The sequence below is a fragment of the Cavia porcellus genome, unplaced genomic scaffold (genome assembly GCF_034190915.1).
Source record: "Cavia porcellus strain 051 isolate PalLab524CR breed Dunkin Hartley unplaced genomic scaffold, mCavPor4.1 scaffold_11, whole genome shotgun sequence".
Lineage (NCBI taxonomy): Eukaryota > Metazoa > Chordata > Mammalia > Rodentia > Caviidae > Cavia > Cavia porcellus.
The window spans coordinates 57,004,129-57,292,486 of record NW_026947494.1 but is presented as its reverse complement, the minus strand read 5'-3'; the positions used below and the strand labels follow the sequence as shown (position 1 = coordinate 57,292,486).

At 38.2% G+C, this 288,358-nt stretch overlaps 1 long non-coding RNA gene across 1 annotated transcript; it reads left to right on the top strand.

Annotated features, from left to right (window-relative positions):
- Positions 1-50,335: 50,335 nt before the first annotated feature.
- Positions 50,336-220,936, top strand: LOC106025926 (uncharacterized). The gene is made up of 7 exons (XR_001199519.2): positions 50,336-50,386; positions 85,864-88,613; positions 90,962-91,075; positions 92,254-92,432; positions 98,584-98,814; positions 207,258-207,393; positions 218,435-220,936. It is a non-coding gene; the product is annotated as an uncharacterized LOC106025926 (long non-coding RNA).
- Positions 220,937-288,358: the final 67,422 nt, after the last annotated feature.

Genomic DNA, 288,358 nt, shown 5'->3' with positions numbered 1-288,358 from the left:
GAGACAATGCACATGTGTGTTCAATTTATTTCATTGAAGAGTATGGTGTCAAGGTCCATCCATTTACCTTGAAATGCCTCGTTTATACTTCTTTATAGCAGAGAAATACTCCATTATATTAAAAAAAACCCACATCTTTTTTGTCCTTTCATCAGTTGATGGGAATTTGGGGTGTTTCCAAGATTTAGCTATTACAAACTGTGCTGCTATTAAAATGAGGGCACATATATCACTATGCTATAATGCTTTGAATTATTTTGGGAGAGATATCAAGTAGGAATATATAGCTTATTCAAATGGGACCTCTAATCCTAGTTATTTGAAGATCCTCCACACTGATCTCCACAGTGATTATACCAGTCTATACTTCCACCAACAATGGAGAAGGGCTCCTTTTTCCCTGTGACCCCAGCATTTATGATTGGTTGATTTCTTGAAAATAACCATTCTTTCTGTAGTGAGATGGAATCTTAGTGTTGTTTTAATTTGCATGTCTTGAAAGACCTGCGATGCTGAACATTTTTTCATATATTTATTTGCTATTTCTCCTTTATCTGAGAGGTATGTATTAGTTTCAGATGCCCATTTTTGGATTGGGTCTTTAAATTTGGGGAAATCTGATTTTTTCAAATCTTTATATGGTCTAGATATTGGTACTTTGTCTGAGAAACACCTGACAAAAGTTTTTTCCCATTCTGTGGGTTGTCTCTTCAGTCTGTTGGTGATTTTTTCTGCTGTGCAAAAGCTTTTTGATAAACAAGTTCCCAGTTATTGATTCCTTGCAATATTTCCTGTGCAACTGGGATTTTGTTCATAAAGTCTGCCTTGGAAAGACTGAAGTCTATGTCTTCAAGAGTTCTACCTGTTTTCTCTTTCAGCAGATTTAATGTTTGTGTTTTAATATTTAGATGAAGGCCTCTTTCTTAGCATAAAGGAAAAGAGGAATTGAAAAATACACATATACAGTTCACTTAGGAAGATTCTTCATTAATCAGATACATTTTCCTTTTGGCCTTTATACTTATTCATCTTGCTTTACTAAATTCAGAAAGTTCTGTGGTTTTTGATCAAAGAAATGGCTGCGACATTCAAAGAACCATCAGGAATTCACTGGAGTGGTGCTATAATACTAAGAACTTTGTTGCTCCATGTGAACAAAATGATCTGCTTCATTTGTTCATTCATTCATTTATCTGTTCACTCACTCTGTCAACATTTATGGAGTGCCTGTAAAGCACCAGATACTGTGCTCTGTGGCAGAGAATGGAGATTAATGATACTAACTCTTTCTTGATGATGTTATAGTATACCCAGAAAACTAGATACTAATAAAAATTTATAAGAATTAATACAATGTTTGTAAAAATTACTGGGTCAATAATAATTTAAAGTAAAAAGGTTTTGCATCTGTACTCATCATGTAACTTAGAAATCAGAGTGAGAAAAATGTTGCATTCAAAATAATGACATATGCTGGGTGGAGTGGCACAGCTACTGAGAAGTCTCAGCTACTCAGAGGTCTAAGACAGGAGGATTGTTTGAGCCTAGGAATTCAAGATGAGCCTGAGCAGCTTAGTTACACCCTATCTTAAAATAGGGCATAAATTATAATAGATTTTTTGAAATTACAAAATATTTATTAACAAATTTAGCAAAAAAGTTAAACCCCTATGCAAAGAAACATAAAATAGATTTGAGCAAATAGAAGGATGTACCCTCAAAATCACTCAAAAATATTATATTGATTTAGTGTACTATCAATGGATTTTCAGGTCATTTTAATTGAATAAAATCATGTCAAATTTCATATAGAAAAATAAGTGCCTCTTTGAAATGACAAGGAAAGAAGAATGTAGAATCAAGATTCTATGTTACCGTATGTAAAAAATTACCATGTAATAAAAGCAGTACCTCAGTGCAACAGGATAGGAATGACTAATGCCAATATAACCATCCTTCTGGAAAAAATACACTTGGACCATTTCACTAAATATTAAAATGTAGATTCCAAGTTGCCTGGACACGTAAATGTAAACAATAAAATAAATATTGGAGAGGAAAGTGTAAGAGATCATATGCAAACAAAAATTAGGAGAAAATAGACCATTATAATCAACTGAAGTAATCCTGGCAACACTACCATTCCCCCCCGATACATACATTTGTGATACTGGGGATTGAACCTAGGGTCTTTCAACTAAGCTGCATCCGCTTTCTATTTTTTATTTTGGGATAAGGTTTGCTAAATTTTCCAGACTGGAATTTTCCTGCCTCAGCTTCTCAGTGTGTTGGATCACAGGTGCGTACAAATCCACCTAGTGACATTACTGTATATTATTAGATGATTTAAATATGATAAATCCATAAATTTATATAGAAATCTCAAAAAGTATTTGCCACAGCATATCATAGGGTAATTATTTTTATTATATAAGCAGGGTTAAGGATCAGTGATCCCAGAACTTGGGAGGCTGGGCAGGAGGATTACCATGAGTTTGAGGCAAGCTACCTTGTGAGTATAAGGCTAGCTTGAACCACATAGCAAGACCTCATCTCTAACAAACAAATAAACAAGCCAAACAACCAACAAACAAAAAAGTCAATGAGAAAAAGAAGAAATATCCCCTAACATTTGGCCAAGAATATAACTAAGAAACTTACAGAAGAGTGAAATCTTAAATTTATTATTAGAAAATGAAATTGAAGCAATGAGGTGTCATATATTTAAAGTAGGCTAGGAAAAAGAATTTCTTATTTCACTCTATTGTGAAAATGTAGAAATGTGAATTAGTAATACTATATTTATTTATTTAGTTGCACTAGACATTTGGACCGAGGGCCTTGCACATGGTAGGCAAGCTTTCTACTACTGATCTATGTCCCCAGTTCTTGTTAATTTGGCAGCATCTATAGAAATATAGTAAACAAAACAAGTACCTTCTAAAGCATCAGTCCAAGTACTGGAAATCCAAAAGATGTAGTAGCTTCAAGATGTAGGTAAAAGTGTGTTTATTGTGCTGTTGCTCACATTACAATAAAGAAGTAAATGAAACAAGAAACAATTGGGTGGATATTGGAAGGAAAAGGTTGAATTCATAATGAAATATCTCTGCCATGAATTATTACACAGTTATTAAAATAACTAGAGCAAACTGGATTGTTTTGTGGGGATGATTGCCAGTAAGTATGACTTTGGAAAAACATGATTCAGAGTAGACATAATATGGGAAATTTGGAGTGAGTAAGGGGGATTAGAATGGCAATGGAGAAGAAAAGAGTCAGGCAAAAAAGAGCACAATGCACTGAAGTAATCCATACTAAGTCTGTAGTGTGTGCGTGTGTGTGCGCATGTGCACTCTTAAGGATGGAATCTAGGGTCTCACTCGTGTTGTTCAAACACTGTACCCAAGAGCCCTAGCCCTAGCCCAGATGTAGGTATATGTGAAAAGAAATCGAACACAAACACAGTTTGATTTTAGTTAGTCTTTTTTTAAACCTTTGTATGGAGCAAATTCCACAGGAAGATAAGGAACAAGTTGTGGCAGTGGTCAAGTTGTGGCAGTAGTAGACTAAAACGACCCAACAGTGAGAGCTTGCAGGTCCAGCAGGTGAGGGATGAGTGTAGATGTGCTGGGAGCTGCTCGGGCAGAGGCCTGACCTGAGAGCTAGAGATGAGACTATGAGTTGAATGAAGGGCAATACAGGTTTTGAAGGGCCTGGAGATTTTACAGTGCTTCAAGAGAATACAAGACCCACATGCTAGGTTAGTTAAAATATTTATTTAGAATTAGAAAAGAATTGCAATCAGGTACACATTGGAGAAAGCTGACAATTACCACAAACATAAAAAAATCCACATATTCTTGGATTTCATATTCTTGGATTGCCTTTTCATAAGATAGTTTTATAATATCCTCTTCTTCAGAGTATAGAAAGAGAGTAGAAAGATAACTCAGAGAATAGAAAGATAACTCAATTGTTCTAGTGTGATTGATTGAAGTTTTTAAACAATTATTGATAGTTTAGGAACATGTTTATAAGTGTCACAACTTGTTAGGTTAATATTATATATATTTTTAGAATTGTCAAATTTGGAAAAACCTCTACTGAGGAGAAAACTTACTTTGCTGAGGAATTGCTGAATCCAGATCTTCTGGTTGTCTCTTAGTTAGTCTGATGACTAGAAGGATTTCCTAGAGTCTATTTCCTCATTCTATAGATTTCATACCTTGTTTCTCCTCTACTACCAAGTATCTGCTGCACCACGCACTGAGGTTCATGGTCATACTGATGTGTTATGTCTGGCCTTGCACCCTGTCACTTAAGAGCCATAAGAATTTGTTTGTAAGCCACTGCTCTACCAGGACACTGGGAGTTGTATACTTGACATGGAAGCAGCTAGGAACCATCTAGATGTATTCTGTCCTACTAATCCCAAGTGAAATACACTGCATCTCAGCTTTCCCCTGAGCACTTGGATCTCCTAAGTGCTCATGCCTGTCCAATGCCACTTAATAGGGAAGTTAAATTGTAGTAAAGAGACCAGAAATCTTAAATGCTTAGTTCAAAATATTTTACTTTTGCAAAATTTAAAACACTATTGCTAGGTCTTCTCTCAGGGCCTTGCAACACAAGCCTCTTAGTTTACTATTGTATTGTATTTTCTCTGTTATTGGCAACCTGCTTGGTATTCTGTTGGACAGAGTATTAAGCTTGTTGTTAGTCCACCCCACACCCTGCCTCTCATTTTTTATTTCCTTGGAAATTTTTTGTCATACTATAGCATGAGTCCAAATAAGTCAGCCTTGCTTTTCTGCCTTCAAATCATTTTTTAAACCCTGGAATCCCAATACAGGAACATTAAACACTATGACTGCAGTAATTTTGGAGTCAATGTCCTGAAAATGAGAAATTCTGATGAGATGATGTACTGCACAGCATCGTTTCTAGCCTTCTGAGCCACCACTGAAGCTTTGCATACACTTCCCCCCTTCATTTTCATATATATTATATTCACCATCAATCTTGTGGCAAGTTACAGAGCAGGGAGATTGGGTGACATGGCTGTCTAAAGAGGAGATCAATCCACAAATGGTCCTTTCCAGCTCAGGGTTGAAAAATCCAAGAACACAGAATAGCTACTCATGGTTCTTTCTTTTAACCCTGGTAGAAACTTCAGTCCTGGTAACAAAACGGTCAGCCAAAGGTCTGAAGAGAAAAACTAATCAAGAGGAAGGAAGAAAGACCACAAAAAATGATTGCATTGTTATTTGGGTCCAATTTTTGATGAGTTTGAATATAAATGCAAGAATCCCAGACATGTCAAAAGAAGATCTTAGATAAAGAATTCAAAGCCCAATGTATCTTTGAGAAAAATGTTTTTATTTATTAATGGACTATTTAAAAGCATTTCATGTCTCTCCTAAGAATTTGGTCTCCTGCAAATAAAGACTTAGTTGCAATCAGTGTTGAAATATTTCCCATTTTTAAATTAGATGGCTTATACCTCAGATGGAGGCTTTTCTTCTTCATTCCTTCTTTCCCAGAGATCTAATCATGTCTCTGCACAAGCACTGAAGAGAAAAATCCCAGAACACATGTGTGTTTCTGTGTTGTGAGCCCACTCTTATCAAACTTTGAAGTAGGCTGTATTGCAGACACACACAGTTTTGACATCACTGGTTTGACCACACTGCAATTGTAATAATGAGAAGCAGAAGAGGCAGAAGCCCATGAGCTTCGGGTGTGTTTTCCAGAATGAATTATAAAAATTGGTGGGAAAGAAATAACATCATATACAGAGAAGAGTTTGGAAAGAAGGGCATCACAAGAGCCTTCTCTGAACAAATGTAAACCAGATGGAGAAATACAGGATTAAGGAGGATGAAGAAAGGAAAAAAGTAGCTGTTTCTCAGAAGCAGTGTGTGTGTGTGTGTGTGTGTGTGTGTGTGTGTGTGTGTGTGAATTCTCTGTTACCTAGTTGTTAAAAACATAAAGTGTTAGGAAAGAAGTTAGGTGCAGTTCTGGTTAATGTGCATCTCCAGATTGCTTGGGTTCATCTGCCTCTGAGCTCAGGCCACTTACTTAATAGAGAACCCTTGGCTTCCATCTTTCCCCTGTCTCTTAACTCTCAGTGGTACCAGCCCGCTTGAAGCAAGGTCCCTGCTTCTGCATGGCTCTCTAATGCCTACTGGCAGGGACTTCAGCAAACTCACTATTTGCCCTTTCTATCATGTCTAGCCTCTAGTGGTGGGAAGAGACACAGGATCTGACTGGAGAGAGTAGGTAATGCTAACGCATCAGACAGTGACAGGGAATTAACATTCCCAGAGATTCAGTGTGTCCTTCACCTAGTAGAATGAAGGAGACCTGGTAGATAAATTCTGCTCCCTTTCTTCCTGCAGGAAACTATGCCAGGATGCAAGTGTTCACTACGTCCTCTCTGGAGATGTCCTTCATGACAAAGCACCTAGCTGTGTTTTCTTGTGGAGCTGTACCTGGATCAGCAATGTATCTATTGCTTCATGTTTGCTTTTTTTTTTTCCTGCCTCCTTCCACTTGCCCCTCACTCTTGCTGGCTTGGAACTTCACTCCTAAAATAAGCATTTGACCTCACAAGTTTCACTTCAGTGGCTCTGTTTTCTTTTTCTTTTTTTTTTTTAATTTTATTTAAAGAAGGACTAAAAAAAACCAACAAAAAATAGGTAGAAATAATACATATGTTAAGAGAAAAAATAAACAGTAAGAAATCACTAGTTGATGTTTACATATTGTCATTTTACAAATAGTTGTTCAAGGTACAAAAATGGAACATGTAAAGTGGGAATTCAAACAGTGAGACTGCAAACAGTTCTGTTTAGCAGTCCAACAAAAAGGTAGTAACATGGTTGTCAATCCTATACACTTAAACATACATGTAGTTATCCATATCTTCATTTATGTTTAGATTAAACAAACTAAAGAAGGTTAAATCATTCTGAACAAAGAATAATAGTATTTCTGGATTTCACTCTGTGATCAACATTGGGTACTGCAGTGTCTTTTAAAAAAATTTAATTTAAAGAAAGACTAAACAAAACAGAAAATGGGTAGAAATAATACATAATTTCAAAGAAAAAAATAGGGCTGGGGATTTAGCTCAGCAGCATAAGCGCCTGCCTTACAAGTGTGTGGTCGTGAGTTCGACCCCTGGTACCGGTAAAAATGAAAAAGACAAAAAAAAAAAAAAAAAAAAAAAGACCTTATCTAAAAGAAAAAAATAAACAGTAAGAAATCACTAGTTGATGATTACAGACTGTCTTCTTACAAATAGTTATTCAAGATACTAAAGTGGAGCATATAAAGTGGGGATTCAAACAGTGAGATTGCAACCAGTTCTGTTCAACTATCCAACAAAAACTTAGAAATATGATTATCAATCCTATACACTTAAACATACATGCAGTTATCCACATCTTCAATTATGTTGAGACTGAATAAACTCAGGCTAATATCATTTGGAACAAAGAATAATAAACTGCTGAGTTTCACATTATGACACTCCAGGATCAGCACTGGGTATTTTAGTGTCTCTTTTTCTTCAAAGTATCTGTTCATTTCATCATGTGTCATAAGATCAGTTCTCATAAACTGTTTATAGATTCTACACATGCATGAGTCTTAACATGTATTTCTATCCTTTCTATATTAGAGGAAGAAACAAAACAAGGCAAGGCAAAACACAACATATTTCGATAAACACATGAAATGAAATAAACATATAGGACCCTTGTACAAAGATTTCTACCATGGTTCCTGTGTTGTCTCTTGTTATCTCCAATAGAATTGGCTATATCATCAAACATATTATAATTGAATATATCAGTACATAACAGTATTAATAAAAACACAGCTTCGTATATAGTATAGAACTTCAAAAACCGGCAGTTATCAAAACTAGAATGTGTATCGTAGAGCCTTGTCATCTTCAGTGTAGTTGCCTGTACTCTTAGACTTGATACTATCAATCAATCAGTTTTGAATAAAATCTTCTCTGCCTCATTTCTGTTATGCTCTTTTTTTGCCATCAGTTGTCTGCTCATCTTATTCATTCTGTTTTCTGCTCCATTCATTGAGGCCTCTCTGCCACTGTTCCTGGAATCCTAGTACTTTTCTCTCTTTCTAGAATACCCTGCAGTATTCTCTGCAGACTTGAATTGGTGGTTGCAAATTTCCCAAGTTCCTCTTTGTCTTGGAAGCATCTTGTTTCTCCATTAATTTCTAGAGACACTTTAGCAGAGTATATCAATCTGGGTTGGAGGTTATTTTCTTTCAGGGCTTGGAATATTTCGCTCCAGGCTCTTCTTGACTCGATGGTTTGTGTCAAGAAGTCTGCCGTTATTCTGATGAGCCTTCCTCTATAGGTTATCTGTTTCTTGTCTCTAACAGCTTTTAATATTCTGTTCTTATATTGAATTTCTGGGATCTTGATTATTGTATGCCTGCGTGTAGCTCTGTTTTGGTTGTAGGTAGTTGGAGCTCTGTATGCCTCATATATCAGAATATCTTTTCCTTTTCCTATGCTTTGGAAGCGTTCCTTAATTATTTCTGTGAATAACCTTTATAGTTCCTTTGTACCCCAGCTCCTTCATTCACATTCTTTATTCTCAAGTTATAGATCCTTTTGTCATCCTCTAGTCTTTGTATTGTTACTGCTTGTTTCCTTACTATTTTTAAAAAGTTTTCCCTTTCATTCTCCCACATTGCAAAATTGTCCTCCAGTTTGGATAATCTATCCTTAGTTTCAAGCTGATTTACCATCTCTCCATAGAGTTTTTAATTTCCTGGTGATCTCTTTGAATCTGCTTCATGTATTTTATATTTTTTGTATTCTTCATCAAATGGTTCTCTCCTTTGTTTGGGTTCCTCCCTCCTTCCTGTGTGTCTGCTTGAGTGGTGCTTAGTAATCTCTTTTATTAATCTTCTATATCTTGCTTTACTTGGCTAAATATTTCACTTTTGAACTTGTCTATGAGGTCCTGAATATATCTCTTTATGTCCACTGGTGCCATGTCTGATACTGCATGTTTTGTGTTCTCATTCTCCTTTGTATTTACCTGTCCTGGGTCAATGTTCTCAGGGTTGGGACCCGGGGACTTTTTGTTGTTGCTTCTTCTTCCTCTCTTTTTTGCTTCTTCCAGGAGGCCCCAGTTTCTTTCTTTATTGGTTACAATTCTTCTGAAGCACACTGGCTAGATGACCCTTCCCACTGCCATGTGCTAGTGAGTTGCAGACACGGACAGCTTATACTGGCCCCTTCCCTCTAGATCAGTCAAGCTGCTGTGGCCTGCACTGTATTACTCTGAGCTGCCTCCCCTCCAGATCAGTCAAATTTCTGAGGCTTCACTGGTTAGTGTGGTTAGTGTGCGCCACTGCTATAGGGACTTGATTTTGGATAATCTATTGGGGTCTAAGCCAGGTCATGTGACCCAGGCCTAGCTCACTCCACCAATCCTGTTCAGGAAGGGAACAATTGACTGAAGTCACTGCTGCCCCTTGTACTTGCCAGTCCTGCCCAGTCCCAGAATGTCCTCCGCTGGAGCCCCCCTATTTATGAAATGGCTCCACTTCTGTCACTCACCACAGGTCAATGTAGGCATTCTGCCAACTCAGCTCTCTTTTTGGCTCACCGACCCCTGAGCTCAATGTAACCGTACCTCCAGTGAGTCTAAGTGGCAGGACATCCGACGGCTTGGCAAGTCGCAGTGGGACCTCAGCAAGTCGCGGTGGGACCTCGGCAAGTTGCAGCAGAACCTCAGATGTTCGGCAAGTTGCCTTAATTTCTTCTTGGGACGAGAGAATTCGTCTCCCTCTGTTTGGGGCTCCCCACTCTGTATTATGTTGAATTCTAAGTTGACTATCTCGGGGAGACTCTGTAGCCAGAGTCTTGTTATCTATCTGCCATCTTTGCTCCTCCTCCAGTGGCTCTGTTTTCTAGGAAACACTGAATAAGGCAGTAATTTTTTTCAGCTCTGTAGATGTCACAGTGAAACTATTAACCCTGTTTTCTTATTCATGGAAATAGGTATGTAGTAAATGAGCAAGGTTCTATAATATCTCAAGCCACACTGAGATATTGACACAGATTTCAGGCTCAATATTATGGAGATTGTTGGTTATTTTAAATATTTTGCCTATCACCATGTATATGAGTTTAAAAAAAACATAAAAAATAGTCAAGTTGCTTCTAGACAATTATGATATGAGGAAATAAATCACTTGAACTTTAAGCCATTTTATTACACAATGTTTATATTATTTATGAACACTTGAATATATTTAGCAATACAAGGCAAGCTTAGTAATAAAAACTTTATCCATTGGTAATGAAAACATTTAACTATTCAGATCTTGGTGAATGACTTCCTTTTCTCCAATTACTGCTATCAAATGTGTACTGTTAAACTTCTTGTATGTTTTCTATTGCTGCATTACAAATTATCACAATTTCTTGGTTTAAAACAATACCTTTTTATTATATCACAGTTTCTATAAGTTAGAAATCATAACTGACTTAAACAGGTAGTCTGTTGAGGGTCTCACACTGAAGGAGTCAGTAAACATTTGTCTGGAAGTTTTGGAATAGCCAGCTTCTGAGAATGCAGGCTATTGGCAGTATAGCCTTTTGGTTGTAGGACTGAGGTTCTGGTTTTCTGGCTGTCATCAGGGGCTGCTGTCATCTCCTAGGGTTGTTCACAGTTCTTGCCAGAAGCCTTCCTTAGGTGGTCCAGTATCTTCTCACAAGATTGCAAAGTGATGGCAGGATTTTTTAATTTGACTCCCCTAAATGCCTCAGATCTGACTTTCTCTTCTGCCACCACCAGAGCAAACAGCCTGCTTTTAAAAGGCTCCTGTGAATAAAACAGGCTCACCCAGATAGTTCAGGACAATCCTTTTATTTTAAGGTTAACTAACTAGTGGTTTTAATTACACTTGCAAAATCTCTTTTGTCAGGTAATATAACATTTCAAATGTGTGATATCTCACCATACATAGTTTCCACTCACACTCCAGGGAGAAGAGTCCCATAAAATCTCAGAGGACCAACTAGTTTCTCTGATTACTTTCAGGTAATCATGAGAATGACATATTAACCATTAATTTAGGTTTATCTTTGATTCAGGCCTGATTGATTTTTAGGTTGGGGAGTAGGACAGAGGCAGAAAAGTTTTTTCTTTCCATTCTCTCCTTTTTCTCAATGTCTTTTTCCTCTAGTTTTGTTTGGAAAAAGGTTTAGATAAAAGGGGCTAGAATCTTCTATTCCCAGGTTATGGTTCTATAACTAGTAACTTTCTGGTTAATATCTGGTGGCAGGTGTTCACATGCTGGCTTCCTCCTAGGGTACAAGTGGAGCTCAGGTTTCTATTTTGCAGAATTCCTTGATTTATGAAATCTCCTCTGACATGACCTCTCTCAAACCCCTGCCTTAGTTTCTGCTAAAAGACCTGTGGTATTCCACCAGTGGCTTGTATCTGGTGTGTGGGTACAAGCAATGTCATATAAATTCATTTATGTGCTATAGCAGTGATGGTGAACCTGTGGCATGTGTGCTGCAACCAGATGATTGTCACTATTGAAAGCTCTAAAAGGTTGAGAGATATCTGGCCAGCCATGTAGGACCAGTGAAGACCTATCCAGCCCAGCACGAGGCCCTGCTGCCATTAGGGGAGCCCTGAACAGCCATATAAGGCTGGGGAAGTCCTTCTCAGCCCAGTATAACACCTGTCTGACATCAGGGGAGCCCTAGTGAGCTTCTGGAGAGCAGAAGTCCCACTTACTGCTTCTTCATCACCCTGGGAACCTTGCTTTGGAGAAACCAAGGTGTCTTCCCATTCCCCTACACATGAGACAGGCAGACAGCATGAGAAGTGCCTGGGACCCAGGTCTAGCTCATTTTCCTGAGGACCTCAGCTGACAAGACAAAGGAGCAGAATGCAATCTCAGATGTCCTACCTGCCCACAACCAGTCCAGAAGACACAGATATAGAAGAATTTGAAGATACACACCTGAAATTTCTGAAAAGATAGCAACTGAAATAAACAAACAACTCCACAAGGCATAGAGGAAATCAGATCAGAAATAATATATCAGGTAAAGAAAAAAAAATGACAACCATAATGAAAGAATTGCTGAACATATCTAAAGAAGACAGATAAAAAAATAGAGGAACGTAGGAAAATGAGGGAAATCTTGTATTAATAATATAGAAAAGAATTAGAATGCATGAAATGGATTCAAATGGATATCCAAGAAATTAAAAATTCCTTTGAAAGCTGGCAAAACAATTTGAATAAAACTGAAGATAGACTTTCAGACCTTGAAGACAGGATTGGAGCTAGTGGTCATGAAAGGAAAGATTTAAAAAAAAATAACAAAGAAACCAGGAAATGACAACTCAACAGATGCAGGATGATGCAAAGAAAAGCAATATAATGTTGATAGGTATCAACAAAAGAGCAGGAGTCAACACAAATGGCATAAAAAGACTATTTGAAGAAGTAATAACAGAAAATTTCTCAAACATTGAAAAAGAATCTGACATAGAGATAAGTAAGGCATATAGAACACCAGTTAGCCATAACCAAAACAAGTCTTTACCCAGAAATATAATAATTGAGATCCCAGAAATTCAGCACAAAAACAATACTAAAAGCTGTTAGAGAAAAGAAATAGATCACCTATAAAGGAAAGCCATCAGAGTCACAGCAGAATTCTCAACACAAACCATCAAATCAAGAAGAGCTTGGAGTGAATTATTTCAAGTCCTAAAAGAAAACAACTTTCAACCCAGATTGATGTACTCTGCAAAAACTCTTTCAAAATTAATAGAGAAATAAGACTTCTGTGACAAAGAACAACAGAAGAAATTCATGACCACCAGAGTACTGAAAGATATTCTGGAAAGATACAAATAACCATAATTCCAAGAACAACAACAGAAAAGAACCACAACCAAAAAATTCAATAAAGAAATAACAGAACTGAATCAAACATGTAAACAAATGGACTTAGTAGTCATTTACAGAGTTTCCTACCCAGTAACAGCAGAATACACATTTTCCTCAGCAGTATATGGGACATTCTCTAAAATAGACCATACACTAGTCTATAGAATATGCTTATGTAAATTCAAAGAAACTGAGATTATCCCATGCACATTACCTGACCATAGTGCCCTGAAATTAGAAATTAATGACAAAAGAAACTTCAAAAAGTCCATAAAAACATAGGAATTAAATAACACCCTCTTCGACAATGAGTAAGTCACAGATAAAATTAAAGAAGAAATTATACAATATCTGCAATGGGACAAAAATGCAAATACAACGTATTGGAACCTGTGACTGCAATGAAAGCAATTCTCAGAGAGAATTTTATAGTGGTAAATTTTTACATCAGGAAAATGGATTGAGTACAAATAAACAGCCTAATGCTGTGCCTCAAGCTTCTAGAAAAAGAATAGCAAATCAAGCCCAAAGCCCAAAAAAGGCAAAAGATTATAAAGATCAGAGAACAAACTAATGCAATTGACACTAAGAAAACACTACAAAGAATTATTGAATCAGAGAGCTGGTTCTTTGAAAGATTAAATAAAATTGATAAACCCCTATTCAATCTTTTCAAAAAAAAATGAAAGAATAAACTCAATTTCATGAAATGAAGAATGAAAAGGGTGAAATCACTGCAGATCCTGTGGAAATACAGATCATCAATACCTGCTTTGAAAACATTTATTTTCATAGGATCAAAAAACAGAAGAAATGGACAGATTCCTAGAAACATATGAATTACCAAAGCTGGATCAAGAAGATATAAAACTTCTGAATAACCAAATGTCAGTGAATGAAATTGAAAACATCATTAAAAACTTACCAACAAATAAAAGCCTAGGTTCTAATGGATTCACAACTGAATTCTGCAAGAAATTTAGAGAAGATTTAATGCCATATTCCTCAAATTCTTTAATGAAATTGAAAGTAAAGCAATTTTCCCTAACTCATTGCTGAAGTCAAGTATTACTCTGATACGAAAGCCAGAGAAATACCCAACAGAAAAGAGAACTACAGGTTAATCATCATAATGAACACAGATGCAAAAATCCTTATTAAAATACTAGCAAAAAGAATGCAGCAAATCATCAAACAGTTTATACACAAAAACTAAGTGGAATTTGTCCTTGGAATGCAGTTGGTTCAGCATACATAAATCAATAAACATACCACATCAATAGAAACAGATAAAAATCATGTGATCATCTCAATAGAGGCACAAAAACTTTTGATAAAGTCTAACACTTGTTCATGATAAAAGCTCTTCATAAAATCAGAATAGGTAGGGTTTACTTTAATTTGATAAAAGCCATCTATGACAAACCAACAGTCAACATCATAATAAATAGTCAAGAACTGAAAACTCTTACTCTAAAATCAGGAACAAGACAAGGATGCCCCCTATCACTACTCCTACTCAATATAGTTATGGAGACATTAGCCAGAGCAATTAGACAAGAGAGAGAAATGAAAGTATAAGGAGAGGAAAGAAAGAAGTAAAATTATCATTATTCACAGATGATGTGATACTCTACATAGAAGTCCCCAAAAACTCCACCGAAAAACTTCTAGACTCAATAAGCAAAATCAGCAGTGTAACTGGATACAAAATCAACACTCAAAAATCAAAAGCATTCCTGTACACAAATAACAAACTCAATGAGAGGGAAATTAGGGTAACCCCCCTCTTCACAATAGCATTCAAATAAATGAAGTACTTAAGAATCAGTCTAACAAAGGAAGTCAAAGATTTATACACTGAAAAAATTACAGTATACTGAAAAAAGAAACAGAAGAGGATTTCAGAGAATGGAACAATATCCCTTGCTCATGGATAGGAAGAATTAACATTGTGAAAATGGCCATACCCCCCAAACTCTAATACAGATTTAATGCAATCCTGATCAAAGTACCATTAACATACCTCATAGATCTAGAGAAAACATTCCTAAAATTCATCTGCAAACAGGAGAGACAGAATAGCAAAGGCAAGGCAGGAGGCATCACAATCCCTGACTTGAAATTATACTATAAAGCTACTGTGATAACATCAGCATGGTACTGGAAAAAGCAGCAGCAGCAGCAAAAACAACTACAAACAGACCTGAGGATCAGAAGAAAAGATACAGACACAACTACAAACACCCTCAGCCACCTTATCTTTGACAAAGGGGCCAAATATGTTCACTGGAAGAAATATAGGCACTTTAATAAATGGTGCTAGAAAAACTGGCTTTCCACAAGCTGAAGACTTAAACTAAACCCTTGCCTATCACCATGCAATAAAAGTAAAAATGGATCAAAGATCTAAATATTAAAACAAAAACTAAGTGTACTGGAAGACAAAGTAAGTAGAAATCTTGAAGATATGGAATAGGAAAAGAGCTCATCAAAAAATGCAAACTGCATAGTAAATACATCAAAGAATCAACAACTGGGATCTCATTTTATTAAAAAGTTTTTGCATGTCAAAAGAAATCACCAACACACTGAAAAGACAACCCACAGAATGGAAAAAATTATTAGCTTACTGTCCCTCAGACAAAGGACTTCTAGCTAGAACCTATAAAGAACTGAAAACATCAGGCCCCCAAATTCAAAGACCCAACCCAAAAATGGGTATCTGAGATGAATACACACATCTCAGTTGAAGAACTACAAATGGCAAATATTATATGGAAACATATTCAACCTCACTAGTCCCTCGAGAAATGCAAATTAAAACAACAATGAGAGTTCATTTAATTCCAGAAAGAATGACTATCATCAAGAAATCAAGCATTAACAAATGCTGGAAGGGCTGGGAGGAAAAAGGAACCCTTTTCCACTGTTGTGCAACCGCAGTGGAAATCAGTGTGAAGATTCCTCAAAAAACTTGGATTGGAGGTTCCATATGATCCAGCTGTTCTGCTTCTGGGTAGTTTCTAGAAGAACTGAAAACATCATACCACAATGATATATGTAAACCCATGTTTAGGGCAGCACAATTTGTAGTAATTAAATCTTGAAAACAACTCAAATGTCCATTGACTGCAGAATGGATGAAAAGGATACAGTATTTTTTATACAATAAAGCACTACTCTGCCATAAAGAAGGATAAACTTGAAGTTTTTATAGGTAAATGGATGCAACTTGAGACCATACTCATAAGTGAAATCAGACTCATCATGTGTAAACATTGTATTGTATGTGTAATATAAAAAATTGAAAGAGTAAATAGATCCAAAATATGCAATAGATATTGTGAAAGTAGAACAACTAGAATGGAAGAAAGGAGAAAAAAAGAAGGAAAAGATTATATATATATATGTGATATGCATATATGATAGATAATTATACTACTAATTTCTGTTAGCTTATCAAAAAGAACAGTTTGTGCTTCCATTGTTTGATCATTTTTTTCATGCCTATATCTTGTAGTATGAGCAACAACTCTGAAGATAACCAATATGCAATGTATTAGCCATTGTTAATCTCCTTTTTGTTTTGAAGTTCTGTATCATTGTTTTAATTCTCTTTTCATTTTAAAATAAAAATTTTAAAAATGAAATCTCTAAAATGTTCACTGCCACTGTGCAATAGCATCCATTTGGCTTATGGGAATCTCACACCAACTACACCAACTACTGTTGTATCACTCTCCATTTTTATGTCTTTCTGAATTTTTCTTCTTTTGATGCTAAATCAGTAGTGAAGTATAATCAGTAAGTCTATTGCATAAACAGACCTTCATCTGGGGAATGAGGTGCCAATCAACTCCCTTTTGTTATTGACCTAAATGTCTCTGAATGACTGAATGATTCCATGAGTGGGTTCTATGGGTGAGAAGATGGAGTAACCCTGTGTTAGTTCAGGTCCTATGAAACGCAGATGTCACAAGGACATTAGATGTGAAAGGGATTAGTTTTTTGGTGTGGAGAGGATACTTGAAAAGGAAAAGGGCTGAGAGTTGGAGAGCCACCCAGTGTGAGCCCAATGCGTGACCCATGTGAGGAAGAAAGGTAGAAAAGAAGGAGAGTATTGATGCTATGGCTGGATTTGAACTGTTTCCTCATAATCCATGTGTGGAAGGCTAGGCCTCCAGGGCAGTAGTGTCCAGTGGTTGGGACTTTGGAAAAGTGACTGCATCATGATCTCATCAATGGATTAACATTTTGGTGGACTGATGATCTTTTTTTTTTTTTTTTGAGGAGAGCTTTTCTACTTTATTACAAAGAGAGGAAACATTTATGTAGTCAGAAAATACAAGACTGATCTTTTTCTCTTCCTATGAAATGTTGCTGTTCAAACATCCAGAGTGAATTGCCCCATGACTCTAAATCTCACGACTTTTACTTGAGTATGAATGTCTTTGGCTGTTGAGAATCTGCCCTTTTAGTGGACAAAGTCCACTAAAAGTCCCCTGACCAGAAGTTCCAGAATGTCTCATTTTCACATACTGCATCCATGCACATCTCCTAAAAATGAGGTACAGTGGGGCAAATATTTTCCAAAATAGATGTCATATATATAATATATACACATTTGTACATACATATCTTTATTCATGTGATGTCCAAAAATTTTTTTAGTGTGATGGTTTGATGGCATTATTGGAAGGTGGTGAAAACTTTAGGAGATGGGGCCTGGTTGGAAGAAATAAGAGTTTGGTTGACAAATACTACGAATGTTTAAATGAAAAACACTTATTACAGTAAATGACACATTGCCATTAATCCCTTTCAAAATACCCTAGATTAAAACACATTTATCTCATTGTTCTTGCCACTTTCTGAAGCAGTTCTGGAAATCCTTTCTCATTAGTATCTTTATTTGCATTTTGGTGACTGCCTTGATGTCCTGATTTGATTCAAAATGTTTACCTTTTATAATCATTTTGAATTTGTGGAAGAGCCAGAAATCAGCACACCAGATCCAGTGAATAAGGTAGATGAAGACACATGGTGATGTTTTACAAGCCTGCCTTTCTGGTGAGTGGTGCTCAGCAGCAGCATTCATTATACTTTTTTAAATCATCCCTTGTAAAAGCACTCACAAAAGACTTGCAGAAGTGCTTCAGAAAGTGATAAGAATGATGGTGTCTTAGCTAATTTTCTTGCTTCTGAGACAAAATATTAATACCCCAAGTTAAAGAAGGAAAGTTTTATTTAGCTCTTAGTTTATAGAGGTTTCAGTTCACAGTTGGCTGGCTCCAAGGCAGGGTGACTGCAGAGGAGTAATAGTTTGTGATGGTCAAAAAGAAGCAAATCAGCAATCAGCCAGTGATGACTGACAAGCAATGACTTTCTTTTTGTCCTTTATATTCTATTCAGGCTACCCACTTTTAGGCAGGTAACACTCATATCCAGGACTCATATCCAGACTTAGTCCTGTCATCGCATCATGAATCAATGCCAGCATCACATTCTTGATCCCAGTATCACACACTCTAGATTCAGTTAACTCTGAAAAGCCCTGCCTATGACCACATGAGTTTTGAGGGGGACATCTAGATACAAGCCATAACAGATAGAATAAGTGTTTTTGAAGAAAGGTGGATTAATGGTAATATATTTTTTCTGTAATAACTTTTAAAATTTAAGCATTCTGTGTATGTTTTGATTATACTTTGTATGTGATGTGTGTGTCTCTCTGTGTCTTTCTTTCTTTCTTGTATTGGGAATTGAACCTAGGATCTCATGCTTGTCAGACAGGTGCTGTTCCACTGAGCTATATCCCCAGCTTTTTTCTTTTTCTTTATCTCTCTGTCCTCTTTTCCTGCTTCTTGGCTACCATAACATGAGCAGCTTTGTTCTTCCATGCCTTCCCTGCCATGGCATTTAGTATCACTTCATATCCAGAGCAGTGGGATGAAAAAAACATGGACCAAAAACTGAAACTGTCAGCCAAAATAAATCTTTATGCTTTTAAGTTGTTTATCTCAGGTGTTTTGTTACAGAAATGGGAAGATGACTAATGCTGACATTGGACTACAGTGCAGTGCTAATAGAGTTCTACCAAGGCTCTCAGGAGTGAGACTAAACTAGGTTTCCATGCTATGCTGGACCGCTGAGAGCAGCCAGTGGGAGAGCATTCTTTTGGCTTGGATAGGGCAGTCAGTTCAGTGCAAAGCAGCCAGGTCTCTGGGATGTTCTTCCTGCAGTGGAAAACCTGAGAGGTACATTTTCATGGCCAGCACAATCACAGCTGTGTCACTCATCCTTGGGTGAGAGCAGTGACTCATGTTTACAGACCCTCCCACAGCTGTCCGAGGCGATACCATAAGGTATAGAGAGCAGAGCTGGTCAATCTCTCATAAGAGGCTTCCCGCTCCCCCATTGTTTAGTTTTCTTTAAAAGGTGCTGTCTTTATGGCTTCTTGTCACTGGCTTTGGGTTTGATAGCCAATAATAAGATCAACATGGAAAGCCCTTCCTATGCTATTACATCTTTAATTCTATAAATGAGTGTATTAGAAAGAAATTTCATATATAGTTCGTAGATGGTTTCATTCTTTTAAATGAAAATCTCTAGCATGCTTGTTTTCCTTTAAAGACATTTCTTCCCATATAAAAAAGGATACATTTTTCTTCAAGGAAAATGTAAAAATTTCCAAAAGTGGAAGGCAAAAATTTACACATTGACCTGGAATTCTAAAATAACAACTATTATTTTAACATTTTGAGTACTTCTTTTAGCTCTTTTTCCTATAGAAATTTATTTTCTGCTGCTTCATCGATCCTAAAACTTTACTGATAAACTTTTATGTTTTGTTTAGAAAACAATTTTTAATGGTTACAAAATATTGATTTGATATAGCAAAATCCCATAACATGAATTCTGGTTGCACTAATTAGTGATAAATATTACTAATAGTGTATTTCATTCCAGGTGTATATAATAACCAATCTAGGATAATTCTATTTGTATCATTTTGTATTTATTCCCTTTTCACTTAACATATCATGAGCATGTCCTTTTACTAGTGACAAACCTCAAAAATGGCAATTTAAAAAACTACAACTTTTCTATGGTATGGTTTCTCCAATTGTATGTTTAGATGTCTCTACTGTTTCACCATTAAGAGTGATGTTTATGACATGCATATTTATCTTTCTCATTATTTTCTTGGTTCAGATGCCTAGAAATAAGCAAAGTAACTCAAACTGAATACATATTTTGAAGGTTTTTAATAAATATGTTACCAAAATGCTTTCCAGAAATGTCCCAATTTACAATCCCATCCACAGGGAATGAGGTAATTTCCTGTTCTGAAACTGCCCCCTTTGGGTCTTGATTGCCATTCACTGGTAGTTTTTCTTAGACGCCCTTCCTTCTCTGTCAGTGAACATGTCCTGAACTTGTGGAGGACACAGTTCTCAGTAGGAAGAGATGATGTTTGACTTCTCTTATCATCTGTAGTGTGACCTCAAGCACTAACCTTTGATATTTTTCTAATCCAGTTTCTTATCCCTGAATTTAGAAGTTATTAACAAGCACATACGTTTCCTTAGCATCCGTAGAATAGAGACTTGTGTACACTTGTGTACTGAGTTTGTTCCAAACTTAGGGGACTTTCCTTATTTCATTACTTTTCATTTTTCTCAGCTTTCTCAATGTTTTTTCATCTTGTCCTTTATCTATAGCCTCTGGCTACTTTGTTCCTGCAACTGACTTCTTTACAGTTCGTGTCTGACACAGGATTTGAGGTGACACTGTGCCTTCTAACACAGTAGGAAATTGAGCAGAAAATTAAATGGCTAATGAGTTCATGGTTGAAGAATGTCTGGCTAGGCTTTCAGTTTTCATCTCCCATAATGGAGTACGATTTTCCCCTATGGGAAATGGTCTCATGCGTTGCTCAAGTCTTGGCCTTATTGGCATCTGCGGTAACCAACAGGAAACTAGCACTTCCTGGAAAAGACTTTGAATTTCATCCATGGGTTTTTTGTGTGTGTGTGTGAGATTTAGTCCTGTACCTGGTATTTCCAGATTTGGGTCAGTGAATCATTGCAGGGGTGGTGGTATGACTAGGAGACAGACTTTGTGTGCAACCATTTAATCCAACCTACCCTGAAGGCTGGTGCTGCAGAGACCGAGGCTATGTTTCCAGTCAGGGCTCTCTTGAGTGTGCCAGGCACGCATCACTAGGGCTCTTTTGTCTGGACCCAAATTCTCTTTGATGTCAAGCTGCTGTTTTTCCCAGAAGCCTTTTAAGCCTCCACAAGAAATGAGACAAATGTTTGTTGGAGATTTAATTCCAAATTTGCTGTTAGTCTGATTGTTGAAGAAGAGAATGCATTTTACTACATTCAACTTAGATGGGAGAGGTGTTAACACTGCAGTCTTTATAATAGGCCTCAAATTGCATTTTGGGGGTAGAGTCATTTCTAGTGATAGTCATGTGGCCCTGACATCTGGAGGGTAGCCAAAGAACACCACTGTGGTCACAGCCTCTACAGAAAGCCCGTCCCTCTCACATCCTCATCTGTTCTCTGTGAGCAGGCTCACACAGCTTATCTCAGACATGTGCATATCTGTATCTATATCAGAATATGTTCAAATAAAACAATCAGTATTTTGGAGACTTAGTTTATCCCACATCACACCCATCCTGTACTATCTGCACGACAGATTTTTAATCAGTCAAATAGGCCCAGACCTTGGATCTGTGCGACAACAGAAAGTGCATGTTCAAAAATTCCAGGGACCAGATAGACCATATTCTCTTGCTTACATCAATGAAACTAGAGAGAAAGAAAGTGAAAGGAACAAGTGTAGATTTGGATTTAATGTTTGCTAAATGAGGCTGGCAGTAAAGGACCATGACAAGGGGCCAGAAACCTTGAGTCAGGCCTCTATGTTTTCTGTTTTTATTCTGAACCTACAATATGTACCATGAGAGGAGAAATCAGGAGCCCAGAGAACCAGTGCTGTCCCCAGACTGAAACAGTGATTATTTTCAGTTTCTCTGTTCCCATCTTCTCTCCTGTTTCCTAGTAAATGCAGGATAAAACTCACTTCAAAATTACCTGAATAAACACCAGTGTTATATCCTCTGGTGAATAAACCTGGTGGGTGGGTAGCTGGATTATAAAAGAAAGGAAGTAATCCAATAAGAAGAAAGAAAAATAAAACAAACAAAATCAACAAACAAAAAAAAAAGGAGAAGAAAAAAGTTGAAATTTGGAACTGCAAGATTTCGATTAGAGTATAGTGTTTTAGTGGATATCAGATTGGCTAATATAGAGAACTAGACATAGGAAAGGAAGAAAATATTTAAAAATAAATTAATCACAGCCACATACAAATCCTTCATCAAAATTAGAATAGCCTGAACTAACACAGCATACAACTGTAAATGAATAGACTGTCTTCAGCTTAACATCTGTGCAAACCAGAGAAACAAGACAATGGTGAGCCACTTAAAATGATTCTCTCTCACTCTCTCTCTCTGAAACAAAGCAAAAAGATTTAAATACTAAAATAGAGGTAAAAGTTTAAAATGGAGATCCAATGTCTTGAAGAGACCAGAGGTATTCCAAAACAAAGGAACGTAAAAGAGAAGTACCAGGTAAAGATGTGATTCTGGGGATGAAAAAAAGATGGAAACCAATGTAAACCAGATGAGAAGAAATGAAGATAAAGATCATTTTTTAAACAATACTTTTACATAGTGGCAGGGAAATGCGGGAAGAAACAAAAATTGTTATTGCCAAGAGATTTAAAACATGTACTTAGGCAGTGATCATTTACTTTTAAATATGCAACTACCTCACAAATACTTTTTGTTTTAGCACTTGGTATGACACAAAGAAAATGTTCCTCTTTGGTACTACCCAATCCTATTTTCCTGTCTGAAGAGTTTATAAAAAATATAATAGAAAGAATAAGTCTGATTGTCATCATTTCTCAATTGAAAATAGATGCTAGCTACTACTTGTGACTTATGCTTACTTTTGATCATCAGACAACTTTGCTTTGAGTATACAATTTCTAGTATTGCTATTTCCCTTTTTTCTGTGGTGTTAAAATGTTCTTGAAATTAAAACATTCTATCCCTCCTACTCTTCAAATCCCCATCTGTTCTCTTGTGAGCATAAAACCCACACAGCTGTCTCAGATATGGGCACATCCATGTTGATGCAAGAATATGTACAAATAAGCAGCCCGTAAATGGAGATTTAATTAATTCTACAAAACATCTAAAAAGTGCCATGTAGTATTCTAGGAGTTGGAAGGACATAGATAAACAAGACAAGGTCTCAGGCTTTAAGGAAATCTTGACATAACACTACAGAAAACTCAGGAGCTGGAATGGAAGCAGTTAGTGCTCAGGCACTGAAGTGCTGCAGGTCTGGGTTTGAATCCCAGCTCTGCCATCTACAATGTATATTACCTTTAGAAGATGGTGCTATTAATATTTTTTAATGTTTTTGTCCCCAATGTCCTTTCATGGCCTTCCATGGCATCCCACACTTTCTGGCAACAGATTCTGTTCCTTTGTTTGAAGTAGAATTAAGAGATCAGCTATTGTGTTTATTGCTCCTGGCTACAGTGACTTGGTTCAGGGATGGACACAGTGTTGTAGTCAGAATTTTCAAAGGAATAGATGTAATAGAAATAGAGGATCTATAGTTTATAGGATGATTGTGCAATATTCACCCAAAAAGCCAGATGCAGAAGAGTGTTAGGAATCTGTCCGCACACCAACGACATTGCCTGGATCCCATAGCAATGTCCTCCGCAAGTCGACAATGTTTCATACAATGTATCAAGGATCTGCACTGGGAAGGTCCAAAGGTCGGTGGTGGAAGCTAGAAAGTCTGTGCCAGTGGGATGAAGGCTCTGTGCCAGCAGGCTGAGGGATCTGCACTGGAGCCAGGAAGCGACACTCAAGTAAGAAACAGAGCTCCCCTGAAGAGAAGCACAGTCCTCCTCAAAGAAATGAAGATGTAAGTTCCTTCCAGTTCTCTTTTTATGCTGTTGGCAACAATCCACAGGTGGGCCTTCCACACCCAGCACCAACTGATTCAGTTCACCATTGGATAATCTACCACATGCAGGATCTCTTCTGATCCAATCAGAGTCCTTCTCTGAGAAAAATCTTTTTTTTTTTTGTTTTTTTAATAATCTGGAGCTAGAGTAAGAATTTTTTTTTTTCTTTTTGATGATTAGGTATTAAGTATATAATTTCCAGGGAGCATGCAGCCACTGTTTTGTGATGTAGGAATAAAGAATTAGTTGATTTAAAAATGTTATTATTCATTGTATGAACTAATATGAAACATTATATGAACAATGTATATGCATATGTACATATAAGAATAATAATCCCATTCCCTTTCTCCACTTTTAGAGGTATTTTCCTAAATTTTACACTTACCATTCCCTTGCTTTATAAATAATATCCATGAGTACAGGTATATCTAAATTTTTGTTCACTGTTTTTTTTAAACCTTAAAAATAGTATTCTGTATATTGCTACCTTCATTTCACTAGATGGTAAAAAATTCAGAACTTTGACAACTTTAAATTGTTGGTGAGATTTCAAGTAGTGGGAACTCATGTGTCTTCTATGGGAACATAAATTAGAAAAATCTGCTGGAGGACCAAGGATTTAGCCCAGCTGCACAAGTGCCTTCCTGGAAAGTGCAGGATTGTGAGTTCAATCCCTGGTACAAAAAAAGAAAGAAAGAAACAAACAAATATCTCCTGGATAAATAATCAGACACTGTTTTGTGTAGGTGAATATAGTAACCTAAGATCCTGCATTTCACCAGGTCTGTGCTCTGGGTATACCTTTACACAATGATTCCTGCAGATACATAAAATGACACAGATTTTCTGGTTATAAGAGTAAAAAGGGGGAAAAATTGTTTTAAGGAACAGTTGGGCTTTGTGGAGAGTTCTACATGCGATCCTGTCTATGCTTCCTTCAATAACTGGCCTTGATAACAGCGCATTTTCAGGCCATGCCAGAAGTGGAGCAGCAGAGGTGGAGATGAATAGTAATGGCGAGGTAGCGCTCAGCACATGAGCTTGGACAGTAGCGAGGAGTAATGCAGGGTTAAAAATGTCCATCCTAAAAGTGGCCCTGAGAGTTGCCCTCTGCCTTAACATCTCAACTCTAAGAGCTGAATGGGTTTGGGGCCCAGGGAGGAGACAGTAAGAAGTCTTTTTTCTGTTTCAGGCCTAGCTCTTTGCAAAGCTTTTAATTACTGATTTATTATAATTGATGGCATGTCTGAGGAGTTGATATAATTTCTGATAGCTTCTGATTAAGCTCCAGCTACTAGGTCCTCCAACTGGGGGGTCTATGCGAAAGGTAGGTGAGTCATTTGGGGCTTCTCTGTTAAAATGGTTGAAAAAAAAAACATTCTTTTTGAGATCTTCAGGACTATACAAAGCCAAGTTTAGAATTTTCTCTATATAATATTTTATTCAGAATCACACAATTATATTTTTTAACATTTCTAAAAACGATGTATCTGACAGTTGACAGCTTAACAATTATCAAGGTAGGATTTTGTTCTTTCTTGGTGATATATAAAATAGAGTTGACCTTACACTCAGTAGAGTTTTAGTGTATATTTACCTACCATATAATCTACTTTTGTTCTTTTCTCAGTTATCACATTTATATGTAATAATGTGCACATATAAGCCATACTCACTCAATACTAAAGTAGAAGTCAAGGCATATGGTTTTAGTGGTAGGTGAGAGGAGGGAAGGTCTTTACAGCAGCTCTACGGTACTATCCAATAACTAGGAAGAGGCGCTGCTGAACTAGAACACAGAGAGGAGAGCAGGAGGAAGGGAGAGGAGAAGACAAGAGGAGAGAATTCCTTGATGTCTGATCAATTCCCAGTTCCTCTAGAAGTCCAGTGATATATTTTGCTATGGATTCCTTGAAGTATAATAATAAATCCCCTGTTGCTTGGTCCTTTCAGTATCTGTTTTCCCACCAAAAGATTTCTAATTAAGACAAGTACTATTTTGTACCCTATCCCACATTTAGTGAGTGCTCCATAAGTACTTTGGTTTATCATTATGTGAAAGAATTGAGGTTCACCAAAAATCTTAGAAAATAGAAAAGACAAAGTTATGAATGATGTAGTTCCTCCAACTGGGGGTCTATGCAAAAGGTAGGTGAGTCATTTGGGACAATTGGGGAGGGTCTGAAAGGAGGAGCAACACATGGGTAGGTGGAGGTGGGATGCTAAAGACTCAAAAGACATGGTCAGCAAGGGCAAGAGAGGCTTCTTGAAAAAGAGAATGTGAGGGCTGTGGTGATGTGAGTCTTGCATAGATTCTTGACCTGGCTTTGGAGGAACCTCATTTGCCATGTGATGGGATTTTTGCTGTAGGGCCAAAAATAGACAATTTTTTTTTAAATCAAAAATGTTACAACCTAAGAGCTTTCTTTAAGCCTATCACTCTGACAGTGATGTATAAGATGAATTGGAGAGGAATGGAGCTGTATTGGGAGACTGTGATAGTTTAGGTGAGAAGAAATGAAGGGGAAGTGAGATATCAACATTCCTGTGTGACATTCAGTGGCAGATGCTGAAGGCTGAACACATAAGTGATCGGGAAGCCTCAGAGTGACGACAGAGTGGCGAGTAGCCTTCCCTTCCTGTCCAGGTGCAGCTGTTGCATCGACTGCTTGATGACCAGCTGAGTTGTGCCCTTCAGATCCTTCCCTCAAGCCCATGGATATCTGTTTTCTTTCCTCCCCACTTTCAGGGCTCCTTTATCCAGATACATGTAGTAGATTTCCCTTTCCTTCCTGGTGATGTTGTGCATCTTCTCAGACCATTTCAGACATCTGTGTGTGTGCATGCAGAGTGATTTCAGAACAGCCTAAAACGAACAATTTACACAAACTGAATTTGGATGTTTTTCCCCTTTGCTGTGGCATTTTGACAGCAAGAAGAATGAGATGAGCATAGCACTTATTGATTCACTGTGGCCCTTTCTTGTGAATTTGGATACAGATCCATCTGTACAGTCTAGACAAATCTATGTCTATTTGGGAGGTTAAAAGCTATCCTATTATAGATTCTGTCACGGAAATTGATTTTAAAGAGAGATCCTGCTTTCCCAGTGGACAACTCAGAAGTAATCCATAGACATAGTTGACAAAATAAATATTCCTCTAACTAATATTGAGGATGATATTTACATTTGGGGGAATAATTCTTACATGGTGTAAGATACAGAAAAATAAATTGGGAACATTTTGCTCAATTTTGGCCAAGTGGTCATTAAAAATAAGGATGGAGAAAATGAGTGCTTTTTTTTTTTTATTTAAGAGGAAAAAGAGAAAAACACAAAACAAACCAAAGCGGCGTAAGGGTACACGCAATACAGAACTACAAAACAAAACAAAACAAAACAAAACAAAACATAAAACCATAACAGTAAGAAATTACCTGCTAGTAGATTACACACTATTTTCTTGAAAATAGTTCCTCAAATCACAGTATCAAAGAACACAAGGTGGACATTCAAACAGGGAGACTGCAAACAGCTGTGTTCAATGTTCCAAAAACATTGATAAAGTCAGCTATTTAACACCCCCAAACACACTTGCTGTTATATCCGTTAGAGCTCCTTTTCTTTTTTTTTTCCCTCTCTTTTTTACAACAAAATTTACACATCTTGGATTTTATTACTCCTTAGTGCTTATTACTTTCTTTGGGGGGGGGGGAAGAATACAGTCAAATATGGCAAAACAAAGCTGTCAGTCAATACCAAGGATAGACGTAGCACATGGTGTAGAACAGAGTACAAGTTTATCAACAATGGTTATCAACGTTGTCCCTTGTTTCCTTAAAAAGAATTGTCTATCTTATTAGATATTATAAAGTTGGACAAAACAGTAGAGAACAAGACCAATAAAACTTAGGCGTTGTAAACATTACAGGACTTCCAAAGAAGACAATAGTCAAACCAGAATGGGTATCTTAGTGAATCTTATTGTCTTCAAAGTAGTTGCCTATGTCTTCAAACTTGATACTATCATATAGAATGGAACAGAGTCTAATCAGTCAAAACAAGATCGTGGGAGTACTACAGGACTTCAAAACAAGTTAATAGGAAATCGAAAAGAGTTACTATTTATATATCCTAATTTTTTTGAATTTTTTCTTTAATTAAGACAAACATAAGAAATGACTAAATAATTTTTTTTGAAACAATAAGGGGGAGATTGAGATAAAACAGGACATAACAATATAACAATAGAGGTCACAGCATGACTGTTTCAATAACCTAGTACTTCACCACCTTATAACCTGACTTAATAGTAGTTACCATAGTGTCTTTTTCCTTGAAATATTTGGGTAAAACTTCATATACTCTAGCTTCAAATATTTTCATATCAAGAAGCCCAGAATAAAGCCTTTCTAATTAATGAGTGAAAACTCTATAAGGCTTCAAGGCCACCTAATGGGGAATCATGATTACCACATATTTTTATATATTTGAATCATTACTTACATTAGGGAAACTATTCGGTATTCACACATGCGAGATTGATTTATTTCACTTATGAGTATGGTCTCAAGCTGTGCCCATTTATTGATAAATATCTCAATGTGATCCTTCTTTATAGCTGAATAATACTCCATTGTATAGAAATACCACAACTTTTTTATCCATTCCTCAGTTGATGGGCACTTGGGTTGTTTCCAAGATCTGGCGATTACAAATTGTGCTGCTATAAACATAGGTGCACATATATCACTGTGGTATGATGCTTTCAGTTCTTCTGGGAATATGCCTAGAAGTGGAATAGCTGGAATAAATGGGATTTCCAGTCCCAACTTTTTGAGAAATCTCCAGACAGATCTCCACAAAGGCTGTACCAGTCTACACTCCCACCAGCAGTGCAGGAGAGTTCCTTTTTCCCCACAGCCTCTCCAGCATTTGTTGTCGGTTTTCTTGATCCTGGCCATTCTTTCAGGAGTGAGATGGTATCTCAGTGTGGTTTTAATTTGCATTTCTCTAATGACCAATGATGATGAGCATTTTTTCATGTATTTATTTGCCATTTGCATTTCTTCATCTGAGAATTGCATATTCATCTCAGATGCCCATTTTTGGATTGGATCTTTGAATTTCGGAGGTCTGAGTTTCTTTAATTCTTTATATGTTTTAGACAAGAGGCCCTTGTCTGAGAGAGAGTTCACTAAAATCTTTTCCCAGTTTGTGGGTTTTCTTTTCACTATGCTGGAGATTTCTTTTGACATGCAGAAACTTTTTAATAAGAAGTGGTCCCAGTTATTGATTCTGGGAAGTATTTCCCGTGCGGTTTGAGTCCTGTTCATGAATTCTTTACCTACTCCTATGTCTCCAAGGTTTCTACCTATTTTGTCTTCCAATAGATTTAGTGTTTCTGTTTTAATATTCAGATCTTTGACCCATTTACATTTTAATTTAGTACATGGTGATAGACATGGGTCTAGCTTTAGTTTTCGGCAAATGGAGAGCCAGTTTTTCCAGCACCATTTATTAAAGAGACTGTCGTTCTTCCAGTGAACCTGCTTGGCTCCTTTATCAAAAATAAGGTGGTTGAGTGTGTTCGTAGTTGTGGTTGTATCTTCTAATCTATTCCATTGATCTTCAGCTCTGTTTTGATTCCAATACCATGTTGATTTTACTACTGTTGCTTTGTAGTATAACTTCAAGTCAGGGATTGTGATGCCTCCTGCTTTGTCTTTGCTGCTTAGAATTGCCTTTGCGATTCTAGGTCTCTTCTGGTTCCAGATGAAATTTAGGAGTGATTTCTCTAGATCTATAAGGTATGTTGATGGTATTTCTATTGGGATTGCATTGAATCTGTATAACAGTTTTGGGAGAATGGCCATTTTCACAATGTTTGTTCTTCCTATCCATGAGCAAGGGATGTCTTTCCATTTTCTGAGATCATCTTCAATTTCCTTTTTCAGTGTATTATAATTTTCACTGTATAAGTCTTTCACTTCTTTCGTAAGAGTAATTCCTAAATATTTCATTTTTTTGCTTGCTAATGTGAATAGTCCAGTTTCTCTTATTTCCCTCTCTGTAATTTTGTTGTTCGTGTATAGGAATGCTATTGATTTCTGAGTATTGATTTTGTATCCAGCCACATTACTGAATTTATTTATTGTATCTAAGAGTATTTCAATGGAGTTTAGGGGGTCTTCTATGTAGAGTATCATGTCATCTGCAAACAATGATAATTTAACTTCTTCTTTTCCTATCTTTACCCCTTTCACTTCTCTTTCTTGCCTAATTGCTCTGGCTAGTACTTCCAGTACTATATTAAATAGGAGTGGTGATAAAGGACATCCTTGTCTTGTACCCGATTTTAAAGTAAAGGCTTTCAATTTTTGGCCATTTAGTATGATGCTGGCTGTTGGTTTGTCATAAATGGCCTTTATTATATTGAGGTAAAGACCATTTATTCCAATTTTCTGTAAAGTTCTTATCATGAATAAGTGTTGGACCTTATCGAAGGCTTTTTCTGCATCTATAGAGATGATCATGTGATTCTTATTTTTGGCTTTATTGATATGGTGGATTACATTTATTGATTTGCGTATGTTGAACCATCCTTGCATTCCTGGGATGAATCCCACCTGGTCATGGTGTATAATCTTCTTGATGATTTGCTGGATCCTATTTGCCAATATTTTATTGAGGATTTTTGCATCTGTGTTCATTAGGGAGATCGGTCTATAGTTCTCTTTTATAGTTGGGTCTTTCTCAGGTTTTGGTACTAGAGTAATATTTGCTTCCAGGAATGACTTAGGAAGGATTGCTTCCCTTTCAATTTCATTGAATAGTTTGAGGAGTGTCGGCATTAGGTCTTCTTTATATTTCTTGTAGAATTCTGCAGTGAATCCATCTGGGCCTGGGCTCTTCTTGGTGGGCAAGGACCCAATTACATTCTCAATTTCATTAGCAGAGATTGGGTTATTCAACAGTTTTATATCCTCTTGATCTAGCTTTGGTACTTCATATGCTTCTAAGAATCTGTCTATTTCTTCTGTGTTATCAAACTTTTGAGAGTAGAGGTTTTCGAAATAGGTGTTGATGATCCTCTGTATTTCTATTGGGTCTGTAGTGATTTCTCCTTTTTCATTTCTTATTGCATGAATTTGAGCTTTTTCTTTCCTTTTTTTAATAAGGTTGGCTAGGGGCTTATCGATTTTATTTATTCTTTCAAAGAACCAACTCTTTGATTCGTTGATTCTTTGGATTGTTTTCTTAGTCTCTATTGCATTGATTTCTGCTCTGATTCTTATAATTTCCTCTCTTCCTTTGGCTTTGGGCTTGACTTTCTCTTCTTTTTCTAGCTGTTTGAGGTGTAGCATCAAGTTATTTACTTGTATTCGTTCTGTTTTCCTGATGTGGGAACTCAGTGCAATAAATTTTCCTCTCAGAACGGCTTTCATTGCATCCCACAGATTCCGGTAAGTTGTATCTGCATTTTCATTTTCTTTTAGGTATTGTTTAATTTCTTCTTTAATTTCTTCTGTGACCCACTGATTACTCAAGAGTGTGTTATTTAGTTTCCATGTGTTTGCGGAATTTTTGCAGTATCCTTTGTCATTAATTTCTAATTTCAGAGCGCTATGATCCGATAATATGCAAGGGATGATTTCAACTCTTTTGCATTTGCTTAAATATGTTCTGTGAGCTAATATATGGTCTATTTTAGAAAATGATCCATGTACTGCTGAGAAGAATGTGTATTCTGATGTTGTTGGGTGGAACATTCTGTATATGTCTATCAAACCCATTTGTTCACAGGTGTGATTCAGTTCTGTTATTTCTTTGCTCATTTTCTGTCTGGTTGATCTGTCCCTTGGTGTCAGTGGTGTATTAAGGTCTCCTGTTACAATTGTGTTACTGATAATTTGAGTTTTCATTTCTGTTAATAATTGTTTTATATAACTGGGTGCTCTGGAGTTTGGTGCGTATATATTTAAGATAGTTATCTCTTCCTCTTGGAGTTTTCCCCTTACGAGTATGTAGTGACCTTCTTTGTCCTTTATGGTCATTGTTGGTTTAAAGTTCACGTTGTCTGCAAACAGAATGGCTACTCCTGCCTTTTTTTGGATTCCTGCTGCATGAAGAATTGTTTTCCATCCTTTGACTTTCAGTCTGTGAGTATCTTTCTGGGTTAGATGGGTTTCCTGTAAACAGCATATGGTTGGATTTTGTTTCTTGATCCATTCTGCTAGTCTGTTTCTTTTGATTGGTGCATTGAGACCATTTACATTAATGGTTATTACTGTTAAATGCTGGTTAATTGTAGGAATGTTATCTCTCTGCTGTTGCATCTTTATCTTTCGGTTCTGTTTAATTATTTGCTTTGCTTAGTGGTTTTTTCCTTTGTGTATCTAAACTGTCTTTCAATATTTTTTGCAGGGTTGGTTTGGTGTTCATGAAGTTCTTCAGCTGTTCTTTGTCATGGAAGTATCGTATTGCACCATCTATTTTGAATGATAGTTTTGCAGGATATATCAGTCTTGGTTGGAAATCATTTTGCTTTAGGATCTGGAATACTTCACTCCATGCTCTTCTTGACTTTATCGTTTGTGCTGAGAAGTCTGCTGTGATTCTGATAGGTTTTCCTTTATAAGTGATTTGTCTTTTCTCTCTGACAGCTTTTAATAATCTATTCTTGTGTTGGATTTCTGGGATGGTGACTATTATATGTCTGGGTGTAGTTTTATTTTGGTTATGACTGTTTGGAGTTCTATATGCTTCACTGATCCTGATGTCAGTTTCTGATCTCATGCTTGGGAAATTTTCAGCTATTACTTCTCTAAATATCCTCCTGACATCCTTCATGTTGTCTCCCTCTCTTTCATTAATCCCTATCATTCTTATGTTATTCTTCTTTGCATCGTCTTGCAGTTGTTGAATTGTTGTTTCCTGGTTCCTTGTTATTTTCAAAAGATCTTTCCTTTCCTGTTCACTAGCTGCAATCCTGTCTTCAAGGTCTGAAATTCTATCTTCACTTTCATTAAGGCGGTTTTTACAACTTTCAGTGGAGTTTTTTATTTCCTGTATATCTCTGTGCATCTGCATTATGTATTCTGTTTGTTTCTTATATTGCTCGTCTAGGGATTCTATCTTTTTGTTTAGTTCCTCCAATTTTTTATCTGTGTTTTCTTTAGATATATTTAGAATCTCTTTCATTTCTTTTATCATTTCTTCTTTTATCTGGGATATTATTTCGAGTTTGAATTTCTTTAAAGCTTCCTGGAGTTGCTTGTCAATTTCAGTGGCTATTGTGTCCGATATATGAGGTGGATGGGATATATTTTCTTCTATATACATCGCTCCTAGGGTTTCTTGAGATGGGCTGGAGGTTTGAGGTTGTAATTTGGTCTTTTGTTTTGTCATTTTCCTATATTTCTGTGTTTCAAGTGTTACTTGAAAGCTTCCTCAGGATCTGTTGAAAATCCCCTTCTATGTTTGGAGCTACTGAGACTCTGGCGCCGCGCTACTCCAAGCCATTAGGCCTACAGAACCAGTGGCCCTCCTCTGCCTGCTCAGAACTCCGCAGTTCCAGACAAGCTGGGCCTCAGGGACACTGTGCGCCCACCTGCCCCTTGGAAGCTCCACAGTTCTTCAATCGCAGCCGGGTTAGGGTACTCACCACAGGCCGCAGTGCTTCAGGAACCTGTGGACCCTCCCTGGTTGCAGAGATATCCACAGTCCTCCAGACACGCAGAGAGGCCAGTGAGGGCACCCCAGATCTGCCCAGCTCCTCCTCTGCAGACCTGTGGCCAGGCGCGGCAGCTAAACAGGCTGGGCTAGGCTGGTAGTGTGGGCCAGCCCACCTATCGGGAGCTCAGCAGGTCTCCAAATGAAGCCGGGAATGGGGAGGCTGATGTGGAAGCCTTAAACCCACCTCTCTCCTTCACTGCACCTGGAAGCCTGAGGGAACTCCAGCAGTCTGGGCGCAGAAATCCAGAGTCCTCCAGACACGCAGAGAGGCCAGTGAGGGCACCCCAGATCTGCCCAGCTCCTCCTCTGCAGACCTATGGCCAGGCGCGGCTGCTAAACAGGCTGGGCTGGGCTGGTTGTGTGGGCCAGCCCACCTATCGGGAGCTCAGCAGGTCTCCAAATGAAGCCTGGAATGGGGAGGCTAATGTGGAAGCCTCAAACCCACCTCTCGCCTTCACTGCACCTGGAAGCCTGAGGGAACTCCAGCAGTCTGGGCGCAGAAATCCAGAGTCCTCCAGACACGCAGAGAGGCCAGTGAGGGCACCCCAGATCTGCCCAGCTCCTCCTCTGCAGACCTGTGGCCAGGCGCAGCAGCTAAACAGGCTGGGCTAGGCTGGTAGTGTGGGCCAGCCCACCTATTGGGAGCTCAGCAGGTCTCCAAATGAAGCCGGGAATGGGGAGGCTGATGTGGAAGCCTTAAACCCACCTCTCTCCTTCACTGCACCTGGAAGCCTGAGGGAACTCCAGCAGTCTGGGCGCAGAAATCCAGAGTCCTCCAGACACGCAGAGAGGCCAGTGAGGGCACCCCAGATCTGCCCAGCTCCTCCTCTCAATGAGTGCTTTTTTTAAAAATGAAGTTGGGCTGAGTGCTTAATGCTCTCAATTGGGATGATGACGGTGAGTTGGGATGTGATAAAAAATTTAGTGTTGTGAAGGGAATGAGTCAGGTGAGAACTCAAAAATAAAAGCAAGGCATACATGCTGATGGTAGTTTCAGGACATAAAAGGAAGTACAGCTTTACATGTTTATAGTAAAATTATGAAATTACTTTAAGAGATAGTTCAGAATATGATGTAATTTAAGAATTTAGACAAATTCAAGAGCATAAAATCTGTAATGGTTATGTTTACCAATGTGCTCATACCTCTTGCTTTAAATTACAAAGATAATCCACGTTCTTTGTAGACAAATTAGAAAAAATTCATATATATAAGAAAAATATTCAAAAATCTAAGAAGCCCAACTTTGAGGTAACTATTGACATTTTTTTGTGCATAATTTCAAAACTTTCCTATTTTACATATTTAATTTATCCAAATGGGCTAACACAAAACACAACTATTTTGTGATCACTTTTCAATTTAATTTTTTTATCATCTTTCCCTGTCAATAACATTAGAACTACAAACTTTTTAAAGTAACACTTAAAGTGTTGCTTTAAAAAAAAAATAAAGTGTTGCTTTCTATACATGCATTGTAATTTCTTTCACCAATTCCATATTGCTGCAAGTTTTTTTGGATCTCTTTCTTGTTTGTCTTGTAGGTTTATTAAACTTTTGCCAACTTAAACAATGTCTCACTGGATTTTTTTGTTCATTTGTTTGTTTTTGTTTTTTGAGACAGGATCTCATTATGTAGTTCTGCCTATGTCTCAGTGGATTTTAGATACAGTTGAAGGGAGGGGAGGGAACAGGGGCAAATAAACAAACAAAAGAATTAAGATGTGCTATGTACATGTATATATTTCCCATAACGAATGAATTTATTATATCATGCAAACATGTGCTAAGAAAAAATATGGAAAAAATGCAATTGCCTGAAGTTTGCAGATAAATTTTTTATTTTACAGAGAAGAAAGCAAAACAGAACAAAGCATATCAGAACAAGACAATGCAAGCAACACAGGATTGCAAAAACAGGACAACAGGAAATAAAGAATGGCTACCATAATGTCTCTTGTCTCCTTTGAAATAATTGTCCATATCTTCACACACAATGAATTCAAACAAGACAAAAATAGTATAAAATCATTCAAGACAAAAGAATGAAAGCATTATAGGCCACCAAAGCCAGACAATAGGAAAATCAGCAGTGGCTACCATAATGTTCAAAATAGCTGTCCATATCTTCACACATATTGAAATCAAATAATAGAAAACAGACTAAAACCAATCAAAAAAAGAATAAAAGCATTATTGGACTTCAAAACATGGTTACCATAATGTCTCATTTTCTTCAAAATAGCTGTTCATACCATCACATATAATAAATTCTTTAGGAGATGTTCTAGGCATGTATAAGCCTACACATGTACATATATCCTTTCTGAATTAGAGGAAAAAACAAAACAAAACAAAAGAAAATACAAGAATAACAAGAAACAAAAGAGACAAATAGCAATAGCAAAATCACAAAACAATAACAATATAGGCTTTTGAAACAAGGTGGCAGGCATATAACTAAGGTTGTTAATTTGCATAGTTATCTTCAAATAGTTACTAAATATGCAAAATTGATCCAATCCTATGAATGAACTGTTTTGTCCCAAGAACTAATAGAATTAGTAATATAATCACCTTAGCTATCTTAAGTGTATATATACAAATTTATATCTTTTTCCCTTTCCTTCTTATCTCCTTTTCCCTATTGGTGTTATTTTTTCCCTTTAAGCAGTTTCTTACCGTTTCACAATATTTATTGAAGACTTTGTATCTTATTTACTCTTTCAGTTTCTTGTACTAGGGAGACAATACTTATGAGTATGGTCTCAAGTCACATCCATTTACCTATAAAAGCCTCAATGTGATCATTCTTTATAGCTAAATAGTGCTCTATTGAATAAAAATACCAATCTTCTTTATCCATTCCTCAGTTAATGGGCATTTATGCTGTTTCCAAGATTTAGCTATTACAAATTGTGCTGCTATAAACATTGGTGCACTTATATCAATGTGGAAAGATGTTTTCTGTTCTTCTGGGAATATGCCTGGAAGTGGAATAGCTGGGTCAAATGGGGCCACCAATCCCAGCTTTTTGAGGAAACTTCACGCTGATTTTCATAGTGATTATACCAATCTACACTCCCACCAACAGAGCAGGAGAGTTCCTTTTTCCCTACAGCCTCTCCAGCATTTGTTATTGGTGGTGTTCTTGATCCTGGCCATTCTTTCTGGAGTGAGCTGAAATATCAATGCTGTTTTAATTTGCATTTATCTAATGACAAAGGATGCTGAACATTTTTTCATATATTTATTTGCCATTAGTATTTCTTCAGCTAAGAAGTGTGTATTCATCTCAGATGCCCGTCTTTGAATTTGGGGGTTTGATTTTTTAAAAATTCTTTATATGTTCTAGATAGAAGTCCTTTGTCTGAGGGACGGTTTACTAATATTTTTTTCCCAATTCATGGGTTTTCTTTTCACTATGTGATGATTTCTTTTGTCGTGCAAAAGCTTTTTAATAAGACAAGATTCCAGTTGTTGATTCTGGGAAATATTTCCCGTGCAGTTTGATTTTTGTTCATGAATTCTCTGCCTACTCTTATGCCTTCAAGATTTCTACTTACTTTGTCTTCCAGTAGATTTAGTGTTTATATTTTAATGTTTAGATCTTTGAACCATTTTGGCTTTAGTTTAGTTCATGGTGATAGGCACGTAGGTTCTAGTTTTAGTTTTTGGCATATGGAAACCATTTATTAAAGAGGCTATCTTTCTTCCAGTAAACCTGTTTGGCTCCTTTGTCATGATAAGGTGGCTGAGTGTGTTTGTAGTTATGGTCAGATCTTTTTATCTATACCATTGATCTTCATGTATTTTTTTATTCCAGTACCATACTGATTTATCACAATAGCTTTGTAGTATAACTTCAAGTCAGAGACTATGAGACCTTCTGCTTTGCCTTTGTTGCCCAGAATTGCCTGTACTATTCTAGGTTTCTTCTGGTTCCAGATGAATTTTAGGAATGATTTTTCTAGATATATGAGGTATGTTAATGGTATTTTGATTGGAATTGCATTAAATCTGTATAACAATTTTGGCACAAGGGCCATTTTTACTGTGTTTATTCTTCCCACCCATGAACAAGGAGTATCTTTCCATTTTTGAGATCCTCTTTGATTTCTTTTTTCAGAGAGTTGTAATTTTCACTGAATAGATCTTTCACTTCCTTTGTTAGATTGATTCCTCAATATTTCATTTTTTTGGATGTTATTGTGAAGGGTGTGATTTCTCATTTCTTTCTCAGTAAGTTTGTTGTTTGTGTATTGGAATGCTATTGATTTTTGAGTGCTGACTTTGTATCCAGCTACATTACTGAATTTGGTTATTATATCTAGAAGCCTTCCGATGGAGTTTTTGGGCTCTTCTATGTAGAGTATCATGTTATCGTTTGCAGATAAATTTGAAGGAAAATTTCATACTACTGAGTAATTTTACCTGATAATAGTGTATTCTTTGGTTTATTCAAGACTTTTATGTGTCTCATTAAAATTTTACAGTTTTCTTTGTATTTATCCCATAGATGCTTATTATTATTATTACTTTTCACTCAGATTGTGAATGGCTTATCCTCACTTATTGTTTATTTAGAAAGAATTTAGAAGAAAATTATTGCTCTTAAAATACTTTGTTTCAAATGGTCTTCTTATCAAATGATCTTACTAGATCTAGCTGTTTTTCAGTTTTTCCTCATAGGTTTTGCAATTTAACCAACCAAGTAATGATTTTTACTTCTTCATTTTCAATATTTATATTTCATTTTTGTATACATTTTAATTGCCATATCCAGAATGATGTTAAATAGTACATGTGTGTATGTTAGAGTTTGGGTAAGTGTCCCCAAACACCCTGGATTAAAGGCTTAGTCTTTTTTTTTTTTGTCTTTTTCCTTTTTATCAGTACCGGGGATCGAACTCACAACTGCCTGCTTGGAAGACAGGTGCTTACGCTGCTGAGCTAAATCCCCAGCCCCTAAAGGCTTAGTCTTGTCTTTAGTGCTACTGGGAGGTGATAGCCCCATTAGAGGCAGATTCCAGTGGAAGGAAGTTAGGTCACTAAGCGTGTACCTTTTAAAGGAGCAGTGGGACTCCAGCCCCTTCCTTTTCTTCTCTTTGCTTCTGGGTGACTGTGAGATGAGTAACTTCTCCTGCTGTCTGTTTTCACCATGATGTACTACCTCAGCACAGCCATCAAGACCATAGACCAACAACCATGGCCTCAAACTTCCAAAATTGTAAACCAAAGTAAATCTTTCCTCCTCATAAGGTGATTTTTCAGATATTTTGTCATAGCAATAGAAAACTGACCAGCACATATAACAAAAGTAACTGGATTAAAATTTATTCAATCACTTTTATATTTTCCTAATAAAAAGATCAATTGTATCAAGATTTCAAAGGCTTTTTTTGGTACTGGGGATTGAACTCATGACCTAGCACTTGCCAGGCAGGGCTATGCCACTGAGCTAAATCCCTGGCAACTCAAAGGCTTTTAATATTCTAATTTTAATGCTTAACTAGCTACTTTTTTATTGTCTAATAATACAATATTGAATTTACAGGTTTTCTACAGAGTGTATTTGGCCAAACATAATGTAAGTCAAGTAGATACGTTATGGTGCTAATATTTTCTTTATATGTTTTATTTTGCTTTGACTAAAGAGTTTAAAGGGTTGTTTTAGTTTTTAAACATTTAAAAATTTTCATTATTGTGCTTTTAATTTCTGGTATTGTAATTGTATTATTTAATTTAGAATATTTATTTTATTTTTTACTATTTGATCTATCAAAATGTGAAATATTCTATTATAGATTATTAAATAATCCTGTTATTATTTTGCTTTTAAAAACAACTGTAAAATATTGTTTCAGTACTATATTTAATCTTTATAGATTCATTGGGGATATTACTTTTTTGTTTGATAAATTTGTCTAATATATTAATTTTTTGCCTTTAATGCCTGTAGAAGACCAATTGGATGGCTCTCCTTGTATGCAAAACTATTACTTCTACATTAATTAAACTGGGCCCTGTCTCCATGTACTGATATGTACAGAGCTGGCTAAGTTATTTTCTTCTCCCTTCAATTGGCTTTAAGCAGTGCAAATAAGGATAGCAGAGGTACTGATGCATAATCTTTGAGACCAATCAACAGTTTCCTGTTTCCTTGCATCATATTCCCCATAAATGGTTGAAGCCATATGGCAAAGCCATATGGCTCCAGGAATGTCAACTGGGTATGAGTCTCCATTTAAGAGGCTATGACTTCCCAGGGCACAAAAGTTTACATACCAGAAACTGAAGCAATGACTCCCTAAAGCTATTCAAATTAGGTTATGCAGACTGGTCTTTCTGCATTTCTTTCTCCCAGCATATTATGGAGGTGCTTGCTTTCCATCTGGCCAGCTCAGCTCACCTTGCTCACATAATTCCCATGTTACTCACTGGCACTCATCCTCAAGCCACTCCCCTTTTCATGAGATAATAAATTCCTGGTAAGGCCTTGGATCAAGGCCTTTGTCCATATATCCTTACTTGGATTGGATTTAGGACCCCTTGGCTACTCATAATTTTGAATATGTCTTGGTGTCTTTATTCTTGCTATGGGTTACATTGGAGGTGGTAGATTGGAATTAACTCACTGGAATTCCAGTAACATTTCTATGAGATTACCAATGTAACTTGTCAAATTGTGAAGAAAAGAGATTACAATATTTGAATTACTGTATACAATGTTTGTAATAAATGCTGTTTTGTCATTTAACATTATTCCTGTTCTCTTTTTGTTTTCATTTCCTTGGCACATCCTTGATCATCTTTATATTTTTAAACTGTTCTGCATCATTTTCCTTCGGAGATATACCTTTTAAACAGGACATACTTGGATTTTGATTGTCCAGTGTATATTTATTGTATATCATCACACTTTCATTCATCCTTGTTAGCATCTCTCTCACTTTTTAGATTCAGAGTATTTTTATAACCTTGTTTCCTACATTAGCAAATATATGTGAAAGAATTATTTTTGACATTTTATCATTTCAAAATCTCTTACAAATTGATTACATAAGCATTAATGAATGATACACTAATGGAAGTTGGTTTTATTGTTCAGTGTCATAATTTTCATACTGGAACATACATATATTGGAGTTCTATTTGTGAATTTATGTCTCCACATGTTGGAACATTCTTCTAAATAATTTTTTCAAGAGGTATGTAGTTAACTTTCTTTTTGAATTCTTATATATTGTTAAACTAGCTGCTTATATAGTACTAGTATTCAGTATTTAAATTATCCTCAAAATCTTATGGGCATTAGTTCATTATGTTTTATGTTTAAGGTATACATATCTATACCTTATGCATATCTATGTTTGCATTACCCACCACCACTCCCTTCCTTCTACCAAATTTCCTGACTCCCTGAGCTTATTCATTTATCTGGAAGATAAGGCAATGGTTTCCTCCAAAAACTGTGTTTATGGATTGCCAGAGGAGCTTTTTTGTCTTTTTTGTTAATTGAGGCACAGAAATATTAGTACTTTTCTCAATTCTTTTAATCCAACTTTTAATGTTGAAAAATTTCACATGCAGAGGAAAGCAGGCAGGACCATGTGGTCAATTTAGTTCTTGGAAAGATGCATTTCCTCAAAGGTAATGTCAGGATGTTCCAGGAAGAGATAATAAGGCTCAACACATGCTCTAGTTTAAATTATTTGCAATTAAGCCCAAAATTCAGAGGTGCTCAAGGTGTAAAGAGATGAAACTAGGACACTGATTCTGCAAAGCACATGGAACATCTAAAAAAGAAATGAATTTGCCTTTATATTATGAAACAACTATCAAATCTCATTTAATCCTCTCAGTCTTCTGCTTTCTACCACAAGATTTACTGGAAAACCCCCAAGCCATTTTGCAAAAATGTTTTCTATGTTAACACAGTAACTAGTGTAGACAAAAAAGAAACAGCTCAGACTTATAGTTTTAAATATAGTGTGAGGAGACATTCTTTTCTTGATTTTGCTTTGCGTATTTCCATTCTTTAGGTCATATGTCTAATTGTTGTGTTGTATGTTCAAGTGCCTCTGAATACAATATGTTACCTTCTCTTGAAACCCACATTTTTCTCCCTGTTGGTTGTTTCCTTGTTTCCCCACTCTCTATCACTAGCCCAGCGGTGGTCAGGTTACTTTCATTCTGGTGGGAAACATACCCCAAATTCCATTCAGAGTGCTTATTTGCCTGGCTTTTCTGGCCTCCTCATGTGCGTCTGCATTCCTGTAGGGTAACAACTTCATCCCTCTCCATTTCCCTGCTATTACATTTCCTATGGTTTTGTCTGTTCTGTTCTTTGGCCAACTCTCCCTGAAGCTACATGTGTTTTTGAATCTTTCCTGTATTTTAAAATTAACTTGGTATTCTTAGCCTTTTGGCTTCCGGGACTTATTTAAACTCTCTCATTTTTCCTCTGCTGCTTTTTCTATTATTTCTGGGTCTTAGTTTGTATGTCTTCCCCATAGCATTTCCTTAAGTAAAATTTCCATTCTAAACAGTGAAATGTTTTACCCTAGTGGCTGGTTTTTGTAACTTCTCCTGGCACACAAATTCGGGCTTCAAGATGAGTAACTAACTTCCTTCTTGTTTCCAGTCTCAGTTGCCTAGAGTTCTAGTTTCTCCTCCTCTTGGTGATATAGATCATATCCTGCTATTATGAATCATTTTCTGCCAGAATATGGGAGCATGCTGAGTGAGACAGTACTGACAAAAAGTGACTTGCATCTTTTCTCCCAGCATCCTCCACTGAAGGTCTTCCACATAATCTCATCTCTCTTTCACAAAGGAACGGCCAGGTCTTGCACCAAGCAAGTACACATAGTACACAAGTTGACAATGGAAATCTGTTGATGAAAATTAACCGGTATTGTTCTGCAGTTCACATATTTCTCATTGTCTTCTTATAGAACATGATGATAACTAGCAATGGGAGCTCACTTATTTAGCATTTATCTTTCTTTCCTCCTTTTCTGGGTGACACACCTCAATGAAGAGCCTTATTTGGAAGAGACCTTCTGCATATCTCTCAGAGTATGCAGAGAGTAAGATTATATTCAGCTTTCCCATTAGTTTTACACAATTTCTAAATGTTGCAAAAAGCAGATGTATTGATTGTTCTGCCTAATATTTTACTTATAATAATGAACTACAGACATATTCTACCTTAAAAAAAGATTGCAATATAAAGACATTAGTGTAAGACTGCAATTTGAACCCATACATTCAGTTGTCTTCCTCTCATATTCCACTGGAATGGCTAGAAACACTGAAACAAGGAAGGAAACATCTATATCATCCATAAGAAACAGAGAAGTTGCCACAAACAGTTCAAAATCAGAAAAGGAAAAATTTCAAGACATAGTATGGGTGGTCTGAAATTAAATAATAGTATATCATTATGGTTAGTATTCTGGATGGATAGTGGTATTAAGACTATGTTGGACAATATGCTTTTACTTAGGAGATAGACATAAGGAACAGCATTATTTTCAGAGTAAAGTGTTTAGGGGTAAAGTATCATTACATCCTAAGTATACTCACATAGTTCAGGGAGGAAATTTAATAGTATGGTGGTACCTCGGTTCATGAACTTGATTCTTTCTATGATTCTGGTTACAAACAGAATTGGAAAACCAAGTAAAATTCAGTGGTTAGGTTCAGTGTTGATCTTACGAGGAAATTTGATTCAGTTCTTTTCCAATGTGGTTTGTAACCAGAATCATGGAAAGAATTAAATTCATGAATGGAGGCATACACACCTTGGTTCACAAACTTAATCTACTTGTGGGGGAAGGAGGAGAAGGATGTCGGGAAGGGAGGGAAGGAGAGAGAGAGACAAACAGAGAGAGAGGGAGGGAGAGAGAGAGGGAAAGAGGCATAGTGTTGAGTTTTGAAACTTGGGGCAAGCCTCATAGATATTTAATATACTACTCTAATTTTGTGTAAATTGAACATAATTTATGCTCTGTGAAATATTTGTTAAATAACTAAGAATATTGTCTTTTATCATTTTTATTTCCCATCTCTTCTCACTTCTCTTTTTTCCCCTTTCTAGGGAATTGCTTTTGGTAAGTAGTTGCTACAAAAATCCATATTTTAATTTATGAGTTTCTCTAACTTAAAGATATTTTCTTTTCTTTAGGTTAGTTTGGATCTTCTACCATATTAAGTGGTAGTTTTTATTCTATTTTATTTTAAAATATCTATTCCACCAAAGAAAGTGAATGGATTGGAGACAGAAAGAAGAGTTATGAGTACTTATATCCTATTTCTGAACATTTAAGGTGTCATCTAATTTTCCAGTTGGTAAATGGTATTTTCTCCTTTCAAGTCAGATTCTAAATGGGAGAAGAACACAAATACTGTGTGTGGCTTTAAAACAAAAATTTTCAGTAACATTTTGGGTCCCTCAATTACAGTGAAAATATTATGAAAAAAAGAACTATGTCTTTATAGATTTTATAACATGAACCACAAAGTCAAACAGTTAAGTTCAAAGAAATCTCACTAATACTGATTCTCTTAAACTTTTCCATAGCATTTGACTATGTTGAAAGACTTTCTTCTTCAATACCCGGTTTTCATCTCCTTCACTACTACCATTTTATTAGTGGGGCCCGAATGAACATTCTCTTATATGGTGTCCTTTCCTGCAGTTTCATCTTCTATCTATTTTACTTTCATCTCTCCATCAAAGCTATCTTTGATTAATTCACATCCCTTCTTAAAAACCTGTGACACCTTTCTGCTGTCTACAAGGAAGGTTAGAATGTCTTTGGTCTTATTCCATCATGAACCCAGTGGAAGGAGAATGATCAGTTAGTTCTTTCTCTCAGTGGGGCTTAGTCTTATTTCTCCTTCCAGAACCTACTCTACAGCCAGAGGAGGCAACAGGTGATTCTCCAAGTACCTCCTACTACTCACTTGGGTCTTAGAGGGAGACTAGCTCTGAAGACTTATATCTCAATTATAGAGGCACAGACATGTAAGATGAAAAACAATGGGCCTTCCTGAACAATTGTGGTCTCAGCTGTCTGGGCTAAGTGTTTCATCACACTGAGAATAATCCTACTCACTGTGAACAGTGACCAGAGTGGAGAAATTCCTTGGGTCAAAGCAGAGTGGCTTGTTCTCATCACGTTTGTTATGTAGTTTCTGGGGTAGGTTGGGGGTGGCTGTTAGCTATGGAGAGGCAGATGAATAAGAGGGAGGTGACAAATGGCTCCATTTGTCTGAACTTACTCCAAGCCACTGTGATCACAAGAGTCAAGTTTCCTTGAGAACAGGTTCATGGTTGAAAGAGAGGCTTCAGAGAGGCTATTTTTGGTTATTATTATAGTTGCTGTTATCCCTGGTTTGCCACTGTATGTATCATGACCATGGTGACCATATGTTTTCCAGGTCAGCATGGGTCAAGGTGGTAATTTTTAATATTTACTTGGGAAAATATTTAATATTTACTTCAGAAAATATTTACACTGTCACCATAGCTATGGACTCCAGGAAAGAATGAGTCTCAGATGACCAGTGCATGGGCAGCTTTATTAAGCAAACAGGAAAAATTTAATATACTTAATAACAACAGTACAAAGCATGCAGATATTATATTAATTCTATTACCCCAATTTTCTTCCTTTGAGTTCTTTGGTAAGTCGTATATCTTTTTTCAATAACTTTGTAGGGTAACAATTCTAGAGTGGAGCTGGATAAAGATAGGTCTTTGGGCCAGTGTTGAAATACAAAGAAAGAGACTTCAAATTTTTTATGAATAAATTTCAGTAAAGAAAGAGCATCAAGTTTGCATGTGATTTTGAATTAAGACAAAGTTCTACTTCCCACCATAGACATTAAGATTTGGTCAGACTAACTTTATTTTGAAAGTCATATGTAGTACTTATTCTTTAGGTTCCTTGTAAAAGAAGCAGAAGCCCAACGATAGAATGTGTGAGAGTCTCCTAAAATAGATCAGATGATATCAAGCCTTATTGCCTCTCCGTCACCACTGCCACACAAAAGCAGCAGAGGAGCATCTTGCTGTTATCTTACCTGTCCTTCTGTACCTCCAAGTTCAAATGTCTGATCTTCTCCCAACTCCACCACAATACGGACAACTAATCCTGCTGTCTTTCCATAGAAACTGGACTTACAGAAATTAGTATCTTCTTGTCAGACTCTTAAAATATGTTTAATTTTAATGCTTCATGTCCTCAGCACCAGAGGCTTTCCTTTATATTTGTCTTTCCAGGCAGCCTGCTCATGAAAAGTGGGGATATTATGTGCACCCAGTGCGTTGGCATCCGTGATTTCCTCAGGTGCATGGCCTCCTTTGGAGCAGGAGAAGCAGTGTGACTCATGCCTGTGAGGTACCACTGAATTAGCACTGGGATGCTTATGTCTCTGTTCTCACTATCACCTCTAGGTACTTATACTTGGGTAAGTCATGCTTTCCCTTGCCTTATCTGAGGTTGGATAGGGTCCGCTTCTAGCCTCTGGACAATGCTGTCCTGAGATGTGATGGCTGTGGAAGGGCTCTGGCAACAACAGAACAAAGGTAGCCCCAAGATATAAGAAGGGGTCTGAATGTCTTTATTTGTTCTCAGACATTCCTTCTTCCCAGGTTTTTTATGTTGCTTTGGGCCTTTTCCAGAAGGCTGACCTTTGGAGGATGTGCCAGTGGGCTGCCCCACTCTCAGCTTCTTGTTGGGTTTGGCAATGGAGGTAAAGGATGGAAGGCAGTGAGGTCTGGGTATTTTTTTCCTTGGCTCTTTCTCTCCCTGTGTGGTCATGGTGTTCTGGCTCCACCACAAGGGTCTCACCTGGTGTTGGCTCCACCCTGCTTTGTCTCTAAATTCTGCTGTCCTAGTCTAGGCAGGGAGCAATTTTCTGCTATTGCTAGCTCTGAGGTAATACACCAACTCTTGTTTTCCCTACAACTGTCCTGTACCTGTGCAGAGTCCCTGAATTAAGCATTTTTCCTTTACCTTTCTGTCCCTTGCTGGAAGACTACCCAACAGAAGGGGTTTTTCTTGAAAAAGTGGTGTTTGTAGAAGGATCCTGAAGAACTTTACCTGTGACCTCCAGAACCAGGCACTAATCAATGCAATAGATGCCCATAAATTGCATCTATTGGGAATGGGATGGGAAGTTTGGATGTGTGTTGTTTTGTTCTTGCATTCTGAGATGTTGCCAGGGTCACCAGTCCTTGCCCTGGGGACCACTGAAGCACAGCTCCGGCTTTTACTTGAAGCTTGAGAGAGGAGAGAGAAATAAGTCCTTTCCATTAGCACTACTGGCATGGAAGCAGGCTCCTCAGTTAGCAGCTGAGAACAGATGATTTGGAAGTGTCACCCTGTCTCTTGTGCCTCAGTTTCCTGGCACTAGTGATCCATGTCCATCTTGGCATCAGGCACCAGCAAGGAGGGATGCCCTGGAGCTTCAAGCCTGGTGCCTCCCTTCTACAGTTTTCTTTGGCTTCCCTGTCCCCCTGCAAAGCAGAGCTCCATTAGCAAGTGAAATTCATAGTTTCAAACAAACAAACAAATGAGCCCTAAACTCTGTCAAGTTATCTGGTGGGAATAACAATGAAATCTCAGTGTCCTGTGCCTGCTTCTGGCCTCCTTTCTGGTCCTTCAGTAGTCCTTTCATGGCTGAAGTAGGATTCATTTTCTTGCCACTTCCTGGTGGGTCACCATCTCCAAAGCCATTATGTTCTTCTAACTAGTGATGCTGCTTGGTCAGATGTAGTTAGGTGACAGAGAACTGAGTTCTGAGTTGTCCCTTGTTTACTGTTGATTTAGGTGAATTGGCCACTGTTTGGAACTTGATCAAGTCCTTTCCTTGTATTCTTTCTCAGTCACAGGTTCCCTGAAGAAAATCTTCATCTCTATTTGCCTTTTCTTGGCCAGATTGTTAGAAAAAACTCAGGGTCTGTCTCACATTGAAAAAAAAAAGTGTTCAAACTCACTATCTCTGCCCAGACCAGTGAAGCTCACTTGATCAAATTTGGGTTGCACAGGAGCAGCAGAGGCAACGAGAGCTCTGTTCTCTGGCAAAGAAATAGTAAACAGCAAAACAGTATTTCAGAGGGCAAACTGTTTGCCTCACTAATAAAGCATGGCTTATGATGGAAAATAACTTGAAGAAAGTAGGGAGCAAATGGATGGAGTTGCTATGGGAACGCAGTTGAAAAAAACATGAAATATGTAAATACTGTAATTTGGTATTTTAATGCACTTCTTTTCCATGAAGAAAATTCCCTGACAACTAAAACTAACAACTTGTTCCTCTGCTACACACAGCCCTGATTGACAGAGGCTGGGCGAGTAGGTTTCTGAATTCAATTTCCCCTGTAGGAGCAAATACATCTTTATTCTCAGGCATAAAAATCAAACATCTGGAGTAGAGGCTGTCGGTTCTGGCTGCACATTAGAACTACTCAGGGAATTTTTGGAAATTCAGCCACATCCCAGGTCAATTAAGTCAGATTCTCTGAGTGTGAGGTTTGGGCTTTGGCACTTTTGAAAAGGTCCCTTGTCCTTGTCTTGGGCAGTCACTGGCCCAATACTGATTTGATAGGCTTGGTGAATATAGATTATGTATTTTACCACACATAGTTCCTGCATTTTATTCACAGAATTTTGATGATTTTGACATTTTAATACCAAGAATGGGAAATGATTAGCAATCATTTTTCCATTATTAGTGTCATTACCTTCACCATAATAGTGCCTCTCTTATGTGGAGAAAACCTGTGCTACCATATCACAATCATTACCATTTAGCCATCAAAATAAAGATGATTAATTGCTATTATCTTTAAAGTTATAGATTGATGGTCATATTTTGGGAAGTTTAGATGTTGTTTTAAATGTTGATATTAGCTATATTTTGATAATTACCATCATTAATTACCATTAGTTATGTGGTAAGTCAATATTAAGCATTTATAGATAATTATTTTACTTGCTTAATAGTGGTCTATATTAGAGTTGGTAAGTGACATCATTTCTGTTTTCCTAATTAGATAGATATTTCACACAAGCATCAAGAAACTTGTGTTAGCTTGTATGTTGAAATCATGTTGTACATGAATGCAGAACTCCAGAACTGTGATTTTTTTTCTTACTGTCTAGCTTTTCTTTACCTTTCTTTTCCTTTCTCTTTCTCCCTCCCTCTTTCTTTCTTTCTTTCTTTCTTTCTTTCTTTCTTTCTTTCTTTCTTAGTACTAGGGATTGAACTCATGACCTTGCACCTGATAGGCAGACGCTGTGCCATTGAGCTATGTCCCCAGCCCAAGCTCCTGTTTCTTTAGCTCTGTCCAGTGTGATGAACTCTCAGTCTTTCTGTAGCATCACTCCAGGAACAAAACTATAAGTTTACTGATATCTAAAGAGAATTTGAATGGACAAAGAAGAAGGGTTGATGAAAAATTTCAATATTTTAGAAAGTAAGAGTAATTTGTGAAACTTCCATTTATTTGTCTAGCCCAGATTCAGGTAGTGGGGGCCCTTTAAGATATTACTGGAAATTCCAACTTATGGAAGGTTTACTTTCTTCTGAAATATTCCTATTCTTCTTGCCTTTAATATCACTGGTGTTATGTGGAACCTTTGGAAGTTATCCCCTGGGATCCCGCTTGTTGGTTCCCTATGATGGCATGGCATGACTTCTCTATTCTCTCCCCTGTGGCTTTTGAGATGATCTCCTCCAATTCCCTGGAACAGGTTAGATTCCCTATTGCCTGCTTCTACAGTGCCTTTCTTGTTTTCTTTGCAGCTCCTAGTTGGTTCAAAATTATATACTTTATGTGAATCTTTCTGCAAATGCAGATAGCTCTAATGAGTCAGGACATAATATTAAACCTGAATTATTTTGGTACAGTCACTGGTATATATTAGATAATGATATTGGGACTAATTTTTTTCTCTGCTCTTCCTATTATTTAAGCTAGCCCATTTTAGATCCTCAGCAACACTATTTAAATAAACTTGAATATAGAAAATTTCAAATATATATATACCTAAAACTAAGGATTGTGTAAAGAACCCTTATATATCTGTTACTTAGTTTTAACAATGATGATATTTTGCCTATCTTGCTTTAAAATTTTTCTATTAAGAAAGTTAATTTTTGGACTTTTGATTTCTTCTCTGAAACCTATTTAGATTGGGAATTATAATTCTCATTCCTGTAAGGAGAAAAACCTTAAAAAACCTGCAAATCAGTATCTTCTCATAGATTCATCAAGGAAATAAACTTATAGGTCAAATTACTGTTCTAAAATCTGGAGTGATGAATCAATCCAAAGGGCCAGGGCTATGACATGCCTAATCAAAATGGAAGCTACTTGTTTTTTCTCTGAGTAATAATTGTGACAAACTGCTAAAGGCATGGTGTGGGCTAGCCTGAGAGTGAGGAACACCTGGGCTATAGTCTTGTGCATTCTTATAGGATCTTTTGTGATTTTTTCTCCTAGGAAATCCACCAAATTCTCAAGATGAAGAGCCAGGAATCCTTCATGGCCTTGTAGGTACCAGGGAATGCTATAGTGTATGCCAAGCAATCTTCCTAACAAGGGCCTACTGTCCAGGGAAGATCACTCGCACAGCCTCACCTTATCAGGGAAAGGGCATTTCTCCCACTCTACCTCTCGTAGGTCACTTTCTCACAAAGGGACAGAGAGGGAAGCTATATCACTGGAGAACCACTGGTGAAGGTCACAGCTAAAGACAATGGACCACTAAAATATTGAGATTTAGTCATGATTACCTCCCTTTCTTCATTATTTTGCCATCACACCCATAGGATCCCACTATGATAGCAACAGATTATAGCTGAAAAAGCTTCTAGATCTACCTGCTCTTCAAGGAGGAACTTAAGGAAGCCCAACTCTAGAGGACAGACAGAAAATAAAAACAAAAATCCAACAACAGCAACAGAAACAACATTGGGAAAATTTAAAGCCGTAGGCTCCTGCATCTGTAGAAAACATTAAACATCCCAACTCCCAGACATACTAGCATAAGTCCTCCCACAAAAGGCATATTGCTGGTATAACAGGTACAGCTTTAAATAAAAAATTACAAGACTTGCCAAAGAATAAAGTAATGTGAAGAGATAAAGCAAGAATAAAGACTAGACTCAGATATCATACAGATGTTAGCATTCAGTTAATGGATTAAAAGAATGATTGATGGCTTGAGTGCTCTAATGAAAAAAGTGGATCACATACAAGAACATGAGTGGTATCAGAAGAGATGTGGAAATTCTAAACAAAGAATCAAAGGAGATGCTAGAAACCAAAAACATCGCAAGAGAGATGAAGAAAGCTTTTGATGCATTTATCTAGAGTGTGGACATGACCAAGGAAAGAATCACTGACAATAGATCAATGGAAGCTTTCCAACTGAAATGCAAAGTGAATAAAGTGGGATCTTTGCCACCTAGAAAAACCCAAACTGATTACTGGAGGCCTGCAAGCATAATTTCAAAACGGGTAGCCATGCATCCTTGGGATATCAGAAGGAGAACAAAGAAAAAATAGAACGGAAAAAGTAATAATGGATAAGAATTTTCCAAAATTAATGACAAATACCAAAAAACAGATATAAGAAACTCAGTAGTAGCAAGCAAGATAAGTGTCAGCTTGACATATCATCTTAAATGGCAGAACATCTATAATCTCAGCTATTTGGGAAGCCAAGTCAGGAGGTCTAAAAGTTTGAACCTGACCCTGTTTTAAGATAAAAAAAATTTTAAAAAACGTGTAATTCAGTTCAAAGACCTTGAGTTCAACTCTCATTAAAAGAAAAAAAGGAAAAGTAATGTGCTATCAACTCACAAAATGTCATACATGAATCTTAAATGCATTATTGTTATAAAGAGGCCAGTCTGAAAGGTTATATATTAGATTCACTCTCTTACCTTCCTTTAACTATAACTTACTGTTACCATATGTGAGTTCCATATTGATGTTATAGCCCCTTAAATTACTAGCTATTCAATATTGTAGCTCTTTAAGTTACTAGCTATTCTATATAGTCCATTTTGTTTAAGTTTACCCTCATGTTTACCATTTCATTGTTCACTGTTTCTACATTTCAAACCTACTTTTTAGATCACTTTCTTTTGGTACCTGTCTTAGTTACTTTTATGTTGCCGAGACACAATATCTGACACCTACAGCCTAAAGAAGGAGCAGTTTATTTTGGCTCATGCTTAACTTGATACATGTTTGACTTGCTCCAAAGCAGAAATGGTGTGGTAGAGGGGTCTGATAGAAAAAGCTGCTCATGTCATGGTGACCAGGAAGCAGAGAGAGATGGTAGGAGCCAGGGAGGAAGATACACCTTTTCAGGTCATGCTCCCATGCCTCTTCCAATCAGAATTCACTTGCTAACAACACATTGAGCTCTGAATTCTTCAGTGGGTTAATCCATTGGGGACAATACTGCCTGTTATGATCTAATCACCTTTCAAAAGCCTAACATCTTGAACACATGATGTTTTGGGGGGACATTTTAGATCTAACGTAACAGTATCATCAATTCAAAATATTTATCTATTTGTTTTTTGAGACAGGGTCTCCTTAGGTTGTATGGACTAAGATTGTACTTGTGATCCCCCTGCCTCATCTTCTCAGAATGTTGGAATTAGAATTACATGTTACTAACACCTAACTTTAAATACCATCTTTAGAAAAATTCTCAGAGTTTCTACATGTAACATATTCTCTTTAGTTTTGCCTTATTGGAAAATATCTTTATTTCACCACTATTATTTAAAGTAAATTTTCTTTGAGAGAGAATTCTAAGTTGACATTTGTTTTCTTTTGGTACGTTGATATATCAGTCATTTTACTGGCTTCTGAGAAATCAGTTGCCACTTAGAAATCAGCTAAGAGTCTGATGTATGTTAAGTATTGGTAATTTGGTTTTTTTCTTCTTTTAATTGGCTTAAATAACTCTTTGTTTTTGATGTTCTACAGTTTTGTGATAAGCACTTGATAGATCTCTCCTTTCTTACCTTTGTTGAATCAGTGGATTCCTCTGAAAAATTCTCAGTTGCTTTAATTCTACCTTATTTTTTGTTATCTCTTTATAGATTTCAGATTGGATATAAGGTGGACCTTTTGTATCTGTATCTCCTAACATCTTTTGCAAGTTTTTCTCTGCACTGTACTTTTCTGCTACATTTAATGCATTTCAAGATTTATTTATTAAAAAAATTAAAAGAAAGGAGATTAAGATAAAAGAGGACATAACAACATAATAACACAAGTCAGAACAGAACAATTTAAACAACATAAGTTTCACCACAAAATAACCTGACATAACAGTATCTACCATAGTGTCTCTTTCCTTGAAATATTTGAGTATAATTTTGTATATTATAGCATCAAGCACAATATGATAGTGTAAAACCATTCAAGAGAATGAAAGTATTACAAGGTATTTAGAACCAACTAACAGAAAATGAACAATGTTTTCTATATTATCTCCTTGTTTATAAAAATTTTTGTTTATACTATCACATATAATAAAATCCAATAAGATATAACATGATAAACTGATGGAGACAGAAGAACAAAAGCTTCATGGGACTTCAAAATAAGATGATATTATATCAGCACTAGCTATTTGTTGTAGTCAGGGGTTGTACACAGAGAACAATTCAGGTCAGGACATGGAGTTTATAATATTTTTATAATGGTCACTGAAAGTTAACACAGGAAAATACAGGAAATCTATCTGCAACACCAACGACATAGATTATTTAAGTCAAGAGCCTAAACCCACGGCAATGTCCCACATGAGTCCAGATAAAAACCCAGAGCTCAGGACAATGCCTCCATGAGTCCAACTGGAAGTCCAGGGCCCACAAGGACTCACGCCAGTCTCTTTTACGGATTCATGCCGGGAAGACCCAAGGGTCAGCGGTGGAAGCCAGAAAGTCCATGCCAGCAGGATGAAGGAGCTGTGCTAGTGGGATGAGGGCTCTACACTGGAGCCGAGAAGTCACACTCACAACAAAGAGCGGGGCTGTCCTGAAAGGAACCACAGCTGTCCTCAGCGACACGGAGGCCCCGAGCTCCTCCGACGACAAGCACAGTCGGGAACGTGCCAGGAAGCAGCGTGAGGAGTTCATCCTGGAGACCAGGCAGCACATGTCTTCCCCTCCAGAGCCAGGAAGCAATGCTCGATGTGAAGACCAAAGCTTCTCCAGGAGAACCAATAGCTCAGACAGCAACTTGTAGGAGAACTAACAATGCCTCCATAACGCCTCAATCCCTCTCATACCTCTCTTCTTCTCCACCTATTTATCCTGGCAACCCTCCTCAGGTGGAGCATCTTCTCTCAATACATGCTGATGTAATCCAGCTGGCGTTAAGTTGACCACTAGTTATCGAACCATAACACTATTATATTGTCTTGTTTTCTTCAAAATAACTATTCATACCATCACAGACAATAAAATGAAACAACCAAGAATAGGACCATTCCAATTAATGAAAACATTATAAGCCTTCAAAGCAATATAATAGGGAATCATGTTTACCACATATTTTTATGTATTCTCACCATTTGTTACACTAGAGAAAGTATTCGGTATTTATACATGTGACTTTGATTTATTTTGCTTATGAGTATGGTCTCAAGCTGAGCCCATTTATTTATAAATATCTCAATGTGATCATTCTTTATAGCTGAGTAGTACTCCATTGTATAAAAATACCACAACTTTTTTATCCATTCCTCAGTTGATGGACACTTACGTTGTTTCCAAGATCTGGCTGTTACAAATTATGCTGCTATAAAGATTGGTGCACATATATCACCATGGCATGATGTTTTCAATTTTTCTGGAAGTATGCCTAAAAGTGGAATGGCTGGAACAAATGGAACTTCCAATCCCAGCTTTTTGAGAAATCTCCAGACTGACCTCCACAAAGGTTGTACCAGTCTACACTCCCAACAGTGTAGGAGAGTTCCTTTTTCCCCACAGCCTCCCTAGCATTTGTTGTTGGTAGTTTTCTTGATCCTGGCCATTCTTTCAGGAGTGAGATAGAATCTCAATGTGGTTTTAATTTACATTTCTCTAAAGAGTAACGATGAACATTTTTTCATGCATTTATTTGCTGTTTGTATTTCTTCATCTGTGTATTCATCTCAGATGCCCATTTTTGGAACTGAAGTGTGTATTCATCTCAGATGCCCATTTTTGGATTGGATCTTTGAATTTTGGGGGTCTGGTTTTTTTTAATTCTTTATGTTTTAGACAGAAGTCCTTTGTCTGAGGGACAGTTCATTAGTTTTTCCCAGTTTGTGGGTTTTCTTTTCTCTATGCTGGAGATTTCTTTTGACATGCATAAACTTTTTAATAAGAGGTGGTCCCAGTTATTGATTCTGGGAAGTATTTCCTGTGCGGTTTGAGTTCTGTTCATGAATTCTCTACCTACCACTATGTCTTCAAGGTTTTTACCCAATTTGTCTTCCATTAGATTTAGTGTTTCTGTTTTAATGTTCAGATCTTTGATCCATTTAGATTTTAATTTAATATGGTGACAGGCATGGGTCTAGTTTTAGTTGTCGGCATGTGAGGATCCAGGATTTCCAACACCATTTATTAAAGATGCTGTTGTTCTTCCAGTGAACATGTTTGGCCCCTTTATCAAAAATAAGGTGGTTGAGTGTGTTTGTAATTGTGGTTGTATCTTCTAATCTATTCCATTGATCTTCGGCTCTGTTTTGATTCCAGTACCATGTTGATTTTACTACAGTTGCTTTATAGTATAACTTCACGTCAGGGATTGTGATGCCTCCTGCCTTGCCTTTGCTGCTTAGAACAGTCTTTGCTATTTTAGTCTCTTCTGGTTTCAGAGGGGTTTGAGGAGTGATTTCTCTAGATCCATAAGGTATGTTAGTGGTATTTTTATTGGGATTGTATTGAATCTCTATGGCAGTTTTGGGAGAACAGCCATTTTCACAGTATTGATTCTTCCTACCCATGGGCAAGGGATGTCTTTCCATTTTCTGAGATCATCTTCAATTTCTTTTTTCAGCATATTATAATTTTCCCTGTATAGGTATTTCACTTCTTTTGTGAGAATAATTCCTAAATGTTTCATTTTTTTCGATACTAGCATGAAAGCTATGGCTTCTCTTATTTCTCTCTCTGTGATTTTGTTGTCAGTATATAGAAATGCTATTGATTTTTGAGTATTGATTTTGTATCCAGCTACATTGCTGAATTTATTTATTATATCTAGGAGTCTTTCAGTGGAGATTTGGGGGTCTTCTATATAAAGTATCATGTCATCTGCAAATAATAATTTAACTTCTTCTCTTTCTACCTTTACCCCTTTTATTTCTCCCTCTATTGTCTAATTGCTCTGGCTAGTATTTCCAGTACTATATTAAATAGGAGTGGTGATAAGGAACATCCTTGTCTTGTGCCTGATTTTAAAGTAAAGGCCTTCAGTTTTTGGCCATTTAGTATGATACTGGCTGTTGGTATGTCATAGATGGCCTTTGTTATATTGAGGTGAAGACAATCTATTCCAATTTTCTGTAAGGTTCTTATCATAAATGAATGTTGGACCTTATCAAAAGCTTTTTCTGCATCTATGGAAATGATCATGTGACTCTTACTTTTGGCTTTATTGATATGTGGGACTACATTTATTGATTTACGTATGTTGAACCATCCCTGCATGCATGGGATGAATTTCACTTGGTCATGGTGTATAAGCTTCTTGATGATTTGCAGCATCCTATTTGCCAATATTTTATTGAGGATTTTTGCATCTGTGTTCTTTAGGGAGATTGACCTCTAGTTCTCTTTTTTAGTTGGGTCTTTCTCAGGTTTTGGTACTAGAGTAATATTTGCTTCCAGGAATGACTTAAGAAGGATTGCTTCCCTTCAAATTTCATTGAAGAGCTTGAGGAGTGTCAGCAGTAAGTCTTTGTATTTCTTGTAGAATTCTGCAGTGAATCCGTCTGGGCCTCCGCTCTTCTTTATAGGAAAGGACTTAAGTACATTATCGATTTCATTAATAGATATTGAGTTATTCAGCAGTTTTACACCTTCTTCTTTTTTAAAAATTTTTTAAAATTTTATTTAAAGAAAGACTAAACAAAACAGAAAATAGGTAGAAATAATACATGCATTCAGAGAAAAAATAAACAGTAAGAAATCACTGGTTGATGTTTACATATTGTCATTTTACAAATAGTTATTCAAGATACAAAAATGGAACATGTAAAGTGAGAATTCAAACAGCGAGACTGCAAACAGTTCTGTTCAACTGTCCAATAAAAACTTAGAAATATGGTTATCAATCCTATACACTTAAACATACATGCAGTTATCCATATCTTCAATTGTGTTGAGATAGAAAAAACCCAAGCAGGCTAATATCACTCTGAACAGAGAATAATACTATTGCTGGGTTTCACATTATGACACACCAGAATCAGCACTGGGTTCTTTAATGACTCTTTTTCCTCAAAGTATCTGTTCATTTCATCATGTGTCATAAGATCAGCTCTCATAAACTGTTTATAGATTCTACACATGCATGAGTCTTAACATGTATTTCTGTTCTTTCTATATTAGAGGTAGAAATGAAACAAAGCAAGACAGAACAAAACATATTCCTATAAACACATGAAACAAAAAAGACATATAAGACCATTGTGCAAGGACTTCTACCATAGTTCCTGTGTTGTCTCTTGTTATCTTCAATAGAACTGGCTATATCATCAGACATAGTATAACTGAATATATCAGGATATAACAGTATTAATAAAAACACAACTTTGTATATAGTATAGAACTTCAAAAACTGGCAGTTATCAAACCAGAATGTATATCGTAGGGTCTTGTCTTCTTCAGTGTAGTTGCCTATAATCCCAAACTTGATACTATAATCATATTAGTTTTTTTTATTTTATAGAATCTGAAAATGATTTTATAAGTTCATGTAAATTGCACAGAATAGTGGATTACATTTTGGTGTACTGCAACTTACATATAATTTACATGGATTTTTTTTTTTTCGGAGGTATTGGCTTGGCTTCCCAGAGTCCTAAGCTCCAACATGGCGTGGATCTCAGGAGACACTGCTAGTTCTCCCCCTGGAAGGGCTGCAGGCTGCCACCCTGCCTCCGCTTACCAGGGAAGGGAGGTGCTGGCTTGGCTTCCCAGAGTCCTAAGCTCCAACATGGCGTGGATCTCAGGAGACACTGCTAGTTCTCCCCCTGGAAGGGCTGCAGTGGGCCACACTACCACCACTTACCAGGGAAGGGAGGTGCTGGCTTGGCTTCCCAGAGTCCTAAGCTCCAACATGGCGTGGATCTCAGGAGACACTGCTAGTTCTCCCCCTGGAAGGGCTGCAGTGGGCCACACTACCACCACTTACCAGGGAAGGGAGCTTCTGGCTTGGCTTCCCAGAGTCCTAAGCTTCAACATGGCGTGGATCTCAGGAGACACTGCTAGTTCTCCCCCTGGAAGGGCTGCAGGCTGCCACCCTGCCTCCGCTTACAGGGAGGGGAGATGCTGACTTGGCTTCCCAGAGTCCTAAGCTCCAACATCAGTTTTACATCTTCTTGACCTAGCTTTGGTACTTCATATGTTTCTAGGAGTCTATTTCTTCTATGTTATGAAACCTATGAGTGTAGAGGTTTTCAAAATAGGTGCTGATGATCTGTATTTCTACAGAGTCTGTAGTGATTTCACCTTTTTCATTCCTTATTGCATGAATTTGAGCTTTTTCTTCCCTTTTTAAAATAAGGTTGGTTAGGGGCTTATCAATTTTATTTATTCTTTCAAAGAGCCAACTCTTTGATTCATTGTTTCTTTGGATTGTTTTCTTAGTCTCTATTGCATGTATTTCTGCTCTGATCCTTATAATTTCTTCCCTTCTTTTGGCTTTAGACTTGATTTGCTCTTCTTTTTCTAGATGTTTGAGGTGTAGCATCAGGTTATTTATTTGTATTCATCCTGTTTTCCTGATGTGGGAACTCAGTGCAATAAATTTTCCTCTGAGGACAGCTTTCATTGCATCCCACAGATTCTGGTAAGTTGTACTTGTATTTTTGTTTGCTTGTAGGTATTGCTTAATTTCTTCTTTAGTTTCCCCTGTGACCCACTGATTGCTCAAGAGTGTGTTATTCACTTTCCATGTGTTTGTGGGATTTTGCAGTATCTCTTATGATTAATTTCTAATTTTATAGTTCTATGATCTGATAACATGCAAGGGATAATTTCAACTCTTTTGCATTTATTTAAATATGTTCTTAGAGCTAATATATGGTCTATTTTAGAGAATGTCCCATGTACTACTGAGAAGAATGTGTATTCTGATGTTGTTGGATGAAACACTCTGTATATATCTATCAAGTCCATTTGTTCACATGTGTGATTCAGTTCTATTATTTCTTTGTTGATTTTCTGTCTGGTTGATCTGTCCCTTGGTGTCAGTGGTGTATTAAGGTCTCCTGTTATAATTGTGTTACTGGTAATTTAGTTTTTCATTTCTATTAATACTTGCTTTATATAACTGGGTGCTCTGTAATTTGGTTCATATATATTTGATTGTTATCTCTTCCTCTTGAAGTTTTCCCCTAATCTGTATGTAATGACTTTCTTTATCTCCTCTGATCATTATTGACTTGAAGTTCATATTGTCTGAAAACAGAATAGCTACCACTGCTTTTTTTTGGGTTCCTGTTGCATGAAGTATTGTTTTCTATCCTTTGACTTTCAGTCTGTGAGTATCCTTTTGGGTTAGATGGATTTTTTGTAGACAGCATATGGTTGAATGTTGTTTCTTGACCCATTCTATCAGTTTGTTTCTTTTTATTGGTGAATTGAGAACATTTACATTAATGATTATAACTGTTGTATGTTGGTTTGTCATTGACGTGTTACCTTTCTGCTGTTGAATCTTTTTCTTTCTGTTCTCTTTAATTGTCTGCTTTCCTTAGTGTTTTTTTTCCTAAGTGTATCTAAACTGTCTTTCAGTATTCTTTGCAGGGTTGACTTGGTGATCATGAAGTTCTTCAGTTGTTCCTTGTCATGGAAGTATCTTATTTCTCCATTGATTTTGAAGGACAGTTTTTTAGGGTACATCAGTCTAGGTTGGAAATCATTTTCCTTTAGGAGCTGAAATACTTCCCTCCATGCTCTTCTTGACTTTATTGTTTGTGCTGAGAAGTCTTCTGTGATTCTGATAGGTTTTCCTTTATAGGTGATCTGTATTTTCTCTCTGACAGCTTTTAATATTGTTTTCTTATGTTGGATTTCTGGGATGGTGATTATTATATGTCTGGGTATAGTATTATTTTGGTTATGGCTATTTGGAGTTCTTTATGCTTCACTGATCCTTATGCCAGTTTCCATTCTCATGTTTGGAAAATTTTCAGCTATTACTTCTCTAAATATCCTCTTGACATCTTTTATGTTGTTCCCTTCTTTTTCATTTATCTCTATCAATCGTATGTTGCTTTTATTTGCATCATCTTTCAGCTGTTGAATTGCTATTTCCTGATTCCTTGTTATTTTTAAAAGATCTTTCCTTTCCTGTTCACTAGCTGCAATCCTGTCTTTGAGGTCTGAAATTCTATCTTCACTTTCATTGAGGCAGTTTTTACAGCTTTCACCGGAATTTTTGATTTCCTGTATATCTCTTTGCATCTGCTTTATGTATTCTGTTTGTTTCTTATACTGTTCCTCCAGGGATTCTACCTTTTGTTTAGTTCCTCCAGTTTTTTAACTGTGTCTTCTCTTTCATTACTTTTATCATTTTTTCTTTTACCTGGGAGATTATTTCTAGTTTGAATTCCTCTAAAGCTTCCCAGAGTTGCTTCTTTATTTCAGTTGCTATTATTTCAGATATTTCAGGTGTTTGGCATATATTTTCTTCTATGTACATAGCTCCTAAGGTTTCTTGGGATGGGCTGGAGGTTTGAGATTCATTTTGGTCTTTTGCTTTGTCATTTTCCTGTATTTCTATGCTTCAATGTGTTGTTCCAAGGCTTCCCCTGGATGTGTTGGATATCGTCTCCTGTGCCCTAGGCTCCTGGTACTGAATGGAAGTTGCTGAGCCTGGTTCAGTTAGGCCCTCAGGCCCTCCTGTGCCACCTTCAGTGTTTCAGATAGCTGGGCAGGCACCTAACCACTGTGGATGATGGGTTGAAGCTCTCCCTGGGTGAAGACCAATGCCCTGGAACTCACTTCATCTACTCTCAAATCCTGTAATTGAAGAAGGTCACTGGGTGTAATATAGTCAGTCCACAAAACCTCTCAAGGCTAGTCTAGTGTGTCTGGGCTCTGGATGGGTCCTTGAGCTCTGGAAGAGATGACCTTAAAGTCTCCCAGAGCTCAGGGTCATGCAAATTTACCTCTGCTGCCACTGAGTTTCCTGGTTTGGGAGAAGGTCACTGGGCATGTCCTGAGCAGGCCTGAAACTTCCCAAGCATAGCCCAGTGTGGCTGGGCTCTGGGCCGGTCCTTGAGCTCTGGAAGAGATGATCTTAAAGTCTCCCCAGGGTTTAGGATGGCACGTGTGGACTTACCCCAGCCAGCTGTTTCCCAGTTTGGAAGGTAACTGCGTGTGTCCTGGACAGGCCTGAAACCTGCTAAGCACAGCCTAGTGTGGCTGGGCTCTGGGCGGATCCTTGAGCTCCAGAAGAGATGTTCTTAAAGTCTACCCAGTGCTCAGGATGGTGCAGATTCACTCCAACCACCAGCTGAGTTCCCCAGTTTGGAGAAGATCACTGAGCCTGTCCTGGGCAGGCCTGAAACCTGCCAAGTGCAGCCCAGACAAGATTTATTTTTCCAGTTTGATATTTTTATTTAGTTTCATAGTCTAAATCATCAAGTGAATTTATAATTTTATTTCTTGCAACCTTTTATCTATAGTTGTCATTTTTTCAATCTGAACTATTAACTTTCTTTAAATGGAATGTTGTCAATTTTTCCTTTGCTGTATTTTCAAAACTTATTAAAAACTTTTAGACACATTTATCTTATATTTTAGTTGATAATTGTATTATCTGAAATCCATGAGATGGTAATTCCACAGATTTTTCTTTCCTCTGATTCTTGATTATCAAGATAGCTTGCTTCTTTGTAGGTTTGGTAATCTTTGATTTTGAGCTGATGTTGCTTGAAACTTTAATAATTCTTTCCAGCTTGAGTTTAAAGAGTGTTTCTCGAGAAACGATTTTCTTTGCTTTGTGTGACTGATTTGGGACCACCTTAAATGAAGATTCAACTCAGTTGTTTAGGTTATATCTATAGTGTGAGCTCTTGCTTTGAAGACTGTGAACTTTAGAAATGTTTTTGAACTTGCATTTAGAAATATCTTTTCTTACAGCTAAAATGTACATTAATGCAGACAGTATGTTTTCAAACCTTTGTAGAGAACTGTTTTTCTTTGAGGACATTTTGGAAGCTGGCACTGGGCAGTGGTCTTAGATCTGACCTCCAAAACTGCTCAAGCCTAGTCTTAGTTTCTTATCTCTAGGCCTGGTTAAAGTACAAGAACAGATTCACCCAGGGGTCTCATATTTAGCCCCGTGGATCTGACCTGTTTTATATGCTAGCACAAAAACATATGTTGAATTGCATAAGAGAGATACATGATTCATTCTCCATAACTTTCTGAAGTGTAAGGAGGGCAGTAGAGATCACAACAAGGAATCTAGCTCTGTATGGAAAGAGTACTTCCAAATAAATAGAACTGTTTCATGAGGTAGCAAGCTTCCTGGTTACCAGAAAGTTTCAAGGACAACTATCTCCTTGAATATGGTAAAAAGGGAACTTAGGTATGGCAAGCTTGTTTGAATTAGAATACTGCCATCTTCTTCTGCTTGCTTGATGACAATTTGTGTGGCAGAACCAAAACTATGATGCACTGAAGAAGTCTATCCCTAGCCAAGCTGAAAGTTGAAAAATATTGCCCTGCCAGGTCTGCTGTCTGCCAGAAAATAGCTCTCTGACACCTGGCAGTGACCAGAACATGTGATGCCTGGGCTGCCTGGCTCTGCTGTTCATGTGGCCACATCTCCAGGCCCTGTCAGGGACCCATGGTTTATCTTGGCTGCATTGCTGTTGAGGGGGAGGTGCAGTGGGAGAGGACAAGTGAGCAACAGGTGTTACTAGGAGTCTAGACAGAAAAGGATCCTTATACTCACAAGAGCATTTGTTTAACATAGCTTACTCCCCAAGTATTCTGGTGGTGCTTGGGTGTCTGGGACGTGGTTGAAGATCATTTGGCAACTCTCATTCTTGCAATCAGAGGATGGCTTCAGGAGCTGTAAAATCATCAGTAAGCCAAAACAATTAGCTCAGCCAGGAAAGGATTATGCACCCCAGCTTTGGTACCAGGCAGTTTATGCAAGGTGATTTTATAGAGCTTGCATACTCTGTTTTCCATCAGGGCAGTCACAGTTTAACTTGGGCTGTTCCTGGCAGGTGACATCTTTGGGTGCTTTTTATTTTGCAGGTAATACTGGGTGAAAATCATTGACACTCTCACACTTGGTGTAGTAAGTTCAACTGCAAACACAAGCAGTTTTTTATAGTAAGAGAGTAGTAAAATGTCCCTTTCCTCTTTGGAAGGAATTGAATGGTTTTGCAAAATGCAGTAATGAGGGGGCTAGAATATAAACCTAGCCTAGTAATGATGTTAAAGCCAAAAGGCCCATCCAGATGTAGGCTATAGAGACTCTGAACCATGTGAGTACAAATTAGTGTTTTGGGTTGCATGTGGAGTTATAGATAAATCAAGGAATTTTATTCTGTCACACAAAAGATAGTAAATTCATAGATGACCTTGAGAAGCAAGCACTAAGTTTATAATGTAGTATTTTATCCTCCAAATAATAGTTTCTTTTGTGTTTTGTACCTTATTACAGGAGAATCTTTTACTGCTCACAGGAAAGAAAAGACAGAAAGAAAGAGGAAATGGGACAGAAGGAGAGAAAGAGGGAGACAGGTGGAGGGAGGAAGGGTAGGGGACAGAAGAGGAGAGAAAGAGGGAGAGAGACAGAGAGACATAAAAGAGCCTACCCAAAGTAAACTACTGGTAACACTGTGATGAATATCTTTCTAGATCCTTCACTTTCTATATCTTTAGCTTTGTCTCTCTCTTTGTCCCTTTCTCTGTCTCTCTTTTACATTTGCCAGTTCTTATATTAGTTCAATCAGCAGGTGTTTAATTAATGCCTCTGTGTACTGGTCCTATTCTCAGCATGGTGGGTACATTAATGAATGAAACAAAACCCTTCTGCTTATACAGCTGTACTTGAGTGATCATTGTGTAGTAAGCACATTTTCCCTATCAACAGACTCGTGTAAGGAGAAGAATGTTTAGGAGTTACATACTATTCCTTAGATGAGTTTTAATTTAATTGTATCATATTGTCAGAAATTCAAATGATTTTTTTAGTTACTTTTTTTGTTGCTGAGACACAGTTTCTGACACTTACAACTTAAAGGAAGAAAAGTTTATTCTGGCTTATGTTTTCAGTCCACCATTGTTAAGCTCCAAGTGAAAACAACATTATAGAAAAGCCTGGCCAGAGAAAAGTTGCTCATATAGTGGTGGCCAGAAGGCAGAGAGACAAGGGAGTTGGACTGGAAAATACGTTCTTCCAACTCATGCCCCTAGGCCCTACCTTCTAATATCCTGTCATCTGTAGGCCCCTATAATTCTATGGTCTTTCAAAAGCCTTGGCTGAGTGCATGTGGCTCTTGAGGGAACATCTTGATATAAACTATAACATTCCATTTCTGGCCTCTGGAAAACTCAATAGGCATCTCTTTATGCAAAATGCATTTAGTTCATCTCTAAGAGTTACCAAAGTCTTAACAATTCTTGCTCAAAATCCAAGTCCAGACTCCTCTAAGATTCAAAGCAAACTTTTAGCTGTAAGCCCCCGTAAAAATCAAAAAGAAGGTTAAATATTACTGACATATGATGGTACAAGGTAACATTCCCATCCTAAAAGTAAAAAATGGGTAAGAAAGAAATGGGACCAAAGAAAGACCAAAAACCTAACAGGCAAACATGAAATCCTGAGGTGATGTGTCCAGCATCTGGAGCAAAGATGTCTCTTCCTCTGTGGTATAGATTATAGCCCTCTTGAATTCTTTCTTGGGGTGAGTTTTTTGCTGATAGCCTATAGCAATTCTTAGTGGACATTCTATGTTCCTGGCTTCTCCAACTTCTTGGGGTCTCTATTGTACCTTTGGCTTTATTCTCACCATCTTGAACACAGTTCTCAGATTACATTGCCTGGCCCTTCCTTTCTAGGTCATTCTCTGAAATTTGAGTGTATTCTTCCTGACTCTAGAACTCTTGCATCCTGCATATCTAAAAAGTCAGCACCATATGGATGATGCCAAGGTCTACTGCCAACTTGAGCTGTAATGAAGGCCCCTTGAATCATAGTTTCAGAGGCCTCTGAATGCCTGGATGGCTGAACTCTGGGAAACATTTGCTTCTCCAGCCTAGAGACAGAAGAGCCCAGTGGAGCTGTCTTCTCTAAGCAAAATCTTTCACTTTTGCCTGTGAAGGGCAGAGTTTTGTTGGATCCCAGTGTGTCCTCAAGACATCCTTTCCATAGTCCTGATGCAAAATGCTTGGCTTCTTTTTCATCTTTTCAGCAACCTTGCTCTTAAAGTCACTAACTTTGCAGGCCCTTCCTTTCTGGGAAAACGGAAACCTTTTAAAATGAGCTTTTCCCTCCTGTTTCTCAGTATAAATTTCACTAAAAGCAGCAAGTAAAACCAATACTAAGCCTGAACATTGGCTGCCTTCAAATTTCTCCCAACAGATTAATTATTTGGCTGTTCTAATATCAGGCTCCTGAAAATTCTCAGAACATGAGCAAAATGTTGACAGATTTTTCTGTCACAGCATAACACATATGGCCTAGAGTCCAATGACCAATGGAAGTTTTATTCTCAACTCGAATTTACTGAGCTTGGTCTTAACTCTTCCTTTTTAATTGCATTCTGGTCCTGTTAAGCTTGGATCAGAATCGCTTATAAAGCTCAGTTTATAGCATTCTAGGGCTTATGTAGATGGCATCTCCAAGCCATTCTAGACTCCTTCTGCAAGCCTGTTCCACGGGTTTTAAATCACTTTTCAGGTAACAGTCACAGCAATAACCATACTCCCCTGGTGCCAAAATCTGTCCTAATCATATTCTCATTGCTGGGACATAATACACAATACCTGTAATTTTAAATAAAGAGAATTTATTTTGGTTCATCTTTTTAGTTCATAGTTGGATGGTTCCAAGGTGTGGTGGAAGGATCTATGGGGGGGGGGGAAGTTGCACAATGGTGGCCAGGAATCAGAGAGAGGAGGGAGTTTTGGGAAGACAGATATGTCCTTCCAGGTCATGTACCTAGTGACTCATCTCTTCTGGACAGATCTGTCTCCTGAAAAGTCAGCTATATTGCCCTGTGATTCTACCTTCCAAAACCCCTGCTTAAGAGAGCAGGAAGGGGGAACATCTGGATATAAACCATAATAGATGAGTTGCAACTTTGTTATTACAAATTGTTTTAATCACTTTTCTCATTGCTGAAACAAAATACCTGATACCCAAAGCTAAAGGAGGAAAGGTTTATTTAGCTCAAAGTTCATAGAGGTTTCAATCCATAATCTTCTGACGCCAAGATGGAGTGGCAAATGGCAGAGAGGCAACAGTTCATGGTGGTAGAAGACAGCAAAAATGAGAGAGAGGAGGCTGGAGAGAGAGATGCCTCTTTTGGTCTCATATTGTATGTAGTCTACTGGGCTTATATTAGGGTGGGGCCAATCCAATCAGTGGACTGATCCAGCAATTACCCACCCTTAATCCTAGCATTGCACTACAAATCAATCACAAACTCTAGAGTCAGCCACCTCCCAAAGAAACTATGACTGAATGAGACTTTGGGGGCCAACTAAACACAAATCATAACACATACCAATATTTTGATAGCTAGTATTCATATATATCTTTATTAGAGATAGAGGCTATAATGGGAAATTCATAAAACTGAAGGTTTCCAAAGGAGGGGAGAATAAATGTGATCTCTCTGTTTGTGACCTGTGGGTAATTAGTCCCAAAGGCCCTTAAGCTCACAGGATATCATTGACAACCTTGGCTAGCTGCTAACTTGGAGCAGACAGGCCACATGTGGGTAGTTTCAGCTGACACAGTGGATGCCTGGCAGTACTTGACCTACAGATCAATTAGGGACATTTATGGGTTTCAGGAATAGAGGTTCTGTTCCTGTCACTGTAATTTTTAAAAATAAAGATGTATCACTCTACAATGACAACCTATTTGAAACAATATTTTAGCAGTCCAAAGTAATGATTTGACATATGTAAGTTGGGCACAGCTTGTATTTGTGCATTGAAGGTTGGCAAGGACATCAGGGTAAGGGTAGAAGGACTGGCTTTCAAATGGCTTTTCTATATACTGACTTCTGTGAGCAGGATGTGAGAGGAATCAGTGACAGGGAGCAGACCCGGGGACTACACATAGCTCCTAACCTTGTAGATAGAATTTGTGGGCGTTAGATTTTTTGTGTTTTTACCTAGTGCTCACTGGAAGAAGTGCATCTTTGTCTGCTAGAGAGCTGCCTGATGTATGAACCCTTTATATTGGTATTATTTAATGTGTTCTTACCTTCTAATTACTCTTCAACAAATTCTGTTGTTTATGTCCCAAGCTCATGTCCCAGGCTCTGTCACTTAAACCACTATAGAAGCTTTAATAGGTTCCCTTATCCCCACTTTTTTCCAGACCAGTTCCACATAACAGTGACCCAAGTTGTCTTTGGCATGTGGATATTGCATTAAATTACCTCTGGGTTGAAAGTTTTCAGTGGCTTCTTGTGGCACATGGGATGAATTCCACTCTTCACAGACTGACAAAGCCCTCCATGCTGTCCTGGCCTCCCAGACCAGCCCTGGGTCCTTCCACAGCCCTCTTCTGTTTTCCAGCTATGAACCACTTGCTGTACTTAGGGATTGATCTATGTTTTCAGGCTTCTATATACCTGAGGATTCTTTTTCTCTTGCTTGGAATATTCTCTCCTTCTTTGTCTCTTGGCAGGTTTTGACCCATCAAAGTGGCCTTCTTTAGGGCCAAGTCAGACTGTGTCCATCTCTGCATTATAACTTATCATGCTACTCCTGTATATGTCTATATCATTATTGTACTTGAAGTATACTTGAAGAATGAGGGTTGAATCTTAGTAATTATTGTGTTTATTTTTCCATCAGTGCCTAACATACATTTGTTATTGAAATGTACATTGGTTTACTGGATCATAAATATTGGAGGGATAAATAAAATTTGGATTATAAAAATATTTTCTTTGATGCAGACTTACTCAGATAGTATGTTTTTGTAATTATTAGTTCTGATTTATATCTTTAGATGTCTTTTTACAAATTTTTATTCTAAAGATGACCAAATTTATTATATAAGGGATGTTTATCAGATGCATCTTTGTCAGGATGCATCTTCTTTCAGACTTTCAGATTTGATGTTGAAAACACATGTGTATGTGTGCATGTATTATTCAACTAGGAGGTGGTGAATTTTGCACCAGGCCATTTGACTCTAAACTGTGTTCTTGACTTTCATATTTTCCTGTCTGTGAGTACTGGTATTTTTTGTACCTGGAATTGAACTCATGACCTTGTGATTACCAGACTAGTACTTGTGCCACTGAGCTAAACCCCTAGCCAATGCTGGTATTTTGAATGCAAGAGAGGAAACTGGAAATGAGAGAAAAAGAAATGGGAAAATTAAAACTAAAACAAGAAATAAAAATGAGAGCCAACAGCTTCAAGAGTATCCATGCATTTATATAAACATTAAAAATCAGGCAATTGCTTTTTCTTTCAAATACATGTTTCCACATTTGCCAAATGTGAATAATAATATTTTTCCTTATAAGATATGGGAAGGACAAAAAGGAATAATGTATTCTAAATAGCAAATGTAAAAAGATATCTATTGTATTTATTTTTTTCCAGAATCCTTGGCCTTTTCTCATTGCTTATGCTTAAAAATTTGTGAGTGGGCCTGTATTTGGTGAGACATGAAGGCTATTAAATACTCCTGGAGTTTCTGAAGAGCTTCTTTCACCTCCTACCTTACTCCTCACCCCTTCTTATTTACTCTGTGAAATCCTGCACTTAGAATTTTTCTCAAGCCAAGTTCACAGACAAAATAGATGAGAGAATATACTTGCTAGATTTGACAAATTAAAACTTTTATTTCCCAATGGCAATGAGTTTTGGGATTTTTTTCCAAAATAAATTTGCCTTGAGCAGGAAACCTGAGGTCACATTTGAGGAAAAAATATCTAGAGAGAAAAACACTAAAAAAAAAAGGCAGTGGATCAGAGGATCCCGAGAAGGTGTCACTGCATATGCCATTCGGGGCTGGCCACCGGCCCTCCTTTCTCGTTTCATCTTGTTAAGACTGTCTCTTAGGACAATTTAACATTTTGATTGAGTCTATTAATATAGTTATTCTATGGCCCGGTTGAGTGTCTTAATAGATGTGTGGTGAGTTGAAGAAATGCCAGTGTGTTAGTCAGTTTTCCAGGTGGTAACAAAATACCTGAGAGAATCAACTTACAGGGAGGAAAGACATGTTTTGGCTTGTGGTTCAGGCGTTTTAGTCCATGGTCACTTGGCCCCGTTGCTGTGGGCCTATAGTGATGCAGAAACAATACGGTAGAAAGAAATTGTTGAGGAAAGCTGCTTACCTCATAGCAGCTAGGAAGGGATGAGGGAAAGTGGGATAGAGAAAGGCAGGAAGAGCTAGAGAGGAAGATGCTGTGGACAAAATATGGTCCCAAGAGCATATGCCCAACCTCCTAATTTTCTATCGCTTCCTAATAATGCCATTTAATTGTAAGTCCATTGATAGATTAATTCACTGATTAGACCACTCTATGTATCTCATAAAAAGTTCTGTGTTTGTACTTTTGCACTGCCCTATTTAACTTACCTTAACGTTTTCATGGACTTCATGGGTATGTTATATTCTTAAGCTGCTTTTAGAAATTGCTTTGGAAGCAGCAGGATGAGCAGGTACATTGGCCAGGAGACGCCTAGTCATGAGGTTAGGAAGTGGGTATCTGGGTGGTTATTTGCCTTCCAAGGAGACTGGTAATGGCACTGTTAGTGTTCCCTGACACCTAAGGAAAAACCTGCCAACCATTCTGTTTGTCCACTGCCTTCCCTTTCTCTGGAGCCATTAAAACCCAAAGCAGCAGGTTCTTCTCATTGAAAACCTTGGCAAAAAAGCAGAGAGACTGGGCACCATTGGTGGCCAGGAAAAATTCTGCTCCCACTTAGAAACTGGGCCACAGTTTACCGTGGTTGCAATGGCTTCTCTTGCTTCTTGCAACTCCTGTCCCACTCTGTGACATGTTACTTCTATGGTGTGTTTAGAACACATTGTGCTAGACATGCTGACAGCAGTATGGCATGTTGACAGAGCTGGCCAGTGGCTACCAGTCTCCTGGATGGTTGCCTGTCCTCTGCCTGGAAGCCTTGTCATGTGTGATATGGCAGAGTCCAGTTTCTAGAGGAAAAGTCCTTAGGGATTTAGATGAAATCTTGTCTTATTCCCCAACGCATCTGAGCAGGCAGCAATTGTAATTAATACTTGATGAATCATGCCCACTGGAGAGGTAAATCTGGCAGCCCAAGGTTCTGAAGGGGTGGAACACATGGTGTCAGTTGGGTGCTAGCCGTGCTTGCTGGTGGAGAATTTGCTTTACTTATTTTGGCCTTGCGGTAGTCAAGGATAGAAGCCCAGAAATAAAACAGTACCCTAAAAGTTGCCTCACACATCTCTGAACACTTTTCTTTCTCCTATAGGGGACTCATCTCAATTCAGAGTTGATCCAATGTATTTTAGCAGCTGAATAAGATGTTTTAAAATTTTTCATTTAGTTGAAGTATAGTATGTGTATTAACTGTTGTTACTTTTATTATTTTGTTATGAAATTTATACTTTTTCATAAAATTAAAAAAGCTAAAAACATATGAACCATATTTTGACGAATTCTCTGGCTCGTGTGTAACATGCACATCAACAAATGAAGTGTTTCTAGCATTCTAGAAATTCTATTAAGCTACAGAGGGCACTGTCCTGATGCCTAATACCCTAGGTTAGTTTTGTCTGTTTTTGAACTTGATGTTAATAGAATCGTCAAGACCTACACTTTTGAGCACAGCTCTTTTTTTTTTTTTTTTGGCTGAGCACCATATCCATGAAACTTGTCTGTATTATTTGTGTGTGGTTGTAATCCTTTCATTCTTTTTTGCTCGATGGCATACCATGTGTACCATAATTTATTTGCCTGCTTATCAGTTCCATGCTGAACCATGAGACAGAAAGAAAAATTGGTACTACTGACTCTATCATTATTTGAAAATTTGATATTTTTTTCCTGAGCTTTTGCACTGATCTTTTATTTTAAAAATACTACTCTGCCATAAAGAAAGTAAACTTGAGTCGCTTGTGGGAAAATGGAAACACCTTGAAATCATAATGTTAAGTGAAATAAGTCAGATACAGAAGTTTAGTTTCTTTTATATGAGAAACCAAAGTATAAATAAGGAGCAAAATAAAAGATAATACGAAGTAGGAAGCCAGATCATTCTCAGTGGGAAGGAGACCGGGAGATTGAGGGAGGAGGAGGACAAGGGGTTGTGAAAAGCGATGAAGAAATGTTAGGTTCTTGTACCAGCTCCTCAAGAAATGTGGGTTCTGCAAGCATGTACTAATGAAGAAATAAATGTGAATTTCTGTGTAAAAAACCACATTAAAATATCATTTATCCTGGCTATGCAGTATTTTTGAGACTTTAATTTCATTCAGAGGAGTCTTTCACTTATTTACTCTGGTCCCATCTCTGTCTGACTTCTCTGGATGGACATGTGGATTGTCTATAGTTTTTGGCAATTATGCTGCTATGAACATTTCTGAACATGTCCCATGGTATACGTATGGATGTATGAGTATATGCATGTGTGTGTGTTTCAGTAATTAGATACCAACAAGTATAATTTCTGCCATCAACTTTTTCATGAAAGGATGGAGTATAGGACTATAGGGTTTTATTTTCCCTCCCACGTACCACCCTTTCCCTTCAGAATGCTCTGAGAATTCATCTGGCCCTAATTTGGCTGGAGAGACTTGGGGGAGTTGAACCACTGCACTCACTGGTATCGTCCCTTGAACTTGGGGAAGCCGGGGGACCAGTGATAGGTAAGGTAAGTGGACACCTGACTGGAGAGAGTCCTTCAGACTCCCTATTTACTTATGTATAATTACGTGATTTTCACATATCTATATATAGATATATATGTATAATTTTACTCAATGTTATGATTGTTTTCTAAAATATTTTCTAAAAGGTTCATTTTATTGAAGGCTTGGTTGTCAGATAATGGGCTTTTGAAGTAATGACTCATGAGGCATCATAGCTATATGTATCATCAAAATATATGGTATTATTCAAAGGAGATGGCAATTGGAGGTGGGGCCTAGTTGAAAGGAGTCGATTATGAGTATGTGACCTTAGGTACTCTGTTTTGTCTTTAACCTCTTCCTTTCTGGCTCTTTCTATCTTTCCCTACTTCCTCACTGCCATGAGGTGAGCAGCTTTCTTTCTCCACTCTACTCCACTAGATATTTATGTCTCACCACAGACCTAAAAGCAATGAATCTAGATGACCATTAACTGAAACCTCTTACACTATAAGGCAAAATGCATCTTTCTTCCCCTTAAGTTGTTAGGTATTTTGTCACAGTGATGAAAGGTTTATTAACACTCAGATTTCCCTAATGTTTTCAACTTTTTCCAACTTGAAACAAAAGGAAATGTGTTAAAATGTCTCATTATAGTTATGATTTTGTAACTCCTCCTTTATTTAGCTTAGAACTTTGGTCTTGATAGCTTAGGATTCTGCAGCAAAGTTTACTTTGAAATGGCATTTTTTCTCTTTGAGGTTAACAACAAGGAAACAAATATCTTTTACTACCATTTTTATTCAATGGAATACTAAAAGTTCTAGCCAGCAATAAGGCAAAAGAAAAGGGGACATACAGTTTGTAAATGAAGAAATAAAGCTGTCTTTGTTTGTAGATTATATGATAGTCCATGTAAAAAAATCCCAAAGGATCACTAAAGGGATTTTAGAATTAATAAGTGAGTTTAGCAATATCATAGAATACTAGGCCAATTATCAAAAGTCAAATATAACTGGGCATGGTGGCCCACACCTGTAATCCCAGCACACAGAAGGCTGAGGCTGGAGGATTGCTGTGAGTTTGAGACCTGGGCTACACAGTGAATTCAAGGCCAGCCTGAACTGCATAGTGAAACCCTGTCTCAAAAAGAGGGGGAAAAAGTCAATTATATTTTGTATATTAGCAATGAACATTTAGAATTAGAAAATTTAAAACACAATGCTATTTTCAATAGGACTAAAAATATTTAGATGTAAATCATATAAAATCTGCATGGGATCTCTGTGTTGGAAACTACATAACAATGATAAAAAAAGAAAAAAAACCCCGACAAGTTCTAAACCCCGACAAGTTGGAGGGCTATGCCATGTTCATAAATTGGAAAAAATATTATGTAATCAATTTTTCAGCCTGGCATGCTGGCTTATGCCCTTAATCTCAGGACTCAAGTGTGGGAGCCGCTGAAACTGGAAATTGGTCACATGTGCTGATCACCTGAGGCAGCCATGTGGACAGACTGACTTTTCCGATCCAAGAACGTGAGATGCCCTGAGGAAGGCTAAGCAATCAAGTTATTAGGCAGAGGGGTTTCAACTAACAAGAGCCTCCTCAGTGCATAGATAAAATGCACTGCAGTCATTGAGCAGTTCCTTTTCTTCCATCTGCAGTGAGTGCTCCTGCTGACCTCAGCTATCTGAATTCTGACCCATCTTCATTTCTTCATCCTCTGCCATCCTTCACCCTGGGGATTTTGAGAGCTGTACTGGACACAGTCCTCAGGGAGGCTGAACAGGAGGGTTGCACAGTTGAGTTTAGTGACTGAGTGAAGCCCTGTCTCAAAATAAAGAATAAAAAAGAGCTGGGATATAGCTTGGTGCAAAGGCCCTGAATCCAATCTCTAGCATTACACATATACACAAAGTTATCAGTTTTGCCTAATTTGATCATTTAAAATTTTTTTAAAATTTTATTTTATAGAGAATAAAACCAAGCAAAACAAAACAGAATAAAGCCAATCAAAACAAGACAATGTAAGTGACACAAGATTTCAAAATAAGACAATAGGAAATCAACAATACCATAATGCCTTGTTATCTTCAAAAAGCTGCCCTTACCTTTAAACATAGTACAATCAATCAAAACAGAAACAGAATAAAACCGATAAAAACAAAACAATGAATGCAATACAGGACTTCAAAACAAATAATAATAAATCCAAAATGGCTACCATAATGTATCTTGTTAGCTTCAAAATAGCATGCCATAATATACCACAAAATCAAACAAGATAAAACAAAATAAAACCTAACCAAATGAAACAATGAGAATGATAAAGGATTTCAAAACAAGATAATAGGGAATTAACACCTTCAGAAGGAGACTCCATATATACATTGCTATTGTTACCCTCTGACTAAATGATCAGAGGATCATATTTTAGACCTGCAAAGTCAATGAAACACTAAACACTGCAAGGATTAAATTATCTTTTCCCTCATTAAGCATCATCACAGCCTGTGTTTCTCTAGATCAGCTGGTTACTTACCAGGGTGGGACACTGGCTCTTCTTGTGTCCCTGCCCGTATGCCAGAAGGGGCGGGCATGTGGTTCTCCCTTAGTAAGCCTGCACATGGTACCAACTCACAGGGTGGTCTTAGCTTCTTGTTAACTTCTTGTTCCCCTGCCCTGCCTCAATCTTTGTATTTACACAATTCCACTCAAAATTTCAGTGACACTTTTATAATATGTATGGATAGGCAAATAAATATAGTAGACAAATGAATTTGGAAAAAGAACAAAGACGACACACATTACCTGATTTCAAAACATATTGCAAAGTTACAGTAGCCAAAAAGTTAGAGTTAGTGAAATGATAGACATATAGAGTAAAGCAACAGAATTGGGAATACAGAAGTATACCCACAAGTACACAATCAATTGAGTTAGGACAAAATTACGTAGCCATTAAAGACAGTCTTTTCAACAAGTACAGGAAAAGGTAGATGTACATAATTGAAACAAAACAAAATGAAATAATATTTGGCACATGTATTACACAAAACTATAAAACTGTTAACTTGTAAGCTTCTAGAAGAAAATAGGAGAAAATCTGTATGACTTGTGGTTTGACAAAGCTTTTAAAAAATTTTTACATTTATTTTTTATTAGTACATGTTTGTGATACATGAAGATTACATCCATCATGGATAGTAGATACATGTACATGACACATCTTAATTCTTTTCACTTCTCCTTCTCCTCTTTTTACCTCCCATCCCCTCACCCTTCATCTCTTAATCCCCTTCCTATTTATAAAAGATCTGCATCTCTGGTTGCTTTTAATTATCATTTATTTTGATGGTTAATTTATTTATACTTTGGATTTCTTGTGTAAGAGAAACCATATAATATTTAAAGTTGTGTTTCTGATTTACTTCACTTAAAATTACCTGGTTTCAATGCATATCAATTTTGCCTCAAATGACTCAAATTTACCATTCTTTGTAGCCAGGTAGTATTCCATTGTGTATAAATACCACACTTTACCTGTGCATCAGTTGATGGGCTTCTTCCAAGAGGTAGCTATCATAAATTGTGTGACTGTAAGCATGGATGTGCTTATATCACTGTAATATGATGTCTTTAACTCTCCACACTGATTTCCAGTGGTTGTACTAGTTTAGATTCTTATCAACAATGAAGAAAGATTCCTTGTTTACCTTGCAGCCTTGATAGTATTTGTTATTATTTGTTTTCTTAATGAAAGTGTGGTTCAGCTTTGATAATCCTGAGTTCATTTTTTGTTTAGTTAATCTATTTGTGAAAGGCAGATATTGAACTAACCTACTACTATTCTTCATGTATATTTGATGTTTTATGTCCAGTAGAGTTTGTTTTATGAAGTTAAATGCACCGATATGTGATGAATCTATATTTACAGTTTTTCTCTCTCTGCTGAGTTGTTCCCTTAGGTAACATGTAATGACCTTTTTCGCATCTTCTGATCAGTTGTAGCTTTCAGTCTACTTTGAGAATAAAATTGTTCTTTTGTGCTTGCTTTCAGGATGTTGGTAGATGAAACATTGTTTTCTATGTTTTAAATTTTGGTCTATAAGTTTCTTTTTAATTAGATGAATTTCTTGAATGCAACATACTGTTGCATTTTGCTTTTTGATTTAACCTGCCAATTTGTGCCTTCCAATGGTGGAAGTGAGGCCATTTGTACTGAGTTATTTTCCAAAGGTATTGGCTTGTTCTTGTTGTTGCATTCTTTCCCTGTTGTTGACTATTTTATTTTTTTCTTTTTGCTTAACTGCTTGCCTTGCTTCATGTATTCCTTTTATCTGACCTTTTTACTTTTTTGGCTTTGTTGTCTGTCTATGATATTCTTGAGAACTTTTTAGAGTGCTGGTTTAGCTTTCCCTTGTCTCTTAGATTGTGTTTTTGTGAAATGACTCTATTTCTCCTTTAATTTTGATAGTTTTGCAGGACATATTAGTCTAGTTTGCAAGTTTTTTTCATTTCTTTTTGGGCTTGAAATACTTTATTCTAAGCTCTCCCAGTATTTTAAAGTTTGTGTTGAGAAATCTGCTGTAATCCTAATGAGTTTGCCTTTAGAGGTGATTTTTTTTTTAACCTTTTTGGACAGCTTTCCCAATTCTGTCATTATGCAGGACTTCTGGAATTTTGAGTGTGGTGTGTTGTGCTTCTTTCATCGTAGTTATTTGATATTCTGTAAGCCTTGCTTACCTGTATGTTGAGTTTTTTCACCATATTTAGAAAGTTTTCTGCTATGACTTCTCTAAACAGATTTTCTGCTTTCTTATTTCTCTCGGACACAGTTAGCATTAGAAGTCTTCTTCACTTCATCTAGTAGCTGTTTGAATTTGTTTTTCTACTCTCCTCTCATTTTTTAAGGCTTCTCTGTGTAAATAATCATGTACTTTCATTTTATCCTTGAAACCCTGTCTTCATGTTCGTCATATCTGCTCTTTATATCTGCTCAGTAGAATTCCTTATTTCCAGGATAATTGTTTAGCACCTTTTGCTGAGTCTCTTTCTTTTATAAATTTGTCACTCATGTTTTGAATCATTTTGCTCAGTTCTACAAATTTTTTCTCCCCAAATCCCATTGGTCAGTTTGTTAGTTTCTCTGTCTTTTTAAAATATCTTTTTTGAACTTATTTCTTTGCTTCTTCTTTAATCATTTAGTACAACTCAGCGATTTGGTGCTGGCTTTTCTCTCTGTTGATGCCCTATGGATCTGCTTTGAGAGACTTGGGGGTCTTTGGAGGAACTGTTGTTTAAGAACAGGAAGAATTTATTGAGAGAAAGAAAGCTTCTGTCTGAGAGAGACAGAAGAGGGCCCCAAAAGTAGGTTGACAACTAGCCCTACTTCTGAAGGTGTTTTATTGAGCAAAGTCACAAAGTGAGGTAGGATTAAAATAGGACAAGAACTATAATTGATCAATAAGATTACAAGTATAACCACTTAGGTAATATTGATCTAATGGAAAAATCATAAGATGAATGTGAGGTGAGACAAAATTATGGTCATCTAATAAGTACACAACAAGTATGGTCTCTGGAATATTGATTAAATGAGCATCACATGGGGAAACAAGTCACTTAGCAAGTGTGTGTGGGCCAGACAAGGACTTTCCTGGAAGGAGTGGGTTAAAAGAGGTCCTCTACCCCAAGATGACTGATGCCTACTTGGAATATCAATCACTGATCTTCATCCCTAGGGGAAGTACATGCGTGAGTAGTTCTTTTTCTTGAAGTCTGGCCTTAAATGAATAGCCGTTAGAGGCATTTTGTTCCTTTGATTTTTTTATGTTCCTATATTTTTGGGAGGAACTGAGGTTTGAGGGTAAACAGAATGAAAGAGTGTATTGTTCATAAGAATGTCTATTTAGTAAAGTTCTGTTTTCTATTGATGTGTTCTTGGCTTTATTTATCAAGAGGCATTGTTTTCCATTTCATTATGTTAAATTTAATTGGGTTGGACGCTTTACTGTATGTAAGAAGAGAATGTCTACTGGATTTAACAGCCTCAACTAATAAAATCATGCATTAATCAGAAGCATTAAAACTTGATTTGATAACTTCTCCCTTTGTTATTGCTCCCTACAGAATGTATTATTTGCTAGTTGTGGTTCATCAGTGATGTAAAGGATAGGAAGAAGGAGAGAGGAAGGGGGAAACAAAGGAACTATGTCAGTGGGAAGAAAGGGAGCTATGAAAAGTGTCAGTGAGTAAGGAATAGACAGGAGGCTGGACTCTTTTGGAATTATTTTTATAACTAGGGTAAAGGGCTAGTGTTAAGAGTACTTGTGTAGGCAGGGGGAGGTATGTAGATGGGTGGGGTTGTGAGATTGTCAGAACTTTGTGATATATCTGTAGATATTTTGTCTGAATCCTTTATACCCAATTACTCTGGGTTATTCTGAGCACCCTTGAAAGGCACCATTTAATTTGTAGCATTGGTTAATTTTTGTTCTCTACTATGGTTATATAGACTCCTGTTGTATTGTGCCACTAGATAGATGAATAGGAGGAGTGGGGAGATCATGAACAAAAGAGGAGAAAAAATAATGGGGAGATCAGTGGGTAAAAAAGTATAAGAGAAGAAGCACTAAAAGAGGGAGCAGGTCAAAGGGGAAGCATTGAAGAATAAAGTGCAGTATCTTAACAGTACCAATAAAAAAGCAAGAACCAAAGGAAAAGAAAAAACAAAAATGAAAATAGAAGAAGAAAAAAAACCCAAACAAACAGACAAAAACAACCAAGATGACCTAAATCAAACAAAGAAGAAAGAAAAGCATAACTACACCAACCAAAACAAAAACTGAAATAAGAATAAACATCTGCATACAGTTGTTACGGAATTAACTGAGTGTCCATACAACTCCCTCTACACCGGGAGCTGTAATCTAATTGTAGGCAGCCAAGTGGTGTCCCCTAGGGGCCAGACAGTTGCTTGCTGGAGACTGCGAGGGCTGTTGCCCTCTGAGCATGGCTGCAAGCTGTGCTATGGGCACAACCCACTGCAGGCCTTCATGGATTCAACTACCTTAATCTTTCCTTGCCTAACACAGTGGTGCCTTGATTTGAGGACAGAGCAAAGTTTTCTGTACATACCTGGCATCTGTTCGCAAACTGAGGTATTACTATATATGGCCAAAGACACTGACCCAGGTATTCACCCTATCTCTGGCTGCAGACATCTGTCTCAGTCCTTGCCACAGAACCTAATACCCTCAGCTGAGGATCCCCTTTGCCACTGTAAGGTGCTGGTCAGGAGCTCACAATGTCTCAGGCCCTTCTTGTGTTTGGGAGACAACTAGAGAGCACTCATTCTGTGCTGGCTTTGCCAATTGCCATCTGATCTTGGTGCCATACTGTCTCTCCTCTCACGGATCCCTGTGCCTCTCACTACTTCATGTTCTTGCCATCTTGTGTCTCTCTGCCTTCGGCAGCCCCAGCCAGGATATGCTGGAGATTCTTGCTGGCAATCGTGGGTCAATGTTCCTGTTGTGTGTGGGGAGAATGGGCAATGTATTTTGTTTTTTCTTTCTGTTGGGCAACCTTTTCCCCTCCCCACAGTCCTGTTGTTTGCTGGTGCTGGAGCACTATTATTGACAGAGTGTGGGTGTACAGTGATTCATCCTGCCCCATTCTGTTGTCAGCTTCTCTGTTTATGGTGCACCCGCCATGCTAGTAGGGAGATGAGAGTGGCTGTGAGTCCATTCAGTCAGCCAGACCGGCACTGAAGGGTCGGTCTCTCCCTCAGTCCAATCCCTTCCCAAGATCCAGCATCAAAGAATAAGGCAAATATTCGTCAGTTCATGGTGATATAGATGACTGAACAAATAAATCCATATAGGAGAAAGGATAACTCTTTCATACAGAAGACTTCCTTTGAATAAATATAGAAGGACTGAAGGAAATAGAATTACTGGGATACGGCAGTGATAAATGCCGCTAGTAAGACCTATGATGAATACTAAAATTAGTGGGTGAAATTTTAAGGAGAAATAGATACTTGTGTAGTGTGAGTAATATCTCCCTCAATATTTAATAATTATCATGGTTTTAATACATGTCCACAAATTCTTCAGTATTCCAATGGGATGCAGTTTAATTCCTCTTGGATTTAATGACTAATTTTTAACAATAGGGCTCGAAGAAGGACAAGTATTAACTTTATAGTGGAACACATTTGCACACACTACCTTATTCAAGTGAACAAAGTTAGCATCATCAGACATGTGAAGTCATGAGAAAGGTACATTATTCCATGGTGTTCTTTCCCCAGAATCCACAACCTCAAGCTAATCGTGAGGAAATAATAGGTAAACTTGGAAGAAGAAGCATTCTATAAAGTACCTGACCATACTTTTCAGAATTCTCAAGGTTGTGAAAGATAAGAAAAGTAGCCATTTTACATTGAAGGAGAAAAGGAGACTGAGATGTGGCATCTTGAATTGAATCCTGGAACTCAGAAAGGGCATTAGTAACAATATCAATGAATTCTGCATAAGACCTGTGTTTAACTTAGCAATGTCTTACTTTTGGTAACTGTACTACAATGATTATGTAAGATATTGATGTTAGCAGAAACTGGATGATAAAACCTCAATGCACTCCCCATGTGAAGGTTGCAACTGTTCTCTTCATTTAAAATTATTGCAATATAAAAAATAAAAGTGTAGCCAACAATAGTTACCTTTGTGAGGAACCACAGAGATGATTCTCCTTGACAAGAGCAACTATCTTCGTTTTGGATAAACTTGGTTCTATCTCCATGTATTGATATGTATAGAGCTGGCTGGATTGTTTGTCCCTTCAATTGGCTTTAAAGCAATGTAAATTGGGCTGGCTGAGGAACTGATGTGTAATCTGTGAGGCAGTCACAGGTCAGTGTTACCCCATCCAGTGACTCCCCAAATGTGTGATTGAGCCAGGGCTAGATGGACAGCTGTGCTCCATGCTGTTAGCTGGGACTGAGCCTCGAGAATGAGGCTATGACTTCCCAGGGCAAAAAGGATTGTACATCAGAACTGAAGCACCGACCCCAAATTATCAGTTTTGTTATGCAGACTGCTCTCTCTGCATTTCTTGCCCTCTGTTTATTGCAGAGGTGATCTCAGATGTCCTACCTAGCCCAGCTCACAGTAGTTATGGCAGTCATGTATTTCTCACCACTTTTACTGTCACTCATCCCTGAAGCACTCCCGTTATGGAGAATTAATAAAACCTAGGTTGGGCTTTGGGCGAGGCCTTTGTTCTGATGAACCACCATCTTGGCTGGACTTAAAACTCCTTGGCTCCCAACTGTATATGTATCTTAATGTCTTTCTTCTCCCAGTGGGTTGCACTGAACGTGGTAGATTTGAATTAACTCATTTAGAATTCCAATAACTTTTCTTTGGGATTACAGTTATAAACCTTCCTGCACCACAACAAGGACAGAAAAGGGTTCTCTATAACCTTTTCCCTATAAATAACAGAACTGTGGTAGTATGCTCCCTTTGCTGGTTTTATTATTAACAATACCTCCCTCTAATATCCTCTGGCTCTTTCTAAGAGTTTCTCTTGTTTTCTTTCACATATGCTTGCCACTATTGTTCCCTTGACTGCAAATCATTCCTGCTGTTGTAGCTTCATTTTGTTGGACATGGCTACCAATTATTATGGTCTAGCCTTGAATGGGGGAAGCTTGTTCATCTCCAGAATGCTCTGGGATTGTTTCTTAACCTATCACATCAAATTAGAATGTACACTGTAGTTTTTAATGGTATGACTGAGGTATTAATGAGATATAACAGAATAGAGAATGCAAAACTAGACCCATACATTTAGAGTCAATTGTCTTCTAATCTAGTCAATTCATTAGGCACCCAAAGTCTTTTCAACAGTGTTTCTTTTCTTCCTGGAAATATTGGATATCCATAGTGGTAAAATATAAAACAAGTTTTAACCTCACAGATAAGAAATGGTTTTTCAATATTTCTTAGACCTAAATATAAAATCCAGACTATCGCTGTTCTACAAGAAAAGATAAGAAAATATCTTTGTGACTTCTGCCTTGGCAAGGCTGCTTGGACAGGGCACAAAGAGCCCTAAAAGAAAAAAAATGTTGATAAATTGGATTTCACCAGAATTGAAAATTTCAAATACACTGTTAAGAAAATGAGCACATAAATCATAGACTGAGAAAAACATTTGTAACACAAATATGTGTTAAAGTCTTCATAGACAGATTATATTTAAGACATGCTATAAATCAACAAGAAAAGATATACAATCCAATACAAAACTGGCAAAAGTCATGAGTAGATATTTTATAAAAGATCGTTGATGGCTGATAAGCATGTTAAAAGGTACTCAACATCATTAGTCATCAGATAAATACAAATTAAAATACTATACAAAGATACTGCTAGAATGACTGAAAAAAAAACACAAAATAAAAAACAGAACACACTAAACATTCATGAAGATTTGTTGCAACTGGAACTCATATGCAAGGGTAGAGTGGTCCAACAACGCTGGATAACTATTTGGAGGTCTCTAATAAAGTTAAGTACATGTGGTCCAACAATTCCATTCCTAGGCATTTACTTCAGAGGAAAATCAACACGTCCCGAAAGACTTGTAGCAACTGAATGTCTATCAAAAGAAGAATAAATAAATGAATAGTCTCATGTTCTACTAGAGAATGAACTACTTATTCATCCAACAGTATGGATGAATCTCAAGTATATTGTGCTAAATGATAAAATTATACACAATAGGGTATACAGATAGTTAATGATTCCATTTATAGTAAGCCCAGTAAGATGTACAATAAATCTAGCATGAGAGAAATCATCATTGGATGATTTGAATGTTCCTTTTGGATTGAAATTTTCTGTCCTGTCTGGATAGTGGTTATGTGGATGAATGCAGTTTCCAAAGCACATCGAACAGAACACTTATTTCCTATGTATTTTATTGTTTTTGATCATATTACAATTTTAAAAAGTCCTAAATATATATTCCTACATCCTGTCCTTGGAACTTAAATTCAACTGGTTTGGAACTAGGAGATGTTGATAACAGCCAAATTTGAGAATCATTGGTCAAGAGAATCATAAAATTATTGGCAATTACTATTTTAATGTGCCTTAGTATTTATTTAGCAAAGTTACCTAGCTTGTCATGACTTTAAGAAACCAAAGAGAACTCATAAACTACTTAGTCGAAGTATGAAATTGGTAATACAAGTAGAGCACAGGTTTTCCTGACTCTGAAAACAGTTTTCTTTTTCTTTTCTTTTCATTTATCAGTTGAGTGACTTGGGTAATAAGAAATGAAAAATAAGAAGGCCAGGTGAGATCTAATTACTTCACTAAGTGATATATATCTGTTGTGTAATAGTCACGGTGGTACCCCATTGTATGGGTGCTGGGAAAACGGAGATAACAAATCTGACTTCAAGGCATTTTCTGTTCAAAGAAATACCTAAACCAGCAAATCAGTATGAATATTGCCTTGAATGCTATGAAATCCAGACCTAACCTCAAAGAAATTAAAGGAATCTTTTTTTGGGGGGGGGGTTCCCCAAAAGCAGGGTTTGTGACAAAGACATAGGTGAGAAGAGTTTATCTGAGAGCAAATCTCAAGCAGTGTGATAAGTGAATGGGACAGTGAGAGAGGGAAAGGAGAGAAGCCAAGGCTAGGAGAGTTTGTGAGCAGGCTTCTGTTGTGGGGAGAGAGCACGCAGTTCCACCAAGCACTATAGACAGAGTGGAGCTCAGCTGGAGTCCATTGGGCAAGCAAGACAGGTGAAAAAAATAAATCCAGTAATTCCTAACCCTGGGAAGTCCCTGCCAAGTGGGCGGAGCAGTGAGATGTGGAGTGTCATTTGTGTGTAGGGGGGCAGTCTGTGGAAATCTGAGGGATGTGGGGCAGGGAGGAAGGACATCCACAAGATCTGCTAGGATCCCCATGGATCTACATTTCCAGTACCAGTGAAATTATTGCATGGGTTACCAAAGAGAAGGGCTTTCCACATAAAAGAAGCAGAATGTACAAAGGTGAAGAACTTTAAAAAGAATATTTTTCTCTTTCATTATTGAAAATCTATTTTACATTTTGGATCTTATTACTCTTTCTGCATTTTATTATTATTATTATTTTCACACTAGGGAGACAATATGATATTTATAAATGAGAGTTTGATTTATTTCACTTATAAATACAGGCTCAAGTTGCCTCCATTTACCACAGGATTATCCTTTTTTTGTAGCTGAGGAATATTCCATTGTATAGAAATATCACTAAGATAACATTGTGCAATATATTAACTAGTGTTGATTTCTTACTTTTTAAAAAAATTATGTATTATTCCTATTTTTTTTCTGTTTGCTTTTTAAAATAAAAAAGAATATGTTAAATTCTGTGACTTACGATGGAGGCTTTTGCATGTAAAGGTGTCTGTGTGTGTGTGTGTGTGTGTGTGTGTGTGCGCGCGTGTGCACGTGTGTGTAGGAGTCTAGTTGGAGAGAGTCTGGGGAAGAGGCATATACTGAAATGTAAGGTTTTCTATTCTGTATTCATGACTTTTAAGTTCATCCTGATGGCAAAGAGATTTTTTTGAAGGGTTTTTAATTGTCGAGTAAGATCAGGTTTACAGTTTTAGAATGATTAGTCTGAACGTTTGTGTGGAAAGCAGATTAGAGAGTGTGAGATTAAAATCATTAAAACCAGTTGGGATCTTGTTAGAATAAGCAAGAGAGGGGTGGTTGGTGGCAGCACTAAGATGGTGCTAGGCAGGGTGGTAAGAACTGCCTGGGAGATGCAATGACCAGGACTTGCCTGGGGATAGGGATGGGGAAGGGAAGGTGAGAGAGGCAGAGTAAAAATGGCTGATGAAGAGAGGAAAATAAGGTGTGATTGTTAATTCTGGCATGTCAACTTCATGGGGTTAAGAAATGCTCAGCTGGATTAGTGGCGCATGCTCCTACGTATGGCTGAGTAAGTCATGGGGAGGCCAATGGTACTATATGTGGTTTCTGGCTCCTTCTTCCCTATCACTGTTCCCCATTCTGTTCCCCATCATAAACTAAATAGTTCTGTTGCTCTTCTGCTACGATGGTTCTGCAGGGACAATCATAAGGAGAGTAGGCAGGGATGTAGGATGTAAAGTGACTGAAATGGCATGGCTGATGACTGTAGAAATGATCACCTGCTTACTAGAAATTGCCCTTTGTGAAACCTTTGCAGATGTAGAAAGATTATTCTTAGAGACCCACTCATGAATTCACTGGAAAGCCCCTAGACCTCATGCACCTTAGCTCACCCTAACAGCAGCTCACTTCAGAAACAGGTCACTCCAGCAACAAAGGAAAAGGTCTTGACTGGCATAAAGTGCACCAATCAGGGAAGACCCCATAATTTGTAACTCATCCCAGACCAGTTTACCCTATAAGAATGGGCAAATCAAAGACCCCTTTTGAGAAGCTCTTTCAAGCTCTCTCTGCCTTACCTGTCGTTTATCAGTCGGCAGCTTTATCTCTGCCTTTTCCATCTTATAAGCAAATGTCTGCTTCGCACTGGTTTCATTTCCATGGTCCTCATCCTGTGATGGCTGTGGGATCTGTGGCTTGAGTCAGCCTTGTTTCAATCCTGCATTCCTTTGCAGAGGGAAGACATGGACCAGAGGAAAGGCAGTTGTGCCACAGGAGACCCCTAGGTCCCCAGACCCTCACCTGGTGCAGCATTTCTCTCTTGGAGCCAGTTGATTATGGACTAAATCACCCCACACTATCAGCTAAAGTTAAGTATCTCTTTTTCAGTAGTAGATGTTGAATATTTTGTGTCAGAAACAGAAAAGCCGACTAACACATAAAGAATAAACAAAATAAGGAGTCAGACTTCTGGATTTTGGACTTGAGCATTTATTGTTTGCTGAGATGGGAATGTTTGGACATTTTAAACTAAGAGTCAGGAGGAGACTCAGGGTTAATTATTTAATAAGCAATAGGATATAGAGTCTTTAATTCCTTTGGGGGATCTGATGGGCAGATTTAGATTTAGAAATGGTGAGCCAAAAGACGATGGTTAGTTAGAACCATAAAACCAAGAGAGATGGCCCCAGGAGAAAATACAGGGTGAGATTTATAAGAGGAAGAGGAGAAAACCTTAGAAATGTGAATACGACTGGGGCTGCCATTTAAAGTGTATATTGCTTTTTAATCTGGTCATGAAGGAAGCCCTTGTCTTCTAACTTTTCAGAAAATGACATGCTAAAGGTGAGGAGGAAGCTGCTCGCGTGTGTGCCTGGAGCCAGCATTTCCTGATTAAAGAAAGCTCTCCTTGGGCTTGTGATGATGCATCTGAGGCTATCCTTTGCTTGATCTTTTATTTGGAGAGAACCTTTTGGGAAAAATTGATCTTTTCTTCTCATTTCTCTTCTGGCTCAGTCTCATCTTATAATATTTATATTGGCCACTTGATTTTCTTTTACCAGTTGGGACAAGTTGTATTTTCATAGCCTTATTTCCCCTCACCCCACTCTGTTGTAGAGAAATAAAAAACAGAAATGTCAGGTTTAAAGCAGACAGTTTGCCAAAGATGTGTTTTTCTTTTGCTGACATAGGAAAGAAAGCTCTCTCATCACAAAACAGACCATTTCTCATTCTAAATCCACACTGGCTGTCCAGCTTGTGGGGGAATGAGCCTGGTTGCCCCTTTGTGGTAGTAGAATCTATTTCAATAATACTAGTTTTACACTTATTGATAAGTGGAATTTATTTTCCAACAAGAATTGCCAATTGTGAATTATAAATCATCTCCCTGAGCATCCCACTAGATTAAAGCCAGTCTTGCCCTCTGTAAATTGGTTTTGATTCTCCACATTCAGAAGTGACTCTGTCATCATTGGGACTGACTCCTATTTGTATTCATACTTGGATCTGCTCCCCAGCACATCCTAATCATCCCAATCAATTTAAGGGGTGGGAATTTATTGAAAAATCCCCATTTTCCCACTCCCCATTTCTTTGCTTTGCATGTCAAAGTCTTGCAGAATAATTCTAACGTTTATTCTAGAAGATAGACTTTTCAAATATTTAAATTGAAGTATTTAAACTTGTCTATGGTGTTGGTCTCCTGATTTTCCTTTCCCTAGGTTTTGCTACCGTCCTCTCCTACAAACTTTACAGGTGTCTGATGCAAAGTAATCACTGTTATTTTGGAGTTAAACTAAACCCAAAAGTCTTTGAGTTAAGATATACACTTTTAGACCTAATAAATTCAAGTATCTTCACTATTGTGAAGATATTTGAAGCTACATGGGACATTGCATTTCACTTTGGGCAGGGAAACCATTTCTTTATATTCTTTCTTTATCTTTGGTTCATGACTTTTAGGAGAACTACTATCTTCTGTATCCTATATTGTGTTAAGGAATTTATTTTTCCTAGTTAAGTGACATCTTCTCTTTTTAGGTCTTGAGTCTGTCATGTAAACTTTAGCTGTTAACCTCAGGACTTTGTCACATATACACTTTTGCACTATTTCCTCCTGCAAATAATTTATTGAAAGAAAAGTTTTTTAAAAAAATTATACCAAATTTGTCAGGCACCTCTGTCTATATTAACATTACTCTATTAGATGATTCAATTTAGCTAATATTCAGTTTATCAAAAGCTAACCTATGTCATGTAGAGTAACAATAACCAAACCTGGCCATTTGTGGTCTGTAAAGGGAGGTAACAAGGGTTCACCAAGAAGCAAGCCCTCCCTGGGAACCAGCGCCTTGTGTGGGCTACCACCAGCAGAAGGACAGCCTGATTCAAATCTTTCCCCATGAGTCAGCGCCATTTGTGCAGTGTGGCGGGAGAGAACTCATCAAGAAGTAAGCTCTCCCTGCGAACCAGCACCTGCACCGTGTGTGGGCTGCTGCTGGCAGGGAGATAGACAGACCTCAACCCCTTCTGGTGTGTAGGCTGACAAACAAGAAGACCCAATCCCCTCCCAGCTCCATAAGCAACAGAGTGATCCAGAGAAACACAGGCTGCCCTGATAGCTATTGAGAGGACAGCAGTGTGAAGGGTGGCATCTAGGGGGATTGCCTTCTGAAGGTGGTAGCCATTGTTAATTCCCTATCATCTTGTTTTGAAGTCCTGTATCATTTTCATTCTTTTGTTGTGTTGGTTTTTTTCTGTTTTGTTTTGTTTGATCTTGTTATATCTGATGGTGTAAGCAGCCATTTCAAAGATAGCAAGATATATTATGGTAGCCATTTTGGATTTACTGTTGTCATGTTTTAAAGTCCTTCATTGCATTCATTGTTTTATTTTTATTGGTTCTATTCTGTTCCATTCTGTTTGCTTTTCAGTATGTCTGAAGGTATGGGCAGCTATTTTGAAGACAACAAGAGTCATTATGGTAACTATTGTTGACTTCATATTGTTTCAAAGTCCTGTATCATACTGGTTTGTTTTGATTGGTTTTATTCTGTTTTATCCTCCTTAAACTTAAAAAAAAACCCAATAACCAAGTCTTAGTGCTTCCAGTAAGAGGTTATTGCAATCTGTGCTGACTATAGTCCTGCTGTTGCTCTGCTCTACTTGTCTTTGTGGAGCAGAAATGATGCTGACCCTTTTCCTTCTATCAGAAGGGCTCATGGCTGAAATCTCTGTAACAAAAGGTAGTGTAACAAGAGAAAAAAGCATGGCACATCTTTCTGAACAAGTTTTATATGACCTGGGAATCTTGTAGGTTAAATATTCAGAAACAGGGTGAACAATTCATTTTTATACCAAATATTTGATGAAGCATGGACAGCCATGTAGAACTATGATGAGAAATATGATGTGATGTAATACTAATGGACTGAATGGCCAGGCCTATCTGTTTGTATTCCTCTTGGCTTCTCTGTACAGCCTTTCTTCTTCCTGAGTATAGCACATGACCCCTTTTGAAATGGGGTTTTATAATCTACTCTCAGACAAGGTAGGTCAAAAATTTCTCTGTGGCCAGCTCCAAATAGAAAGGTGGGGGAAGATTAGAGTAATACTTTTAGGTTTTGTAGCTGGATTTAGGAAAAAGGGGATTCTAGTTTCTATGATTGCCTTAGGGAAAAGAAAGTCTGTTTTCTGTGGCTTGCCTTAGGAGAGGACAGGAAACAGAAATTTTGCTTCTGAGTCGACTTGTAAGGCCTTCACTTTAGGATATTGTTTCCTTAGTCTTAGCACCTTTATTGTAGGCCAGAAGGAAGGAGAAGTCCCAATTTGGAAGGAGAAGATATGGTTTTCTTTTGTCAAAGAGATGTTACTAATTTACACATAATAGTTCTTAAAGCTCCTGCTGGAATGCAAATATTGCACCTCTGCTCACATACTATTGGCTGAAGCAAGTCACATGACCCGCCCTGCCAGGATGGGATGGGGTGTGTGCTCCTAAAAGGATGCTCTGGTAGAAGCATGGTAGTGAGTAGTAGTGAGTGCCTAGAAATGATGCAACAGTCATTGGTAAAAATATTTGACGTTTGTGTACCGCTTCCTAAAATATTTTTATAACTCTGTGTTAATCCTCACAAGCGTCTTAGAGGCAAACATTTTCTCTGTTTATCAAATGAGGTCTTAAGAGATAAAATGTCTTCTTACCACTAGTATGCAGCAATTTAGGACTTATTCCAAATTCTCTGAAGCCTAAACGTTCTTTCCAACAAGGTTGATGATGGCAAATATTATCTTCATTTATTGAGTGTACTTTATATGGCAGATAAGTTTCATTGTTTTCCCATCTGTCCTGTAAGACAGGTTCATCTGCCTCAAAAGATAAACCTCAAAGTCTCAGCAGCTTAGCACAAGGAATGCTAACTTCTCATCTGCATCATATCCCAATGGGGACTGAGTGACTTCCCAAAGTAGCAAAATCCAGGCTCTCCTTACTTCCATCCACATCTCAGTGTGACCTACCTTATTTATTGGTAATGTGACCTACCTTAGATGCTGACAGATATAGCAGAGCACCAGATATTTGGTGAAAACTAATCATCCCATCACTATGTTGAAATTGCTATTATTCGCATTTTTATAACTGAGGTAGAGAAAGCTAATGTACTTTTTCTTGGGCTCATTTAGAAGTGAAATAGAGGAGATTTAAACCTAGACAAACAGGCTGCAGAATCTGTGCTCTTAGCAACTGTGTTAGACTGCCTCTCATCTTTTATCATGATGAACTAGATTATGAATATATTGACTGTGCTGGCATCCAGACCACATTTATCTACTTTGTCAGAAACATCATAAAAGCCTTGTAAATTATTCCATTGAAATCTTGATACACTGGAGATACTAAGATTGTATTACTATTAAAACTATGCAATAAAACGTGTCTAGCAGGATTAATTATCAGTGAACAGTGTTGCTTTATTTTTTTCCTCTCTCTTAAAATATTATCATTTTTGAACCAATCAGAGACAATGAATTTCTGAGAGGAAACTGGGGAGCCTATTCCCTACCCACCCCACTACCTTGCCCCATACCTTGGTCTTTCTCCCCTACTGTGGCTGTATAGACAATTCAGGGATCATAAAACAGTCCCAGGACTGAGGATAAATTTTCCCATTGGCTTGGAAATTAGGGCTTAAATCGAGAAATTATGTTATTAAAAAGCCAAGAAAATATTTTGTATGCTTTTTAGTCTGTGAGATGAATAGCTATTGTATTAAGAAAAAATCTGGACTATTGCCAGTATAATGTTCACATTTGCCATTTTGTTGCTTGTAGATTCCTTCTCCTGGTTAAAGATGGGGCTGGCTGCTTCCAATGCCTCTTTCGGTTCTCTGAGGCTAGTCACTGATTGCGGGCCATGCTCATTTCATCTGAAGAGTGTCACAAAAGGTATATATGGCATGTCAGAGCCAGAATATGTAGTGATTATGAACAGTTAAGCACTATCTCATGATCTCTTCACTGATCTTAGACTTTAACATCCTCTTAGTTGAATTTATTCCACCAATTTCAGAAGATATATACTACATATATATATGGTCTCTTTTATTATGACTCTATTCCATGTAACCCTTAGCTTTGGCCCTTCCTGTTGCTGAATTTTACCTTTTATATTCTTGTCTGGGTGTGTCTTCTTTTCCGTCATTTGAATCCGTTTTATAGGCCTGAGTGTGTTCACAAAGTTCCTTTGCATATGTATTGTTCTTTGCAGATATTTTTTCCTCCTATCTTTTTTCCTAGGGCTGTGAATTTGCCTTTCTTTTTAAAGAATCAACTTTAAACATATTTTCTTCTGAACACAGAAGTTAAACTTTACAGAAAATTTGAAAGTAGAGTCAAGAAGAAAAATTACTGTAACTCTATGACTCAAAGATAATAAATACAAACACTTTGCTTCATGCCTTCCCAGTCATTTTCTATGAATAGTTACACAAATATTATGTGTATATGGGTGTATATAATTAGACATCTGTTATCACAAAATTGGGATTATATACACACAGGAAATTTTTCAAACTTTATTACCTATTAATATGCCATGATTTTTCCCATGTCGATCATTCTTCCAAAACATTATTTTTACTGATTAGAAAATATTTTAAAGTTTTGACACATTTTGTTAATTTTCTTTCCAAAAAAGAGATGACAGTGTTCTCCCCAGCAGCATTTAAGAATATCACTGCTGATTTTCTTGCATTTTTAAAATTTCTGCCAATTGTCTAGGTAAAAAGTAGTCTAATTATTGTAATTTGCATTTCTTTGATTGCTAATAATATCAAATATTTTTCATGCTTATGGTTATTTGTAGTTTTCTTTCATGAGTTACTTATTTGTGCATTGATGTGCATTTGTAATTGTCTGGTTGAAATTTAGTTTTTTAGAAGTTTCCTAATTTTTCTCCTTCTTCTCTATGAAGAGTCTTAGACAATGTGATCATTCTGATTTGAAAGCATGTTTCCCTAAAGCTTATCTGATTATACTCAGCCATTACCTTTTCCACAATCACACAATTAAATCTCCTGGTTACTTCCCTTAAATTTCATTTTGTACTTGATTGATCTTAACAGAGTGGCTTACCGGTACTCCTTCAATTTCATAATCAGTATGAAGGTGAAATCTTCACTCCATTGGTGCCAGAAGACCAAATAAAAGAGAGAAAGGCAAAATATTTGAAGGAAGTTGGATGTGCAGCAAAGAACTCCATCTCATCAGGCTCAGCAAGAGCATACTTTGAGCCTTTTTGAAGGTGTGTAAAGTCATGAAAAGACTCATAAAGATGTGTTTGTAGGAAGCCAGGCTGAGGCAGGCCTCTGATAGTTGGAAGTGGTATCATGTTTCAGAGGAATCTGATCAGAGACCGGGATCATACTCTAGGGAAGAGGTAGGAGATATAGTCAGGGGTTTAGACCGTGGTGCACAGGTTAAGGAAGTCTGGCAGGTGAAGAGTGGGACTCAGCATTTGAGAATGTCAGAAATGATGTCCTGGTGCACAAAGGCTGGGCTGGGTCTGCACTACTGAGTGGCTGGGAAGCCACAGTGGATTGTGTTACAGGGCAACAGTGGGGTAAAGCTGGGAGGTCACCACAGGTGGAAAGTTGGCAAGAATCAAATGAATTGGGACTAAGAACAAGGGCAACATTTGAACTCCCATACTCACTTGCATAGGCTCCCTCTTCCTGGACCCATTTCCCATGGTTTAATCACTTCTTAACCGGCTGAGTTCATTTTATTTTAATTTTCATATATTAATTCATTTTAATTTAATTTTCTCTTTACTTGGCATTCTCTTTTACTTTTTGCTTTAAATGAAACATGCTCCTGTGCAGAAGCTGTCTCCCCAGGAGCTGTGTGGAGGAGAATGATGTCATTCCTTAAGATACCATGCAGCCTAGAGCCAAGGAGAGCTTTCCATGTCCTTATGTCACACTATGCCATTTCTCATGAAAGCCCATTTAGAAGTCCTTTTTTCTTTGGGTTGTATGCAATCTATCTATTTTTCTTTCCTCACTTTTTTTTTGTTTTGTCATAAATGTTAGCTTCACCTGGTTTACAGGTTATTTTTATTCCAAATTTTGGTTACCTTCAAATTCAATTTAATATTTTCATTTAAAATTATACAACTTTCTTGTTTGCCATAGCCTTCACTTCTATTCAACTTCAGGTGCCCAGTGAGATGACCTTCTCTACTTGCATTCACTAAGCTGCTAGAAGAAACTGCAGAACCTTGTCATCTAGTCCACTGATGGAGTGTAGAGTTGGTTCCAAACTTTAACAGGGACTCGATTCACCAGCCTGTTCATTTCCTTTATCTGTGGTCAGTTTTTCTTCCCATGTGCTGTATGAGCCATTCCTCATCTTCTGGTCTTTTCAAGCTCTCCTAATCCCATCATCTTCCATTTCAACAGATACCCTTTGTATTTCATAGGGAAAACTGAGGTTATTTGGTGTGAGCTTATCTATTTCTCTCCTTTCCTCCTCATCTGCAAATTTATCTGAATCTGTTTTCCTATGTCCTTAACCCTAATGTGACAGTAAAATGTTCCTTTCCTGTTTAAATGCCATTCTTTCTCCTTTGTTTTATATCACAAACCCTTCTCATTCCAGACTAATTTTGAATCCCTCAAAATTTGTATGTCAAATGAAGCTCTAATCCCCAGTGTGATGGTATTTGGAGTAAAAGTCTCTGAGAGGTGATTATATTTAGATGAGCTCATAATTTTAGTAGCTACATTTTAGACTTGTATTATGTCCTCACTCTTTTTTTATATTTGACAATAATGATCTTCCTTTTGGGGGGCAATTTTTCCTTGGTTTCCATCATGTAATTCTGTCATCTCTTCTTCCTGGAGATCATTATCCATTACTTAACTCTAAGAAATTTTCTTTTTGATGTCCCCAAAAGTTCAGTGCTTACTCTTTCTTTGCCATTCTAGTCTCTATACTGAAGGCTTCTAGTATCATTATATATTGTTTCCAGATCTCTTCTTGATCTTGAGACTGTTCACAGGAAAATTCTAGTTAAGAATCCTATACTGCTCAGACTGAAGTGCTACATAATAATACATACATAAATCTATGTCCAGAACTCAATTCAGTTTCCTTATGTCTCCAAATTTGCTTTTCTTTAAATGTGCTAGCTTTTCTAAGTGAAATGAATATATGTGTATTCCTTTCAGTAGAAGGAAATCATATTTCATCTTTTCTTCTTCTTTCCTCAAAGAAGCTTGAAAAATCTCCTCTTTACCTTGAGGAAAGAAGATTAAAAAACAGTGAAACAATATGTCTGTAGGATATATTTCTGACTACTTTACCCAGTGTTTCCCTTTTTGCTTTCATCAAATTGGAAATAATATCCATTATTTGTCCATATCTGGACCTGCCCCCATTTCTTACCCCAATTTGCTGCTGTCTCTGTCAGATTCTACACTGTGTAGGGTGAGAAGCCTTGGTCTTATTCAGGTCCTCCTTTGTATAATCTAGTGGTTCTTGAACTTTAGAATGCAAAATCATGGGAGGAAGGATTGTCTTTGTGCCATAGTAATGGCTGCTCTCCATGTAATTCTAGAACTCCATCTATAAAGTGAGGCTTACAGATTTGTACATCCTCTCTGAGGCCTCAGCTTCAAATACCAAAATACTGGGGATTAGGGCTTAGTTTGACATGCAAATTTTGAGGGATTCAAAATTAGTTTGTAATCAGGAAGATTTGTGATATACAAAATAGGAGAAAGAATAGCATTTAAATAGGAAAGGAGCAGTTTACTATGACATTAAGGTTAATGATATAGGAAAGTCAGACTCAGATAAATTTGCAGATGAGAAGGGAAGGAGGGAAATAGTATGCTTCCGGGTATTGGTGATAAAAGTGACTCAAAGATCACATTTTGAAAAACACTGTTAGAGCATACTGGAGTTGATATTTGCCATTTTTTTTCAACTGGTCTTGGTTACTTTTCTCTCATTGCTGGAACAGAATACCTGACACCCAAAGTTAAGGAAGGAAGGGTTTATTTAGCACACATTTTGTGGAGGTTTCAGTCCATAATCAGCCAGCTCCAAGGCTGGGTGGCATGGTGCCAGGGCAACACTTCAAGTGGTAGAAGACAGCAAAGCAACAAGAACAAAACAGGGAGGGGGAAAGGAGGAGTAAGCCTTTTTCTCTCTGTTATACTGTGTGTAAGATACCCCTTCTCCAGTGAGTGTGTCGCACTCACATTCATAATCCCAGCATTGGACTGTGAATCAATCACAGACTCTAGAAGCCTGCACCCATAACTGCATGAGGCTTTGGGGGGACATTCAGATACAAAACATAATATTCCACTCCTGGCCCCCCCAAAAACTCAAGCATATGCTTTATGTACAAAACATTTAGTCCATCTTCAAGAGTTGCCAAAGTCCTAACAGTTTCAACATTACTGAAAGTCCAAGTCCTAAGTCTCCTCTGAGATGTAAGGCAAACTCTTAGTTGCAAGTCCGTGTACAAATGAAAACAAATTTAAACATTTTGAACATTTAATGATACAAGATAAACATTTTCATTCCAAAAATTACAAATGGTATGATACAAAGGATTGGGACAAAAGCAAGTCCTAAGTCTAACAAGGCAAACTTTAAGTCTATAGTTGTATATCCAGTATCTGAAACAATCTGTGGCAGATTGTGAGCTCGAAAGGGCTTATGTAACTCCACCCCTACAGTACTTGTAGTGGTTGTAGCTCCCACAGCTTCTCTCTTAGGCCCATTTTGTTCTCTTCTTGCAGCTTTTCTTAGTCAACCCATGCTCTGGCTTTTCCAAACTTCTGGGTTTTCCACTGCACCTTTGGCTTCACACACAGTGTCACACACTGCCCTCCCAGGGGTACCCTGCCTGGCCTCCCAGGCCTTATGAAATCAGAGTGGAAACCTTTTAACCACAGAAGGCTTGCATTCTGTACGCACCTAAAACCAGCCTCACATGAATGATGCTGAGGTCTGCTGCCAGTTGGAGTAGTAGCCAGGATTTTCTCTCTCTTGGATGTAGGAGCCTAGTTCCTGGATTTTTGAGCACTCAGAACCTGATTATGAGGAAAAAAATCTTCTATGCCACCATTTTGGAACCCAGTGCAACCACTGCCATTTTGGAACCTTGTGTGTGGCTACTGCTGCCATTCTAGAACACAGTGCTTTTTTGTGGCTTTCCCTATAAGCAGTCTTTCATTTCTTCAGTTTTGAGGCTGTGAAGGGTAGAAACCCGTTGCTTCCTGTGATGTATCCAGGCCATCTTTTTTATATTTTTGTTCCTTTTCAGAAGTCAAGATCTCAGCTCTATCTTTACAGTCCATAGCTTTTTTTCTGACCAAACTTGAAACATTTTAAATCATTTTGTTGGGTTCTTTGTTTTTGATTTGCAATCAAAAGTTAAATTTGACTAAAAGCCCCCAACAACAGCCATGTCACTGCCTCAACATTTGACTGCCTTGAAATTTCTTTTGTCAGATAAATTAGTCCACTTCCCTTTATCTCAGTCTCAGGCAATGTCTCTGAACATGAGCAAAATGTAGACAAACTTTTTGCCAAGCCATAACAGACATCACCTGGAGTACAGTATCCAGTGAAGTTCTTCCCAACAGAAACCTCCTGAGTCTGGTCTTTACTGGCAGGATTTCTGTCAGCTTTCTGGTCTTTTAAGCTATTACCATAATCTCCCATGTGGAGTAGCCTAAGGTATTCCAGTGCAACTCTTTCAGGTGACATCTGTGAACCTTTCCAAACTCTTCCCACAAGCCATTCCCAAAGGTACAGTCAAAGCAACAATCCCACTCTTGGTACCAAATTCTGTCTTAGTTACTTTTCTCTTGTTGCTGGGACAAAATATCTGATATATATAAAAAAGTTTTTTAGCTCACAATTTATGGAAGTTCCAGTCCATAATCAGCCAATGCAGTATGGTGTGGCACTAGGGCAACCCTTCAAGTGGCAGAAGACAACAAAGTAACAGGAGCAAAAAGGGGAAGAACAAGCCTCTTTCCCTCCCTTATATTTTATACAAGCTACCTGCCCCATGGCAAGTATAACACTCATAATCCTAGCATTGGACCATAAACCAGTCGTGAACTTTAAAAGCCTTCCCCCGTGACTGATGAGGCTTTTGGTGGGGGGCATCCAGACACAAACAATAACACCCATTTAATTGAGATGGTAGTGTATTTTGTGGTGGGATCTATAGGATATGCATATGTGAAGCCTACTTGTGACCATATTTGTACAAAATTGTTTCCCATTGGACTGTGTGTGTTTATTTTCTTTAAAATGCCCAGTTTGACTTCTTTCAACATGGAATTAAATATAGATTTTGAAGGAATTCAGAAAGATAAAGATACTATTTTTCACTGGAAGAATGAGATTTTATTTACTTTTTAAACAGTGACTAAGTATGCCTTTTGGATTTTGAGCACAAACAGATTTTTATTTTACCCTTCCATAGTAAAAGAGTAATGTGGAAGCTTTCTCTAGTTAAATGTTTTCCACCTAGGTATCAGAGCTGCCCTCTTCCCAACATGCATATGATTGATTAATCAGTAACAGCTGCTTATTTTGTGATTTGCTCTTTTAAGGGCAAGGCTCCCTATTACTGGTGCCCTGACCAGGGCAATAGTGTTTACAACCTGGTCCCACCAATGGTCTGTGTTTAAAAAGTTTCTATTCCTTGTCAGTGGTAGAACATAGATCCAAAAAATGAAGAAATTATTTATGGTTACTTATATTTTGGTGGGCCTGATGGCTAAGAACCTTACAAATACTAAAGTGCTCAATTACTAACAGCACTAAAGCAAGCAGTACTCATAAACGTTACATAATCTCAAAAATGACATCACAGTGAGCCATTAATCAGTCTCTAAGGTTTTAATGTTTCTTTTCAGTTTCTTCTGTTTTCTTCTCCAAATATAATAACATTTTCCATGTGAGCACTTCTTATGGGTTTGGTGATATTCAAATGACCACTAGTCATTTTGCTATTTGGTAATCGTAAATAATTCTCTTTGGATTTTTCAAAGTGTTATTTGATGACACAAGAATATCTTCTGTGTTCTGCCTCCAGCAAAGACCCTTAAAGGGTCAGCAGGAGGGGACTGCAGGGGATAAATGTGCTGTGACATTCATAGATTAGTGAGTTTTCCTATTCATTACAGGATTTTCCATTAGTGCTGTTTAGGCAATGTAGAATTGAAGGCTGAACATGACTGTTGCTGTGTCCAGTGCAGCTCTTGAAGTTGGAGGGGAGTGGTCATGGGAGGATGAAGAAGTAAAGATAAGAGTCAGAATACAGAAAGCTGCGGTCAGTCGGAGCCCTTTCTCTGGCTGGGAGGTAAAGAACTGCTCAATCACCACAGTGCTTTTATTTATATGTTCAACAGGTTGATGTCATGTGACACCCCTCTGCCTAGCGACCTGCCTGCATGATAACCCTGGGGAACCTCAAGTTCTGGGAGATGGAGCAGCTGTTCCTGTGGCTCGCCTCAGGGGCTCTTTGTTCTCCTGACTGGCCTTGCTTCAGCCCCCACCCTACATGTGTGATCGATCTCCAGCTTCAGCTGCTCCCCACAGATTGCTGTCTGAGACATGCAATTAGGAGCCAGGCAGGAGTTGTGAGTGAATATGAAACTTCAGGCAAGGGAATTCTGTCTTAGAATAATCTAGTATTTGAGAGAAGAGAATTTGGAGGAGAAAAATCGGTTTCTATCTTGGTTCTGCTTTAGTAACTAGATAACGTTGGGCATATTCTTTAACTGTTTTGAAGCTCTATAAATTGGGATTAGCAGTCCTCATGCTTTTCTATGAAAGAAATAATATTCTTTTTTTGGCTCTGAGTTGTTGTGAGGATCAGCAGCAATTAGCTGGTAATACTTTTATTGATTTATTAATTCAAAAGATTTGTATGAACTAATTATTGTGTTGAACTTGAGTATCAAAAATAACCACTGATCTCATGGAGTTTATAGTGTAGATGGGGGTAGGTGGACAATACACAGATTAATATTTGAGATAATTAAAAATTATGATTCATAAAGGAATAAAACAAGGTGATATGCTAGAGAGTACCTAGGGCAGGGCGATCCTAGTAAACCTGGTGGTCACACAAGGTGACGTTTGTGCTATGAAGGCAGTTGAGCTTCTGTGGCAGGAGCCTGCCAGGGGGAGTGAGCTTCTGCAGAAGTGCTTCAGGACAGAATCCTGGCCTGGTTCAGCAGAACCCGGTGAAGCAGATAGGATCATTATCTATGGCTTCCAAATAAGGAGACTGAATTTTAGGAGGCTGAATACATTACCCAAGATCACATAAATAACAGGTTGCACAGAGTTGGAAACAGAACTCCAAAGCCGAAGTTCATGACCAGAACATGCCAGATACTGCACACCATCCTTTCTCCTGTGAAACCAGGGGTGACGGGCAGGGGTGTTTTCAGGGGTGCATTTCTCTGCTCTGCACTCCCGCAGGCACCCACCTCTCTTCCCAGCACACTCACACCTGCGTATGTGGCACCCAAAATTGTGAGCTCCCTCCTGGTTTGTCCTCTGTGCTTGGTTTAAAGACTGCTTGCTTCCTTTGGTTTCAGCTACTGACCATGCCTTCCTTCCTGTATCCAGTGGGTTATCACATCAGATCTCTGAGTGCGCTGGGCCTTGATTGCAGAGTGTGAGGAAGATGGTATGGGGGAAGGAAGGAGGGGAGGACTTAGAATGTCAACTTTCTCACTGCTGTCATCATAGCGATCTATCCTGGATTTATTTTCTTTAGATTTTGAACCTTAGTAGAAACAGACCATGGAGTCCTCAGTCTTTGTAATCTGTTGCTTGTCACAGTCTTGAGAACTGACCCTGTCACTGCTGCCCAGCTTGTTTCTTCACTTGCTGCCACTTAAATTCATAAAGAATCAGAATGAAAAAAGACCTGAGACAGTATGAAATCCAGAGTCTTTCAGAATCTTCTTGGAGAGGGCTGGTGCCCACTGAGATGCCTTAGTGGTCTCTGAGGAAGACTGGGCTCAGGACTTCAGCTGGCGGGGTAGCAGGCAAGGTTCTGGGCCACTTAGGGATGCCTTAATCAGAAAGTTTATGATTTTCTCTGATTTATTGTTATAATATACGTATGAATGTTCCCCCAAACCTCATGTGGTCATGGGGGTGGGTTTTTTAGAGGTGGCTGAATATATAGTTTGTGATTGATTCATGGTTCAATGCTAAGATTAAGGGTGTAAGTGCTATACCAGCCCTAAGGCAGATATCCTGCACACAGTGTAACAGACAGAGAGGTTTTTCTCTTGATCTCTATTGCTTGTTGCTTTTGCTGTTTTCAGATGTGCTGTCATGAACTCTTCCCCATCTGCCATCCACCCTGCCTTGGAGCCAGCTGATTATGGGCTGAAACTTTTACAAATTGCGAGCTAAATAAACCTTTCCCCCTTTAACTTTGGGTGTCAGATATTTTGTCTCAGCAATGAAAAAAATAACTAAGCTGCATACATTACTGTACATTTTTGTATTTGTCATATAGTTTAATGATGAAGAGGATTTGACTTCTGCTGACTTCCACTTTGGTTCTTCTGCATATAATACAAATTGGGTAAGACCTTGTAGTTCTTATGGAAAGTTTCTTATAAACCTGTCAAGTAACAGAGAGTCCTATATCTCAGTTTAAATTCAAGCCAGTCCTTAGTTGAAATTTCTTCACTCCTTAAAAATACATAATTTTCACTTTTGCACTGAACCCATCTGGGATTAAAAGTGTCGAAAGACTCTGAGCAAAGCTGTTCTCACTATATACATTTTTTTTCCATCTAGAAATTCCAGAATGACTTGCCATGCAGCATGTCTCAGGAGAGAACTGCTACATGTATTTTTGGATGGTATTCAGCTGACCCCATCTATCTTCCCCCCAAGAGAATGTCGAGAAGACCAAGAAGCATCATACCTTATTTCTAACATCATTACTAAACTCATTTGTTTGTTCTCAAAAAATGATGCATACCTGCTTCCCTGTTAGGCTACTAGACCAGGTCATTGCCACACCACACTGTAGGGAGTTTGCGTAGAAAACAAGACACAGAGGCAACAAAATGCATCTTGAAAACACAGAGCAAGTACAGGCACAAAGGACAACACTCAGCCATGTATTTCTAAGCCCAGCTAAGAAATGAACTGGACATGGGAGTCCTGAACAAATTCAGCCTAGGGCTGTGTTGGCAGCAGCTCTCTAGAGTAGCCCTTGCCCAGGAAGTTTCCTTTCCTTTCCCTCAGTCTCCCCCACTTACAGCCACTTGAAACATCATTTCAGAAGTCCTTTTTGGGGTGTTTTGTTACACCCTCCAAGTGCTTGTGGGTATTTATATCTCCCGTCAGGCGTCATTTGGCCAAGTTCTACATATTTAGTTCTTTTGCTTTTCCCTTATAAATGAGTATTTTTGGTGTTTGATCCTCCCTCACCACCAGGAGCAAACTGAACTGAGCCATTGATGGGTCCAGGCCTCCTCCTTGCCACATGATGGGGAGAGGGTGTGTCCTTAGCACACTGTTATCCCAGTACAAGTGCACAGACTTTTCTCAGTGGACACAGAGGAAGCTGTGGTTTTGAAAGTTATTTGGATGGAGTGATGAGATATTTGCATGGGGAAGTGAGGAGTGACAGAAATTTATATCAAAGGCTTGGCTCCTCAGATGGGGCCTTCTGGAATTTCCTTGCCTTGGAATCTCTCCCTATTCCAAATAGGTCTGGATAAATAGATCTGGAAAATCACATAGCCCATGGCTGTTTATCCTGGCTGCCTTCATTTGATACCTTGGATATTAGAAGTTCGGTGGGACTAAGGTTAGGTCACTGCTTGGAACTTAGTTTGATCTTTTTCCTTCAGGAGAATCAGGAGGCCTAGGGGATCTGTTCTGGTTAAGTGCATTTGAAGTCTACCTTGATGGTTCTCATTTGGATTTGGTCTTTCAGATGTCTACAACACATTTGCTTGGGATATATCTTCACACAGCCAGTGTGAGTCACTCCTCAGTCTCTCTACTCTTCTGACTCCAGGGGATATAGGGCAAGCTCCCAAATGGTCCCCTTGAAGCTTCTTCCATAGAGGCTGAGTGAGGATGGGAGTACACAGTGTATGGTAGCTATTCTGACCAGCTTGACCTTCCTATATGAGCTAGATGTGGGTTTAGGGTCCTGTTTCCACCTACTCCACAGGTCTTGCAATGATTGCCTAGGATTATTAGAGCTATGATTTTAATCATTTGGTGTTCTCTGCTAAAAGTCTGAGATAATAGGAAGACAGGAAAAGTTACATTTCACATCTAGGCACATTAATTTGAGTATGTCATGCTGAGAGACTGGTTTATCTGAGCAAAGAAGGAAGGGAAGGAGTGTGAGAGAGAAATAGACAGACAGAGACAGACAGAGAGAATTATATGAGACCAAATAGGCAAAAAAAGTGACTCAGTCAAAAATGCCAGCAAGCCCTGAGTAAAGGCAGAAGTTCTTTTCTATTGCCTGCCCCTCTCCTCTCCTTGTCTTGCCCTTTGCTCACCCTCCTCCATATGAGCCTTGCCATTCGCTTCCTTGTCTTGCTTCATCCTGCTGAGTCCCTCACATGACCCCAGGTATGGGGCCCTCCTCCTCTCCCTCTGGTGTGTGTTCAGGGGTAGCCTGGCATCTGTGAAGCCCGAGCACTGTCCTTTGTTCACTAGGGCACCTCAGGCAAATGACTGACTATATCTGCTCCTCAGTTTTCTCATCTGATACAACAGAGATGATAAAAAGGCCTACTGAGCATGCTGGCTAGGAGAAATAAATACAAAAACCAAGAGGGAGGGCTGGGCTGCTTTACATATCATGGTAATTTAAAAAAATTCTATTGTGTCACTCCCAGTGTAATTTATGTGTGTTAGTATGGATTTACCTTACTGTGCAGGGGTGAGTGACTTACCATTACATCCAAGATTTGATTTCCTTTTCATTTTCTCAAAGCACGGCTCCTTCTTCCTCTCTCTTAGCATCTGAAAACACGCACATGCGTTGGTTGATTCTTCACCTATACCTCATGGGCAGGCCCTTTGCTATTTTCTGCTGAGTACTTTGACAGCTTTTGGGATTAACCTCTCCCTTCCCAAAATCCTGCTAATCACCTGTGCAAAAAGGAAGTGACAGATTGATCTCGGGCCTCTACAGGACACTCTAATGATTTTGGTGAAGTCTGTGACTGGAGAACCTATAAGATAATACTTTCTTTCCCAGATCATTTGAATTTGACTTTTGTCCTAAGCCCTTCTGTCATCAGGAGCCAAAGGGTGCACAAGAAGGTACCAGTGAGGGACAAGAAAAGGGTACCGTCTTGGGCGTCACAGAGGCTGTGTTCTCAGTGGGCACTGGGGTAAAACACAAAACACAACCGGAGTTCTCTAAAGGGCCACAGCTACTTTGGATGGAAAAAACACTCTGTGTGTGTGTGTGTGTGTGTGTGTGTGTGTGTGTGTGTACGTGCACATGCACGCAATGGATCATTGCTCACTAGAAAAAGAGAACACCCTGCCATGCTGTCTTGGTGATCACCATTATCAGCGCTGCCTAAATTCTGGATACTCAAGGAAGTCAACAGTCAGGTGAGAGGCACTTGAAGACCGCCTGGAAAATGAGATTAATTGGAGAATTTTGGCAAGTTGATCAGTAGATGGCAAGCAGGCTGTGTATGGTGAGGGTCCCTGACCACACCAACCCTTGCCCTACCAGCCAGAGTGCTTTTTCCCACTAAGGGTAAGGTCAGTGCTTTTTACTTTGATGCTTGATCTCTCAGTGCCTAGAATGGTACCAGATTTGTCGTAGTTTCTCATTAAATATTTCTGGATTCAAGTATGTATGGAAAAGAAGTATTAATAATTATAATTGAAGAGGTCAAGAAAAGAAAAATTTCAGAATGGTATTGATTGACTGATTGCTCTTTCATATTAGATTAGTGCTACTGGGAAAATTTTACCAAAGTTCTTTCTGTCTAGTGACCTGGAAAAACAGATGAAATTTTATTCAACCAAAAGGAATAGGCATTTTCTCTTTGAAGTGGAGCTGGGTAAACACACAGCAAAAGGTGAGCTCCTGAGGCAGCAGCTGGGAGACAAGGCACGTTAGTTAAGATGAGGCCAGGAGGGGTGCGTTTCTTTTGACCTGACTGCAGTGCCAAAATGGTCTCAGCAGGATGGCTCATTTCCACGGGTGTGGTTGGCAAGTTTCCTTCCCAGCTGCAGCTTGTGGTCTGTCTCTGTTCATTGCAGGTAGAAGGGAAAAACAAAAGACGGTTAAATGGAGGGGGAGGGAAGAACTGGGAACCGGGATAACTGTGGCACCTGTCTTTGAATTTTCTTTGTCCCATTGTTATTTAGATGTGGATTGTGGGGGAGAGTGGAATACACTAACCCATATAGTAAACCTCTTTTCCAAGGTTACAGATTGCAAGGAATCTGAGAAAGCTCTAATCTGTTTGCTAATGCAGCCCAGGTTTGAGGGAATTAAACTCAAATAACACTGTTGCCTATTAAAAATATCAAGACCCAAAAGATAACAAACTAATAAATGAGTGTGTGAGTGAGGGAACAACACACACACATACACGTATGTGCACACTCATTCTCCCCTTAAAAGCACACCAAATTTCAGACATTTTATCCCAACTTTTCATCTCTACTTCTCCAAGGAAACACACAGATTCCCACAGAGCTCATGGGCTGAGAGGAAGAAGGGCATCTGTGCTGAGGCTGGCGTCTGGTTGAGGAATAAAGGGCTCTCTCTCAGCCCTCAGTGTGCATCTCCCTAGTCCAGTTTTGATTTCTGTGCCGAAGTGCGTTGGTCTATATGGATCATATTTCATTGCTGAGATCCAAATGGTACATTTAAAATTTAGGCATCACTGTCAAAGTACTGCTCCAGCTAAAATGAGGAGAAGATATCTGGTACATCTGTTGGGAAGTGTTTAGACTTTTCTTACTGAATAGCAAAATTTCTAGGAGACATCCTGCCAAGGATTAGAGTATCCTGCTAAGTATTAGGAAGGGCCTTCAGTGGTGGTGGGGAATTTATTGGAAAAGCATATGGGAAAGAGTGTGGACTGTGAAGTCAAACAGGCCTCTATTCAAATCCCAGATTTTTCCTTAATTAGGGTGGGATCACAGACAAGTTGTTTGCTTTATTGTGGCCTGAATTCCTTCATCTGTAAAATGGGCAATAATAGCTACCTTATGGGTTGTGGTGAGGATGAATGCAAGTAAGCATGTAAAACACTACCTGTAAAACCTATCAGCAAGTTTAGACTTATCTTGTTCTCAGTATTTTGACTGTTAAAAAACAGACATACTGACCTATAGCAGGGAGGGAGGGGCCACACACTTTGCAAGCGGCAGCCTGGGGAAGGGTTTAGGAATCTTTTGAGAATCTTTGAATCTTTGTCTGCCAAGTGCTTCTCTTTCCCCAAATCTAACTTTCTGTCCTTAAGGTTAACCAAAGACATACCTACCTCCTACCAGCGGAGTCATGGCCCAAGGCTTCTGCCTCGGGTAGGGTAGAAGCAAATGGGTTTTTTTTTGTCATCTTGGTACAGGACCTTAGAGAGGCTGCTTGCCTTCTGGAGGCTGAAGGAGTGTGTGTTGCTTTTTGCCCTCAGCCCAGAGGAGGCTATGACAGAGAAATTACTGTCAGTCAGCCCAGCCTTCTCTCTCCTGCATGTGTGACAGGGATAGAAACCCAAGGTTACCCTTCTAGATGGGTCAGAGACCATCATCCACCGCACGGGGTTTTGTGGTCCTTGAGCCACCTCCACCTTCTTACTATTTCCCCCTCTCATCTCTGTTTCTCTCAACTGCTAAGCAGTGAATTTCAAAAAGTAAAATTCCATGAAACCATGTTGGGCGCCATGAGAAAGTGTGAGAACTGGGGTGAATGCTCCTTTCGTGGCCAACCTTGGAGAAGGAGTGAGGAACCCTCAGCAGCAGGGTGAGCAGTGGAGGCTTTGAAAGGAAGTGGAAAGGATGTGGCAAGTGGAGGCTGAGGCTTTGGACCTGCTTCAAAAAGCTGCAGAGAAGGCCGGAGCCTGCTGGAGTCTGAGAGGACATGACCTTTTTCACATCAGGCTCAAAAACAAACAAAAAACTTCCACTGCCCCATCACTGTCTTCCAGGGCATTATGACATTAGCTCTCAACCTTAGAAAGGCTGTGTGAGGTCAGTATCCCTACTGTGCAGTTGAAGAAATGAAAGCTTGGAGATGTTGCGTTACACTGTCACACTGGTACTCAGGTTCATGAACTTAATCCTTTCCACAATTCTGATTCTGGGACCTGATTCTATGACCATGAAAATAATTAAATTTGTGAATGACTGTACTTGCCTTCATCTTAAACTACACACTGTTAAATCCAGAATTTATGCTCAGTAGCATCAAATGTGTATTGCATGCCTTTATCTTACTGAGTGCTCCAGAATTATCCTTCTGCATTTTTTTTGGGTGGGACACATTTCCATTTTTCTCTGAGCTCTTATCTCAGCAGCAGTCCTGCAAAGAGGGCTACAGATAGGGTAATGCTCACGAGAGTGGTGTGGAGTGAAAATCTCCTACTAATTCAGTCCCTCACTGCAGTTCTAGAGGAGAAACTTGAAGAACACTATAGCAAGGTAAACCAAGAAACTGAATTTCCAGAGATGGGATTCTGTAGCCTGTTGAGGCGAATGCATAGGTAGAGAAAAATACTGGGTAGCTGTTTTGCCGTGTTGTCCAATAGTGATGTCTATTTGTCATTCCAAGTCCCTGGAATTATTCCAGTGTGACTGCTGCTCACTAGCTTCAGTGCCGCTCTTCCAAGTGTGCTATCAAGAAATAATTTTTCCTGCTTTTACCTTAAAGCAGGTTAATGGGAAGTTTACTCTTACTTGACTTCCCTGTGCTCCATTTTGTAAGTTAGCCCATTAGGAATTTATGTTCTAACACTGCTTCTAATTTAAGGGTACTGCATCCTGGATGTCATATCTTCTTTGCCCCTTTTTACTAACGTTAATTACCACCCAGGCATTAGAATATGGGACCGAGAAAACATAGTAGTTAGATAATAAGTATTGCAAGAATAAAATGAGTAGGGTGAGAGGATCAGGCAGGGAATTGGGTATGGATAAAACAGGGAGGACCGACTGGTGAAGTCAGAGAAACAGAAACCACGTAGGTCTTTCCACAGAGAAGACTGACTATAGGGAATTTTACTTAGGCACCTCTGAGAGAAAGCCAAAGGGAGGCCCAGGGTAACAGTTACATGAAGCAGCTCCCATTTCCAGGTCTGAGGAACACAAGAAAGAGAGCAGAACTTAGACGCTAGAGAAGGGCCTCCCACAGGGCACCCAGACCTCTGAGCAGAGGACACCACCCAGCTGGTGCAGATCCCTCAGCAGCCGAGGTAGGGTGCTATGAAGCTGGTTCTGAAGGAACAGCAAGGAGCAAGAGACTGGACCCAACCATCACATCTGTGCAGTGTAATCAAAATATATGGTGAATGTTTAAGTTTTATTACAGTAAAAAAACCATATTGCTATTAATCTCCCTCAAAATACTTCTCTACTTTATGCATATTTTCCCCATCTTTCTTGTCATTTTTCTGAAGCAGTTCTGAAAGTCCCCTTCCATGAGTGTCTTCATAAGATATGATTAAAAACGCAGTGAATGTGTCAAGGGACATCCAATGGAAAGGCAGGCTCATAAGAATATTATTGTATGTTCTTGTCTGGGACAACAACACTGACACAACACCTGACACCCACAGTGTAAAGAAGGAGGGATATACTTTGACACACAATTAAAAATATATATGCACATATTTGCCATACACAGTTACCACATTCACCACATTATACCTGTACATAATATATCTTAACTCTTTTTTTTTTATTTAAGAGGAAAAAGAGAAAAACACAAAACAAAACAAAGCAGTGTAAGGTTACACATAATACAGAACTACAAAAAAAAAAAAACATAACAGTAAGAAATCACCTGTTAATAGATTACATAATATCATCTTGGAAATAGTTGCTCAAATCACAGTATCAAAGAATACAAAGTAGACATTCAAAGGAGAGACTGCAAACAGCTGTGTTCAATGATCCAAAAACATTAATATAGTCAGCTATTTAACATCCCTAAACACACTTGTTGTTATATCTGTTAGAGCTCTTTTTTTTTCCCCTCCCTCTCTTTTTTATAACAAATTTACACATTTTGGATTTTATTACTCCTTAGTTCTTATTACTTTTTTGGGGGGGAGAGAATAAAGTCAAATATGGCAAAACAAAGCTGTAAGTCAAAACCAAGGATAGACATAGCACATGATGTAGAACAGAGTACAAGGTCATCAACAATGGTTATCAACATTGTCTCTTGTTTCCTTAAAAGGAATTGTCCATCTCATTAGATATTATAAAGCCGGACAAAACAGTGGAGAACAAGACCAATAAAACTTAGGCATTGTGAACATTACAGGACTTCCAAAGGAGACAATAGTCAAACCAGAATGGGCATCTTTGTGAATCTTATTGCCTTCAAATTAGTTGCCTATACCTTCAAACTTGCTACTATCGCACAGAATGGAACAGAGTCTAATAAGTCAAAACAAGATCTTGGGAGTATTACAGGACTTCAAAACAAGTTAATAGGAGATCAAAAAGAGTTACTACTATATATCCTAATTTTTTAAGTTTTTCCCTTAATTAAAATAAACATAAGAAATAGCTAAATAATTTTTTTAAAGAATAGTAGTTACCATAGTGTCTGTCTTTTTCCTTAAAATATTTGGATAAAACTTCATATACTATAGCTTCAAATATCTTTTTTATAATCCCCTTCCCCTTCCTTTAACTATTTTTTCCCCTTACCATTTGCACAAACTCTGTTTTCACTTTTTCTTCCATTCTCTGTTTTTTAAAAATTCCTTTTCCTTTCCTTTCCTCTCCTCTGTCCCTTGTTGGCTTTCCCATTTGAATATGTTTTTCTACTTCCCAGGATCCATCCTCCATTTCGTTCCTTATTTACCCTTTGGGTTTCTCCCACAAGGGAAACAGTGGAATATTTAAACTGTGTGTCTGACTAATTTCATTTAAAATTATAATCTCAAGTTGCAGCCATTTATCTAAATGTGCCTCAAGTTTATTCTTTATGGTGAAGTGGTACTCCATTATATATAAATTCCACATTTATCCAATCAATGTTAATAGTGTATAGGCTGTTTTGAAGATTAGCTGTTATAAATTGTGCTGCTATAAACACAGGTATGTGTGTATCATGATGATTTTAGCTCTTTTGGGAAGATACCTAGAATTTTGGGTCAAATGGAACCTCTAGTTTTAGTGTTTTGAGGTATCTCCTTGCTTATTTCCATATTAGTTGTACCAATTTTACATTCTTACCAACAGCAGAGGTTTCCTTTCTCCCCACCGTCTCACCAGCATTGTCATTAGTAGATTTCTTGGTGGTAGCCAATCTTTCTGGCGTGAGGTGGAATATCAGTGTTGTTTTAATTTGCATTATTCAGATGACCAGAAATTTTGAGCATTTTCATATATTTATTTGCTTTTTGTGTTTCTTCATCTAAAAAGTGTCTATTTTCAGATGCCTAATTTTGGATTGGCTCTTTAGATTTGGGGGGTTAATTTTTTTGAGATTTTTATATGTTTTAGATATTAGTCCTTTATCTGAGGAGTAGCTGATATTTTTTGTCCATTCTGTGGGTTGTCTCTGCATTCTGTTGGTAGTTTTTTTTGGGGGGGGGTGTGTGCAAAAGCTTTTTAAATTTGATCCCATTTGTTTATTCTTTGTAATATATTCTGGGCAATTGTTTTATTTTCTCCCATAATGTCTTTGCCTACACCTATGTCTTCAAGAGTTTTTATCTATCTATCTTCTAAAATATTGTTTCTCTTTCTATATTTAAGTTTTTGATCCATTTCAATTTTAGTTCAATGCATGGCATGAGCTTTGGGTCTAGGCTTAATCTTTAGCATGTGGGAAACCAGTTTTTGTAACACCATTTATTAAAAATGCTATCTTCCTTGCAGTGAATGTGTTTGGCCCCTTTGCCAAAGATAAGGTAGGTGAGCATGTTTGGAGTTGTTGCCGCATCTTCTGTTCCATTGATCCTTGTATCTGTTATTCTCCTCCCAGTACCATTATGTTTTTTATAATTTTTTTTCTGTCTGTTGAATGTTCTACTTCAGTCTTCAGTTTTATTTATTTATTTAATTTATTTTTGGTACTGGGGACTGAACTCAAGACTTTGTGCTTGCCAGACAAGCGCTTATGCTGCTCAACTATATCCCCGGCCCCTTACCATGCTGTTTTTAAATTTTTTTTTTGTTTATTGTTTCATCATAGTAGCTTTGTAAGTATCATTTCAAGTCAGGCATTTTGATGCCCTCTGCCTTGTCCTTGTTGACCAGAATTGCTTTTGCTTTTCTAGATCTCTTCTGGTTCCAAATAAATTTTAGGACTGTTTTCTCTAGTTTCGTGAGGTATGATATTGCATTAAATCTGTGTAACAATATTAGGAGTGTGGCCATTTTCACTATATTAGTTCTGCCTATCCAAAAATGGGACATCTTTCCATTTTCTGATATCATCTTTGATGTCCCTTTTCAGAGTTCTGTAGTTTTCAGAGTGTATGCGTTTTTCAAACCCTTTGTTAGATTAATTCCTAAGTATTTCATTTTTCTTAATGTTATTGTGAAAGATCTAGTTTCTCTAACTTCTCTCTCAGTGAGTATCTTAGTTACTTTTCTCTTGTTGCTGAGACAATTACCCAGTGCCCAAAGTTAAAGGAGGAAAGGTTTAATTAGCTTAATTTGTAGAGGTTTCAGTCTACAATTGACTGGCTTCAAAGCAGGTTACCACAGCAGGGATTACAGAGGAGAAACTGTTCATGGCAGATAGAAAGTAGTGAAAGGAAAACTCTTTCTATATCTTACTGAGGCTACTTCGGTCAGGTAGCATTCACACCCTTAATCCCAGTGCCTTAGGTCTAGTGTTGCACCATGAATCAAGTCCCAGGATCACATACTCTAGAAAAAGCCCCACCTATGACTGCATGAGGCTTTGAGAGGACATCTAGACACAACCCATAACTGTGAGATTGCTTCTTGTGTACAGGAATGCTATTGAATTTTGATTGTTGACTTTGTATCCTGCCATACTAATGAATTTGATTATTAATTCTAGGAGACTTTTGGTAGAGTTTTTGGGGTCTTCTATGTAGAATATCATGTCTGTTGGTAGTTTAACAATAATTTAACTTTGTCCTTTCCTATCCATATTTCTTTTATGTCTTTCTCTTGTCTAATTGCTCTTGCTGATGTTTTTAGAACTACATTGAACAGGAGTAGTGATAGTGGATGTCTTTGTTTTCTTCATGATTTTAGAGTGAAAGTTTTCAGTTTTTGTCATTTAGTACAATGTTAACTGTTGGTTTGTCATAATGATTTTTATCAGATTGAGATTAAAACCTTCTATTCCAATTTTCTTTAGAGTTATCTTTTTTATTTGGTTGAGTCCTTTTCTTGTTTTGGTATTAGGGTAATGCTTGATTCTAGGAGTGAGTTTGGGAGTATTGCTTCCTTTTCAATTTCTTTAAAGAGTTTGTCATAGTGGAATTAGCTCTTTTCTAAAAGTCTTGTAGAATTCATCAGTGAATCTATTAGGACCTGGACTTTTCTTTGTTGATAGTTTTTTTAAAATTAATTTTTCAATTTCATTGACTGATATTGGATTATTTAGAATTTTTGTAACTTCTTGATTCAGTTTTGTAATTCATATGTGTCTAGGAGTCTACCCATTTCTTGTGCATTTTCTGTCTTATTAGGTATTAATGTTTTCTGGATTTCTGAAGGATCAGTTGTGATGTCACCCTTTTCTTTCCTAATTAGATAGATTTGGGTCTTTGTTTTCTTTGTTTTGATAAGGTTGACTAGGGATTTGTCTATTTTATTAAATCTTTCAAAGAACCAACTCTTCAATTCCTTGATTCTTTGTATCATCATTTAGTCTCAAAAACACTAATTTCTGCTCTGGCTTTTATAATTTCTTTCTTGTACTAGCTTTGGGTTTAACTTGCTCTTCATTTTATAGACCTCTGAGTTTCAGTATTAGCTTATTTATTTGAGATTGCTCTTTTTTTCCTGATGTGAAAATTTGCTGTTATAAACTCTTTTCCTAGGGCTTCTTTCACTGAGTCTGATAGGTCCAGTATCTTGGTCCTATATATATTGGCATTATTGCTCAATCGAATAACTAATTTATTTTTTAATTTCATCTGATTGGTTACTCAAGAGGGTGTTATTTAATTTCCATATGTTTATATAGTTTTTGTGCTTTCTTTTTTCACTGATTTTCAGTTCATTGCAGTATGATCCAATAATATGCATGGGATTATTTCAGATCCTTTTCATTTACTTAATCATGCTCTGCAAGCTAGTATTGGTGTATTTTAGACAAAGTCCCATATGCTGCTAAGAAGAATGTATATTGTGTTGTTATTTGATAAGACAATTGGTAGATATTTATTAAGACAATTTGTTCCAATGTTTGGTTTAACCCTGAAAAGTTTTTGTTAATTTTTCTTTCTAGTTTATCTATTTATGACAATGGGGTATTGAGTTTCTCCTATTGCAAATGCATTCGTTTTTATCTGATTTTTAATATCAGTTATTTTTTGTTTTATGTAGTTGTATATGATGGTATTTGGTACATATATATTTATGATTGCTATTTCTTCCTCTTGGATGGTTCCCTTAAGCACGTAGTGATCTCTTTTTTTAAATCTTTTTAATAGTTTCTGCTTGAAATCCACTTTGTCTGCAGTTAGAATAGCTACTCTTATTTTTTTTTATGAGTTTGCATCACCTGGATTATTGTTTTCCATCCTTTGGCTTTTAGTCCATGAATTTCTCTTTTTTAAAATTTCTTTTTGAGTTAAATCTTGTATGCAGCATTTTGTTGGATCTTGTTTATTGATCCATTCTGCTAGTGTGTTTCTTTTTATCAGTGAGTGGAGACCATTTACATTGATAGTCATAACTCATAGGCAGTGACTGATCTTTGTCATTATATTAATTTCTTATTGGTTTCCTTTCTATTAACTGCTCACCTTGCCTGGTGGATTCACTATATTGAGATTTTTGGAATTATTGTCTTTGTGTCTATTTTTAGAATATCATTGAGAATCTTTTGCAGTGCTAGTTTGTTTTTCATGAATTTCTTCATGTGCTCTTCATTGTGTAAGAACCTTATTTCTCCATCAATTTTGAATGACAACTATATGGATTGTAGATTATTTTCTTTTCGGGTTGAAGTACTTCATTCCAAGTTCTCCTTGACTTGAGAGTTTGTATTGTCTGCTGTGATTCTTTTTTATTTTCTTTTACAAGTGAGTAGTTTCTTTTCTCTAACAGCTTCTAAAATTCCCTTCTTGTGTTGAATTTCTGGAATCTTGATTGCTAGATGCCTCTGTGTAGTTTTTTCTGATCATGGTTATTAAGAGTTCCATATGCCTCAATTATCTGTATGTAAAATTCTTTTTCCATGTTGGGAAGCTTTTCTGCTATTAAAGGTTATTTTTTTTTTCTTTTGTGCAATCTTCTGGGTTTTCTCTGATTCCATTTAATCTTATGTTATTCGTCTTTGCATCATCTAGCAGCGGTTGGGTTCATTTTTGTGGACCCTTGCTATTTCTAAATCTCTCACTGAATGGTCACTGTTATAGTTTGTGTCTGTGTGTCCCCCCAGCACCAAGCTCTTTGGTACTGGGCTGTAATAATAATTATGACCTCACAGACAATCTAGGGATTTGCATACAAGAAAGACTAAATAATCACAACAATTGTATCATCTTGGCTAAAGTAGTATAATCAGCAATAACAATAGCATCAAGCACAATATAGATAATGACAAACTGTAAAAGTAGCACCTTTCCACGTTAACCCTAGGTACAAATTCTACTGTTATAGGATAAAGTCTAAGACAAATTAAGTAATTATATACAGTAAATATCCATGCAGTAAAGCAATTCTACCCACTTTTACCATAGAGGAGTAGTCAGCCATAGTAAGATTTAGTTAACTACCCACTGATTCGTAAGGGTAAATGGTACAGTTTTAGAAGCATGATGAAAAAATAAATAGATTATGAAAAAATAAGCAGTGGAAAATATGAAAGTGGTAAGATTGGTGTAAAAGGTCATATTAAGGAGGATAGGGACACTAGCAGTATTAGATAACAGTAGCAGAAATAGCAGAATAAATTTAAAACTAGGAAAAAAGATAAATATTAAGGAGTAGAGATTAAACTAGAGGAAAAGAATATAAGAAAGAATACTAAGGGACAGTTGAAAGAGAGATGAGAAGTAGCAAGAAAAGAGGCGGGGGAAGAAGCAGGACCTATTCAAACAAATAAAACAAAATAATATTAAGACAGAGGAACAAGAAAATTGGTGGTAAAACTCCAAACTTCACCAAAAGAAAAAAATAGCAAAAATAAAAAACATAAATATCAATAGAGCACAGAAAAAATTGAATTAAATGACGTGAGAAGAAAAAAGAAAAAGAGGAAAAAAACTCCAAATGTTTCCATCACAGGATCTGCAGCATTTAATCTGGTAAGTCACATTTCTCTTTTCCTCTATTTATAGTCTGTGGTTTTGTGGGGAGTTTTCTCAGTTCAAGAGAACTCTTCTCTGTAAACCCCTGTTTATGGAAACTGTCCAAGCTGGGACATCAGCCCAGGAAAGGTTGGGGCATTGCATTCTGGGGTTCCTGATGTGCATTTCTGCTGGTTGGGGACCAATACTTGGTACTTGGTACATGTTCCAGTGTCTGTGGGAACAGCTCCAAACACCAGGTAGAAACTATGTTGCTTGGGGTGCCCAGAGATGAACCAGGTGCACCCAGGTGTGAAATTCTGGCAGGTCCTGTGATGGTGAAGGGCACTGGTTAGTGTGTCACTTGCATTTGGGGCACAGCAAGTCACCAGACTTTTAGCCCTTGCTGCTAACCAGACAGAGCACTGGCCTAATGTTCTAGGTACAGACTCTGCCCCAACTCTTGTAATGTGTAGGGTGAAGACTCTTATGTCCAGGGAGGGGAGCAGTACATCTGGTGCTGAATGGGTACTTTTGAAAGTCAGGCATGCTCAGTGGAGATTTACACTGAGATCGGAGCTCCTTGTGGAAACCAGGGTTGCCCAGACTGACTATAGATGTCAGATGGTCTCCGTCCATGAGTAGTGCAGGTCCATGGGACTGGGTGTGGATTCAAGAGAGCCCAGGGTGCCAGCCATGGACTCATGTCTGACCAGTATTAGCACTGTGTGATTGGTGAATGTCCTATTTGGTGGGGGACACACTACAGGCATTCGGCAGTGACTCAAGTATGCTTAGGGGCTGATACTGATGAATCCAGACACAGGCAGTATTCACTGTTTATCCTCTTGGAGTCTGAGATAGGATGGATGGGGAGGGAGCCTCTCTTACCATTGATCACTCAGCCATGGAGTGTGCTGGTGAAAATGCTGCCAGGCTGCAGTCTGCTTAGTGTTTGGAGAGAGGACGATAGGACAGAATGGCTCATACCCCAGTCTATCCTGTGAACTAGACTTTGCTATGCTTGCTGCTTGAATCCCTCCAGTTATAGGGGAGGTTCTTAGCATGGCTGGTCCCAAAAAGGGGCTGTGGTGGGGACCCAGAAGATTACTTTTCCTCTTTTTAATGCCTATGCATTTGTTTTGTTTGATCTACAAGTATCATCTTTCAAATTGATTCTTCATATCAGGGTGTATGTCCCTCTCTGCCTAAGTTATCTGTGTTTCTACTTGTTCTTTGGGTCTCTCCAACATGTCTCCTCCTCTACTGAGTCATGTTAGGTCTGCTGGCTCACACTTCTTGAAAGTTTCTATTCTTGCATGATGGAAGAGTTTGACAGAGAAAAGGTGCTCGGGTCATAGGAGCCAGGAAGCAGAGAGTGAAGGGAGGAGCCAGGAAGGGAGATGCACACTTCCAAGTCATACTGCAGTGGCCCATCTCTTCTGACCAGGTTCTGCCTCCTAATAGCAAGTCAGCTATGATCCCCACATAGTCCAATCACCTTCCAAAAACTTGAGGCTTTCGGGTCATTTTAGATCTAACTGTGATAGTCTTTATCCCCCTTATACCTTGGATCTGGCACTGTGAGACTTGTGGTTTTCCCCCAAAGTCAAAAATGATCATGAAAGATAAATGTTTTGAAATGATTCAGGACATCAAAGCAGCCACATCAGCACAACTAAAGACACATGAAAGAGGATTTGTAGCACAGCTTCAAAATGTGGCCAGAATGATGGTATAAGTGTGTTTGAAGCAAGGGCTTGTATTTTGAGGAGATTTAATGGTAATATAATATGTCTTTTATTGTAGTGGTTTGTTAAAAACTGGAGACTTATCATGTTTCTTGATCAGAACTCCCATGTTGGAAGGCCACAATGGGGTGATACTGACAGGGACATAAGCAAACAGGAGGGCCCGTTGCCTTTCCTATCTGTACCTTGTGGTTTCCTTCTATCACTCCTATTGGCAGAGCTGAAAACAGAGCTGCCTGACAAAGGCAAAAAGCAGTTTACAGTTTCAGCCCCAGAATCAGAGTTAGTACGCTGCGTTTGGGGGCTGAGAGACAGTACCTTCAATACTAATGTGCACAGTAAAGAATTACTTACAGGTGCCAGTTGACAGTAAATTAATCACCAAAAGGAGCTTCAAACTTGACGTTGAAGAGAATAGTAAGTAATAGGACTATATTTGGTGAAGTGTCTCTTACCATTGCCTGTCAGTGGTACTTTCACTGTTGTGAATATTGGTGTGTGAGTGTGTGTGTGTGTGTGTGTGTGTGTGTTTTTAAGGATTAAGACAAGGGCTTGGACTTCTTACATCTGTGGGAGTCTACTTCATCATGCTGGGCATAAACACTATCACTCTCCTTTCAGCTGTTAATGAAACTCCAAAATAAATGTTTTCTTTTAGATTACACCTTGTAATTTATGATTCAATCTCAAAAAAAAAAAAAAAAGGAAGAGAGAAAGAAAGGAACTTTAGTGGATTGGGAAATGGGGAAAGAAGAGGGTGTACTCACAGAAACTTAATGGGGGCCAGAGCTGGAAAGATTCTGGAATAAGGACAAACCAAATTGCCAGTAAACCTCAGTGAAGATCCAAGTGTTGGAAGCAAGCTAATGGTTTACAGTTTTCTCCTGCTGCTCACAGAGTTCTGGGAAGACAGGCTGTTCACAGCCTGGAGAGCTGAGTAACTGAACTTTACATAACACCTGGGGACAGATGAGGCCATGTGTGAGGAGGTGATGACGGGCCATTTGCAGGTTGGAAATTGTTCGTCTGCACATCATGCAGAACCACTGGAAACAAAATTGATGGTGATTATGCTGTGGAGCAGAATAAACAGCATGTAAAAGGTGTCATGATTATTGATGGATTAGAACTGAATTGCATCATCCAGGTTCGTGCCTGGGCCTGCTCAGCTCTGCTCTGCCAGGCCTTGGTTGAGCTGGAGCTTGCCAACGGAACAAAGTATAAAATTACAAGTGCACTGTTTGGTACACTCCTACGTGGCACCAAAATAGATAAGTGCTGATCTCAATAACAGCATTATCTGCTGGCAGCATGGTTCTCTGGTATCAAATAGTCTCAGTGATGAAGAAAAATAATAGCCAAAAAATTTTCCAAGCCTTGACTGTTGATCTCATCCTCTTTACAGGATTTCTGTTAACATGGGTGAATACTTAAATTTATTTTGTCAGTAATGCAATAACAGTTGGGCTAAAAAGTTTGGGGTCTGAGATCAGGTGCACCTAGATTCCAGCCTCTTCATTCCCACTTAGAGAGTCTCTGTGTGTTTCTGAGCAAAGGACTCTGTAAACCTCAGTTTCTTCTTCAAGGTGAGAGTACTTGTGCTCCTTCTCTTATGGTGCAGTTGTGAAGATGAAATGAGATTACACAAAATGTTCAACAACATTCTTGATACAAAGTATCTGCTCAGGAAATATTAGTTATTGTATCTTTATCACTACTGTTGCTATTGAAAATGCATTTTTACTGAGCGTTTTCTATATACCATTGCCAGGTCTAGAGAGAAAAAGATGAGTTGGATCCACTTCCTACCATCAAAGAGTTCATGACCAACACCCAGCATAGATGGTTGTTCTTGGACACATTCTCAGAGATCTTAATCAATTAGGGACTAGCAGGTCTATTACTAGCAGGTCTATTAAGGAGGATTCTTGACCAGGATGGGTGCCTGCAGGATTGGGGCTGGCTGGCCCTGGCATGGGAAACAGGAGGAAGTGAGCGAGCCTCTGCTCTCTGGACACAGTGCTTGGCATCTCAGGAAGCACAAGGCCTGCTCAATGCAGAACTCTCCTTCTCCAGCACAGTTACATTGAGGGACACAGTGACACTGAGTCAGTGACAGGGGTTCTGTAAGTGATCATTCATGAAATATGAACTCGTGTTACCTTGAAAATGTCTTGCAGCTGAAGGACAATCTGCTTGTTGCTGGAACAGATGACCACAGAGAAGGCACGAAATACATTGATTTCCAAATGGCTGAAAAGCTCAGGACACATAGAAAGTGTTTGTTGTTGTGGCTTAGGAACAGAGTGTGGGGCCTCCTCTTGGCCTGTCTGCAGGGCTTGATAAGTCTCAAACAGCTCTTGACTCAGGCTTTCAGTATCTCCTGTAAAGAAAGGCAGGGTGGCCTGGCTAGAAAGCGGACCTTGAAAGATCTGAATGCACTGCCTTGTAGAAGATAGCAGGACCCTGGAGACCACAAAGGACAGCTGCCTGCTGCCAAGATTTGATACCACCTGAGGTTATTTTGGGGGCCACCTATATCTTGGGTAAAGGAAATAAAGAAGTTGTCAGTGAAAGGCATTATTAACTTCTCTATCATGTAACAGCATATTAAATTTCGGTGAACATATTTATCTGACTTGATTTCTGTGAAATTGCTAGTTCTCAGCAGTCAGCATTCTATTATCTTTAGTGAGTCCTTTGCAGATTTTGTGAGATTTTAGGGTTGATAGGCAATTCCTATTCTCTTTCATGTTATTATAGAAATTTGATAAACCACCTAAAAAAAAAACAAGAAATAACACTCCAGCAAAAGGAGATCATGGCTTTTGGTGTATAAATTTTCTTTTTTACACAAACACATTTCTTTTATTATATATACTCTGCTATTTTTGGTTGACGTGCAAACAGACGAAAGAAAGCTTAATCTTAGGTTTTTTTTTTTTTTTAAGCCACTAAATGGTTTATATTTTAGTGAGCCAGTAAAATCCAAAAGTTTTCCTTCTGGATAAAAAATTTTTCCACAGAGCACGTATTTCCAGAAATAAAAAAGGGGAGATCATTTTCTGCTGTCTTTCTTCTAAATTGGTTTGGCTTTTGGAAAGGAGGTGCTGTGTGAGGTTTATAGTAAATTTTTTCATGGACACTGGGACCAGCTGGAGGCCATCAGAGTCTGTGTCACAAGAAAGTCATGGGTGAAATACCTTGCATTTTCAGATTTTTTTTTTTTTTTTGATAGAGGGTATACTGGGAGTGAACCCAAGGTCTTTGCACTGAGCTTCATTGTCAGAACTCATTTTAAATTTTATTTTTAGACAAGATCTTGCTTAGTCATTAAGTTGTCCAGGCTACACTCAAATTTGGGATCCTCCTGCTTCAGCTTCTAGGAATGCTGGGATCGTGGCCTGTGCTACCATGCCTGGTTTAATTTTCAGATCTTAAATTAGAACTTTGGTGACTAAATTCATTGGAGGGACTTCCTCTAGAGACTTTTATAAGCACATTGCTCCATGACAATTTCTTCCATAAAATGAAGAGAACTGTGGTATACAGCAAGGTTCCAATGATAATAAAATTCATTCAGCTCGTCAGTGTATAGCTTCTCTGTGTGCTTTACTTTGCTTCTGTTGTCCAATTTTGAATGAATTTGCACTGTTTTTATTTAACTTAGTTTTTATTTAACTTAAAATGGAGTAACATGACTTAGTTGCAAATATTTAAATTATAATTAAAACTTTAAAATTGTCTCAGAAACCAGATATAAATCTAAAATATTAACGCTAGAGAACATTAAAAATAATAAGGTTGGCTACAGGGTAAAACATTCACTTCCTGGGGAGCTAGGCAGGAGCAGAATTTTCTGAGGATGAACCCTACCCCTAACTCTTCTGCTCTCATCATCTTCTTGCCAATTTTCTTCTCAGTCATCGTTCCATCCTGTCCAAGAATGTCCTTAGCAGACACTGTCCATTCACCAAACTAATTTCTAGTTCAAAAAAGTCCTATTCACCACCAAACGTATAGATCTCCTCTGCACTCGGATATGCAAAAATGTGGTTAGGTCAAAAATAACAAAATTGCGATTATTTATTTATTATTTACTATTAGAATGGCTGCTTACTATTTCGCTAAGAGGGTGTAGTGCAGCATTTTTAAAATCATGGTCACTGAAATCGTCTGAGTGGACATCAGTACACACTGAGTTCATTGGGAACGCGTGCTGCTGCGGGCTACAGCGGGTTGCTCAAGGGATAAAGGTGTGCGTGATTTGTGTTGAATAACGATCACGCGTAGTTTAGTTAAAAACATAAGTCGCAGCCCAACGCATGTAATACATGAGGGTGAGAACCCGCTTTCTCACACAAGGTGCCTGCGCATTTTCGTTGCTTAACTCCATGCGCGTGTAGAAGATTGCAAACGGCACGCGCACTGCAGGCTGCCGAGGTGCGGAGGACGATGTGAGCTGTTGGGGGCTGGGGAAACTTAAAAGAGCTCTATGTCTTTTACTGGGTTGCAATGAGTGTCTATCACGTTTGCAATTAAACACCAAATCTAAAAGATGCTGAAGTTGTTATGTCCTTGTGACAACTGTTATTTAGTCCTATGGGGAATCACTGTTCTAGTCTTTAATTAATTATAATAAAATTACTAACTCTGTAGACAGAGACTAGTGAACAGGGACTAGACCTAAAATTATTTTTACTTTACAAAGAAAGAAGTGGAAGCCTGGAGAAATCACGTGTCAAGCTCACATAGTAGCACTTCTCCATACTCTAGTGAGGTATGTAGAAACTGGAGGAGTGTGTGTGTGTGTGTGTGTGTGTGTGTGTGTGTGTGTGTTAGCTATGCAGAGAAATGGGTCCAATTTGATATATTTACACAAGAATATAAGATGTCTTGATTATTTTTACTCTCATTATCTCCTTCTTCTTCTCTTCCCCTACCTTGATCCCCTTTCTATTCTTTAATAATCTCCCTTCTACTTTCCTATCATCTCTCTTTTTATTTATAATTTTTAGTTTAGAATTCTTACTTTAGGGAAAACATGCAATATTTGACTTTTTGAGTCTGGCTTTTTTTTTGAGACAGTTTTGAGACTTTAGGCTGACCTTGAGCTCACTTTGTAGCCCAGGCTGTTCTTGAACTTGCAGTGATGCTCCTGCCTCAGCCTCCCTGAGCCTGGTTTTTTTTCTCTTACATAAGGTTCTCTAATTCCATCCATTTTCCTGCAGATTACATGATTTTACCTTTATTTATGACAATAATATTCCAGTGTACTTATGCATCACATTTTCTTTATCTATTCATTTGTTGATGAATACCTAGGCTATTTTCATAGTTTAGTTATTGTGAATTGTGAGTGTTCAGGTATCTCTAGAGTATGCTGACTTTAATTCTTTGGGGAATATACCAAGAAGAGGTATACCTCGATCTAATAGTATCTCTATTTTATTTTTTTAAGGAAATGTTATGTTCCATAGTGACTATACTAATTTAGTTTCTTACCACAGTACAGAAAAGTTCCTTTCCCTCCACATTCTAGCCAGGATTTATCAATTTTTGTGTGTGTATCCTTGAGGGTAGCCATTCTGACTAGGGTGAGATGGAATTTCAATGTAATGTTCATTTGCATTTAACTGGTAGTTAAGGATGTTGGAATTTTTGATATACTTATTGGTCACCTGTATTTCTTTTGAGAAGTATCTGTTCAACTGGTCATTTACTGTTTTATTGTTTTGGTGGTAAGTTGTTGAGTTCTGTATGTATTCTGATAGTAGTTCTGGTCTAAAAGAGTAACTGACAAAGATTATTTTTCCTATCCTGTAGTCTGTCTCTTTGTTTCTTTTGCTGTGCAAAAACATGGTAATCTGTTGTGGTCCCATTTGTTGCATCTTGCTATTGTTTCTGATGCTATTGGAGTCCTATTCCAGAAGTCTTTGTTTGTACCTGAGTTTTTCTGGTATGTTTTTTTTCCAGCAAGAGAAACTGGAAATCTTAAGAGGTGGCTTTAGGTAAAAGCACCAATAGACACAGAATTATTATTTTCAAAATATGATTTGAATGTGGCATATCAATACAAGGGAATGCTACATGGTCATAAAAGGAACATAGCACGACTTGCTATAACATGGTTGAACCTTGAACATTATGCTAAGGGAAAGAAGTCAGCCATCACAAGCCATGTATTGTGTGTTTCCATTTATCTGAAATGTCTGGAATAGACATATACATAGCGGTGTTTAGGGATAAAGATTAGAGGGCTTGGGGAGTGACTACTGATGGGTATGGTGTGTCTCTTATAGGGACACAATTCTTAAAAATGAGACTATGTTGATTGTTAAACTGTGTAATATACTAAAACTCATTGAATTACATGCCTTTTTTAAGCAGGGATTTGTATAGACTGTGAAAATAATCACAATGATATCATTAAAAAATATCCCTATGAAAGAACAGGCAACTTGAGACTATCCTCTTAAGTGAAATAAATCAGCCTCACAATATCATATTGACTCTCTAGTGTAAAAAATAAATAATAATAATAATAAGTGAAAGAGTAGTAAGATCCAAAATGTATAATAGATATTGTAATAATGAAAGGGAAAGAAAGTGCTCAAAAGAAAAGAACAACTTGTAGGTATACACATCTAACTGTATGTATGTTTAAGTGTGCAAGATTGATAACTGTACTACTAAGTTTTTGTTAGTTCATCATACAGAATAGTTTATGTTGTAATTGTTTTGTTGTTCATTTTTTATGCTTTGATTTTGTAACTTGAACAACTACTTCTAAAATAACAATATATAATTTATCAATTAGTGATTTCTTACTGTTATTTTTTTGAAATTCTGTGTTATTTCTACCCCTTTTTTCTGTTTTCCTTTTTTTCTCTTAAAAAAAAAAAAACAAAGAACATCCTTTAGTGGACAGAACGGACTTGAGCACTCTTATGCCTGGCTTGTTTGTGATACTCCTGGACAACTGGCCTCCTTCAGACCAGAGTCTTCCTGTCTATTAAAGCAGAAGGAAAAGTGCAAGAGAGTGTCAGAGGGTGAATGCTCCTAAGCATGTAGGAGGTCACGTGCACAAAGGTTGTACAGGTCACCCTGCTTCCTTAACATGTCAACCCCAAATGCTCTTTTGATGGTCAAAAGCTTCTGTAATTTTGTTGGGGTTCCCACTTCTCTCCTAAGCTGTGAGAAGTTCTGGCTCTAGGTGTACGCATTAAGTCTTTATTCAGTTAGCTTTTTTTTTTTAAATTGCAAACAAATTCAATTTCCTGAAGACTGTATTCTAAACCTGTCATTCTTTTTATTTACTCTTTTCTCTGACTGACTTCTTAGCACAAGTTCAATTGTTAGTTACAGTTGTTCCAACACTGTTATACAGTTATTGTGTTGTTAGTAAAATAGCTGCAACAGTTTATTAAAAATTTAAAACAAAATAATACTACTAACAGTTAAGATTACTTTCTGAAGCTTTCTGTTATCATAGTCACTGCTAAAATTTGGGCTATGATGACTCACAATGTAACTACTGAGTTGAAGGAAAAAAAAATGAAAACCTTAATGTGCTAATGAGGATGACTAGAAAAAAATCCAAAAAATATTTATTGAGTAGAGATTATGGTTAGGACACTAGAATTTTTATGGGGGATAGAAAGCCTGTTAGGTATTTGAAATCTTTAAGGAGAGATAAGGAAAGAAAGATCACATGTATCGAGTGACAATGTAAGTGTTAACAGGAAGTGCACAGAGGGACACTGGTCCACTTTTTAGTTTTGGACTATGATGCAAGCTGTGGGGATGACTGCCTACATCAGAGAAATAAGGGTGTCTTTGTTTCCTAACTGTGAGATGCGAATGGAAGGGCTTTACCTATGCAGCTCAGACCACAGCCTGACCACACAGCACAGACACCTCAGCTGCTCCTAGCTCTTGAGGCAGGGAGAAAACAAACCTTTCTAGCCCTGCGAGCCAACTATTCCTTCCTTTCTTCTCTGGGCCGAATCAGTCTGGTGTAGTCAGCAATGCACTTCTGAAACTTGCTCTCTATTCAATTTATGACTGCTATATTTTGTGCTCCCTGGTCCCCTGGGACACGTGGCATGGCTTTGAGCTCAGGGTCCCCAGGGCATCCCAGCCAGGCTGTATCATGGCTCCTGACATCTTACATCCTATGTCCATGCTCCCAGAAAATGTCAAGCATACCACTCACTGCACAGAACTTAACCGTTCTCTCTGCAAAGGCACAGAGGGAACATCTGATGCTGCAGCCAACCATCTGGCTATCTTTGGAGACCGACTACATATATTAATTTACTTCTCAATTTATTATCTTTCTCACCCTCAAACACTTAGGCAGTATTAATTATAGTATTTGTTAAGCAGTTTTCCAACTGCAATTTATTCTTTCAGCCCTAATCTGATGGGCAGTTACTGCCACTAATATACTGCGAGTTGAGTGTAACAGAAAGTATGGTGGACTACCTGGCTCTGTTTCCTTTGGATGAGGATCAGTTAGCTGCACTGGCTCTGTAAAACATAAAGAAAAAATATATCCTAGAATGATTTAGTTTCTTAAAGTTAAGAAGTTAAAAGGGTTTCCTTGGAAAAGTGTAGTGTGCTGATGGAATTGTACTGTCTGAAAGTCATTTACATAAAAGGTACACAAGACTCGGATGGGTCATGTCCTCACTGGGCTTGTAGGCAAAATAAAATCCTAAGACAGTTTGGCCTGTCTTAAGTGGATCTGAGTCACTATTTTGCAAGATCACAAGGGCTGTAACCATCCCTTTTCTGCTTGTCAAAGATATGGACGAGCTAGTTCAACAAACTAGATTTGACACAGGCAACTGTGTTGATACTGACTTCTTCTTCTACTGCTTCTTATAATGCATGAACTACCAACTACAAATTAAAGTAGCATCTGATTCTGCACAACATTAAATGGAAAGAGAATTGCTGGTTAACTAGATCATGATGCACATTAAATTGGTCCCTCGATCCTTTTTCAACCAGAACAGGAAGATGTCTTTAAATATGAGGAGAAAGTTGTTTCCATTTCACAAAGTGACTTAGAGGAAGGTGGAGACAGAATAGAAACCAGAATACAAGAAAAGGAGGAATTTAGAATAAAACTCTGGTATTTGACATGATTTTTCTTTAACTGACATGTCAGTGATGTGTCATAAGGAAATCTCCGTATGAAATATTTGTAATTTCTGACCTTGATCTGTCAAAGTATGGAGTTGAGCAAGGGTATAAATGGTTTTTGATACTAAATGGGAAAGGGAAAATAGAATAGGTTTTTAAAGTACGTGAAATTCAGTTTCCTCCACAATCAATATTTTAGAGATACTCAGAACTTTATGCTTAGCATCTTTTGCTCTTTTTTTTTTTACACTCTGTATTTATGTGCACATACACTTTTTGTTTTGTTTGTGGTATCACAATGACAGGTACTCATCTGGAGAGTCTAGATTTTCATTGTTTTGTGGGCATTGCAAATTTCTGGTATCAGAAGTAAAACTCTTTATTCTCCTTAATCTTGTTATCTGTGTAATGTAAGTTACAATGACATGTGTAGTTGAGTAGCTGGAAGAGAAACCAGGTTGGCCCAAAGCTAATTTGATGACTTGATATTATTTACATTGTTTGCAAGGACAGATTAAGTAAAAATCTAATGTGGAGTAATAAACTCAAGGGTTCATTCTCTAAAACTGAAATTTTTGGATTTTATGTTTGGAATAAAGATGCAATTGATTATTTAGCAGTTTTTGGCTATTTTACATTTTGTTCCTAAATCTTCTAAAGTCTTGATTTACTAATAATTTTTGTTAAACAGGTTTAAAAGTTAAAACAACTTAAAGCAGCTTAAAGCAGAAAATCTGACACATGTGGCATATTACATTGAAAATGAAGTTTAATAAATATTTATTGTCAAGCTGAACACTAAAATCTTGTGACTTTCCTGATTCTAGGCATATTTATAAATGCACTATGTATTTTAAATAATCATTAATTGTTTTACAGGATGTATTTCTTATATTTTGATTTATGCTTGATAGTTTTATTGTTCTTACTTTTAGGTTCAGACATTAAAATTTGTATTTTTGTTCTTTTTTCTGTCTATAATTTTGTTATCAAAAAATTTCACACCATTTCCAATGCCCTCATTCTTTTCTGAAAATCCAAGTTCCTGTAAGCTTGAAGATCTTCCTCTGACATTTTTTAATGGTGCAAGGGCTACTGTGTTATATTCTCTTTGTTCCTTTATCTGAAAATATCTCTACTACATCTTTATTCTTGAAAGATATTTTCATGGAATCTGGAATTCTATGTTTATAATTATTTTTCTTTTGGGCATTTAAATACGTTGTCTACTATTTTCTGATTTGTAATGAAGAGTCAATTATCACTTGAACCATTTTTTCCTTGTAGGTAATCCTTTTTCAAAAGTTTCTCCTTATATTTGGTTTTTACTAAGACTTTAAATATGAGGCATTTATAATGCATGGTATTATTTGTGTCATTGTGTTCGAGGTTTACCAAACTTCTTGAACTTGTAAATTTGTGTCTTCACTGAATTAATGAAATTTTTGTCTCGTTCCAAAACTTTTTTTGTACTCTTTTTCTCTCTTCTGTCCTCTATAGCTCTGTTTATCTATGATATATGCATATTTGACCTTTTAATATTGTCCTATAGGACTCTGTTCTTTTTTTTTTGTAATCTGCTTTTTCTTCCTATACATTAGAAAATTTCTATTGATCTATCTTTCCTCTCCAATCACATCCATTTTGTTGTTAACCCTGTTTGATGATTTCTTAAAATTTTATTTTTCCCATTCTAGATTTTCTAGTTTCTAGTTAGTTGGTTAATATTTCCTATCTTTAAATTTATTAGCCATCTTGTGGCTGGCCTCTCAGGACCATCTTCTTTTAAGGACGGGTTGTTTTAAGAATACTGAATGCCTTTGGATTAGATCCTGAAGTTTACAAATGATTTGTTGTGGAAACTCTGCATAGTGCATATTTCTTTGAATAGAGTTGATTTCTTTTGTTATAGTGGGCAATTAACTCAACTGGACAAAAGTACAAGTGCCGCCCGCTGGCCAGCAGCCACAACATTCGCTGGGTGGTTTCATCCTTGGTGGTGCTGCGTGGAGTCTGCCCCACACGTGTGGTCTGGTGGTAAGCCTGAGAGACGCAAGAGTTTGTATACCGACTTTGGAGGTCCTTGTTTTTTGCTCTCTGCATCTCGAGATCCTGCCTTCTCGCTGGAAGCCGTGAAAAATGCACTCCCACACTGTTTTCTTCTTTTGAGTTCTAGCCACTCTCTCCCACCTCTGCCCCAAAATTTCCTGTTCTTGGTTGCTCTCCTGTGTCTTTAAGGAGTTGACTCATTTTGGATTTTTGTCCAGAATTTATAGTTGTTATCTATGGAAGAGGCAGTGTGTTAGGAGTGATTTTGTAGGCCATTTTGGCTTATTTTTGAAGCTTTGGTTGTAACTACACATTGGAAAAAGAAGCTAGCACTCGTACTAGCTTGACAGCTGTGCCACTGGTCAGTTATTCATTAGTTACTGGTTACTGTGCACTAGATCTTATGTCAGTGTTCCGTTCTGAGGTTTTTTTTTTCTTTTTTTACTTTGGGTAAACCATGAAAATATATGCCATCTTAGATATGGCTATGGTGTTTAATTAGAAGTTCAAATAGCTTCTTTTGATACCCTTGTGCTAAAACAGGGCAAAATCCCCAGTCACAACAAGAAGTATTGTATACTTCTTTGTAGCAAAGTAAATTCCAAGATCAGTGTAACAAGCTGACTTATTTCAAGTTATATTTGATATAAAAAGTTGTCATCCTAATAAAAGATTTGGGATAGGCTTGAGTAGTTAGATATGATGAGACTTGAACTATCTCAGTGAACTTAAATGTGGGAACTGTACATAACTAAAAAACAAAAACGTCTTGGAAATCTATTGCCTTTTTGCTGTATTTAATGTTAAACAATAAATCATGCATTTTTATAGAGAGATTTTTATCAAACACACTTTGGAGCTCCTGACATAGTTGATTCTCAATGTGCTAAAATATGACACTTATTTACAAAGTCTGTGACATAGCTTAATTGTACTGAGTAATCATTAAATATCCTGAGGGATATCAGTCTAAATTTGAAAGGCTTCAATTTTATTAAAATCAGCCCTGGAGAACTTTATTAAATATTTCTTATATGAAACAGGTCCCACACAATTATTCTAGAAATGGGAGTTGCAGGAACATGTTTTTGTCTTTCGCTTTCTCTGCATTTCTGGTATTAACTTGAGTAGTTCTTTGAGTGGATATTATTCTCTTTAAAAGCAAAATAGCCCACTATTTCATGTTTTTTTTTTAAATTTCATTTGGACTTTATTTCAATTCCTTTTTTTGTTTTGTTTTGGTTTTTTTTTTGGTACTGGGGATGAAACTCATGACCTCGTGCTTACCAGGCAGGTATTTATGCCACTGAGCTAAATCCCTGACCCTGGATTACTTTGTTTCTCAGTGATAAACCTTTTTTTTTTTAAAATTCTTTTTTGTCTTTTTCTTTTTTATCAGTACCAGGGATCGAACTCACAACCACACACTTGCAAGGCAGGTGCTTATGCCACTGAGCTAAATCCCCAGCCGGATAAACTTTTCTTTAGCAATAATTAGTTCAGTCACTTAGTTATTCTGTAATTGTCCTTACTTATGGTTTGGTCTGTTATTATACATATATGTGTATGAAAACAAAAGTCTCACTATATTCCAAGGCTTTTGATTAGATAATGATCAGACTAATCATACAAATTGTATTTTGAGTGCATCTTTTCCCATCCAGCTTGATACAGCATTCGGGAGATACATTTCCTAGAATATATATTTTGACTTTGTCTCACATTTGATACCATTGGAAAATAGTTAAATCAAATATTTTTAAAAATTTAATTCTCATGATGTTATTCAGACTCATTCTTTTTAAAGATTCAAATTAATTTTTAACAGATATGTAAAACAAAAGTTGTATGTACTTATGGGGTACTATGTGATATTTTAGTTCATGTACAAATTGTGTACATTTAAATTAGGTTAAATATTCTCTTCATTTATCATTTCTTTATGGTGAAAGCATTTAAAATTCTTGTAGCTTCTTCAAATGAACAGTAGATCACTGAGCAAGAGCACACTAGAACTTTTTGCTGCCATCTAATTTTAACTTAGTGCCCACTGATCCACTTGTCTTCTGTCTCTGCCTCATCCTGTACCCTTCCTAGTCTCCAGCTATTATTATTCTACTTTCAACCTCTATGAGATGAATTATTTTGTAATTTACATATGGGTGAAATCATGCGGTCCTTGTCTTTCTATGCCTGGCTTACATCACTTACCATAATGACCTCCGGATCCATTCATGTCACAGTGGTAGGGTTTTATGGGTGAATGATATTCCATTTTGAATGTGTAGCACATTTTTTTTGCTATTTCCATTTCTTGGCTTTTATGAATAAAGATCATTGTAAGCCATGAATATTACTGTGCTAGAAAGTCCAGTACTAGTTAACTGGTTGTTAGAATGTTATTCTGTAGAGTAGAAGTGAATTCTTTCTCCATGTAGTAATTATTATATGTCTTGTGCATAGTGTGTGTTTAATCAGAATCTGTTTGGTTTACATTTAGTGAGATGAAAAGAATTCAAAATAACAGTGTTCTTTGGGAATCTATAACTTTTGAGAACTTATTAATTACATTTTCCATTAATTTGAAGCTTTTTGGTTTTAGATTAATTATATATTGACAATTTTGTTATGACAAGTAATATTGCTTTCCTGTTTAAATGGTCTTTTTATTTAGTGTAAGGAGACTCTAAAAGATAAGTGTTCTCATGCACTTTCCCAGGAAAAGAGGAAAAAAATCCTTGAAACTTTATATATGCTAATAAAATTCTTCTAAGTTATAATGCCACCTGAAATTGAAGCTATTAAACTTAAGTAAGGGTGTTGGCATATAGCATCATGTCATAAATGCCTACTGAGTTGAATTTTGTGGTTTTGGGTGAATTATTAGTGTTCAGCTGTCATAGCTGTATCCTAGACACTAGTAAAATTAGAAGATGAGGGCATTTAGGCTCAAAAGAATTTTGAAAAAAGTAATGGACAAGAAAGTATAAAACTGTGTATAAAAATACTTTACTTTGTGGATTTTAGCCTGTTGAGTATTTGTGGGGAATATTTGTTTTATAATCTGAACATAAAATGTGTATGTACTTTTCATTACCATGACCCCAGTTCACATTTACAAATCAGTGAGCTGTATCAGCATTTCCCCTACTCACAAAATTTCTTCCCTCTAAACGAAGTTGTACCAGAGAGTGACAGAACTTGATGGGCTATGTTTATGCAGTGGAAAACTCAAGGTTGGCCTTGAGTGTGTTCAGCTCATGCTGTGTCCCAACTGTCGCCTCTCCTCTCTTTCCCTTTATTCCTGTTCGCTGCCTTAGAGTTGGTGAGGTTATGAGCTTGTGGAAGGCAAGGGCTAAGCTTGATGCAACCTAGGACCAACAGCAGGATCTGATCCAAAGCAGTGACTGTTACGTACATAAAGGAAAACACCAGGCTTGTGCAAAAAAATAGCAATTGATATTTTCATTATCTTTTGCCAAGTGAGTGAACTGATGCATAAGAGTAATGAATGATATATGAGGAAGCCATTTAGCAAGGTTGTGTGTCTTTCTGATAGAAAAGCTGTCTTGGGGCTTCAAAGTCGGTCCCAGCCAGGCACTAGCAACCAAAGTACTATGATTGTCAGGGTGCTGCTCTCCATTCCTCTCCAGTTTCTTTTCTTGTTTTATTTAGAGAAAAAGGCAAAACAAAAAAAGCATATAAATAATACAGAATTTTAAAAAAGAAATCACTAGTTGATAAATTACATATTGCCATCTTAAAAATAGTTACTCAAGTAACAAAATCAAAGCATAAAAAGTGGACAATCAATGACAGTACAAACCATTGTGTTTGATGAACTAATAAAAACATAGTATGATTATCTACCTTGCATGCTTAAACATACAGTTATATCCTTTAGAGCACTTTCTTTTTCTTTATTACAATATCTATTACACATTTTGTATTTTAATATTCTGTTTTCATTATTATTTTTCATACTAGAGAGGCTATGCAATATTTACAAATGTGAATCTGATTTATTTCACTTATGAGGATAGCCTCAAGTTGCCTCCGTTTACCTGTAAAAGCCTCAAGATCATCCTTTTTATAGCTGAGTAACATTCCATTATACAAAATACCACATCTTTTTCATCCATTCTGAGGTTGATGGGCATTTTGGTTGTTTCCAAGATTTAGCTATTACAAATTGTGCTGTTACAAACATGGATGCACATATATTGATGAGACATGACCTTTTCAATTTTTCTGGGAAAATATTGAAGAGGGGAATAACTGGATTGAATGGAACATCCAATCCTAGTTTGTTGAGGAACATCCATACTGATTTCCACAGTGGCTGCACCAGTCTACATTCCCACCAATAGTGGAGAAGTGTTCCTTTTCCCCCCACAGCTTGACAACATTTGTTATCTGTTGATTTCTTACGGTAGCCATTCTTTCTGTAGTGAGATTAAATCTCAATGCTGTTTTAATTTGCATTTTTCAGATGACCAGTGATGGTGAATTTCTTCATGTATTTATTTACTGTTTGTATATCTTCATCTGAGAAATGTGTGTTCATCTCAGATGCCCATTTTTGGAGAGGATCTTTGAATTGGGGGGGGTTGATATTTTTTCAGTTCTTTGTATGTTCTAGATATAAGTCCTTTGTCTGTGGGACGACTGGCTAAAATTATGTACCATTCTGTGGGTTTTCTCTGCATTTTGTTGGTGATTATTTTTGAAGTGCAAAAATTTTTTCATAAGATGAGATCCAAGTTGTTGATTCTTTGAAGTACTTCCCATACGGTTTGTGTTTTGTCTGTGAATTATTTGCCTATATCTCCAAGATTTCTACCAAACTTATCTTTCAGTAGATTTAGCATTTCTGTTTTAATATTTAAATCTTTGATCTATTTTGACTTTTTTTTTCTTTTTTTAAAATTTTATTTAAGGAGAAAAAGAAAAAAAAACAGAAAAAGGGTACAAGTTATACATAATTTCAGAAAAAATAAACAGTAGGAAATCACTAGTGAGTAGATTACATATTGTTATCTTAGAAATAGTTGTTCAAGTTACAAAATTAAAGCATATAAAGTGGACTTTCAAACAGTGAGACTGAAAACAGTTTTGTTCAATGATCCAACAAAACTCAGTAATATGGTTATCTATCTTATACACTTAAATATATATACAGTTATACCTTTTAGAGCACTTTCTTTTCCTTTCTTTTGTACAATGACAATTACACATTTTGGGTTTTATTACTCCCACAGTTCTTATTACTTTTTTTTGAAGAAAGTAAAACCAAATGTGACATAACAGAACAGAGTCAGTCAAATCAAAAGGATGGACATAATAGATAATGTAAAAACAAAATACTAGGTGATCAACAATGGTTACCATATTCCCTCTTGCTATCTTAAAAAGAATTGCCTATATCATCATTTATAATAAAATTGAACAAAGCAGTAAAGAATAAAACCAAAACATTGGAGACATTACAGGACTTTAAAAGAAGATAATAGTCAACCAGAATGGGCGTCACAATGAATTTTATTGTTTTCACAGTTGTTGCCTATACTTTTGACTTGGTACTATCAAGCAAAGCAGAATAGAGGAAAATCAGTCAAAACAAGATGGTGAGGGCAATACAGGGTTCCAAATCAAGTTAATAGGAAATCAAAGTGGGTTACTATAATGTATCCTGCTATTTTTTTTATTTTTCCCTTAATTAAAAAGGTAAAAATAAATAAGTAAATAATTATAAAAAGGAGATTGAGATAAAAGAGGGCATAACAACAAAACAGCACAGGTCAAAGCATAACCATTTAAGCAAAATAGTGTTTCACCACAAGATATCCTGACATAAAAGTAGTTACCATAGTGTCTCTTTCCTTGAAGTCTTTGAGTATAACTTCGTATACTGTAGCATCAAACATATCAAGACAATGTAAAACCATTCAAGAGAATGACAGTATTACAGGGTATTTAGAACCAACTATCAGAAAATGAACAATTGTTTCTGTGTAATCTCCTTGTGTATAAAAGTTTTTGCTTATATTATCACATATAATAAAATCCAATAAGATACAACCTGTTATTACTGATGGAGACAGAAGAATAAAAGCTTGATGGGACTTCAAAACAAGATGATATTAAGTCAGCACTAGCTATTATGTTGTCTTGTTTTCTCCAAAATAGCTGTTCCTACCATCCAATCTTCTCTGCCTCATTTCTGTTGAGCTCTTTTTCTGTCGTTTCTTGTCAGTTTGTCTTCTTTATTTCACTTTCTGCTCCATTTATTGTGGCCTCTCTGCCACTGTTTCTGGAATCTTGGTATTTCCCTTTTTTAGAATATCCTGCAGTATTCTCTGTAGAGTTGAATTGGTGGTTGCAAATTCCCCTAGTTCCTCTTTATCCTGGAAGTACCTTGTTTTTCCATCAATTTCTAGGGACAGTTGTGCAGGATATATCAATCTTGGCTGGAGGTTGAATTATTTCCCCCCATGCTCTTCGTGATTTGATGGCTTGTGCCGAGAAGTCTGCTGTAATTCTGATGGGTGTTCCCTTGTAAGTGATCTGTGTCTTGTCTCTGATGGCTTTTAATATTCTGTTCTTATATTAGATTTTTGGAATTTTGATTATTATATCCCTGGTTGTAGCTCTGTTTGGGTTGTAGGTGACTGGAGTCCTGTATGCCTCATACATCTAAGTATCTTTACCTTTTGCTAACTTAGGGAAATTCTCTTACATTATTTCTGTGAATAGCTTTTGTAGTCCATTTGTTTGTGTTCCTACTTCTTCCTTTATGTTCTTAAGAAATTCTTAAATTATAGATCCTCTTATCTTCTAGCCTTTGTATTATTGCTGTTTGTTTTCTTGTTATTTTTAAGAAGTTTTTCATTTCATGCTCCCACATTACAAATCTTCCCTCCAGTTTAGATAACCTATCCTTAGTTTCTTTCAAGCTGTTATGCCAGCTTTCGATAGACTTTTTAGTTTCCCGGTAATCTCTTTGAACCTGCTTCATGTATTCTATGTTTTCTCTATTTTCTCCATCAAACAGTTCTCCCCTTTTTTTCTGTTCTTCCATTCCACCATCTGTTTTTTCTTGGGTGGTGCTTAGCATTTCTCTAACTATTCTACTTATATCTTGCTTTATTTCATTAAATACTTCACTTTTAAACTCATCTATGAGGCTCCGGAGATATTGCTTTATGTCTATTGGTGCCATGTCTGATATTGCATGTTTTCTGTCTCCTTTGCATTTCCCTTTCCTGGATCAGTGTTCTCAGGATTGGGGACTGAGGACCCTTTCTTGTTGCTTCCTCTTCCCATACTTTTTGTTCTTTCCATATAAGTGAATATAAGAGGCCCAGTTTTTTTTCTCTTTGTTACAGTTTATTTGAATTGCGCTGGGTAGGTGTTCCTGCCCACTGCAGTGTACTAGGAAGACACGGACCTGGGCAGCCGCTGCTGGGCCCACCCCTCCAGGTCAACCTACCAAAGTCTTCACCACTAGGGTGCACCTCCAGGCGCTGGGACCTGGTTTGGGCTAGCCTACTGGGTCTTAGTCAGCGGTGTCACCCATGCCAGGCACTCCCCACCAATCCCACTTGAGAAAGGAATATGTGACTAAAGTCACTGCAGCATCTTGTTTCAGCAAGTCTGCCTGGTCCCAGTGTGTCCTTTGCTGGAACCTCCTACTCTATGGAAGGGTCCCCATTCCACTCACTCACTGCAGCTTGATGCAGGGCTCCCTGCCAGCCCAGCTCTCAACTCCGTTTGCTGATTCCCACTCTCAGAGCTTTTGTGCGTCTCTCTCCCTGCTGTGCTGATTTGGACGCAGCAGCAGCAGCAGGAAGTTCAAATTGCAGCTTCCAGTGGTGGGTTCCAGCTTCTGCACTGAGATTTTATCTGTTCCTGTTATAGCACCAGGATTGCATTTCCAGTTGGTTTCTCTTAGCTTAGTTCGTTCCGGGGTCGGCAGGGTATATCTCCCCTTGCTTAGGACTCGTTGTACCACACCATTCCTGGATTCTAAGCAGGGTATCTCAGAAAGCCTCCATAGCTGCTGCTATCTATCTGCCATGTTCTCCCCTATTTTGACTTTAGTTTACTGCATGGTGATAGTCATGGGTCTAGTTTCACTCTTTGGCATGTGGAAAGCCAATTTTTCCAACATTTATTAAAGATACTATCCTTCTTCCAGTGATCATGTTTAGCCCCTTTGTCAATGATAAGTTGGCTAAATGTCTTTGTAGTTATAGTCATATCTTCTAATTTGTTCCATTTATTCTCAGGTCTATTTCTTTCCCAGCAACATGCTGATTTTATCACTGTAGCTTGTAGTATAATTTCAAGTTAGGAGTTGAGATACCTCCTTGCCTTTGTTACCCAGAATTGCCTTTGCTATTCTAGGCTTCTCCTGTTTCCCAACAAATTTTAGAAATGTTTTCTCTAGATCTGTAAGGTATGTAAATGGTATTTTAATTGGAATTGCCATTTTCACAATGTTGGCTCTTCCTGACCAAGAGAAAGGAATATCCTTCCATTTTCTAGTATCCTCTACAGTCTTCTTTTTTAGAGTAGTGTAATTTTCAGCATATAGATCTTTTACATCCTTGACTAGGTTGATTCCTAAGTACTTCATTTTTTAGATACTATTATGAAAGGCGACATTTCAATAATTTTTCTCTCTGTGAGTTTGTTGTTTGTGTACAGGAATGCTATTGATTTTTGAGTGTTGATTTTGAATTCAGCTACACAGCTGAATTTGCTCTTTAACTCTACAAGTATTTAATGGAGTTTTTGGGGTCTTCTACATAGAGTATCATGTCATCTGCAAATAGTGATAATTTGACATCTTTATTCCTTTTAATTCTCTCTCTTGTCTGATTGCTCTGGCTAATATTTCCAGAACTGTATTGAATAGGAATGGTGATAGTGGACATCCTTGTCTTGTTCCTGATTTGAGAGTGCAAGGTTTCAGTTTTTGTCCATTTAGTATACTGTTGACTGTTGGTTTGTCATAGATGGCCTTTATCAGATTGAGGTAGTTACCATCTATTCTGAGTTTCTGTAGAGTTCTTTTTATTGTGAACAAGTGTGGGACTTTATCAAAAGCTTTTTCTGCATCTATTGAGATGATCATCTGATTTTTTTTGGGCTCTGTTGGTGTGGTGTAGAATATTTATTAATTTATGGATGTTAAACCATCCCTGTATTCCTGGGATTAATCCGTTGGTCATGATGTATAATCTTCTTGATGGTTTGCTGCATTCTATTTGCCAGTATTTTATTGAGTATCTTTGCATCAGTGTTCATTAGTGAGGTTGGCCTATAGTTCTCCTTTTTGGTTGGGTCTTCTCTGGTTTTGTATCAGAGTAATACTTGCCTCCAGGCATGAGTTAGAGAAAATTGCTTCCCTTTCAATTTCATTGAAGAGTTTGAGGTGTATTGGCATTAAATGGTCTCTAAGTTTCTTGTAGAATTCAGCCGTGAATCCATCAAGACCTGGGCTTTTTATTGTTGGTAAGTTTTAAATCACATTTTCAATTTCAATAGCTGGTATTAGATTATTCAAAATTATTACATCTTCTTGATTGAGATTTTGTATTTCATATGTTTCTAGAAATCTGTCCATTGCCTCTGTGTTTTTGACCCTATGTACTAAAGATTTTTTGAATTTCCATGGGATTTATAGCAATTTCTCTCTTTTCAGTCCTTGTTGATGTGAATTTCAGTTTTTTCTTTCTTTTTCTTGATAAGGTTGGCTAGAGGTTTATCAATGTTGTTTATTGTCTCAAAAAACCAGCTCTTTGATTCATTAATTCTTTGTGTTTTTTTAGTCTCAATTGCATTAATTTCTACTCTAATCTTTATAATTTCCTTACTTATATGAGCTTTGGTTTGATTTGCTCTTCTTTTTCTAGAAGCTTGAGAGGTAGCATTAGGTTGTTTGTTTGTGCTTGTTCTGTTTTATTGATGTATTTTCCTCTTAGGACTGCTTTCATTGCATCCCACAGGTTTTTTTTTTGGTATGTTGTATCTGCATTTTCATTGAATTGTAGGTATTGCTTAATTTCTTCTTTAATTTGAACTGTAACCCATTGATTATTCAGGAGGTTGTTATTTAATTTCCATGTATTCGTGCAGGTTTCGCAATTTCTTTTGCCCTTAATTTCCAATTTAAGTTCACTATGGTCAGATAATATGCATGGAATAATTTCAATCCCTTTACATTTACTTAAGAATGTTTTACAGGCTAATTTGTGGTCTGTTTTGGAAAGAATCCAATGTGTAGCTGAAAAGAATGTGTATTCTGATGTGGTTGGGTCGAACACTTTGTAAACATCTACTGAGACCATTTGTTCACAGGTTTGATTCACTTTTATGATTTTTTTGCTGATTTTTTGTCTAGTTGTCTATCTCTTTGTGATAATGGGGTATTAAGGTCCCCTATTACAATTGTGTTGTTGTGTATTTGGCTTTTCATATTTATTTGTATTTGTGTTATATAGTTGTGTTCTCATGTATTTGGTGCATATATGTTTATGATTGTTAGCTCTTCTTTTTGAATTATTCCCTGGACAAGTATGTGGTGATCTTCTTTACCTCTTTTGATCATTTTTGGTTTGAAGTTCATATTATCTGCAAATAGAATAGCTACCCCAACTTTTTTCTGGGTTCCTGTTACATGCAATATTGTTTTCCATTGTTTGACTTTTGGTCTATGAGTTTCCTTTTGAGTCAGATATATTTCTTGTATTCAACATATTGTGGGATCCTGGTACTTGATCCAGTCTGTCAATCTATTTCTTTTCATTGGTGAATTGAAGTCATTTACATTGATGCATAGAATTGGTATGTACTGGCTCAACTTTGTCATGTTATTTTCCTGCTGTTTGTTTTGTTTTCCACTTTATTTAATTGCTTTTCCTGTCTGATGGTTTCTTTCTGCTGTTGTTCTGGGAATTGTAGTCATTTTTGTCTCTATCTAATATGTCTTTCAGTATTCTTTCTAGGGTTGGCTTGTGGAAATTAATTTCTTCAGTTGTTCCTTGTTGTGGAAGAATCTTATTGCTCCATTAAATTTCAATGAAAATTTTTCTTGGTACATCAGTCTGGGTTGAAAGTTGTTTTCCTTCAGGGCTTGAAACACTTCACTCCAAACTCATCTTGACTTGAGGTATTGTGTTGAAAAGTCTTCCATGATTCTAATGGGCTTTCCTTGATAAGCAATTTGTGTCTTTTCTCTAACAGCTTTTAGTATTCTGTTTTTATGCTATGTTTCTGGGATCTTAATTATTATATGTTTGAGTGTAGATTTATGTTGGTTGTGACTGTTTGGTGTTCTATATGCCTCACTCATCTGCAGAGCAGATCCCTTCCCAATGTTTGGGAAATTTTCTGCTATTACTTCTATGTATAGTTTACTAATGTCATTTGTGTTGACTCTTATATCTTCATTTATGCCTATTAGTTTTATGTTGTTTCTCTTGGCATCATCTTGAAGCTGCTGAATTGTCGTTTCATGCTGCCTTGTTATTTTTAAAAGTTCTACTGCTTCATGATCTTGTCCTCAAGGTCTGAAATTCTATCCTCAGCTTCATTTAAACAGTTTTGCCAGCTTTAGATAGAATTTTTTATTTCTCTTATATCTCGCTGAAATTTTATATGCATTCTGCTTATTTTCTATATTGTTCATTCAAAGTTCCAATCAGTTTCCCATGCTCCTGTACTTTTTTTTTATCTGTTTCTTCTCTAGCTATGCTGAGCAACTCCTTTACTAAGGTTGTCATTTCTGTCTTTACATGAGAAAATATTTCTAATTTGATTTCCTCCATAACCTCATGACTTTGTTTCTTTATTTCACTTGTTATCTTTTCAGAGATTTCAGGAATATGACTTTTAAAGTCTTCTATTTGAATGTCTCTTGTACTTGCTCCTGATGGGCTAGATGTTGGAGATTACATTTTGATTTTTCATTTTGTCATTTTCACCTTTTGGGCTAATACTTGGTCTTTCAGTCCCACTAGTCTCAACTGTTGGTAGTGTGTGTCTTAGGGTCCTATTGTGTGGTTGATGTTTGTCCAATTGTTGGGTACCACAATGTAGAGGAGGTCCAGTCACCTGAATCCTCTACACGGCCTGTTGGGTGATATTTTTCCTAGGCTAACTAGCCTAGGAATGTTGATGTAAGTCAACCCTTAGTTTCCACTGTTACTATGTCTTTAGGTTGTTCTAGGTCACCAGATCTCCCTGTCTATAGTGTTTGTATCAGCTCGGATCCTACTGTGTCACTGGGTGTCTCATAAGCCCTTTTAATTTTCTCCAATTGGTGGAGGCTAGATGGGCATACTTTTCAATCCACCTGATAGTCTCCATATGGAGGAAGGACTCACACTCTTTCCAAGCTTGCCAAGGGCCTACAGCTAGAGGGGACTTCACTACTGCTCCTGTTGTCCAACTGAAGACCTCTATTTTAGGGATAAACTCACCACGCTGATGGAAGTGTGTTGAGATCCTCTGTTTGGATGAGGGGTTACTGAGTCTCCCTCATCCCAGCAAGGTTAATTCACTGCAGTCCAAGTTTCTGGGAGGAGGAGTGGTAGCTGAAGATCAACAGCAATGCTAGGTCTAGGAGGTGGGACGGTATCCCAAAGGTGGGTGAGCAGGCATGGAAGCAGCCTTCTCTTCAACATGGAGGTCCAGGGTCCAACTCCTCTCCAGTTTCTTGAGAAAGACTAGCAAGCAGAACTCACATGCATTACCTGTGAGAGCTGGGTCTCTGTGATTCTCAGCACAGACTGAATTCTCTAAATGTTTGCACAACTGAGAGGAAGAAATGGAAACTTTGGTGCTGGGGATTTAACTCAGCGGCATAAGCACCTGCCTTGCAAGCAGGCAGTCATGAGTTTGACCCCTGGAACCAATAAAAAAAAAAAAGAAATGGAAACTTTTCTGTGTTGATGAAGTAAGATAAATAAGGAAGTCTAGAATGGTCTGTCTATGGAATGGTTTGCCTGAAATGTCAAATTTGATTGTGATTTGGCTGAATTGAGTCCAAGTCAAGATTATGAGCATTTTAGCACTCAATGTGACATTTCAGCAGGCTTGAGGTTTTCAGAATTACACATAAAAAAGTGTGTCTCATTCAGTATTCTTGGACAAAAGAAGCACAATTACCACAAAAGTGTATCTCAGAATTACTGCCATCTTTATAATCTGCCAAAGTCTTTAAGCAATACTAGCAAATGTGTGAAGAAAGTTTAAATTTATTGACATTAACACCAATTTATGAAGTAGGCAATAATACTCTTTAAATAAGATCAAAACATCTGTAGAACAGGCAAGTCACTGTGCCTTTAGACTGCATTAGATCAGGCCAGGGATACCTTCTGACTGAGTTTTGGAAGCAGTGTCTCATTACTGAGGTGGTCAGAGGGCCTGAGGACGACTACTTCACAGTCCTTAAAAATAATCTTCACTGGAATTAAATGGAGTTTTTCCAGGAAAGTGACAATGATCATAAAGAAGAATTCATGGATCTTTTTTCTGATGGTGATGTGGAGAACAAAAGAGAAAGAACTAGAGATGGAGGGAGTAAATGAGGATACTCAGTGAAGAGGAAGGGTACTCATGATAACTAGAATCATGAAAATGGGATTTTGGAGTTAGCTGATATCTCAGACTAATAGAAATATGGATAGTAGTGTTGATAGATATTTAAACATTTTAGCAATTAGAATCAATTAGCAGACTTTCACTTTCAAGAATGTCTAGGCATTATATCCTAAATCTGTTCTAATTTTTAGAGCAGTGTTCTATAGTTACACTATATTGAAACAGTTCACAGAGTAGAAAAGTTCTGTTACTACTTTGTTGTCGAGAAAACCCAACTCTATTGCTGCACGGAACTTTGAATTTCAGAGTGTGTTAATTGATGCTGATGTCTTGAAAACTCTGGTACTGAAACAATGCTGAAGCAACAGAATAAAGTGAACAATAAATAGGGCCAGTTAGCCTAAAATCTAGAAGTGATTTATTGGAGATCTCAGAATAGTCATCAAAATTGCCAGCTTTCACTAGTTGTTGTAGTCAGGGGTTGCAAAGAGAATAATTACGTGCAGGACATATAATTTATAGTACTATTTATAATGGTCACCCAAGGAGTCAAATACAAAGAAAGTGCAGGAAATCTGTCCACAACACTAAAAACCTAGAAAATCCAGCCGAGGGTCTGAATCCCATGGCAATAACCTGCATGAATTTAGCTGACAACCTAGAGTCCATGACAGTTACTCATGCAAGGCTATTTCACGGATCTGTGCTGGGAAGGCCCAAAGGTCAGTGGTGGAAGCTAGAAAATCTGTGCCATAGAGGTGAAGGATCTGTGCCAATAGGTTGAGCGGTCTGTAGCAGAGCCAAAAAGCAACACTCAAAATAAGGACCAAGGCTCCCCTGAAAAGTACTATAGCCATCCTTAGCAACAGTGAGGTCCTGAGCTCCTCCTACAATGAGAACAGCCAAATACATATCAGGAAGCCAGTCTGACAGACTTCTCCCAGAGATTAAAAAGCACACATCCTCCCCCACCCCCAGAGCCAGGAAGTGATGCTCAAAAGAACCAAAGCTTCCCTAAAGTGCACTGCGGCCATTGTCAGAAACAAAATCCTAAATTCCTCCAATGATAGCAGCTGAGTTCATATCAGAGGAGCTAGCATGACAAACCCCTGTAGGAGAACAGCTCTAAACAACGACAACACTAAGAGAACCCACAGTACTGTACTCTTCCTCTCCATGTCTCCTTTTTAAACTGGAACTTTCCTCAGGTGGACCATCTATACTCAGCACCATACTGATTCAATTCAGCTGGTATTAAGTTGACAACCCATTTTTAACCCACAACACTAGTCCATGGAAAGAAAATGGAAATGGGAAAATTAAATGAATAATCCACATTTCTGAAGCACATATCTACTTACTGTACTCTAAACCACAGTTCTCTCATTATCTTTTTGAACTTGCTCTTGCTATGAGTCCTAAGTGATTCTTATCAGGAAGGGAGCTGCTCTTTCTAAGCTCCTTCCAACCTTTCATTAGATAGGTCTCATTAGTGGAATCCCAGTACTAAACAACTGTTTATCTTCTTCTCCTTTGTGATTTTATCTTGAAATATGACTTCACGCTAAGACCTCAGTGGCTACTTGAAGTATTGGTTTTGCTGGGTACCATATCAGGTTTGTGGCATGCTGTATAACTTACTAATTTAACTAGCTAGGTATCTAACTCCTCAGAAGGAATTGCATTTAAATGTGTGCACTTTAAATTTTCTAGGAGTTTTGTGAGTGATTCTTCTTCTTCTTCTTCTTTTTTATCTGCTTCCCTGTATTCTGTGGTCAGAGTACCAAGAACTCAAGGCTTGATGTTCATGTTGACAGTAAGTTGGTTCTTCCCAAAGAAACTCTTTTTTTCCATGAAAATATCCTTCAGTCCTTTTCATTTGAATAGATCAGCTAGGAAAATACTGGCATGGAAGGAGAGTGTATGTGGGTAGGGGTTGTGATGAGATGTTGTGATGAGAAGAGTAGGTTCAGTTCATCTATCAGGAGCAGGTCTGATTATGGGAAAAGGTAAACTGAGTTTCTCTTTACCTGAACCTGTCTCTGAGTGTCATACCTTCTGCCAAGGTAGCTGCCTAGTTGCAATTAGCCTCAGGTTCCAGATGAGCTCCGAATCTTGTTTAAGTAGCAGGAAAAGCAGCACTGCTCTGAAAGCTGTGTGTTACTCTCCAGTGTGTCAGAGGGCAGTTCTTACAGGTTCTCCTGGAGGAATCAGGAAGACTGTGACTGGAAAAGTGATGTAGATTAGTTGTTGGGCTTAGTCTGTGCCTCAGTGAAACCAAACTGCAAGGAGGGGACAGACCTAGAAGAGATAAGTGAATGAGACTTGTCTTTTTCTGTAGTCTGTTTGGGTTGTTCTATCATTGGTGCAGAAACAACAACAACAACAAAAAACAACCATGAAATCTCTTCCTATCTCCCATTCATTTTGTTTGCAGGTATATTCCTGTAATCTTCCTTGAGAAGATTTTCTTCCTGGGCTCATTGAAGTGACTTTAGTGCAGTAGCATGATTTTTTTTACTGTAAAGCAAACCTGTGAAACTGAAGAATGATTTGACTTGTAAAGATCTTTCTATACTTGAGTCTACTAAATCGTCTCCTTTCTCTGAAGCCTTTGAGTATGAACATTCTTGGGCTGATCAATGGGCTGGGGAGACACCCAATGTTGGCTTCACCTCTACTTCTAGTCTGTGGGGCTCAAACTCATGATATGACATTAACTTTTCTAAGCAGAGTATGCAAGGGTTGGTTCAGTTTTTAATTTTTAAATTTTTTTAATGTCCACTAACCACTGTACAGCTGGACGAGGAAGCTTCCTGGCAGCACTGTGGTCCTGAGGAGAAATGTGGTCACTGATCAATAAAACCCCACTGTGGGCAAATAACAGGAGAGCTGTTGTGAGATGAAGAATGTTTCTTTCTTATTTCTTCTCAGTCTGCGTGTTGTGTGTATGGCAGCTTGCTATTTATTTTTCACACAAAAGCTCAGTGGAGTAACTGTTCTCCCTACGTGCTAATAGGCCAAACTGCTGGGGCTCCCAAGGAGAGGACTCTTGTGTCAGATAATAAAGTATCTAAGTAGTTCAGAGTATCAGGGGGCACAAAATGACACCTTCACCTTACAAGGGTCATCTTTAAAACCTGTATTCATTGAACACATGTTTCTTTTTTACCCTCATTCCTGTCGATGAAAACAGTCCTAAAAAATTGAAAAGAAAATCCTTCTGGACTCCAGATTTTCTTAGCCCTACATTCGTTTCTGAAATAGAGGGTGCACAGAAGTGGCGGGAAGCCACCAACAGTGCAGTTGCCTCTCCAGGGCTGCCTGGTCCTTCCTGCTGAGCCATCTTGCAGGCTAAGTCCAGATCTGGGTCAGAGTAATGGTCAGGGCTTCAGCCACCTCTCTTGTGCAGCCTCATCATCCCAGGGAAGTGACCATCTCCCTGTGGTGGTGATGAGGGGATGGAACAATCAATAAGCAGAATAGTCAAAATTTCAGAAAAAAAAAAAAAAAACAACCAAAAATGACTTGATAGAAAGGGGTGAGACTGCTGGAGTTTCAGATTTAAAGGGAATCCTTCTGTGAATTTTTTTTTAGTAAAATATTGAATCTTTTTTTGAAGCAAATTATCACATCCTGATTTATCCTGTGTAAATCTGGAACACCACATGGAGACTTGACTTTATCTGGAACACACATTCACTAAGCTAGTTCAAAGCCAACATCTCCCTCCCCAGCTAGGAAGGAAATTCCGTAAATGCAAAGTCCTTTGTGTGTAATGGACTGTTGATAGGATTTGTAGAATTGGGGGGCTGAAGGAAGGGGCAAATGAGAAACCAATGGTCTAAATACTAACAAACAGACAAGATTCAGAATTCCTGATTAATGCTGATATTTAAAGGGGCTTTTGGGGTTAAATTTTTGGACAGAAGTTGGTTTGGGGTTTTACTGTAAAAGCTGATTACTTATTTTACTCTAATGCAATTTCTCCAGACCCTGGAATTTTCTCACGTGTAAGTAGGCCTTCAGCAGTCTGCATAGAGAAGTCACCTGTGCTGGCTGCCTGGGGATGTTTGGTCACAAGCACTGGTCGGTTTCTTTTCTGTGTTAAGACACGATTGCAAATTTATGCACAGGTTGTGAACTGTCAGCTGTACATTTACAGCTCTTAGTGTTCCATACTGTGACTCCCGGAGTGACAGCTTCAGAGGGACCTGACATAGTGGGGCAGCACCACTAAATGGAAACAGAGTCCTGCTGTATCTCTTACAGTGACGCAGGGGATGTGGGCCTCATAACCTGATTCTCCAGTTCAAGTTACACGAGGATAAAACCAGAGCCACATGTTTGCATCGCACCTTCTGAGCTCCTGTTTCCAAATTCCAGCTGAGCTGCCACGTGGTGTACACGATTTCAACTCAGGAGCAGATTTCACTTAATCCACAGGGCATCTGAGTTACACGAGCACTAAATGAGAAACAGACGTGGCGGCAGGTGCTTTCTTCCCTGCTCTTGGACAACGAACTCAAAGGTGTCTTTGATTTCCACAAGACATTTGGCAGAGAATTTGTCCATAAAGCAGTTTCACTGCATGGTTTTTGGTAAAAGGGCTTCTCTCTCCTCACTCTTCACTCTCCCCACACACATTCAAACACAAGTAAAACTCCCACTAGAAAGGGTAGTATGACTTTGTTCAAAATAAAATTTAAATTAAAGGCTCACTCTAGTAACCTACAGGCTCCCCATTTTTCCTGTGCGTGGCTCAGTTTTTCTTGTTTGATTTTAAATAGGTAATAATTACCCAAAAGCCCAGAGTGAGCCCAAATCTATTATGTAAATCTTATGGCTTTTAAATATATAATGAGTAAATATTTAATCAATAAGCCAAGGCAGTCTAAGTCAACTTCTATGAGGACATAGCACATTTTAAAAAATACCTGAATAAGGCCTTGTTCCATATACAATAACCATTCATGGTTCAAGAAGGCATTTGCTTTTTTGTGCCTGGAAATGCTTCTGGCTGAGTCTTTTCTTCCTGGAACAAACGTGTGCAATTTGTGCAAAAGTGTCTCCTGCTATTGTCTCAAGGGTGAGGACCTTTGGAGGGATTCTTCATGTTTTCTCAAGTTTTAGCCCTTGGAGGTACCTAATACTAATCAGACTCAATTTGGGACCTAGGGTAGATTGAATGCCATATGACAATGTAGCCCATTTATGTCTTCTATGGGAAGCAGAGAAACTCAGTTTTACTTCTTTAGTTCAAGTCTATTGACTTGATCCAGTACTTGTCTATTGACAAGATTCAGTACTTCTCTGACCTTTAGTTGCCTTGTCTGAAAAATGAGGGAATAGTGTACACTTTAGATGATCTCCAGGAACCCCTAGTTCTAGTTAGGATAGAACTTCTAGAGGAAGCTTGAGTTTCTTTAGGTGCATTAAGGATTTTCTATGGAATTATCTATGCCCACTTAAAATTTTCCACAGCCCAAAGCTTCTGCATCTATGTGGAAATTATCCGAGGCACTGTTCTGAGTTAAGTACCCTGAACCAGATCTGTCCCAGTCTGGCCACACAGGCTGTACAATGGACAACTCCTCTTGCATACTTATATAGGCTGTGATGTGAACGGCACCCTCCTCTCACATTATGCAATGTTGCCACCTTGCCTTGCAATCGCAGTATGTTTTCTTCTCTGCTAGTGAGCAGATTCATGTTAGATTTTTTAAAACTCTTGCATTTTCTGGAATTCATCTAAGTTCTTCTTTCAGATTCCTTTCCCAAGAAGGCTCTTTCCCTGATCCTCTTCCTAGGCCTTCATTAGAATAAAACTAACATCTCACTCAGAGAGTAATCATTCCTACTCAGATGCAGTTCTGAAAATGAGAGGGAAAATAATCTCAGTATCGGGACATTGCTGGAAGCCGGCTGTGCCCCTCCAAATTCCTGAGAGATTTTGGAGGTGTGTCAGGCTGCTGCTCAAGTCTTTTTGTGTGTTTGTTGCTCCCTGAGCAACACAGAGAGCCTGGTAAAAAAAGAAGAGGCTGGCTCCAGCGAGATGAAGAGACCTCATGGCAGCAAATCACCACATCTTTCTGTTTCCATGTGCAAGGACCTTTCATAGTGAAGAAGAGTGGGGAGAGGGATTACGAAGAGATGGCAGACAAACTTGCCTTATTTCCTCCTGGTCCTTTCAGCCTTCCTTTCGCCCAACTCCTTTCTTAGACTTGGACTCCTAGCTCTGGGCCAATGCCTGCATATTTTATTCATTCATCTTAGCTGAGGACAGAAGGACCCTGGGCATGAGGAAGTTTAGGGAAGCAACTTGTCTCTAAAAAAAAAAAAAACCTCTAACTTTTGAAGATCTATTTTGCTGTCTGCTTCATTGAGAAGTGACTAGGTCATGAGGGAAGAGTCTTCAGGAATGGGACTAGTGCCCTTATAAAGGAGACCCTGGACAGCTCCCTCACCTCCTGCTGTGTGAGGACACAGACTCTATGAGCCAGGGAGCTCAGGAAGACTTACTGGTTTTTGATGTCCAAGATTTCACTTGTGAGAAATAAATTTCTGTTCTTTGTAAGTTACTTGACCTATGAGTTTTTGTTATACAGCCTGAAGAGACTATGTCATGCACCAAGCTATGCTGTCCCCCTACTCTGGCATTGTGCATATAGGGCAGGATAGCACTGGATGACAACAGTGTCATCCTGGGGATGCCTAATCTATGTATTTTGAGGATAAAGCGCTACCTGTTGTATGTTCCCAGAAAACCCCTGGCTGATAGATTGTTATTTTCTGTGTAGTAGCACATGAGATTTTTCCAGTTACATACTAGAGATTAAAAATTTCATTTTGAACTGGGGCTATTCTCATCCCTAATCTGGCCTCAAACTTGGTGGCTGGAGGAAGGCATATCTTGAGAGAGGCAAGGACCCCTGGACTTTATTAAAGTCTGTTCTTTCCTTTGTGGGGAACAGAACCCTTTAAAAATTATTGCTTAAAAATAACAAGTAGGAGCAAGTGCTTTTCATCTAATGGGTAAAAACCATCTTTCTCTTACTGAAGTCCAGGAAGATATTTAAAGCCTGGCTTCTGGGCTCTGAGATGTGCTCACTGTCTTAGTAGAGTTTTTTCTCTGTGTTACTGAGGCACACTTCTCTGGCCAACTGTGTGCCTCCAGAGAGTGCCCTGCCTGAGCAGCACTGGCTGCTCTAGGTACTTAGCTCTAGGTTGTACTCCACACAGGAAGCACAGTTGCCCTCCCCATGCCGATCCAGGCTGCTTAACTCTAACGATGAGATCATGTGACATTGGAGTTAGACCTGTCTTTGCACTCAGCCCTTACTCTGAGCTTCCAAGGTATCATCCCGTGCTATCAAATTCCATGCTATCCTGTAATACTTATGCAGAAACTTAAACTGAAGCTCCTTCAACGGTATAATTCTAATTCTGTCTCATTAATGTCTTCTGATATTTATATGTTGCCCCTCACTAATCTTTTAATATTAATAAAGCTGATAATCCAGTAGTGATATCTTTTACTGAAAGCTGCTTACTTTTTTTTTTTTTGTACTGAGAATCAAACTCAGGGCTTTGTTCTTGCCAGGCAGATGCTGTGCCACAAGCTATCACCAGCTCAGCCACCTGACATTGTATCACTAATTCCTGCATAGATCTGGGAGGTCATGCATATGACTATCTCTTTTTTGCAGGAAAACATGTAATGACTCCCCCCTAATCTCAACAGCCCAGCTCTGACTCTGCCTTTCTTTCTCTTGGCTCCTAACCTCCACTTGTACATTTCTGTTTCACAGTTCCATCTACCCGGAGGCCCAACCCTCTCCTTCAGTCCATCACATCCTAGGCCACTCACCCTCTATGCCAGATTCCCCAAATTCCATTCTTTCTGGGAACTATGGGATCACCATGTAACTAATTTCAGTGTCAATTTCTGAAGGCTCACTCATCCCAGTGACCCCCCAGGATGTAGATTTTGAGACTTCTAGGCCTCAAGGCTTTAAGATCTGCATGTGGATTGTCAGTGTCTGATTGTGCAATCTTGAAGAGATTATTTAGTTCTCTGATCTAAAGCTTCTTCATCTATATTATGCATATAAAATTACATTAGAGGATTTTCAAAGCTAAATGTGATAATGTGTGTTTTGCATTGGGTATGATGCCTTGCACACAGAAGAGCCTCAATGGCAGACCTTTCATTTAGTAGGCATTGAATAATTCATGTAGCATTGATGCCATGTGTCAGTTCCTCTCAGTTGTTGCCTCTCTGTTCATGTACCATTGTCAGTGTACTGATCCAGAGTTTTAGGGCTCCCATTATTAGAGCTGGCTTCTCGTTTTTCTGCAGTCCCTTCCTTTTATTATCTATTTCATACATTTCAAAAATTAATTTTATTTGATAATATCACTAACTGTCACCAACTGCTCATTGATTCAAGTAAATACTGCACAAAAAGGTTCTAATCAAAATGTCCAAATGTGTCTTTTTCAGCTACTGAAAGGTACTGTCACTAGATTGATGTTTGCCCTGGAGGTCTGAGCATCTTGGCTCTGCAATTTCTCTGTGCTGAGAAACATGATGAGGAAAGTTGGTTAGACAAGTTAGGCCCCTGACTCAAAGCCTGGCAGTTCATAAGTTATTGGTGACCTACAATGTCTGACCTAGCTTTAAAAGATAGAGTGGTCCAATAAAATTTCATCTTGAGAATATCAGCTAATGTCCCAGAAGAATTCTCCAAATAGCAAAATTGAAGCAAAAATATCATGAAAAGGTTATATGTAACATGAAATAAAGAAGAAATGCAAACAACAAGGAAGCAGAGTGAGCACCTACTGGTTCTCAGTCAGTACTCATCAAGCCATGAATAAATGCTATTGTAGCAGGACAGGAGTAGACACACGAGTCCACACTAATGGCATTAATGGTGAATCTGACAAAGATTGCATAGAGAGCTCCACAGGGCCATTTTGGGTCAGTTTTGGTTGGTGTGAAGCTCAGGTCTACTGTGGCTCCTATTCTTGGACCCAGAGATGTTATACCTTGTCAATCCCCATGTGGCCGCACAATGATTCTCTTTATTAAATTAGCTTGAATAGATCTGTTCCTAGTAAAACAGAAAGCAAGATTAGAACATCATCAGAATGAGACCTGGGAAGCATAGTAGAGTTTACTTCTGGCTCTGTTGTTACTGTTCAATGTCAGCCAACAAGTATTTATTAAGTGCTTGTTGAAACCAGCGTTTTTCAGAAGTGAGGGATGTGGTGGAACAAGATTTGCTTTCCAGGAGTTTACATTCTATAGGAAGGATAGGCAGTGTGTGTGTAAATAAAATAGGTAAGATAACCACAGCTGCAAATAGGTGCTAGGAGACAGTGGGAATGAGAAAGAGAGACTTGGGGCGTGATTTAACCCTTAGTTAACTGTGTGAGCTAACATCTGAGGAGATTGATGGTCACAACCACAGGAAGATCTGGAGAGAACACTCTGAGCAAAACAAGCTTTAACACAGAGATACAGCCAAGAATGAAACTGACCCATTCAAGAAATGAAGATGGCCAGTGTAGCGGGATTGAGGTGGAGAGGCCGTAGAGGGAGAAGAAGTGGAAGGCGTGGTGGGGTCAGACTGTGTAGAGTCTTGAAGACTTGGAAAGAAGTTTAGGTTATATTTTAAGCTTAAAGAGTTTTAAGCAGGGATGCAAAATGATGAGTTTAGGGTTTGGGAAGCCTTCTGTGACTTTCCCCAAGGATCTATCAAGCAGAGCAGAAAGAAGATCAGTTCAGAGGTAAATGAGATAAAACAGGCAAGAGGTGGCTGAGTGGAAACTCAGGTCGAAATAGTGCTGACAGTGAAAGAGGGTTGAATTTGTGATTTATATTTGGAAGTGGAAATAGTACTAAACAAATTTAGGATTAATGCCTACTTAAATATGGAACAGAGGAGAAATGAGGAATTAAGATGATGGCAAGTCTTTAGATCTGAACAGCTAATAAAATAGTGGTGTAGTGTGTAGAATGGAGGTGGTGGGTTGGGGAGATACTTGGGGTAGAAAATCAACAGTTCTGTGGAGAGGTCTTTTTGAGAGTAGTAAAATGTGGAGCTGCATTTAAACTGGCTAAGCTTCTAGAGAGAGGATGGATGTGAGGTAGAGAAAAAAGGTCCAGGGCAGGGTCTGACTATTCATTTAGCTGTTTTGTATTGTAGCTTCCTCTCAACGTGAGGGACATTTTCTAGGTCTCTCACCTCCTCTCTCACTTTAGTATCCTGAGATCCTATAATTGAAACAAGGACAAATACGAAAATCACCTGATTTTGAACTTAAAAGTATACACTATCAAACTCAAATACATTTGATAATTACCTTCCCAACAAAGCAGTCTGCACAAACGTCAGACCATATTCCAAGACTCTCGTGGTTTGAGAGAAGCTGTTTATTATTATGTTCTATGTCCAAGAATAGAATGACTTTGTTTTTTAAAAGCAACTAGTTTTGTGCTGAAATTGAAAAGGACACTAAGCCCAGGGGTATGGTTATAAAGCAGAAGTCTGCTCACTAGCTGACTTGGGGCCTTAGTTGCCTAACTCTTTGAAAATCAATTGTTTCATAAAAGGAATCTTCTCGGTACGAATAGCTACCTGACTGTAGCACTAATAAGTGCTAAGATATTAACTAAGTAGATTCTAGCATGGAGGAGTCTGCCATGAAAAGAAAAGATCTAATAGGATCCATATCCCTTTGCTTCTCCACAGGGAGAGCTGAAACCCTAACTTTGCTCCCTGCCAGGGCACAGGACTCCGATGGGCATGGACTACAGCTTGTGAGTGGGAATATGAGGTGGAGAGGAGCAATTAATCTTGGGACTTGTAGGAAACTAATAATGCCCGCAGGTGCTGACACTTCGCATTTACTCAAGGAGCCCAAAGCACTTTCTAAACATGAAATAATTTATACATGCCTCACATTCTCCCTGGAAGACTGCCCTGTGCTCTCTTCCTTCCTCCTACTGCTGTGCCTAGGGAAGGAGACTAAATTACCTAGAGCTAAGTTACCTCCAGACCTCTACAAATGAGCTGCCAATCACAGGATATGAAAACCTCAGTGCAAACACTATCATCCTCCTTGCTTAATATTTTCCAATTTAATGAAAATAGTTCCAGTTACCTAAGAAATTTAGTATAAATTCCCCAGGTGTTGGAAACCAGGACAGATCTCCTCTGTCCAGGAAGAGAGAAGAACCAGCTCCAGGGTGCCTTGAAGGGGAGAGGGATGCAATTAAGTAAAAGACAGGCTAAAAGCATTCATGAGCTACAAATAAATGTTTGTCTGCTTGAGTTTCCCAAACCAGCTAAAACTCACTGCAGTAATTTACAGAGCTAAGCATCAATTCCAACACTTGACTTCCTAGAGTGGGGATAAAGGCAAGATGAACTAAGGCTCTCCATACCCCTGTGGCCTATGTGCTAGCCTTGTGTAGCACTGTACAACACTGGATTTTATGGAAATGGGACTTGGGCACCTGGAGCCTTTAGAAGCTCTCTAGATGATTCCACTCTGAGCCAGGATTGACAGACCGTCAGCACCACACAAATGGACAGATTCTATATGTGCTTCTTGTAGATAACTCAACCAGCTACTCTGACCTTTGGTTTCCTCATGGATTGAAGAAATTAATATCCATGGGTTGTTGGGAAGATCAAGTAAAATTAAATGAAGTGAAATATTTTATGGCTGATACCTACAGCTTATTAAAAAAAAATGTTAAGGGCCTGCTTTCCTTTGCCTTGGATGGAAAATGGCTCCCATCTCTGTGTAACCAGGCAAATGTTTTATAGTACAATGCTAAAATTCAATTCTATATCTCCTCACCAACAAAACTACTCAAAAATGAGGAATCCAAAACCTCTGAGTTTGGGTTAATTGAAACTGGTCTGTGAAGTGTAAAGTGTGTGACTAGTGTTGCTGGAAATCCTCGGGTCTCATCAGGAGTAGCTTCTTTTGTTTCTGTTTAGTTTTTAACTGTCCATGTCAGCAGAAGCGAAGATGAAAGACCATTGAGATCTTCTCTGGGGCATGGGTGGTGTCATCACACTTATGAGATGTGACTGAAAAATAGAGTGAATGTTTAAACAAAAAATCCCCAATCTTCATTACAATAAAAGACATGTTGTTATATATACCCCTCAAAACTCTCCCCTCACTTCAAGCACATTTATCCCATCATTCATGCTGGTTCCTGAAGCAGTTCTGGAGGTCCTCTTTTGTGAGCATCTTTTATTGTGCTTTTGTGGATTCCTATTGTCCTAAGTTGATTTAAAACATGTCCCATTCATGATCATTTTGATTTGGGGGAAAGTCTTAAGTATAGTGCTAGAAACAGTGAATAAATTGATGAGGAAATATTGTAATTTTTAAATGACTTTCCCTCTCCATTTGATGGCACTAGACAACAGCAGTCATTATTGTTCCCATTATTGGGAACATTTTTGTTCCCTGCTGGTAAAAACACCCAGGAAAAGAGACTTCTAGAACTACTTCAGAAAGTAACAAGAATAATAGGATAAGTGAGGGAAACTATTCTGAAAAGGATGAGTGGCAATATTTCATTTATGTGATAAAAATGTGTTTTAATTTTAAACATTGACCATGCATTTGGATCATCCCTTGCACATGCCAGAGAGGCAAAGCAGGCACATGGTCCAGTGGTGACTTAGACCATTTTCTATATAAATACTCCAGTCTGAGTAATTTATAAAAAATAGAAGTGTATTTGATTCACAGTTCTAGAGGCCAGGATGACTAAGACTATGGCACTGGCATCTTGTGAGGGTCTTTTTGTTGTATAACAGCGTGGTGGAGGGTATCTACATGGTGAGATACAGCAAGCACGCTAGCTGAGGTCTCTTTTCCTCTTCTTATAAAACTACTAATACCATCAAAGAGGTCCCAGCCTCATGACCTCATCAAATCCTAATTACTTCCCAAAGATACTATCTCCAAATACCATTAGCATAAGAATTTGGGATTAAGTTTCCACTCATGAACTCTTAGGAGACACTTTGGAACCATAACAGTGAGCAAAGGAGGTGTGATGACCCTTCCTCTGGTTACAAGATAAGTGTTATTTGACCCAAATTTGGTTTCACTTTATTTAAAGAAATGAGGGAAAATCAGTGAAACGAGGAAATGAAATAGTGTCAGGGAAATGGCATGTCTGTAAAGTTGTCTCCTTCCACATGAAAGACTCATGACCCTTTGGGTTTTGCCTAGGGGGAGAAGAGCCCATCTGCTCATAAGGAAACATTTGTGTCCCGTGCAAACCAACAGGCTACATGGGACTCTAGGCCTCCTCAGCCACATCTGGGATAGATGGCCAATGGTCCTGTGGAGTCTGCAGTGAGAGGCTGCTGCCCAGACTCCCTCACAAGTGGGGCTGTGTAGAAAGAAGCAAAGCCTGCCTTGGGTCACTCTGTTGCACAGGAGATCCCAAATGCATTCCCAGCTCCCCTTCCAGCTGGTTCTAGTTTGGAGCAGGGTGACTCAGAATGTAGGGGCAACAATAGCATTGTCCTGTTCTGATTTGGATGGAACCTTAGGGCTCTGCACAGAGTTGGAAGAGAGTGCCCTGAGTCGCAGGCCAGAATTTTCAGTCATGTTGTGCTCTCCACTGCCTGTCCACTAAGTGTGACACTGTGGTGATTCCTCTAGTGATTCATTATTCTAGCCAGCAATTACTGGGCATCTACTGGCACTGTGGTGAGGGCTAACGGACTATGAACGAAGGAAAATACTGGTCTGCCATCAGGGATCTGAGGGCTAGGGAGGGAGACCAATGATTAAACAAGTATTGGTTGATTATTAGACCACCATCCAGAGAGACAAGCATTATCCTAGTTAGGAACAGAGTATGTCAGAGAATGGAGGAAGTCAACCCACTCATCAAGATTCAGAATTTTATAGTAGAAGCCTCGAATTGGCTGGGGAGAAGGCATATTTCTGAAGGTTTCCCAGAGGTTAACCAGTGCTAGGAACAATTGATGAACCTCACAAAACATATACTTTGAGAGAGACCCAGTATGGAAGTGGAAGTGGGGTAGGGCATGTGCCAACTCCTGGATGAGACTGCCAAGACCCCCATACCTAAGGCAGAGGATCACTGTCCTGTGTCTCCTTACTCCAAGGTGCCCTAGTAGAGAGAAAGTCTGGAGAGCACCCATCGCATTTTATTAGGTTGGAAGGAGAGAAGCTCCAGGCACCCGGTTGATGGTGGAGGTTGCTTTCAGGGCTATATTTAGGCCCTGACTCCTACATTCACATGGAATCAGAATCAGGCTTTCGGGTGGGCGGAGCAGTTGCTGGGTTAGGCAATCTTTCTTTTGGTTGTTGGTAACAGCTACTTCTAAACCTGGGCCTAGGAGGATCATTTGTCAGCAGGGGAAATGAGAGACGGTACATGTACTTTGTGTGCTTGAATAAGTCCCCAGCCTTCACTCCAGCTGGGGCAGATCAAAATCTATGGCACCTGAGGAAACAGAATATTTTTTCTTCCCTTCACAGACAGTTCTCTGGTCCTATGAGACAGTAAAATTTGAAAACCAAGAAAGTTAGACTAAAATTCATTTTTATAAAAGCCAAGCTCACTTTCCTTGTTTTCAATGACCTGACATAATTTTGCTGCACTACTTAGCCATATCGTTTGCATTGGAGGTTTTGAAAAAACAAGCCACTTGCTCAAGATACTAATGAGTGGTGATCACTTTTCTTGTAGCTTGGTCCATTTTCTTGAGCTAGTTCCATTTCTCCTAAGGACCAACATATAAATGAAGACAAGTGTGAGGTGGAGGCCAAGATGGGATTAGAGCCTGCATCTCATCTTTACCCTCACTAGGGCACTCCAGGATGACCCAAGTCCCTTTTATCCTCCTCTTTGTTATGTGGGACCTTGTTCCTCTTTGTCCTAAACCCTTTTAGTGCCTACAGCACCTCTGCTCACCTCCCCATTAACACTTTAGTTGATCAGCAGCCACATAGGAAACATTATAAATATGTTGTTCACAAGTAGTGACTCCTGCCTGAGATTTTACAGGTGAACACACAGAGCAAGGGGCAAGTTTCCTTATCTGATTTAATGAAGAACCTGACCAGGGATCACTGCAGCCCCAGTGCTCCTTTCTGAAAGTCAGCCAAGGGAGAATTTCTGATTGTTGGACTCTAAAAGCGATTTTACTGTCAACACAAATCCCTAGTATCCTTTCCATTCTGTTAAGTTTCTGAAGATGAATTATGAAGGTAAGAGTTGGCACAAAGGCTAAATTTTTTCTGGTATATAGCTAATTACAAATATCTTGCTTTACCTCCATGTCCCTGCCTTCTGTCACTTCCCACCAATTTCCAAGCAAGTGTTAACACTGCGGTCAGTTTCCTCCACACTGAACGTTCAACAAGAATTTAATACAACGCTACCTACATATTGAATAGGAACACAAAGATGCAAGACTGGCTTTGTTTTCTAGAAGCGTCCAATCCTGTGAGCTCAGCAATGTGTAGAGCTGGTGTAATTTACAGAGGTTGTGGTAGGTGGTAGCGTAGATGTACACCGTGGTGAGAATGTAGAGGAAATAAAGTCTGAGCTGCCTGAGGGAGATAGGAAAGCAACTCAGAGGAAGCCACCCTGTGGGTGCTCAGGGACTTTCTAGGAAGGCAAGAGTATAGAAGAGCATGAGGGAACAGCGTGTATCAAGCGTGGCTCAGAGCCGCTAAAGGAGCCTAATAACTTCCAGGACCAAAGCCAATGTTCTACGGAGATGGTTGTCACAGGGTGTTAGTCTCTGGTGTAAGAAATGCCCCATGGTTGATTACATGTTGGAGGATTTCTTCAGTCCCACATGTGATAGGAAGCTGCTGAAGAATGATGGGAAGCTGCCATTCAAAGTGGTATGGCAGGAGCAGATCTTGGCATGATCTCTTTGATGACTGGATGTAGAGTGATTAGGGCAGGGCTGGCATTCTCCTGCTGCTCTATGGCAGATACTGTCATGTGTCCCTTGATCCTAGTCCCTTGTCTCCACTCAAACTCCACTCCACTGTCGTGTCAGCTGCTGGAAGTTATTTCTTGCAGGCATCTTACAACTGAATCTCTTCTATAATGTTGGCTGAAGGGAGCCCTTGCCCCAGAGCATGAGAGTGTGTTAAGTCTTGGTGCCTTTACCCCAGCTTGAGACAACTCTGAAGGGCTTTCCCATTTCCCAAGAGCCCAGTAGGATCTCCTGACTCCTTGTTCTGACAGCATGGCGTCACAGCTCAACTCTTCTTTTGCCTAATTCTGTTTCTTTAGTCTCTCTCTGTTTCTGTTTCCAAGAGTGCTCCCCAGGAAGCCACCTAAAAACAAATCATCACTTCACTGGTGTCCGTTTCTCTGAGACTTCAGTCTACAAGACTCTTCCTCCATCTGGAGAGTTGGTGGTACACGGTGTTTTGTAACATTTTTGACCCTTATTGTGTAATAAAATCTTTCTCCAGGCCCTTTTGGTGATTGTGTGTGAGAGACCAGAGGTGACCTTTTTTGACTACCTCTTGTCCTCCAGTTTCTGGGAAGAACATATTTAGGTTCTTTCCACTTAAAAGAGGGTTTGCAGTGACTACATGGTTTTGTGGTTTCGTGGAGTTCTACATGGCTATTTTGAAATGATTTATTTGCACAATAACTACCTCCTCTTTTAATCAAGTCAAAGAGAATCCCTTATTTAATGTTTATAAAAGCTCTTAAACCTTTTTGAATAGGTAATACATTCATATAACACAATATTCAAAAAGTTTAAAAAAGGGTTGTTGGTATGCTACACTTTTCTGTCTCAACTCCAAATCCTTCCCTTTCTCTTTCTCTTTATCCCTCACACCAAGAAAAGATTGAGACTAATTTCTTGGTATGGTATTTTCTTTATTTCTTTTTTTGTCTTTTTCGTTTTTATTGGTACTGGGATCGAACTCACGACTGCCTGCTTGCAAGGCAGGCGCTTATGCCGCTGAGCTAAATCCCCAGCCCCTGTATTTTCCTTTTATAGATGAAAAATGTATGTCTTCCATCTTTTCTGGCAAATTGATTTCCATTGATAAGACCTTGATATGTAAAGGCTGGACACCAGGCGTGTTGTATAATTAAACTGAACTGTTTCTCAGGCTGTGGCTAATTTATTTATCTTCAATGTTGGAAAGGTCCTTAATACATGATTAGTTTGAGAAATTTTTCCTAAATTTATTTAGGAAATCTTTACTTTCTCTGAGATGGTATATCTTTGTAAGTACATCTCAAGACACTCCTTTCTTTTTAATATTAAAGGTAGCTTTTATTTCTTCCTTATGAAATCAGACCACATTCAGCACGGACATACCAGAAAATATAGATTAAACCATTTCTCTTTTGCTACCACCCAGAAAGACCCATAATTTGCAATATATTCTTCTAGAATTTTCTCCTTCTCTGTGGTTGTCACACGTAATCCTTTAAAATAGAATCACAGTATAATAATGGTTTTCCAATCAATTTGATTCTATTATTACTACTACTACTGTTATTATCATCCATTTCAATCAATAATTACTTCAATAATTTCCAGTACCAGATACCATGGCTTATAGTTTACAAAAGCATCAGATTACTCTGATTAATATAAGTAGACTAAATCTGTGATGGAACCACATAGCAGTAGCTCAGTGATTGTCCTGAACATGAATGGGCTATAATGACAACTTTCTCTGTGAATATTTAGGGGTTGATGTCATCTGAAATACTGTAGTCATATGACTTCCAGATACATGTGATCATGTTGATCCCAACCAGACAGAAGGGGGAAGAAGTGGGTGGGACTTCACAGCTGCACCTGGATATGGTGCACCCATATTTTACTAGCTAAGACTCAGTCATGTGGTCATGTCAAAGGGTAGAAAAAGTTAGAAAGTGTGTCTAGCTGTGTGCCCAGGACTGAAAGGAGGAATTTGGATGAAAATCTAGCAATGTCTGATACATATTTATTAGTAGGTCTTTTCTGAGGCTGCTCCTGGACCTAAAGGCTGAATCCATGTCTGACACATCCCCATTACACTAATTGGCACATTGCTGCTAGTGCTCAGTACATATTTGATGAATGAATAAGTGGATCTTGTGTAGTTTTATTGTTTGGTACTAATGAATACATGGTACTTTTGCTAGGGGATGAATAGAGCCATGTTTCAGGTCATGGAAGAGAAGTCAAGTAGAAACCTGAGAATAGAAAGGAAAGGGATGCAAACTTCCTAGAAATTAAAAAGCATCTTTGCATTGTAGGAGAATAGTTCCCTATATAAAAAATCTAGATAAATCTTCTCTATATCCTTTAGAGGTCTGGACTATGGTTGTAGATCTTTTTTCCTTTGTGTCTTCCTGATTTGCTTGCCTTTATGGAAATTTTCTCTTACTCTTGTGAAGACAGTTCTGAAAGTTCATGGTACAGGCTTTCTCTGAGAAGCAGAGAAGGCTGTGCTTCCTAGGAAATATTGCAAGACCTCGAAGCATTGACTGTGAAGTTGGAGGGTCCCCAGAAGCAGGTGGTGAGGAGAGCTGGTGTCTGGGCATTGCTGATAGGTAGCATGATCAAGACCTTCCATGAGAAAGCAAAAGTTTGTCTCTCCATGTACTAGATAGTCCTGGTAGTGACTTTGGGGCAAGTGAGATGCTGCCAGTACTCCATATGTCCTCTAACCAGGGAAGCCTCAAGGCCCGCATGGTTTTGTTCTCTTCCCGTCAAGCACTTAAGCATAGTGACTGGTGCCAAGGCAGCTGGAGGAGGAGGTGGAAGCCAGGTCCATAGTTCCTGTCCCGTGCCAACCCTTGGTTGTACTGTAGCTTCAGGAGCTAGTGAGCTAGGAGCGTGGTCTGCCATTCTGATTTGACCACTGCTGCTGTCTACCTTTATTTTGGGACATTTATTGGGAGCTAGTTGCCTTTTCTCTGTGAATTGTGATCCTCCCATTATGCACTGATTTTTAGAAGCCATATGCTGATATTGGGCTTGCTTTCCTTTTCTCTGGAACAACAGGGCAGGAGCCCCTCTCATAGGCTGTCATGATCTGTTATTGTGCTGTTACAGAGCTGGGAGCACAGCAGCTGTACTATACAATAGCCTAGTTGAAGAGTGCATTAAGGACTTAATGTGCGTACTCTGAAAACATTGTTGGCAGGATTGGGCACTAAGCTAATCAGCTTTCTGTTGTGGTGACAAATTGCTTAAGTAACTTAAGGAGGAAAGGTCTATCTTGGCTCAGAATTTCAGAGGTTTTAGCCATGATCACTTGGCTTCATTGTTTCTGGGTCCGAGTGAGGCAGACCATCATGGCAATGGGGAGATGAAGTGAGACACTGCTCAACTTGTAGTGGCCAAGAAGCCAAGAGAGAGGGAGAGAACCAGAAAGAAAAAGGCTAGGGACAAGATAGAGCCCCCAAGGACATGTCTGCCTGACTTTCTTCAGCTAGGTGCTACATTCTAAGTTTCTATCACCTCCTAATAACACCATCGGTTTGTGAATTCACCAATGGATTAACCCACACATAAAGTTAGAGCCCTTAGGATCCAATCACCTCCCCCAAACCTCACTTCTGAATATTGCTGTGCTGGGGATCAAACCCTCAACACATAAGCCTTTTGAGGGACATTTTAGATCCCGGCCATGACAATTACAGGCAACTAGGACACACAGGTCTCCTTCCCCAGTGTGTCTTTAGAAGCTGGCAGCCAACTTGCCCAAATCTAGACACTAATGTAGATCCTGAAGGCTTATAAATTCACCTTTTTGTCATCCACAAACGGAAAGGAAGTGATTATACCAGGTAATTTCACTACTGGATAGAAATTATGGTCATTTAATATTTTATAACTTACACGAAAATTGGCTTAACATGTTGAAGGCGACTTGCTTTTTCAGTGGAATTTTTAAATGGTGCAGCAATTACTTTGGCTGCAGTAAAAACTTGGAATGAGTCAAGTAGAGTATATATAGTTTCCTTTCAGTATCCCGAGCGGCACATGTAGCTATTAAGATTTAAAACTTTGGCCTTCAGATCATAAAATTCCTAGAGCTAAGAGCAGGGGGTGGAAATGAAGGGACAAAGGAAAGAAAGGAGAAGGGCGAGGGGATTTTTGCAAATGCTTTTAGCTATTAAGACTATTATATAGAGCGCCATCCATCTGAAAGCCTCAGGGCCCTCTGTGGGTCATGCCATCAATCTTCAGACTGTCCCCTCGCAGCAAATAAAGACAAATAGCAACAGAGGTGAGATATGAGAGAAGCCCTAAAGATGGTAATATCAGTTGACTTCCCAGGGTCATCTAGGTAGCCTCTAGATCATGAGAGTGGGACCAGGTGTCTCAACTGGTTAGAATGCTTGGGCTACTCACAGGGCCTCGACCTGGATGGAGTAAAAGAATTAATACAGCCTGCCGCCATGCTTTCTTACCCATGATCCATGGTAGGAGGGGAGCGTTTGGCCCAGAACATGATAGGAAGTATTGAAGGCAGAAATAGGAACAAGCCCTTTGATGTGACCAAGTTTATGTTTACTTGCTTCTGGATTAATTATGAGGTTATTTACTTTCATATGACTAACATTTGAAAGCCACAAAAAGCAAATGTAAGCACAGAAGTAGTCACCATTTTAAAAATCCTGAAAAGAATGCATAGGTGGGTGGGGGAAAGGAGTATCACAATTTTCTTTTAGTGTCTCCCTCGGCGCTTATTCTCTACCCAATGAATCTCATTAGTTGATGTATAAGCGAGAAATCGTAATTTAGTCATGGTTGAATGTATCCCATTTCCTTTCAGCATTTAGAGACTCCCCCCAACCCCAATTATGCTTTTGTGATGAGAAAGGTATTGGAATTCTCTGGGGTTTGGGAATATCTTTGCTTTATCCTAAAAGCGCCCTTCTATTCCCTCTGTGCAATGGTTTCTAATCCTGCCTAGGATGGAGAGATACAAAACAGGCTTCTAATTTCATGGTTGAAGTGAGAAGAGATAATATCAGCTCAGTTTCCGGCATAAAAATTGTTCTTAACACAAATCTTCAAGAATTTATCTTTGTACCACAAAATAACCAGGAGAATAAGCAAGTGCATGTCTGTGCACATAGCTTCATTCATACATTTGTTTCTTAAGCAACCCAAGAATTAGGCAGGGCACTCTGTGTTATCAGTGTGTGACGGTCAGGTAGTTCCCTTTAAGCCTTTCGTTGCGATATGATTATGGACATGCACATATATCAAGCCCTTGATGGGGAGCAGCATCTCAGGTATTCCTAATGGTAGTGACCTTGCAGCTATCAGTCCTTCATGGAATCAGAACACTGTGCATTGGTGTTTGCAGCAATGTGATTGAAAAGGAGCTAAGACAAGAGAGGGTTAAGGGAAATAAATGGGGTCTGCTGTGAACATCTTTCCCATTTTTCAGCTTTTTAGAAGATAAATGTTTCAGATTTCAATCTGTGGTTCCCAGCAGTTCTTTGGGAACACTGCAGTCGGCCCACAAAAATCGCTACTGCTGAGCCAACCCTAGATAATGCGTCTCAGCAGGGATGACATAATGTGCTAAAAGAAGAGTATGATGTAATGCCCATCTCAGAAATCAGAGCCAATTTCCGTTACAAAGCCTTGGAGTCTAGCAGAAGGTAATGAACTAGCATAAATTGTGTAGCTTGGAAAACTTCTAGGTCTTATAGTCCTATTTGCATTTTTAAAGACAGGAAAAAAAAAAGAAAAGGAAAAAGAAAATAGAATTCCTAGATTTGCTGAGTTAAAGAGCATCTGGTCAGGAAGATGCTTTATGCCCATCCAATTTGGACAGCACTCTGCTCCAGGCTACCTGATCACCTTTGGCCGTGTGGGAAATTGTCCAGGTCCATAATCTGCTGCAGTGTGGTGATGTCATTTACAATGCTAAATTTGCTTCTGCAGATAACTTTTAGGAAGAAGGTGTGGTTTTTGAAGGAGATGGTGCCTTTCCTGGAATGTTGGGGTAACTAGGCTGGAAATGCCCAGAAGGAAGCTGGGGGGTGAGGAGTTCTAAAGAAAGTCAGAATCACCTTGAAAACTTTATTAGGTGCAACCAACTCTGGCTTGTGGAAGCAGGTGTGTGGGGGACCTGCCACCTCCCCTAGACTGATTATGCATTTGACCTCCTGGGGTGCAGCCTGCCTGGCAGCCAGCAATCAGAGTCCAGCTTTTGGTTGTATAGAAATGGTGAAAACGGTCCAAGTTCATCAATGTTGAAAACAGCCAAAGTTCAGCTAAGCTATGAGCTAGAATAAGAAAAGATGCAGTCTTTGATTTTAAAAGACTTCCACCTCATCTCCACTGTAATTTTCTATTTTGGTTCATTCTTTCCTTCATTTTATTTTTAATTTCTCTGAACATTTGCATGACGAATGCATTGCTATTTCACTTATCGTTTATGATTTCTGTTACAGTCCTTACTTGGGGCTTGAAACTGTACCCCACATGCATACCAGCGACCCCCCTGCAGGGAATGGTGATGAGTCTGAGTAACTACTTGTGCACATCAGGCCTTCAGAGGCTCAACTCTGGCTGGTGACAGCATTGGTGAGAAACTGCTAGTTTTACCAACTGAATGTTGTGTCTTTAAATAGAGAATAAACATTGGGAGCAGATGAAAATTTTTTGGTATAAGAAAATGAAAGAAAATAAAACAAAAAACATGACATATTGGCTGAAGAATCGCTCCTGTCACATGCAAACTGAAATGAACATTGCTTCATAGACCTTTCTGTAAAGTGCTAGTGAGTCTTTTATTTTAGCTACTAAAAGGACAGTTACCATCAGAGCCACCAGAGGTCATTTTTCAGATTCATCAAAGATTGAATGTTAATAATATTTGTGAGAATACTTTTATCTAGAGCTTTTTAGTGCACAACAGGTGCTATTCTGTTAATTGTTCCCAGAGCTCTCTGAGTTAGGTGCTAGAATGATCATCTCCATTTTGCAGAAGGGGAAAACTGAGACCTGGAGAATTTCATTAACTTTCTACAGTCATGCAGCAAGGATGTGGCCCAGCTGGCACTTGAATCCTCGGATTCTGAAGTCTGTATCCATAACCACCACAATGCCTTTGGATTTACGTAGAGATGGTTCCTGTCTCTAAGGGAAGTGTTTCACATGTTAAATTAATCCTTTACATTAGTATTTACACAAACAAAAGGCCGCTGCCTTTCATCTTTGTGTTCGCATCATGGGGTCCAAAGCTGGGCATAGACCAAGTGCTCACTAAATGTTTGCTAAGTATTGAGGGGAGAAAGGAAGGGAAAAAGGAAGCGGAGAACAAGTGCAAAAAGAAATATAGACCAAACAGTGAGCTCTGCGGCAATGGCATGGAGTTAGGTTGCTTGTAGGTTATCAGGAAAGACCACTTGAGAAAGACAATCAACAATGCATAGCAACTACATAAAATGAAAACTGTATTACTCTTTGTCCCCAAACTTATTTACTTGTTTGCTGAAGATTGAATCCAGGGCCTTGCACAAGCTAAGCATACATTCTACCTCTGAGCTACATCCCTAACACCTATCACTATTTCCCTAGCATCTGACTAGGTGATTGAAGCTGCCCAGTGCCTAAGTTATAGAGAAATGTGGTGTGCAGATTAAATTCTTTATTCATACAGAACCTTCCATAGGCAAGTTTTAACCAAATCAGTAATGTCAAATTTTACAAAAGGAATCTCTGATATAAAAATGAATTGGGCAGAAGCATATATTTGACATAGGAAGGACAGGGTATAGCAGAATAATTGATCTGATTAGTTTGTAATAGATTATCTCCTTTATATTCAAAAGCCATGTATTCATCATCATATAGTTACTGCTACATTTATACACCAGGAAAGAGATTATGAGAACGACTTTCTGATTTTCTTTAGTCTGAGAAATTTTTTAATATCTAATGTATATCTCTCTGTTTATTCTGGTTCTTTTATACTTTGGAAATACACATAAGATACAATACAACTTCAAAAAAATCTTACAATGAATGAAACATTTTTATCCTAAAACAAAAAAAATCATTCAAATAACTAATTTTATTGAGCAACAGTGACATCATTTCAGTTGGTTCAAAGTCTCACACTTTCACTGGACATAATAAAATTTTATTTTCATCACAAGCACCCTCAGAAATGTTCCTCTGTTTATATCCACTTATTCCTGCACTGCATGCCTAGTGTACCTGTCTCTTTGCCATTCTCAGGGCTGGTGGCTAGTGCTCATTATCTTTCACTCAGAACATTGTGACAAAAAAGAAGCTGATGTGCCCTTCTGGTATTGCTCATCTTTAGTCTCTAATAATACACTGGACCCAAGATGAGCTATCTGGAGTTTCTGTGACTTCTCATCTCCTAGAAACTTTAGTCCAATTTTCCAGGTCTTTCTCCTTGATATTCCAGTCTTGTTTCCAAGAAATGCTTCTGGCCAAGTCTACCCTTCATTTGTCCATCCTACATAGTAGCCAAACTGGAGCACTAACTATTGCCAGGCAGATCTACTTCTGTGTCCTCGTGTCATTTCCTTTTTTTCAGGAAGTACCCTTCTCAGCACCCCCTTCCTGTGTTGAACTCTTTAGTGCTAGCTCAAGATGCCAGCTCTTTGATTCTTCCAACTAGAAGGGACACAGGCCTTTTTTGGACTACCATAGTACTTAGACTGAATCACTCCTAAGGCACCTCCCTATCTCATTACTCCTTAGGTTAGAGTTTTGGTGTACAATATCACAGGCTTAAAATTTGCACCTGGGATGATTATTTTTCTGGTTTTATTAAATTGTAAACTTTTAGGGGCAGTGAGACAATCTCCCCTGCACAGTAATGGTTTGTAAGATATGCAGTAAATTTCCTCACACACGGTAGACAGTCAGTAGATAAACTGTCAAATAAATGAGGTGAACATGTTGAAATCCACAATTGCCATATTAGCCATAGAAAAATCTATTTTTCCAAAGCTGGAAAGTGGGACTCATGTGAATGTACTCATCTCTGCCTCTGTCTGTGCTTGTGACCAGAGATATCCAGTGGGACTAGCTGATACCTGATTGGTGTGGGAGACCAAAGGGAACACAAGAAATAATTGAGAAGAAAAGCATGATTATGTTTAGCAACTGATTGCAGGCCAATTGACTTTTTTTTTTCATTTAATTCTTTTACCCTTTACTTGTCTCTTTTCCATCCCCCATTGTATTTTTGCTGTTCATCACTTTTTGACCCATGGTGAGAAACATGTGTGATTGATGAAGTTCACAAAGATAGTGTTGGGACCTTGCTCTATTCTGCTAAATTATTATGTGCATTAAAGAAATTTAAGTCTTACATCCCCATTCTATAAAGTAAAAGGAGGTAATGGATCATCCTTGAATTCCCACATGGCATTGGAATTTGCTGAAATTTAAAAATCTAGATAATAGTGAATCCATTTCTCCCTTGCTTTGGTTGATGAATTCTTAAGTGGACATAGATGTTTTGTTTGCTATACAGCATGTATAGAACAGAATTTCACATTGCACAAAATAAAATCCTTTTGTAATAAGCTTTGAGAGATGGAGAGGATCTAAATTGATGAATTTAAAATGTACAAGGCTAATCAAAGTAGGGTAATGAAAACCTCCTGTAAAATCTAGCAAAATAGACAAAATGGGAATGATTAGTAGCTCAAACATATGAACCAGAAGAATAGCCTTTTCTGGAAGTTGGAGTGTGCTCTACATCTCTGAATCTAAGAAAAAAAGCTTTTCTTATCCATGTTCAAACACCTGTTAAAAGATCAGTGTGTGAGGCTCCATCCTGGAATAACTGAAACAAATCCACCTATGATATCCTCAGAGCATTTCCTCTAATCTGAGATCACAACCTCCGCCTGTTCAGGTTGACTAGAAGCCAGCTACTTCCTGCCTGAACCAAAATAACTATGAACGAAGAGAAAGGGTAAGATAATTTTGAGTGGATCAGTAGGGAAGATGGCAATGGAATGTGTATCATCAAGATGTTGTTGCTTCCACTGCTGGTTGCTGAGCTTCCTGCCCACACTGGGGTAACTGGATGAGAGAGCAAAGACTCCCCAAGAGAGAGATGTGGATGTGAGCAGTTCCTGTGACTACCTTTTGACACCCTGCTTCCAGGAATGAACTCACCGAAGAACTTCAAAAGGAGTCCAGCCCACGCCTGCCACTGACCACAGACCAGTGGCCAACACCTTATGGTTAACTGAATCAAAAGCTTCCGACAGGTCTAAAATTAGTCCAGCTAAACATATCATTAAGGAGCTAGGGAGGATTGTGATGACCTTTCGTCAGCCCTGGTCTCCTAACTCCTGTCAGCTGTGGGGGCTCATTGATGGGCTAAATTGGGCTTTTAGGTGCTTGAAATAAATGGCCCTTTAGATTGATTTTTTAAATTGCCTGAAGATGTATATTTTTAGAAAGTTTGGAAGCATTCTGTTCATCTATTTTGAATCATTTGAGTATAAAAATGTGACATTTTTCACACTTTGGGATATTCAAGTCCCCTATTCCTTTTTTAAAAGTCTTTAATTTTTTTTTAAACTTTTCAAATTAGTTTATTTAAAGGCCAAATTTAATTTCCTCAGTTTCTGAGGTAGGGATGTAACTGTACCAGCTTTAAGGAGAAAAATATGGTAGTTGATTATAAAGAAATTATTAATGTGTGGGAATATTATTCTAAGCTTTATGTTCCTAGTAAGGTTTTTTAAATACCCGCAGAGCAAAGCATCAAAGGTGGACCTATGTTCTTACTCTTTTACACATTCCTTTACTGGTAAACTAAAGAAGAAAATTTATTCTCCTTACCTTTGTTACCCAAGGACACCCTCACCTTTCATGTCTTTCCAAGGCCTGGATAAAACAGTCAGGGGAAGAAAATGAAGATGACGTGGTGTCCTTTCTAAACTCTTGCTTGACACAAGACTGGCTGTTTCAATTTCTTTACTTTTCAGCCCAATTATTTTGAAATTCATTTCTCTTCTAAGTCAGCGTATCTTAATGTATATTTCCTAGAACGTGGGACCTATAGGATGTTATCAGATGTGACTTAGAAAAAGAAATTTGAGTTAAACAGATTGTTTAGATTATTTATTGCTGAGTTTCTTAAGTTCCCTAATGTTGTGAAGGGAATCTTCAAGAAGGAACTATGCAGCACTTCCTATGTTTACTGGTTCTGGTGGGGCTTTCTCTCCCTTCCTCTGCCACTCCCTGCCTCTCTCTCCTTTCCTTCCTGTGTCTTCTACTTTCCTACTTATTAAACCAAGTATCTAGAGGACTGATACAGTCTGGAAAGTAATAGGTGGTAGCATTTGAAATTCCAAAATTCCATTATCTTTTTCAGTTAATAAAGCATCTTATCTTCCTTGAGAGCAATCATCTAATCTGGATACTGGAACGTCCCAGCTCTCCCTCCAAGGGGCAGTGGCCCCAAGTCATCACAGGTCTTCTCTAAGCCTCAGTTCTTTGGCGTGTAGAGTGAGAGAGCTGGGTCAGTCGTCTTTAGAAGTCTTCATGGTGCCCTCTCCCCAGGCTACTGCTAGGTGCCCGGTGGGTCACAGGTTTGGACCACTCTGCCTTCAATCATAGTGTTAACTGTCTCGGGTTGAGTGGTGTACTTTTTGATTGTTCTTTTCAGAGATTGTCAAAAAGCCATCAGGGTCAAAGAATATGTCTGAGAAATTTTATTGGAAGTTTAGAATTCTTAGGTGACCAGAGTTGCCAAAGTGAAAATAAATAATAAACTGTATTCTTTTGGTTGATGAAAACCTACTGACCAGCAGCAGAAGGAAGACTTTTGTTTTCTTTTTTGGACAAGGTCTCACTATTTATGTTTTCTAGATTAAACTCAAACTCTTGGGCTCAAGCAATCTTCCTACCTTGGCCTCCCAAATGTTGGAATTAAAGGTATGTATTACAACTAGTTGCTGACTTTGTTTATGTCGAATTTCAGATGAGGTTTAGCAAAAATGCTAAAAACCACAAAAGTTCTGATGAAGCGTCTATTAAAATAATTTTGTGTGTTTCTTCTGAGAAACTCTGTGTATGACCAATGTGTGGGAGAAATTTCCCAAAATTTCTATTTCTTCCATTCCCTGAGTTAAAGTGCAATGTGGTGGGAGTAATGAACAGCTCTTAAATGTTAGCGTCAGAACAGGAAGTGAGATCTTTTGCAAATGGGAAGAAGATCTAGAGACGAGAGGAGGGGGAGGGGAAGGAGTGGAACGGGATGAAAACGAATTAAGATGTGTTATGTACAGGTACCCCTACGAGGAACGTAATCATTATGTACTCGAAACGTGCACAAATAAAAATATAACTTTAAATAAAAGAAATTTTAAACTAAAGGAAACCACCTGGTAAAGGGCAGATATCTGAAAATAGGAGCATGGCTAGAAATTCTGTCTTCTTCTAGGATCTTACTGTAACATAGTCAGGTCATTTCCATGATTTTTTAATTAAACAATGTCTCTCCTAATTCTGTAACGATAAACAAGAAGCATATGTCCTTTACTCATCGTGTTCTGAGGCACTGTCTAGCTTTGGCAAGTAGCAAATGTCTTACTTTGAATGTCTACTGCAGAAAGATGTAGCTTTTTGAGGTAATTGTCAGAGGCACTCTTGTTCTTCCATCACAGACCTGGAGTCTGCCGTAAGCATTTGCAGAGCCCTGAACTGGAAATAAGGCCCCAGGTCTGTTAGTTCTATTGTGCTAGACCTGAGGCTGTCTCGGCTTCAGTTTCTTCCGCTGTGGCATGAGGTCTTGATAACACTGTGTCTGAGAGGCTTTTCCATCTTTCTAGGGATCCACATTTGCTGACCTTCTGGCCTTACCTTCAATCTCTCAAACTAAGAGTGTCCAGTGTTGTTGCGGTAGGTTAGATGTCTCAGTACTCTCTTGGAGGCATTGCCCTTTTTCTCTGTGCAGAAAGACACTCTGGCACACATGCCGCCATAGTGGAAAGGATCCTTTCTCCTACTGCAGGCCTTGTATTCTGAATGTAGCATTTTGGAACATGACCTACTTTTGGAACTGTCTTTAATCATACTGCTTAAACAGTTTCCTCTTTGGTCCAATATGCTGAATTTTTTTCAAAAATTAATCTTACTAGTACATTTTAGACATACATAATAATAAAATTCATCATAGGGAATTAGTACCTGTGCATAACATATCTTGATTCTTCTTTTTCAATCCCTTTCCATCTTCATCTTCTCTTCCCCTTCTTATTTGCAAAAGCTTCGTTTCTATCTTCTTCTTCTATTCTTTTTCCCTTCATCCTTTCCCCCTCCCCATCCCCATTTCCCTTTCATTTGAAGATTTTCTTCCTACTTCTTAATTCTATTATCAATTTTGGTCCTTATTTAACCTATGGGTTTCTTACGCCAGAGAAACCATGTAATATTTGAATGTGTGTGTCAAATTTATTTCACTTAAGAGTACAGTCTCAAGGAATATCCATTTACCTAAAAGTGTCTAAGCTTTATCGTTCTTTATGACACAGTAGTACTCTTTTGTATAAAAAAATCCACCTCTTTTTATCCATTCATCAGTTGATGGACATTTGGGCTGTTTCAAAAATTTAGCTATTACAGAGCTGTGAAAATATTGCTGTGGTATGATACTTTTAATTCTTTTGGGAAGATACCAAGAATAGGAATAGATGTGTCAAGTGAAACCTATACTTTTAGTTTTTTGAGGAATTTTCACATTTATTTCAACAGTGATTACAGCAGTCTGCACTCCAAACAACAGTGGAAAAGTGTTCCTGTTTCTCCACAGCCCCAACAGTATTTGTTATTGGTTGATTTGTTCATATTAGACATTCTTTCTGGGCTAAGATGGGATCTCAGAGTTGTTTTAATTAGCATCTCTCAAATGACTGTTGATGTTGAACATTTTTTCATATAATTATTTGCTTTTATATTTCTTCATCTAAGAAGTGTATATTCATTTCAGATTCTGCTTTTTGGTTTGGGTCTTTAAATTTGAATTGTGTTACTTTTTGAGTTCTTTATATATTCTACACATTAGTCCTTTGTCTTAGGAACAGCTGGAAATTTTTTTTCCCTCTCTGTGGATAGTCTCTTCATTCTGTTGGTGGCTTCTTTTGCTGCACAGAAGCATTTTAATAAGATGAAATCCCAGTTGTTGATTCTTTGTAATATTTCCCATGGGGTCAGGGTTTTGTTCATGAAATCTTTGTTTACATCAGCATCTTCAAGAGTTTTACCTATTCTACCTTCCAACAGATTAAGTATTTCTGTTTTAATATTTAGATCTTTGATCCATTTTAATTTTAGTTTAATGCAAGGTGAAAGTTATAGGTCTATGTTCAATTTTTGGCAAGCAGAGAGCCAGTTTTCCCACCACCATTTATTAAGACTATCTTTCTTCCAGTGAAGCTCTATGGCCCTTTTCTCAAAGAAGAGATAGGTAAATGTATTTGTTTCTTCATCCTCTATTTTGCTTCATTGATCTTTGGGCCTGAGTTTTTATTTGCTTGTATGATCAACTCTATGATCATACAGTACCATGATCTTTTTATCATGATAGCTCTGTCAGGATGGGACTGTAATTCCCCCTACCTTGCCTTTGTTGTCCAGAATTGTTTTTGCTATTCTAGATCTCTTATGGTTCCAAATGAATTTTAGCATAGTTTTCTGCAATTCAGTGTGGTATGTTGCTGATATTTTGATCAGGATTGCATTAAATTTATATAACAATTTTTAGAGCAGGACCATTTTTACTGTATTGATTCTTTTTACCCAAGAAAAGTGGAATCTTTTAATTTTCTGAAATCCTGTTTGATCTCCTTTTTCAGAGTATGGTAGTTTTCAATGTAAAGGTCTTTTACTTCCTTCATTAGATTGACCCCTAAGTATTTTATTTTTCTCAAAGCTATTGTGAAATGTGTAGCTTCCCTAATTTCTCTTTCAGTGAGCTTGTTATTTGTGTATAAGAATGCTACTGATTTTTTGAGTGTTGACTTTATATCCACTTATGCTACTGAATTTTGTTATTAAATTGAACAGTCTTTGGTGAAATTTTTTCTATCCAGGGTATCATGTCATCCACAAATAATGATAATTTAACTTTTTCCTTTCCTATCCTTATTCCTTTTATTTCTTTCCCTTGTCTGAGTGCTCTTGTTAATGTTTCCAGAATTATATTGAATAAGAATGGTGATAGTGACATCCTTGTCTTGTTCCTGATTTTAGAGTGAAAGCTTTCAGCTTTTTACCATTTAATATTATTTTATCACAGATCGTTTTTATCAGATTGAGATAAAGACCATCTATTTCAATTTTCTGTAGATTTTTTTTTAAAAGTCGGGAATGGATTTTGGACTTTTTCAAATGCTTTTCTGCATCTAAAGATGATCATATGGTTTTTGTCCTTGACTCTCTTAATATGATGATTTGCAGATATTGAATCACACCTGTATTTCTGGGGTGAACCCTGTTTTGTCATGGTGTATAATCTCGGTGATTTGCTGCATTCTGTTTGATAGTATCTTATTAAGGATTTATGCATCAATATTCACTATGGAGATTGGACTATAGCTCTTTTTTTGGGTTGGATATTAATACTTGCTTTCAGGAATGAGTTTGGGAGTATTCCTTCCTTTTTAATTGCATTAAGAAATCTGAGGAGTAGTGGCATTAGATGCTCTCTAAATTTCTTAAAGAATTCAGCAAAGTGTCTGTCAGAGTCTGGAATTTCTTTGTTGGTAGGTTTTTAATTACATCTTCAATTTCATTGGCTCATTTTGAGTTATTTAGAGTACATCTTTTTTGTCCAGCTTTGGTAATTCATATGTATCTAGGAATTTTCCGTTTCTTCTGTGTTTTCCATCTTATTAGAATATATTTTCTGGGATTAGGTATTAGTGATCTGAATTTCTGCAGGACTCATTATAATTTTACGCTTTTTATTCCTAATTGCATGGCTTTGCATCCTTTCTTTCCTTTTTTATGATAAGATTGGTTAAAAGCTCGTCAATTTCATTTAATCTTTCAAGGAACCAACTCTTTGATTCACTGATTCTTTGTATTTTTTTAGTCTCAATTGTATTAATTTCTGCTTTAATCATTATATTTCCTCCATGATAAGAGCGTTCGGTTTGACTTGCTCTTTTTAAAAAGATTCAAGTTCAGCATTAGGTTATTTATTTGAGCTCTTTCTGTTTTCCTGGTATGGGAATTATTATTATAATGGGAATTTCTTACTATAAATTTCACTTGGAAGACTGCTTCCATGGTGTTTGATAAGTTTTGTTATATCTTATTGGTATTTTTGTTTAATTGTAAAAACTGTCTGGTTTGGTCTTTAATTTTATCTCTCACCCATTGATTGTTCAGGAGAGTTTTATTTAATTTTCATGTGTTATGAAGTTTTTGTGGTTTCTTTTGCCATTGATTTCGTTTCGTTGGTCTGATAATGTATATGGGATTATTTCTGCTCCTTGGCATTTATTTAAGCATACTCTGTGAGCTAGTAATGGTCTATTTGAGAGAATGTTCCATGTGCAGCTGAGAAGAATATGTATTTGATGGGGGGTGGAACACTCTGTAGACATCTATTAATTTCATTTGTTCCAAAATTTGGTTCTGTTCTGATAGTACTTTGTTGATTTTTTTTGTCTAGTTGATCTGTCTATTTGTGACAGTGGGATATTGAGGTACCCTGTTTCAATTGTGTTAGTTCTTATTTGACTTTGTACATCTGTTAATATTTGTTTTATATGGTTGGGTTTGCTGGTCTTTGGTGCATATATATTTATGATTGCTATCTCTTCTTCTTGAATTATTCCCTTAAGAATATAGTGACCTTCTTTGTTGCATCTGATCAGTCTTGGTTTGAAAACCACTGAGTCTGCTAATAGAATTGCTATCTCTGCTAATTTCTGGGTTCTTGTCACATTGATTACTGTCACACTTATTACTTTAACTTTCAGTCTATGAGTTTCTTTTTGAATTAAATGTGTTTCTCTTATGCAACATATGTTGGATCTTTCTTCTTGATCCATTCTGCCAGTCTGTTTCTTTTGATTGCTGAATTGAGATAGTCTATGTTGATAGTTAAAACTGATAGGTATTCACTTATCCTTGCCATGTTACTTTTATGTTTTTGGTTCTGATTTTTTCCCTCTGTTTAATTATTTGCCTTGCATGGTAGATTCATTCTGTTGGGGTTCACAGAATTGTAGTCTTCATTTTCTCTTTCTAGAATGTTCTTCAGGCATTTTGGAGTGCTGATTTGGTGGTCACAAATTTCTTCAGGTGTTCTTTATGGAAGTATCTTATTTCTCCATCAATTTTTTTTGGTACCATAAGTTGAACTCACAACCTTGTGCTTGTCAGGCAGGTGTTTATGCCACTGAGCTAAATCCCTGGCTCTCTACCTCAATTTTGAAAGATAGTTCTGTGAAGTATATCAGTCTAGGTTGGAGGCTGTTTTCTTTTAGGGCTTGAAATACTTCATTCCAAGCTCTCCTTGGTTTAAGAGTGTGTTGAGAAGTCTGATGTGATTTTGATGGGTTTTTTAAAATAAGTGATTTGTTTCTTTTTTCTAGCAACTTTGGATATTTTGTTCTTTATTGAATTTCTGGGATCTTGACTATTATATGTCTTTGGGTATTTTTTGACCAGGGCTATTTAGAGTTCTATGTATTTCATTTATTTGTATGTCAAATTCTTTCTAATGCTTGGAAAGTTTTCTGCCATTATTTCTGTGAACAGCATTTTTAAAAAATGTCTTTTGCATTATTTCCTGCTTTTTCATTGATTCTGACCAATCTTACATTATTCTCTTTGCATCATCTAGCAGCTGTTTTTCAGCTGCATCTTGCTATTTTTAAGAAATCTTTCTTTTCATGATGACTATTCACAACCCCATTTTGTAGATGTGATATCCTGTTCTCACATTGGCTCATTCCACTGCCTATACTTTAAATAGAGCTTTTAATCTCTTGGATGTCTGATTCAATCTGCTTCATGGATTCCATTTCTCTCCTATGTTGGGGGATTGTGGTTTCCATCATTTTCCTTAGGCTATATAATTTTTAATCTCTGTCTTCTCTATTCACTAATCAGCATGATCAACCTTATTAAAAATGTAGAGAAGCAAGAAGCAAAACTTCTTGTATAATTTTCATCCTTATCAAGTCAGAGAGCCACAGCTGTTTTGGATATTGTGGTATGGGACATTTTCAGGGATTCAGTTGTCCATTCTCTCCAGCTCCCAACCAGGTCCTTATTCATTTCGGTAAATAAATGGCCCACATACAATTCTTTATCTCAGGCCCTGCTTTCTAAAGGTAAATCCAAGTGAAGATAAAAGATTTCTACAAACACACGCTTCAAGCCATTCCTTATTATAATAGGCAGTTGTTGGCCTATCAGTCACTGTTCACTCTTTCTTCTTATGATGGCCAGAGGCTGATTTCTCCTTTTCTAGCTCATTCCTTGGGACCTAAATTTTGTGTTCATTTGATTCCATGCCCTAGGTCTCCATGACCCAGGTTAAAGTCTGGGTTTCGGAGTCAAATACTCTGGGACTCCTACCAGGAATAGGTTCTTTGCTCCTCTTTGTAGGGCCTGCCCGTAGACAAACAGAGATTCATTGTGCAGATAACAATGCAGGCATGTGGGACTTGAGATTGTGGGAGGAAGAGATAATTGGAAGAGGAGAAGGAGAAAGAAGAAGAAAAGAGCAGCAGCAAAGCCTTAATCATATTACTTCAGTCCTGAATCCATCCAAGCACTAAGCCTTCTTAAGCCCTGAGCTTTTAGTCTGTGTAAGTTTATTATTGTCTTTTGGTCAGTCTATGTGCTTGAAATGAAAGTGGCTCAAGTCTTCTTCAGATCTTTAGGATGTGAAAGTTTAGGCCTTTTCTCGAACATCAGGACCTATCTCCTTCCCATCATACTTGTATCTTCCCAAAAAGATTAAGGAAAACTACCATGGGAGACAGACTTTCTTTTTCCCCATGCCTATCCCTCCAATCAAATTGAAATGTGAAATAATTTGTGGCACTGTCTCAATCCTCCTCTTAGAGGAACAGCGGATTCTTAATATCTTTGCTAATGAGATCATGGAAGCTGTGGCTCATGCAAACTTTTCTTCCTTGATGAAAGGGGTGGTAGTTGTACAGTGATGGCTTCAGTGTGACTCATCTCTGGAGCCCTGGCATCTTCTCTCCTTTTCTAGAATTACTATTTTGGAGGAATTCTCTCTCATAGGCCATACAGAGTCTGTATTGAAAGAGGCTTGAAAAGACCAGATTCTGTAATTCTATCGTATTTTCCAGCTCAAACTTCCTCTTCTTGTTCATAGATCTATTTTGTTTAGACCTTCTCAAACCTAAATTAATGACATCTATGAACTGGTGCCCTCTGAGGGACAATAGCTCTGTTCCAGGAGTTTTAGCAGAGACATATTCCATGGGGACCCATGGAGCTCACTGTCCCCAGCTCTGCTCCTGCTTCTAGATGCCAAGGTGTTTCTGACCTACTTACAACTGCACTGCAGATAAAAGCTCCCAGACAAAGAAGTCCGGTCTTCTCCAGAGGCCTGGGCTATCTAACATCTCAGAGGCAACCACCTAAATCCTTAGAGCTTGTTTACCTCAAGCAGCGCATCATAGTATCTCTGCCTCCTTAAACAATCAGTAAGTCCATAAGCTCATCTCAATCTAGTCCCTGTTCTCAAAACTGGTTCTTCATAGACTGAAGGATTTTGTAGTTTTCTCAATTCTGAGGTATAGACGTTCAAAAAGAAGTGGTCAGACTCAGTCGGGACAAATAGGCCTACAGCAGAGTTGCAAAAGAGCCTGTGAACTGAAAGGAAGGTTCTGTTTACCACAGCAGATTCCCCGAGGCATCCAGACCCACAGGTGTCCTTCCAGTCATGATCTATTGCCCGTTCTTTGCTGAGGTTGATGTTTTTCTCTGAGAAAGAACTCTTTATTTAACTCTGACGCCAGGGTTTAAGGTATATTTGCTGAGGAGCTCTGCAGCCCAGTTGTAAGCACCATTAGGTTTGTATGTTCTTTGGTGTCATTGTTATTTTGACTTCTAGGAAAAATTGTGTGCTATGGTGGTCACATAGTTCTTAGAGTAAAGCGCTAGACACAGCTACCTTGCTTTTGCCTGTGATATAACTTCAGTTACAAGACCATGGGGACCTATAGGAGGAACAACAGCAAACTCAGGGCAAGGGAGGAGGCCCTTCCAGTGTGCAGGTGGGCCTGGGCTGACTCAACACCTCAGTCCAGCTTTTGTGAACCCCGTGTGGAATCAGATTTGTCTAGAAATACCTTAAAATATTTTTTAGTAGTACATGTTTGCCGTTTATATAATGTTTCCTTGTGTGTAGTTGGTACACATATATAACAATACATTTTAATTCTTTTCTCATCCCCTTTCCCTCCCCTCTCTCCTCCCTCTTTCCATTTCTTGATCCCTTTCCCATTTGAGAAAAAGCTATCGCCTTACTTCCTATTTTTTTAAAACATTTTATTTTGATTTTCACTTATATTTTGGGTTTCTTGTATAAGAAAAACCATGCAGTATTTAAGTTAATCTGTCTGATTTATTTCACTTAGCATTATGATTTCAAGGTACATCTATTTTCTTGCAAATGACTCAAATTTACCCTTCTTTAGGGCTAGATAGTACTCCATTATGTATAAATACCACATATTATTTGTCTGTTCATGTTAACAGACATATAGGCTGCCCCCAAGATTTAGCTATTATGAGTAGCGCTTCTTTTCTAGGACTGTCTTCAAGACTCGAACTTCACGGCTATTAATAGTAAATGCTGTATTCGGCAGAGGCCCCTTCCTTTGTCTGGAGGAGGAGGGGTCCCGGGTTCCCGAGGCACCTCGGCCCGTACCCAGCCGCGCCTGGCCGTCGGTGTGTGGAGGAGGAGCTGCGCGGATCCGGAGAGCCTGCAGAGGCCCCTTCCTTTGTCTGGAGGAGGAGGGGTCCCGGGTTCCTGGGGCACCTCGGCCCGTACCCAGCCGCGCCTGGCCGTCGGTGTGCGGAGGAGGAGCTGCGCGGATCCGGAGAGCCTGCAGAGGCCCCTTCCTTTGTCTGGAGGAGGAGGGGTCCCGGGTTCCTGGGGCACCTCGGCCGTACCCAGCCGCGCCTGGCCGTCGGTGTGCGGAGGAGGAGCTGCGCGGATCCGGAGCCGCCTGCAGAGGCCCCTTCCTTTGTCTGGAGGAGGAGGGGTCCCGGGTTCCTGAGGAACCTCGGCCTGTGCCCAGCCGCGCCTGGCCATCGGTGTGCGGAGGAGGAGCTGCGCGGATCCGGAGCCGCCTGCAGAGGCCCCTTCCTTTGTCTGGAGGAGGAGGGGTCCCGGGTTCCTGAGGCACCTCGGCCTGAGCCCAGCCACGCATAGCCATCTGCGTGCAGAGGAGGAGCGGGGTAGATCCGGAGTGCCCGCAGGAGGCCCTTCCTTTGTCTGGAGGTTTGTGGATATCTCTGCAAGCAGGGAGGGATCACAGGCTCCTGAGGCACTGCGGTCTGTGGTGAGTACCCTAACCTGGCTGGGATCCAAGAGCTGTGGATCTACCAAGGGGCAGGTGGGCGCACAGTGTCCCTGAGGCCCAGCTGGTCTGGAACCGAGGAGTTCTGAACAAGCAGAGAAGGGCCATTGGTTCTGCAGGCCCAATGGCCTGGGGTAGAGTGGTGCCAGAGTCTCAGTAGCTGCAAACATAGAAGGGGATTTTCAACAGATCCTGAGGAGGCTTTCAAATAACACTTGAAACACAGAAATATAGGAAAATGACAAAACGAAAGACCAAATTACAACCTCAAACCTCCAGCCCATCTCAGGAAACCCTAGGAGAAGTGTATTTAGAAGAAAATATATCCCATCCTCCTCATATATTAGACACAATAGCTACTGAAGTTGACAAGCAACTCCAGGAAGCTTTAAAGAAATTCAAACTCGAAATAATTTCCCAGATAAAAGAAGAAATGATAAAAGAAATGAAAGAGATTCTAAATATATCTAAAGAAAACACAGATAAAAAATTGGAGGAATTAAACAAAAAGATAGAATCCCTAGACGAGCAATATAAGAAACAAACAGAATACATAATGCAGATGCACAGAGATATACAGGAAATAAAAAACTCCACTGAAAGTTGTAAAAACCGCCTTAATGAAAGTGAAGATAGAATTTCAGACCTTGAAGACAGGATTGCAGCAAGTGAACAGGAAAGGAAAGATCTTTTAAAAATAACAAAGAATCAGGAAACAACAATTCAACAACTGCAAGATGATGCAAAGAAGAATAACATAAGAATGATAGGGATTAATGAAAAAGAAGGAGACAACATAAAGGATATCAAGAGGATATTTAGAGAAGCAATAGCTGAAAACTTCCCAAGCATGAGATCAGAAACTGACATCAGGATCAGTGAAGCATATAGAACTCCAAATAGTCATAACCAAAATAAAACTACACCCAGACATATAATAATCACCATCCCAGAAATCCAACACAAGAATAGATTATTAAAAGCTGTCAGAGAGAAAAGACAGATCACTTATAAAGGAAAACCTATCAGAATCACAGCAGACTTCTCATCACAAACAATAAAGTCAAGAAGAGCATGGAGTGAAGTATTCCAGATCCTAAAGCAAAATGATTTCCAACCTAGACTGATATATCCTGCAAAACTATCATTTAAAATAGATGGTGAAATACGATACTTCCATGACAAAGAACAGCTGAAAAACTTCATGAACACCAAACCAACCCTGCAAAAAATATTGAAAGACAGTTTAGATACACAAAGGAAAAAACCACTAAGCAAAGCAAATAATTAAACAGAACAGAAAGATAAAGATGCAACAGCAGAGAGATAAGAATCCTACAATTAAACAACATTTAACAGTAATAACCATTAATGTAAATGGTCTCAATGCACCAATCAAAAGAAACAGACTAGCAGAATGGATCAAGAAACAAAATCCAACCATATGCTGTTTACAGGAAACCCATCTAACCCAGAAGGATACTCACAGACTGAAAGTCAAAGGATGGAAAACAATTCTTCATGCAGCAGGAATCCAAAAAAAGGCAGGAGTAGCCATTCTGTTTGCAGACAACGTGAACTTTAAACCAACAATGACCATAAAGGACAAAGAAGGTCACTACATACTCGTAAGGGGAAAACTCCAAGAGGAAGAGATAACTATCTTAAATATATACGCACCAAACTCCAGAGCGCCCAGTTATATAAAACAATTATTAACAGAAATGAAAACTCAAATTATCAGTAACACAATTGTAACGGGAGACCTTAATACGCCATTGACACCAAGGGACAGATCGACCAGACAGAAAATGAGTAAAGAAATAACAGAACTGAATCATACCTGTGAACAAATGGGTTTGATAGACATATACAGAATGTTCCACCCAACAACATCAGAATACACATTCTTCTCAGCAGTACATGGATCATTTTCTAAAATAGACCATATATTAGCTCATAGAACATATTTAAACAAGTGCAAAAGAGCTGAAATCATCCCTTGCATGTTATCGGATCACAGCGCTCTGAAATTAGAAATTAATGATAAAAGATACTGCAAAAATCCCACAAACACATGGAAACTGAATAACACACTCTTGAGTAATCAGTGGGTCACAGAAGAAATTAAAGAAGAAATCAAACAATACCTAAAAGAAAATGAAAATGCAGATACAACTTACCGGAATCTGTGGGATACAATGAAAGCCGTTCTGAGAGGAAAATTTATTGCACTGAGTTCCCACATCAGGAAAACAGAACGAATACAAATAAATAACTTGATGCTACACCTCAAACAGCTAGAAAAGGAAGAGCAAGTCAAGCCCAAAGCCAAAAGAAGAGAGGAAATTATAAAAATCAGAGCAGAAATCAATGCAATAGAGACTAAGAAAACAATCCAAAGGATCAACAAATCAAAGAGTTGGTTCTTTGAAAGAATAAATAAAATCGATAAGCCCCTAGCCAACCTTATTAAAAAAAGGGAAGAAAAAGCTCAAATTCATGCAATAAGAAATGAAAAAGGAGAAGTCACTACAGACCCAATAGAAATACAGAAGATCATCAACACCTATTTTGAAAACCTCTACTCTCAAAAGTTTGATAACACAGAAGAAATAGACAGTTTCTTAGAAGCATATGAAGTGCCAAAGCTAGATCAAGAGGATGTAAAACTGTTGAATAACCCAATCTCGGTTACTGAAATTGAAAATGTAATTAAGTCCTTACCCACCAAGAAGAGCCCAGGCCCAGATGGATTCACTGCAGAATTCTACAAGAAATACAAAGAAGACCTAATGCTGACACTCCTCAAACTATTCAATGAAATTGAAAGGGAAGCAATCCTGCCTAAGTCATTCCTGGAAGCAAATATCACTCTAGTACCAAAACCTGAGAAAGACCCAACTAAAAAAGAGAACTATAGACCGATCTCCCTAATGAACACAGATGCAAAAATCCTCAATAAAATATTGGCAAATAGGATCCAGCAAATCATCAAGAAGATTATACACCATGACCAAGTGGGATTCATCCCAGGAATGCAAGGATGGTTCAATATACGCAAATCAATAAATGTAATTCACCATATCAATAAAGCCAAAAATAAGAATCACATGATCATTTCTATAGATGCAGAAAAAGCCTTCGATAAGGTCCAACATTTATTCATGATAAAAACTCTACAGAAAATTGGAATAGATGGTCTTTACCTCAATATAATAAAGGCCATTTATGACAAACCAACAGCCAGCATCATACTAAATGGCCAAAAATTGAAAGCCTTTACTTTAAAATCAGGCACAAGACAAGGATGTCCTTTATCACCACTCCTATTTAATATAGTACTGGAAGTACTAGCCAGAGCAATTAGGCAAGAAAGAGAAATAAAAGGGGTAAAGATAGGAAAAGAAGAAGTTAAGTTGTCATTATTTGCAGATGACATGATACTCTACATAGAAGACCCCCTAAGCTCCATTGAAAGACTCTTAGATACAATAAATAAATTCAGTAATGTGGCTGGATACAAAATCAATACTCAGAAATCAATAGCATTCCTATACACAAACAACAAAACCATAGAGAGGGAAATAAGGGAAACTGGACTATTCACATTAGCAAGCAAAAAAATGAAATATTTAGGAATTACTCTTACGAAAGAAGTGAAAGACTTATACAGTGAAAACTATATTACACTGAAAAAGGAAATTGAAGATGATCTCAGAAAATGGAAAGACATCCCTTGCTCATGGATAGGAAGAACAAACATTGTGAAGATGGCCATTCTCCCAAAACTCTTATACAGATTCAATGCAATCCCAATAGAAATACCATCAACATACCTTATAGATCTAGAGAAATCACTCCTAAATTTCATCTGGAACCAGAAGAGACCTAGAATCGCAAAAGCAATTCTAAGCAGCAAAGACAAAGCAGGAGGCATCACAATCCCTGACTTGAAATTATACTACAAAGCAACAGTAGTAAAATCAACATGGTATTGGAATCAAAACAGAGCTGAAGATCAATGGAATAGATTAGAAGATACAACCACAACTACAAACACACTCAACCACCTTATCTTCGATAAAGGAGCCAAGCAGGTTCACTGGAAGAACGACAGTCTCTTTAATAAATGGTGCTGGAAAAACTGGCTCTCCATTTGCCAAAAACTAAAGCTAGACCCATGTCTATCACCATGTACTAAATTAAAATCTAAATGGGTCAAAGATCTGAATATTAAAACAGAAACGCTAAATCTATTGGAAGACAAATTGGGTAGAAACCTTGGAGACATAGGAGTAGGTAGAGAATTCATGAATAGGACTCAAACTGCACGGGAAATACTTCCCAGAATCAATAACTGGGACCACTTCTTATTAAAAAGTTTTTGCATGTCAAAAGAAATCTCCAGCATAGTGAAAAGAAAACCCACAAACTGGGAAAAGATTTTAGTGAACTCTCTCTCAGACAAGGGACTCTTGTCTAAAACATATAAAGAATTAAAAAAACTCAGACCTTCAAAATTCAAAGATCCAATCCAAAAATGGGCATCTGAGATGAATACGCAATTCTCAGATGAAGAAATGCAAATGGCAAATAAATACATGAAAAAATGCTCATCATCATTGGTCATTAGAGAAATGCAAATTAAAACCACACTGAGATACCATCTCACTCCTGAAAGAATGGCCAGGATCAAGAAAACCAACAACAACAAATGCTGGAGAGGCTGTGGGGAAAAAGGAACTCTCCTGCACTGTTGGTGGGAGTGTAGACTGGTACAGCCTTTGTGGAGATCTGTCTGGAGGTTTCTCAAAAAGTTGGGATTGGAAATCCCATTTATTCCAGCTATTCCACTTCTAGGCATATTCCCAGAAGAACTGAAAGCATCATACCACAGGGATATATGTGCACCTATGTTTATAGCAGCACAATTTGTAATCGCCAGATCTTGGAAACAACCCAAGTGTCCATCAACTGAGGAATGGATAAAAAAGTTGTGGTATTTCTATACAATGGAGTATTATTCAGCTATAAAGAAGGATCGCATTGAGATATTTATCAATAAATGGGCGCAGCTTGAGACCATACTCATAAGTGAAATAAATCAATCTCGCATGTATGAATACCGAATAGTTTCCCTAATGTAAGTAATGATTCAAATATATAAAAATATGTGATAATCATGATTCCCCATTATGTGGCCTTGAAGCCTTATAAAATTTTCACTTATTAATTAGAAAGGCTTTACTCTGGGCTTTTTGATATGGAAATATTTGAAGCTATAGTATATGAAGTTTTATCCAAATATTTTAAGGAAAAAGACAGACACTATGGTAACTACTATTCTTTAAAAAAAATTATTTAGCTATTTCTTATGTTTATTTTAATTAAGGGAAAAACTTAAAAAATTAGGATATATAGTAGTAACTCTTTTTGATCTCCTATTAACTTGTTTTGAAGTCCTGTAATACTCCCAAGATCTTGTTTTGACTGATTAGACTCTGTTCCATTCTGTGCGATAGTAGCAAGTTTGAAGGTATAGGCAACTAATTTGAAGGCAATAAGATTCACAAAGATGCCCATTCTGGTTTGACTATTGTCTCCTTTGGAAGTCCTGTAATGTTCACAATGCCTAAGTTTTATTGGTCTTGTTCTCCACTGTTTTGTCCGGCTTTATAATATCTAATGAGATGGACAATTCCTTTTAAGGAAACAAGAGACAATGTTGATAACCATTGTTGATGACCTTGTACTCTGTTCTACATCATGTGCTATGTCTATCCTTGGTTTGGACTTACAGCTTTGTTTTGCCATATTTGACTTTATTCTCTCCCCCCCAAGAGAGTAATGAGAACTGAGGAGTAATAAAATCCAAAATGTATAAATTTTGTTATAAAAAAGAGAGGGAGGGGAAAAAAAAGAGCTCTAACGGATATAACAACAAGTGTGTTTAGGGATGTTAAATAGCTGACTATATTAATGTTTTTGGATCATTGAACACAGCTGTTTGCAGTCTCTCCGTTTGAATGTCTACTTTGTATTCTTTGATACTGTGATTTGAGCAACTATTTCCAAGATGATATTATGTAATCTATTAACAGGTGATTTCTTACTGTTATGTTTTTTTTTTGTAGTTATGTATTATGTGTAACCTTACACTGCTTTGTTCTGTTTTGTGTTTTTCTCTTTTTCCTCTTAAATAAAAAAAAAAAATAGAAAAAAAAATAGTAAATGCTGTATTCTTTAAGAGCTTTCCTGTCAGCTCTGCCAGTCCCAGGATAAACCTTGGTAGGAAAGATCAAGTTGGGTGTAGTCTAGAGCAGTGGTGATGAGCCTATGGCATGTGTCTGTTTTCTGATTTTCAAGCGGAAATGCTATTGGACTGTTGTAAGGATTAAATGAGTTAATGATGGATTACTATAAAATTATACAAACTATATTAGCTGTTATTATTCATGCTAGTGTTAAAACACTAAATTGTTTAAAGAATTTACTAACTCACTGTTAGGAAGAAATGTGGGTTTCTTTCATTCTCCCAGACACACTCTAGAGGAACCTGTGCTCATTTTTTGGTGGTTTATATAATGGTCACCAAATGGCATGTGAGTGATATGATGTTCATTGCTAGTCACTGAGATGGCTGATGTGGAAACCGGGGAGTTCTATAGTCACTAGTACAATAGTGATGACTTACCTTACAGTGAAATCCCCATGTTGCTTGAAAGATTGCTTACTAAAGGGGTAGAGGAACTTCTTTGGACCAATGTGGGCTGTGGTTGGTTTCAGTGTTCTTTACAGCATCTTTGAAACTCTGTGTGGTTTTGTCTTCTGGGTATCTGTCTATGTATTGCTGGAGGAAATAGGATATGGTTAGCAGTTTATTTTTAGATCTCATATACCTCTTAATTTGCCTGAGTCTCTTATCATAATTCCAGAGCTTCCTTGGTTACCATCGCTTCACGAGCTGCCTTTATGTTTTGTGGTAAACCAGTTGTTCATTGAGGCTGAACAGAATGAAGCATGCACAGTTAGTGGCTGAGAAGATTTCTTTCACAAACTTTAAAGAGGACCAGTGACTGAGACCTGGCTAGGGTCTCTCCAGACAGCCTTTTCTTTCCCCCTGAAACTGTGAGGATTAAAGCCATGGGTCTGGGAGTCCTGCAGTGAGTGCCTCTTGGACTTTCCCAGGGCATAGCTTGGGTCCCTCAGTCCCCATGGACATGCTTCCTGCCACCTGCAATAGCTGAGCTCCCAGAAAGGGAGTAAAGCAGGCATGTGGGGGAGGGGGGAGAAGATAGTCGAGTGCCCAGGCAACAAACCTCTGTGAAGAAGCCCATGGAAGGGCCTTGTAACCCCGGAGAACTTAGCAGGGAAAATGGCCCTGCTACAGCTCCAAGGAGACATTTGCCTGGCTTGCTAAACTACTTTTTCTAGAAAATTGGTAGAGGCACTTATAGAACCTAAAACCATGCATCATTCTTTCCCTGACTTTTTACCAAACTGGAAAGTCTCATATTAATCAAAGTGTTCATGGGGACTTGGTGGCTGTTTACAAACCAGAGTGATGAGACAACATCTTCTTTCTGGAACTGCTGACCAGCACATTATTCAAGTTTTAAATACAATAATCTGAAATGCGTACACTTTAAAAGAAGAGAAACCTGGAAAGCAGTAACACCAAAGGGGAGTCGGGTGATAGTGGATGGCTAGTGAGGAGCCAGACTGTAAGGAGAGAAGACAGTCTGAAAGGCCAGGCCTATTTTGAGGCAGGTACCTTGAGTCACAGAGTAATAGAGACAGGAGGTGACAGCTGGCCTCTCAGCTCCACAGTGAGAAAGCATCTGGTATATCACTGTGATTTGGTAGAGCTCAGTTTAGGGACATAGAACCCAAGAGGACTTGGAGAAGAGTGAAGAAGAAAGAACTGTCGGAGGTGAAGGGATGAGGGGATTCCTATCAGAGGAAGATTGAAGCACTCAATGGTGAGCTAGTAGGGAGATGGTAATAGGTTGTTGGTTCCTGACATGCTAGAAGGCAAGAATAATTTATAAAATATAGTAGTATAAATAGAAGAGTAGAGTTGAAAGTTGGATGGATGCATAGTGCAATAAAAAATACTCTGACTAATTGTATTAGGTTATACAACAGAAGGGCCACTTCCCAAAGACATTAGGGTGTGTGTACATCCCACTACCTGAGATGTTTGAAAGATGAGCTTCTCTGTACCAGAGACTGTTGTAACACAAGGTGAACTAATCTAAAGAGCCCCATGAATAACACCTACATGAATATTTTATAATTTCATTGCTTGATCAAAATGAATTACATCTATGGTCATCTAACTTCTAAATTTGGTGACAAATATCTATATACAGCTGGGGCTTGGTAAATGAACCTTAAAAGACTCCCCTCAAATGTAGACTTCTTTGAAAAGATTCTGGTTGGATTCATATAGTCTGCTCTGTGATGAGAAAAGGAGTCCTACAGAGGCTGAGCGGCAGAGGCCCCCCTCAGGGCAAGGAAGCACATACTCCACGTGGGACCTGGAGGCCCAGTGGGGCAATGGAGGACCTCCACCATTCTCTAGGGGAGAACTCATCAATAATTTTACAAGTGACTCCTAGAGGATACTGTGACACATTTGGCATTTGTTACAGTTTACTGAAGATCCTGTTATTGATTTGAAACCCTTGGAAGAAGACACATGTCTGTGCAAGCATGGGTTTTGATTCAGACTTAAACAAGCTTTCCTTCATTCCAGTTTCAAAAAAGTTTGTGGCTGAGTTTGGAAGACAGTTGAGAAAAGCCTTTGGCCTTGGATCTATATGGGCCTTTGTGGATGTCAGGGGCCTGTAAGGGGCCAGACATTTTTGCTGTCTATTTTTATTTATAAATAAGTCCTGCCTCCCAGGTGCTAGAAAGCTAACCCAGGCCGACAGATTTCCTTGCTTAGCTGCCTTGACTCTCAGGGGCCTGTGTCATTACTATTAATAGTAAATGCTATATTCTTAAAGAGCTTTCCTGTGAGCTCTGCCAGTCCCAGGATAAACCTTGGTGATAGAATTTTGGCGTGGGTGAAAAGATAAGAAGTATGAAATACAAATGACCTTTATTTTAAGAATGTGGGGAGAGACCCCCAGACCCTTCAGGCTCTGGCATTGTCTCCGGGGGCTGGCATTCTCTCTGCCAGACACGTGGAGTGGGGGCATACATGTACCTTAGGTTTGGGGTGGTGCATAAGGGGCATTAGTGATGCACAGGTAGCCCATTGGTATTCATTTTGCGCCACAGGTAAATTCCTAGGGGCGGGAAAAGCTGACCTCAAGATAGAGCCCCCTGGTTCCGCCTCCCAGCCTCCTCCTGGCTACAGTGTCTGGCCTAGGGCAAGATTCTTTCACTTGGTAGGAAAGGTCAAGTTGGGGTTAGTCTAGAGCAGTGGTGACTTATGGCATGTGTGCTGCAGTGGGCTGTTTGCAATATTGACAGCTCTAAAAGATTTGCCATTCCTGGTCTAGAAGAGGATTGAAACAATTAAGAAATGGGAACAGAGAGGCATCAAAGAAGAACACCAGGAATTCCTTTAGGGAAATTAATGCGCCTTTGAGACTTTCTTTGATGCATTCTTCTAGTCATTGGTTTTAAGGTCTACACAATATCAGAATTGTGGAGCTCAGCAGGAAGTGTGGCAGATACAAAGTGATCCTGATTTGCAGACCAGCTGGTGCCCATGAGAAGGAGACTCAAGAGGTGATCTAGTTGGGAGAATTTCTTCTTCAGCTCCTTTTACTTAAGCAAATACAGAAATAGTCCTTTTAAAACAGACTGCTGGGTGTCTTTTTGCTAGGCTCTTCCTTTGGTTTCAAATACATTGCATATTTGGGGAGAAATTCTAGTCTATTGTGCTTTTTGTTTTTGCTTATTTATCCAACTGTGGAAAGCATCAAGAAAAGCCTGTAGTATCCCAAAATACTTTAAAAATAAAGCCTTTATTTATTGGAATTCTGGGGAAACAGAATTTATGCTTAGCTCATGCACTTTTGTTTTGAGCTTTGATGTTGAAGCTCTTTCTCAAACACCTACTTTCTTTTGTGTCCACGCAGAGCTGAATGTGCACGATCTGTCCTCTTTTGATAACTTAGCAGCTTGAAGTCACTCAGTTCTTCCAATGCTGCATTGTTGGAGGTGAGGACGCAGAATGTTGGAATGGGCCAGAAGCTCTTTTGTCTAACTATGCCTGAATCCTAAGACACAGGGGAGTTCCTGGCTCCATTCTGAATATCTACAGCCTTCAGTTTGAAATGCTGCTACTTGTCTATTGAGTTGAGAATGAATCCTTTGGTTCCATGTTACCTCCTCCTAGAAGGGTTATGAAGCCAATGAAGACCAGTAGGAAAGCCATGCCTATAGATAAAAGAAAACCCCCATGAAACTGTTCTTCTGGTGCCCAGCTGGGGGCTGCCTCATTTGCAGGCCCAAAGCCAGATGCTCTCAGTTTCTATCTTGACATGTAGCAAACCTTGACTGGCCCACAAAGCACACAGTGACTCCTAGTTCCTTCCCAGCATGAGCAGCTGCTGGAGTGTGAATATATTCATGTTGTGGAGTAGAGGAGTCACGCTGCAGTCTGTCTTGGTGCACTCTTTGAATTCAAGGAAAAGTACCAGGCTGGAAGATGTAAATAGCCCATCCAAAGACAGTTTAAAAAAAATCTCCTCTGTCTCACCCTTTCCATCCTAGTTGCCAGAGTCATGGCAATGTCCATGGCATGGGAAGGCAAAGAAAATGGTGGCCAGTCAGGATTTCTGTTTCCCTTGGCTGTTTGTTTGCTTGTCATGACAATCAGGAGAGAACTCACGGTATCAAACTTCTGCACCATCTCCTTCAGCTACAAGATATACACTATGGTATTTATGAAGCCAATGACCAAACAAATTAGAGCTGGGTCAAGGACAAGAGAATTTCACCCAGGGAGCCCTGTGGTTCCTTGCTTGTCATGAATGATGTATAGAATGAGGTAATGCAACCAAAATTAAGTGAGAGCTGCAGAGTCACTTTCCACACAGCTGGGGCTGAGGCTTTTTGATGAGTATATGAGATTTAAAAATGTCCCAGAGCATCAGAAGACTGGAGTTCTGGCATCACATTACTTTGGAACCTTATGTCACAGGTCTATTCAATGCCTTCTCCAAGTGGAGCTAGGCTGACACTGGAAAGTTTGGGAAAGCTTCTCCTTCAGTGGTTCCTTCCTCCCCATTTGTAAGGTTACCCTTCTAACCTAGAGAATCAGCACAGTTGCTTTGGGAAGCTTAGGGGATGTAAAAGATGTTGTTAGGTTTAGAAGTAAAAAACTGAAGTGGGCAAGTAGGTCCAGAGGGAACTGACTGGCTAAAGCAGAACTGGCAAAAAGAGAAACCCATAGAATCCACTTAGACAGAGGACTTTCACCTGCCTTAAATTTTTCTTTATTTGAGGTTGTCAAGATCTTTTTTTTTTTTTTTTTTGGCTCACAACTTCTTTCTGAGGATTTAACCCTTGTTCCAGTTATGGAGTATTTGGCGTCATCTGTAAATGGAGGGGAACATCTGCTACAAAAAATATTTTTGAGGACTGATGTAATGTCGGTGGTCAAATAATGTAAATTCTCTCATTTCCTCTTTTTCCCTGTCTTTTCCTTCCCTGCTGACTTTCCTCATTAATATGCCAGTAAATTTTTACCTTGAAGTTCATAAAAATTCCACTTCTAGTATAGGTCTGTACTTTTTAAACTTGCATTGCCAATTAGTTTCCTTTGGGGAAAAAACATTCTGAGGATTACTAGAAGCATAAAAATCCCACCATTTGAGGAATCATTTTGAGTATATATAAGGATTGGATTAGACAAGGAGTAAGAGACAGTACAGCTGATCTACCACTGGTAAAAATGGAGCAAGAGTCCTACCATTTACTTGTTTTCATTTATGTTCTGAGCAGCAGTGAGATACTGCTTGAAAGACATGAAGGAAGATTTGCCACAGAACTGTGTCAATTTGGCATTGAACTTTACTCTGTCTGTATGTTTCATGGGTGCCTTGCAGAAGCAAATATAAAATTGATGTGATAGGATTAGTCCTTAGCCTAGGACAGAATCCCTACCGATGAATGTCTTCCCTACAGAAGAAGATAATCTGCCATGAATACACATTAGAACACATACAAAGCACAGGGGAATTAGATAATTCCCAGTAATTTAAGTTAGCAGAACCATTTGGTAGAAGCTCCTTCAATAATGTTTTAAATGATTAAAGGCATAAAATAGGGAACCTAAAATGTAAGAAAACGAAAAGTGATTACAATAAAAAGGGCATGCTTGAAAATAACTTACTAGAATATTCTAGAATTAGAACAGAATGCAATTGAAGTGAGAATTAGTAAACTGTAATGTCGATCTAAAAAAATTATTGAGAAACTAGCACAAAGTGAAGGAGAATATGTAATACAGGTGAAAAATCATGTAAAATAGAATTAAAAGGCAAGTAAGAGAAAGGCAGTACTTAATGGGATAATGATAAAGAATTTTGCATGATTAAAGATAGACCTAAGTCTAGAAATCTGGGAAATAGAATAACCTAAGCATATTAAAAACATACACTACTGGACTTGCTGAAACAAAATTTATAACTCTAAAGAACTCTTTAGAACTCTAAAGAATAAATCTTAGAAATGATAAAAAACAGCAATATATTATTTTTAAGAATTGACAATAGACTTCAATAACAAAAAGAAGAATACTTTCAAAGTGCCAGTATAAAAGTTTATTTATTTTATACTCAGTCTTAAATGCTAATATAGGTGAACATAGAATTTTTATTGACATTAAATCTAGAAATCAGGAGTTAAATGCAAGATGCAACCATGAACAAATAAGTTAGCAAGTGTTGGATAAATCTAAATTAGAATTGACTCTCTAAAGTTAACAATATTAACAATGGCGTGATTTAGAGGATCCAAGGCAAGAGAAAATTAAAAGCTGTTCAAAAGAAATATACAATACAGAAAGGGGCTGACTGGATTAAAAGTGTTCTAAATTTTTGTATTATTTTGGAGGAAAATTGACTAATCTTATACTTTGTTAAATTAAATGTGAACATAGACCAGTTTAACTTTATAGAAAATAGAATAAAGTTGATACTAGAAACATAAAATGTCACTTTAAAAAGAAAACTTACAAACCAATACTCAATAATAAGCATAGGACCAAGCATTACAAATAAAGTATTTATGTCAGGATCTAGTTCTGTCTTTATGAGTTTTATATATGCATATTTGCATGTCATATACACTAAACAGGGCTTTCTAAGTAATATAAGAATGGTTTATCAGTAGAATTCATTAAAATGTAATTTAACCTATTAACCAAAGGAAGAAAGACATAATCATCTTAGCAAAAGTGGGAAAACGCTTGAAAAATTCAACATAGATTTATAATAAAAATTCCTAGCAAAGGGAATATTTGACAAAGAACATCTGCCTAACTTGAAGAGCAAACATTATACCCTATGGCATTATCATCAAAGAGGAAGAAAGCAAGGTTGCCTCTCCTCATAGTGTCTGCTCATCTGTGTGCTAGAGGTACTCCACATGGTGCTGCAAAGAAACAGAACTGGACAACAGACGGACAGGGAAAGAATAAGACTCAGTTTCTTATTTTTCTCTTAGGTATTTGTATATCTAAGAGAAAATGTCAAATAATTCAAGGTTTCTGGATTTTACAAAATAGTTGTAGGTTGCCTTCCCCAAGAAACAGGCTCTGAGAGATTAGTGTGCAGAGAGTATGTTAGGTTGTCTTTTAATATTAATATCTGTGAAAAGAGAGAGAACCAGACATGACTGGGCAGTGAGAGAAGTTGAGATGTGATGTGGCCCAAAAGAAGGCCCTGGAAAACCTTGAGAGGGTATCATGTCCCTCTGGAGTTGTCAGGGGTCAGACCTTCATATGCCTGTGAGAGGCCCTGTGGAGTGAGGCGCTTTTGGGCTTCACAGCTGCTTTCTGCCAAATGACTTAAGACTGGCAGATGAAGTCTATAATGTCTGGTAAGTTACTCAGTCCTGAGGAACCTGGAAGATACTGGGTCTACTTATTCTGAGCGCCATCTTTTGGGATCCTGGATGAGGTGCTATCATTGAGATGCTGGATGTCTCTTATGGGCTCATGTGTCAAAGACTTGGTCCCTAGGGTGACAGTTCTTTAGGACATAGGACCTATTGGGAGGTCCTTAGGTCTTTGAACACATGTCCTTGAAGAGGGCTGTGAGGCCCTGGCTATTCTTTCTTTTTCTCTGCTTCCTTCTACTGCCATTCTGTGCTCTCCACAGAGGCCCAGTGCCATGGGGCTGCCCTATCTTGGATTGGAATCTCCAGAATCGTTACTAACTAAGCCTTTTCTCTTTATAAGTTAATTGCCTTAGGAATGTCATAGGAACATGAAACTGACTACCATAGGAATCTTTGGGAATACTTAGAAGAGGAAGATACTTAGTAAAATGATACAGAGATTCCCATTATGGTAGTTCCTCTTAAGGCACTAATTTCTGATTATTAGACATTCTAGATCTCTCTTACCCTTAATTAGCACTTCTGCTGATTTCAGTGGCCTACCTGGTTCTAAGTAGCTTGACTCTAATCACAAGCCAGAGTTGTTATAACTGTCTGTTTACCATCAAAATTGGGCAAGAAATTACCCATTCAAGAGCATCATCACCAGGACGAGTAATATATTCTCTTCCGTCTACGTTGTATAATGATAAATTTACCTTTTGCTGGTAATCAGTGTTAACATGTACACCATCACATCATCCGTTGTGATCACTGCATGCTCATGATTTCTGGCAGTTAAGTGCCACCATCTGTTATTTCAGGGTCCTGCTGTCTCCGTTCCCTTCAGTGAGCCCAGTTCTATATGGTCTCTATTGCCATCACCCATGGCCAGCAGAGGAGGGCAGAACTACCAAGTTTAGAAAGGCTTGGCCTTTTGACCAGCAAATTTTTATTACTCTGGGGCCTCCTACGGAGGACAGTCGCCCTATGAGTTTTTTAGTAGTATGTGGTATGCTCACAGTTGTATGCCAACTTCTGAGTTTTAATCATTTCTCCTATTTTCTGCCTTGTCAATTCAGTCATTTTTACCTTCAATTAGATACAGTTTGGGAGCAAGCATACTTTTTATAAAATAAGCCCAGATAGTAAATATTTTAGGCTTTGTAGACTACAAATGGCTTTGTTTATATCTTATTTATTTTTCTATCTCCCTTTAAAAATGTTTTTAAAAAACACTCTTAGCTTGTGGGATTAAAAAATAAGGCACAGGCCCCATTTTGTCTGTAGTCTGAAGTTTGTGAATCCTGGATCATTGCTAGTTCATGTTCTGAGACCCAACCTGGCAGGGCATTTGCCCAGTCTCTAGGATCTTTAACAGGACCCCCGGGACTCCCTGCTAGTATGCCCCTAAATCAATGAACTCCCCTGGTTCAGCTGCCTCCCGTGCCTCCCTGGAGTTACCATGCTCACAGTCCAGTCCAGTGCATGCTCTCCTGACTCTTGCTGGGAAGTATTTTCCAGGTCTTGCAATTCCTACTGGAATATTCTCTCTTCTTTTTCATGAGGCTCAGCACAGTACCAGTTGGATTACTTATTCCTTAACTTTAGTTATTGTCCTCATTGCCAGGAAGGGAGATAAAGACTGATTTCGAAGGGAATGCATGTTGTCTTGTAGGGAAGAAGTCTCTTCAATATTTGCAAACAAGAGGGCAATAACTGGATCTTAGGGCTGTTAATTTTGGGCTACATTTGCAACTTCAAAGGGCTCAGGAGAATATGAAAGACTTATGAGTTTCAGATACATCACCTCTGGTTTCTGCATTCCTATGACAAGATTCATTCTTTCACAAGAGGACTCTGAATTTATAGAGGTGGGAAGTAAGCGAAAAGTCTATAATTTCTTCGGAGTTCTATTGTTCTTATAGTTACGTCCAGTGCTCGATCCTCATGATTCCTTCTTCACTTGAGCTGAAAGATGTAAGAACTACTTTACTGGATACCATGAAGATCCTTAGATTTTTAATTTAGTTTTTAACTGAAATTTTTTGTAGCCTTTTGTTATTGTTTTAAAGACTTAATAAATTTTAGCTATAGCCACTCAATTCTATTATCATTATTTGTCTAGTTATTATTTGTCCCATCTTTGTCAAATGCTTGGAAAATTACCTTCTCTTTAATCAGAATACCCTCTTGCAGTATCACAGTTGTGATTTAAAAATGCCATCACTACCTTGTGCCAGTAACAAGTCCTTTTTGGTAAGGAAACATAGAATAGTCCAATTCCACAATCCCATCCTAAGATCTGCTTTCATGAACTGACACTCAGATTGGGTTGGTTCACTAACGAGCAGACTTTGAGCTGGAGACTGATATGCTAGAAGTTTATTAGAGTATGTTCTTGAGATTACTGTTTGTGACTGGGACTAGAAAAAGCAGGACTGAGTAGAGGAGCAGACAGACTGGGATATATTCTTGATGAATATCTGGAGCCTTAGACCTAGGTCAGTCCTTCAAAAAGACCCCAGAGTGGTGCAAGGAGTCTGAGTTTTTATTTCAGTCAATCAGTCCTTGCATGCAGCGCCCTTCAGTAAGGCACTTCCTAGAGAGAGCCAACAACAAGGGCTGTCTACTAGTAGCATATGCACTACTAGGCCAGAAAGTTCTTAAAAGGATATCTGGGTGGCAGATCAGAGTATTCACTGTGAAGATCCCCATTCACTAGCCACAAAGTTAGAAAATCTTTAGAGTTAGAAAATACTTTTTTTTAAGTTTTAAAGAGGATTAAACAGAATAAAACCTATCAAAACAAACCAGTGTAAGAGATACAGGGCTTCAAAACATTACAAAATCAACAATATTTACCATAATATCTCTTGATGTCTTCCAAATGGCTGCAGATAACTTTGGACATAGTAAAAATCAAACAGAACAGACTAGAATAGAAACAATAAAAACAAAACAATGAATGCAGTAAAGGATTTCCAAACAAGCCAATAGTAAATCCAAAATTGCTACCATAATATTTCTTGCTATCTTTGAAATAGTTGCTCCGGACATCAGATTTGACATAATCAAACAAAACAAAAGAGAATAAAACCAAACCCAACAAAACATTAGAAATGACATAAGAGTACAAAACAAGACCTTGGGAATTGGCAATGGCTGCAACCCTCAGAAGGAGATGCTCCCCAAGGTGCCACACTATGTACCACTATCCTCTGAACCTGAAATGTTAGTGAAAAACCAAAGCACCACAGGCATTTCACCTCCATAGCGATCATCACAGCCTGTGTTTCTCTGGGTAAGCCTGTCACTTATAGCATGGGGTGAGGTGGGGGTTGGTACTTCTTATTTGTCAGCCCAAACATTGGAAGGGGTTGGGGTCTGGCTGTTTCAGTCCAGCAGCAGCCCATGCATAGTGCTTATTCCCAGATGAAAATACTTTTTGAAAAGTAATATCATTTAAGAAAAGTAGCAGAACTTCTATGGTATTTAGGAATAACTGTTCCATATCTTTTTTGTTTTTTGATACTGAGACTCAAACTCATGACCTTGCACTTGCCAGGCAGATGCTTGTGCTCTTGAGCTAAACCCAAGGCTCTATTTCAGATATTTTAAGAAAAAAAAACACAAGTATATTGAAAGACATAATATTACACTTAAATAAATAGATATAGAACATTTTTGAATGGCAAGATGTAATACCTTAACGATGCCAGTTCTCTGTAATATAAAAATCAAAATCTCAGTAATATGTTTTCTTACTATTTTATAATAAAATTTATATGGAAAAACAAAGGGCCAAGCATAGGCAAAATTGATTTTAAAAGATTTTAAATTATTATAAAAGAAGAACAAGGAAGGTAGACCTGCCTTCCTGGCTGTCAAGCTTTATTAAAACCTAAAATAGTCAAAACAAGAGAATAGTGTCATGGGAACAGATAAACACTGCAATCAAGGGGAGCCCTGTCTCAGATCTTTTCGTCACACCCCTAAAGCAGTCTCTTGAATTTTTTAAGAACTGAACCAGCATAAGCATTGTTCTTCTCTTCCTTCATTTATTCGTTCTCTACATTCTAGATTTTAAAAAAGACAGTTGTGAGGTTTTTAATATCAAGCCATGTGATCATCATTATCTTATGTTGAAATTTTTTTTTTATTTTGCTGAAATCCTATAACAATTAGAGGTAATTCCTAAGTGCTCTGGAGATTGGAGAGGAAAGAGAGATGTAGATAAACTCCATGCAAAGGAGGCAGGAGATGAAGGGAGGGGAGAAGTATAGCCCCCTTTGACTGCTGGACCCCAGACAACTCTCTCCTGAGCCTCAATCTAGATAATAATTTGGTTTATAAAGCCACACTTTTAAAATACCAACATCTTCTCTCCTGGTAAAACACATTGATTACTTTTACCACAAAGTGAATGTTAGCAACATTTTGCAAGCACTCTGTGTATAGTAGGCACAATGCTAAGTGCTTTACATGCATTATCTTACAATAATCCACAGAATAATGGTAGGTAGTAAATACAATTACAGGACTTCATTTATGAAAAAGGTAAATGGAAGCTTATGGAGGTTAAATATTTCACCCAAAGGCACACAGCTAATAAATGGCAGACTCAGACTCCATGCACAAACCCTGTCCTACCATGAACAGTTAGTGTGATCCTCCACGTCTACTCAGCTTAAGAATGGGCATCTCCTTGTCCATGCACAGGAAGAAGTGATTAATGACAGAGGGGGCTTTCCTCTTCATTTCATAACCTGGCTTTAATTGCTTCAGTATAAATTTTGATTAGAGATCCCCAGGCATAGTTAAAATATAAAAGAAAAAAGCATCTGACATAACCAAATGATCTAAACCAAAACCACCCTTAATGTGTGAGATTTTCTTCCAAACACACAGATGAGTGTATGATTTCTGAGGGAGCTCTATGCTGTCAGCCCTCATTTCCTATTGTTTTTCTAGGCTTTTAATTCTTTTAAACATTAAATTTAAAAAAATTTTAGTTCTAAAATCATTATTATAGCAAATAGGAACTGTCAAGGACATTTTTGTAATATGAAGTTAATTACTGATTATGCATTTCAAAGAAAGGCAAACGATATAATATTAGAAATAATTAGATAATGTTACAAAATGTCTTTTGAAAATGGTATAGTTTTCAAATAATTTAAGTCCATTTTCAAGAAACAAAATATCATATTCAATTTGGCTTAAAGAACAGGGATATTTATAACAAGTTCAGAAGGAGAATTATGATATTTTATATTTGACTCAATAACTCAAAAAAATGGCAACAAAGGGCTGGGCTCTTCCTGTCTCTTACTTCTGCTGTCCTAAACGCCAGCTTCTTTCTCAAGTTGTTTTCCCCATGTTTACAAAATGGCAGCCAGCAGCATTTGGGCCAGAAGCCTCCTCACTCAAATACAGTGAGGAAGTGAAAACTGACTTCCCACTACTCCCTTATAAGAACCAAGAAGGACAGAAGCATCTTTGCCTGCCTTCCTGGCCAGAATCAAAGATCACATAGCTGTTTCTTTGCTAGTTTTTGGGAAAGAAGTTGAGAATACCCATAATTAGCTAGATCCAGCTCTTTAACTGTGGTTATTCCTTCAGACACCATTGCTTTTTCTCAGTGAGAGAGAAGTAGAATATACATTACAGAGGCAACCACAATGCCCCATGTAGAATTTGCCTGTACCAGATGGATACCGTGATTCATTGACACATTCAAGAGACGTGTATTAAATATCTACCATCTGCTCAGAACCAAGAAATTCTAAAGGAAAGTTACACATGAATACTTTATTCCCATTAGGTGACAAAAATAACAAACTACAGTTCATGTCCCTCTTGCCTTCCCCTTCTCATCTTTTGGTATAAGCCCTTGACAGAAATTCCATCTCGGCCCAAGATAGGGCTGGAGATGGAAAGGAAGGCCAAATTTATGGCTTCAAAAGAAGGAAACTGGCCAAATTCAGTCACCCATTTAGTTTCAAACCAATTATTTTATTAAATACAACCTTTTAAAAATAAATCAGTCTTTTTATATAGACTGACTTCTCTTTCACAGGTGACAAATGACACTGACTTGGCTTTTCCCTCTTGACAGCATGGATTGTGTGTCCTTACCACCCACAAATCAGTTTTTTTTTTTTAATCTAGTAACCGTTCTCTTGGGCTTCTTACTATGTTAAATACATCTTTTCTTCTCATAAGGGTAGGAGAAGGGTTCAACAATTCTTACATGTAGGGTTTGGAGTGCTCTTTTATTGGCAAAGTAATTTTTATTTGTAAGTGTGAAATACCTTCAGACACACTTCCCTTGAAAGTGAGTGAGGAATGGGGTCTTGGAACAAGGTGTGAGCTATCTTAGTCTGTGGTTTAGCAAGATCGAAGTGAGTCAAAAAATGATTTGGGCACTCTCCTTTTTCTTTGCTAACAGCCTAGATGAGTACACCTGCCTCTTTATTAATGGCAGAAGAGTGAAACCCTAGCACCATGAAATTAAATCTTTTTCAGCTTTGGTACCACTATGCCTATGGAGAGTGCTAATAACGTTGGAGATTTAGTGCATTGGGAGAGAAAGAGATTATTTGCTTCTGTCCCAGCAATAGAACTATTCTAAGAGTTTTGATTGCTTAAGAGAGACAGTGCACAGATACAGCCTTCTTTTCCATCTCTTGCTGAGACATTTTAATTTTTGTTGGCTTATGTATTTGTTGAAGAGATTATGGCAAAGCCTGGAGCTGGAGTTTTAAAAGTTTGTTCTTCTGGGTGACTCCCAGGCTGATAATTTGCAGTATTTATATTTATAAAAAGATAATAATCCACACTTCTACTTTCGACATCATTTTATTGTTTCATTACGAGGTCATAAATCCCAGTAAGCATTCTGTTTTACTAATCCTAGCAAGCATTCTATGGTGGAAGTAAATAGACAGGCAGGGATAGGACATGGGTGACAGTGACCTGAGGACTATTTTACTGTGCCAGTGTGGCAACATCAGGCTATGATTTGCTACAGTCCTAAAATCACATGACTTTTCAGAATTCAGCTTTTCAAGTCTCTAGGTGATGCTTTAGGATTTTCCCTTCTTGGGAAAATTAGACAAGATTGGGTATGTCCAGGGTGGTATGGCCATAGACTCTCATGAAAATTAGACATCAACTCCAAGCCTATTCTACATGGACCCCCACACACTGCATCATGTGAACCTTTATCTCAGCATTTAAAGTATGATCCCATCTGTGTCAGAATATTACATACCTGGAGTTTGAGCCTATTTCTTTAAAACCTCAAAAATACTTTAAAGAGTAAGATTAGTGGTCAGTTGGGAGAGGAAAACACGAAGCTTTGTGGTTGAGACCACTTCCAACCTGTCCACATGACAGTATTCTTGACATCAAGAACTATTTATTTTGGTTAGTTTTAAGCATGTTTTTCCTGTATTTCTGCAACTCAATAAGTGGGTTATCATCCCCTCATTTGGATCGGAAACATGGCAGGATCCTTAATCCTCGTTTTCTGTAAGTGCTCACAGTTAATTCATCCTGAAAGTCCATGGATCTCCCTTCAACATGCACGAGAAAAACAACTTCATCTCTGTAGCTAGCATCTTAGCCCAAGGCACCATCATCTCTAATCCTCAAATATTTTCTGTCTTGTCTCCTGTCTTTGCCCCTCAATAATCCATTCTCTACCTTGCTGCCAAAATTCTCTCTTAAAAATACAAATCAAAGTTTGCCAACCCCTCTCATAAAACTTTCTGGGGTTTCCAAGTAGTTTGAATAAAATCCAAATTCCTAACTATGATCTTCTGAGCCTTACTTGATTGAGCTTCTTCTGACTTTTCTATTACTCCCAGTCATTATGCCTAGACTTGTTACTCTTGTTTTCTCTATGATCGGGAATTTTCTTCCTCAGTCCACCACGCTGTCTTAGCTTGACTGTCACCTCATTTAGAGGCATTCTGTAATTATCCATCTCAAATTTGTGTGGTAGCTACCCTGGATTGTGTAGTTTAACATCCATTCAAATTCCCTTTTCCTAGGCCAAGAATGCAAAGCTAAAACCCACACCTCCCAGATTCTCCTGGAGCTTGGGCCCTCAAAATGATCTAGTTTCCACCAACAAAATGCAAGGCACCCATTTTGTGGTTCACAGGGTTTCCATTTGGATGACAGTGAGCACTATCGTATTGGCATGGATTGTGGCAGGACTGGCATGAATCTGAAGCAAGCAGTCATAGCTGTCACACTTAGAGGCAGCATCCTGATGCAGGGGCTTTGGCTCCAGTGGTAACAATGTTTGTGATTGCCCTGGTTATGGCAGTGGTTCTGTAGTCAGTTTAGGACTTTTCCAACGCATCCACTACTATAGCTACTTGTGACAAGTTGCACACAGGCTGGAAATTGTTTCTGAGAGTCAGGCTCAAGCCTGCTCCTCCAGCCTTTTTAACAATTTTACTGTCACTGAACTCCCCGTATGTCATCCCTCAGTACTCACGGGGGATTGGCTCCAGGGCTGTAAGTGATATAAAAATCTGTGCATACTCATGTGACTTATATGAAGTGGCATGGAATTTTGCATGCAATCTCTGCATATCTGCCTGTACAGTTATCTCTAGATTATTTAGAATGCCCAATGAAACATAAATAGTACACAGATAGTTTTTACACTGAATTGTTTAGAGAATAATGACAAAGAAATCTGTACATGCTCAGTATGGATACAAATTTTCTTAAGTATGTTTGAACTTACAGATGCAGGAACTGTGCATAGGAAGGCTGATTGTACAGAATTCCTTTCTGCTTAAATGCAATAGAATGGATTCTGTTGTCCGCAAAAAGTCTATTCCAATTCTGTGCTTTTCATGAGTTACTCTTTACCGCATCTGTTAGCTCTTTTGGGACCCTTATCATAATCTAAATTATACAGCTTATATAGCATAAGTACTCTCCACTACTGTATAAGCTTTGCGAGTTTGTTGCCTTTTCTGTCTGGTTCACTGTTCAGTCTCCAGCATTTAGGACAGTTTTTGAAACATAGGCATTGCTCTGTTACTTCTTCTTGCGTGAACAAACCGGCCCTAGGCATTCGTCTAGGCACTGCACGACACACCCCAGCAGTCTCCACAGCAGGGGCTCGTCCTGCAGTAGCAGTCTTTCATTTGATGCACCCATTTGTATCTGGCCCAACTCCAGTTTTATTCCTCTGATTCTGCAGTGGGAACATGTACTTCTGATGATGATGATGATGACAGAGCAAGTCCTTGAATTCTCTAAAAGCTCTGGATCAGGTAGCTTCTGCTAAATGGAACAGCTCTTGTCACTAATCAGCAGGACTGTGATCAATTGGGTTTCACTACTAGTGGTGGCAGTGTCCAGTGGCAGGTCAGAGGATTGGCCTGGTCTGGCCATTGTGGGCCCTTCTTGCTTGAAATACTGCTTCACAAACAGTAAGCCTGGACTCTTTCCTGGAGGACTGCTTGAGATCACACCATCCATATTGTCTGTTTGCAAATTTCTGTCCCCTAACCCAATACACTTCTTTCTTCACAAAATCTTCAGGGGTTCATAGTGTGCCCTTACTGAGTTTAGTATCCTATTTTCTCTTTTGAAGGGCTCCAGCTTTCCGTTTGCCTATTTCCAAATGAAGTGAAGTTTCCAGTAATGCCTGCAGTCTTTTTGCTTTGTTTTAATATACCAAAAAGTTGGATTCTCACCATAAAATGCTGAATAATAGATTACTTGCCTAAAGTAATCTATGCCTCATACAATTTTTTATCCTTAGTGCTGGGTACAGAGTCTGGTACATAATGAGTGCTCAATAAATGTTTAAAGAATGATTGAATGAGTGACTCATTCTAGTTTTGTGACTTTTTATGTCTTTTTCAAGCTGGTGAAAGGTTAATATATGCTGAGAAGACTTGGTATATGAGGAAAAATTTCACATATGACTTTGATTCTATTCAAATGTGTTCTGCACTTAGGCAAGATTTCATTACCATTTTTCCATATCATGCCTGATGAATACCCGTAAGGTTTAGCTGACAAGTGCCATTCACAAACCACATCCCTGAATCCAGAGAGTAGCCCTCCTGTGAGGCTTCTTTGGCTCAGCCCTGACACAATGAGACAGCAAATGTCAAGCACTTCTTTAGAACTCATACACAGACTGATGTGCTCCTGCAAGGTCAGGACAAGGACCCATTTCACTCTGCATTCACGTGCAAGGCGACAGTGACAGGAACCTTCGAAGAGGGGGGCTGTCATTGGCAGGAAGGGTGAAGACTGGGAATTGAATCTTCCTAAAAAAGGCACATCTACAGGCCCGCAGGAAAAGCGACTAACGTCAGGGCAGGCGGCTCACTGGTAGCGGAGGGCTGCTGGTTACTGATTAAGCCAGGCACATATTTTCAAGGCAGAAGAGCACTGCCCAAGTTCAGCTTAGGCAGCTCCTGCAGGACTCCCTGACCAGGAGGGGGTGGGCAGTGGCTAGGGGGGAAGGGTGAGGTGAGGAAGCACAGGGAATGGGTCCCACTAGTGGTGGGAGAAGTCTCCTTGGAGGGGGACCCTTCCCTGTCTTTAGGAAATGCCAGGTAACATCTATCTGCAGGGCAGAAATTCTTGTTCCAAGATAGAGACCCTTCAAGGTCAAGGCCAGCTGTCTAAATCACCTATGTGAAATTCCCCAGCACCAATGATTTCCAAGTCTCGTTAATAATATTTTTTTCATTTTAAAAAGTAAAACAGAAAAAAGGACAGAAATGATACAGAATTTTTAAAAATAGTGGGAAATTAACACTAGTTAATATATTGCATATTGTTATCTTAGAAGTATGTTCAGGTTACAAGACCTAGCCATAAAATATGATCAAATATGATCAAATATGATCAAACAATCAAACAATGACAGCCCAGATTTCTTTTTGATGAACTAATAGAAATTAGTAGTATAGTTATCTATCTTGCATACATATACATACATACATTTATATATATATACCTGCATGTATATAATCTTTTAACAACCAAAGATTTCCTTTCTCACAATGACTGAGAAGAGCTCCTGTGGTTGTTACTATTTTTCTTTTCTTTGTTTATTGTATAACACATCTTGAGTTACATAGCTTATGAGTTTTATGTAAGAATTCGACTGAGTCCTCACAACCTATGACAGATGTATTTCTCCCCATTTTATAGATAAAGCGCTTGAGACACTGAGCATTTAAACAACTTGTCCTATCTTACAAAGCTAGAAAGTGACAGAGCCGAGTCTGAAATCAAAACAGTTTCACCTTTTTCTAAGAAAACAAGTCCCTCAGTAATGTTATTTTCCAACTGCAGAAGATTTTATATGCTCTTTGGCCCCAGGGAATGCAATTTTCTATAATTGGGAACTAACTGTTCATTACTGGTCTTATATCCTCCAAACAGCTTATTTTATTAACCATTGATCAAAATAGATTTTTTAATGGATTCAATTGAATGAATCAAAATGTGGTTTGGCCGAAGGATGGGCAGCTGCCACAAGAGGAGCGGGTGGCTGGCTTTGAAATCTTGGATGCAGGAGAGCCAGAGGCTGCAGGCTTGCTCCTGTTTTCCTCACTTTCATACCAACCAGCTCTGGTGGCTGAGGATCCCCAGAGCAGAACCACTCATCTAGATGCATGTTCTAGAACCCCGACCAAAATGTCAGTTTGTTACCTATGAGGCCTAATCTGCTAAAATGAGAGTAATATTCATCTCTCAGTATTACTTTTCTCATTTGATTCTGGTAGCAAACTCTAATCCCCATTCTCTCTTAGCATAGGTCAGTTTATCAGAATAGATAGCACAAGGCAAAGGCCTAGGGAATGAACCACAGGACAGGTAAGTCTCGTTGATAGAAAGGTGTTTGTAGACAAGGAGAAGGACGCTTGACCAATTCCTTGAGGATGGGTCCTAAGAGAACCTAATACATCCAAAGATCAGTATGAAGGTTGGGCATCGCAGGAAGTAAGCGTGACACCATGGGAAGTGGTACAGATGAAATGTGAGGAGTGTTTAGATTTGGAGAAGAATCTGTTGCCAACCCGCATCTGTAATAAGAAAATTGAAAGTAAGCTCTATCAACTCATCATTAAGTAATTATATTTCATCAACTAAATAAGCTGTGTCTCTCGACAGTTTTCCTCCACAGTCCTGGAGGGAGCAAAAGGATCTTGGAAGAGAGGAAAATGGCAAGAGTGCCCTGAGGTTGCTAACCATGGCTTTTATGCCCACTTTGGTAGGGGACTACCAGGTCACCAGCTCTTTCTCATATCCTCTCTTGCTAGGTCAGAAAGCCCAGCAGGATTTAGGCTCAGCCAAAACTTGAGCTCAGTCAGGCATTCCTCTTCCCAGGAGAGGGACCAGCATGGCATCCCTTGTCACCCCAAGGCCTCTGGCCTTCTAGACTCCTCCACCCCTGGGAGACTTCTGGCCCTTCCCTGAATCTTTCCAGGCTCCTACCTAGTCTTGAAGCTCTGTCACAGTTTATGGTTCCTTAGAAGTGGTGCCCAGCATCAGAGGAGAAACGACATTACCCTGCAAAAATACATCCTACTTCCATTGGTCTCTCTAGGAAGCAGCACTGGCTGTGGGCAGATTTGTAAACTCAGTCAAATCTGGTTTTCATTTCCTCTGTTCTTTTTGCTCCATTTAATAACCAGCCAAATATCCAGAACTTTCATCCTCCACCCTCACTGGGCATCACTATCTCCTTTACTGTTTCATTTCTTCTGGTCCTAGAAAATCCCACACTTTAGAATGATCTCCCATTCCTTCTTGGCTGCTGGCCTAGACTTACCTATCATGACCTTCTTGGGAGGGTGGTACCAGCTTGTCCTGATAAAGTATAACACATTCATCATCTGTTAGCTAACCTATATTACTTTTGGTTGACAACACCTTAAAATGCTTCCATTACAGGCTTTGTCTGTCAGAAATACTTATGAGGAGTGAGCCTAGTGGTAAACTCAGGAACCACCACGGATCAAAAGGAAAGGTTATTTCAGTGCTCACCTCTCCAGTGGAGGCAGCTGCGTTTTCTGTGTCTGTGTGGAACAAGAAACTCTGAGGCCAGGTTTGAAAGTCTGGACCTGCACTTTGTTTCTGACTCCAAACAGATCTTGGCAACTAGTGGTAAATCTCCACAGAGCCCCGAGGACCCTTCTCTGTGAGGTGAAGCAGTCTCCCTTTAGTGGTGACTTAGGTCACTACCTAAGTCTTGATCACTAAATTATTCACCTTGAGGTGCATGAGAAAGGCTTAATAGATGACTTGGATGAAATTTTTCCAGAAGATGGATGGGATATTGAGATGGACTATTTGGAAGAGTCCAGGACTGAAGAGTGGGCTTCTTGCAATGTATTAGAAAAACAAGCTAAATGAAGTATTCATGGCTGCTAGATACTTTCTACCCTTAAAAACAAGCAAACAAACAAAAAATAAGCCTGGCAACCATAGTTCAATTTCATAAAGCTATCTTAAGAAATTTCAGAGACATACTGTACTGTGAGGGTTTCTAGGCTGGTAGAGGTGGGATGGGCAGAGGTCAGTCCTGAGGTTTGACTTTCCTCTTCTACAGAGTTACGTGGAACAGGCTTCCAGATGTTGATCCGTATAAACTGACCATCTGCCTTGCTCTTGAAGCCTGCTAGAAGTAGAATTAGTAACAATTCTGTGGACAGCATAGTAGTATGTCCTGGTTCTATGACATGTTTCTCATGAGGAAATTTTCATTTTTCTGTTTTCTCAGAGCTTGGCATAGGAGTGCTTCACCTTTGGTGGTCTGGCTTTGGTTTATATACAAATGTATATTTTTGAAGATACAAAAGTCTTCCTTTTCAGAGTCATTACCTGAGCCTCACAGCCACTTCGATGAAACCCAGAATAAAATCAATTTCATTTTAGACAGCTGTATTTCAATGTCTTGATCAGGGAAAGTTTTGGGTTGGGTCAGAAATCCTAGAATCTGAAGAAGGAGAGAAACAAAAGTGTTTTTGCTTGGTATAACTTCAGCAAATTGGACTTTGATTTTCAGGTTTTCACTGATCTCTTGTCTTCACTCACAGGTCAGAACAAGAGAACCACATTTTGTTTATTAGCTCCTCTATCAAATCTTTGTCTCTTTCCTCTGCCTTCTTTTGGGTATGTTTCTCTGTTGGACCCTGCAGTGGACATTTTGCATCTATATATCACGCACTGCAGGTAAGTAGAGGAACGATGACTGACTTGTCAACTTTTATGTGATTGTTTGTGGTCCTGTTTCCTCAAGGAAAACATCTGGGGAGAAATTAATGCTAAGTTCCCCCACGGAAAGAGAGAGGCCTTGGGACTTTCATCAGCTTGGGATAGCCTTCCCATACCAGGGAGCTCAGCTATGAGAAACTCTATATTTGGAAAACTCACTAGACATTGTTCCCAACATTGATAATTCTGACAATAGAAGATAAATGATTATCATCCACTTTTATTTCCTTTGCCTATGCATGTGCACGCGCGTGTGAGTGTGCTTGCTTTTGATCCTACTGGTTGCAAGAGTCCATTGGTAGGTTGAGACAAAGGGTAAATATTCAAAACCAAAAGCCACTCTGAATTTGTGATGTAGGGTGGTGTTTTTGAGTCCTTCCTTAGAAACAACACCTCCTCAGTGACACTTTGTACTGCTGCAACAAAATGCCATAGATAAGGCATAGATGCCTTATAACTACAGAAACTTACTTTTTACAGTTCTAGAGGCTAGAAGTCCAAGATTGGGGTTCTGTAGGTTCAGCGCTTGCCAAGGACTTGACTCATGGATGTCTGATTTCTTGTGTCCTCACCTGATGGAAGTGATGAGAGCTTTCTGGGATGTCTTTCATTAGGGTGCTAGTCCTATTGATGAAGGCTCTATCCTCATGACCTAATTGCCTCTAAAAGTCCCCACCTCCACTAGGGATTGAATTTCAGCCTATGAATTTTGAGTGGATGCAAATATGGAAGCTGTAGTGGTGGGTAACAAAAAAACCCTTCATCAGTAGTTGCGTCATCAGTAACATGTTTTTGCTTTGTGATCCTGAGTCCCACACTTCTGCTCCTCTTTTCTTCCTTATTATGTCCTCAAACTTACGCCAATCCTCCTGCCTCAGCCTGGAATTACAGGTATGTGCCACCATGTCTGGGTCATTGTTTTGAACTGCAAAGGTAATTCAACATAAATATTAAAGAATGTTTTGAAAAAACTAAAATACTGATGACTTCTGCATTCTTTTTGGTGCTTTCACATACCATTTAAAATGTTTATAGCCTTTATGTATCACTCAAAAATGAAATCATGGTGGAAACTTAAAAATAAATTACCCACAATTCTCCCAGGCTATCACTTCTGTTTCCATTTTGAAGTATTTTCTCTTTTTAAATGTTTGATAATTTCAGTATTTTAAAAAGATTACCAAGGTTAACTTTATGCAACATAGAACTAAACATTTTAATGTGCAAGATTCAGTGGCAATTAATACATTCACAGTACTTTGCAACAACTACCTTAGTCTGGCTTCAAAACATCTTCATATTGCTTAATGGGTAAAACTGCCTACCCTTTAAACAATTTCTCTGTATTTTCCTTTTTCACTGGCACTTGGCAAATCAATCCGCATCTGCCTCTATGGATTTATCTATTATAGATATTCATATAAATGGGATTTTATAATATATAACCTTCTTTAAGCTAGCATACTATTTTGGAAGGTTTATCTAGGTGGTAGCATGTATGAGTATGTTCCCCTTTTGTGGCTAAATGATGGTCTGTTATGTGAATATACCACATTTTGTTTATTAGCTCCTCTATCAATGGACATTCAAGTCATTTGCATATTTTGGATATTGTAAATAGTGTTTCTATGAATATGAATTTATATGTTGTTGTTTGAGTATTTGTTTTCATAATGTTTAGGTCTAACTGTAGGAGCTGAATTTCTGGATTATGTGATGATTCTATGTTTAACTTTCTGAGGAATTACCAAATAGTATCCCTACTGGCTGAATCATTCTGCCCTCAGACAATGAATTTTGGAGATAAAATTGGATTGTGAAAGAGGCAATGAGAGTTTAGAACAAAGGGTAGATATTCAAAGCCCACAGCTTTGAATATGTGAATCAGAATGATTTTCTTGAGAACTGAAGACCTGTGCTGAGATTTTTGTTTGTTTGGGCTTCCAATTTCTCTATGTTCTTGCCAGTACTTATACTTTTTTGATATAATTTTTAACTCTTGTGTACATGTTGTTTTATGTAATCAATTAAATATTACATTTTAAATTTTATGGTAATTTCTAGCATTTGTGTACCCATGAGCATTTGGCATTATGTGATTTTCCACTTCAGAATAATCTGCTCCCTTTCCCCACTCTGATCATGTAATCCATCCTTGTGACTTCACATTTTGGTAATTTTGAGCACAACATTTATCGTTAGATTGAGTTCTCTTTTGTCTTAGAGATGTCTCTGTATTAGGCATGACAGATAGCATATGTTATCCCTGCCCTATTCTTTTGCTACATAAACTTATTTGAAAGTATTTTGTTTGAGTAGCTCCATGGGAAAAGCCAAGTGAAATTGTTCACATTTTGCCTCTATTGAAACTTCTGCCACAAGCAGGGATGTATTCATGATAGAGAAGCATGAAGAGAATGGGAGGAAATTTTTAGAGTGTGCATTTTCCTTTGGTATTTTCCTACTTTCCTACATTTCAATCTCATAACTGACAAAGGGATGTGAGGAAAGTGGGTGTTCAAAGAGTGTCCAGTAGACTTTGGGGGAGAGGGAGAGAAGCAACAATAATCTTGAATAATGGGATATGGACAGGGTAAAAGGCAAGACTGTGGCAGGTTGGAGTTGCCTGCTATAATATTGCATGAGTTAAACTACCAGGGAAAACAACAGAAGAAAAATTCAGAGTCTCTCAGTCTTGGAACTCCTGGCATTTTCTGCTGGGCGGTTGCTTGCTTGGGAGTGTGGACCTGTGCATGGAAGCATGTTTAGAAGCCTCCCTGACCTGCACCACAGATGCCAGTAGCACTCCCACCACCACCAGGCCACCTGGGTGACAAAATCACTTCTAAGTGAGAATCACTAGGTAGAGCAAATAATAATATTGGTTTTTACTAATCAATTGGCATTAGTAGCTGGTTTTAAAATGTTTTTATTTTAAAGCTAGTATTTTTTTGAGACACTACTATGCATCAGACACTGGCATTTTTCATTCATTTTTTTCCTGCTCAGCAAATGTCTGAATGTGTACTTAACCAGGAACAAAATCTGTAACATGGAGCAAACATTGGCAAAGTTTTGCCCCATGGAGTATTCATTCTAGTGGAGAAACAGGCAGGTTAAAAATAATCATGCGACACCAGCAAGTTTGCAAGCCCAGTCTGGGAACCAGCGTGATGCACTGGGCTGCCGCTGGACTGGAATGGTGAGACCCCATCTCCTTCTAGAGCATAAGCTGGCAAACAAGAACTATCAATCCCCTCCCTGCATGCTGTGAGCGACAGGCTTATGCGGGGAAACCCAGGCTGTGATGATAGCTATGGAGGTGAAATGCAATTGGATGCCTGTGATACTTTGTTGTTTCAGGGCTAGGGCCAGTGGTCTGATCATAGGCTCAGAGGATAGCAGTATGTAGTGTGACATCTAGGAGGGCTCTCCTTCTCAGGGTTGTAGCCATTGTTGATTCCCTATGGTGTTGTTTTGGAAGTCCTATACTGTTTTGATTGTTTTGTTAGTTCTATATTGTCTCTTCTGTTTTGTTTGATTATACCAAAATCTGATAGCAGGAGCAGCTATTTTAAAGATAGCAAAAAATATTATGGTAACAAGTTTGGATTTAATATTGGCTTGTTTTGAAGTCCTTTATTGCATTCATTGTTTCTATTCTAGTCTGTTCTGTTTGATTTTTACTATGTCTGCAGCTGTTTTGAAGATATGAAGAGGTATTATGGTAACTATTGTTGATTTTGTAATGTTTTGAAGCCCTGTATCTCTTACACTGGTTTGTTTTCATTGATTTTATTCTGTTTTATCCTCTTTAAAAAAATGATCATGCATGGAATCACAAGTGTGATAAATGGAATGGAATGGAGATGTACTATTCAGCTTTCTGTTGCCGTAACACATACCCAAGACAATAATTTTATAAAGAGAAAAGCTTTATTTTGACTGTCAGTTTTTGAGGTTCCAGTCTGTGGCAGGTTGGTCCCATTGCGTTTAGACCTTTGGTGAGCAGTATATGATGGTGGGGTGCACATGATGGAGCAAAGCCATTCACCTCGTGGCAGGGAACAAAAATGAGAAATGGAAGTGGCTGGAGCTCTACTATCCATACCCCGACCTAAGAACTTCTGCTATGCCCCATCCCTAGTAGTGCCAAGTTGGGGACTAAGCCTTTACCACCTGGGCTTTGGGAGACACTCCTATCTAAACTATAGCAGGAAGTCTTTGGGAGCTGTGACGGGAGTCACTTCCCAGAGCTGCCTACAAGCTGGACTCTGTTCTGAAACCACAGCATGCCTTAACTTGCAGGGCTCTGTGACAGCTCTATGTAATAAGCTGTTCTGCAGAGAAGGAAGCTGAATCTTACGTGGATGGAAGTAAAGTATAGCAAGTGGTGGAGTTGAGGTTTGAACCCAAGTTGTTGTCTTCAGTGCCTGAGCTTGAAGCACCACCTAAGATAACAAGTGAGATCTGAAGGAGGCATTGAAGAGGGGAGGACTATGTTCCAATGCAGAGAAAGAAGTAAAGGGATAAGCTTTGAGGAAGAGGAAAGATGGAGGCCTGGGAAAGAACTGAGTGGCTGAGAGGCAGTGCTGGGGAGGAGGAGCCTGTGGCAGTGGGGAGACATCACCACACTTCACATGCTGCCTTAGAGCGATTCACTTTTACTCAGAAAGCAGTGGTGACCACTGGAAGGGGAGAGGGCCGAGTATGGAAAGGATACTTCTAGGTTTATCATATTTCATATCTATACTTGCCCAGAGAGGGAGAGAACCCTGTTTTACTCTTAAAAAGAGAGGACTCAAGGAGCTCAACGCTTTGCTAAGGTGACCCATCTGACAAGAGACAGAGCTGGGATTTCATCATAAGGTTTGCCTCTTCTAAACTCCTTCCTCTTCCCCAAGTTGCCTCCTCCTCCTGAGGAAAGAGAACTTAAGTCCATCCAGGTCACTTCTCATTCTTCCCTTTCATGATAACCTAGGAGTTCAGTTTGAGGAAATCATGTCTATTGGGTTTTGATCTTAGTGTGTGAACACAGACACAAGTCCACACATATCAACAAACATTCTTTACCTCTGGAATTTTCTAGTCTCTTGATTGTCTTTCACACCAACTCCAATTCACCTTTTTACTCTGCTCACACTTGGAGCCTGAAATTCTGCCCTAGGGCACTGCCCACGTGGTCCCAGATAAGGATCACTCTGTTCAGAGTAGCTGGCAGGTAGGTGCCCTATTTGCTCACCCCTGCGTGAAGGTTCCTTCCTCTGGCTTTCCTGCCACAGAGTTGGGGCTGTGTGATTGGTTTTCTTCTGTTCTTTTGGAGATATAGTGTGAGTTTTCCCCTCTAGCTCAACTTCAAGTTAATTTTCACTTAAATATCAATTGTGATTGCTCCACCCCACTGTGATATTACCCTATTCTGCAGGGATTAGGTGGAGCAAGGCTTCATGCTTGCTTTAATCACACTTTTCAGCAGTGCTGAGACTTGTAGCGAAGTTGGAATCTTCCTTTCACACCATCCAAAATGCTCTGCAGAATGAACCAAATTGAAATGAGCTCCTTCATCTTACACACAGATAATTAAACTTCAAACACTGTTTATCTCAGTCCCCAAATCCTCAGAATGCAGAAGCAAATTAATTTTAAATCTATATCTGCTTTAAATAGTAATTGTTTAATCAACAGGCCTGATGTATAATTATATTCTTTGTTCATACTCTTTGCAGGCTTGAATAGACCACATAATTCCTAGGTTGCTTTCATTTCTGTAATTAGATCATGTGACAGATCCTTACTATATCACAGTAGACTATAGTCGCTTCTCTCCCACCTCCTTTTAAATTTGAAAATGATTTCTCATGAACACTTAGATTCTAACAGCCCAGTTTAAAAGGAGCTCTGAATAGTTAGCTTTAATCCTGATTCTTCCTTCAACTAAGAATTTCCTTGGGAGCAACTGAATTTGCAGATATTCCATGCTTTCGGAGATGACAGTCCTTGTCTTTCTTTTGAGCTCCTGCTTTGCCCAGGGAAAAACCTTCTTAACCACATGGAAACATGCTGTTGAACCTCTGGAAGTCAATATTATCCTTATAGAACCAATATTCAAGAGTCAAATGAAACAAAAAATAATATACTGAGATTTTGTTTGCTGACCATCTGGGGCTTCATGGAGAAAGAGGAAGTAATTTTCCTTATTAGAAAGAGCAGTGTCCAAGAATTTATTTTACGTGCCTGGACTCATCTAATACAAAATGAGAAGTGGACACTAGATAATTAGGTCAGCACTGAAGTGTATTCTCTAATTGGAATTTGTTTGTCCCGCACAATATGCCTGATTTTCTTTGGGCCTATGCTAGAAGTACGACAGCTCAGCCAAGCTGGCTCTTTTAGCTTCCTTTGTTCCTCGTGTCCTCCAGCTTGTTATCCTTTGGACTAGATTTCATATTGAAACCTTACGATTTTTGACATTTTTCCTTATTTTTTTTATCAAGGTATGCAAAACAGGGTGAGGCATTGTTGACTTTGGAACAGTCAGTACTGTGAGAATTGGAAGCAGTTTGGAAAGAGCACATCGATTTAAACAACAGTACAGCCAGAGTATCTGTACTGCCTTGAGCTCAAAATAACCTGGCTCTTTTTGTCTATCATTTTGAAATTATGTCTAAGTTTGTATTGTCACTTCTTAGTCCTTTTGATTCATTTCTTATATTCTTCTCTACCCATGGAGTTGCCATGTTTCTGATTATATTCTCTTAGCTACACAGCCATGCATTTTTCGGGCAGCATATCATTTTGCTATTTTGATCCAGCTATGTATTTTTATGAGTTTCTCAGTTACATTGTACCCATACTCTGTAACTGCCAGTTTGTGTTTATTTGTTTTGCAGTACTAGGGAGTGAATCCTTCATACTGAGCCACATTCCCAGCCCTTTTAAAAATTGTTTATTTTTAAACAGGGTCTTATTAAGTCACTAAATTGTTCAAGGTGTGCTTGAATTTGGGATCCTTCTCTTCAGCTTCCCTAAGTGAATTATGATTATTATTTATGCTTTGGGTATTATAACACCTCTCAAATTACATCTGTGGAATTAATATCTGCATTCACATTCACTTTTCTGGACCACCTATACAAATGATAAAGTGTGATACGGTGCAGTCACAGATTAATACTTGTTCTATATTAGTAGGTCTGTGATATTTTTTGCTTGAAGAATTCTGAACTTAACTCTTATCCTCCTTTTCACAAGGAGATTAATCATGATGAAGCTTATATTTATATATTTTCTATCATAATTACACAAAAATAATCTGAAATAGGTTTTGGTTTAGATGCTATGTCAGTGAAAGGCTAGTCAGAAGACATAAACCATGTTTCATCTTTCAATAGATGGAACCTGATACAGGACACTGTCATTGGGTTAAAACTGAGAAGCCAAAGATGTCACGGTGAAGTGCCCCAGAGATTGGGAAATGGCTGGAAACTATTCCAATCTTAGGATGAGGAGACCCCAGGAGGAGGAGAGGTATCACTAGAGCCAGAGACTGGCAGCCCAGTAGAGTGGACTATCTCTGCAAGTTGGAGTTTGCAGGAGAAATTACACTGCTCAAGATGCCAGTATGGCAGGGAGAGGACTGGGTGAAAATCCCAGCTTCTTTCCTCTTTCTCCTGTTAAGCCTTCTAGCCTCCTGTTGGCTGATCCTACAGAGGAGCCACTGGACAAGAGATCTAGTGTCCATATACATAGACTAAAGCAGGGGAAATTTAGAGAATGGATCTGAGACTAAAGAGACAAACAACCAGCACAGTGGTTAGCTGTGCCGTGGAAGCCTAGTGTCCTTCTGCACTCCTCTGCTCAGTGAACTTGCCAGTCCACCGCCAGCCAGCACCTGACTCTCTGACACATTCTGAACGCCCTGCTCAGCAGCTCTTATGTTATTTCTCTTTGCAGCATGATTCTACTTCTTACCCATCAACTTGAGATCTTCAAGGAGGGTCTCATCTGCATTTCTTTGCAAGTCCAGACCCAGATTTACTGCACATTTGCCGGAGGGAGGGGGGAGGAATAGTAGTATGCTAATGTCCGACTGTTACCCAGTGTGTCACAGAGGCTGTGCAGGGAACTTTGTGTATCTCTTATTATATGATCCTCAGGTAGTATTCTCCCATTTCAGCAGGATTGTGAGGCTCAGCAAGGGAAAGTAAATGTTCCAAAGTGCCACAGTCTGGCTAGAACTGGAGCCAGGTCCATCTGACACCAAACCTTACTGTTTCCACTGCACCGTGTCACCTTCTTGGCTTTTTAATGCCCAGAAAGTATAAATGATTTATTAAGGTTCACATGGTTTGTAAATGCTACCTGACAACTCAAACCATCTATTTTAGTTTTGGAAAAGCTTCCATGTAGTTATATTTTAGTAGGATCCCACTTATGCTTAGTTCAATTACTGCTTTCTCCATGGCCCGTCCACATCAAGTTCTCTTTTCTTCGAACTTCTGTGGCATTAACACCATTTCTATATGTATAGTCTCATTAGGTCCCTAAGTGTTTCTTATAAGGGACATAAATTCTGCTAGGCTGTAAATAGCAGTAACAACTCTGTCTTACATCTTCTCTATAGAATCCCATGCTAATGACACAGTTAATATTTAATTGATTTACTGCCAATGTGTTTTCTGGGAAGTGGCAGATACCTTACACATCAGACAAGCTCTCTTTAATGTACTAAAGAATTACCTGGGGATTAACATGCAGATTTCGGTTCTGCAAGTCTTGGTGGGGCATTGGATTGTGTTTTTCTACCAAATTCCTAAGTGATGTGAATATTAATCCAGGCATTATATTCTGACCATGGAACCTACACAGAGAATCACAAATCACAGGAGGCTGACAATTCACTAGCTACATTCATCACAATGGACATGAGGACAATATGCTCAAATCTTGGGATTCTGAGACAATTGGCTGTCAAATCAAGTGTTCTAATGCAGGAAGATGAGGAATGAGAAGAAGTTTATATTAGTAAAAGTAAATAAGGTGGGGAAAGGGCTGGTATTACATAAATCTACATGTTTAAGCCATGTTTTTCTTTAAAACAAAGTTCTCCTAGTGTCTTGCATTTTAACATTTTACTTGTGGGAAAGGTGGCTGCAGAAATGTAAAGAATGGTGGCCCCTGAGGTGTTCTGGAAAGGGAGAAAGAGAAAGAGGCTGTTCTTATGCTGAGCTCTGACTTTGCAGTGGCCTCCATAGTGGCCAAGGCAGACATTTTTGGTGTTGGTTTGGGAACTCTATTGGAGGATGTCTTTGATATGCTGTAATGACTTGAGCTTCTTTTTCTCTCTCACCAAGTTGTAGCTGGAATGAAGGGCAAAGAAATAATTCCTAAGAGAAGAAACAAGCTGAGGATGCACATATCACAACCCATCCCCTTCACTCCTCCAAGTAACTGCAGTGTGCTTTTAGTGGCCAGGACACTGATGATAGTTTTAGCAAGGGCTCCCTCCCTGCTCAGCCGTCTTCCTGACCATGTGCTGGAAGAATGTTGGAAATTTCACTCTAAGGTCAACCATGCTTGTCCTCCAGGGTCAGGGGGTGTAGTGCTGTGAGCATACAGTTGGCTACCTCTCGGGGTTCATGGAGAAGAATGGGAAGATGGATGCTTCATTTCTAACTCCCTCCCCTAGGTCTCAGGAGAGCCTGCTGAGGTCCCTCTTTGATGCTAGAATCCAGCTGAATATTTTAATAGAGATCAGAGTTTACCTCAGGTACTAGCCAGAATCAATCTTTTTTCCATTTTCAAAAATCAATACCGTATTGCCTATAATTCAATCTCCTTGTCTTGCTCTCAAATCCATGTTGCTGATGATAAAAAAAAATCATTTCTGCCTTTGTCAGACATTTATCCATACCATCTGCTGCAGATTTTTCAGTGTTTTATTTTGGGATTGGAATGGAGTTTTTATTTGTTCAGTTTATATCTCGTATACTAACCATTTCTTCTAGAATTTAACTCAGTTTTCCTCAAACCATCTGGAAGAGGATTGGATTAATTATGTACATTATTGATTTTGGAATATGATCAAAATTTTTTGAAGATTTATACAATTTTCTGTCATTGACCATGTCCCAGAATGTCCTATCCCATTGCTTCAATTTTACTCATAATATGGTATACCCTAGCTACAAAAAGTGGCAGTTTGTATTGATCTTAACTATATATTAGGGCCCAGAAATAGAAGTCCTTTTGAATCAACATAGGGCTGATTAGAAGGTGCTGGTAAATTTTTTCCTTCATAAAGGAAGATCAGTTTCCCTAAGATTGATATTTTTGATCCTTTCTAGATTGTTCTTTACTGTTTCTATGTCTACATACAAGCACAGCTGCTCTTTTTCTGTGTGAAGAAATTCTGTATTTAAATCCAGATCTGTAATTTCTGGATTTCTATAATTTGTGATGAAACATCACACTCCTAAGGCAGAAGAAACTGGTGAAAGAGACGGTTAGGGTCACAAAAAGGACTTACACATGGGTGTTGGACAGAAATGGATCTGAGTGCAGGTATTACCTTGCTCTAGTGATGGAATCTTGAGCAGGTTGCTAGTGCTGAATTTTAATGCAAAGATATTAGTGAATACAAATGAGTTAAGATATTGTGCCATAATAAGTCACCGAAGCCCTTCCTGTTTCTATTCTCATGTACCCCACCACTTTTCCCTTGCTGAGTTTCACCCACACTGTATTTTTTCAATTCTTCAAGAGCTCCAGGGTCATGTACCTCTACCACAGTGCCTTTGCACATTTCCCTCTGTGTTCTGCATTTTTTGCCTCATTAATTCTTAACTCTTATTCATGCCATAGAGTTCACTTCCTTAAGGAAGCCCTCTCCCATCTCGTACAATTAATTGAGATCCCCAGAAGATTCCCTTTGAATCCCATACAATCCATAATTATAAAAATGATAATTGTATAATTAGTTCATCCTTTCCATCCACAGGAATGTAAGTTCCACCAAGAATGTTATGTTGAATGAAGCAAGCCAGATACTACATATTGTAACTCATTGATGGAAACCAATAAGTCTACCTTGTAGAAGTACAGAATGGAACAGTGATCACTAGAGATAAGGAAAAGTAAAGGAGAATGGGTCAGAAAGAAAGTATGGAAGCAGCTTGCCTCCCTGGTAGGCGGCTGTGGTGTGGCCAGCTGCAGCCCTTCCAAAGGGGAGAACCACCAGAGTCTTCTGAGACCCATGCTGTATTGGAACTTAGGACACTGGGAAACCAAGCAAGCAGCTCGCCTCCCTGGTAAGTGGTTCTGGCAGACTGTGGCAACTTCCAGGGGGAGAACCACCAGTGTCTCCTGAGATCTGTACCATGTTGGAACTTTGGACCCTGGAAAACCGAGCAAGCAGCTCCCCACCCTGGTAAACGGCTGTGGTGTGGCTGACTGTGGTTCTTCTAGGAGGAGAACCACCAGTGACTCCTGAGGTCTGCACCATGTTGGAACTTAGGACACTGGGAAACCAAGCAAGCAGCTGCCCTCCCTGGTAAACTGCTGTGGTGTGGCAGACTACAGCCCTTCCAGGGGGAGAACCATCAGAGTCTTCTGAGATCTGTGCCATGTTGGAACTTAGGATGCTGGGAAACCAAGCAAGCAGCTCCCCTCCCTGGTAAACCACTGTGGTGTGGCAGACTACAGCCCTTCCAGGGGAGAACCATCAGAGTCTTCTGAGATCTGTGCCATGTTGGAACTTAGGATGCTGGGAAACCAAGCAAGCAGCTCCCCTCCCTGGTAAACCACTGTGGTGTGGTAGACTGTGACCCTTCCAGGGGAAGAACCACCAGCAACTCCTGAGATCCACGCCATGTTGGAACTTAGGACGCCAGGAAACCAAGCAACTAGCCTGACTCCCTGCTAAGCAGTAGTGAACCTACTGGTGCATGGCCTAGAGTCAAACATCCCACTTCCCCTACCCTCTTCCCCTGTCCCCCCATTAGCAAATGGGAACCAGAAATCTGAGCATCTCTTGGGAGGTTGACCACAGCAAATAAGGGGGATTTCCTTCTATCATCTCTTTGAAGCCAAATATTTTTATTACTGTTTTCCTTTATTCTGATTAATGGTACTGCTCTATTCAATATTCTGTTTTGATAAGTTCTATAATGTTCTGTATTTCTTTTTATTTTGATATACGTGATTGAAAGAACAACTATTGTAAAGATAACAAAATATACTGTGATACCTATTACTGTTATCCCGGTAACCTGCTATGAAGTTCTGTACCAATTTCACTACACGGCCTCAGTTGGCTTTATTCTGTCTGGTTCTGTTGTATTTTACTACTTTCAAAATTAAAAAAAAAGGAAAGAAAGTATGAAGGACTTCTGGGAACTAAGAATTGTGCAGGAGCTGAGCATGTTCCTGGTAGATGAACATAATGTATGTATGTATGGAAATATTGTGGTGTATCCCATTAATTCATATGATTAAAAATGTATTGATAAAGAGAATGTAAGCTCCATGCAGGCAGAGACCATGCCTATCTTCCTTGTATTTGTGTCTACAGTATTAGCAAAATGTGGGGCACAAAATTGGAGTTTAATGATCTTGGATGAACAAATATATGAATGAAGGGTAATTAATAAAATGCAACCACAATTTAGGTGCACCAAATTGTTTACTTCAATCCCACTGTTTCAATTGCTTTCTTTCTGAAGCTTTGCATGACAGAGTAACAAAAATTAAAAGGGATCATGATAAGAATAGGTATAGTCTGGCTTCCTTCAACTGTGAGAAAATTTCCTTTTTGACCATAAGAATATGACTCTCAACCCTTTCCCTGCACCATAATCACCTGTGTAGCTTTTGAAGTTGCAGATAAAATTTTTAATTATTGTAAGTTAATTATTGTATATTATCAGCATTTCCAGGTGATTGAAACATGTAACCCAGATTGAAACCTACTGCTTTGGGTGAGTAATTATTTTGAAAATCCTGATTTAATTCAAGCATCTCTTTGACTGTATGTTACTGCATGGCTGCTGGAATAGAGAAGCACCTGAAAACCTACCAGTGTGTCTGATCAGGTTGACCAGATGGCTCTTCAAAAAGGGAGGCCAGAAGAAATAATCAGAAGGTTAGTAAATGTCCTGAGTACAAACAAGCCCAGGATAGCTATGATCAGGTAGAGTCCTGCAAAAACAAACCTAATCTCCTTCCTAACTTTACTGTCTGCATACACTAGGGTTCTCATCCGTATGGAGTGGATAGCACTGGGCTCATCCTGGATAAGCCTTTTCCTAGATGAAAAATGCTGGAATGGGTTTCTAGATTGGGAACAGATTCAAGGGCACTGCCCTAGAAGGTCCTGTGGAGGGAAGTGGATTGAATGTGCTATGGCAGAGGATTTTGAAAGCCAGTTGGCAAAGATTATGGGAAAGAGTAAGCAAGCTATGGCTTTCAAGAATGAATTTGTAAAGTCTTAAAAATAGGAAAATGGAAAAAATATAGAATAATAATTCAGGACATAAAAGTTCCCTGGTGCTACAGCAATGCCAAGTCGTACAACTCTGTGAAAGCAGGGCTTGGTAAACCATGGCCCAGAGGCCTAATCTTGCCTGCTGCTTGTTTTTTGAACAACTTTTGAACTAAGAATGTTTTTTTATATTTTCAGATGACCTAAAAAATAATCAAAAGAAGAATCATATTTCATGATCTATGAAAATTATATGAAGTTCAAATTTCAGTGTTCATAAATAAAGGGATATTGGAACATAGCTGTGCCCCTTCATTTCTATCTTGCTGTGGGCAGCTGCTTTCATTCTACGAGGGCAGAGTCGGGCAATCAAAACCAACTATGGAGCCCACAGGGCTAAAATACAATCTGACTCTTTGCATGAAAAGTTTTCTAATTCTATTTTAAAGAATCAGGTGAAGTTCTGACTAGAAAGAAGGTTAGCCAGTGGTGAAAAAGAGGAGTGAGTGAATCAAAAGAGGCGGATGAAATATTACTGTATGATTACGCAGCACATGTCAGGTCCCTTATGCATGTGCACTGTTGCTTCTGATTCTCTTGAAATTCTGAGGAAGAGTCAGGGTCCCAGCAAAACACAGACACACATTCAAATTAAGTGGTTAGAAGAGAGGGATTTTATAGGCTGTTTACTAAGTGCAAGCAGGGATAATAAGCCCAAGAACAAGGAGCACATCCTTGAGTTGGCAAAAAAAAGCTGTTATCACCCCTAGGCCTGGAGGGCAAAGAGAAGAGAGGACTTTGCAGAATCTGGGAAGGGAGAGGTTATGCAGATGGGGCCACCTTGACAACAGCAGTGGCCTTTAGTTGGACTCAGCTATCAGGTCTCCACAGGGAGCAAAAAAGTGCATCACCACCCTATGCTCGATACCCCTCCTGCAGTCTCCCGCTGGCACAAGACCCTGTCAGTCTCAGCTGTTGCAATTCCTACAGGAGCCTGCTTTGAGGTTTTGTTGGGGTAGTCTCCTGGGGCAGCAGGAAGGCTAGGGAAGCTTTCAAAGGGATCCACAGGGACAAACAGAAGATACCCACGCAGCTGGGCACTGCTGTCACCATTAACCCATACTTACCCGTTATTCTACAAATGATCCATTAATTTTAGTCAAGCTAAATAGTCTCCCCCCAGGAAATGCTGACTTTTTACACCAAGCCCTCTACTTTTGGGGCCTATTGTGTGAACTTGTTTGTTTTTCTTTATTTTTTTTATTAGCACATTTTTTGCCATACATAATGATCTCACTCATCATGGGGAATTTGTACTTGTACATAATATATCTTAATTGGAAGGGACCTTACCAGGTCAAGTTTTTTCTCTCCCAGCTTTGGAGTGGCTTAAGCTGCATGCTTTTTTAGAAGGACTTTTTCCCACTGCTTGAATAGCTTCCTCCATGGGGACCAACTATGGCCTCATAGTCATTTCTCTTTCTTCTGTCTCCTTAAGACTAGATGAACCCTGGCAGTAACATTCACTCATTTAAAAATAAATTTTTAAGTGTATATAGAAATATCTGAAGCTCTGAGTTTTCATCTTCACTCATTTTCTTAGATTTTTCTCTTCAGAGTTATTAGAGAAACCCTACCTTATTATTTTCTTTTATTTTTGACTCCTTTGGTATTCTTTTTTGTATTTGGTATTATGGTTTTTTGGAATGGTCATTTCTCATTTTTTTCTTCATCTTTAAAAGTTACAACCATTAATCAGAAAGGATAAAGGTAACCACTTGGGCTACAGCCTTTCTTTCTTTTTCTTTCTTTCTTGCTTTCTTGCTTTCTTGCTTTCTTGCTTTCTTTCTTTCTTTGGTTGAGATCTTCAAAGGCAGGGAAAGTGCTAGACCAAATCTTTTCATGGCCATTCAGTTTTCTGTGAATCAGAGGATGTAGGTGCTGGGCAGCAAGATGGGCTGATATGGTCTCGTGTTTCACCCACACTACAGGAAGTGGGCTCCCTCTCACTGGCCGCATCAGGCCCGCGTGTCTGCCCTTTCCATTCTGGAGTGGGGAAGCTTGCTGGTATCATTTCACTAGGGAGGCCTCAGACCTGCTGCCACCTAGCAGTCCTTTCCGCTTGGTGAAACACAGGACGTGGTCTCTTTTTCAGACTACAAAACCTATTGAAACTTCATGGATTCTGGTGATACTGATAGGGAAAATCACAACAAAAACACTGAATCTTTAATCCTTAGTATACCAGCCATAGGTTTCACTATTTACTGATTATGTCTAATGGGCTCTCAATATTCCTATATTTTACTCATTTTATGAATAATTTACAGCAATAAAACCAGAATTATTATGAAAAAATCTTACTAGAATGGTCAATAAAAATGTTAAACATAGAAAATTCCAATTTTTTTATGTAGAAGTCCACATTTTTAAAATGGGAAACTCCCTTTGAATGCCATTAACTGGTCACCAACTGTCATACATGATCCTGAAATGTATCTATTTTGTAATTATGATTCTGTGTTTCAGATATATCTCTGAAGGGTTTCGCTTATCGTCACTTCTGAATTTATCTTCTTGTGGCTATATTATCAAAATATTTTTCAAAACTTTCCTTTTTTTTTTTTTTGGAGACTAAATCTTGTGATATAATTCAGGCTGGCCTTGTTTTCACTGTGCAGCTCAGGCTGGCCTGGAACTCATGGTGATCCTCCTACTTCAGCCTCCCACGAGCTGACATTGTGTACCACTGTGTCCAGCTATGTTTGGAAACTTTGATGGTCTCTGATTTGTTAGTGAGAGAGTATACATCTTCATTTTCATACTTAGGTTCATAAGCATCGTTAGAATAATTAACTCCACTGATTATTTTTGGTTTCCACAGTATCGATTTCATTGCATTTATCTTTCTGTTCAACCTACCTTGTCCTCTCATGATCCATAGCAAGAAATTTTGTTGTACAAGTACCATGCAGGACAAAAGAATATTGTCACATATCTTTGTAGCAATGTATGATGGTCCAGGTTCTTATTACAAAACACTGCATGATGAAGTTCTTCCTGTTCAGTGACTAATCTGATGGCATCTTTCTTTTCTCTCTCTTTCTCTTTCTTTCTCTCTCTCTCTCTCTCTCTCTCTCTCTCTCTCTCTCTCTTTCTGAATAGAATGTCAACTCATGTCCAGACTTTCTGAAAATTCATTTAGGATATCATCATCTGAAAACTTGTAGGCTGAGATTTTGCCTATATGAAATCTCTAAGGATTTATAGAATAGTCATGGAACATCTTCTTCTGTAAGTTTCCCTATTTTTGCCATGGCTAGAGGTGTTTACTGGAGGATAAAGAGGTTACCAAGATGGTGCCTTTGTTCTAGAATGCCAGGATACTTGGGGCAGGACAACAGGAAAATTTAAAGGTGATGTCATACCGATAGTTTATTTCATGGTCGTATTAACTTTTAATACATTTCATTTTATTTCTGCATTTTTGAGCATAGTTGGCAATAACTGATGAATAAAGATTAAATCAAGCCTATGCTAATACATAGGCAAATGTTTCAAAATACAGGAAACAAAACCACTGGTATCCAAAATATATCTTAGATTTGTAAAATAATTGCAAGATAGAATCAGTTTTATTCTCTCATTATATTTTTTAACTTTTAAAATGTTTATTAGTTGTAATTTTATATACTTTTGAGTCTAGGCCTTACTATATAGCACAGGCTGGCCTCAAACTTGCCATCTTCTTGATTCAGTCCCCCCAAGTAGCTGGGGTTACGGGAAGGCATCAAGGGACCCAGATTCTTACTGGTTTTAAAAAGATTTTCTCTTTGCTCTTTGAAAGATTTCTGAGAAAGAGTGCAAATGATAAAATATCAACCAATACACATGAAATGGCTCAAAAACAAAATTCCAAAGCTAAAAATAGGTCCCATGCTTCCTGATGTTGTAGCTTTAGTTCTGCACTAGGAACCATGCTAAGAAACTTAGGACTATGATCCAAATCAGCTAATGGAGCAAAAAATTAACAGTGCCAAACCAGGTATGGGGGCACACTCCTGTAATCCCAGCACCCTGGAAGGTGGAGGTAGGAAGATTGCAAATTGGAGTCAAACCTGGGTAACTTAGTGAGACTCTTGCAAAAGAAGAACAAAGTTTTTTTTTAAAAGGGGCCGAGCATGTTGCTCATTGCAAAGGCTGTAGGAATCAATCCCCAGTAATTACAGCAAAACAAAAACAATATTTCAATTGGGAATGGTGAAAAAGTTCCAGAGATAGCTACTAGTGATAGTAGCATCATAATGTTAATATCACAGAAAGCATACTTTAAAAAATTACCCGGTCAATTTTATTATACATATTTTATCACAAGAAAAAGTCATGAATGCCTATTTTGTGTCAAATAGCTGATATTATTAGCTTGATCAGTCATCAGCATTACAGTATGAGTGCAGACTCCCCTCCAGCACTGCCAAAAGCCTTGGAGAGCCATCCCGAAGTACATGTGGTCAGTGGCAGAGGGACAAATCAAAATAGGAGCCCTCTGGCTCGCACATCTCCCTACTCTTGCTTCTGCGCTCCTGAGAGAGGAAAGGTCAGACCTGCCCAGGGTCTCAGAGGCTTTGCTCTGCTTCCTGCCTGGCTCTTCACTTTTTCTGAAATCCTACATAGTCTGAGACTTTTTATCCACCTCTTTCGTGTCTCTTCTTGATTCACTGAAGACTCTAAAAACTCTTCCCATGGACGACCATATGCATTTTTGGCCAAAGTAACTCAGATGCCCTCTAATGGGAAGGCAAATGGGTTCATATCCCAGCGTCATTGACGAGCAGTCTCCACGGGAGGCGATGTGGCCGCCTCCTCCCCCCTGCAGATCTGGGGACAGGACAAGGGGCCACACGCTGGCTGGCTGGCAGTCATTCTCACTGATGTGCACCAGCTCTGTTGAGGCCAGGCCTGATTTGATCCCATTGTGTTTTTGAAGAAAATAATGTGTAATGAGCTGGGCTTAGTGAAACTGTTTTCTGTGCAATGGGTGATGGAGAGACAATCCTGAGCGTGTCAACAAGATAACTTTACAGATAAAAAGCACAGATCAGCATTGTTGTCCCATTCTAACAAAATCACACTGAAGCAGATAAATGGGGTAGAAATAGCCAGCAAGATAATCATTGAGTAGAGAATAAAATATCATTTACTGTTCAAAAATGTATTTTCCTCAATGCTAGAGATTGAACCAAGACATTTCCATTAAGCTACATCCCCAGATCTTTAGTTTTTTAAAAAAAAATTGCGACAGGATCTCACTAAGTCACTAAGTTGCCCAGGCCGAGCTTGAATTTGCAGGCCTCCTGCCTCAAGTGTGGGTTACAGGTGACCACTTCCTTAATTTGTGTGAAGAGCTGAGGGAATCTTTTAGAGCTGTAGCTCCTGTCTAGGCCAGTAGAGGGCAGTTGTTTCAGGTGAGAGCAATTCTCTGCCTAGATTTACTCCACAGGCCAATGAATGGTCATTCTGGTACCTAGAAGAAAGAGGCTCCTTAGCTCTTAATGGGCCAGTTAGGGTGAGGTGCGACCGGAGGCACTCAGATTACTTATTGATTGTAGTTCTTAAACTGGTGCTGGGACTACTGAGGGCCATGCTAGAAATGCAGATTCGAGTCTCTCGCCCCAACCCATTGGGTCAGAAATCCTCCAGATGAAGATTTCTTTACGTTTTCACAGTAAATCCTGAAAATCACCACAGTACTGACTTCTCTTCCAGTAGAAAGATAGAGTGGAAGACAATTAAAGGATCCAGACCAAGATTATATGTCAGGATTTATGGGATGGTTATAGTGTAGTGTAGTCTCTGATGCAGGACCCAGGAAATGGGAATGAAGGAAGAAGAATAAGTAGACGAACAATCTTAGGGAACTCTTGATTTACTAGCTTGTTTGGAAATAACAAAAAAAGGAAGCAGAATTGAAGCAGACAAGCTGTCCGAAGTAACTTGGGGCCCATAGGTTAAGAAAGGCGCAGGGTGGGGGCAGGGGTCATCTCCATATAGCAGATCCAGAGTGTGTCACCCTCCAAGACTGGAGCTAAGGAAGCTATTGGGATCTAAGTTCTATACCATTACAACAGTATGCTTTCCTCCTCCTGTCCTTTGGTTGCAAGGTGAAATCTGTAAATCTTGTTTCCACTATGTCTCTCCTGGTAGCTGCAGTCACAGGAGGTTGTGTTGCAAACCCCATAGTCAAGCGTCAGACTTGGGGAGCTGTGCAGTGTAAGAGGCTCTCTCCGGCTGCTCAACAAACCGATTTGCTTTATGGGATTGATCAAGGTAAAATTCATTCAGCCTACATTCTAGTAAGAGTATTTCAAGTATTAAGGTCAGAGTGGGCAAAGCAAACTGCACAGGCTGAGAAAAGCAGGAGTGAGGATGTGTGTGTATGTGTGTGTGTGCATGTGTGCGTACAGGCACAGGTCATAGTCTATACGCAGGGCAGACTACTGCCAAGTTTGGAAGTTTGGGATTTGTCCTGGGGGTAATAGGAAGCCATGTAAAGATTTTAAGCTACAGAGACATATGATTAGATCTGTGTTGAATCTAAGAAGTGCTAGGCTTGAGGACTAACTAGTTAATTAACTAAGGAGTCAAAAGAGGGACAAGTTAGGTGCTTTCTCATTTGTTGCCAAGACAATAAATGCACATGTTGAGGAATTTCATGGTGCTTGGCCCCTAAGTCACACGACTAGCATGACCATCATTCTTTCTGTGATGCTGCTCATGTTTTCTGATGTTTATAAGGCAAATGGATTTTCTCCTGTAACTCCAAACAAGATATGAGAAATACTGTCTTGGGGGTGAATTCATTTTTTTTTTTGGAATTTTCTTGCATATTCTTCCAAAATCCAAAAGCAACAACAAAGGTTACCAATGTTAATGGCGTAAAGAGTGTCACTGAATTTGTCCTTTTTTGCATAAAGAAACACAAGAGAAATAATCCAGAAACTGATAAAGTTGGTTATCATAGTCAGTGGGAACCAAGGACAAAAATATAGAAGAGGCTGAGACCTTTCTGAACATAACTTTTTACTGGGTTTTAAGTTTTAAACCATGTTAACGGTTTCCACTTCAAAACATTTAAAAATAAAGACAAAAGATGAAAAAGGACTTAACTTTATATCAAATGGATAAAAATCACACAGTAGAAAAATTACTCACATTTTGAATAAATACTCTGACTATATGCCTTCAAAAATTAAACTGTAAAGGAATCTTGAATTTTATCTAGCAAGTTGTTGGTAGTGTGTATTTCAGGAATGAGCAAATGAGTTAAAATACGCAGATCATTCAGAATCAGGGTGTCTTCTGGGAGAAGGGAGACACCCATGTGGATTGGGAAATGATGAATCTTACCTGATCTAGCTACCACTGTGATGGATATGAAACAGAAATTTCTGTTTCTAAACTCTTTCCCTGTTTATCAGTTGGTATTATTTTATAAGGAAGAGTTCTCTTCTTTTTCATTTTCATTTTAAAAATATCAGATTATCCTCTTATATAACTATTTTTCTTCCTTTGTCATTTCAATGCTCAAATTATTTCAATTTCCCACTAAGACTCTCTTCAAGCTAGAACCTGTGGCCTCTTTAATACAATTTTGAAAAAAACAATTTTGTATTGTTGCTACTAACCCTAGTATAATACTACAAAGCAAAAAGAAATAACAAAGAAGGTCAAAGAGACTTGGCAACTCAATGCAGCATGAGCTCTTCAATTAAACCCTACATATATGTCTGCACATACACACGTGCATTGGCTATGTGAGACTGGACACGGACAATAATTTGAACCTAATTAAAAAAGGGATGTGCATTGGAGAATGCTATTATACCAGTGTTGCCTTTCTTGAGTCTGATCACTGTGTTGTGGAAATGAGAATCTTTTTGATTTTTTGAGATACTTACCTTAGTATGTAAGAGTGAAGGGTCATAATATAGAACTACAGCAATTAAATCTGAAGTGATTTCACAAATTTGCAGCCAGGCAAACATTTAGTGGGTGTAGGTGATTAGTCACTATATGGGTGGGGTGTTGTTCTTGCAATATTTCTTTAAGATAGACATTTTTCAAAATAAGAAGTTGAAGAAAGAGGAAACGTATCAGGTTAAATAGAAGGGTTATGGAAGCCAGGACTGGGCTGAGCCACACACTTTAAACATCTAAGGATGTTCTTAAGGGTCCCAGAAGCAAGGGCTGTATGGGGAGGTAGCAGAGGCCAAACAGTCTGTCTTGGCTCCGCTCATTTTGGGGCTGTAGGACCTGCCAGCCTTGGTGTTGTTGTGACAGAGCTATTTGTTCCAAACCCATCTAGGACATTATTTCATTTCATATTTGTTCATCATGCACACAGAATCAGTATCACATTCCAGCCCCGTCCCAAGTCCAGTCACACCATGAGAGGCATGCTTATTGAGTCATCTGGCAAAACGTGTTTTAGTCCAAAGCCCTGCTCGAGCACTTACAGTTCGTCCTCCTGAATCTTGCCATGGAATCACAGTTAAATGACTATGGGAGAATATATCTAAGGTATCCAGGATCAGCAGTGCAGCTTACTTTCTGTCAAGTGTGGCTTTGTTGTTTTTATCTGATGCTCAGCATGAAGCTGCACACAAAGACAGGTTTGCCCCACTGCATCCTCTGCCACCCTTCCTCCTCCCCAGCCCCAGATGCAGATTTGAATTATTGGCATCTTGCTCTGGTTTGATGTGCTTTAGGAGGCTCCAACTCTTGTTTTGTCCCAGGAGTAAAGCAGCAACTGCTTTAAACTGATAACGACGTGATTTTGCTGCCCTATAGACAGTCATTTAAACTCTGTGATATGTGGCCACTGCCTTGAAATTCAAGCAATGGAAATGACATCATTATCAGCCAACTCTTTATGAAGAAAAATGACCCACATTAGGAAACAATCTGAACCCAAGGAAACTTTGGTGATCAATCATCACAATTATAATGTGCTGGTCTTTTATGTAAATCCAACCCACAGTGAAGCCTGGTTTGGGAGGGGGAATTGGCAGAGGAGAAATTCAGTGGAAAAAGAACATTAGTACAATGTAATTAAGCAAAAGGGAAAGCTGCAGATAATCTATGGTTCTCAGGAGACTACTGCCTGCCTCAGGGACCCTGACAGATCTAAGCTGAAAGGGTTGCATCATCATCATTAAAAGCATTTGTTAAATGCCCAGAGCTACACAGAAATGGACTGGGCTTTGTGCCGAATGGAGCTGGTTGCAACAGGCCAAGGCCCTCTGTCTGGGAAGTGGAGCTCTCCATGGGCTGCCTGGTGATGGGCAGTGGCAGGGGTGTCCCTTACCTGGGGAAGCCATCACCATCACCAAGGATGATGGTACTTCCCTGGAGGGTCTGGCTTCCTGCTTCTATTCTGTCTCTTCTGGTCATCTGTCTCTTTCAAGGCTTTATAGCAGCAGTGTGGTGGCCAGAGTAGGAACAAGAAAGGAGTAGGACCTTCATCATGTACCTGCAGGAAGGCCAAGTGCTTCTGAGGGCAAAAGACATGTAGACTTGGGTAATGGATCTTGTTATCTGTGGACCCGTGGCTACATCTGGCCAGTTTCCCAGTCCCTATATGGTCCTTAAAGCTTCTATTTTGTCAATTTTCCTTTCCCCAAACTTAGGAGGAGGATGTGTGTGTGTGTGTGTGTGTGTGTGTGTGTGTGTGTGTGTGAGGACATGCAAGGGAGATGAGGGTGGGCAAAGAAGTAATTGGCTCCCAAAAAACTTCCAAGAACAGACTAATCAGGGCTTCTCCACGTTGGCTCCATGCTGGGTCATTGAAAAAACACATGGAAGCCAAAGCTCAGCTCAGCCCAGCCCAGCCCAGCTCAGCCAGCTGGTAGCAAGGAGTCCACAGGCTGCAGGCCAACGCACTGCATGTTGTCCAGGACTAGTGCATGTGCTAAGCACAATCGTCACTCATGGTCACTAACTGGTAATTCTGGGTCCTCTTCAGCTCTCGCTGTCTCTCTCTCTCTCTCTGTCTCTTTCTCTCTCTCTCTTTTTTTTTTTTTTTTTTTTTTTTTGGTGCTGGTGGTGGTGGGGAGAAATGTCTTCCTGATTCTGCCTACAAAACTTGCCATATATATATTTCCTGACATAAAACCAACCCAGTAGGCCCTGGCCTACTTCCTCCCTTTCTCAGTACTCCCCTGCAAAATATAAATAAGCTTTCTCACCTGAGGACCCATCCCTGATGAGCGCTTTGAGGAGTTTTATCTTTCTACTGAGCACTCATGCGCCTGACAGGGTGGCACCTTATGCCTACATTGTTTTCTGTGCTCTTTTTTGTATGGCAGCTGAAAAGAGGTTTCAAAGATACAGGGAAAATCATCCCAGAGCACCAGGCAGAAAGGAGGGAGCTAAAGGGAGGGGAAAATCCTGCCCATCTTGATTCTGTGTTGATTGGGACTCAGGCACTGTTCTCAAGTTTCAGACCCATCATGCAGGTCAGTCCCCACCACAGTCCAAGGAGGCAGTGTGGGAGCTTTCCTTAGCATCTTTTGCAGAAAGGAGCCTGAAGCACAGAGAGGCTTAGGGACTTGTTTGGGCTAACATGGTTAGTAGGCCCAGCTGGGACTTGAGCCTGGTTAGTCTGACTTTCAACACCATTACATTCTGCAGGGGGAGGAGTAGTGGTGGGAAGTGGGTCACACTTCCGGGAAGGAGGTTTGGATAGCAGTCAGTCAGCCATCTCTTCAGACAAGGCACCTGGGTGGTCTCTGGTTCTATCAGGATGTGTGGTAATGGTGGCAGGAGGTTATGTTCCTCTAGAGAGACCCATACGTTGGTCAGCAGAGATCTTGATGTGCTTTGGTAGAGTTAAATCCAAAGTAGTTGTGGGAATCTTCCCCTCGCAGGAACCAAGAACTCTTCCAGGTCACCTTTGGAATTGTGACATTAGCAGCTACCTAATCTGATCCACCATAGCATTTTAAACACTGCCAGTAAATGCTCAGCTGACTTATTCACAGAGATTAATGGAACCATATCTTGGGATCTATGGATGTCACTGGGGACACTCCAGTTAGTCTCTGCTGTCGTCCAGAAATGACTGCTTCCCGAGTGTTCTATGAGTTCAGTTAGCCCAGTGAGTATGTTAGGTTGATGGCCAGTGGTGGAGCAAGGTTATACTTTCTGCATGGGAAACACCTTCCTAAATTCTTGCATAAAAAATGAAGAAAGAAAACCATATTGGACTATGTTCTAAAGAATCATCTTTCTGTTGTCCATTGAAACTGCCATCTGATCAAGGAGCTGTCTGTCCCTGTGCTGCTCCAGTCAAGGAGCTGGGCTGCATGTGAAGCCTTAGGTGGTGGCCCTGAGTCATTCAGAATGTCCCTCTCTTCACCTCACAGCTTCAGGTCTGATTTGGGAAGGGCTGTGTGGGACATTTTGCAATGATCTTTTTATAGTTGTGGTTTAAATCATGCTTTCTGTGATGTGAATCTATACATGGTTACTAGTAGTTATTACTCATTGTGAGTCTTGGCTTTTCAGGTTACAGGGAAAGAGGAGGAACAAATATTTCTGGATCTACTTTACCTGTACTCATTAGCATCATTCCTTTGATTAGCTCAGGACTTCCTTCCCCACTCAGCAAGGAGGGGGACAGTGACGAGCCTCTGAAAATGTTATGTTGGAAGAAACAAACATAATTTCTTGTGGCTGAGAGCATAAAGTTGTATAGAAGAACCCATCTGTTTGTACATTCATTTGTGCCTTTGGCAAGAATATTATTTTATACCTGAGTTCTGTGGAACGTACTAATATTACCATGGTATTTATATTCAAATAGCTGACAAAGGAACCCATCTTTCATGTCCAGTTTGCTTCCAAAAGCTAGAAGAGTGAAAAATTCCCCCAACATTCTTGGACTCTGTTTCTTTCCATTAAGTTCTTTTGCATATGGTACATATTCATAAAAAGATTGTAGAACTAGAGGGTTTTTTCATGCATTTTAAATTTTATCTGCTGTAAAGCTCACACATTGGGTAGGTTCCTAATCGGAGACAGATTGGATTGGCTAGTGCTGGATGTTGAGCGCTGGATGGGTTGTGGAGACCCAGCCTCGGTGGGTGGTAAAAGGCAAACAGTGTAATGCAATGAACCCTGGGTCAAGAAATAGCCAGGCATGAGCTGAGTAACCTTGGGCTTCACTTGAAACTTCCTGACCTTCAGTTTCTTATCTGTGTAGTGGAGGGAATGGTATCTACCTTAAGAGGTTTTGGAAAGACTCAGATAAGCTACAGTGTGGGGAAGAGCTTGGGGAACTATAAAATCTTATGTAAATTCGTGACTCCTGGATTTAAATTGCATCAAATAGTTCTTGACACAAGAGAATCTAAATCTGGAGCTTTGTTCAAGAGATGTTCCTTATTGGTTTTTCTCTTAATAATGTTTAATCTGTACTCTGTTTTCTTGTGTCTAATTTTTCAAAATATGGGTTCATTAAAAAGACCTGTGCTTTAAAGTCAGGCAGTCCCTCACTTCGCTATGCCCATGCAGAACCTGCTCAGAACCCAAGTATTTGTCTTTGTACTCCACGAAACAAGTGAGTCCTGTTAAGGCTGTTTCTACCCAATTGCCCTGTGGGCTCCCATCTGCCCCTATGTCCCCTCCCTGCCAGGTGATTAAGCCACCTCCCACTCTGGGTCCAGGTCTATAAAAGCTCAGAGCTCCTGCCACAGCTTACCGAATCTGCAAGCCTCTCAGAAAGACAGTGCTTTGATATTTGGGAGATTATTAAAATATCTATCCCTTATTATTTATTGATCTAAGCACCCCTTGTGCATCAGCTCATGAAATCTCTGTGACAGGCTTGTGAAGTAGGAACTATTATCACCCCAAGTTTATAGATAAGGAAACTGAGCTCAGGGAGCTGTAGGTGCTCAAGGTGAGCAGCTAATGTGGAGTGGAGTAGCTCCTAAAGCCCATGTGGATCTGCCTCCAAAGGCTTCTCTTAGCCCAGAATGCTGCCTTGGAGGCTGGCGGGGCTGAGCTGATGGATCATTCCAACCCGCAGAAGAAACGGTGACATCAAACTCAGCCCTAGGGAGCATCCTCCTCCTACCTCAGGAAAGTGAGTCTGGGGCCTGGGACCACATGGGTGTTCTGGCTTGCAGCGCTCCTGTGCCAGCCAAAGGACATCAGGGTCACTGGCTGATTTAACAGGGCTTGATGGGGTGGCTGGACACAGTACATGTGTGCTATGGGCTACTTCTGCTCTCAACTCTGTTTGTGAAAAGTGCAATTAGCCATTTAAAACATTTATTTTCTGAGTGACTACACTCACTTTTTTGTATGGGTGATTTAAAGTGTGGGTGGGGTGAGCTACAGGGCATTACAACTCTTCCTATCTCTGTGATTCGCCCATCTTTCTGTTCATTCTTGCAAATTATTGTCTTGAAAATGGAAAGGGAAAAGAAAGGAAGGAAGGAAGGAAGGAAGGAAGGAAGGAAGGAAGGAAGGAAGGATGGAAGACTGGTTCATTTATTCAAGCGAGGCAAAGAAAGGGAGAGAGAAGAAAAGGGAAAGGCTCAGTGTGATCCAGGGGAGCATAAAGCAGCACGGGACCAGAAACTGAATGTCCCCTCCACCCACCCAGTACCAGCCCATCATCAGTCTCTACATTACATTCCCTTAACCATGTCAGAAATGCAACTGTGCTTGCAAATAATTGCTGCCATTGAAAGAATCAGCGTTGGCATATCCATTTGAGCTCAAAATAACCCATGTAACCTAAGAGTAAATCAGTGACTGGACACTCAGTGCCAAGCATAATCTCAAGCAACATTTAACTAGGTTCAATATTTATTTCCCTGCCTTAAGTCACTTTGAAATGATCTGGACTCAGTTCAGACAGGACCAGCCCTAATTTTATGGTGCTCTTGGAATCCTTCCAGCAACACGAGGGCTCAGATGTCAGAGAGTTCCAGAAAAATGAGATCCCTCACAGATTTCACAACTTAAGGCACTCTCCTTCCAACATTTTGCAACTTGTGGGCCTTTTGAGTGAAGACGCAGCTTTTTGAGAGAGATGTGAGCACCTTTAAGCAATACACTACACCCACACTCCAACGCCTACCTCCTCCCCAGGAACAGGGTGGGTAAAGTTAACCTGGTTAACAGCTTGCAAGAGTAAAATCTCAGAATATTTGCAAGCAGGAAAAGAGGAAGACAATGCACCATATCTCAAATATGTGACGTTTCCAAGGCAATTATGGAAGCCAGATTTGGGACGCTTCACATCACATTAAAACAGCAGATAACATTCCTGCAAGTTTGATGGATACAGGGACTCATCAAATAAATAGCAGCCATTTCTCAAGCTTTTGTATCTCAAATGCTCAATCAATAGAAAACCAACTAATTTTAGTATACACTAGAGAGAAATCTTCAGATGGCAGGGTTGACTTATAGCCCCCTGTTAAAGGGGTTATTGAGCTGACATTGAGTGACCTCACAATCGCCATAACATTTATTATAAAAGTTTGACGTGGTTAAGTGAAGTGATTGATAATCCTCCTTTTAAATTCAGCCTTTCATATATATTTTCTTCTAGTTGTGAGAAGACTCAAGGACTTACTTGTGAAATCAGACATTTTCATTCTTTTTCCTTAATCTATAAATTGTGAGTCTTCATTCAGTGTAACAGCAGAAATTCTGAAATCTGTGGGTTTGAATCCTAGGAGCATCATTTGTTAGCTGTTGCGCAACCTTTTAGGTTTCTTCTAGACAATTTCCTTATCCATAGAATTGGAATTTTTGGGTGAGAGAATGTAAAGCAATTAGTGATGTACTCAGACACATAGGCAAGAAATTCTACCTGTACTATTACTTCAATAACAATAACAACTATCATTATCATTTATTTTTACTCCTGACTTCATAATTCCAGGCTATGATGCCATAATCAAAAGTGACAGTAATAATGACAACAACTATTACAGGTACATTTTGTTGATTTCTACTACTAGTAAGTACCAAGAATCATGTTTAATGTCTTAAATATACTCTCATTTAATTCTCATGCAGCTCTCTGATGCTTATTATTATTCCACTTGTTAGAAATCATAAAACTGAAACTCAGAGAAATGAATGAAATTGTTTAAGATCATGTAGTTGGCAAAGAGCACAACACACAGCCTTACGCTGACTCCCTGCCCCAAGTAACATAGATTACTGCTTTCTTCTCCTATGATAGCCTTCGAGGAACAGAAAACTCTAATAATGTAGAAGTAGCCACTTTATCTGAACCTTGGGTTTTTCATCTGTCTAATGAAAAATCAGGAATAGATTATAGCAAATAGTTTAGGATTCTGAGGTGCTAATGGAGTCAGTTGCAGAGAGAGACAAGCTTGGAAGATGTGTAGGAATTTATAAATGTTTGAAATGGAGCTTGTTTATATGTATGCACCAGCCCGCCTAGTTACTGCACTTTCTATATTGATTCAATTGTCTCTTTTTAAACTGTCCTTTCTACCTGCTCGGAAGAACTTGTATGCTCACCCAGGCATCCTGGTCTGCAATATATAGGGTTGGTCTTGCATAAGCTGGCACAATCTTTAATTTGATTCAGTTCACACTTCCTACTCTCAACCTTGATTCTTTTGAGCCACTTAACAATAGCTCCTTCTTCCCAATTCTAAAATAAATTTCCTTGCTGTTCCGGGAATAATGTTGTGATTAAAAAGTTGTTTACATTTGGTCCTCACACTTCAGTGTAGACAGAAAATAAAACCACCGATCACTGTTGATGTAGGGTTCAGATGTTTAAAATATTTCACTTTCTGACCACAGTGTAAGCAGTTTCCAGATATAGCCTGCTTTTTGAGGCTTGGCTTCCAGGGTGGGGGTGGTGGGCAAGTGTAGGAAGAGGTGGCTGATGTATGCAAGTGTCTAGAGGTGAAAGAAGGTGGTCTGAACTTCACCTTTTGGCTTGATCCACACTTGGGCGTTTCTGGATGGCCTGAGGCTGTGGCCCAGCAGTGTGACCTGCACACAGTGCCCTGGCTCCACTTCCCCTCCCCACTTCTTCAAACAGGTTATCTGCAGGGCCTGCCTTTCAGACTCGTTGTTTATCTTGGGAGTGAAGATGGCAAGCAGAAACAATGCATATGCTAGGTTGGCTTTTCAAAAAGAGTCAGGGCATTGCCACGTTTTGGCGTTCTACTTTCCTGAAAGGTTGAAGTTAAAGAAAAAAGAGAGAGAAAGAAAAAAAAAGAAAGCAGATCTGCTTCTGGTTCTGAGAACTTGTACATTTATAATGTGTTTGGACATTAACCTGGCAAGGACATCATTTGATCCAGTAATTTCAATACATCATAGATTATTGGGGCAGAATTATAATTTAAAAAGCTAATTGATTTTAAGGATACTAATGAGATAAGACACAGAATTAGAAAAAATTTTGAAATGTGTTTGCTTTAACTTACTTAGTCAGATAGGCACAGGTCAGGGCTCTACAGGTACACCAGGGTGTATAGGAAGTCACCTGATATCTCCCGCCTGTTTGAGGACTATTAAGAGAATTACAATTTGGTTAGGCGGTTAAGGGATGTGACTGTGCATGTGTGTGTGTGTGTGGGAGGGTGTGGGGGAGAAGTTGGTGCTCTTTTATTTGTTTCAACATCACTTATCAGAAACCAAGACAATGCTTAGGCTGCAGTCCATCAGCCTTGGCTTTGTTGGTTGTACTAACCGTTAAAAAACTGTAGAAAGTCACTCATCATTGTTTTTATTTTTCCACAGGAGGACTGTTAAACAAGATTTTCTGTCCTTTAAATATTATTTACCAAAATGTGACCTGACTTTTTAGGGAAAAGGTACAAAGGCAATAAAAATATCTGTTTTTCTTGAGGTCTCCCCAAACCTTGTAGTCAAGTCCTGTCAGAGATTTTACCAAGCCTGTTTTCTTAGGGTTTGAAATCTGCTTGTAAAAATTAACAGCAGATTTTTCTGCAAGTTAAAAACAGAATTCATGTGGTTCTTTTAAAATCTTATAGGTCTTTAAAAGAAGGCCTGATAAAAATACAGCTTCCTCGATGGATTTGCCTGCAGCTGCCTGGCCTGTTTGTTTAAGGACCCAATACAGCTCTGCAGCTCATCCTACTCTGTGCCCTCCTCCAGTTCCCAGCACCACAAACTATTTCTAGTTTTATTCAGAACCATCAATGGAAAAATGCCAACTGTTTTTTTTTTCCTATTGAAAATTTAATTGAGAGCTCAGGAAAGGTAGAAGATAGTTTCACAGTGCAGAGATTGAATTTCTGTGCGGTCACTAGGGAGCTAGCATTTCAGTAGGCACTCAAGAACAATTCACGTGGCCCTTTGGACTGTAACATGGAGCACAAATCTCCTCATCCTAGGCTTTGGAAGCCAGACTGCGACACAGCCATCCCTACTTCCTTAAGGCTCTTGGCAATGGAAAATGCTCTTCCTGGTTTGCATATTATCTACCTGTCCATGGTCAGGCTGCCTCAGTAGGAAGCTGAGATAATACCCATACAACTGTGCACTGCTTCATTCACTCCCAAGAGAGGGAAGACCCGATTGAGACCCTGCGGGTCCCTGCTGAGGACAGCCCTTGCTGACCGTGTTGCCAAGCTCAGATCCCTGTCCTCACATCTAGTATTTCTATATTTAGGACTGGTATAGCTACTGCTGCTTAGCTAGGTCACTAATGTCTAATAAGATGAAAGATTTCACTGGGGAGGCCTCTCAGGAAAGTAACCTCTTTATCCAACCTGTGCACAGCATGCTGTGCCACAGCTACAATCTCAAAGGAATAAAAATTAACCAGGGTGTGGTATCAGAAGAATTCCTTCTCCCAAGTCAAGGCAGAAATCCAAATGATGTTGCCTTCTAAGCCAAGAAAATCTTCTGTAGTCTGACATACTCACCATATGTGACTCAGCCGAGAACATAGCAACCAGCAGGTGTCCTGAGCTCATGCACTTTCCTCAAGGGGAAAGTCAGGTCTGCTTTAGTCCTCCAACTTTATTCTTGATTTGAACAGGCTTAGGAGTCTTGTTTCCCAGCTTCCAAAATGTTAGGTACAGAGAGCAAAGAGGAGGGTGGGATAAAGCTTGGCTTATAGAGGTGGCCAAGAAAGATAGCAGATGGTATGACAATAGGGGGAAAAGGAAAAGGAGACCCAGAAATGTGATGTAGGAATTTAAAAAGCAAGAAATCTTTGGCCAAGGGGCTAAGGCTGGAGAGTCTGTGGAAACTTGAGGGTTTTTTTTTTTTTTCCTCCCTCTGCATTGAGTTTTGGATTCTGCTCCCTGGCACCTTGTCTAAGTGAAAAAGAAAGTGTTAAGCATTTTCCTCATTTTGAATTGTCACAAAAGCTATGGTAATTTGTCATAAGAAGGGATTTTCTCAAGTCATTTATAAATCATTGCAAGAGCATGGATCTTACTGATGAGAATATATAGGGGCTTAGTAAGACCACTTTGCTTAAAGGGTGGTAACATAGTTTATTGAATAAGGAGCAAGATTGCATATCTGAAACCTGTTTCCAGGTAGTATTTTTGTGACTCTGAAAATAATTTTGCCCTCACGTTTTTTTTTAATTGGGCTGGTGACCTTGACATAAAGTTGAGTGACACACTTTGGTAATAGAAGTTTAAAACAGATTTTTAGAAAAGAAGATATGGCTTGGATTCCACCAAAAGAATCTCAGACAGTATCTAGAAGGTAATTGGAGAATCAAGGCATTTTCAGCACTCAATGTACACTTGTGGAGAGCTGGTGAGGGAAAGTTACACAGCAGAAGCTGGATACCAAGGACAACACAGGAACCCATGTGAAGCCCCTAGGATTCTGAGATGGTGTTTTTTTCCATTAGATTGTGACACATTAAATTTAGATGCCATTTGAAGTAGTTGACCCACACTTTAATTTTTATACATCTTCTAAATTTTGTTACATGTTGGCACTCTTCTCTTGGTTCTGCATTTGAAATTATTTTATGGCTGAAGCTTTGAAGGTTTATAATGCATTGACCTCCTAATAGCAGGTCAATCAGAACGACTTTGATTTGGCATGGGTTTTCAATGATCTAACCGAGCTATTTAAAGGTTAGTGAGGAAGCCCAGCAGACCACCAAAGATTTGTCCTGGGGGTGATGATCTGATGTGATCTTGGCTCCTCAGAGAACAATGATTACCACTGCCACACCACCTTTGTGGCAGGGACACCACTTCCCTAGGGATTTCTCTGACACTGTGTGTGCACCAGCCCTTGCCTGGCCTTGCTCATTCCAAAGAGGTTTGGAAAATCATACTGAACCTGAGCAAGATGGCCACTGGGGGCATTTTAAACACACTACTATCACTTTCCACCCCCATGCATAATCCAAAGGGATTGTTCTTGTAAAGTCTCTTGAGAGCTTTGGAGAAAAGTGCACATGTATTCATTCTATAGCCATTCACAAACACTTAGCACCTACATAGTCCCTTGCTGGACAAAATGAAATATATATATATATTTGTCACATGCATTCACCTGCAAAGTGGATAGACACTCCATTGTGCAATTAAGCCTAAGCACAAAGAGTGCTAAAGCCCAAAGATTGGCTATGGAGAAGGTCACAGGCTTTGCTAATGACAGATCTGAGGTTTGAGTCCCATTTCTGCCGCTTACGATCTGTGTAATCACAGATTCTTCAAATGTAAAATAGGCTTGGATAACAGGAGAGATTAAATAAGACACTGTGTAAGCTGCTTCACATAGGAGCAGGTATGTAGTGAGTACTTGATAAATGAATAAAATATTGTTATTCTCTCAGATGGTAAATAATACAAATTTTCAGAACAGAGTGAGATGGTGTGCTGGAAAGCCTATCAGCTGGGGAGGGGCAAGCTCTTAAAAATGGATTCAACTGTAACTAGAACAGAGTTAGAGGAAGGACCCAGGCAGTGCCAGAAAGAACAGCAAGGATCTGGGCAGCAATGACATAGGACTTTCAGATGAATGTCAGGAAAGAGTCTTAAAAGGATGTGCAGTGCATGGAAATTGTGGCAACTGAAGTTTAGCCATCTCCTATTGCAGACCCCCCCCTCCGTACTGTTCCCTCCCAGTATGGTTCCTTCCATTCACAGTCCAGCAGCAGACTGTGATATGGTCTTTTGAAACTTTTGCATGCTCATTTCTGGCATGTTTGAGCCAGCGAGGGCCAGAAGAGGACTCCTGTCCATAGTTACGACCTGATGGTAAGTGTTTTGTTATTGCTGTCAGGGAAAGTGGAGACACCAAATATATTAACCAAGAAGAAAGAGTTGGCAAGTAACAAAAAAAAAAAGTCATGGAAATAAAACAGCATTTGATGTTGTGTGTGGAATTCCTGCCTCTTCTAAGAGTCCTGAAGCCTTACTCATTACCACCTTGACAATCATATGATGCTCTTAGTACAGGAATTTATCCCCTCCCTGCAGCCTCAGAGGGACTCAATAAACGTTATTCAGACTATTTGTTAGTGTACTTTTGGCTTAGATTCTGTAGCAATTGTCTTTTTCTGCCATTTCTTACTTATCACATATGGTGAGTTTCTCCTGCCCACAGAGAGAGCAAAAGGCATTAGTCTTCTCCATTACCGTGCATAGACCTGCTTGGCTGAGAGGAAAGAAGACAGCTACAGTCAAATTGCTACTTTGAAAGAATGATTATGCGTGCCCTGAGAGTTTTTAAAGTGTATTTCTTGATAGCATCACTGAAAAGAGAAGTGATAGTACATTTTCTATCTAAGTAGGTATGGGAAACTCACTGCAAATGAGTTTCTGAAGTTAGCGGTTACTCGGGGCTCTTACCTGGTCTACTAGGCAGTGCTTTACTTAAAAGAAGGTAATGGAAGTAGCTTGGATCCTAACATCTACTCTTAGCAACCCCTTCCTCTTTTATTTTATTTCTTAGGCATCAATGCAGTCGGGTGCAGTGGCATGGCCCTGTAGTCCTAGTTACTAAAAGAGGTTGAGGCAGGAGCATTGTTGGAGCCTGTGAGTTCTGGGATAGCCTGGGCAACAGAGTGAGATCTCGTATTTTTAAAAAAGAGAAGGGAATAGTGAAATTTTTGTAGTGTCATTGTGGCTTCTTAAATTATAGAGATGTAGCTTGTGGAACGCATGCATTCAAACTCATTTATATTAGCTATAAAGCGAAGAGAGCAAGCTATTTAGCACAGAATTATGTCACTCCTCCACCACCCTGATGATTCATGCTGTACAAACAAAATAGGATGTCATTTACTTACTGATCTCTTTAGAGTGAGGCAGAGAAGTCTAAATATGGGGTTAGGGGATTTATGTGATTTTACAATTTGTTTGCAAGTTGGTATTATTTGATTTATTTGTTCTATATAAAAGTTATGAGTTCCTTTGCAATATTATCTTTGGGCACAATGACAAGGAAGGAGCATTTTCTAATAAATAATATGTTAAGTAGCAGCAATTCAGCCTCTGGCTTAAAAGGAAGACACAGTTCCTGATTTTTCCATGGGAAGAGGGTAATGGATGTGAGTGGCCACCAAACTCAATGTCTATTTGAGAAGTGCGAATATTCTGCATTGTTATGAAAAATGTTAGTGGCTTACCCCACTGTGCTTCTTAGTAGCTCAAGGCCAACCAACCCCAAGTAAGTCAGCAGACCTGTGACTGGGAAGAGGCAGCCTCTCCCTCAAACGTGAGTAGGGACAGGCAGGGGTAGGGTCACTACTTGTACCCATGTGTGACTGAGAAGTGACTGTGGGCCTTTCTTGGAGAGAATATCTGCCACCAACAGGAGTCCTGTCTACAAAAGGGTTCATGGTCAATGCAGTTCTCAGGGTAGGGCCACTAGAGGATAACAAAACAAAATATGAAAGTTATAGGATTCGGCTATTTCTTGCATACAGAAAGTCAGCCTTTGATTTTAATCCATCCCTTTTTATCTCTCTTTCTTTCAATCACTAGTTCCTGAGCAAACAAACAATTGCTAGTGGTATAGGACCCTTTGGGGAAATATTGAGAATTACTCCTAGCTTTAGTACGTTTAGGCCTACACCCAGAGCTAGGCATCCCACTTTTTTTTCTTTTTTGATTCAAGAATGCTATGTCAAGAAGATTCTTGAAACAGTCTTTCTCAAGAACATACTTTGGCAGGTTTTCCTAATTTGTAAAATATGGTGTTGACTGACTGTAATTTCTTTGAAGTCTTTTCTCCTCTTCATTCTTTAATTTTTTTTTTGTTTTGCTATCTTCCTCTGCTAATTGTTTTCTTCTTTGTTTTTATTTTCTGTCTCTGTAACTCAAGTTATTTCTGCTAATATTTTTCTGGCTCCTAGCTGTCATTTGCTTTTTCATTTTCTGATTCGTAAGGTTTTATTTTATTCTGTTTTTGTTTTTGAGACAGGGTCTTGCTATGTAATTCTGGCAGATCTTGTAATCAGTTTCTAACAAGACTAATATGAAAGAGAAAAGATACAAATTACTAAATTAGAAATGAAAGAAAGGACACAACTACAGATCTGATGGATATTATAGGAATGATAAATGACTATTAGGAATAATTCTATGCCCACAAATTCAATAACCTATTTGAAATGGACTAATTTCTTAAAAGATTTTCTACTATGTACCGCAGGCTGGCCCTGAACTCATGGCGATCCTCTTTCCTCAGCCTTCTAAGTGCTAAGATTACAGATTTGCTCCACAACACTCAGCTGTAATTTTTTTGCTTAACAGAATACATCAACACCTAAGATACATATGAAAACATAGCTTACAAAATTTGTGGGATGTAGCAAATGCAATTCTTAAGGGGCAATTTTTAGCATATATTTATATTGTACAGTAGCGTATGTACTAGAAAAGAGCACCCTAAAAAACACCTATATTTCTACTTCAGTAAAATAAGAGTAAATGAATCCCACAGTAAGCAGGAGGAAAAGAATAATAATTATAGTAGGAGCAAATAAAATTAAAGATGGAAAATCAGAAAGAAAATAAGGAAATTTGATTCTATCAAAATATTAATAAAATTAATCTGTTTCTAACAAGATATACAAAAAAGAGAAAAGACATAAATTACTAATATCAGAAGTAAAAGAGAGGGCATAAATACAGATCTGATGGATAGTAGAGAGGGGATAAATTAATATTATGAATAATTATATGCCCACTAACTCAATAACCAACTTGAAATGGACTAATTTCTTAACAGATTTTCTACTAAGACTCATGTAAGAATAGATACTCTAAACAAATCTAGAACTATTAAAGATATTGACTTGATAATCATCTCCCAAAACAGAAAGTAGCAGGCCTAGATAGGTTCATTGGTAAATTCTATCAAACATATAAGGAAGAAATTATACCAGTTATTTAAAGTATCTCTCAGAACATAGAAGCAGGGGAATACTTTTGAACTAATTCTATGAGGCTAGGATTACCCTAACATCAAAAACCCAAAGACATTATGAGAAAAGAAAACTATGTCATTATTTCTCATGAACATAGATACAAAAATTCTCAATGAAATACTAGCAACTTGAGTCCAACAATGAATTATAAAGAGAACTATATTCCATAAACCAAACAAAATTTATCCTAGGTATAGAAGTTTGATTCATTGGCTACAAAACCAATGCACAAAAATAAATAGCATTCCTGAACCCATAATAAAGCCACAGGGAAAGAAATTAGGAAAGTGATTCTATTCATAATGGTTTCAAGCAAATTAAATGCCTAGGAATCAACCTAACCAAAGAGGTCAAAGGCTTTACAATGAAAATTACAAAAACTGAAGAGAGAAATTAAAGACCATATTAGAAAACGAAAGGACTTCCTTGTCCGTGGATCAACAGAAATGATTTTGTCAAAAGGGCTGTATCAGTAAATGTTTACTGATACAAAGGATTTACTAAGTAGGATTACAATGGTTGCTCATAGAATCGGATGGAAGAATGCAAAATGACCCTTTTCATACTGGAGTACCAGGGGATCCAGTCAGAAGTTGAAGACCTAGAGCTTCCTGCACAATGTTGTGTGAGTCCAGGTCAGAAAGACAGAGGAACTGTGTTGGAAGGATGAAGAGTCTGACCCAGAAGCCTAATAGCAATTGTTAAGATCAGGGCTCCTCCAAAGAAGCAAAATGGAATAATTAGCACTTTTTTCCCTTTTTATTCCATCCAGGCTACAAGCCTACTGATTACATTGGCTGGTTACAGTATTTCCCAGAAGACAGAAACAAGGTAATACTTTTGAACTCATTCTATGAGGCTCATTCTATGGTTAGTGCCATCCACTTTTGGGGTGTCTTCCTTCTTCATTTTGTGGCTTAAATGTAAGAAACCCAAGATCTGTGCTCTACAAAGTTGCTAGGTATTTCTTAATCCATTCAAGTTGACATCATAATTATCTATTACAAAGGATATGTTACCCAAAACAATATATATATATTCAACATAATTTCTATTAAAATACCAATAGTATTTTTCATAGAGCCAGAAAAAATGCTAAAATTCTTATAGAACCAGAAAAAATTCAGAATAGCCAAAGCAACCCTAATCAAAAAGAGCAATGCTGGAGGTGACATGATACTGGATTTTAAATTATACTACAAAGTAACAAAAAACCAAACAACATGTTATGAACACAAAACTAGATATAGAATAGGAGAGAAGGCACAGAAACTCCTATAGTTATAGAATTTTTACTTTTTTAATTTCAAAAAGCAAAAGAGAATAAAATGATACAGAATTTTTTAAAATGGTAGGAAATTAACACTAGTTAATATATTGCATGTTGTTATTTTAAAAGTAGTTGTTCAGGTTACAAGATCTAGGCACAAAAATAATCCATCAAACAATGATAGCACCAAGTTCTTTTTGATGAACCAACAGAGACTGGTAGTGTAGTTATCTATCTTACATACATACACATACATGCAGTTATATATGTTTACCAATAAGCATATAATCTTTTATTTTCTCCTTTCTCTTATGCTGGTTGTTCTTTCATTTTGAGCACTTTCTTTTCCTTTTCATTACTACAATATCTATCATATATTTTGGATCTTATTACTGTTTCAGCATTTTATTTTTTATAATAGAGAGTCAATGTGATATTTATAAGTGTGAGTTTGATTTATTTCACTGATGACTGTGGTCTCAAGTTGCCTCCATTTACCTATAAAAGCCCCATTTATCCTTTTTATAGCTGAATAATATTCCATTGTATAACAAATACCACATCTTTTTTATCCATTCTGCAATTGATGGGCATTTGAGTTGTTTCCAAAATTCAGCTATTACAAATTGTGCTTATGTAAATATAGGCACATGTATATAAGTGTGGCATGACATTTCCAATTTTTCAGGGAAAATACCCAGAAGGGGAATAGCTGGATTGGGTGGAACTTCCAATCATAATTTTTTGAGGAATCTCCACACTGCTTTCCACAATGATTGTACCATCTACACTTCCACCAGAGTGGAGAAGTGTTCCTTTTCCCCCCACAGCCTTGTCAACACTTGTTATTGGTTGATTTCTTGATGGCAGCTGTTCTTTATGGAGTGAGATGGAATTTCAATGCTGTTTTAATTTTCACTTCTAGAATGACCATAATGTTGAACATGTCTTCCTGTATTTATTTTCCCTTTGTATATCTTCATCTGAAAAATGTGTGCATTTACTTAAGAATGTTCTAATGGGGCTATTACATGCTCTATTTTAGAGAATGTCCCATGCACAGCTGAAAAGAATGTGTATTCTAATGTGGTTGGGTGGAACACTGTGAAAATGTCTACTAAGTCCATTTGCTAGCAGGTTTGATCCACTTTTGTTATTTCTTTGCCTACTTTCTGTCTATTTGATCTATGTGTTTGTGACAATGGGGTATTAGGGTCAATTACAATTGTGTTATTGTGTATTTGGTTTTTCATATCTATTAGTTTTTCATGTCTTATATAATTGAGTGCCCCTGTGTTTGGTGCATATATATTTATGATTGTTATCTTGTCTTGAATTATTCCCTTAACAAGTATGCAGTGACCTTCTTCGTGTCTTTTGATCATTCTTGGTTTGAAGTTCACATTGTCTGCAAACAGTATGGCTGCCTGTGCTTTTTTCTGGATTCGTGTTGGATGGAATATTGTTTTCCATTCTTTTAAGTCAGATGAGTTTCTTGTATACAACATATTGTGGGATTCTCTTTCTTGATCCATTCTGAAGCTATTTCTTTTCATAGGTAAATTGAGGCCATTTACATTGATGGATATAACTGATATGTACTGGCTCAGCTTTGCCATGTATTTTCCTGGTTTTGGTTTCCTACTTTTCCCTCTTGTTTAACTGCTTGCCTTGTCTGGTGGTTTCTTTCTGTTGTCCTGGGAATTGTAGTCATTTTTATGTCTATCTAGTGTGTCTTTCAGTACTCCTTTTAGGGTTTGCTTGCAGGACATGAATTTCTTCAGTTATTCTTTGTCATGGAAGAATCTTATTTCTCCATTAATTTCAAAGAAAGTTTTTCAGGGTACATTAATATGGGTTGAAAGTTGTTTTCTTTCAGAGCTTGAAACACTCCACTCCAAGCTCATCTTGATTTGAAGGTTATGCTGAGAAGTCTTCCATGATTGTAATGGGCTTTCCTTAATAGGTGAGCTGTGTCTTTTCCCTAACAAATTTTAATATTCTGTTTTCATGCTGAATTTCTGCAATCTTAATTATTATATATCTGGGTATAGATTTATTTTGGTTATGACTGTTTGGCATCCTATATGCCTCACTTATCTGTATATCTGATTCTTTTCCAATGTTTGGGAAATTTTCTATTACTTCTGTAAATAGTTTTCTGCTGTCATTCATGTTGACTCCTGAATCTTCACTGATGCCTATTACTGTTTTATTGTTTCTCTTGCCATCATCTTGAAGCTGTTGAATTGTCATTTCATGTTGCCTTGCTACTTTTAAAATTCTTTTCTTTCATGATCACTAGCCTTAATCCTGTCCTCAAGGTCCAAAATTTTATCATCCACTTCATTCACATGGTTTTGCCTACTTTCAATAGAATTTTTTATTTCCTGGATATCTCTTTGAATTAGTTTCACACATTCTGCTTCTTTTCTATACTGTTCAGTCAAGGTTTCCAGCATTTTCCTATGCTCCTGTAATTTTTATCTATGTGTTCTCTAGGTAGGCCAAGCAACTCCTTTATTAAGATTGTCATTTATTTCTTTATGTGAGAGATTATTTCTAATCTGATTTCCTCTATAGCTGCCTGGATTTGTTTCTTTATTTGACTTGCTATCATTTTAGAAATTTCTGGTGTATGACTTCTAATGACCTCTATTTCAATGTCTCTGGTACTTGTTTCTGATGGACTGGATGTTTGAGATTGCATTTTGCTTTTTGTTTGGTCATTTTTACCTTTGGGGTTAATATTTTGGTCTTTTCAATCCCACTGGTCTCAACTGCCCATCATGCATGTCTTAGGGTCTTATTGCATGGTTGATGTTTATCTAATTGTTGAGTCCCACAATGAAGGGGAGGGGCCAGCCACCTGAATTCCTCCTGAAGGGCCTGTTGGGTGAGTCCTGTATCCTTCCTAGACTGACTAGCCTAGAAGTATTGATGTAAGTCGACCCTCAGTTCCTGTTGTTACTATGGCTTCAGAATGTTCCAGGCCACCCGATCTACCTGGCTAAAGTTTGCACCTTAGCTGGAACCCTACTGTGTCACTGGATGTCTCACAGGTACTTTTGATTACCTCTGGGTTGGGGGAGGCCTGGTTGGCTCTCTCCATAACCATCCTGGTGTTCTCTATATGGAAGAAGGACTCACCCCCATTCTTTCCAGACTCACCAATGTCCTATGGTTGGGAAGGAGGTCACTGCTGCTCCTGTTTATCTACTGAGGTCCTCTGTTTGAGGGGGAAACTTACCACACTGTTACAAGCCCAGTGAGGTTATCTGTGTGGGTGAAGAGTTGCTGAGACTCCCACCAGCCCACCAAGGTTCTACATGTGGTAGAAGGGGTTGCTGATTGTTTGTGCACTGCTGTGGTATTTTGGGTGGGAAAAAGGGGTACTGATGATCCTGTTGGTTCCCTTGGTCTGTGGGGAGAGGAAGAGAGGCAACTAATTTTACTGCCAGTCCTCTAGGCCCATTGGGGGAGGAGGAGGTGCTGCCGACAATCCCACCAGCCCTCTAGGTCCATGGAGGGCAGAGGAGAGGTGGCCAATGATCCTGCCAGCCTCCTAGGTCCAAGCTGTAGGGTTTTTGACTAAGGGACTAAAAACAATTGTTGGAGAAAAGACAGCTTTTAACCATGGTGCTGGGAAAACTGGATATCCATATGCAGAAGATTGAAAATAGATTCCTATTTGTCACATTTAATAAAAGTGTATTAAAATGTATAAAAAACCTAGATGTAAAACCAGAAGTGTTGAAATTCTGGATGATAATACAGAGAAAGCATTTGAAACCATAGGCATGAAGGACAACTTCCTTAATAAAACAGATATCTCATACATGCTATGAAGCTACAGTTATCAAGACAATCTGGTGGTGACAAATAGATAATGGAATTGAATGGAGAGCTCAGAAACAGGTGCACATAAATGTAGTTAGCTGATGTTTGACAAAAGAGAAAAGCCAAATAGCACTACAACAACTGAGCATCAACTTGAAAAACATAATGTAGGTATAGACATATCTTTCACAAAAATTAACTCGAAATGGATTTTTAACCTAAATTCAAAACTATAAAACTCCTAGAAGATAGTATAGTACAAAAATCTAAACAATCTTGGGTTTGGTGATAACTTTTTACTTCCAAGAGCAAAGGCACAAACCATGAAAAGAAGAATACATAAGCTGAAATTCATTGAAATAAAGTTTCTACTATGTGAAAATTCTGTCAAGGGACCAGGAAAAAAGCCATACACTGGGAGAAAACATTGGTAAATGACACTATCTGTATTATAATTATTAATAAAAATAAACAAAGAGCTCTCAGCTAAAAAGAGAAAACCCCTGTTTAAAAAGTGGACCAAAGAATGAGGGCAGGAAAGGAAGAAGTTGAATTATTAATATTTTCAGATGATGTGATACTCTACATAGAAAATCCAAAAAACTCCATCAAAACACTACTGGAATTAATAAGCAAATTCAGTAGTGTAGCTGGATACAACATCAACACTCAAAAATCAATAGCATTCCTGTACACAACAACAAACTCATGGAGAAAGAAGTTATGGAAATGACACCTTTCACAACACATCCAAAAAATGAAATACTTAGGAATCAACCTAACAAAGGGTGTAAAAGACCCATACACTGAAAACTATAGCACACTAAAAAAGGAGACTTAAGAGGATGTCAGAAAATGGAAAAATATCCCTTACTTTTAAATAGGAAGAACCAATATAGCAAAAATGACCATACTCCTAAAACTGTTATATAGATTTAATGCAATCCCAATCAAAATACCATTATCATACCTTACAGATCTAGAGAAAACATTCTTAAAATTCATTTGGCAACAGAAGAGACCTAGAATAGCTAAAGCAATCCTTGACAACAAAGGCAAGGCAGGAGGCATCACAGTCCCTGATTTGAAATTATACTACAAAGCTGCTATGATATAATAAGCATGGTACTGGCAAAAAATTATACTACAAAGCAACAGTAGTAAAATCAACATGGTATTGGAATCAAAACAGAGCTGAAGATCAATGGAATAGATTAGAAGATACAACCACAACTACAAACACACTCAACCACCTTATCTTTGATAAAGGAGCCAAGCAGGTTCACTGGAAGAACGACAGTCTCTTTAACAAATGGTGCTGGAAAAACTGTCTCTCCATTTGCCGAAAACTAAAACTAGACCCATGTCTATCACCATGTACTAAATTAAAATCTAAATGGGTCAAAGATCTGAATATTAAAACAGAAACGCTAAATCTATTGGAAGACAAATTGGGTAGCAACCTTGGAGACATAGGAGTAGGTAAAGAATTCATGAACAGGACTCAAACTGCACGGGAAATACTTCCCAGAATCAATAACTGGGACCACTTCTTATTAAAAAGTTTTTGCATGTCAAAAGAAATCTCCAGCATAGTGAAAAGAAAACCCACAAACTGGGAAAAGATTTTAGTGAACTCTCTCTCAGACAAGGGACTCTTGTCTAAAACATATAAAGAATTAAAAAAACTCAGACCTCCAAAATTCAAAGATCCAATCCAAAAATGGGCATCTGAGATGAATATGCAATTCTCAGATGAAGAAATGCAAATGGAAAATAAATACATGAAAAAATGCTCATCATCATTGGTCATTAGAGAAATGCAAATTAAAACCACACTGAGATACCATCTCACTCCTGAAAGAATGGCCAGGATCAAGAAAACCAACAACAACAAATGCTGGAGAGGCTGTGGGGAAAAAGGAACTCTCCTGCACTGTTGGTGGGAGTGTAGACTGGTACAGCCTTTGTGGAGGTCTGTCTGGAGGTTTCTCAAAAAGTTGGGACTGGAAATCCCATTTATTCCAGCTATTCCACTTCTAGGCATATTCCCAGAAGAACTGAAAGCATCATACCACAGGGATATATGTGCACCTATGTTTATAGCAGCACAATTTGTAATCGCCAGATCTTGGAAACAACCCAAGTGTCCATCAACTGAGGAATGGATAAAAAAGTTGTGGTATTTCTATACAATGGAGTATTATTCAGCTATAAAGAAGGATCGCATTGAGATATTTATCAATAAATGGGTGCAGCTTGAGACCATACTCATAAGTGAAATAAATCAATCTCGCATGTATGAATACCGAATAGTTTCCCTAATGTAAGTAATGATTCAAATATATAAAAATATGTGATAATCATGATTCCCCATTATGTGGCCTTGAAGCCTTATAAAATTTTCACTTATTAATTAGAAAGGCTTTATTCTGGGCTTCTTGATATGGAAATATTTGAAGCTATAGTATATGAAGTTTTATCCAAATATTTTAAGGAAAAAGACAGACACTATGGTAACTACTATTCTTTAAAAAAATTATTTAGCTATTTCTTATGTTTATTTTAATTAAGGGAAAAATTTAAAAAATTAGGATATATAATAGTAACTCTTTTCGATCTCCTATTGACTTGTTTTGAGGTCCTGTAATGCTCCCACGATCTTGTTTTGACTGACTAGACTCTGTTCCATTCTGTGCGATAGTAGCAGGTCTGAGGGTATAGGCAACTAATTTGAAGGCAATAAGATTCACAAAGATGCCCATTCTGGTTTGACTATTGTCTCCTTTGGAAGTCCTGTAATGTTCACAATGCCTAAGTTTTATTGGTCTTGTTCTCCACTGTTTTGTCCAACTTTATAATATCTAATGAGATAGACAATTCCTTTTAAGGAAACAAGAGACAACGTTGATAACCATTGTTGATAACCTTGTACTCTGTTCTACATCATGTGCTATGTCTATCCTTGGTTTTGACTTACAGCTCTGTTTTGCCATATTTGACTTTATTCTCTCCCCCCCCAAAAAAAGTAATAAGAACTAAGGAGTAATAAAATCCAAAATGTGTAAATTTGTTGTAAAAAAGAGAGGGAGGAAAAAAAAAAGAGCTCTAACGGATATAACAGCAAGTGTGTTTAGGGGTGTTAAATAGCTGACTATATTAATGTTTTTGGATCATTGAACACAGCTGTTTGCAGTCTCTCTGTTTGAATGTCTACTTTGTATTCTTTGATACTGTGATTTGAGCAACTATTTCCAAGATGATAATATGTAATCTATTAACAGGTGATTTCTTACTGTTATGTTTTTTTTGTAGTTCTGTATTATGTGTAACCTTACACTGCTTTGTTTTGTTTTGTGTTTTTCTCTTTTTCCTCTTAAAAAAAAAAAAAAAAGACGGACCCAAGGATCGATGGAACAGATAAGATGTAGAAACAATTACCAAGACACTCAGCCCCCTTATCTTTGACAAAAATGCTAAACATGTTCCCTTGTATACACACACACACACATATGTATATGTATATACATATACATATGTATATACATATGTATATGTGTGTGTGTGTATACAAGATAGATAACTATACTATCAATCTCTGTTAATTCATCCAAAAGAACAGTTTGTGTTTTCATTGTTTGATTATTTGATCATGTTTTTCATAACTAAATCTTGTAACCTGAACAACTTACTTCTAAGATAACAGTATGCAATATATTAACTAGTATGGATTTCCTACTGTATTTTTGAAATTCTGTATCATTTCTATCCTTTTTTTCTATTTTGTTTTTTAAAATAAAAAAACTGGGCCAAAAAATTTAACTGCCATGAAGGAAGATACATGAATGAGAAGTACTCATATGAAAAAATTCTTCACATCATGTCATCAGGAAAATATAAATTTAAATGACACAGAAATACCACTTTCTGGTCACTCTCTTTGTACCTAAGAGAGTGGCCAAAATCTAGAACACTGACAACATCAAATGCTGGATAGAAAAATGAAAAGGGAGGAAAGGAAGACTCACTCATTGCATATAAGATTTCAAAATGGCCTAGGCACTTTGGAGGGCAGTTTAACACAAAAGTAAACACACTCTTACCATACCACCAATCAGTTGTGCTTCTTGGTATTTACTCAAGTTGAAAACATATGCACACATACATTTGCAGACAAATACAGCAATTTTGTTCATAATTGCTAAAACTTGGGAGCAACCGAGATATATTTTGGTAGGTAAAGGGATATATAAATTGTGGTGAATTCAGACAACAGGAAATCAGACAGTGTCAAAAGACATTAGGTATTAAGCTATGCTATGACATGGTGGAAACTTGAGTGCATATTACTAAATGGAAGATATCAATCTGAAAAGGCAACCTGATGTATGATTACAACTATATGACAGTCTTGAAAAGGCAGAAATATGGAGATGGTAGAAAGATCAGTAATTTCCAGAGGTTGGAGGAAATATACATGTGTTCAAACCCACAGATGTAGACTATTAAGAATGAACTCTAGGGATTAAGAATGGCAGAGTAGAGGCCAGCAGCAAAATACAGTCTCTGTGGGACTTAGGATCCAGATACCTGGAAAACAACAACTTGAAGAAGAAGAAGAAGAAGAAGAAGAAGAAGAAGAAGAAGAAGAAGAAGAAGAAGAAGAAGAAGAAGAAGAAAGAATTAGATCTCCAGGACTCAGGAGGCAGCTGACAAGAAAATTGGAAAGTACAGAGACGGTAGAGACATGGACCACAACACAGAAAAGAATGAAGCATTCTGGAGAGCCAGCCTTGGCCCTTGCATAGGGGATCGTGTCTCTGCTGACACAACATAAGGCTGTAGAAGGCCGAAGGCTCCAGGGAGAAGCAATAGATTGGGCCAGTAATTCTAGGGCCAAGAAAAGCCCATGACCCTTGTAAACTGCAAGAACAGGATGGGGTTTTACTCTGAAAGTGACTTCTTTCCCATAATGGCTAGAGTTGGAGAAGAAATTCAGAGCAGTGCTAGCCATATTCGAGAGGACCTAATCAAGAGCCGTATTGGGAAGTGTTTAATTGTTTAAAACTGAGCTATAGAACAACTACAGAACAACTGTAATTTGGGATTTCTGTTGTCACTCGGTCACAGTAACTGGGTGGGAGGCTCCCAAAAAAAGACAGTTGCAAAGAGAGTGCCAATCAAACAGCGATGTTCTGAAGAAATCTACATTCAGCTTGGGGAGCACACAGGAGCCCCATCCTCCATGATAAGAAGGAAAGCTGGTCATGTGCAGTTTTTAGAGGAAACTGGATTTGAAAACACTGGTGTTAAGTCCACTGGATTGCTTGAACCCCTGCCCCACTGCTACATCCAGCACAGAGCTCAGTGATCTGTTCCTTTTTCTCCCTACCAGGGTTACTAGCAGGGTTGCAGGTCAGCTTGGACGGTTGCCACAGCCTGGGGTGTAGAAATAGAAAAGGCCTGTGGACTGAGTGGGACACTTCACAGACACACAAACCATGAAGCCAGATGGGTAAGGCTGTGATTTTGGGTGCAGGGAGAAGTACAGAGATGAAATGCAGAGGAGCTACAGCAGAAGAGCATCAACTGCTGTCACTTAGCAGGATTGGAAGGGCTGGACTCAATACTCACTCATAATAGGTGAATAGGGAAACAAAATAGGTTTTTGCAGTTACTCTGCTTGTAACTAGTGGATTTTTTCTGTTATCTTAGAAGTAGTTGTTCAAGTTACAAAATCAAAGCATAAGAGTGGACAATCAAACAATGACAGTACGAACTATTCTGTTTGATGATCTAACAAAAACAGCAGTATGAATATTTATCTTGCACACTTATGCATACAATTATATCTTTTTGAGCATTTTCTTTCTCTTTATTACAATATCTATTATACATTTTGGGTCTTATTACTTTTGTTATTTATTTTTTTTAATACTAGAGAGACAATAAAATATTTACAAATGTGAGTCTTATTTATTTCACTTATAAGGATAGTCTCAAGTTGCCTCCATTTACCTATAAAAGCCTCAAGACTATCATTTGTATAGCTGAGTAATATTCAATTGTATAAAAATACCACCTTTTCCATCCATTCTGAAGTTCATAGGCATTTTGATTGTTTCTAAGATTTAGCTATTATAAATTGCACTGCTATAAAATAGCTGCACATGTATGGCTGAGACATGACATTTTCAATTTTTCTGGGAAAATACTCAGAAGGGGAAGGGCTGGATTGAATGGGATTTCCTGGTATTTTGAGGAAACTTCACACAGATTTCCACAGTGGTTGCACCAGTCTATACTCCCACCAGCAGGGGAGAAGTGTTCCTTTTTCCCCACAGCCTTGCCCACATTTGTTATCGGTTGATTTCTTGATGGCAGCCATTTTTTCCAGAGTGAGATACAATATCAATACTGTTTTAATTTGCATTTTCCAGTGACCAGTAATGGTGAATTTCTTCATATATTTATTTGCCATTTGTATATCTTCATCTGAGAAATGTGTGTTCATCTCAGATGCTCATTTTTGGAGAGGGTTTTTGAATTTGGGGAGCTTGATGTTTTTCAATTATTTGTATATTTTGGATATAAGTCCTTTGTCTGAGAGACTGCTGGCTAAAATTTTTTCCCATTTTGTGGGTTTTTGTTTCATTTTGTTGATGATTTTTTTTTGAAGTGCAAAAAATTTTTAGAAAGATGAGATCCTAGTTGTTGAGTCTTTGGAGTACTGCCCATGTGTTTTGTGTTTTGTTCATGAACTCTGCCTGCTCATGTCTCCAAGATTTCTACCTACCTTGTCTTCCAGTAGATTTAGTATTCGTTTTAATATTTAGATCTGTGATCCATTTTGACTTTAGTTTAGTGCATGGTGATAGACACGGGTCTAGTTTCAATCTTTGGCATGTGGCAAGCCAATTTTTCCAACTCGTCTTTAGAAGCTATCTTTCTTCCAATGAACATGTTTAGCCCCTTTGTCGAAGATAAGGTAGCTAAGTGTCTTTGTAATTGTGTTTGCATCTTCTAATCCGTTCCAATGATTCTCAGGTCTGTTTTTTTTTTTTTGCCAGTAAAATGATGATTTTATCACTGTAACTTTGTAGTATAATTTTGAGTTAGGAATTGAGATGCCTCCTGCTTTGCCTTTGTTGCCCAGAATTGCCTTAGCTATTCAAGGTCTCTTCCATTTCCAAATGAATTTTAGGAATGTTTTCTCTAGATCTGTAAGGTATGTTAATAGTATTTTGATTGGGGTTCCATTAAATCTGTATCACAGTTTTGGAGTATGATCATTTTCACAATATTGGTTCTTCCTAACCAAGAGCAAGGACTATCCTTCCATTTCCTAATATCCTCTTCAATCTCCTTTTTTAGAGTAGTGTGGGTCTTTTATATTCTTGGTTAGGTTGATCCTAAGTATTTCATTTTTTAGATTCTATTTTAAAAGGTGATATTTCCATAATATCTGTATCAGTGAGTTTTTTGTGTACAGGGATGCTATTGATTTTTAAGTGCTGACTCTGTATCTAGCTACACAGCTGAATTTGTTTATTAACTCACAATAGTCTTTTAATGGAGTTTTGGGGGTTTTCTATGTAGAGTGTCATGTCATATGCAAAAAGTGATAATTTAACTCTTGTTTTATTCCTTTTATTTCTCTCCCTTGTGTGATTGCTCTGCCTAATATTTCCAGAACTATTTTGAATAGGAATGGTAATAGTGGACATCTTTTCTTTTTGCTGATTTTAAAGAGAAAGCTTTCAGTGTTTGTCATTTAGTATAATGTTGGCTTTTTGTTTGTCATAGATGACCTTTATCAGATTGAGGTAGTTATCATCTATTCTGAGTTTCTCTAGGGTTTTTATAACAAACATGTGTTGGACTTTATCAAAAGCTTGTTCTGCATCTATTGAGATGATTGTGTGATTTTGTTTTTGGCTCTGTTAATGCGGTTTAGTACATTCATTGATTTGTGTATGTTAAACCATCACTGCATTCCAGGGATAAATACTACTTGGTCATGATGTACAATCTTCTTGATGATTTGCTGCATTCTATTTACCAATATATTATTGAGAATTTTTGCATCAATGTTCATTAGTGAGATTGGTCTATAGTTCTCCTTTAAGATTGGGTCTTTATCTGGTTTTGGTATGAGAGTAATACTTGCCTCCAGGAATGAGTTAGGGAGGATTGCTTCCCTTTTAAATTCATTGAAGAGTTTGAGTATATTGGCATTAAATCTTTTGTAAATTTGTTGTAGAATTCAGCCATGAATCCATCAACACTTGAGTTTTTTTTTTTTTTTTGGTAAGTTGGTAAGTTTTTAATCACATTTTCAATTTCAATAGCTGATATTAGATTATTCATAATTGTTATATCTTCTTGTTTAAGCTTTGGTATTTCATACATTTCTAGAAATCTGTCCACTTCCTCTGTGTTTTCCACTCTACCTGAGTGAAGATTTTCAAAGCAGGTATTCATGATCTTTTGAATTTCTATGGGATCTGTAGTAATTTCTCTTTTCAGTCTTTATTGCATGAATTTCAGTTTTTTTCTTGATAAGGTTGGCTAGAGGTTTATCAATGTTGTTTATTCTCTCAAAAAACTAGCTTTTTGATTCACTAAGTCTTTGTGTTGTTTTTTTTTTCACTTCAAATTGCATTAATTTCTGCTCTAATCTTTACAATTTCCTCTCTTCTATGAGCTTTGGGTTTGACTTGCTCTTCTTTTTCTAGAATTTTGAGATATAGCATTAGGTTGTTGATTTGTGCTTGTTCTGTTTTCTTGATATGACAATTCATTGCATCCCACAGATTTTGGTATGCTGTATCTGTATTTTTATTGAACTGTGGGTATTGCTTAATCTCTTTAAAAAAATTTATTTAAGGAGAAAAAGGAAAAAAACAGAGAAAGGGTACAAGTAATACAAAATTAAAAAATAAACAGTAAGAAATCACTAGTTAATAGATTACATATTCTCATCTTAGAAATAGTTGTTCAAGTTACAAAATTGAAGCATATAAAGTGGACTTTCATACAGTGAGAGTGCAAACAGTTTTGTTCAATGATCCAAAAAACAGTAATGTGGTTATCTATCTTATATGCTTAAACATATATGCAGTTATAACCTTTAGAGCACTTTCTTTTCTTTTCTTTTGTACCATGACAATTACACATTTTGGGTTTTATTACTCCCACAGTTCTTATTACTTTTTTTGAAGAGAGTAAAACCAAATGCGACATATCAGAACAGAGTCAGTCAAATCAAAAGGATGGACATAATAGATAATATAAAAACAAAATATAAGGTGATGAACAATGGTTATCATACTGCCTCTTGCTATTTTAAGGAGAATTGGCAGTTATAATAAAATTGAACTAAACAGTAAATAATAAAACCAAAACATTGGAGACATTACAGGATTTTAAAAGAAAATAATAGTCAACCGGAATGGGCATCACAATGATTCTTATTGTCTTCACAGTTATGCCTATACTTTCGAACTTGGTACCATCAGGCAAAGCAGAATAGAGGAAAATCAGCTAAAACAAGATGGTGGGGCAGTACAGGATTTCAAATCAAGTTAGTAGGAAATCAAAGTAGGTTACTATAATGTAACCTGCTATTTTTTATTTTAGGTAAATTGAGGCCATTTACATTGATGGATATAACTGATATGTGTTGGCTCAACTTAGCCATGTTATTTTCCTGTTTATTGGGGTTTTTTTTGTTTGTTTTGTTTTTTGCTTTCCCCCTTGATTAATTTCTGGCCCTGTTGGGTGGTTTCTTTCTGTTCTTGTTCTGGGAATTATAGTCATTTTCATCTCTATCTAGTATGTCTCTCAGTACTCCTTCTATGGTTTGTTTGCAGGACATGAATTTCTTCAGTTGTTCTTTGTCATGGAAGTATCTTATTTTTCCATTAAATTTCAAAGAAAGTTTTTCAGGGTACATTGATCTGGGTTGAAAGTTGTTTTCTCTCAGGGCTTGACACACTTCACTCCAAGCTCATCTTGACTTGAAGGTTTGTACTGAGAAGTCTTCCATTATTCTAATGGACTTTTCTTGAGAGGTGAGCTGTGTCTTTTCTCTAACAGTTTTTAGTATTCTGGTTTTTGTTTTGTTTTGTTTTGCTGTATAACTGGGATCTTAATTATTATATGTCTGGGTGTAGATTAATGTTCATTGTCACTGTTTGGCAATCTGTATGCCTCACATATCTGTATATCAGATTCTTTCCCCATGTTTGGGAAATTTTCTGCTATTACTTCTGCAAATAGTTTACTAATGTCATTTGTGTTGACTCCTACATCTTCATTGATGCCTCTTAGTATTTAATTGTTTCCATCATCTTGAAACTGTTGAATTGTCATTTCATGCTCAAGTTATATCCTTTTATGATGCTAGCTGCAATCCTGTCCTCAATGTCCAATATTCTATTCTCCACTTCACTTAATGGTTCTGGCAGATTTCAATAGAAATTTTAATTTCTTGAATATCTCTTTGGATATGTTTCATACATTCTACTTTTTTTCTATATTGTTCATTCAAGGTTTCAATCTGTTTCCCATGCTCCTGTGCTATTTTAAAAAATCTATTTCTTCTCTGGCTATGCTGAGCAACTTGTTTACTAAGGTTGTCATTTCTGTCTTTATTTGAGAAACTATTTCTAATTTTATTTCCTCTATAGCCTCATGGATTTGTTTCTTTATTTCACTTGCTCTCCTTTTAGAGATTTCAGGTTATATGACTTTTAAAGTCCTCTATTTCGATGTCTGCTATACTTGCTCCTGAGGGATGTTTGAGATTGCATTTTGCTTTTTCATTTTGACATTTTCACCTTTTGGTCTAATATTTGGTCTTTCAATCCCACTAGTCTCAACTGTCAGTAGTGTGTATCTTAGGGTCTTACTGTGTGGTTGATATTTGTCCAATTGCTGGGTGCCACAATGAAGAGGAGGGCCAGTCACCTGAATTCCTTCTTCAAGGCCTGTTGGGTGAGTCCTATATTTTTCCTAGGCTGACTGGCCTAGGAGTATTGATGTAAATCAACCCTTACTTCCTGCTGTTACTATGTCTTCAGGTTGTTTCAGGTCACCAGATCTCCCTGTCTATAGTGTTTGTCTCAGCTGGGATCCTACTGTGTCACTGGATGTCTCATAAGCCCTTTTAATTTTCTCCAGGTTGGGGGAGGCCTTATTGGCTCACTCCCCAACTCATCTAGATATTCTCTGTATGGAGGAAGGGCTCATCCACACTCTTGCCCAACCCTCCAAGTTCCTACAGCTGGAGGGGATTTTGCTACTGCTTCCCTTTACCCACTGAAGACCTCTATTTTAGGGGAAAACTCATCACATTGATGGAAGCCTGCTGAGGACCTCTGTTTGGATGAGTGGTTACTGAATCTCCATCATCCCAGCAAGGTTAATCCTCTGCAGGTTCTGGGATGAGGAGGAGTAGCAAAAGATGGACAGCAATACTAGGAGCTGGAGGTGGTGGTAGGTTCCCCAAGAGTGGGAGGGCAGGCACAGAAGTGGCTGCCCTCCGAGGTGGAGGTCTGTGGTCTGAAGGTGGAAGGGCAGGTGTGGAAGTGGCCTGCCTCTGACATGGAGGTCTGGAGTCTGAGGGTGGGAAGGCAGGCATGGAAATGACTGCCTTCCAAGGTGAAGGGTTGGGGTCTGAGGGGGTCTAGTGGACTTCAATACTCAGACCCTGGAAAGAAGTCATAGCTTCAAAAAATATGAGGAATTTTGTTTTTTGGGTCTCTTTCTTTTTTTCTTGGCTCACTAGGGTTTTCCATTTTGTACTACTTTATTTTTGTACTCCTTTTATTTTGTGTCTTTTTAAATTTTTTCTTTAATTTGCCTTCTGGGGTTTTTTTCCCTCCTTTTCTTTTTTTTTGTTCTTTTCTATTTTATCTATTTCTATTAATTTTCTTCTATTTCTTATAGGCTCCTTTATCTTGTGTTTTTCTCCTCATTCTCATTTTCTTTATTTTCCTAGTTTACTGTTTTCAGTCTCACATTAATACTTTACTAGTATTAATATTAAGCTTTATTAATCCTTAGATACTTGGCTAATTCTATGCTATTATTGTTGAATTTTTTCTATCATTAATGGTGCTATAGTCACTACATTTAGTATTTACTTAATGTCAATATTTGGTTTGGTTTTGTGTCTATATTATAATTATAGATTTCTTTTCTATGGTTGGGTGGATACAGTGGTGTTTTATTAGTCTTATAGTATGTCAATTTCAAGTTTGTCTTTATTATTGTTGCTACTGCCAACCATGGTCATTGTTATTGTATGGCAATATCTGATTTGTCTTTGCCATCAACAATACTTCAGTCCATTCATTCAAGTCTGGGCCCGATACACTGTACCCTCCTCTTCCAAATAAGGGAGGTAGCAGGATCTTGGGCCAGAAGCAAAGGACTAAAGTTATCCCTCTATGGAAACTAATTCTGTATGTTGGTAGATACAGATTAAATGTATAAAGTTATCTTGGTATCTGGATAAAATCAGTAAATTATGTACCTAGTTCTGAAGTATTTGAAAAATTCACAGAGGATTTTCTCTTAAAAATAGATGGTTTTGGAGTTTTGTCAAGTTTTCTTCTGAAATTCATTTTTTTGATTTTTCATGGTTCATACTAATTCTTTTTGTTTCTCAGCCTCCTTGTTAGAATTTAAAGAATGACTTTTATAACTGGATCTTTTTTTAAAAAAGCCATTCTAATAATTTATTCACCCCATAAATAATTAATAAAATTATTGATATTGTTGGATTTATATTTACAATTTTGTTATTATTTGTTGTCATTCTTCCTGTTTTGCTCCTCTTTTTAGCATTTGTATTATTGTTAAAGATGTTTGTGGTATTTACATATGTGTTTCTGCATTATTTTTAATGGTTATTCTAGGAATTGTAAACGTATTATTAATTTCACAGACTGTTCTTTGGAGTCAGTATTGTACCACTTCATGTAAAATGCTGAAACTTTACAAAACTGTGTGGATCCATTTCTTCTCCCTCTGTGCTACAGTTATCACATATTTTATGTTAACATATATTATGATCCCTACAATTCATCTTTTTCTGGTAAGCAGTTTTATGAATTTTTTAAAAATGAAAGATCATTTATGTTTACTTTGGTAATTACCATTTTTGATGTCTTGCATTCCTTTCTATAAACTCGAATTTCTGTTTAGTTTTGTTTCCTTTCAATTCACAGACTTGTTGAGCTCTTCTTATACTTCAGATTAGCTGAATAATGCTTAATTTCATTTTGTATCAAAATGTCTTTATCTTCATCCTTGGAAGATATTTTCACTGGGTATGAAATAGGGCTAGTAGATATTTTGTTTGTGTTGTTTTTCAGTTATTTATGAACTGTTGCTTCATTCTCTATATTTCTCTGTACTTTTGATGAGAAGTCAGTGTGTTTGAATCATTTCTCTCCTGTGTATATTTCTTTACCTAAATGCTTTCAAGATTTTATCTTTACCTTTGATTTTCAGCAGTTTTACTATGCCAAAATAATAAGGAATTTTCCTGCTTGGAGCTCTCTATGTATTCTGGATTGGCAAATTTAATTCTTTTACCAAACTTGTAAACCTTCCAGGTATCATATCTTTAAATTTTTAAAAATATTCTTAAGTCTCTTCTCCTTCTAAGACTCCTATAACACATGTGTTAACTTTTTGTCATTGTTCTATAAACTTACGGACTCATGTAGATCTCTTCCATTTTCTTCTCTTTCAGTTGGGTAGTTTGTTTTATCTATCGTTGAGTTTATGAGCTCTCCTATATTTCCCATCTTACTATTAAACATATTCAGGAGATTTTAAGTTTCAGATATGTTTACAGTCATAAAATCTCCATTTAGTTATACTGGAAATTGTTTTTTAATTTAAATTTAAATCATTTTATTTTATTTTATTTTAAACAGGATAAAACAGAATAAAACCAATCAAAACAAACCAGTGTAAGAGATACAGGACTTCAAAACATTACAAAATCAACAATAGTTATCACAATACCTCTTGATGTCTTCAAAATAGCTGCAGGTAACTTTGGAAATAGTAAAACTCAAACAGAATAGACTAGAATAGAAACAATAAAAACAAAACAATGAAGGCAAAAAAGAACTTCAAAACAAGCCAATAGTAAATTCAAAATTGCTAACATAATATTTCTTGCTATCTTTGAAATAACTGCTCCAGCCATTGGATTTGACATAATCAAACAAAACAAAAGAAAATAAAACCTAACCCAACAAAACAATGGAAATGATATAGGACTTCCAAAACAGGACCATAGGGAATCAACAATGGCTACAACCCTCAGAAGGAGATCTCCCCTAGATGCCACACTGTGTACTACTGTCCTCTGAGCCTATGATCAGACCACTAGCCCTAGACCTGCAATGTTAGTGAAACACCAAAGCACCACAGGCATCTAACTGCATTTCACCTCTCTAGCTATCATCACAGCCTGGGTTTTTCTGGATAAGCTGGTTGCTTACAGAGAGGTGGGGGGGGGGGCTTGTTACTTCTTGTTTGCTAGCCTGTGTACTGGAAGGGGCTGGAGTATGGCTGTTATAGTCCAGAGGTGGCCCACATATGGCACTGGTTCCCAGACTGAGTTTGCTTGCTGGTGTGGCCTTGTTCCCTCTACCTATAGTCTTCGAATGGCAGTGAATCATGGAGAGAGACTGGGATCTCAGGAATTGTTTTATGGCTTTTTTTTTTAATTTTAAAGAGAATGAAACAAAAGAGAACAGAACAAAACAATGCAAGCAACACAGCACTCCATGACAAGACAACCAGATATCAACAGTAGCTACCATAATGTCTCTTTTCTTTGAAATATTTGAGCATACCTTCACACACAATAATATCAAACATAGCAAAATAGTATAAAACCATTAAAGAGAGTGAAAGTATTGCAGGACATTCAAACCAAGTAACTGATAATGAAAAATGGCTACTATAATATCTCATTTTCCTTAAAAAATTTGTTTATACTATCACACATATTAAAATCCAATAAGACACAACATGGTAGAACCAATGGAAACAGAAGAACAAAACCATGCTAGAACTTCAAAGCAAGATGATATTAAATCAGCAATGGCTGCCATAAAGTCTTGTTTTCTTCAAAGTAGCTGTTTATACCATCACACATAATAAAATAAAATAAAAGAGAATAAAACCAATCCAATCTATGAGTGAAAATATTGTAAGACTTCAAAGCAATATAATGGAGAACCATAATTACCTTAAAATCTTATGTACTCTTACCATTTCTTACATTAGAGAGACTATACGGTATTTATATACGTGAGTTTGATTTATTTCACTTATGAATATGGTCTCAAGTTGCATCATTTATGTATAAATACCTTAATGTGATCATTCTTTATAGCTGAGTAGTACCCCATTGTACAAAAATACCTCATCTTTTTTTATCTAATCCTCAGTTGATGGACACTAAGGTTGTTTCCAAGATCTGGCTATTACAAATTGTGCTGCTATAAACATGGCTGCACATATATCACTGTGGTATTTTTCAGTTCTGGGACTATGCTCAGAAGTAGAATAGCTGGGTCAAATGGAACTTCCAATCCCAACTTTTTGAGGAATCTCCAGACTTACCTCCACAGTGGTTGCACCAGTCTACATTCCCACCAACAGTGCAGAAAAGTTCCTTTTACCCTGCAGCCTCTCTAGCATTTGTTGTTGGTAGTTTTATTTATCCTGGCCATTCCTTCTGGAATGAGATAGAATCTCAGTGTGGTTTTAATTTGCATTTCTCTAAGGAGTAATGACGATGAACATTTTTTCATGTATTTATTTGCCATTAAATTTCTTCATCTAAGAACTGTGTATTCATCTCAGATGCCCATTTTTGGATTGGGTCTTTGAATTTCAGGGGTTTGATTTTTTAAAATTCTTTAAATGTTCAAGACAGAAGTCCTTTGTCTGATGGACAGTTCACTAAAATTGTTTCAAAATTCATGAGTTTCCTTTTTACTCTGTTGGAGATTTCTTTCAACATGCAAAAACATTTTAATAAGATGAGATCCCAGTTATTGATTCTGGAAAGTATTTCCCACGCAGTTTTTTCCCCCTGATTTTTATTCATGAATTCTTTGCCTACCCCTGTGTCTTCAATATTTCTACCTACTTGGTTATAGCAGATTTAGTGTTTCTGTTTTAATATTTAGATCTTTGATCATTTAGACTTTAGGGCACAGTGATAGGTATGGGTCTAGTTTTAGTTTTTGGCATATAGAGAGCCAGTTTTCCAGCACCACTTATTAAAGAGACTATCTTTCTTCCAGTGAATGTGTTTGGCCCATTTATAAGTTGCCTGAGTGTGTTTGTAGTTGTAGTTGTATCTTCTAATCTATTCCACTGATCTTCAGGTCTGTTTTTATTCCAGTACCATATTGATTTTTTTAAAAAAATTTATTTAAAAAAAAGATTAAGATAAAAGAGGACATAACCAACACAGGTCAGAACAGAACAATTTAAGCAGCATAGTGTTTCACCACAAGACAACTCGACCTTGTTGATTTTATTACAGTAGCTTTGTAGTATAACTTCAAGTCAGGGATTGTGATGGTTCCTTGCCTTGTTGCTTAGAATTACCTTTGCTATTCTAGGTCTCTTCTGGTTCCAGATGAATTTTAGGAGTGATTTCTCTAGATCTATGAAGTATGCTAGTGGTATTTTGATTGGGATTGCATTAAATCTGTATAACAAATTTGAGAGAATGGCCATTTTCACAATATTTATTCTTCCTATCCATGAACAAGGGATGTGTTTCCATTTTCTGAAGTCCTCTTCAATTTCTTCTTTCAGAGTATTATAATTTTCCCTCAATAGATCTTTTACTTCTTTCATTAGATTGATTTATAAGTATTTCATTTTTTTGGATGCTATTGTGAAAGGTGTGGCTTCTCTTATATCTGTCTCAGTGATTTTGTTGTTAGTATATAGGAATGCTTTGGATTGTTGAATGTTGACTTTGTATCCAGCTACATAATAAATTTATTTACTATATCTAGGAGTCTTTCAATGGAGTTTTGGGTATCTTCTATGTAAAGCATCATGTCATCTGCAAATAATAACTTAACTTCTCTTTTTCCCATTCTTATTCCTTTTATTTCTTTCTTTTCTAATTGCTCTGGCTAGTATTTCCAGCACAATGGTGAATAGGAGTGGTGCTAATGAACATCCTTGTCTTGTGCCTGATTTTAGAGTAAAGGCTTTCAGTTTTTGGCCATTTAGTATGATGCTGGCTGTTGGTTTTTCATAGATGGCCTTTATCATATTGAGGTAAAAACCATCGATTCCAATTCTCCGTAAGGTTCTTATCATGAACAAGTGTTGGACCTTATGAAAACCTTTTTCTGCATCTATGGAAATGATCATGTGATTCTTATATTTGGCTCTATTGATATGGTGGATTATATTTATTGATTTATGTACATTGAACCATCCCTACTTTCCTGGGATGAATCCCACTTTGTTGTATTATATAGTCTTCTTGATGATTTGCTACATTCTGTTTCCCAATATATTTTTTGCCAATATTTTACTGAGAATTTTTGCATCTATGTTCACTAGGGAGATTGGCCTGCAGTTCTCTTTTTTAGTTGGGTCTTTCTCAGGTTTTGGTACTAGAGTAGTATTTGTTTCCAGGAATGAGTTAGCAAGAATTGCTTCTTTTTCAATTTCATTGAAGAGTTTGAAGAGTGTCGGCATTAAGTCTTCTTTGAATTTCTTATAGAATTCCACAGTGAATCTGTCTGGGCCTGGGGTCTTCTTTTTTTTGTAAAGGGTTTAATTACATTTTCAGTTTCATTAATAGAAATTGTGTTATTCATCAGTTTTACATCTTCTTGACCCAGTTTTGGTATTTCATATGTTTCTAGGAATCTGTCCATATTTTCTGTGCTATCAAACCTATGAGAGTAGAGGTTTTTAAAATAGGTGTTGATAATCTTCTGTATTTTCACAGAGTCTGTAGTGATTTTTACCCTTTTCATTTCTTATTGTATGAATTTGAGCTTTTTCTTTCCTTTTTTAAAGGTGTGGCCCAGTCAGGCCCATAGGGACCTCCCATGTGTCCTCCGGTTGGCTAGGGGTTTATCAATTTTATTTATTCTTTCAAAGAATCAAATGTTTGATTCATTGATTCTTTGTGTTGTTTTCTTAGTCTCTATTGCATTGATTTCTGCTCTGATCTTTATAATTTCCTTTCTTCTTTTGGCTTTGGACTTGAGTTGCTCTTCTTTTTCTAGATGTTTGTGGTTTAGCATCAGTTGCTTATTTGTGTTTGTTCTGTTTTCCTGATGTAGGAATTCACTGCAATAAAATTTCCTCTGAGGACTGTTTTCATTGCATCCTACGTATTCTGGTAAGTTGTATTTGTATTTTCATTTGCTTGTAGATATTCTTTAATTTCTTCTTTAATTTCCTCTGTGACCCACTGATTGCTCAGGAGTTATTCAATTTTCTTGTGTTTGTGGGGTTTTGCAGTTTCTTTTATCATTAATTTCTAGTTTCATGGTGCTATGATCCAATAACACGCATGGAATAATTTCAATTCTTTTGCCTTTACTGAAGTATGTTCTGTGAGCTATTACATGGTCTATTTTAGAGAATGTTCCATATACTGCTGAGAAGAATGTATATTCTGATGTTGTTCGGTGGAACACTCTGTATATGTTTATCAAGTCTATATGTTCACAGGTGTGATTCAGTTCTGTTATTTCTTTGCTGATTTTCTTTCTAATTGATCTGTCCCTTTGTGACAATGGTGTGTTAAGGTCTCCTGTTATAATTGTGTTATTGCTTATTTGATTTTTTAATTTCTGTCAATACTTGTTTTGTATGGCTGGGTGCTCCTAAATTTGGTGCATGTATATTTAAGATTGTTATCTCTTCTTCTTGAAGTTTTCCCCTAACTAGTATGTAGTGACCTTCTTTATCTCTTTGGATCAATCTTGGTTTGAAGTTCATATTGTCTGCAAACAGAATAGCTACCCCTGCTTTTTGGGGGGGGGGGTCCTGTTGCATGAAATATTGTTTTCCATGCTTTGACTTTCAACCTGAGTTTCCTTTGGGTGAGATGGGTTTCTTGTAGACAGCATGTGGTTGGATCATGTTTCTTGGTCCATTCTGCCAGTCTGTTTCTTTTAATCAGTGAATTGAGGCCATTTAATTAATGCTTTGTTCCTCTAATTATTTAACTATGTCTTCTTTATATGTGTTTAGCTTTTCTTTCATTATGTTTATCATTTCTTCTTTTACTTGGGAGATTATTTCTGATTTGAGTTCTTTTATAGCTTCCCTGAGTTGTTTCTTTATTTCAGTTGATATCATTTCAGGGCATTTCAGGTGGATGGCTTATATTTTCTTCTATTTACATGGCTCCTAGGCTTGCTTGGAATGGGCTGGAGGTTTGAGATTGCAATTTGGTCTTTTGTTTTGTTAGTTTCCTGTATTTCCCTGTTTCAAGCAATGTTCTAAAGCTTCCTGAGGGCATGCTGGAAATGACCTCGCACATCCACATCTCCCCAGGACTGATTGTAGGTTGCTGGGTGTGGCCCAGTCAGGCCCATAGGGACCTCCCATGTGTCCTCCGGTGGTCTAAGATGCTGGGCAGGGTCCCAACCACTGGGAGCAGTGGTCCAAAAGTGCTCCCAGAGCATAAGCACACTGGAACTCAGGAAGCTGGTCCTAACCACTGGGAGAGATGGATCAACGCTCTCCTTGAGCAAGTACAATCATGCTGGAAATCACCTCATATGGCGTCAGCTCCATGGGCTCAACAGAGGTTCTTGAAAATAGGTACTAGCTCCAGAGGTGGTCCCTAAGACTTTATGTGAGGCTTCCAGAAACTCTAAATCCCCAGAGTTCATTTTGGATGAAGTTTTCTTGTACTAATTATAGAGTTGTAAATAAGAAAGTAATACTCATGTGCCTAAATCTAGCAATGGCAATGTGAAATGGTTATCTATGGAGATATGCTGGATAACAAAAGAAGTATTTATGAAAAGAATACAAGAACCACTGGTATCAACTTTTATATGAAGAGAATGTATAAAAAAGAAAATATATATAATTAAGAAATTCTGTGTGAGGTTATTTCTAAATGTCTTCTTGATCAGATGTGGGAGGAGAGATATTTTTAAGAGAAATAAAAACCCAGTTGCTTCATCTTTTCTGAAATACAGACACCACAGGACCCATTTTGTCTCTTCTCTGTTTCTATGGCTTGTCATCTCCTGGTAGGACAAGAATGTGAGAGGCTGGAAAGAAGAGAATCTGTCCAGGAAGGTAGCTTTGTTCTAGACCTGGACCACAGCTCAAATGCAATTCATAAATCTTTGACAAGCAGGAAACATGGATGCTGGTGATATGTGAAACTAAATTACTGCAGTCCAAATGTCTTTTGAGCCAATGAACTGGTAGAAGGAAAATGGATCCAAGTGTATTTATGAGCTCAGCCAAGCTGGCTCATGTGCTTCAGCGTCTCTGCTGCTAGTGACCTGCTGCTGGGGGAAGGGGAAATGGGGAAGGCAATCTGTGGAAAAGGCTTTGAAAGGCTCTGTGCTCTGCTGCTAGAGAAATATCCAGCCCAGCAAGGTTAGAGGGTCTGAAGCTTTACTGGAAATAGGGAACTTCCTACATTTTAGATCCCCTGGGTCAGTTTGACTAGAGAGTTTCTGCCTTTTCCTTTGGTTGTTTTCTGAAAGACAAAGTCACCCAGTTTCCATCACAGAGGTCCTGAGAGGGCCATGGGTGTGTTAGGCTTTTTAAACCTCTGTAGCTTTCCCCAAATTCCCCCATCTTTCTGTGGGAACATGGTTAGAATCGTCAAAGATATACTCACAAGTTTATGTATATTTATCTGAACTAGGAGGCAATGTGCTGCTGAGAGTAAAAGGAGCTAATAGATATTCCCTAGGAGTATGTTTCCTGTCTTTATATAATTTCTGATCCCCAGACTTCACTTACCACCCAGCACCACGTCAGGGAGTGATAGCTGGGTGCCAGTGTCTGCAGGAGCGTGGGCAGTCACTGCGATGCTGGCATTGCCCTTTTCCACTATAATCTTCAGAACAGATTCCCAACTTGATCTTCCCAGACAGAAAGAATCAACAAGAAGTCTTCTCTTGACCCCAGCAGCTTGAATGAGACTATATGTTCACAACTCAGGGGATGGGCATAGTAATACAATCAGCAGGGACCTACCATTGACATGAATGTTTTCTGTCATATTTTGGATCATGTAGGTACATACACTCTTAAATACTGATTTAAGATGACTATTTTAAATGACAAGAGAGGAAAAAGGACAATTTGTTACCACAGATGTTGCTTACATGTTAGTACATGTTACATAAAATAGTGCATGTTATGTAGATAATAAAATGCAAAAAATTCTTGCTTTTAGAGTAAATCTAGCAAACAATTCTGTGAAAATGAAGATTGGATTAAATTGTCTGAAGGATGCTACAGAAACATATTTCAGGGACTTTTAAAATGTGCTTAATGATAAATTCTCATTCTAGAAATTTATCCAAATACAATAGAGGCACTAGATTTTTATGTGTAGTGATTTCATTGTGCAATCCAATGTATTCCAAGTGCTCCAAATGGAAATTAGATAAATATAAAGTTGAACCACAGTATGTGAAGTTACTTATAGCTAAAAGGTATTGACTGGTAAAATAGTATTTTTATGTGATTCAACCTAATAAATTATGGGATATTCATGTGAAAGACTTTTTTTTTACTGTATTAGGAATCAAATCCAGGGCCTGGTCTGTGCACTGAGCTGCCCTTTCAGCTTCTTTTTTTTGAAACAAGGTTTTGCTCAGTTACTCAGACAAGACTTGAACTTGTAATTTTCCTGCCTCAGCCTCCTGGAATGCTGGCATCATACAAAAGACTTCTATGCAGGCATTAAAAGTGCTAATGAATAAAATTTTATGTGGACAAGACATTATAAAAACTGTATAGCATTAGACCTCAGATTTATTTTACTAAAATAAGTGTTTGAGAGTGTATATATGTACATGATCCAAAATATGACAGAAAACATTTGTGCCAATGGTAGTTCCATGCTGGTTGTATTATTACTTTTAGTTCTACTGTTTTTTTTTATACTTATCTGTCTTTCTGTGACTGTAATATTGTGTTTTCTCCTGAAGTCATGCAGTAAGCATCACACATAGTGTGATACACTCTTTAGAGTCATTTTCATGAAATCACAGTAATCTGTTTGGTAGAGTGGCATCAGTTACACATTCTCTAATGACACATAGGCCTTTTGGCTGGTCTGTCCTCCTTTTCCTCTCTTTTTCCTTGCACCCCACTGTCCTTCTCACATCATATGTCATACAAGCCACCCCCCGCAGTTTTTATTATGTCCACAAAATGCATACACAGAAGTGAAGGTGTGTGGGCTTTGGAAAGACTAGGGCAGAGAATGAACTGAAAGCTGAGCATGAGCTGTGTGCTTCTTGCCCTTGGACCTTGCTCCCCTCTTGAAGGGCTAGAAAGACACTGTTCTAATACTGCCTCTTGTCTATGGAAACTATCATCATCCAAGGTTCTGGTTCTCGAAGGAGTGGTATTTAAACAGTCCAGCTCACAGACACAGTTCAGTGCTTTCTTTCCTGCTAAACCTCAGAGAACAACTCACTGGATCAGAGCAAACATTGCCAATGCATCAACGTATATGACTTTCTAGTCTATTTTTCACTGTATGCCCTGGGATGCCCAGGGCTTACTTGACATAAATCCACCCAGAGGCTCATGGGCCAAGTTTTCAGAGTAGGAATCTGTGACTGCCAGGCTGTGTGGAGCCTTTTATGTGGGGGATGGGAGAGTCTGCTCATGTGGTGGTGAGGATTAGGTGTGTCCTCCCCATTACTGGTAAAATGTAGACTGGAGGATATTGTCTCTTCCTTCCAAAAACTTTGGTGTCTGCATACCTTACAAACCTCAGAAACTTTGATCTTACCTTAAACTGATCTTGCATCTTGTTTTGTTTGAACACAGAGGGTTTGAGGCAGTCAGAGAATGCTTAAGTGTGCTGGTCATGGGTCCCTGATATTTGGGAGGAAACTATATATCTCATACCTGCATGCAGTTAGGTGAATTGGACATCTGCAGAGTTCTGACCCAGCTGGTGAACAAGGTAAGGTCACTGCAGGAAAAGCATGGGCACCAGAAGATTTCCTGACCATAGTAGCAACTGAATAGCTAACCCTGGGACAATGCTGCTTGTCCACTCACAAGCATTTGTTGTGCTTCTGCTGTGTATTAGATCAGAGACTGTGCTGGCATCCTACTTAGAAGAAGTTCACAAAAACAGATGAGGCAGACAAGGAAATGGAGCACTTAGGATCCAAGAGAGATGGTGAAAAGAAGAGGAATAGTGTTGTGGGGACAAGAGGACAAAAGGACTTGGGGAGCTTTCCATTGAAGATGATAGGCACCCTGCTCCAAGGAGTCAGAGGAAGAACAGCCCTTCCACTGAAGTTCTCTCTAGAAAGCTGGGCAGATGGTTTTGCAGAGCCGCAGACTGTCTGCTGCCTTTTCAACCCCAGCCAGGCACTGAGTGTGTCAGAACCATGCACGGCATTTGACAAATGTGGTGACTGACTTTCACTGACTCAAAAGACATTAAGTGCATCTGGGAGAGGCACTTCTGGGTGGATGATGGGGACACAACAGTGGAGACTAGTCTCTGATACCTGATTCCTCGCATGCTGCCTCTTGGGCTACTTTCTGCTTCCTGCCTGCTGTAAGTTGGGCAGCTTTCCTCTACAGATCCTTCTGTCAGGAGGTTTCTGCCTTGGAGCCAGTCATCCATGAACTGAACTCTCTGAAACCATGAACCAGAATAAACCCTTCCTCCTTTACACTGTGTGTGTCCTGTATTTTGTCCCAAAAGCAGAAAGATGAGTGAATAGCAGTGAAGGAGAGATAGGGGTCCCGCATAGTGGAGTTTCATGCTGAGTCTCACACTGGGGCAGACTGTTACTGAAGACAACACCACAGGTGGAACAGGGTCCTGGCCAAGCTGATTTCTATGCCTGTAGAGCTGTGCTTTTTCCCACACAAGGACAGATTTCCATGACAGTAGCTATACTTCTACAGCAGGTGTGCATTATATCATTATATATGTTATATAATATATATTTAATGAAAATGTTTTGTACTATGTGGATAAGGCATTGATTTATTTTTTGTTTTTTTGAGATAAGGTTTCACTATGCAGGTTGCAGTATGCACTATGCGCTATGCTGCCCTTGAATTTATTTTGAAGCCCAGGTGGGCCTCATATTCACAGCAACTTTCCTAACTCAGCCTCCTGAGTGCTTGGATTACAGGTGTGTGCCATTATGCCCAGCCATATTGTTATTTTTAACCAGCAACATATTGATGGATTCTTTTAGCCTATCTTCTTTCTGTTATAAACAATTTAGCAGAAAATATCTTTATATATGTATTTTAACTATTTGTTTTAGAAAAAATTCTTGAATACAGTATTACTGAATCACATGCTAGGTACAATACATTTTTAGTATGTGTGGCTCCCCTGAGAGATTCTATTGATGGTCATAAAGTACTGTTTTCCTATATCCTCACCAAAACTAGGAATCCTCAGCCTAAAGAGACTTTGACCATATGATAAATTTCACTGTTTTAAATAATTTTTATTTGTTGACTTAGGTGACTGTTTTTTGTCTGTTTATTCATTCTTTGTATATCTTTCATAAATGTCCTGTTCATATTTTTATCTGCTTTTTCTATCAAGATATCAGTCTTTTTCAGATTAGTGACTTCTAAGTGCTTTCATATGTTGGCTGCCATACATATTGCAAATATTTTTGCATGTATATTTGACACTTTATTTTTTATGTTATCTGTTTTCCACAGAAATGTTTAACAAAAAGGAAAATTAATGTTAGTCACATCCACTCAATTTCTTCACGCTTTTATGTTGTTCTTTTAATCCAGTCTTTATTATCTCCTTTCTTGTGGCTGACTGAATTTTAGGATTTAGTGAAAGCTAACTGGCTAATAATCCTACATTCTGATAAGACAAGGATGCTGGTGTACAGTGGAGAAATATTTCCAGGATGCATCTATGACCATCTCTGTCCTCCCATGTAAAGGCATGGTTTTTGTCTTTTTTTCTCATCCTTTAGTGAGGTCCCCAACTGTTTTCAGGATAGATTAAGAGCAGGCAGTTGGTAGGGAAACTTTTCCTAAACACATGAAATGAAGAATAATTATCTTTCTTTACAAGAGTGGCCTGTGCCAGTTACAGTGGAGAAAGGAAAGGTCCTAAGGACTCAACTGAGCCTGAGTAACAGGCAGCGTAAGGTCAACTGCCTTGGAAGACAACATCCATGCTGAACACCTAACTACAATAGCATCATTCCTTAAATATCAACTCTGTGTCTCATGAAGTCTTGCACAATAGAAAAATCTTGTTGCACTTTACAGATCAAGAAACAAGAGCAACAGACACAAAGGGATTGGTCCAGGGACACACAGTCTGTCAGTGGACTGGGATTGCATCTCTGACCTGAGTTGATTCCAAAGCCAGCAACAGCAGGAAAAAGCTAGTGTTGTTGAGTACTCACCAGACATCGTGCAGAGGGCTTTACATATATGAGCTCTTTTAATACAACATCTACCATTTGAGGGTAGCGTTTCTAGTTTAAAGATGAGAACAGTGAACCCCGGAGCAGCTAAGCATGTGCCCAAGGTCACATAGATACGAAGTTACAGAAGAAGGAGTTGAAGCTTTTGACTTTAACCTGTGTGTGTGTGTGTGTGTGTGTGTGTGTGTGTGTTTAAACTTCATGCAGGTCTTTTCTTGCTTTTCAGTTTTACGTTTTAAATGAGAATAACTTGTTATTTCTATGTATGACTTGCTTGCGCTTAGCATTATAATTTCAAACAATCTATGCAAAAGATCACTCTCCTTTGTACCACTCCCTGCTGCTTGCTGCCCATGTGTTTTTAAGTTAACAGTCTTCTTTGGAGAATTTATCACCTTCTCCCTCATTTGCTAACACTGAAGGTTGTGTCCTTGGTCTGTTATCATCTTTATGAAAATACAGTTTTTGAGTAACCACTAAACTAAGAAGAGGAATAATTTATGTAATTATCAGGCAGTCTTGGTGTTGTCAAGCATGACCAAAGTACCAGAAAAGTTAATAAGTGAGTGATTGTTTAATTACTTAACTACTAATGATTTTCCAGGAATTGAACCTTTCGCTTTTGCACCTGAACATTTTCTATTGAGTCGATTAGAAATAACCTGTGAGGCGAAGATTTCTGGACTCCAAAGGTCATTGCGTTAGGGTCACCATTATTGATTTTATCTTGGGGTTCCACTGTACCATTGATTAGGATATTGACCAGTTCATTACTTTAATACATCTTCTTTTCAGTATGCATGGGTAACACACTGGATAACAAAGAAATTTTTAAAATGTGTGATTTACAAATCCTCCCAAAACAAAAACCTTTTCTCTATGACATGCTTATTTTTTTTTAACTGAAGCCTTAATAGAAAATGCTTTCCCAAAGTGTGGTCATATATGAAATTTTAGAATGTAATGCAGATTAGAATTCAGAAAATCTTTTGATGCATAGAGATCATATTTATTTTTGTTATTCCCCACCTCTTTCCCATTTCATCACACACACACACACACACACACACACGTCCCCAAGGGCTCTCTCCCTTTGACTACTTGGTTTGATTTTCACAAGGACTGGGGCATTAATCATTCATTGTAAGTTACTAGAAAGAAGCAAGGTTGAGAAGTTGTTCTTGAACACAAAGTAAAAATTCCCAATCCTTGGAGCAGGACATCTTGGAAACCCCAAGATCAATTGTAATTGAAAGTTGTTAAGACACAGGTTGTCAGCCTCACCCTGGAGTCTGACTCAGGGAGCCCATGGTCACCTTAACAATGTGGATTTCATCCTGTGTGTCTATGTGCTATGTTTGTGGCAATTTTAAACCACACATTTTCTCTAGTCCTTCCCGTTAAGCTACTCTCTCCCTCACTTCTCTGTCACCTCCACATTCAGTCAAACCACAGGAGTTACAGACGTGACACTACACAAATGCTCCTCAGACTTGGGGAGACTCTCAGTGGCTGCATTCTTCTACGTCTCTCCTGAACTACCAAGACTGTCTTTTTTTTAATGCCTCTAATACTGTCCTAAGTCCACCTACCATTTTGCAGACAGTGTAATTATCTAGTACTAAAGTCAGTCCCTGCATTTCTTTGTTTCCTATAACATTTTTCTTCATTTTAAAAACTTTTTTTCAGAAATGGTCTCCTCAGGGAACCATTTTTTGAACTCCTTGCTGGTCTGGATGGTTTTCTTCTTTCTCACCCCCAGGGCATACTTTTAACTTAGTTTATTTTCCATTTATTAAAATTGTGTGCAGTGGTTTCTTCTATTAAAATCCAAGTTCCTTCAGGCAGGAACCATAGCTTACTCTTCTTCCTGCCATAACCACCTAAGAAAGTAATATAATAGTTGCTTAATAAATGTCAGATTGGACAAAGCAGAATTGCTGGATTAGGGAATGAGGACATGTTGAACATAATGTCATTTATACATTCAAAAATATTTATTAAGTACTGGTATGAGCTGAATTATGTGTCTCTTACACACCCAGTTCATGTTGAAATTCTGACTCCCAGTACTGCAGCATGCGACTGTATTTGGTGACAGGATCTTTAAAAAATAATCAAGTTAAAATGTGGCTATGGTTGGTGTCTTTACAAGAAGAGATTAAGACACCATGACAAGGAAAAAACACCATCTACAAACTAAGAGCAAGGCCTCAAAAGAAACATAATTTCCAAATACCTTGATCTCAGAACTGTGAGAAAATGAATTCCTATTGTTTAAGCCACCAGCTCTGTGGCACTTTGTTAAGCCGATCCTATCATTAGGGTCACCTGTTGTGATTTAGGGCCTGTTCCAGGTCCTCTGGAGCTTGCAGTGTCGAGTGTCTTCCATGTGGATGTCTTTTTGATTCAGTGGAGAAAAGGGGCTCTGTGTGTTCAGCCACAGGGGACCCAACCAAATAACTATCTCAAGGAACTGACCTCACCACTGAAATGCTGCTCAGCATACGTGACGAAATGAAGAGATGATCAAGACTGCCTAGACCCAAAGACAGATACATCCTTAGGAATGCTAAAATGAGGAGGAATTGTTTAGGACAAAGTATGGGGAGATTAGTGAAAAAGACTTCAGGGAGGTAGAATCTCAGATGGGCAGGGCTTAGACTGGGAGGAGCAGGACCTAGTCCCAGGGAGAAGAGTAACACAGAGAGATGGAGGAGGTAAAGCCTCATCTCAGGAAGGCATGTGCAGACCATGGAAAGCTCATCTGTCACAGGACAATGAGGTATTAACAATAACTGCCACTGGTTCTGTGTGTTTCCTAAATGCCAAAGGCTGTGTGAAATCTTTCTAAACATTGCTCCATTTAATCTTTAAAGCTAAAACTACAAGCAGGTGTTATTATTTTCAACATACAAGTTAAATCCCAAGACAAATCAGTATTACTTATAGTAATCACAGCGCATGTGTTAAAAAAATAAATGAATGAATAAATAGTATCTACTTAATAGTTGGTAAAGAAAAATGAAGTCTTCTAGTAGAGAAAACAATGAAATGAAAATAATCGAAAGCTTGATCTGGTGGCTATCTTGTAGATGCAGATCAGTGGTGCCCAAACTTGGCTGTACTTTGGAATTCTTTGGAAGGCTTTAAAAATCCCAGTACCCAAGATCTTTTCCAGAAATCCTTGTTCTCCAGAACAGAAGCTTCATTCCTATTTTATCTTCTCCCAAACACATATCTCTCTAATTCCAGTTGCCCAGTCCTATCTCTTCTATTCCTATTGCTGTTGTTCTAATTTTGTTATTTTACCTATTTCTGCATATCAGATTTCTCCCCTCTGTGTGTGTGTGTGTGTGTGTGTGTGTGTGTGTGTGTGTGTGTCTCCTCTTTCTCCTTTTCCTCTGTATTGGGAATTGAACACAGGGGCTTTCATAAGCTAGACAAGGGCTCTGCTACTGACTAACATCCCCATCCCTTCTAAAGTTTTTAAATTCTCAGACAGATTCTCTCAGTTACTCAGGTTGAACTCAAACTTTCAATCATCTTGCCTCAGCTTTCTAAATAGCTGGGTTTACAGACATCATCATCATGTAGGATTTATGTCAGACCCTCTTAAAAATAGTGTTCACACTCAGCAACCTTATCTTTGAGAAAGGGGCCAAACACCTTCACTGGAATAAAGACAGCCTTGTTAATAAACCATGCTGGAAAAACTGGTTTTGCATATGTTGAAGACTAAAACTAGACCCATATCTCTCATGACTAAGCACTAACCTAGAACTGAAATGGACCAAAGAAGTAAACATAAAAACAGAAAAACTTAATCTTCTGGAATATAGTATTTCTTCTGGAAACTGTTAAAGACATAATGTAAGCAAAGACTTTACGAACGCACAAGAAATATTACAAAAAATCAAGTAGGATTTTATCACCTTAAAAAGCTTTTACAAGCAAAAGAAATCAACAGAGTGAAGAGACAACCCACAGAATGGGAAAAATTTTTAACAGCCATCCCTCAGACAAAGGGCTAATATCTAGAATATATAAAAACTTAAAAAAAATCACACCCCCCAAATTTAAAGAAGCAATCTAAAAAGGGTATCTGAAATGAATAGACACTTCTCAGATGAAGAAATACAAACAACAAATAAATGTGTGAAAAATGTTCCACATCACCAGTCATCCTAGAGATGCAAATTAAAGCAATACTGAGTTTCTATCTCACTCCAGAAAGAATGACTAAAATCAAGAAATCAACCAATAACAACTGCTGGCCGGGTTATAGGGAAAAAGAACCCTTCTGCACTATTGATTGGAATGTAGATTGGTGCAACCACTGTGGAAATCAGTGTGGATATTCCTCAAAAAACTAAAAGTAGAGGTTCCTTTTGGCCCGGCTCTTCCCTTTCTTGATATCTTCCTGAAAGAATTAAAAGCATCATACCACAGTGATATGTGTACAAACATATTTTAGTAGCACAATTTGTGATTGCTAATTCTTGGAAACAGCCTAAATGCTTATTAATGAATGAATGGATAAAGAAAATTTTTATACAATGGAGTACTACTCTGCCATAAAGAACAAACTTGAAACATTTTAGGTAAATGTATATACTATAAGACCAAGTTTTAAGTGAGATATATTTGACACACATGTTTAAATATTACATTGTTTCTCTTATGTGAGAAGTCTAAGGTGTAAATAAGGACCAAAATGGATGACAGATATTGAAAAGTCAGAAGAAAGTATTTAAATGGTAAGGAGGACACAGAGGGTGGAGAGGGAAGGAAGAGAAAAGACAAAGAGAAAATAGAAGGGAAAATGGAAGCAAAGCTTTGTAAATAAGGAGGGGGAAGAGGGTGGAAGGAAAGGGAGGGGAACAGGGAAAAAAGAAGAATCAAGACATGTCTTGTGCAGGTACAAATTACTTATGCTGAATGTGATTACACACACACATCATACTAATGAAATTAGCTAAAATAACTAATATGACTGTACATTTTAAAAACTATAGTGTTCAATATAAATTTTCCTTTTGTAACAAATATACCAAACATTATTCATATTTCCATTAGTATTATTAGATTTAGAAACAAATCATAAAATCTCTAAATTGCCTCCTAATTCCTGAGCATACAGAACATCTTCTCTCTCCCTTTCCACTTTTCTACCCCCAACTTCCTTCCATTCACCCATCCATCCATCCATCCACCCATCCATCCATCCACCCATCCATCCATCCATCCATCCATCCATCCATCCATCCATCTTACCTTATAGGCAAGGTAGTTCTGGTATATATCATAAAATTTTAATCCTCTCTACTTAATTTACTGATATTTCTTTATAATTATTCCATTTGTTATATCTATTGTAAATTGTCTCCTTGCTTTTGATTTTTTCCCACTGAATTTCCCAAAAGTCAAGAGCCACACCTTCACTTAGTCTGAATGCTACCTAATACAAAACAGCCTCACAAAAAGTAGAAATCTTTTTTTTTTCATGAATGATGTCAATAGCTCTTCTGCCGAAAGAAAGGTTAAGGGCTTGCATAACCCAGATGAGCATATTAGTGTTAGCTTCAGTGGAAATTTTAAATTAAGGCAGAAAACACAGCTGGCAGGACAAGAGCTGCATGTTTTCTTCGGCCTGCCGAGGCTGGGCATGAGCAGATGGTCTGTCACTGCGGGAGGGACACGGGTAGGTACACAAGTCGGCTTGGAGAGCCTTTGGCTCTGCCTTACAGCACAGTGATTCTGCTTCAATGATTCATCTCACTCAGTTTTTATTTTCCTACATGCAACACAATCAGTTCTTCTAAATAGTGCTCCTTAGATCTGTTATCTCAGGAGCTTATGAAAGCTGAGAACAGAAATAGGGTCGAGAAAAGCTTAAATAAATTAAAGTAGGTATGTGGTTTGTATTTTGGAAGGAAAGGAAATTTGGGTACATGTTGTCACAACTTCTGTGAATGTTGTCCAGAGCAACCTTCTCTCCTCTAAGGTCTGTTTGTCTTTGGCTAGGGGACAGCCAGGCTCAGTTCTTCTGTGTTTCAGGGGCTCAGATGAACAGAGGGCTGATGGATGTTACCAATGCATATCTGGGACAGATTCAGTCTGAGACATTTGTGGCTCAGTATCTGACCCTGCTAGACATGTGGTCACTGAATCACTAAGAGGAAATGGAGATTTCAAAAAGTCCTACAGGTATCTTCTGATGTTCCTTAAGTTTCTGGCCATAAATATCAACCATTAAAGTTCACATCAGAGTTATATACATGCCTACTAAAATAGCCAAGCAAAAAATCTGTAATCCATCCTATTAATGCCAATGGGAAAGCCACACAGGTGAAACTCAGGGTGTGTTCTAAAGAAGATGCCTAGTTCCTGCGGCTAGCACAGCCATTAAGTCAGATTTTTCCTCAAGAAGAATAGAAACACAGGTTATGATCTGAATGCTCCGGTACCACCCTTTTGGTTAAGTGAAGAAGACAACTTAGAATTTCCTCTAGAGAGTGTTGATTTTGGCCTTGTTGTTTTACTTTTCAAAAATGTTCTGGACATTGCAGATAACTTATGCAGAATGAAGAGTGACAGGTCCATTAGCTGCCAAGTCAGGGATGAGAGGACTAGGGGAAAATTCCACTTAGCTGGGGAGCTGGGGTCCAAGGGAAGCTAACATTTTAGAAGGGGAAAAAATGCAAGCTGCGTTTTCCTGCTGCTTTCAGTGATGTGGCAACAGAAAGAACATGCTAAAGAGATTGAGTTCCAAGCAGACAATAACAACTTCCTGTTGCTTTAAAAAACAATAAAAACCATGGGACAAAGCTCTAGTAATAACAGTAAACAAAAGAGAGAAATATGCCTCTGAGACTTGGGGTTCCAAATGGCATTAATCACTCGCCAAGGATTATTGTGCAACTGCTAGCCACAAATCATTTTTCCTTGGTCGTCCAAGGGCTGCAGACCCTGAGGCCAACAGGCTCTTTTCTGTGTGAAAGGCAGGCTTACAATACTCAAGTGCTCATGAGGCCCCAGTCCCATTGCTACTCTGAAAAGCATTAATTTGTTTTTAAGAACAGAATTACCGAATGGGTGGAGGGGCATAAGAGACTGCTGTCTTCTTAGGAGGATGCATTCGAAATACTGGATTTAGTTAAGAAGAGAACAGTTAATATTCTCCAAAATTAGAAACATAGAATGCTAATTCTTTAAGGAAATCAACTTAAAACCAGGGAATGGCAAATATCATTAGGATGTTCAATTTAATTTATTGGTCGCGAATACTAACATAATCAAATGGATAAAGATAGGCTGCAAAATTATATGTTTCCCCCTACATTTTCATGGCCTGGCTCATTGCTTTACTGCCATGAGTCCTGGCACTGCATGGGCTTCGTGCATCTTAGGCCCCTGGGCAGGGGTGTGCCCATTCTAGGCAAGGCTCACTGGGGCATTAAAGTAAATTAGCAGCTGTTCTTGCTGCCAAGTATGGCATGATTTTCCCCCAGATGCTAGATAAGCTGCGATAAAACTGCCCCGCCTGAGCTTTTTATTGTGAATAAAAAGTGAAACTCACTTAATCATGAGGTAACATGGCATCTTAATAGTGATTGCAGACAATTTTTTCAGAAGACCCCATGTTGTAATGGAAAAGGAGGAGCCTGGCACTATTGTTGGTGCTAATGGTCCACAGAGAGAAGTAATAGATGGCCAATGTAAAGGTTAAGGAAGATAGTTATTCTTTTGGATTATACTTGCCTTTCGGCCTGTTTCCACCGGGAGCACTTTTTAAAGCTGGTAATATCAACTGAAGCTTTGGACCTTTAGTCAAAACTCTGACAAAAATCCCCGCGGGAAGAAGCAGGTTAGACATGGAAGGTGCATGTGCTCAGATTCCAAATCCAGCAAGATATTTATGTGAAGCCAACTCAAATTGTACAAATTCGCATGAATTTTCCTGGTTCGTTCTTATCCTTGAGTGGTTTATTGGAGTTGACATATAATAACTGCACATGTTTAAAAGTGTACAACTTTTATAGATTTTGACATATTTATACACCCACGAACAATCATTATAATCAAGAAAATGAACATGGTCATTGCCCCCTGAAAATCTGGGTCTTTTAATCCTTTTCTGTCTCTCTCCCTGCCCTACTCTCCATCCCAGGCAACCACAAATCTATCAATATAGATTATTGCACTTTCTAGAATTTTAAAGAAATGGAATCATATGTATTTTCTTAAGCCTGGTTTATTTTTGTCAGTGTACTAGTTTTAAAATGTATCCATATTGTTTTATAGTTCATTTCTTTCTGGAGCACCCTGGTTACATTGTGTGAAGATAAAATCTTTATCTTTTTTTTTATAATAGTGTCCCATTGTATAGATATACCAAAATGTATCTATTTACCTGTGCATAGAAATTAGGGTTGTTTGTAATTTGGTTAATAACAAATAAAGAGTAAGACCATTTATGTACAAGTTATTATGTGAACATAGTTTTCTTTTTTCTTCATGGGTAAATATTTGAGAGGAATGACGGGAACATATGGTAGGTGTGTGCTTAATTTTTAAATTTAATATGTTATAGTTTTATATAACAGTCCTAGATATTTAAAATTTCTTTCCATTTTTACTCAATAATTTGTTTAGAAGAATGTTATTTACTGTCTGAATATTGGAGAATTTTCTGAATATTATTCTTTTTGACTTGTACTCTATGGCCAGATACTATATGTTGTATAATTTTCATTCTCCTCTACTTTTTGGAGTTTTCTTGATGGCTCAGAACAGTGTATAGCTTGATGACTATTTCTTGCATACTTGAGAAGAATGTATATTCTGTTGTTGTTGGAGTTCTTTCCATGATAGTTGTGTCAAGTTCAAATTGGTTGTTTGCTCAGTTCTTCTATATGTTTACCTATTTTCTGTCTACTATTTCCATAAATTACTGAGAGCAAATATAACCGTGGTTTTGTCTACTTGTCCTTAAGATAATTTTTCCCTTTCTTTCTGGCACTGTAAACCCAGGGCCTCCACACTCATCCATATCCCCAGTCCCCTCTTTTTTTATTATTATTATGATCTATTTTGAGATGAGAGTCTCTTGAAAATACTGAACTCCCCAACTTGTAGTTGTTCTTGCAACCCTGCTGCCTTCTTTTCTCAAAGTATTAATGTTACATGTATGTGCCTCTACACCTGGCTTCTTTAGATATTTTTAAAACCTGTTCTAGGTAGATACACATGCTGGATTGTTAAGACTTTGTAGAGAAATGACTTTTTTGCACTTCATCCCTTGTAGTATTCCTTGTTTTTGGATCTACTTTTTTTATATCAATATACCTTCTCCAGCTTTCCTTTTATTAAAATTTGCATGTTATACCTATATCCATTCTTCTGCCCTTATCCTATATATTATTTACATCTAAAACTGATTTTTCATAGATGGCATCACATTGGGTATTGCTTTGATTTTTATCTAGCTGGATAAGCTTTATCATTTCCTTAATGTGTTTAGATGATTCACATTTAATATAATTATCAAATTGGTTAATTTTGAATTTATAATTGTGCTAGATACTTCCTATCGTATTATTGTTTCCTTTTTGGATTGCTTTTATGACTGCATTTCATCTCTATTAAGGTTTGTTTTTTATATCACTTTAAGAATCCTTTTAAGTTGTTGCCTTATGATTTATAATATGCACATTGAATGAATCAGACTTCAAAACATATTGTCACACTGTATCTGTAGTGTTAGAACCTTATAGCAGTGTATTACCAATTTCTGTTCTCCTATCTTTTGTGTTATTACTGTCAAACATTTTACATTTATATATGTTTTAAAGACATAAAATTATCTGTTGCTTGTATAGCTGCATTTGAAAGCTATTAACAATAAGAAAAAATGAATTTTATCATTGCTTGACTTGCCCAACTCCAATGGTCCCCATTTTGTGCTCGCTTTGGCGGCACACACACCAGTGCTCCCCGTGTTTTTGAGTAGATCCTAACTGTTCCTCACTGTTACACACTTACCTGAAGAGCTTCCTTCCTCACTACAGAAGAGTTAATGGCAGTGGGTGAGCTGGCTTCTGTTTGTGAGAAAAACCTCTATTTCCTCCTTGCATTTCTTCTTTTCTCTAGGTTTAGAATTTTGAATTAACAGTGGTTTTGTTTTTTGTTTTGTTTTGTTTTTTGGTCCTTCAGTACTCTAAAGTCATCCCTGTGTTGTCTTCTGGCTTACATCATTTCTGATGGAAAGTCTAGTCTAATTCTTATCTTTGTTTCTCTGTACTTACAGTGGCTTTCTTTCCTAGCTGCCTTTAATATTTTTCTCTGACATTATTTTGCAGTAGTTTAGTGTCTTGCTTAGTATTTTCTAAGCTTTTTCTGTCTGTGCTTTGGAGTCTGGCATTCATTTTTATCAGCCGCTAATTACGTGCTATAGCTCTTAGATGCTCTTTTTTTAAACTATGTTTTTCTTTGTGTTTTTGTTATTTCGACTGCGTTATCTTCAAGTTCTCATTTTCATTTTTCCATCGTGTCAAGTTTACTCACGAGCGTGTGGGAGTCATTCTGATTTTTTTTTATAGTTTTCATTTTTCTATTAAAATTCTCTGATCTTGAGTGTTATCCCTTCTTCCCTTGTTGCCAGTGACATTTTAATGAATGCTATTTTTGTGCTATTTGCTTTTGTGTGTGTGCAACCTGTCCTTTATTTGCTTTCTTTTGCAAAATTTTAATGATTCTTCTTTATTTTATATTCATTATGCATTATTCTTATTTTGTTAGCAGTTCCTTTAGGATTTATAGTACTTTTAAACAGCTAACAGCACAATTAATTTAAGACTTAGCAGAGTCTGCCTTCAAATGATGTTTTGATTCACGTAGAGCATAACAAATTTTCTATTTCCAGTTCCCACTGTCTACCTTTGTGCTGATTTTGTCATCGTATCTTTTCCTTCTGTGTACACTGAATTTCCATACAACCTTATTGTTATTTTTACTTTAAATCAGAGACTGGCAAACAAAGGCCCACTAGCTGGACAAGTATTCAAGGAAATAAAATTTTGCTATGATACAACCATCTCGATCTACTTACATATTTTCTAATGGATGTTTTCATGATACAACTGTAGAGCTGAGTAGTTGGCCATGATAACTGTATGGAACAGAATGCCTAAGACATTTACTGTCTGATTCTGTCAAGAAAAAAAGTTTTACTAATCCCTGTTCTAAATAGTTAATTATTTTTAAAGTCATTCTAATAATAAGAAATAAATCATAAATACCCCTGTAGTTACCATTTCAGATATTTTCATTTCTTTGTGTATACATATCTCTATCATTTTTCTTATGACTGGAAGATTTCTGCAGCATTTCTTATAGTGCAGGCCTGATACCAAACGATTGTTCCACCTGTTGTTTACCTGGAAAAAGTATTTGACTTTCTCTTTAAAAGATATTCTTTAAAATCATAGTGTAGAATTTTGCATTGGTGATTATTTTTTTCAGTACTTTAAAGATGTTCTTCTGCTATCTTCTTATTAGCATTGTTTCTGATGAGATCTGTGGTTTATCTTTGTATTTATTCATCTGTACCAACCATGACTTTTTAATTTGGATACTTTGAAGACTTTCTTTTTGTCATTCATTATGAGCAGTTTTTTAATAATGTGACTTAGTGTAGTTTTCTTCATGTTTCTGGCTTAGGGATTATTTGACCTTCTTGAGTGCGTGGGTTTTCATATTCTTTACCAAATTTGGAAACATTTCAGCAATTATTTCTTACATTGTGTCTGTCCTCCTTTGAACAATCCGATTATACATATAGAGACATTTGAATTTGCCCATATTTGTGGGGTGTTCTGATTTTTTTTCTGAATTCTCTCTGCATGTTTTCCAGTTCACTAATTTTCTTCTGCCACGTCTAATATGACATCAATCCCTTATAGTTTATTTTTCATTTCTAATAGATGATTGTGTATCTTTTTAAAAAATATTTTCCATATTTCTTCCTATATGGTCCTCTGGTCATATAAAATAGATGTAGTCATATGAGTATCTAGGTTAAGATTTTGGCTACTAAGTTACTGTTCTGTCAGTTTTGCATTGGCTTTTATTACTTATCTTCTCATTTTGGTTCACACATTTCTGTTGCTTTGCATTTCTGGTAATTTTGGGGATGGAGGGAGTGTATGAGAAATTTAATTGTCCTTTCCATAACTTAAATCCTATTGTAAGCTTCTTTCCATCAAGGGACAGAATCTTCATATCAATCAATTCATAGTGGTCTAACTTCCAGGAAGGAAGGGAACTTATTGTGGTGTCTAATGCCTGGTAATTTTTCATTAGATACTGGACATTGTGTATTTTACCTTTCATACTACTGTATATTTTTATATAATACTGATTTTATAGAGTTTTGTTCTGTGATGTGATTATTTGCAAACAGTCTGTCTTTTAAGTTTTGTGAATCTTTTCCAGGGTAGCATTTAGTAGGTTGCTATTTTTACCCCACACCTGGGGTCATACCTGCCTGAACACTTCTATTTGGCAGAATTCTAAGATGGTTCTTATAATTTCGCCCTTGGTGTTACCTCTATGATTATGTCTGAGACATGGAAAGGAGAGATTTTCACATGTAATTAACAGTTCAAGATAGAGAGATTACCTTAACAGGTCTACAGTATATGAGTCTTTAACAAGTAGATACATTTTTTCTGGGTAATTGCAGAAGACTGGGTCAAAAAGACTAAGTATGAGGAATCCGATGCACTAGTTTTTATGTGCAGATTCAAAGAGTCACATAGAGTCTAAGAGTAACCTTCAGGGGCTGAGAACAATCTCTGGTCAGTAGACAGCAACAACAACTACCAAAACTAAGCTAGAGACTTACGACCACAGAGAAACATATTCTGGCAATAACCAGAGTAGACCTGAAAAAAGGTTCCTTCCCAAATCCTCCTTTTAAGCACTTACCCCAGCTGACACAATTATTTGGTCTATAAGACCCTGTGCAGAACCCAGTCAGACTTACTTGCACTTTTGACCTACAGAACTATGAAATAATGACTACTGTATTTAAATGACTCCATTTGAGGCAAATAGTTGCACAGCTATACACTAGTATGGAA